This window comes from Talpa occidentalis, unplaced genomic scaffold, assembly GCF_014898055.3.
Source record: "Talpa occidentalis isolate TD23 unplaced genomic scaffold, MPIMG_talOcc4v2.1 talOcc4.3, whole genome shotgun sequence".
In the NCBI taxonomy this organism is placed as follows: Eukaryota; Metazoa; Chordata; class Mammalia; order Eulipotyphla; family Talpidae; genus Talpa; species Talpa occidentalis.
In genome coordinates, this window is record NW_023603184.1 from 6,116,204 (window position 1) to 6,402,796 (window position 286,593).

General features: G+C 50.3%; 2 protein-coding genes across 6 annotated transcripts; one reads left to right on the forward strand and one right to left on the reverse strand.

Annotated features, from left to right (window-relative positions):
- Positions 1–26,570: 26,570 nt before the first annotated feature.
- On the forward strand, positions 26,571–95,956 carry SYT13 (synaptotagmin 13). 2 transcript variants are annotated; one of them, XM_037522405.2, is made up of 6 exons: positions 26,571–26,614; positions 79,435–79,660; positions 82,530–82,664; positions 84,138–84,439; positions 89,998–90,127; positions 91,788–95,955. In XM_037522405.2, the coding sequence occupies exons 3-6, from the start codon at positions 82,553–82,555 to the stop codon at positions 92,090–92,092; spliced, it is 849 nt and encodes a 282-aa protein (XP_037378302.1). In that variant the 5' UTR covers positions 26,571–26,614; positions 79,435–79,660; positions 82,530–82,552; the 3' UTR covers positions 92,093–95,955. The 2 variants fall into 2 exon arrangements, with proteins under 2 accessions (XP_037378302.1, XP_037378301.1); XM_037522404.2 differs by lacking the exon at positions 26,571–26,614 and adding an exon at positions 56,602–56,824 and having other exon boundaries at positions 91,788–95,956.
- Positions 95,957–101,325: 5,369 nt separating this feature from the next.
- Positions 101,326–200,848, reverse strand: PRDM11 (PR/SET domain 11). Of its 4 annotated transcripts, none has more exons than XM_054699249.1 (9): positions 200,705–200,848; positions 188,504–188,588; positions 187,332–187,459; positions 151,726–151,850; positions 151,272–151,375; positions 150,450–150,712; positions 129,494–129,561; positions 114,564–114,751; positions 101,326–109,108 (listed from the first exon to the last, which is right to left on the reverse strand). In XM_054699249.1, exons 3-9 carry the CDS (start codon positions 187,332–187,334, stop codon positions 106,944–106,946), a joined length of 2,916 nt encoding a protein of 971 aa, XP_054555224.1. In that variant the 5' UTR covers positions 187,335–187,459; positions 188,504–188,588; positions 200,705–200,848; the 3' UTR covers positions 101,326–106,943. The 4 variants fall into 4 exon arrangements, with proteins under 4 accessions (XP_054555224.1, XP_054555223.1, XP_037378303.1 ...); XM_054699250.1 differs by lacking the exons at positions 101,326–109,108; positions 114,564–114,751 and adding exons at positions 115,907–122,385; positions 125,220–125,638; XM_054699248.1 differs by lacking the exons at positions 187,332–187,459; positions 188,504–188,588; positions 200,705–200,848 and adding exons at positions 110,178–110,804; positions 182,233–182,264.
- Between the last annotated feature and the right edge of the window lie 85,745 nt (positions 200,849–286,593).

Here is a 286,593-nt window from a genome sequence, read left to right on the forward strand (position 1 = left end):
CCCTCCTCCCGCGTCCACCAGGCAAGCTCCCGTGGTCCTTTGCTCCTGAATGCCAACACACTTCTCACTAACTTCCTGAAGGTCTGCCCGCTTTGTGGCGGGCAGCAGGCTCTGCTTCCTATTCTGAGCTCGCTCTGTTTCTAGGATAGCTCCTATCAAGCAGGATTACAGCTATCCGTCTGCTTGTTTGTCCATCCTAGTGGTGGACATCTTGAGGTGAAAGACCTTCCTTCCTCATCTATATTTTTTTAAAGATTTATTTATTTATGCATACAAGAGCTGGGGCACAGGCCAGAGATGTGGGGGGTGGGGCAGGGTGAGAGGATTCAACAGAGACAGAGTGGGGAGCAGAACAGGTAGATCTACTGAAATAAACTCCTGAGGGGAGCATCAGGCGAGACAGGAGAGGTCTGCTGCACCATGTGAATCACCTCCCTGGCCAGGGATTGAACTCGTGCTGCAGTGGCTGTGGATTGCTTCATAGTGCTGCGTCTTAACCCCTTGCACCACCAGGGAGGCCCCTCTCATCTATATTCAACAGAGGAAGGAGGGTGGATGTCTGAGGGTAGTTGAGGGTATGGTGGGTGCAAATGAGAGCTGAGCAGTGAGGAAGAAGTGTCCAGCTTACCTTAGGGTTAGATGATTTTTGTGTCTTCAAAGGGCCGGGGGCTCTAGGAGGCTTTAGAGTGTCTTCCTGGTCTGTCTGTCTCAGGCCTGAAAAAGGGGCCCAAGATCAGGAGAAAGGCCCCCGGCACATATGGAGGCACAGGTGCCACCAAAGCCCCAATATTTGACTAAAGCCTCCAACCTGTTTCCTTAATAAGACTCTTAATATTAGAGGCTAGAACTGGAATTTTATAGGGAAAGGAGGGAGAAGGCAACTAAATTTCTCAAGAGGTGATGGGAATTTGGATTTACAGTGTGCCTACCGTGTGCTGGGTTTTTAACACTGTCTGTATTCTCAGCACAGCCCGAGGAAGTGGGTGCTATTTACAGATGAGGAAACTGAGGTTCAGTTGCTTTAAGTCCCATGGCTGGGAGACCTGGAATTTGAATCCATGTCTGCCTGACCCTAAGGCTTTCTGCTACATTGTGGTCGCTCCTCCATGAAGGGCATGGAATCTAGGTCAGACCTTGACCCCAGAGGTGGCCAGTCCAAAGGACCTTCAAATCCCATGTTTCCTCAGGTTCCTGGAAAGCATACTGTAGTTTGTGCTTTTCAAAATGGGGTCCCCAGGACCAGAGGCAAATAACACTCAGGCTGGGAACTTGAGTTTGGAGGATTCCATCCACAGTGTGATCAGGTTAACACAAGAGGCCAAAAGCCACATTAATAGAGGTGGAGAGTCCAGAAGGAGGGAGGTGATTACTTTGCTTGGCCTTGCAGAGGTCAAATATAAGCCTGAGCAGGATCCACTCCAGGAATCTCACACTGAGAGAGCCATTACCTGGTGAGGGGCCTGGGGACTTTTAGTCCAGAGAAGACAGCAGGAAATGAGAACTGTCATCAATACCTCAAGGGCTCTCCAGTAGATGAGCAATTAGAAAGAGTTCCTTCTGGTTCTCAGAGGCAGAGCAAGGACCAGCAGCTGGAAAGCACAGGAAGACACACTTCACAAGGGCTGCCTGGGAGCTGGGGAGGAGTAAGGCTTCCATCCCAGGAGTTATTCAAGTGAGGTGGTATAGAGGTGATTCAGCATGAAATTATGGGTTTGACAAGTGTCTCACCCCTGAGAAATGATGAGCATGCCCAGTCCCAGGACAGACTCATAGCTCCATTCTCATTGTAAAATTTTCGACAGCAATATAGTCATTACTTGCTCAAATGTAGGTGCCTTCAGCTTCTAAATTTCCCCACTGTGGACTCTGGGAATCTGAATTTTGAGATGATTCACTATGCAGACAGATTTGAAAATCACTGTCTTTGAGGTCATGGGGCCAGCAGCTCCCTCCTCCACCACAATGATAGAGATGCTCAGGCCAGGCCCAGGCTGAACTGCCACAAGCCAAAGCTTGACTGGTGAAGGCAGACGTCTTGCATGCCAGCTGGTCCCTTTCCATCATGAACCAAGTGTTAGGATTATCTGTCCTGCCCTACAGGGTGGGGGTGTGGGGAAGGAGAAACATTCGGAGACCTGGAATACTTACTCTGGCATGTTTGCCAACAGTAGGATGTGATGGCTTTTCTTATGTGACAACTTGACTGCTCACATACATTCTAGATGTTTCTCTGAATGTATTTTCTGAAGTGCATTAAAAGTGGTAGACATGAGCAGATTGCCCTCCATAAAGGTGGGCCTCACCTGAGCAGCTGAAGGCCTGAGATTTTGGTCATTCCTCCCTCTAGAATTGTGAGTCAATTCCTTTAAAGAATCTCTTTTTACACAAACACACATACACCCTATTGGTTCTGTTTCTCCGGAAAACCATGAGTAGTACACCAGGGGACAGACCAAGGAGATCAGTAGAGGAGCCCCAAGTGGCCAAACCCTCCGGGCAGTAGGAATTGCCAGGCATAAAGAAGGCACAGAGAATGCAAAAGTGCATTCGACAAAGCCATTTCCCTCTGCTCTGAAGCTGGCTTCAGAGACGCAGTGTGCTGGCAAGTGGGGAGATGTACAAGAAGTTCCTCAGAACATTCTCAGGAAATGCAGAAAAAAAGCCAAGCCAGAAACCCAGTAATTGGACAGCCAGCGGGTGGGCTATGACAGCTGATTGGGAGTGCATGCCTTAACCTGCTGGACACAGGAGGGGACACCAAAAGTGGGGGAGTGTGGAAGAGAGAGCCCCAGACAATGCAGAAAAACAGAGACCCCTGGAGGTCAGTGCTGTTCTCACCAGAAGGACCAAAGCTAGGATATCTTGGGGAGACTATTCCCAAGATTCTGAGACTCCAGAATCAAGAGACCAAGGGGTCATTTGGTTCAGTCCTCTTGACTCCTGGTCACCCAATTTCACTCAGTATTTTCACCCAAATAGACTTTTCACAACAGATCTGGTCAGATCCCTTGCTTCCTGGAAGTCTCTCCACTGGCTGCAGGAGAAAGTCAAAACTGCCTTCAGCACCAAATACCCTGACAGTGACCTGCTAGCCCAGTCCTACCTCCTGCCTCTGTCCCCCAGGTTGACCCCCATACCAGCCACGCATTCCCTCCCTGAGAACTGCTCTCCCACTGCTCACTGGATTTGCACATGCTGTTCCACCACCCCATACATCCCACCTCACTCCCAAGCACATGTCCCAGCCCCTCGGCACTCAAGGCAGCTGCATGTTCCTCCACATGGTATTTAGATCGTGTGTTGTCTGCCCACTACACTGTGAGCGAGAGTTGGGTGGTATCTTTCCCATTGCCAGCGACTAGCTCCAAGCCTGCTGTGTAATTAGGGCTCTGTGGGCAGCTCTGGGCTGAAAGCAGGTGTGTCCGCAGCCATAATACTGCTAGAAGGTGGGGCGCAATGAGATAATATCGAGAGGTGTAAGGGAGAGAGAGGAGATGCATTCTAAGGCTTTCTGGAAGTGGTGGTGAGGAAGAGGGCCCTGAAGCCTGGGTAGGGTTTCAACAAGCAGAGATGGGGAGGGCAGGAGGTAGCCTGGGGACTCTGCCAACCCGTGGGTAAAGCATATTGTAGACCTGGAGCATCCAGGCTCAGATGCAGGCTTGAGACCACCGTATCCTGTCCACAGGCCACACAGACCTTGCACTTTCTACATGCTTGGGGGCTGGGGCAGCCTGAGGAGGCAAAAGCAACTCGCACTGGCATCCATGCACCGCCCCTCCCCACCCCCCGCCCCAAGGCAGACTGCCTTCCCTCCGGCCACTGGGAGAAGAAATAACTGTGAACATTTAAATGACTTGGCCCGATTTTCCATGGTTCTGATTTGCCTTTATTCGCCCGCGGCTTGGTCCCACTCAAGCAGCCAGCCATTTCAAATCCCTCATTTTTTTCCTCTGTGGGCCCAAGGCTGCAAGTAGCTGGAAGGGAACCAGGCCCAATGGGGAGGCAGGGCTGGGCAGCAAAGCCTTTCCTGCTGCTCCCTGAGACCCTCTGTTCTTTGAGGCTGTGCGGAGACGGGTGAGAAGACCCGTTTCTGTGCGAAGAAGAGGATTTGGACGTGTTGGCCAGGTCTCTAGAGTAACCAGGGACTTGACCAAGTGTCACCAGAAATCCACAAACAAGAAGGCATATTTTCTCCTAAATTGGTCCGTCACATTCAGGAAGCTGGGCTGTGGGCTGTGGGTGCAGCACATGGGTGCAACTGGGCTGCGGGATCACTGCACTGGGAGCACGCCGAGTGCTGAGCTGTGAGCTGGCCGGGCAGGGCCTCCTGGACCACCTTGTCATGGCCATGATTCAGGAGCCCGCGCGAGCCAGTGACTGCTCTTTTGTCTCCTTTGTAAAGCATCTTGCTTTGAGGAGCTGCTCTTTGCCATCTCCCCTTTACCTGCAAAGCAGGAACCAAGATCCACTCCTATTTTCTAGCCCCAAACAAAAAATGAAAAGTAAAACCTACAACAAAACAGAGGAGGACAATGATTCGCGGTGAAACCATGCGGTTGGGTGGATTTCAGTGCCTGAGAAATGACAGCGCGTTGTTTTGGGAAACCTGTTCTTGGGGGCAGGAGAGGGTGGACGGGGAAGGTAGGAAAAAGAGGGGCAGGCAGGGAGAGGAGAATGTTCTGGAGCATCTACAGGCTAGACACTGGTTTACTTAAATCGAGAGGCCACAGGGCAGAGTGGGGACACCAGAGCCAGGGGACCTGAGCTCAGAACGGCGCTGCCCTCTGACCTACGGCCTCGGGCTCTGCCAAACCAGCCTGAACCTCACTCTCTCAGCAGTAAAGGTTAAATGAGCAAGTACATGCAGAGTTTAAAACCCAACCTGGCACGCAGGATATTAAATGTTGGATGTTGTTCTACTAGCTCATTTCATCTTCACAATAACCTGCGAGGGGCTTGAATTCTCAGTTTTCAGATAAGGGAACAGACTCAGAGAAGAGGGTCCCTGCCCAGGTCACTGAGCCAGGAAGAGGGGTCTCCTTATGCTGATGCCTGTGGCAGGCCCTCTCCACCGCTGATTGGTCCTGGCCCTCCCATCAGGGAGGCCTCCACCCCAACACTGGGCCCCCACCTGAGGGGTCCTCAGCAAGGGGCTGGGAGTCAGCAGATGTGGGTTCCAGCCCAGCTCTGCCTTGAGCCGATGGGTGACCTTGGGCCGGTGTCCTTCCCTGTCACTAAGATGAAGACGTTGGATCCGACCACCCTGAGCCCTGGGACTCCAAGTTTATGAATCTGAGGCTCAGAGAATCACATCTCGCTTAAGATGAAGAAGCGAGAGTTTCAGCCAGTTGACTGAAATAGAAGCCATCCGTTATGAGCCCCTTGGATGCACGTCCATTTAGCAGGTGCCATAAATTCAGTGGGCTTGGAGGAAAGTTGGGAGAGCAGGGAAAGAACTGGTTTACTCTGCACAGCCCAGACACGGTGCTTCCACGCACCAGAGCCCCGTTAACCCTGACAGCAGCCTGGTGGCACATTTGTGATGCCATTTCACCGAGACTGCTGAGATGCAGAGGTGTCAGGCTGGACCAACCGAGACGACCTTCGAACCCAAGCACCACTGACTCCGCATCCACGCTGCTTTTAAGATTGCATGCTCCACGCCAACAAAGACGTCTAGCAAATGAGTGACTTCCTCTTGGTAATCTTTTCAACCGCCTTGCCTTTCGGGAGCTGCTCTTTTGCAATCTCCTTCGCCTGCAAAGCAGGAAGCATGAGCTCTATTTTCTATCCCCAAACATCCACTGTCCTGGAACAAAACAAAGTCTCACCCTGGCTTGGAGAGCTCAGGTCTGAAGATCCTGAACAAATCTGAAGAATTTCTTCTGAAGTCAGCTGCACTGTGACCTCCAGGGCTGAATGACCATGTCCCTGGAGGTGCATCACCCGCTCCCCAGGGACTCCCCACCCTCTACAGCTCACCTGTCCCACCTACGTTCCTCATTTGGGGGTGTCTTCTTTACCAGAGAGTCAGCACCAGCTGACCTGGTCCTCTCACTGGAGGAGGAGCCACAGCCCCTTCCAGCCCCTCACTAAGAAATGGGGTGCCTATATCTTGGGGGCTTTGGTGTCAGGCCTGCTTGGGCCTGCAGCCTGGCTGGCTGCCTCATTAATCATGCAATCTTGCAAGCTACCTCATCACTCTGGGCTTCAACTTTCATATTTGAAAAATGGGGATACTATTTCCTCTAAGAGCATGGTGCTTTAGCTCCAAATCCCCCAAAGCACCAAAGGGACTGCCCAGAGGGGAGAGGGGTGTGGGGTGAGGGGCACTGCCCTGGGCACCCCGCCCATCCCACCAGAGCAGCTCTCCTGGTATCTGGCTTAAGTGACAGGGTCAGCCTGTGATTTGTACGGAAGAAAGGGTTATGCAGCTGAAAGAAAGAATAAAAATTGCTGTTCTAGTTATTGTGGATGTGCTTGGTGCCCAGCGGGCACTTAATAAAGGTTAGCATTTTCCTTGTTCCTTTTCCGTGCCCCCTCGCATGCCCTCCCCCTGCATTCTTTATTAATGGCTCAGCTAAAAATCAAACCCAAATGATTGGAGGCAGCAGGAAGAGTACGGCGTGCTTTCAAAATATCAAGGCACTGGCTGGGGTGTAGAGTCCATATGGGGGGCGGAGGGGCAAAGGCACTGTGACCCCAACTAGCGCATGTCACAGACTCTGCTGCAGCTCCATGCCCGGGACCTCCTGCCTGCATCAAGCTTTGGAAAACAAGTCTCTCAGGAAACCCCAGCACAGACCCAAGACTGCAGGGTGCAGTTCACAGCAAGCTCGCCTTCTCCTTCCCTGAAGGCAGGACCCAAAGGAGCTGGAAAGCTTTGAAGATGCGTGAAGGGACGCCGAGGTAGGGAGTCCGGACTGGGCTGGACTGGTTGCTTCTTGCAAATAGGCGGGAACTGCTGGACTGTGAGACCCCCCCAGAAGGAATAGAACCATCAAGCTTGCCCAGTTTCCACAGATATTACTCTGCAAATATAGACCAGCCCTGAAAGCAGCTCAGCAACTGGAGCCACAGCGCCACCTTCAGGCTTACTTCTACCTTGCATTTTCCCAGGAAAATGCCGCTTTGGGGCTGCAGGTAATATCCTGGGGACTCTCAAGCTAATCCACCAAACCTTAAAGATGGTGCGTTGCTGATGTGCCTCAACAGACAAGCTTGGGGTGGAGAGAAAGGTCGTTGCTAACAAGTGGATCGCAGGCTGGGCGTCGGGCTGTGCGCCAAGCCGGGCCTTGCAGAGCGAGAAGCAATCTTCCATCTTTAAGATGGGGAAACTGAGGCTTAGAGGCCTGTTCAAGGGTCCTCGTGAGTTGTAGGCAGAGACAGGACCTGACCCCAGCCTCTTGGAGCACACCCTTCCTCTCATTTTGGATGACTATTCACCTGCTAATTCTATGATGACTGCTGTGTAAGAGACGGCCATCATCAGCCCACAGCACACGCAGATAAGACACAGCACATGTCAGCCTCAGCATCCGTGTCCAGAACCCCCTGCCTGCAAAGAGCATCAGGAACAAGGCTCCCAGGAAACCCTGGGCATCCACCTTTGCCCTCCTGCACGTGACATCCACTCAAGCTTTCCTCCTCCTTCTGCAAAGGGGAAGGCTCTTTTTCACTCAAATGCCAGATGAGACTGAGTTTAGAGGATGCAGCTGCAGTCATGATGGGGGCTCCATGGGCCTGAGCAGAGCCCTCTGCACTCACAGTGTGTATGAAGGGGGCTCAGTCTCGGGATCCTCTTACCATCCTACACGTCCTCACACTCAGCCCCTCCATCTGGCAAACTTGCACTGACTCTTCATGACCCACACAAACTTCTATCTTGGAAGCGTTTCTCTGACCCTTCCTCCATGCCAGAGCTGTTCCTCATTTGTGCCTTGAGTCACCACCGTACCTACCTGAGACATCTCTCAATGGATGGATTCTCTTATATTAGGAAGATTTGTGTGTCTATTTGTCCAGGTGAAATTCTGGCTGGAATTAGACCTTATTCTTTCCTGTATCTCCCAAGTCCAGCCAGACCCAGGCACACTGCAGATAATAGGGACTCAGAAAATCATATAGGATGGATGGATGATGGACAGACGGCAGATAGATGATGGATGGACTGGAAATGAGGTCACTCTTATGGATAAGGTATCACTCTTTAAATCCTAAAACAAGGATGCAATCTATTCTAAGGAGACGTACGTTTGTTTCCAAGCCAAAGTCACAAAGCGTAACATTGCAGGTGTGCCTGTGAGGAGTGGCATGTTGGCACCTGTCAGGAGCCCTCTTGTGACTCTTTCTTCTGGTTTCCCAGGGAAGCTGTTAGAAATCAGTGTTCTCAAGGCGTCATTCCTGATGCCTGCAACAGAACTATCTGGGGAGTTTGTGGAAATGCAGGTTCCTAGGCCTTCCCCTCAGAGATTCTGACTCAGTGAGTCTGAGCTAGGACTGGGAATATGAATTTTTAATTAGCCCCACTAAAGAGATTCTGACGCATGGGCAAATTGGCAGCCACTCACAAAGAAGGAGAGGCACACAGGGACAGAGGCCCTCAGGAAATCTCTTTGCTCACTGGTTCACCAGAGAGGCTGAAGATGAACGCAAAGTCCCAAAGATATTAAATGGTGGAGGGTGCCTATAGTGTCCTCAAACACCATGAAGCTCAGGAGGCTAATTCCCTCCTGCACCCACCCCTGCCCCAGCGTGAAGAAGTGGCTCACTCCCCTACCCCGCCAGCTGCAGAGAGCAGGGCCCTTGCCTGTGCTCCCAGTGCTCTGACAAGCCCAGAGTGGCAGGGCTTCCTCCGTGTTTACCAAGGCAGAGAAGCCAGCAGCTGTTTTCAGTGTCTGTTTCTACCTAAACACAGCTCTCGCTCCCAAACACAGCACTGCCAACAAATGTTACCAGCCCTGGAACACTAGCCCCAGTTGTGTTCATGCTGGAGAGGGCTCAAGTAAAATGGCAGGACCAGAAGATGGTTCTGGATGGGGAATGGCCAAACGTCCTGGCAACCATGATGGGCAAGCAGTCCTCCCAGGGCAGCTGGTGAGCTCCTGGGGGGAGGACATCGCCTCTGGACGGCAATGAGAATATACAGCATCATTCAGATGCTTGTCTGCTTGTCCCTGTGGTCCTGCGGTAGCTGGTCCCCGCCACATGGAGTTCCATCTTCCTCTTGCTGAGCATCTACTACATGCCAGGCCCTCTGTGTGGTGCCTTCCTGTTTTGATGCACCCTCATAACAACCCCAAGAGTCCAGTGATTCCATCCTGCCCACGTCACATATAAAGAAACCGAGATCCAGAAAGGGAGTGACGTGCCCCGATACTGAGGTGGTCAGGTCAGATGCAGAGTCAGAACTTATACCACTTTTCCATGCTTTTCCCTATGCTGCCAGCGGGCTCTTCCCCACACCCCTTCCAGGCCGTCTAGCCTCCCTGCCTCTGTCTGTGCTCTTCCTTCCTTAGGGATGTCTTGCCCCTGCTTGCCCCTGAGTGTAATCCTTCTGGTTCTATAGACACAATCAAGGCCACTTCCTCCCCAACACCCCTCTGGGTCCCATCTCCCATCGCACTGCTTGGATTGGTATTCAGGCCTGTTTTCATTTGCTTATAGTTGCTGATTTCCATGACGATGCTCATAAATCTCACTCTCCAACCTGATCACCGGCACCCAACCCTGACCACAATGTCCTGCCCCCATTGCTCAGCTCAGAGTTTCCTTCCCACAGCAGGCTTTTGGGGTGTCCCTCTGGTGAACCGCTTAGGTCCAGGATCCCTCTGTAGAGTGGGTGGGTGGATAGATGGACTCTCGCACAACTACTGTGTGCTGAGTGGGTGCATTCTCTGCACACATTTGCATTTTATCAAACATTAGATCCTCTGAGCCCTCAGAATAGCTGTGGGCTGCCTGCCTGAGGGGCACCAAGGCAGGCTCAGCTGGAGCAGGGGTTCTCACTGGGAGAAAGAAGTGCGTTGGGGTGAGTCATCTGAAGAGCTTTGAATGCCAGGAGGGGCAGTGGAACTGTAGTGTAGTGGGGAGTGGCTGCTGCTCCCCGTGAGGAAGGGTAGGAACGTGGGGGTGGGAAAGCTGGATCGGCACCAGTGTGGGGGTGATGGAAAGAGAACACAGCCTGAGACACATCCATCAGGAGACACATCCATTACTGGAGGAAGCCTGGCTGTCATAAGACCACAGTTGGGGCCAGCAGGCACTGCTGCCGGACCAAGAAGCCAAAACTCTAGAAACATCTTTAAAGAAGCCTATCTTGGACCCAGTGAGGTCAGCGTGCCTCTGGGAGGAAGGGGCAAGCAAAGGTGTGAGCCTGGGTGGTGAGGTCTGGAGAGGGACGGAGGGACAAATCTGTAGGGGAACAGGCTGAGTGCCTGTGAGCCAGACTCCTGGCTTCTGGCCTCCATCCCCGTCGTACCTTGAGCTGCCACTGCTCTCCTCCCAGCCTGCTTCATCCTCAGTGAGTAGGGGAAAGACTCCTGCTCCCCTGATATGGATGCGGTGCATTTTTCAAGCCCTGGTACATGTATGTACTGTGCACACATGGTGAGTTGATAAGCAAGGACTATTCTAATGCTTTGAATGCACCATCCATTTTTAGCCCACAATATAATAATAATTATAATAATAACTCTCAGGTATTGACCGCCTGCTATGTGACACCACTGTGAGCAATAATTCATTTATACTGATGATCCGATTTCTTCCTTACAGGAAAATGCCTCCCCAGCCCCCACATTTTGTAGATGCTAACACTGAATATCTGAGAAACTGGGCAACTTCCCCAAGTGCTCATGGCTGCTAAGTCACCTCCAATGAGCATTTGGTAAACACCTAAGAGGGGCCCGAGTGGCTGGACCACAAAAGGGAGTAAAAACCTGGGTTGGGTCTTCAAGGCACATGGTGGCAGCACCTAGCAGCCTTCAGTGGGCCGGGACTCTGAGCTGTTTGTCCCGCGATTCTATTCTCTCTGCTGTGAGTGCTGATAGAGAGGGGACAAACGCCTCCCGGCTTGACTGTCTGAGCGCTGGGCACCAGAAAGGATGTCATGCCCTGCGGCCATTGTTCACGATCAGCCACTGTACCGCCCGCCGGCCTTTTATCCAACTTCGCTGGGTGCTATTATTCAGCGCTGAGCCTTCCCCAGGAGCCGCAAAGCAGTTAATTACAGAAGTATAATCCCCTTCTTCACAAGAAGCTGATCTGCTAGGGTTGCGAGAAGATAAGATTTATGCCTCTTTCAATTCCTTTATTCTCTCATCAACATAGATTCATATTTCAGTTTCCCGCATCGGAAACACAAAGGAAACCCGCTTAGCCCACCGCTGCCTGAGAGAGATAAATTAGGCTACACAAAGAACCGTCCTACAAACTCAATCTCCTTCCCTTCCTTTCATGTTTGTGATTACAAACAGAGTCAAGGGCAGTTGAAATATATCCCTTTGCCTGCCCGGTCCTGCTCAAAGAGAGGATCGCAATGGGCGCAGTGGTGGGGAAAGCGGAGCCTGGCCCCCCACGGTTCCACAGGCTCCTGGGGAGCAGATCAGATGCAAAGACCTTTGTCTCCAGCTATTCCCCAGTGCAGAGCTGTTTCAAAAGGCTGCCGAGAGGAGCTGGTCGTGATGCCGCTGTGAACACTTCTCTTTTCTGAATGGCAAAGTGTGTGATGTTATTTGCTCCAAAGAAAAGGTCTTTCCTTTTGGCGATCAGGGAGAACTGATTATGCCAGGATCCCCGGCCAGGCTCAGAAACGTGTGGACACGAGTCTCCAGCAGATCAGACCACAGAACAAAGCCAGTTCTGGCAGCCCTGAGCAGCAGATTCCAGGCTTTTCAGAGAGAAAAGACCCATTTACATAGAGCAGGCCAAGAAAAATGACATTATCCTTCTATAGGAGGACCGGGGTGGGTTTTTCTTTTTTATTATCGCTTTTGCTATTCTGCTGCCTCTGTTACTTTTTTGGGCTGCACTGGAGTTATTAACTGTCAAGAGTTCCGCTGGCGCATGAGGAAGGAACAAGGGGGCCACAGAAATAAGCCGCTTTGGCTTAAGGAAACAGTATAAGTTGGCTGCAGAATGGGGAATGACAGAAGTTCCGATTGTAGCAATTGATTGGGGCACTTACTAAAAAGTGCCAGGCACTGTGCTAAGCATGGTCTTATGCAGCTTTGTGACAACCAAGAAGTAAACAGTAGCCCACTTTACAGATGAGGACACTGAAGCTTGGAGGAGGTAAGAGACTTGCTGGTTAGCGTCCACTCTGGAGTTCCCGCATCAAGCTGCCAAGCAAGTCCTCTCAGGTTTCCCGACTCTTCTCAAGATTGGAGAAAGAGTAAAATCTAATTTTTGAAAGCTCGTGAAGAAAGGGAGGGGGGAAAGAGAAGAAACTGAATCTAAGAGCTGTGCTGGCCCCTGTAATAAAATGTCATCCTGCGAGATGTAAGACAAGAGTCTTTAATAGACTTTGAGATTCAATTATCCCCTTATATTTCCAGCAGACTCGCCATTGTCTAAATCATCCTTTCACAGTAAACACACCCTAATTCACAAATAGAATATAAAACAAATCAAATTTGAAAGTCGGGTGGCTCTGGAGCTGTTGCTCTGCAAAGGCACACACTTCAGCATCCCTTCCCAAAGGACGAGGGTTAATAAAAGCTGTGGGCCTGTCTCAAGTTCAAGGCCCCAGGCCTGTCTCACGGATGGCCAGAAGGGCACTCCGATTCTGAGGCTGAATCCATCTTTTCCATTCTGGGGTTTTTTAAGGGGGGTTCTTCTCTTTCCCACCTGGCCATCCTCTCCCAAGCCCTCAGAGGAAGGAGAGCAAATCCTGGCTCCATCTGGATCATTCCAATTATTTTTTTAAAGATTTATTTATTTATGCATATAAGAACTGAGAGGTGTGGGGGATGAGAGGAGACAGAGTAGGGAACAGAACAGGCAGACTGACTGAAATACACTGCTGAGGGGAGCAGCGGGCAAGGCAGGAGAGGTCTGCTGCGCCATGTGGGTAGCTCCTTGACTGGGGATTGAACTCTGTGCTGCAGTGGCTGCGGATATCTTCACAGTGCTGCAACTTAACCCCTTTGCACCACCAAGGAGGCCTCATTCCAATTATTTTTTCCAGCAGCCTTTCCAAGTGTTGCATCACAGAGGCATGCCAACACATTAGATAGTTCTGAAAGCTGGGGTGGGACAGCCCAGCCCAGCCCCACTCTGGGCAGCTGGGCCCCCCTGGAGCGCCTGCCCCTGCCTGGAGGGCTGACCAGCCCTGCTCCAGCTCTACCTGGGAACCGGCTCCTAGCCCCACTGGCATTCCCACCCCCAGGGCACTTTGCTTGTCTTTACTTTGTTAGCTTTCATCTTTTTTTGAAGACCAAAGTCATACATGCTCATTGTAACTAACAGCTCTTCACTAGAGTAATAAAAAGCAGAGGTTTCCTCTTTCTCCTCTAACCTGATGCCACATTTCCAAGTAAACGAGTCTGGTGTGTGTCCTTCACACACAGACACTTCGGTTCATGTAGGTATTCAAGATTCTTCTAAATCCAAGTTGTGCCTTTTTTACAAATATGGAATCAAACCACATATGTTTCTCTACAACTTGCTGTTTAGAGTTAACACAATAACAGGATTCTACTCAGGTCAATCCATTATTCTGTTTAGTAATGTTGCTTGCATGGAGTTATGTGGCGTGAAGATACCATAACTTTCCAAGCCACCTATATACCGTGACTTTCACGGGTGGCCGTGGCTCCTACGGATCGTGGTATCACTTCACACCAGACCTTCATGGTTTCCCTCCATTGATAAACTGCCTATCTACGGCAAGGCCTTTCCAGGCCAGTCCAGCCTTGGGGAGAGAAGGAATCTTTCCCTGTAGCATGTTCCCAAGAGCAGTCCCTATTCAGGTGGTACCAGCCTCTCAGGCAACACTTAGATGGACTTGCACAAGCAGGTTTTACTGCCATGAGTTCTGGACTTCCGTTTTGCAATGAAAACAACCATAAAGCACAACTAAACCCTTAAGATGTCATAAACAGGCATGCGAAAGACTACACATAATTCTAGGCATAAACCCAATACCCGCCAGAAAGACTAAAGAAAACAATCCTTGAGAACACAAAAGTACGTTGTTTACCAAAGAAAGATTTTTATAATGCTGTTGCTGCGTTTTATTAGAGAGGGAAGAGGCCTGAAGTGGAGCACAGAAGATTTCTTGCTCATTTCAACTGAATGCTAAAACACTCTGGGCCCGAAACGTTTCAAAATGAGAAGTAAATTCTTTGAGGCAATCTGCCTTTCTAAAACTCTTTGACGGAAATCACATCTGAAAAGTTTTAAAAATCAAAATGAAATCTCGTAGAATGTCTTAAGAATATGTGTCCTTTAGAGACTGTTATTCTATTTCTAGGACTCTATCCTCAAGAAACAGTCAGCAAGGCCAGGAAAGAGACACGTAAAAGGATGTTTCTCCCAGCATTGCTTATCATTGTGAAAAACAGAAAACAAACAAGCTAAATGGCCTACAACCAGGAAGCTTAATAGTACACAGCTATTAAAAATGTTATTCGGGGTGGGGAGAGGGAAGCAAATATTGTTTAAAAATGGGCAATGATGTAAAAAATAAATTTATCAAAAGGAAAAAAATGCTATTCACTGAGTGTTGAATATTAGGAATAAATGCTATGTTATGACACTGAGAAATCATAAGATAAAACCATATTTGAAAACTACATAAAAGTATAAAAATAGGACACACCAACACATTTACAATGGCTGCTTCTGGGGGCTAGAACCACATGTTATTTTTCTTCTTCTTTTATTTTCTTTAATTTATAGCTTTTCTAAAAGACGTCTGCATTACTTTTGGAATGGAGCGAATGAATCCAAAACCATGAGAGCAAAGTAGAACCGACTCTACTATGTTTAGGATCATGGGGTGGCTTGTAGGAAAAGGAGTGGGGAGGGGCAAGGCCAAGGATTTTCTGGGTTGGGAGAGTGATTAAGAAAATCTCCTCTTAGGCCTCCCCTGGTGGCGCAGCAGTTGAGCGCTGGGCTGCGAAGCTGCCCGCAGCCTCTGCAGGGCTGGTTCGATCCCCAGCGGCCAGAGAGGGTCCCACATGGCGCGCAGACCTCTCCTGCCGCCCGCTGCTCCCCTCAGCAGTGTACTTCGGTCCTTCTGCCTGCTCCGCTCCCTGCTCTGGCTCTGGTGAATTCTCTCACCCTCCCGCGCTTCTGACCATACCCAGTGCTTGTATGAATGAATGAATAAATAAATAAATAAATAAATAAATAAATAAATAAATAAATAAATAAATCTTTAAAAAAAAATGAAAATCTCCTCACTCTTTGGCATCTTTTAAGAGTATGGATGATAGAATACAATACCTTCTACAGAACAACTGGCACACAGATAAAGCTTAATCACATCTAGTGTTCTGTATTGGAAGAACACGTGCAAAGGGCCTGAGGCAGGAGCGCTGCCGGAAAGCCAATGGGGTGGAGCACTTTGAGCGAGGAGGAAAGTGGATGGAGACTGAGGTCAGGGATGGAGCCAGGAGCTAGATCACATAAGGCCATGGCAGTAAATAGCACTGACATGGGAGTTCGGATTTTATTCAGAGTGATAAGAGGCCACTGGCTGTTTTTGAGATCGGGTGTGAGGCGACCTGGTTTCGGTTTCTAAAGATCACTCTGACTACCACGTAGGGGATAAGGATATAAATAAGAATCTGGGCTAGGTAGCTGTTGCAGAAGTCTGGTGAAAGATGATGGCAGAGATGGTGAGAAGTCATGGGATTCAAGGCACATTTTGAAGACAGAGTTCACAGGATTTGGGGATGGATTGAATGTGAGGCAAGAGCCAAAAATAGTCAAGGAAAATTCCAAGGGCTTTGGCAGGAGAAACGGAATGCACAGAGGTGCTCTTTACTGACTGTGGGCAGCGCTGGGGTAGGAGTGGGTATTTTGCTTTAAGGGGACATGACAGATGCTGTTGGTGCCCAGGGTGTAGTCCTCAGCCTTGCTACATCCTGCACACCTCTCTTTGCCTGAGACCTTTCTCCCAGCTTGCAGAAACCACGGTCGCACCATCCACTACTGACACTGGGAAGATGGTGTCCAAATACCGCAGCCCCTTTCCTGGGTGGCACGGGGGAATGTGGGACTATTCTGAAGTGAACTTGCTACCACTGCTTCCCGCAATTTACCCGCATGACGTTAAGCTCCAAGCCCCATGGTGGCAGCTAGCTAGATAATGCCCCCTTGATTTGCTTCTCACTTTTCCAGCTCATTCCCTCAAATTCCCAACCAATGGTTCCTACAGCTACCAAATAAATTACTTATGCTTGAATCCTTGCCTCGGGGCCTAGGGTAGTTCATACTACGACAGGGAAGTCAACAGAATCTTCTAGTTCCTTATAATCCATTCTTCTTCCCAGCCACTGCTAACCCCACCTTTTGGTCATTCTTTCTCACTGTCTCTACCAAAATGACAGTAGCAGTGGCAAGATAATCAGTAAGACCTCAGTCATACATGGAAAAGACAAATGGAGTCATTTTAATAAATCAGTTTGTCAACTTGACTGCCCCATCCTAATCCCTGGACATGCTAATAACTGGTTTTCCTTTTCTTTTCCAACTACTGAGCACAGCTACCCCACGCTGCATTCACATTTCCAACGAGGAGGAGAAAGGAAAGTTATCTGACAGCATCTAGGGAGATGTCAAAATGGAAGAGGCAGGAGAATGATGGAACTTTTCTGTCCCCTCCTTCCTCAGGCTGCTCAGCAAATGCCCTGTGACATGCAGGCCATAAACTATTAGCAGCAGCATCAGATGCTATTTATTAAGCATTGACTCGAGAAGGAACTGAAGTCTCATCAAAAGCCAGGGGGCAGAGACACCTGACTTGCCATATGCCACATCTCCTACGGAAGCAGCTTATTTATACAGTATCATTTCATTTGTCACAAGTGATTCACAGGCCTCACTTTCCATTTTTCTTCTATTGACATGGATTGACTGGGGGTGGGGGAGTGAGGAGGGCAGTTTAAAAAAAAGCAAAAGCTGCACAAGATCTCATGGTTTGAACAAAAAAATCACTTGGTAAAAATGAACTGCTGTCAGAGTCCATCAGGTACGATGAAAACATGATCATCTTTTTACAAACAAGATGACAACAGGTGCACAGTCCCCTAGGCAGTGAAGACTCCGGAATCTGTACCCCCAGCATTTCCATGGGAAGTGAAGACTGGACAAGGGCTTTGTCATCAACTGGAGCAGAGATCCAACTCCAGCTTAGCAATTGCTGTTGACTTTGGGCATTTTCTTTAGCCTCTTTAAGTCTTGGTCTCCTCATGAGCTTAGGGGAGACTATATGCCCCTTTTATAGGGTGCCTGAGATATGCTAGTGATGTTAGTTCCCTTCTCTGGCTAATTCTTTGTAACTGAAGAAAACCTGGCAAATCTACCCTGACTCAGTAGACTTAAAACCAGCTCAGTGAGCCTCCAGGCGCCAACCTGGCAGATGGCAGACACTGTGGCTGAATCAGTGAATGGAGGGGCAGAGAGCGGTTCCAGATGTGTCCGGATCAGGCAGGGGCTTGTAGAGTATGCTAATTAGTACAGGAAGGCACTGGGTGATTCTAGATAGAGGAGTGACCGAGTCTAATTTATATTTTATTTTTATTTTTTTTAAACTTTTATTTTCTTACATGTTAATCTTTTTTTTAAAAAAAAAAAAGATTTATTTACTTATTCATACAAGCACTGGGTACAGTCAGAAGCGCGGGAGGGTGAGAGAATTCACCAGAGCCAGAGCGGGGAGCAGAGCAGGCAGAAGGACCGAAGTACACTGCTGAGGGGAGCAGCGGGTGGCAGGAGAGGTCTGTTGCGCCATGTGGGACCCTCGCCGGAAGCGGCCAGGGATCGAACCGGCCCTGCAGAGGCTGCGCGGAGCTTCGCAGCCTAGCACTCAACTGCTGCGCCACCAGGAGAGGCCCTAATTTATATTTTAAACAAAATACTTCAGTCACTGTGTGGAGAATGGATTGGAGGATGGGGAAAGAAATTGGTCATGAGATATCAGAAGTGGGGAAACCAAATGAAGACAATGTTAACGAGGTAAAGGGTGATGGTGCCTGGGTTAGAGCGGTAGAGAGGAGAACAGTAGGTGGGTTTGGGATATGCTTTGGAAGAAAAGTTGATAGAATGTGTGATGAACAAGCTGTGGAGAATGAGAGAAAGAGGAAAGTGAGATAGTTTCTGAGTTTCTGCCTTGAACACAAGGGGAGATGCACTGGTTGAAATCAGGGGCCTTGGTGGAGGAAAAGCTTGGGCTGGAAATGGAGTATTCAGACCTGTAAGTTTTGAGATATTTATTAATGAGCTGACCTAAGCCCCCATCTCACACTTTACATATATTACCAGACTAAGGAAGATGAGGTCCCAGACTCTGTCTTCCTTTCCAATTCCAGGAAGAAAAGGAAAGATAACTGAATAAAAATATTCAGTCTTTTGTAAAACACTCTTTTGTGGTCAGAGTTTGGGTAGTGAAGCCACATACTTCCTGGGCAGGCATGAGAAGACAATCAATCACTGTGTCACACCAAGCAATTGTTCAGGGGGCAAACTAATTAAAAATTTAATCCCATGATTTTCATCTTAATCTCTTTTTCCCATTAGCTTTGATCAATGCCCACAAATACAATTTAGCAGAACTTTTCATTTAGATAAATGACTGAGTGGGGTACCTAATTAGTCTGTTTGTTATGAACCAATTGATAACCAAAATTATCTGCTAATTACCAAAAACTGGATGCTAATTTTAAAATATTTTATTAGCACGGAAGCTAGGTTGCTGTTATCAAGTGAAATGTCCTCTCTCTGTTCTACCCACCAATTTTTGTTCAAACCTGTTTGTCTTAAGTTTCAAAAGTCAGGTTATAGTGTGCTGTACAGGTAAATGGTACACTTGAGAAATGTCTGCTCACCCTTACTTTGCACTGTAGCACTAACAGTGGTGAAAATAAGAAGATCCCATGAAATTTAGCTACCTGGGAGATTCTGTTGCACCCTACCTCACTAAAAAAAAAAAAAAAATCAGGCCAGAAACCACACAAAATAACTGAATGTGGGGGTGTAAGGATTGGTTTGAGGAAGGGAGGATTCTGCAACTTTTCCAATGCCAGGGTGGATGCTGAAGAAGATCATGACCTTGCAGTTCAGAGAATACTCTTTCTCATCACTCACAGCAAAATTCTACTGTTTTCCAAGCCCCACAGTATTTCTCAGGACGCCAAAATCTTGCAAGTTTTTTCAAGTAAAAGTCAACTTCATTTTAAAAATAAAAAGTCAATGTCTCAGGTCTCCTGTATCTTTCCAGCCCCTTGACTAGCAGTGTTTTCTCAGCTTGCATTTTCACTGCCATTGCAGTAAATGAAGAGTGAGGAATGGTACCTGCATCAATGAAAACTAATACGACACCTTCTCACGCTACACATGACCTCAGAAACAGGAGGAAAGCTTGCCAGCAGGGTGGGTGTCAGCTGGGACCATTTCACGAACAAAACTTAAAAGAGAAGCATGTGGTTTTCAGGCTGTGGAGATCCTCTGTACACACACATTCTGTGGCGATGACGTCCTGGCCACTAAGCATCCACGTCTCTGCCCACACATCACGTCTGCCACTTCCAACAGCCCAATAAGAACCGGTTCTGGTGTGGGCTCTCAACATAAACTTGCATGACCGGCCTCCCAGCCACCTCCCCCTTCCGTCCCTCCCCTCTCGGCCCTGTCCTCAACCCCCTCTCGCCCACAGCCACGGGCTGTGTCGCTCCGTCTGGCTGCGGTGGAGCAGAGGCAGGAACATGCAACACGAGCAGACACGCTTCTCATTCTTAGCGTCCTGGGGGCTCCAGGGCAACGGGAGCGGAAGTGACTTGTTACCGCACAGGAAGCGGAAGTCGGGCTCGGGGCCAGGTTGCCGCCATGTTGTGTGTGGCGGGTGGGGGCTGGGTCCTCAGGCTGCCCCCCCAAGAGCGCCTCTTCTTAAAGGAGGAAGACGAGCAGGTAGCCTTAGGAGAAACCAGAAGTTGGTGTTGCAGAGGGCAAAGGGACAGCACTTCCAGAAGGTCAGTTGGGTCAGTTTTCCTGAGAAATCAGTGAAATGAAAACCGAGAACCCCTGTGACTAAACAGGTTAGGTCAGGACGCTCCCTGCCAGCTGGGCCAGAATCACAGCCCAGCATCTGTGCCCTCCCGGGCGCCTTCCACTTGGTCTCTCAGCCCCTAGCAGTCTGGCCTCTTCCAGCCCTGTTAGAGGTTTTTAATCTCTTTGGTGCCCAGGGAAGCCTTTGGGCACCTCAGAATATGCTAAATGCCTAAGCTACATAAAATTACAGTTATATTGAGATTCTATTACGAAAAGTATGTTTAATTGTGATAGAATAATATGTACACTTTATTAACACCTTATATAATAAGTTCTGGTAGTGGATTTAATAACCAATTTTGAAGTACCTATGGACATCATTTAGCATATCTGAAACAATTACAATATGTTATGAAACTTTCTGATTTCTACTGATTGACAATTGGGACTGATAATATGAATCTTTTCTTTTTAAGAAGTGGGGTACAGGCCAGAGTCGCGGGGGTGGGTGAGAAGATTCACCAGAGAGTGGGGAGCAGAACAGGCAGCTGTACTGAAATTCACTGATGAGGGGAGCAGCAGGCGAGACAGGAGAGGTCTGCCACCCCATGTGTGTTGCTCCCCAGCTGGCTGGGGATCGCACTCACGCTGCAAAGGCTACAGACAGTCTCACAGCACAGCACTCAATCCCCTGTGCCACCAGGGAGGCCCCAGGACTGATATTACTATGGTTTGTTACCTATGAAAGTGCCTGAGTCAGACCACCCCAAGATTCTCAGAACTGGTTTCCTCAAGAACCACACTCTGACATGCAGAGTATTTTGAGCTAAGAGCAGTGAAATCCCTTGAGGCTAAAGAGAAGCTTCCCTCCTTGCCTGAGTCTTTCATCCTCCCCTAGTTGAAAAAGAGATTGTCACATCATGGCCTAAGGCCTAAGCTTTTCCTGATGAAGAAGCAATCACTGCTCCCCAATAAGTGCTCCTCTGTTTATGATCCTGAAGAATGTAGCTTGGGGAAGTCTCATCCAGCTCTAGGTTTATCCACAAAGCTGTCCTCTTGATCAGGTAATGTCATCTTTGCTCTCAGAATAAGGATAAGGTCACTCCTTCCTTATCTTCATGTGAAGACACCCCCTTACTCTTCTTGATGCCCCAGGTCACAGAATATAGGGTAAAGAGTCTTGGTTGTCTCCATTATCCTTTAGAATTGACAACCATGTAAATCCTCCAACATATGTTATTAAATTTCCACCTTTTCTCCTACTAATCTGTCAGATGTGAATGTGTTCATCTGTCTAGTCTTAGAAGAACCAGACAGGGTGAGAAAAATTTCCCCTGCACCCTGACACCTACTACTTTCCAAATTAAGTGCTACCTTTGAGTTAGAAGTTAGTGGAGACACACATCAAAAAACAAGAAAGAACTCAAAGAAACAACCTAATCTCGAAGCTCAAAGATCTAGAAAAAGAACAACAAAAAAAAACCCAGAACCAGTAGAAGAAAAGAAATAATAAAAACCAAAGCAGAAATAAATGAAATTGAAACTAAAAAAACAATCCAAAAGATCAATGAAACCAAGAGCTGGTTCTTTGAAAAAATAAATAAAATAGACAAACCCCTAGCCAGGCTCACAAAGGAAAAAAGGGAGAAAGCACAAATACACAGAATCATAAATGAAAGAGGAGAAATCACAACGGACACAGCAGAAATCAAAAGAATAATCAGTAACTACTATGAACAGTTATATGGAAACAAGTTCAACAATCTAGAGGAGATGGACAAATTCCTACAACTCTACAATCACCCAAAGCTAGATAAAGAAGAAATAGAACACCTAAACAGACCAATTACAAGCAGCGAAATTGAAATGGTAATTAAAAACCTCCCCAAAAACAAAAGCCCAGGACCTGATGGATTTACAAATGAATTCTACCAAACATTCAGAGACGAATTAGTGCCTATCCTTCACAAACTCTTCCAAAAAATTGAGAAGGAAGGGACAATACCAAACACGTTCTATGAAGCCAATATTACACTAATACCAAAACCGAATAAGGACAACACAAAAAAGGAAAACTATAGGCCAATCTCCCTAATGAACACTGATGCAAAAATCCTCAATAAAATTTTAGCTATCAGAATCCAACAATGTATCCATAAGATAATTCACCACGACCAAGTTGGATTCATTCCAGGGGCACAAGGATGGTTTAACATCCGAAAATCAATCAACGTTATCCAACACATCAACAAAAAGAAATATAAAAACCATATGATAATATCAATAGATGCTGAGAAAGCTTTCGACAAAGTGCAACACCCATTCATGATAAAAGCCCTTGAAATTCTTGGGATACAAGGAACATACCTCAACATCATAAAGGCCATCTACGACAAGCCAACAGCCAGTATCATTCTCAATGGTGAAAAGCTGAAAGCAATTCCATTAAGATCTGGAACAAGACAAGGATGTCCACTCTCACCACTGCTTTTCAATATAATACTGGAAGTCCTAGCCAGAGCAATAAGACAAGAGAAAGACATCCAAGGAATCCAAATAGGAAAAGAAGAAGTCAAACTATCACTATTTGCAGATGATATGATAATATACATAGAGAACCCCAAAATCTCCACAGAAAAACTAATTCAACTCATCAATCAATTCAGTAAAGTGGCAGGATACAAAATCAACACGCAAAAGTCAGTAGCCTTCCTATACACAAACAATAAATCTAAAGAAGAAGAAATCAAAAAAACCACCCCTTTTATTATCGAAACAAAAAAAAATCAAATATTTGGGAATAAATCTAACAAAAGAGGTAAAGGACCTATACAAAGAAAACTATAAAACACTGTTAAAAGAAATAGAAGAAGACACAAAGAAATGGAAAGACATCCCCTGCTCATGGATTGGAAGAATAAACATTATTAAAATGGCCATCCTACCAAAAGCAATATACAGATTCAATGCTATTCCAATCAAAATCTCAATGGCATTCTTCAAAGAAATAGAACAATTATTGATGAAATTCATATGGAATCACCAAAAACCCCGAATAGCCAAAGCTCTACTGAAAAAAAAAAGAAGGAAATGGAGGCATCACACTCCCAGACTTCAAACTATACTACAAAGCCATAATCATCAAAACTGCATGGTATTGGAACAAGAACAGACATACAGACCAATGGAATCGAATAGAAAATCCAGAAATAAACCCACAGATTTATGGTCAACTAATCTTTGACAAAGGAGCAAAGACTATGCATTGGAGCAAAGAAAGTTTGTTCAATAAATGGTGCTGGGAAAACTGGGTCGCTACATGCAAAAGAATGAAGCTTGACCACTACCTCACACCATATACAAAAAACAACTCAAAATGGATTAAAGAACTAGACATAAGACCTGAAACCATAAAATACATAGAAGGAAATATAGGCGAAACACTACGGGATTTGCACATCAAAGACATCTTTACAGACACATCACCCAAAGCAGTGATAGTGAAGAGAAAGATAAACAGCTGGGACTACATCAAATTAAAGAGCTTCTGCACAGCAAAAGAGACAATAACAAAAACAAAGAGAAACCCCACCAACTGGGAGAACATTTTTGCTTCCAACACTAATGATAAAGGACTGATCACAAAAATCTGCAAAGAGCTGATGAGACTCAGCAACAACAAAGAAAATAATCCAGTCAAAAAATGGGCAGAAGAGCTAAAAAGAAACTTCTCTGAAGAGGAAATGCAAATGGCCAACAGACATATGAAAAAATGTTCAACATCACTTGTAATCAGGGAAATGCAAATCAAAACTACCATGAGATACCATCTCACACCAGTGAGAATGGCACATATTAAAAAAACTAGCAACAACAAATGTTGGCGAGGATGTGGAGAAAAAGGAACTCTTGTGCACTGTTGGTGGGAGTGCAAACTGGTCCAACCACTATGGAGAGCTGTGTGGAGATTTCTGGACCTACTAAACATAGAGCTTCCATATGATCCAGCAATTCCACTCCTAGGTACTTACCCAAAGGACACAGAAACATCAATTCCAAAGAGCACCTGCACTCCTATGTTTATAGCAGCACTGTTTACAATAGCTAAGCTTTGGAAACAACCCAAATGCCCAAAAATAGATGACTGGATCAAGAAGATGTGGTACATATATACCATGGAATATTACTCAGCATTCAAAAAAGATAAACACATGCAATTTGCAGCAACATGGATGGCGCTGGAAGGGATCATGCTCAGCGAAATAAGCCAAAAAGAAAAAGAAAAATACCGGATGGTCTCACTCATAGCAGGAATCTAGAAAACTTAAATAAGGGACCAGGAAAATGAATATAAGAAAGTGAAAATCAAAATCAACAAAAAACTATGAACCAGAGACACTTTTTGGGGGGTGGGGGGCGGGAGGGGAAGGATTGGGGTCAGAATGGGGCGTTTGCAATTGTATGGGGGAATATAAAAATAAAATTTAATATTTAAAAAAAAAAAAGCATAAAAAAAAATAAAATTAAAAAAAAAAAAAGAATATACACCATCAAAAAAAAAAAAAAAAAAAAAAGAAGTTAGTGGAGACAAATATATATTTCCCACCCAAATTCACAGATCCCCTGAGTCCCTTCCATGAACATGTTGAGGGTCTATCAGTAAAAGTCCCTGGACCTGTATCTCACCAGAAAGCAGAACCATAGGGTAGAGGAGCTTGGGAGGAAGTAGTTTCCTAGGCAGGCAGAGAGCTGATCCCAGGGCCACAAGTTTCATGTTAAAGACAATCATCTCTCCATTTTCCTGATCAAGAGCTCATGCACTGCTTTTAACATACCAAGGAACTTCAAAAGCAGAGATGCCTGACAAGAATAACTCTTAACTCTTAGATTTACAGCAGAGCACGCTATCAAAGGCCTGAGAAAGCTTTGCAAATTTCCAGTTTTTAGTGATCTAGTCTAATTCTGTGGGGCATTTGTGACAGACACATTTTTCCAAAGAAAATTATTTTATGGCTTAATGTGAAAGTAACTCCCCAGCACATTCCTGCCTATGTTCTCAGAAGCCCCTGGCAGGACCCCTCTGGTTCCTGACCTCAAAGAACGCCCTGCAGTTTGTGAGGAGCCCACGGGGCCTGCTTTAAAAAGATTAGGCACTGTGTTTTGTCATTTCTGAAGCTCACCATGTTTGCAATCCTGCTCTCAGTCTCCCTGCGGCTCAATTAACTGCTGACAATTCCAGTGTGACAGGACCCAAGGCCTTCTTCTCTCTGCCTCATTATTTTATAGATTTTGAAATGCTGGCTTTTTAACTTAAAGATCAATTGTACTGCTTCTTTGGGTGGGTGGGTGGGAGAGAACCCTCCTTGCTCTTGAAGGGAAAATTAGGAAACACAGAGAAGTAAATCTTCCAATGTATGATTCATATCCCACCCGCAGTATGTGAGAATTTCAATTCTGTGTCTTTGTCAGCATTTGATGTCTTCTGTCACTTTCCTGTTAGCCATTACATTTAAATTTGCATTCCATGTGTTTGTTGGTCTTTTGACCATCTCTTTTTAAAAAGCCTGTCCAAATCTTTCACACATTTTTCTATTGTGTTGTATTCCTTTTTCTTATTGCTTTGCAGGGATTAGTGATAAATCCTGGATAGACAGTAATATAATGACATTCCTCTATCAGGTATATGAATTGCAAATTCTTTTCCAAATCTGTTGTTTGCCTTTTCACTCTCCTCATAGTATCTTTTCTTGAACAAAAGATTCTCGTTCTAATAAAGTCCAATTTATTCATTTTCCTTTGTGCTTGGTGCTGCTAAGACTTTTAAGGAAAGAATTTGGGCAGACACACTGACATTAAGAGGCATTGATGCAGTTTTGCTTTTCCTGGCCTGTCCTGGGCAGGTCGTGTATACAGGAGGGGTCTGCATGTTACTAGGTAAGCACAATGTCTCACAGAAGTACCGTCAATAAAAATATAATGCAAATCAATTGTGTAATTAAAATTTTTCTGGTGGCCACACTTAAGTGAAAAGAAACAGGTGAAATTAACTTTGGGGGTATATTTCATTTAACTCAATATATCCTGGAACCCAGGTCATTTCATTATTGAAAATTTTCCCTAATTTAGTTTTAAAATTGAGATTTTAGTCACATGAGCAACAAGGTACGTGCTTAGGGGCCATATCTGTGCAGTGGCTGTGATAGTGGACAGAGGTTGACATTGTGCTCTGGAGGCAAGTGACCTAGGCCCCAGTGTGACTGTCACTTGTTACTATTAGTAATGAGCATCTGCTTCCTCCTTGCCAGGCTCTGTGCATGGGAACTGATGAGTCTGAGGATTAAGGCATCCCAGCACCTCACAAGCATTATCTGAGTGCATCCTTCCCAGACCTTATGAGGTAAGTCAGATTCTTACCACTTGGGGAGGTTAATTTTCTGTGTGAACTTGACCATATTGCCCAGTTGCTTGGTCAAACATCTGCCTGGATATTACAGTGAAGGTATTTTCTGGATATAATTCACACTTAGATCAGGAGACTGAGTATTGCAGGAGTAAATCAGGAGATTGATTAGTCTACATAATGTGGATGGTCTCTGTCTAATCAGATGAAAGTCTTATAATGGAGACTGAGGTCCCCCCAAAGAGGAAGGAATTCTGCCCCCAGACTGCCTTTTGTTCAAGACTGCTGGAATTCCCAATCTGCCAGCTAACCCTGCAAATTTTACATTTTCTAGCCCCCACAAATACACACTCTCTCTCTCTCTCTCTCTCTCTCTCTCTCACACACACACACACACAGTTGAAAACATGTTCAGGGGCTTGAACTGCATAGATCTACTTATACATACATTTTTCCAATAAATATTATCAATATTATCAATGCATGCATGGTTATACCTGCAAATAAGTATTTCTTTTTCACATGATCATTTTTGATGTCCAGTGTTAGTAATACATACAACATCTATTGTGTTTTGTGGTGTATAAGACAATGTTGATGTCGGTACTGACAGAGAGACCTTCCATGTAATAAGTAAATTTACAGTTCGACAAATACAGTCTAATACTGTAAATGTCTTTTCTTCCTTATGATGTTCTTAATAGCAGTTCCTTTTCTCTAACTGTGTTTTAAGAATGCAGTGTATAATGCATATGCAAAATGTGTTAATTGCTGTTTATGTTATTGATAAGGCTTCTAGTCAGCAGCAGGCTATTAGGGAAATTTGGGGGAAGTCAAAAGTGATGTGCTAACTGTGAGGGAGAAAGGTTGCACCCCTAACTCCTATGCTGTTCAAGGGTCAAATAGGGGCCTCTGTGATGGCCTAGGGGTTAAGTCTCAGCACTTATATCACCACCAGGACCTGAGTTCCATACCACCAGCACCCCCTCCGGCCAGGGAGCTAACCCATTTATGGTCAGCAGACCTCTCCTGTCACCTGCTGCTCCCCTCAGCAGTGTATTTCAGTAAATCTGCCTGCTTTCTGCTCGCCACTCAGTCTCTGGTGAGTCCTCTCACCTCCCACCACCCCCGCCCCTTAGCTACTCCCCAGTTCTTCTCTGCAAAAATAAATCTTTTTTAAAAAGTGTCAAATACATATAATATTTATATATATCTGTCTCTCTGTATTTGTGTATATAAAATATATGCACATAAGTGTGTACAGACACATGCATATCTGTAAGACACATATGCACACACATAATAGTACCTATGCAGTAGGATTTGCTGTCAAGAGTGTTCACGACAATGCAATAGACCGGCACGTGGTAGGTGCTCAATAGAAATTATTCGTAAGTGCCTTTTATCTTATAACACTCTGGACAGGACCCATTACCGGTTGCACTGTAGACATCAAAAAATCGAAAGGATAAAGTGTAGAAAATACATTAGACTTATTGGTGGTTTTCCAGGCACTTTGAGAATACACATTTGCCATACCCATGTCAATAAAAATCACTAATTCTCACAGAGTCCCTGCCAGGTGCCAAGCACCTAAACTTTATCTTCTGTTGAAATCCTTAATTGTCACTTCCCAATTTGCAGATGAGAAACCGAGAGGCAGAGTGACTGAGAAATTCACCCAGCTTCTAAGTGACAATCTCTCAGGGAAATCATTTCCCCCTATCGTTATATCATCCAACCATCAGGTTATTTGTTTTCTTTAATAATCCTTTACAAAGCCGCCCATAAGTGAAATGAAATTAACATCAAGTCCATGTGGGGAAATTGAAAACTTAATCATTCCTTTCTTCTCCTTTATTTTTATCTGCTGCTGGTTGCACATATTTGTAATTCAGTTTTGAAACTGTCGTATAATCTTATGTTTTGTTCTTTGCAATTTGGTGCAGGTAATCCTAAAAGAGGATTTTTCATATTATTGTGTATGAATCAAAATTGAATGTAGCTTAAAAAAATTGAATTGTTAATAACTGAGAGCCTTGTGTTCCTTGAAAATATTTGTTGTTAAATGAAAAGAGACTTCAGAATGGCAATACATTTCATTTTTTTCATTCCCCTTCCCTTCATCCTTGTATTCTTCCTGTACATTTCAAATTGCTGTAATCCAGAGATTAACTTCAAAGTATGTCTTTGAGTTATGTTCATAAATGTCAGGTTTTATAGAAAGATTATTTTTGCATGTTTTAATATATTTTTCTCCTTCATTCTTTCTTTGATGTCTGGACTCTATAAATCCAGTTTAATATGACTTTCATTTGTGAGGCTTAACATAGAAACCATTGTGGGCCTCCCTGGTGGCACACGGGGCTAAGACGTAACCTATGAAGCTATCCACAGTCACTGCAGCACAAGTTCGATTCCTGGCCAGGGAGCTACCTGGCATGGGAGACCTCTCCTGTCTCACCCGCTGCTCCCCTCAGCAGTGTGTTTCAGTCAATCTGTCTGTTCTGTTCCCCACACTGTCTCTGGTGAATTCTCTCACCCTGCCCCCCACATCTCTGACCTGTACCCCAATTCTTATATGAATAAATAAATAAATCTTTAAAAAAAAAACATAGAGACCATTGTAAGGCAAACCAAATCTCCTTCTATTTTTCAATGATTGTCTTTTCCTATCAAAACGAACCAAGCCCTCTACTTTGAGGATTTGTGGGGGAAAACGTAGAAATCAAAGCTTAGAGGGTGAGCTCTAATTGCATCTCTGTGCTACCTTTATCTTTGCATCCCCCCTTCTGTGCTTTTGTGTAAGCTGGTAACTTTGGATATTGAAGGGCGAGTATATATTTTTGAATTATAATTCTGTCATGTTTATTTTGAGGTTGGATATAGCAATAGTTCTTTATTGCATGCCCTTTGACTTCTGAACCCTGATACTTTCATATATCTGATTTTTTTCCCAGGCATAGTTACCTTGAACCATTTAAGTAGTTTAGACACTAATTTATATTAGAATAGATACATTCGTAACTGGACTATTAGCACCAATATTTCAATGAAAGACCTAGGATGTTTTTAAATGTCACACTGTCCTGAAATATTGCCCCTCTCTTCTTGATCTCTTACCTTTTTCTCACCCTTATGAGCAAATCTTTGTTCTCTCTCTTTGAGACTTAACAAGACAGCAGCAGAAATGTAACTGCTGTGCTTGAAAGAGTCTGGATTTATTATGCTCAAGTTACAATCCATGCATATTTATTAAGCACCTGCTATGTGCAAAACTTTGTTCTAGTATAAAGATCAGCATGGTCCCCTTAAATATCCGGCCCCGAGGTATTATAGTTTCATGGCCCTAAACATCCTCTGTGTGTGTTTGAGCTCCGTTTCTTTTTCCCCCAAACCCCCAGGCATCCACTCATCTTTTTATTGTCTTCATAGTTTGTCTTTTCCAGGATGCCATACAATTGGAATCATACCTTATAGTCTTTTCAGATTAGTTTCTTTCACTTAGTACTATTTAAGTTCCCTCCATGTCTTTTCATGGCTTAATAGCTCATTTCTTTTTATTGCTGGATAATATTCCATTGTCTGAATGTACCATAGCTTGTTTTTTCATCACCTATTGATGAATATATCTTGGTTGTTTCCAGGTTTTGGCAATTATGAGTAAGGCTGTTATAAACATTTCTGTGCAGACTTTGTATGGACATAAATTTTCAACTCATTTGGGTAAATACCAAGGAGTGTGATTGCTGGATCTTATAGTAAAAGTATGTTTAGTCTTGTTATAAACTGTCACACCATCTTCCAGAGTGGCTGTACCTTTTGCATCCCCACCAGCAATGGATTAGAGTTCCTGTTGTTTCACATCCTTACCGGCATTTGGTGCTGTATGTTGAATGTTAGCCATTTGGGCAGGTACATAGTGCTATCTTGTTTTAATTTGCAGTTCCCTGTGACATAGGATATCGAGCATCTTTCCATATGTTTATCTGCCATCTGTATATCTTCTGTGGTGAGATATCTACCCAGATCTTTTGCTTATTTTTTAATTGGTTTGTTTGTTTTCTTATTGTTGAGTTTTAAGGGTTTGTATATGTTGAATACCAGGTCCTGCATCAAATGTATTTTGCAAATATTTTCTCCCAATCTGTAGCTTATCTTTTCATTCTTTAAACAGTGAAATTCAGGTCTTAGTGCCCATAAAAAATTGTTAATGGAACACAGACACGCTTGTGAGTTTATGTGTGTTTGTGGCTGGTTGCACACCCCATCAGCACAGCTGCCAACGGCATCCAGATGTTTTCCAGCTGCCCCTTAACAGAAAATTTTGCCATGCCCTGATGACAAAGTTTAGGGCATCGTCGCCATTCCCTTCTAACGAGCCCATCATACCCAGAAAAGTTGTTCTCAGGGGCAACAGTTACTGATCAAAAACTCCCTTCTGGAGTCTCTGAGCTGAAGTGCATCCAATTGTGGTCTGAATGGCCACTTTCTTTTTCTCTCATCCAATTACTCTTTTGTGGCTCCGTTTTGACTCCAGAAGTTCCTGCTGAAGGCCTGCTGAGTGGAGAGACCCCACCCAGAGCTGTTCTACTCTTGGGGTTGCTTCCAATGGGGGTTCAGCCCAGTGCTTCCCACTTTCCCAAGCTTCCCGAGCTGAGGGGTGATGCCCCTGGAGGTGCCTCTGTGTCATTACAGGGACATGGAGGCTTGAAAGAAGGCCACCGGCCCCACCCTCCGGTGAGGAGCTCCCTAGTCCTCCACCTCCCAGCCACCCTTGAGCTCTGTTCTGTGTTTGGGGTTGAATTTCCCTCCAAAGTTTTAAGGCTCACACGCTGCAGATTTCTGCCATCTCATTTTCTCCTCCCAATAGCAGTACTCCAGTGTGGGGGTGTGAGATAATTGAAAACAGCTCCGTGTCATTTGCATTTTTCAATTTCCACAGAGCTGCCAGTCTGATTTCTTTCCCCCATATTTCTTGCCTTTTGATTTTTTTCATGCCTTTAACATTTGGTCCTATTTTTTTTTTCTCTTTCCAATAAGTGAAAAGATTATAAATCTAGATAAATGTGGGCAGATGTAGGCTCTTTCCCTTGCTCAGTTTTCATTCCTTAACTATAGTAGTATGGCAACAAGTGAAAAAAAACAGAGACTCACACTCTGGTCTCTCCTCCACTGCCAGTTAATTTTTGCTGGCAGGGCATCGATTTCTTCCCAACTTGCATCTTCAGCTTCCTGTGAAGCAATGGTGCTAAGGTGGTGGGCTGTAGCCTGCCTGGCTCTTGGGTGTTGATAAAGATAATAACAAAGAGTATTAAATTTATTGAGCACTTACTATTTGCTAGGACTTTGCTAATAAGCACCCTTGCATTCAGAGGCCCTGAAAGGAATTCCAGCCAGGGGGCTCTCGGCTCTACCCTGCCCGACCTTGGCCTGGCAGGAATGGGTGGTTGATCATCCTAGACTTTTATTTTTTTTTAAAGATTTATTTATTTGTTTGTTTGTTTGTTTGTTTTATTTATACAAGCACTGGGTACAGTCAGAAGCGCGGGAGGGTGAGAGAATTCACCAGAGCCAGAGCAGGGAGCAGAGCAGGCAGAAGGACCGAAGTACACTGCTGAGGGGAGCAGCGGGCGGCAGGAGAGGTCTGCGTGCCATGTGGGACCCTCCTCCGTGGCCAGGGAGCAGCCAGGGATCGAACCGGCGCCGCAGAGGCTGCGGGCAGCTTCGCAACCCAGCACTCAACCGCTGCGCCACTGGGGAGGCCCTCATCCTAGACTTTTAAATCTGTGGCCTGAGGTCCATCCCCGGCTCTGCCGTCCAGCAGCTGTGAGGGTTTAAGCGTGTCACCTCCACTTCCTGAATTTCATCTGTAAAATTGGACTCATAATAGTACTTATTCCGTAGGGTTGTTCTGAGGGTTGTTGAGAGAACCTTGAACTGTGGTGGCATGGGGGAAGCATCCTGTGAGGACAGGTGCTAGGCGTAGGCATGCCTGTGCCAGTCTGGCTGTGGTGAGTGCTAGCTAGCCCACAGCTCTCTGCTCCCTGCACAATCAGCTGGGCACGAGAACATTCTAGTGAGAGACGAGGTTCTGCCAGCTGAAGTCCCCCACCTGACCCTCCCTCACATGCAATCGTGCACACACAAAATAGCACACTCTTCACGCATCCACATACACATGCACACACTGAATTCATAAAGGATGTGCATTGGGGTTAGTTTCTAAGGATAGCCTTTTCTGTGAAACTGACCCAGTCATCCCAGAGCCTGCCCAGGGATTTAAGCCAAATATATGGGTGTCACCCTCAATTACCCCTTCCTCTGGATTCTGCCCCCAGTCAGCCCAGCAGCAAGTCCTGCCCCCAGCTGGTATCCAGAGGCTCCCCATAATCTTCCAGGCAATGGCCTCTGCATTACCTGCTTCCTGCTCCCCTGCACTCCCTTATTGGAATCAGCATCTTAAAATGCAAATCACTTCACTACTCAAACCCTCTAACGTGCAAGAAAACAGCACAGGGCATCCAGGCAGCCTGAAAGAGCTGCACAGGGTCTGGTCCAGCAACCACAAAGTCCTCTTTCCTCATCGTCACCATTCCGTAGCCCCGGGCATTTCCTGCTGAGCCCTGACCCTGGCCAAGCTCACTCCTGCCTGGGGGATTTTGTGCTTCTTTTCCCTCCATCTGGGGATCTCTCCTCTGACCCCCTCTCTCTTGGACAGATTCTTCTTGGCATTCGGGGCCCTGTTCAAGAGCCTGCCAGGTCCTACTGGGCATCTTATCAGTCTAGTACTGCCCCCTGCCCAGCCACCCCGACTCATGAGTCGGTTGGCTCTGTGCAAAGCATTACCACGCTGAAAACAGGCAATCGACACATGCGTTTCCTTATCGCTTACATCCCCCAAGGGGAACACAAGCCATCTCTCCATTGATCCTGCCAGCAGTGAGTGATCCGCAAATATTTAGTGAATTCTTGAAGACCTTTTGCAAAAGTTCAGGGCTTTTTACATAAGAAGAAAAGGTTTTTTACAGTTAAGCATCTGAAAAACCCAGCATAGGTTTTGAGCAGAAGCTACAGAGTAGGCAGAGTGGGGTGGTAAAGAGCAGTGGTTCTGCTCACAAGGAGGTCAAAGTTCAAATTTAGGAGGTGGCAGGGAGAAGATTGGAAGGGACGAGACTACAATTTAGACCCCTAGCAAGGTTAGGTGGGGGAGAGGTGGGGGGGTCTAACACAGAGGAGACCTGCACCCCCTGCCCAGGCAAAGCCTCAGTGGGCACTGGGCCTGGTGAGCCCCTCTCCCTGCAGGGCGGAACTGCTCTTGAGCGGGGCAACGATACCTCGTCCCCAAATCCTGACCCTGGAGTGTCAGAGGAGAGGATCTGAGAGTTTGTCAGGACCAGAAGGAGGGACACAGAGCAGGCAGCCGGTTGTCAAGCCGGGAGAGGTCTGGCTGTTGCGGGGAGGGGATGGAGAGTGATGTTTGGGGGTCCAGCAGAGGGCGCAGAGTGGCAGCAGATGTGACAGTCGCTTAAAGAAGCATTAGGCAAATCACACCAGCCCTGAATGCCCCATTAGGATGGAGCAGGATGAGGAAGAAAAGTGATGCCCCATGTCTCTGATGGGGAGGGAAGAAGCCTAATTGACTGACCGTGAGAAAACTGACCTTGACATTGGCTGCAGATTGGCAAGTTTTCCAGTCACACTCCCAGCGGGGAGAGGGGTTTTGAGAGTTTAGTTCTATCGGGAGAAACCTGGGCTTGCTGGACAAGAGCAGACTCCTCAGTCCCTTCATGGAACATTCCAATAATGCAAAATGTCGGTGTGGTGAGACTTTGCCACGTGCCAGGCGCTGACCTCATGTTTTACATGTGGTTTCGGCAAAGGTCATTAGAATTCACATTAGCAAGTTTAAGTCAAAAGGCATCTATTAAAGTTTATTTATTAGGAAACTTCTGGATTCTTTGATGGAACCAAACAATCAAGCCTGAACGCTACTCAGGCTCAGAGCAGTACTGAGCATCCTGGGGTCAGCAGAGCCCTAAAAATGCCCCAGCTCACCCCAAGACTGTTTAAATGCCCGCCAGTTGCCACCCATGGTGGGAATGTGCCAAGTCCCTCCGTTTCCCCAGGAGACCCAGCACCTCTCCCCTGTGCTTTGCAGGTCGTCTGGTCGGATCTGATCTGTGGCCACCTTCCCCCGTTGCTCTCTCTCACCTCTGAGTCCCCAGTGAGCGTAGGTGATGGGCAGAAACCAGGCCTCCTGCTTGCACCCTCGCTGCCAAGGAGTCTGGGAAACAGGGTTTCTGGTTGTGCAGCTTCTAGAACACAGGCAGGCCGTCCGGCGGGGAATCAGAATGGATGCTGAGTCTAGCACATGTGCATTTTACATAAAATGCCATTTTATATAAAATGCCTTTTGCATTGTATGGATAAAGAAACTGTGGTAAAAAGGAATTTTTCTTTTCTTTGAATGTTGATGGTCAGCAAGAGCCCCATTCTTCTTGTTTTGGGGAACCTGGGTTCTTTCCCTGTTTTCCCCTAGCTTATAAAAGACCCCAGGTACAGAATGTTCGAGAAAACACCGCCATCACGAAGTCCACCCCAAATCCGGAAGAGGTTCAAGGACATTTCTCCTCCCCAGGCGATGGCAGCCTGCCTTCTCTTTTCTGCGTTTTCTTTCTAAGCCCCCCTCTGCTTTCTGGACAGAGGCTGTATATCAGGATTTTGCTCCTCTCTTGGGACCTCTGACCCCATTTTTATTTGTTGCATCAATTCTTCTGGCTTCCCTTTCATTTCTGTGATGTTTTCTTTTGTGTCTGTAACTGCAACTCCCTGTCTTTCTAACAACAAGATGATTATGATTTCAGATTGAAGTCCTTATGAAATTGCTTCTCAATTCACCCACAAAATTGTTCCCATTTGGTACTTGAAGTGATGCTTCCTCTTCCGCTGACTGGAGCAGCATCACAGGGCACATTTCACACAGACAATTCAGGAGGGAGCCCCCTCCTCTAGTAGAGGAACCCACTTTGATTCAGCCTCAGGCAGGTGTGGCTACAACCACACCCTGGGAAGTTCTTCTCCTGGAGACAGAGGTGGGGCCTAAATTAAGGAGTGCCCTTGAGAACATCATTAATAGCAATACCTTAAACCAAGCAGAGTTAAAGAAGGGAGTTCAGACAGCCCTAAATGAAGAAATCACTCACAGATACAGCCCAGGTTCCAGAGAGTGAATTCAAACCAACAAAAACATTCAGGTTTAAGTTCTAAAATAGATGGTGCAACTGGAGGCTATTGGCGCTACTCGCACAAGGGGTCTTACTGATTTGAGCCAACACAATGCCCCCTGACCCTTTACTTTGCTGTCTACAGAGCACCTGTTATATATGTGTGTGTGGCCCAGATCCCGGCATGTCAGTGAGGCTGCAGTCCCCTTGGGCTAAGGCACGCTGGTCCTGCCCCAGCGATTGGTCCAGAGTTTGACATGTAAACTAGCTCTGGCCAATGGAGTAAGGGAAGCCTCCTACAGGGACTTCTAGGCAGTATTTCCTTCCTGGATAAAAATCCATGGCAGGAGAAAGTCTTTGCTCACGGCTCCTTACTTCCTATCGAGAATATAGATTATGACTCGTGGATCTGAGGCTGCCATCTTGTGACCACGAGGAAAGGCCGAGAGAACCACAGGGGTGTAGACTCAGAGCCCTATCATTTCTTGTGTGAGAAGTTGGGGGTTGGTACATCTTTCCTGTAAATGGCCAGAGAGTAAATATTTTCAGCTTTCCAAACAACCTGCTCACCTCTGCCATTGTAACATGAAAACCACCACAATACATAAATGAATGTGCTCACTAGGCCCCAATAGAACTCGATTTATAGTCAGTGAATTTTGAACTTCAAGTAATTATCACATCACAAAATATTTATTTTTAAATTTTTTTTTCACCTATTCAAATTGTAAAAATATCTTTAGCTACTGGGCAATACAGAGATGGGTGGCAAACCACATTTGGCCCCTGGGCTGCCACCTCTCAGTGGGTTTTCAGTTACTGATGTTAAATGCCTTCTAGACTATTCTAAGTTATCCACCATCCCATTTCACAGATGTCAAAACTGAGGTCCAGAGATGTGGCACAGCTTGCTATTATCCCCTCCCTGCTACAACACTTCCTGCTCACTCACACACCATTTGTGGCTCTTTTTCATCTGGGCTGTAACATTTTCCTTCATGTATGTGAAGCACACACAAGCACCTTACATTATTTAATCCCCAGCAATTGTGCAGTAGATATTACTAGACCCCCTGGACAGAGGAGGAAATGGAGGCTCCACGAGGGCTGTGCCCAGGCCTGCTTCATGGAGTAGTAGATGGAGCACACGTCACCTCCACATGTCACCTCCTCCCGTGCTCCCTGACCCACCCCTGGATGAACCCTAATGAAGACAATGTTTCCCCTTTCTTTAGGCCACTGAGCATATTCAAGGAAACCCGAGCAGAGCACCCGCCGACATTTCTTTTGGTTTCTGAAAAGTTTTGCTCAGTGAAAGGATGAGGTGCTGTTCACCATACTGACCACTAGTGGGCAGCAAGAGGCCATGTCTCCGAAACTGCTTCCCTTTTCCTTCCGTTTCCATTGAATTCCTTCACAAGTCATAGGAAACGTGTGGGAAGACTTTGTCTAGGTCTTTTATTCCAATATCCTCACTTTTCTGATGGGGAAAGAAAGGAATCCTACGAGACTCAGTCCGCCTCCCTAGGGTCAGATATTGGAAATCGCTGTCAACAATGTGAACTGAATATTCACTGCCCAGGTGGTGGAGGTGGAGCAGTGGGCAGGGAAGACATGGTCCTACCCACGCTGGGCTTGCTTTCTAGCGGGCAGCAGCAAATGCTTGCAGCAGGCAAATGATGAGAGATGGTGGGAGGAGTGAGGAGAGGGACAGGTGCTGTGTGGACACGGCCCTTCCCCAAAGAGCTGGGCTTAGAATTCCAGGGATAAGGAACCACAGAAAGAAGAGAGTTTGACTTTGGCTGAACTTGGCAAATCAGCAGCATGACGGGGTGGAAAAGGAAGGCGAGGTGATGACACGAAGTAGCTGAACTGCGCACGAGGTACCAGGTGAGGCGTTAGGTGCATTATCTCCTTGTATCGCTGCCACAGATCTATGAATTGCTTACTATCATTACCCCCATTTTACAGCTTCAAAGCAGTTAACTATTGGCTGAGGTCACAGCCTAGAAGGGATCTCGCTGGGATTTAAGCCAGGGTCCCTCTGCCTCCAACACCTTATAGTGACATGTATGTTTTAATGAATACAAAATTAATGTTTACTGACTTAATGATTCCCAATATCTGACCCTCAGAAAACTACTTGATCCCTGTGGATCAAGGCTGGAGAAGGCAGATGAGTGACTTAACACTGGGCTGACATTCCAGGCTCCGGGGAGATGTATAAAGCTGCCTGTACTGTCCTGACCCTCTGCAATAGCAGCTCTGCCTTGTAGAGCTACCTTGTGACTTTTGATGAATGAAGTTGGTCCTGGAGCAGGGGGCATGTTTTTAATGGCTCAGGCCTGTGGTCTTGTCATTTTGGGGGTGGGTTTCAAGAGGAGGGAGGATACAGGCCAGATCTGGGGCTCTTCAGCCTCCTACACTCAGGCTTTTGCATCACCACATCGAGTGCTAGCTCATCTCCCTGGCCTTCATGGCATAGCCCCATTACCCCAAACCTGCCTCCAACACTCTCTCCAGGCCTCAAGGTGTCTCCTACCCCTGCTCATTCTCTCTCCTAATCTGCATGAGTCTAGCATTTGTTCATTGAACTAACACACAACATTTGGAGTTAGAAAATCTAGGCTCAAGTCCCTGGCCCACCTTGGCAGGCTGTATGGCCTCACACATGTCACCACACCGCCTTGAGCTACTCTCACCAGGCCTGGGGTTAGCCCCAGGACTGCAATGGCAAATGATCCCAACCCTCCAAGAACTGCTGGTTCCTGAAGAGCTACCTTTGTCTCCACCCAGAGCCCCAGACGTCACCTTGTTTCATCTTTATGAGAACATCATTCTAAGAGCCTTCCTGTTTCAAAGATGATCTTACAGGGCTGATCACATCTCAGTCCCTGATTGCGTTCCTTTTCCCAGTTGTTTGACATTGACGTGTGAAATAGAATTCTTTCATCCCTTTGTACCTTGGTCGCCTGTGTTGTTTCATTCCTTCCTTCTCCAAGGAGATGGCACACCTGCCGCACTGGGACCTGAGGTCTGCACAGGAACACCCCATGGCCTTACACCCCAGCCCGTGCTGCTCTCTTCACATCTCTGTGCTCATAGCTCCTCCCATGGACTGTCAGTTCCTTGATGAAAAGCCTGCTTCTTCTTCTTTGATCTCTGGTGGGGGCTGAGGGAGGCACACAGAGACATATGGAAACCAATGCTCGCAGGCTGCCGGCTGAGGGAGAGAAGGAAGGAATGAGTGGCTGATCCCAGGGCCAGGTTTGGAGATGAAATCTAGGTCCTAAGAGGTGGCAAAGCAGATCTTTCACTCTGTTCAAAGTTGGACAATCCACTTTGACGGTTGCTTCTCTAACAACCCAAGTACTGAGCCAAGAAAATGCAGGTCTAAGAATGAGCCCCAAGCCCCCCGGGAGATGAATTCTCAGATGCCCAGAGCACCTGTGAGCAAAGTGGGGCTGAAACCCCACCCACTCTTACCAGTGACGCTGGCACATTTCTTCATCTTGTCTGGACTACTATTTCTTAACCTAAAATGGGGAGATCCCTTCACAGAGATTGTTGTGAGAATGAAATGGAATGATACACAGAAAGTCAGCCTCTTCCCAGACAGCAGCCTATGGCCTCTGCCATTACGACTCTGTGCATCACACACCAAAAAAACTTTAAAGGAGGACATGGAAAGCAAAATTCTCCCCAAGTTAATATAAAATATAATGTAGGCCTATCATTATATAATTCTTCTCTAGAGCAAGGAAAATAATTTCAAAAGTCAGATGGAAGAATAAATATTCAAGGATAGCCAAGAAAAATTTTGAAAAGTAATAGGGAGGAGGAACTTGAGCTAGGAAATATTGAAACTTAGATCTAAAGGTGCTGCAATAAAAATGAGTCTGATGTTGGCACTAAAATACGCAAATATATCATCGGCTCAGAATAGAGAGTCCCGGAATAGACCCTAGTGTACTTGAGAACACAATGCATAATAAAGGTGACATTTCAGTTCAGTGCGTTGAGCAATTTATTTACTCAGTGGTACCGGCATGACTGGCTCTGCACCTGGACTGAACAAAGTCAGGTCCTTTCTGAACACCATCTAATAATAAATTCCAGATGGATTATAAACTTAATGTAACAACTAAAACTTTAAACCATTACATAAAACACAGGCATGGGAATTACCTAATTAGGTAAGGTATGGCGCCAGAGTCATAAAGAAGACAGACAGATTTAATTAATATTCTATGTGATATCACAGAGTTGGAAAACAAAGATTATGCTGGGAGGACATATTTATAACAAATGCTAGAAAAAAGGGTAATCTGCATTGATTTCTTACAAATTGAGGAGAAAACGATAAGTAGCCCAATCGAGGCAAAGGAGAATGGCATTTTCAGAAATACTTTGGAACAGGTATTCAGAGGACCCCCTTGGTAGCCAGAAATGCTTGAGAGAGTGTACAAAGACATTTGTAAAAGCATGATTGGACTGGCAGTACAGTCAAGGGGACAAAGAAGGCAAAACTACGAGAAAAAGGGAACCAGAAGGTAAACTAGAACAACCATATGCCCAGCCATCCCCTTCAGGATGTGTATCCAACGGAATGGATACCAGGATCTTGAAGCCTGCACCCCGTGTTCATGCAGCATTATTCACAATAGCTGGGCTGGGAGGTTCCGAGGATGCTGGCTGAGGACATGCTCAGGGACACTATTTACCCACAAGCAGGGCCTGCCCAGCGCCGTGGTCAGGGCCAAGATCATGGATGCCCTGGGCCAGCACTTTGCACCACGGTACCTAGTACCTTCAGGTCACTTTGTGCCACTGGTGGGGCCAGGCTTTATGAAGAACAGAACTGGCTGTCCCGTCAGCCCCAGAGCCAGAAGTTGGCCACCCTCTTCTCCTCCCTCCCACCCCTTCTGCCTGTGACTTTCTCTCATGTGGCAAATACACCCAGGTGGTGTAAGAGCCAGATCTCTCTCTAGGATTGGTCACAGGCTTCCCCAAGCTGTAGGTATGCAGTTACAGCTGCAGCCGGGTGTTGTTTAAGGTAAATAGGCTTTGTTTCCAGTGAGGCAGATTCTGGTATTCCTGTGCAATCGTCCTCAACCTTTTTATTGTAAAAAGAGAACCACCTCACTGTGCAGTACTGAGAAGGGACTGGAGGCCCATGTGGCCTCCAGGAGTTGCTGGTCAGATGCCCTGCACACCCTGCTGGTCTCCAGATTTGTGTCAAGATCCATTTTGGTGTTGTTTTTTAAAAGAAAATTATTATTGTTATTATTATTATTTCATATTAATAATAATAATAATAACTTCATTATTATTATTATTATTATTATTATTATAGTCTAAACTCAATAAGACAGAGGGAAAAGTTAAACACAATGTAAGTAGGAAAGAAATTAAGACAAAACCAGAAATCAGTGCACAGAAAGTATAATACAGTAGAAGAAAATCAGTGAAACCTGATATTTCTTCAAAAAGGTTAATAAAATGTATAAACTTCAGGCAAGCTGACCAAGAACAAAGAGAGAAAACACAAATTACTAGTATAAAACACAAAAAAGAGCACCTTTTACAGATTTTACAGAGCTTAAGAATATATAAGGGTGTTAAAAAATTTTTTGTTGAATCAGTATTTTAAATTTCAGTGAAATGGACAAGTCTCTTTTAAAAATAATAAACTTGCCAAAGGAACAAATAGAAAATTTGTAAGTAAATCAAATCTGTTCATAAGAAATCTTCCCAGGAAGAAAACTCTGGGTCAAAATGGTTTCATAGAAGTATTCTTTCATATATTTAAGGAAGAAATAGTAATAATCTTCACAGACTCTCCTAGAGAATAGAAAAAAAGGGACAGTTCCCAATTCCTTTTATGAGACTAAAGATACTTGGATACAAAAACCCGAATTGGAAGTTACGGTGGAAAAAACATAGACAATTCGTTTTTATAAATACACAAAATCTTAAAATAGTATAAAATGTATAAAAAGACAAGAGGGATTTATTCCAGGTATTCGTGATTAGTTAATATAAAAAATTGATCTGTATAATTCAACACATCCCTCAGATCAGAGAAGGAAAAAAAATACGACAACCTTGATTGAAGCATTAAAAATCATTGGATAAGGGCCTCCCTGGTGGCGCAGGTAGTTGAGCGCCGCACTGTGAAGCTGTCCACAGCCTCTGCAGTGTGGGTTCGATCCCGTCTGGCCGGCAAGGGTCCCACAAGGCGCAGCAGACCTCTCCTGTCGTGCCCACTGCTCCCCTCAGCAGTGTGTTTCGGTCAGTCTGCCTGTTCTGTTCCCCACTCTGTCTCTGGTGAATCCTCTCACCCTCCCGCACATATGGGCTGTACCCTGGTTCTTGTATAAATAAATAAATCTTTAAAAAAATCATTGGATAAAATGAATACCCATTCATAATAAAAAATAACTCCTATCAAACTAGGAATAGAAAGGAACTCCCTTAATTCATAGTCTAGCTACAAGAAACTTATAGAGAATATTATACTTAACAGTGAATTATTGAAAGCTTTCCCCTCTGTGATCAAGCACAAGACAAGAATGCATGCTGTAATCACTTTTATTCAAACTTGTATCATATGCAACAGTACACCAATGATATAAGGCAAGTGAGTGAAATAAATGATGTGCTAGAATGTAGATCATTCTAAAGATAGATAAGCTGTTAGAACTAATTACTAAATTTAGCAAAATCATTGGATTCAAAGCCAATATGAAAACTCAGCTATATTTCTATGTGCCAACTGCAACAAAGAGAACACAAAAATTTTTTTAAGTGGAACCTTTTACAATAGCACCACAGAACATCCAATATCTAGCAATAAATCAATAAAAAGCATGCAAGGCCTTTTCATTGAAAACCAGAACATATTACTCAAATAAATTTTAAAAACTATGACTCACCAGAATGAGCAAAATTAAAAAGGTGGACAAAATCTGCTGGAGTGACCAATACATGTATCCATTGCCACTGTGAGAAGATTCAACTACTTCGGAAAACTTTTTTGTCATTAGCTACTAAAACTAACAATCATTGATCCAGCAGCCCAGCAATTCCCTTCCTAGGTATTTGTTTCCTAGTTTGATAGGACAAGGATGTTATTAACAACACAATTAGTAGGAGCAAAATAGGAAAGTCCAAACACCCACTATTAAAATGCATTAATAAATTGTGGAGGAGTCATTTCCTGTGGATTATGCCATAGCAGTGAGAATCAATGAACTCTTGCTATATGAAATAGCTTAGATTAAGTTCACCACATGATCAAGAACTGAGGAAGGAAAATGCAAGAATTGAGGAAGAAAGGGAAAATGGCTCCAGATTGGGGGAACCTAAAGAGAATAATAACCAAATGCAGTGAATTAGATTGAATTTCACATTTTTAAAAAGCTCTCGATACTGGGGCCTCCCTGGTGGCGTAAGGGGTTAAGACACAACCTATGAAGATCACCGCAGCCACTACCGCACAAGTTTGATCCCCAGCCAGGGAGGTGACCCATATGGCGCAGCAGACCTCTCCTGACTCGCCCGCTGCTCCCCTCAGCAGTGTATTTCAGTCGATCTGCCTGTTCTGTTCCCCACTCTGTCTCTGGTAAATCCTCTCACACCCCACCTCTGGCCTGTACCCCAGTTCTTGTATGTATAAATAAATAAATCTTTTTTAAAAAAAAAGCTATCAATACTTTTTGAGGCTGGTTGGAGAAGTTTGAGTTGTGCTATATAGCGGATGAAATTGTCGAATTGATCTCAGTCTTTCCAGAAGTGGTAATATTAATGGGTCATATTGGAAAATACTCTATTCTGGGGAGGTGCATGCGGAGTGTTTAGGGGTGCATGCGATGAGGTTTGCAAGCTTACTTTTGTGGTAAAGGGGAAGTGTGTGGGTATTTATATACAGAGAACTGAACCCAGAGAAGCAAATGTTAGCAGTCATCAGTCATCTAGGTGAGAAAGATACATGAATATGACGGTATGACTCTTAACTTTTTAGGAGAATTTTTTCTAAAATTTTCTTTTTTTCTAAAAAAAAAAAAAGGAAACATGAATGCAGTGCCTACCAATTATAGAAAATGTGTGAATTAAAACATAAAGAAAAAAGGAATTTTGAAAATCCCCATAAACTTTTTATGATTATAACCTGAAAAGAAATTGCATCAAAAGAGAATGTCTGTTATCCCTGTGTTTGTTCAATATTGTTTAATATTAAATTGGAGGTTCTGTCACACAGTAATAAAAGAAAAAGAAATAAAGATTGAACAGGAAGAAACAAAATCATCTTCATAGAAGACCCAGGAGAATCTAGAGACAAATTATTGAAACTAAGAGAGTTTGGCCAAGATTGCTTGCACATAAAATCAATCAGCAAAAATAAAATGTGTTTCTTTATCCTAGCAGCATCCAGCTAGAAAAAGTAATCTTAAAAAGATTGCATTTATAATGGCAACAAAAATAAATCTAACAAAAGATTTATAAGACCTCGATGCGCGAACAGTAAGACTTTATTTAAAAAAACATGAAAGAAGACCATAATAATAGAGAGATAAGCTGTGTTCATAAATGGCAAGATTCAACATCATAAATATGTCAGTTGCTTCCTAATTATTCTAAATGCAATTCAATTTCAATCAAAACCTTCAAAGAGTTTTTATTGGCTTTGAAAATACATATGGAAGAGCAAGAATAGCCAAGACAGTTTGGAAGTGAGTGGAGTTTGTCCTGGAAGGGATTAAGACTTAAATAGAAAGTCAATGTATACAGAATAAAAACCTGGATCCATGAGGAAAAGTCGTGAACCCGGAAACATAGATGGAAGCTTTATATCCCCACAAATATGGCAAGTTTACAGTTGTCTGTATGGCATTACAAATCGATATGAAGAGGACAGGCTAGTTGATTAATTGATTATGTTAATGGGAAAAAATAGGTCCCCACCTTCTACTTGAAGACATAAACTCCAGGTGGATTAATGACTTCAATGTGAAAAAACAATTAAAACTTCTAGAATAAAATATAGGAGGCTATCTTTATTGCTTCAGACTTGGAAAGGTTTTCTGTAGCAAAACGCAAAAAAGTACAAGCCAGGAGGAAAAAATTGATGAATTGGACTATCTTCACATTAAAAATATTTGTGAACCAAAAGTCACCTCAAGAAAGTGAAAAGCAGACCTCCCTGGTGGCACAAGGGGTTAAGCATCAGCATGAGGAAGCTATCAGCAGCCACTGCAGCACGAGTTCCATCCCAGGCCAGGGAGGTGATCCACATGGCACAGCAGACCTTTCCTGCCTCACCTGCTGCTCCCCTCAGCAGTGTATTTCAGTCAGTCTACCTGTTCTGCTCCCCACTCTGTCTCTGGTGAATCCTCTTACCCCCGGCACCTCTGGCCTTCACCCCAGCTCTTGTATGCATAAATAAATAAATCTCTAAAAAAATAAAGTGAAAAGGTATCAGTCACTGGGGGAGATCTGGGCAGACCCAGAGTGAGGATCACTCATGGGATAAACAGTTTCGGTGAAGTCCTAAGAAAAAGACAAGCTCAATAATAAAATGGAAAGAATCCTCAGCTAGGCCATCTGTCCCTGCCTGGGTCACAAACCTGGTGCGTGGAGCCCTGAGCCCTCCCCACCATGTAGCAGCAGAGGGCAGGTAGGACCTGGTAAGCTTATTTGTGAGTCTTGGGAACTGAGATGTGGCTGCTCCTGTTAACTGGATGTGAGAGCACCAGGGCCTGCTCAGTCTCTACCTCTGATGGGGGCTCAATGGCACCAAGAGCTGTTCTTTGTCTTTTCACTTTTCTCCCCATCTCTTTCTTCATCAGAAAGGCGCCCAGCTCCTCCCCAAACCTGGCACTTTATTAGGGGTCTGTAAGTAGAGGTGTTGGGGGAAACGGATGTCCTGAACAAACTCCACAAATAGGTTCTCTGGACTGCACCCCAACCCCAGACCAAAGACACTAAGGACTACAAATCCCATAATGTCATCACAACTGAAGGGAGGATTACTGGGAACTGAGGGTGGAGTTAAGCAGCCATGTTTTGTACATAACCGGACATGTGGGCCTTGGGGGTCCTTGGTTTTTTGCCGGCTTTCCGCATGCTATTGGGGTCCCAGCTCAGCGGAACTGATAGGACGCATTCACCAATTTATCTGTCTCTTTTTCCCTGAGTCATCCCTTCCTTCATTTTCCCCTTTTTGTAGCTAAACCCTTTATTACCCTGTTTGTGTATGCCTGCAATTGAATCTCATGATAAGTATCTTTGAAGCTCGCGGATGAGGATCCACTGTCAGGCCAACCCATTTCATGTTGGGGTTGCCCTGTAACAGCTGGATGACTAAGATATGCTATGTGTACTTAAGGTGCCCTCAACCTGGTAAAGGGAGACAGATAAGCCACAGTGAGCCCCTAAGTCAGTCTTCTCATGTGAGGTAGATGGTTAGCATCTCCCCTTTTAGAAAAGCCCCAAAGAGGACTGACACCAAAGGAGGCTGCAGGACGGAGGGCAGTGTAAGCAGAAGCTGCCATAGGATGCACGTTCCTAAGAGTGTGAAGCTGGGGGCTGGGCTTCTGAGACTGTTCACCCCAGTGGGTTTTCCAGAGTGAGGCCAAGGGGTGCAACTTGAGTAAGGCCTAGTCAGTGGGGTGAGGCTTTATTGAAGTCAGCAGCTCCTGACATCTGCCTTGCCGGAGAGGGTCCTATCTGAGAAGAGAAGGTTGATGGTCCACGACTGGGGAGCAAGTCAGAGGAGCCATCGAGGGATACCAGAGAGGAGGGCAGTGCTGTCCAGGAAGCCTTTGTTTTACGCTCATTAACCAGCCCCACAGGCACGAGGAGTGGGGCCTGGCAGCCAAGGGGTGTTTATAAACTGAAGCAAACTGTTATTTTATGACTGAGGATGCAGGCAGGAAATCAGTGTTTTATGGCTCGCTAAACATCATTTAACAATTAAACTCAATTAGAGACTCCATGGCCCTCCACAGGCTCAAAGCATTAAACATTCTCCCTCATGGAGAAACACCTCTGCCAAGCTCTCTAAGCTACACTTTCTACCTCACAGTGGGAGCAGGAAGGCCCATGGGAATTGCTTTATTGACTTAGTTTTCTGTTTTTCCAGAAAACAAAGATTCTGCAATTCTTTTGCCTAGAAAAAAAAAATGAAAAGAAAGACCTACTCTGCCAAAGGAGTTAAATAAAAGGTTGGAACATTATAATATCAATTGCATAAACAATATAGTTTTTACAGTGTTTAGGGTGATCACACTCAGCCTCCCCATTGGTCCTCATCACAGTCCCCAAGGAAGCAGGAATCATCACCCTCGTTAGGCATTTGAGGAAACTGGAGTTGAAAAGTTGGAGCCCTTCACTAAAAGGAGGCAGATAAAGTAGGTTAGCTGGTTGGTTATTTAGAACTCTTTCAGTTGCAGGTAATAGAAAATTATTTTAAACTGGATAAGACAAGGAAAGAAAATGTAATGTTTCATATGACCAAGGCTGGGGTCTCTTCAGGACTATCTAGATCTAGGACTTGGCGTTTCTCTTCATCTCTGGGTCCTGCTTTCCTTTTATGGTATCCTCTGCACATACAGATATACATTATTCTTACAGCCATACATCCTGGTAGGAAGGATTTCTTTTTTCCCTTTTGTTCCCATAAAAGTCCCAGAATTTAATCTTATTGGACCAAGTGTCTCTCTTGGACCACTAACTGTGCCCAGGGGGTGAGATAAGCTGACTGCCCAGGCCTGTGATTGACCATTCATGAAGTCACTGGGGTCTGCAGTGACATTTTGGAATCTTCCAGTGAAAAGACTAGCTGCTTTGTCCATGATGATGAAACCAGGATCACCAGCAAATAAATTATGCATATGGCTCCCCATTGACTTTTAATTACTTCATTCTAAAAAATGAGTAAGCTCCCAGAGAGAAAAGAGAAAAAAATTACAACATGGAAGAGAAAGTTTAAGATAAATATATGGTAAAACTGACACTAAAAGAAATGGAGCTAGTTCTACTAATAGCAGTTTTCAAAATTTCTGTAGAATATTTTGAGATTTTGCGACTAAGAAAACTAAGAATTGAATGAAGGAAAAATAACAGGGAGTTCTTGAAAAGGAAAAAAATGCCAAAATTTAAAATTCAATCAAAAAGTTAAAATATCAAGTCTGCTAGCAGATAGAACAAAAAGGCAGAGAGATGGGAAACATGAGAAAAATAAGAGACATGAAAGATAGATCCAGGAGACACAACTTCTGACTAATAGGAGTTCTGGAGAGATAATTGGACAGTAATAATATTTATTACTAATTTAATAATGATTATTGTTATAAATGAAGAGAACAGAAGCATTCTCTAAGGCTAAAGGTACAAGTATTTGGGTCAAAAGGGCCCACAATGCCCAACACAATGCATGGAAAGAGACCCCATACCCTGTGCCTAAACTTCCCAACACAAAATGTAAATAGCAAAATCTTGGGAGCTTCCAAAGGAAAAAAAAAAAAATGCCGTCAAAGTAATGAAATGCAGAATGGCATCAGAAACACTAGGCACTGGAAAAAATTATGGAGGAAAATGTTAGAAATTTTGAGAGAAAGTGATTTTCAAGATAGAATTTTACATCCAAGTGGTTAATAGAACTTAATAGTCTGAAGGTCAAGAGGGGAGGGAAAGATATTTTCAGACCATTTGTCTCCCACACACCTTTTCTGAGGAAGTTGCTTGAGGATGTGCTCCAGCAAATACAGTCCTTTCTTGGACTAAACAAAGAAAGTGAAAAAATGTGATGCAAAATTTAGGAGAGTGATTAAGGGAAGTCCTAGAATTCCAGCTACAAACGTGGACCTGGAGAGCACTTAAGGTCCAGTGGGAAAGAAGGAGGTGGAGGATTCCAGGAAGGAGATACCTGGAAAAATAGAGAATTGGGAGAGTTTAAAACATTGAGCAAATTTGCATCACATGAAAGGATGTTTCAATCAGTCAATGCCCAGTAAAAGTAAGGCAACAAACCATCGGAGAACTTAAGATTAAGGAACATAAAACTCCTAAGAGGTGTCATGTAGAGATGAAGAGAATAAACTCAGAATCAAACCACCTGGCAATTTGTAATTTTTCTTCATGGTGTTTTATCCATGGTATTACACCTTCTCCTAATTCGAATCACTGCCAAGTCTGTTGATTAATATAAAGTTTTATAATGATATTGATGACAATAAACATCTTGCCATCTATTTAGCACTTAGCAATCTTCAAAGTGCTTTACATGGGGCCTCCCCAGTAGTGCAGCAGTTGAGCGCTGGGTTGCGAAGATGCCCGCGGCCTCTGCGGCGCCAGTTCGATCCCCGGCTGCTCCCCGGCCACTGGAGGAGGGTCCCACATGGCGCACAGACCTCTCCTGCCGCCCGCTGCTCCCCTCAGCAGTGTACTTCGGTCCTTCTGCCTGCTCTGCTCCTCGCTCTGGCTCTGGTGAATTCTCTCACCCTCCCGCACTTCTGACTGTACCCAGTGCTTGTATGTAAATAAATAAATAAATAAATAAATAAATAAATAAATAAATAAATAAAGATAAATCTTTAAAAAAAAAAAAGAATTACAAAGTGGTTTTCACTGATTATTCTATTGTTTTCACAGTAATTCCCCAAGCCTGCACTGGGCTCTTTGCTTTGTGACTGTAGGCTGTATTGCCTTTGCTTGCAGACATCCTCAGAGTCACCAATTTGGTTTTGCCTCTGAAATGACTTAACCTGATAATAAATTTCCTTTAAAAAGATCTCCCAATTCCTCTTGCTCTTTCTGGAAATCCATCTTAATTTGACTGACAGGAAAGGGGAACCTCCCTTGCTCCTTGAGCCCTTCAATAACTGGCCAAAAAATAGACTCGAGAAGTTTGGGGGTAGGAGAGAGCCTGAACTTGGAGTTAGAAGTGGGGGAGCTCAGTTCAGCTTGCCACAATGTTGGGGTGACCTGGGCAAAGTCCTTTGCTCCTTCAGACCTTGGTACCCTTGACTATAAATTGAGCAACCAGTCTCTGTTTACAAGTAGAAATTCCACATAAAACTATGGGGGAGGAAATTTTTTTAAATAACAATTAAAAAATGCTTCTCCAGGACTTTATAACCTCTGGTTTTCCTTTCAGCCCTAACATTTCAAAATCATGGTAATAATTTCCAACAGTCCAGTGCTAAACACATGCCAATTACTTCACACCCATCATATAATTCTGTCCATTCACAGATGTCAAAACTCCCAAGATAAAGGCAAGACAAAGTGTTTGCTGCAGGTTCCCCACCTGGTTCCCTGTGGGACCCAGATCTACTCCCGGGCAGACTGGTGCCACCACCCTCCAGCTTGGCCACCACATAGTACTGCTGCCTGGCCACGGGCCCAGGTGTGACACAGACCAGGGAATCCAGCAGCTCCAGCTCACGCTCCTCCCAGTCCTTCAGTTCTGGAGCAGTTTATTTTTTTTTAAAGATTTATTTATTTATGCACACAAGACCTGGGGTATAGGCCAGAGATCTGGGGGGTGAGAGGATTCACTAGAGACAGAGTGGGGAACAGAATAGAAGATTGACCAAAGTACACTGCTGAGGGGGAGCCAGGAGAGGTCTGCCACACCATGTGGGTTGCCCACTGGCGGGCCGGGGATCAAACTCTGTGCTGCAGAGGCTGAAGATTGCTTCATAGTGCAGTGCTTAACCCCTTGCGCCACCAGGGAGGCCCCTCTGGAGCAGTTTAAATAGTGCCAGGGATTTCCAGTGCTTACCTTTTGGGTGGCAGTAGGGATGACAGTGGTGGAGAGAACTTGCAAAGGGGCTTTGCATGAGCAGCAAAGCTTCAGGCATGGGTGGAGGTCTACAGGCAGGGCTGTGGGACTGGACCAGAAACCTTCCTGTCCACTCATCCTATTCCCTGAGGTACTATTCTGAGCCAGACATACCTCAGGGGACAACACAGGACCATCTCCCTGCCTTCTTGGGGCCTGGATTCCAAAAGGGAAACATACAACATCAATAAGACAAAAGTACAGGTAAGGAAGAGTATATGAAGTATCACAGGTGCTAAAATTAAGGCAGGAAAGGAGCACTGGGAGTTGGTCATAAAGAGGCAGAGGCGGCCTCATAGTCAAAGGAGAGCCCTGAAGTGAAGACCTGGGGAAATCTATTTCCCCAATGTCCACTAGGTGGCAGCATCCTCCACTGGTTTCCTCCCCAGCCGGCCAGAAGTCGGTGCCCAAGAAGCTTGCTTCAGTCTGAGGCTGTGGGAAACCTGGGGTACTCAGCCCACCTAAAATGCTGGTTAAAATGGGGAATCCCTGAAAGGATGCATAAAGAATCCTTGGGTTGTGGATGTTGTTCTGTTTCTTGATAGGAGTGTCGGAGACACCGGTGTGTTCGCTACATGAAAATCCACTGAGCTCTACCTGTGAGTGCCCTTTCCACCTGTATGTTACACTTTAATAATACATTTTAAATGACATGCATACCTTAGCATTTTATTTTAATCTAACTCCTAGTTTTCCTACCTCTAGCTAATTGAGATCTGTATCATCTTTTTGAAGTTTATTAAATACATGCATGTAGAAAAAAATGTTCTGAGCCACGTCTGACATGTAGAAGGCACTTCATAAACACACCCACGATGCAGCATCTGATCTCTGGCATCACTTCTCTGCAGTGGAGGGAGAGTTTGGGAATCCTTGCTTAGCAATCTGATGGCAGAATCCTAGAATTTTATGTTTTTATTTCATAAAATTTCAAAAAATTTGTATTTTACAGATAACCCACTCATACCTGTTTCAATAAAATTTCTAAAGGCAACTGATCTTTATGGCTCTTTCTACAATACTCACTTTATTTTTCATAAAACTAACCTCCTTCATACCTCTCTTTCATTCCTTGCCATATTAATTAAAGTATATAATTCAGTAATGAGATCACTGCGACAAGCACAACTCACCTAAGTGAAAACACAACTCAACAGGCAGGGGTGGAAAGGTGAGGGCAGCTAGACAGGGGCCTGCTGGCTGTGAGGCTTCACCAGGCTGTGGACATCAGGCCACAGGTCTCCAGACCAAGGCGGCGCTGTGGCCCATCAGTGGAGGTTGGATCAGAGATCTACTATTCAACTCTTCTCCAATTTTGGGGTCCCCAAGATTGAGTCTTACATGATTATTAATGGGCTGGTGTACCTGTCGGACATTGCCCCAAGTGCTAGGTAAGATTGCAGATCCTGAGCTAGCTGCCTCTGATACAGGCTTCCTAGAGAGTTCAAGTATCATTGACCTTTGGGCCTACTGGTCAGTTAGCTCGATGTATGACATATTTCAAAACTTAGTGGCTCAAAATAACTCATAATTTGAATTTAGTTCATCAGTCCGTGGGTTGGCACTTGGCTGGGCTCAGCTGGGTGGTTCTTGTAGATTCGCATAAACTTGGTCATGTGTCTGTGAGTAGCTGCCAGTCAGCTGTGTCGCTCTGCTTCTGGGAATTGGGTAGCTGTTGGCTGGGAGATGGAGGTCACCGGGCTGCTTCACATGTGGCTGGGCAGGATTCGGGGACAGAGAGTGGGAGCAGCCAAGGTCTTTTCAGGCCTAAGCTCTGAGTTGATACAGTGTCATTTCCATCACAGTCTATTAGCCAACTCAAGTCACAATGCTGGTCCAGGTTAAGGAGTGAAGCAATAAACCTCCCATCTCTTTGAAAAATCATATTGCAAAGAGATAAGGACACAGGAAGAGAAATAAATACATCCAATTTTGCAAACAATATACCTCACTCATTTTACAAATAAAGAAACTAAAGCGCAAACAGGTTAAGCTGCCTAATCTTTCTAGCATCTCCCAGCTAGTAAGTAATAGGGCTGGAACAACAACTACCTGTGGGGCTTGTGTACCTACTCTTTCCGCCAGGCTAAGCTGCTTTATTAAGAAATTAAAGAATAGGGCCTTCCTGGTGGTACAAAGGGTTAAGACGCAACCTATGAAGCTATTCGCAGCCACTGCAACACCAATTTGATCCTTGGCCAGGGAGCTACCCACATGGCACAGCAGACCTCTCCTGACTCGCCTGCTGCTCCCCTCAGCAGTGTATTTCAGTCAATCTGCCTGTTCTGCTCCCCACTCTGTCTCTGGTGAACCCTCTCACCCCCTACACCTCTGGCCTGTACCCTACCTAGTTCTTGTATGCATAAGTAAATAAATCTTAAAAAAAAAAAAAAGAATCTGCAGCTAATGGGATCATTTCAGTTGTGAATTAGCAATAGTTAAGCATCTTCTATTTATGCAGCACTATGCTCGAGGTCACCCTCACATCTCTGTGAAATAGAGACAATTGTCCCGATTTTATAGATGAGGGCTCAGAAAAATCATGGTTTCTTTCCAATGGATCCTCTGACAAACCACACTCTCTCTGGGCTTCGGTTGGTTAAGTGAAAGGATTCCACTAAGTGATCTCTGAAATCCTTCCAATGTTAAAATTCAGTTGTTCCCTTTGTTTATATTCCTCCCTCCTGTTCTGTACTATTTGCAGGCACCATAAGTATTTGCTAAATCAGAGGGCCTTCTATATTTGAAATCCTTTTCTCTGGGGTGGGGTGGGGGGAAGCATTTTAATATCTTAGAAATCCAGAGTGGATACTCAGAATATTTAAACATTGAACAAGTCAATCACAATAACAATCACAATAACAATGGTGACATTTCATCAGGAGGCTGGGGAACCTGCAGAGCTCCACTCCTCAGCCTTCTAGAAGCCACCCCAAACCTCCTGCTTTGTGTGCCCTTGGCAGTCTGGTGGCTGCAGAAATTCCCATTTATTTACAGGCTTATCTCCAGACTGTCTCAGCCGATCCACTTGGTTGGCTCTGTCACTGCTGTTCTCAAAAGAGATGATCTTGTTTTTCACAGGAGCCTATGGATGCTTTTTCTTAGAGAGTTGTCATTAAAGGTTACTGCCTAGGCCACCCTGGTGGCGCAAGGGGTTAAGCACTGTACTATGAAGCAATCCACAGCCTCTGCAGCACAAGTTCTATCCCTGGCTGGCCAGAGAGAAACCCACAGGGCAAAACAGATCTCTCCTGTCTCACCCGCTGCTCCCCTCACCAGTGTATTTTGTCAGTCTGCCTGTTCTGTTCCCCACTCTGTCTCTGGTGAATCCTCTCACCCCCCAGATCTCTGGCCTATACCCCAGATCTTATATGCATAAATAAATAAATCTTTTTTTAAAAAACAAGGTTACTGCCTAGATACCACTCAGAAACCAAAGTTGCAAAGGTGGATGTAACAAAGGTGACCCAGAGTCCTTTTTGACTTAACTGGGCTCCAGGTCTCCTGAAGTCTGTCCTAGCTCTGCTATGGGTCTCCTGTGTATGAGGGGGTGAACAACAGGCTGCTCTTCTTGGGCTGGGGTTCCTCTTCCTGATCAGAATGAAGGTCACCACAGCTGCTGTCATCCCAGTAACCATGGTAACAGTAGACCACATGACAGGTGTCTGAGCCCCATCAGACAATGTCTGATATTAAGTGTTTTTCATCCCTCCCCTCACCCCCCCAAACCCCTGCACCCTAATCTTGTTAAATGGCATTGAGGGTCTCCCAGGGGAGCAGCTCAGGCATGGGAGATCCAGACTCACAGCATTAATTAAACCTCTTGTTTCCCCAGAACATTTTGCGCTGCCAGACCCAGGAGCCAAGAAAAATCTCCCAGGGAAATTTTTATGAGAGAGAATGCTAAGACTGAGATGCTTTGGCTTGGCGTTAGGCAGCAAATGGGGCTCAGTAGGGAAATGTGCCTGGCATACAGCAGGCACAAAATAAATACCTGTAGAAGAGTCAATTTAGTCAAATGGAGCTTATATAGCAAACAGGATTCCTTCCAAGACACTGGAAGTTCTGCACAAGAGTGTCATGTCGGTCATTGACCCCTTTCAGCAATTATAGTGTCTCATGTATGCACCCCTGGGAGGAGGGTTCTAGAGATATTAGCTTGTAAATGAGTGCTAAGTTCCTGGGAATTACTGGGGCTCAGTGGTTGGGAAGAGGCAGAGCTGGGTAGAGGGGAGTCTGAAGGGATGGTGACCATATCACAAAGGGTTTTGGGTCTAACTCCAGGCTTTATCCCTGGAGAAATCAGGTAGGTTTTATGCATTTGAATAACAGCATCCGCTGTGCTTTCAGAAACATCCTGTTAGAGGCACTGTAGGGAAAGGATTAGAATAGACACGATATTTTAAATAGACAATAGGTTCTCAAAATTCTGAAATAGGCCTTAAGAGAACTGGTAGCTTCTGCTTCCTTCCTTTTAAAACACAGTTGCCTTGTTCTAAGAAGCCCCAGCCACATGGAGGAGAACCAAAAGGCCGTGACACCCAGTTGTACACCCAGCAGCTGCCAGCGCCAATTGTTTACAATGTGACATCTTGGATATTCTAACTCAGCTAGTGGCAGTCCTGGGAGAGATCATGTTGAAAACCAGCCAGCTGAGCCCAGTCCCCCCACAAAATCATGAGAAGCAACAGAATAATTATTTTAAACCACTAATCATTGGGAGACTAGTATGCAGGGGTAGATCTTGAGAGAGTGGGGGAACAAGTGGAGGTGACATCTGCAGCTCAGCAGAAAGGTCTACCTGGATGGTCGTGACTTCTGGAATCATCAGCTTCAAGGAAACTTAGAAGTCAAGTCAGGGATGAAATCATCCACGGCCCTCTCACACATGCCCGGCACAACACATGTTTTTGACTCAAATGAAATTCTCCCCACAATGAAAACCACTGAAAATCGCTGTTTTCTGATCTAAGACAATCCTTCACAAGCCGGGAAGTTTAATTTTCCCTCGCTCTGAGCGTACAGCGATTATTCTCCCCTCTGAGTTCAAGTGTGGCTGCCGCCTTGAATAACTTTTTATCCTTCCACGTTCCAAGTCCTTCCTTGGAGTGTGACTTGTGGATTTGGAATCTGCAAAGTCGAGACTGGGTTCCCAATAACTGGGGTTTCCCAGCTGCCCCTCACACGTCTATGCCCTCTGAGCCTCGGCTTGCTCATCTGTAAGTGGAGATGAGAACACAGATCAAATCGGTCATAAAGGTGAGCTTTGTTCAGTCAAGGCCAAAGGAGCTCGCACCTAAACAGACCAACTGCAACTGTCTCCACCAGGACATTGTACAGTCTCTACCCCCAAACCCCATGAATTCTCTATACCCCCTACCACCGCCCCAGCGAAGGCCTGGCGAGGCCAGGAGATGGACACCTCCAGCTTTGTGTGCCTGAGCTGCTCCCACAGGAGCCAATGCTGTGACCCCTCCTGGGGCAGAGAGGGTGAGCAAAGCGTTAATTAACAGTCTGGCAAAATCACCCTCTACCCAGAGGGAGCCCCGGGCCTGGGTTCCAGCCTGGCCTGCCCATGGCCACCGTGCGCCCTGGCCACCTCCTACCCTTCGTGGGCCAAACGCCCGCATACTTAGAGCGGGGCAAGTGGCCCGAGACACCCCTAAGGTTCCTCCCACCCGAAAGGCCCCGGCTCCCGCTGGGGTGGGGGGTCGGGTCACATGTTCGTGGGGAGGGGTGCCGCTTGACTGGTGCCGAGGACGCACCAGCAGACTCGGGGCCCGCCTCCTGCCCTGACGTCGGCGCGGCCGCCTCCCTCCCCGCCCCTCCGGCGCGCGAGAGCTGCGGGGCGCGCCCGCACCCCGGGAGCGGACGGGCGGCCGCCGTTGGGCCGGGCAGGAGAAGGCGCGCGGCGGCGGGACCAGCCCCGCGCGGGGAGCGGGCACCATGGTGCTGTCGGTGCCGGTGATCGCGCTGGGCGCCACGCTAGGGACGGCCACCAGCATCCTCGCGCTGTGCGGGGTCACCTGCCTGTGCCGGCACATGCACCCCAAGAAAGGGCTGCTGCAGCGGGATCGGGACCCGGATCCAGAAAAGGCGAGACCCGGCGTGCTCCGGCCAGCCCAACAGGTGCGCGGGGGCGCGCCTCGGCCTCGGGTGCGGAGGGGGGGGCTCTCGGGCTGCAGTGGTGGGGAATGGGGTGGGGGGGCGGCCCCTTTTGCAAGAGTCTGGCGGGGAGGGGGACAGAACAAGCAGCGAGCACCGACTCGGGGGTCCGACTGGCTCGGGCTGGGGGAGCGCGGGTGGAGGACAGTTGGAGCCATGCTCGGGAGGGCCGAGAGCAATGGAGACCGCCGCGCTGCGGGAAGAAATGGGCAGGGGTACTTGGCTAGAAGGCGGGCTGGGAGGGGAGTTGGGGGGCTGGGAGGGCCGTGGGAGGGGGCTGGGAGGAGTGAGAGGGAGGCTGCGAGCAGAATCTGCCGAGGGCACTCAGGGGAAATGTGGGAGGGGGCGGTGCTGGCCTGGGGGAGGGGATTGGGAGGGCCGGGGAGATGGTAGGAGGAATCCAACAGAATGAGAAGCTTGCAGAATTGTGGGGCAAAGAGGCATGGGGGCTGTGAGAGGGAAGAGAAGGGGGGGCAATTGCCGGCTGGTGTAGGGAAGGGGGGAAATCCGCCACCAAAAACCAGAAACGGGGTGGCTGCATTCCTGGCGGGAGCTGGGGGCCTCGTGGGAGGGGGCGGGGGCGGGGCCCTGGAGCAGGGTGGTCCTGGGACCTGGACCGGCTGGTGAATGTGGACAGGCTTGAGGGACCCTGGCCCGCCCCCACCCAGCAGCCCTCAGCTCCAGCCAGCCAGAGGGCCTTGCTATGGCCTCCGGGAAGATGTCTCTGAAGGTGCTTCTGGAGACAGGCGGGCTTTTCTCCCGACCCACGAGCCCCTTTGAGCAGGGAATGGGTGGTGATCCCCATTGTTCAGTGGAGCAGAAGACATCAGGGCTTGAGGTTTGGACAGACTGCCCTACATAGACAGGACTCCAGGAGGCCTTCCCTATGGGGAGGTGCAGATGTCCCTGGAGGAAGAGGGAGGCTTGAGTGATTCAAGGAGCAGACCCTGGAGAAGGGGAAGACTCCATGGCGCCTCAAAGCCCTGGAGATTTCTTAGAGAGTTCCCAGTTCCAGGAGGGGAATTACAATATGGTGGCTCCACCTTCTTCCAATCAATTATTCAAAGCTCTGAGACCCAGTTGATGGGGACTGTGTTAGTCACTGTCTGGGGAGGGTGGAGAGGAAACGGCTGCTGTCCTTGAGACACTCACAACCAAGACAAGTGACATTGACATGGTCAGAAAGAGGAGTCCTCTGGGCAGTGGCATGTGGGAGGCGGAACTATCTGGAAATGAAACGTCTGGCAATGGGAATGCCCCAGTGGAACGGGGTGGGGGAAGGGGCTTGGAGGTACCTCCTCCAGAGGCTGTGACCTGCTGCCACTCTCTGTCTCTCCAGACCTGCCCACTGAAGGAAGAGCCAGTCTATCTTTCATGCTGTTGACCCTCCCTTCTAGCTGTCCCTTCCCCACCCCAGAGAACCACTGGGGAAGGAGTTGGTGTAAAGGATCTCTGGGCTCCCTTCCAACTCTTTATCTTATTGACAACCAGTAGCCCACACACTGGCCCAAATCTGTTAAAGACAAACTGGATCCTGCGTCTCTTGGGCTGAAAATCCTCCACCACTTCTCATTAAACTTGGCACAAGTCATAGCAAACCATTAAGTGGCACCATTCTAAGTGCTTTACTTAATGTGTTTAGCAACTCCATGAAGGCCATCCATGATGACCCCAAACTTGAAGAGGAGGAAGCTAAGACTCAGAGAAGGTGAGTGACCTGCCCAAGGTCACACAGCAAGAAAAGTCTTAGAACCAGATTCTAGCCAAGCTGGCCTGGTTCTGGAGTCCTTGCTATTAGCCACCACACAGCACTCCCTCCCTTCTTGGTTGACAGGCGTGTCCACCACTCCGTCCAAGTTCATGCCAGCTTCCCTCTTCATGAGCAGTCTCAGCCTCTGGAGTTATGATTCTTTTTAAATACACCAACCCCTCCCATTTTTCTGATGTTCACACAGATGGTTCCTGCTCATCCTCTAGATTTCTTTTTAAAATCTGCCCTTCTCAGGGAGGGTTTTATCTGCTGCCACGTGTAACAAAGCACCCTCTCCCTATTACTCTTCCTTCCAGATCCTTTCATAGCATTTGTTACAATTGGATGGGATCGTTCCTTATTTGCCTACTTTTATAATATTTGCTCCCAGTGCCAGGAACCAAGTAGGTGCCCAGCAAGCATTTTTGACAATAGACACACCCCAGTGTCCCCCCCATTAGTGCTTATTGTCTGAGTTATTTCTTCAGGGGCCCTGTTCTTGCCACCCTGTGCTAGCTCAGGAGGGGTGCAATAAGCATTTGTCGATCCATGAGACCCACCATTCCCCCTTTCCCACACCTGCTTCCCTTGGTGACAAGAATTTGCGCAGCGGGGGCAGAGTCTATGAGCTTGAAGGTGTTGACCTGGGATCCTACAGTGTTGACTTGGCTACCATTGTGTTCTGGCTGATTCAGTCCCTGACCCAGATAAAGTAAATAGAGAAAAGGCAACACCTGGCATTTCAAAAGGCGGTTATGGTGGTGCAGGGGGTGGACTGGGTTGGGGGAAGTGGAATGGGGGTGGTGGTGCAGGTGACAATAGGTCACCTGCCTGTGTTGACAAGGAGGGAAGACTCTATGAAGATGCTCCTTGAAGTGTGAGGGCATGGGGGCGGGGAAACTGGGTTCTACATTCCTGTGGCCACTGACAATCGGGCACCTACAGGACACAGAGGGAGAACACAGAGGGAGTGCCACCCGTGTCTCCTGAAGTCACTAGATGTAGTTGCAGGGAAAATTCCTTGCATTTGCAGACCAGGCCCGGGACTCTGATCTCTGGCCCCAAATGGTTGGGCAAAGTTGAAGTTTGTAGTGATTTTAAAAAATGTTTTGAAGTTTCCCCAGGGGTTCTTAAGTTTCCCACAGGGACCCCCCATCTTCAGGGCATCCCTAGATAGAATCTAAGGAGCTCATGATCTGGAGAGCAAAAACTTATGTCTTTCTTTCTGCTAACCTCTAACTAAAACTTAGTACTTCCTGTAAGTAGACATCTGAACGCTAAGCCGTAGAAGGATCAGCCAGATCTGTGAGGTTGTCCCCAGGGAATGGCCCAGTCTCCTAGCACATACAGCTGTTGCAGACATCTATGCTCATCTCTAATTCTAAATGATGGTGCTTATTAAATCCCCTGCTCGAGCCTCTTAATTAATGAATGAATAAAGAAACACACACAGGGCTGTTTCACAAACTGATTTTATTAGCGATTCCTTTGTATTCCTTTGTCTCTTATCACTGCTTTTTCAGACATTCTGAGAAAGTGGCCATGGACTTCTCCATAAGGAGATTCGTGGGACCCAAAAGGTCAAGAACATCCACTAAGTGGGAGACAGAAAAGGGTGAGGGCCCTCAGGCTGGAGGGAGCAGGGAGCCTGCCCTCCCCTCTGCTCAGCACCCTGGAACCTGGAACCACTCAGCAGGGGATTGGACTTGAGCTTCAACATTGCACTTTTCTCCCCACGGGCACCTTAAACGCATCATCTCAAAAGCATCTCAGAGGTCCCCAGGGGAACCCTGGTGCTGTCCCTTGGAAGTTAGCATGTGGTCCAGGCTTCGGCCAATTTGCTTGACCTCTTCTTAACCACATCCCTTGCCTCACTGCCCCTTAAACCAAACTATAAAACCCCTATCCTGCTTCCAGCAGAGGCGAGGAGACCAAAGCAGCCTGCAGTGGCACAGTGTCTTGGTCCATTCAGGCTGCTGGACCAAGACACCGCAGACCAGGTGGCTTATAGACAACAACAATTTATTTTGCATAGTTCTGGAGGCCGCGAAGTTCACGATCAAGTCTCCAGCTCTTTCAGTGTCGGGTGAAGGGCCACTTCCTAGGCATTTCTGATGCCATCTCATGTGGTGGAAGGGGCAAGGGAGCTTTCCAGGGGCCTCTTTAATAAGGGTACTAATCCCATCCCTGAGTGTATGACATCACCACCCAAAGGACCCTCTGCTAATACCAGCACTTGGGGGGTTAGATTTCAACACCTGAAGACAAGAGTGGGGGGTGGGAGTAAGGGGCTTAGGGGGGAAGGAAGCAAACATTCAGGCTGTAGCAAACACTAGAAGATTGATTCTAGGCTTTTATGAACTAACATCAATGAGAACTGAATGTGTATCAAACAATACAGTTGCACCCCATGTCATGCATAGGGCAGTGGTGGGCCTGCAGGTGTGGCGGCAGCCCCTGGAGGTAGCCTGTGCGTGTAAGCTCTTACACCATCCAGATTTGGGGGGGTCCCACATGGTCCCACATGGTCCCACATGGCACAACCACCTAATCACGTTTCTCAGAACGTGGCCCCGTCACTACGCATGCATGGTGATGTATGTGGTGTGGAGACTTTCCCGCCAGGGTGGGGAGTGAGTCTTTCATTCTTCTGTAACCTTGACAGTATCTAGCGGGATACTGGGCGTGTGATGACTCTTCCACATGTATATTTGGAATTACATCATCACAGTGTGACATAACTAGAGCAAGGGAGGTAAGACAGCGCCGGGGGTGGATGTTAAGGTTCCATTCCCACAAAATTTGAAATCAAGCCCAGTTTTTTTATGGTGTCGTGGGGCAAGTGATGACGGGTGGGCGGGGAGAGCTGCTGGGATTTGGTTGACGCTCTGCCTCTGGATGAGGTGCTGGCTACCATGGTGTGTTCATTTGGTGAAAGAATACTCTTTCAACTCCACATTTATGCTTTGTGTATGTTTCTGTGTGTAGTTATACTTTGGACTAGCTTTTGTGAAAATCTGTCATATTATGACAAAATGTGGGTGAACATTAATTTAGTGTCAAGTGAGTATTTTTAGAACTGGGAGGACTTTGGGGCTACAGTCGAGAGATGTGGCCTTGTTGTACTTCCACATGTCCTACCTCCCTGGCCCTGTGTGCTTCCTGCTGTCCCATGGCCACCTCCTCCTTGGGACAGGGGACCTCGAGACCATCACTGTAACCCCTCAGAACCCCCCTCACCTGTTCTCCTCCTTAGACCTCTCAAGCAATACCCTGTCAGATCACTACCTGACTTCATGCCAGGAAGAGCCAGGGTGGGTCAGAGCCCAGACGCTGCATCTCGTTAGCTGATAAGCTCATTCATTGAAAGTTAACGAGCCTGTGTTAGGCACTGGGAGACAGCAATGAGCAGACAGGTAACAGACAAGGAGCCAGCAGGTGCTGGAAGAGGTGACAGTGCTACCAGGGCAGGGTATTGGGGGGTCATGGAAGCCCTTAGGAAATTTGTCCCTTGAGCTGACCACTCTACTGAGGGCACCCCTGCACCCCACAGATCCTGGGGGCCCCATACATTGCTAACTCCACTCCTGGAACTGATCTGATTCTAGACTGCCATCAGAGAGGCCCTCCACAGAGTCTTTTTTTTTTAAGGTTTAAACTTTCATTAGCTGGAAAATTTGCTATTTTTTTTTACATCATTGTTCATTTTATTTATGTATTTATTTTTAAATATTTTGTTTTATATAATTCTTATATCATTTTTCATATTTGTACAATGTATGCATTTTCATTTTGGTTATATTCCCCATACAGTTGCAACCCCCCCTTATTTTGACTCTAGTTCTTCCTCTCCCTGCCCTCCCTAATCCCCCCCCAAGTGTGTCTCTGGCTTATAGTTGCTTGTTGATTTTGATTATTACTTTGCATTGATTAGTCTTTTTCCTGGTCCCTTATTTAAGTTTTCTAGATTCCTGCTATGAGTGAGACCATCCGGTATTTTTCTTTTTCTTTCTGACTTATTTCGCTGAGCATGATCCCTTCTAGCTCCATCCATGCTGCTGCAAACTGCATGTGTTTATCTTTTTTGATTGCTGAGTAATATTCCATTGTGTACCACATCTTCTTGATCCAGTCATCTATTTTTGGGCATTTGGGTTGTTTCCATATCTTAGCTATTGTAAATAGTGCTGCTATAAACATAGGCGTGCAGGTGCCCTTTGAAATTACTGTTTCTGTGTCATTTGGGTAAATACCTAGGAGTGGAATTGCTGGATCATATCCTCCACAGAGTCTTGACCCTTTAAAGGACTCCTTTCTCCTGGCTGGCAAACTCTCCTATTTATTTAAGTAAACAAACATAAAAAGTAGGCCCATTTCCAATAAATAATAGACCAATAAATAATAGCAACAGTTACACTGTCATTTATTGAATTATTTATGTGTGCCCCTCACTATTCTAAGCACTTTAACCATATTAATTTTATCTTCATGATAACCCTATAAAATATGCATAATTATTATTTCCACTTTACTGATGGGAAGAGTGAAACACTGGATGCTTTAAGTAATGTATTTAGTAGCAGAACTGAGAAGCAAATTTAAGAAGTGTCATTCTTGCATCGTTTTGCTGTAGATGACCGGACTGAAAAGTAGAAGAAAAAAACTAGATAAAATCATATAAGCCACTATGTTCCCCCAGCTATGGCCTAAGAGGTCTGCAAATATACATCTTTGCAGGTCAGCTTCTGAAACCTTCCCCAAAGCTTTATATTGCTCCTGCCCCACACATCCATCACGCTTCAGACACTGGGTGCCTCCAGAGAAATTTCACACAGTAAACATGTTTGGGCTGGTTGCTTAGCAACACGGAAGACAGTATGAATTTTTCATCAGCAAATTAGCATAGATTATTTCAGGGAGATGAGCACACACCCGCTGGAAACACAGGGCCCTTTGAGATGCTCACAGTGTGGATCCTGAGTCTGGAACCATCAGTCCCTTCCCAGTGGCAGGTCCTGGACCGTCCTGTCTCCCCCTCTTCCTGGTTTCTCCCTGGGCAGCATGTGGACCATCCAGGGGCATGGCTGTCCTCTGCATGGGTCGATGGTTCACTCATATCTTTTGTTAGGTACATCCTTGGACACTTCCAGAGATAGTCGCCCAGGTGACCCAAGTGGCTGAGATGCAGGTGAGGAATAAAGAGCCTATCAGACCACAAATGAAAAAACACCTGAAAGAGAAATCAGGGCGGGGGGTGGTGGGAGTAAGCAGGAAGGGAGAGAGCAGCTGAATGGGCAACAGCAGACCCAGAGGCAAAGAGCAGACAAGAGAGAGTGACTGGCCATCCTGAGAGGGAGACCAGCAGGAGGCAGAGCATCTGTGTGTGACCCTCACACGCTGTTTGACCTGTGGTCTCCCAATAACCTGCCCTGGCTCCTGCCCCCTCTGGCTCAGTGTGATTGTGTGCACTACTCCCGAGCCTGTTTGCTCACAAACGCTGGGGAGACCCTGCTTTAAGGATGGAGGAGAATAACTTCACAGAGACGGGTTTCAAGATCTAAAAGATTTGCTACATACAGAATCAAGACACATGTACATACAAAGGTTCCCCCTAACCAGTTTGGTAGGAAATAATGTCTTAGTAGGTGTCTAAAGGAAAACAGATGAAAGGGATCAATTTATTCCTCCTACCTTCCTTCCCTCCCTCCCTCTCTCTCTCGCTCTTCCACCCTTGATTATGTTTATTGAGCACACACTGTGTACCAGCTACCACACTTGGGGATGAGGAGACTGTATAACTGTCCCCTCAAGTAGCTTGCACAAGGGACTTGTTCCCCAGTCTGCATGCAACTAATGGCATAATAGGGGAGAGCAGAGTTAATGGAAGAGCACAAACAAATGCAAATGTGTGATGGTGTTGTGAAGGGAAAGTTGCTTATGAGAGTGTGAGGTGGGACTGACCTGGTTAGAGAGCCAAGGAGACCTTCCTGCTGGCAGCGACGGCCTAGCTGCAACTGCAGTCAGAGTGGAAGTTGGCCAGGGCCAGGGGTGGGATATGAGGAGCTCCTGACAGAGGACTGAGCCGTGCAAAGGTCCTGTGGCAGGAGGAAGCCTACCACTTAAGAGGAACTAAGGAGATACCATCGTGCCTGAAGAGAAGAGAGCCGGGGGCCTGATGTATGCTGAGGCTGGGGCAGGGGTGTCCAGGGGCCTGGGTAAGCAGGACAGTGTAGGCCATGCACGGGCTCATTCGTTCGTTTCTCCATTTGGGAATCAAACTTTCATTAATGCATATGTGGGGGCACTGACATAATAATATATATAAATTATTAGGATAATATAAATGCTATCGGATTTTGAACACATTTATTTTTATCGATATTAAAGTCACATGAAGTGAACTATGCTGAAGGGTTCAAGTCAGTAACAGGTGGCACACTCACACCCAGTCCAGCTACCCCCTCCATCTAGCTCTAAAACTCATCGCCCCTGAAGACAGCTCTTACCCAAAAAAGCAGACACCCTGTGTTCCACGCTCCTCCCCCAGCCCCTGGCAACAAGCTGTTTTCTCTCTTTATGGATCTGCCTGTTCTGGACATTTCCTATCCTTGGAATTACAAAATGTGTCCTCCAGTGTCTGGCTTCATTCACTGAGCATCGTGTTCTCAAGTTTCTATCCCTGTGGCCGCCTGTATGAGCACTTTATTTCTCCATTCCTCCGAGTGGCATCCCATGAGAGGCCCACGCCTCACTTTCTGTATTTCCTTCTTCCCCTAATAGACTTTGGTTGATTCTACCTCTTGGTTTTCATGGCTAGTGCTGCTGTCCAAGTATTTTCTTCACTGCCAGCTTCCAGTCCTTTCTAATGTGTCCCTAGTGAGGAATCGCTGGTCACCCTGTGTTGGGCTTTTTGGGGAACTACCAGGCTGCTTTCCGCAGTGCTGCCCCGGCTCCCTTCCCACCAGCAATGTGCTTGGCGCTTCCAGTTCCTCCACATGCTTGCCAGCGGCTGTTCACTGCCATTTTTTTTTTCTTTCTTCATTTGTTTTTTGCCATCCTAGTCGGTGTGATGTGGTATTTTGCTGTGGTTATTTTCTATGCTTTTAATTTAAAAAAATTCCAAATACTCCTTTTTAAAACATCCTTTCCTGTCTGGCAAGCTTGAGGCAACCCTCCCCCCCTGGGTGGGAAGCCCACCATACCCGCCACGCGGCACACGGGGAACACGTCGTCGCCCCGAGTCTTCACGGGATCAGGGATATGCCGCAGCCTGGCTCCCTTGTTCTCCCTGCAGATTTGCACCTGCTGCCCCTTCCATTGCATGTCACCACTCTCACCTTCCCCCTATTCTGCTGGATTTCCTGGATCCCAATCTGCTTCCCCCTGGCACCTGCAGGCCTGAAACCCAGGCCCTATTGAGGAGAGATTTACGATCTTCGACTCCGTATCCTTAGGTCCTGGCAGTCCCAGGCCCTGTGAGGCCGGGCAGCACCTGGCTCCCTGCCCAGTCAGGTGCCTGCAGACACACAAGCTGCGCTGCCCAGTCAGGTCCCTGCGCGCACACACAAGCTGCCCTGCCCAGGAGGGCCTGAAATGCTCAGTAAGCGAAGGGGCTTTCCATTGATTTATCTTCTAGAAAACTCCTGGGGGATTTTTACATGGTATTTAAGAGTATTACAGAGATATTTTGAAAATTTGGTTGCGCTTGGGGTGGCCTTATTTCCCATCTAAAATAATGATATACAGGGGATTATGCTAAGTCTGAAGGACAAAGACTAATCCCAGATGGCGTCACCTATATGTGGATTATAGGGAAACCAAGCAAAGGATCAGATAAAATCAAACCAATGACAAACCCTAGAAGTCTTACTGTGGAGTTGAGGCTACCAGAGAGGGAGAAGAGAGAAGAGAGCAAAATGGGGAGGAGGCACCGTGGGCCAGGGTGGAGGACAGTCAGGGTCAGGTGTGACACTGAAGAACGTGGCCTTATACCTCTAAGTTATCTACAACATTGTAAGCCATTGTTGCCTCAATTTGAAAAAAAAAATGGGGGCCTCCCAGGTGGCGCAAGGGGTTAAGACACAACCTATGAAGCTGTCTGCAGCCACTGCAGCAGGAGTTCGATCCCCAGCCAGGGAGCAACCCTCATGGCACAGCAGACCTCTCCTGACTCGCCCGCTGCTCCCCTCAGCAGTGTATTTCAGTCGTCTGCCTATTCTGTTCCCTACTCTGTCTCTGGTGAATCCTCTCACCCCCCCGCATCTCTGGCCTATACCCCAGCTCTTGTATGCATTAATAAAAATAAATCTTTAAAAAATAAATAAAATAAAATAAATGGCTTCAATGAAAATAAAATAAAACTCATGGCACACAAGGGACTGCTCTCTGAAATTCACTAGCTAGCACGTTTCTGTGAACAGGTGCGTCAGGTACCAAGGGGTACTTGTATGTGTGATTATGAATAAGGAAAAAGGGGAGGAAGCTCCTACGGAATTTCTAGAAAATCGAGTCCTACTCCTTTGACCAGTGACTCCAGGGTATTTTGACTATTTCATCGATTTCCCCATCTTCCACTCCCAAGCTGGACCTTCTTCATTCACAGAAGAGCTGAGCTGAGCTTGGCGGATCAGGAGAGAAGTGGGGAACAGTGTTGAGAGACTGAGTCAGTGACTGGATGGATAGATGAATGGGGAGGCGGGGCTGCGTGGGCCCCCACTCTGCTTGCAGCCAAAATCAACATCACAGGAACAGGAAGGCAGGGGAGGGCACTGGCTGGCTGAAGAATCTCTGTGCCGCCTCCAGGGAATCAGCAGTGGACCTGACCCGCACCAGCGGGCAGTCCCTGACAGCTCCGCTTTCTCTGGGACCCCTCCCTTGGAGTCTTCCTTTAACTAACAATGGAGACATCAGGTTTTAAAAACCTTTGGCTACAGGATCAATGAGGTGACACCCAAGGAGACGCACTTTACTGGGAAAAGCATAACAACCCCCCCTGTGAGGCTTGCTGCTAAGAACCAAAAGGAGGGGCATGCGGTTTGTCAAGACAGGAGTAAAGACTTTTTCTTTTTGGGGGGGTGTTAACCAAATTGGGTTTTACCATTCACTTACAAAGTTGTGTAATTCTGGGGGTACAGCTTCATACCTCAATATGTGCACATGCTTCATTCACTCCCCACCAGAGTTCTAGAGCCAGCACACAAGCCTGCGGGCCTCCCTTTCCTGCCCTCCCCAACCCTCCCTTCCCTCCGGGAGCTGCCATATTTTCCTCAGAGTCTAAGAGTTGTATTTAGGCAGTTTTCTTTTCTTTTCTTTTTTTTTTAAAGATTTCTGTATGCATAAGAACTGGGGTATAAGCCAGTGGTGCCGGGGAGTAAGAGGATCCCCAGAGACAGAGCGGGGAACAGAACAGGCAGACTGACTGCAATACACTGCTGAGGGGAGCAGTGGGTGCGGCAGGAGAGGTCTGCTGCGCCATATGTATTGCTCCCTGGAGAGCTGGGGATCAAACTTGTGCTGCAGTGGCTTGACAGCCCTGTCTTTAACCCCTGCACCACCAGGGAGGCCCCACGTTTTGGCAGTTTTCTAAGGTTATTTATATTTCACGAGTGAGTGAAACCATCCTGTCATTGTCTTTCACTTTCTGACTTATTTCACTTGGTGGTGTCACCCCAAGATCCATTCAAATTATCACAAAAAGCACAATTGCATCTTTTTTGAGACCTGAGTCATATTCCACATCTGAATATATAGACCATGTCTTCTTAATTCAGTTACCCGTCGATGGGCATTTAGGCTGATGCCATGTCTTGGCCTTTCTGAATAGTGCTGCTGTGAACACGAGGTGCCTGTATCTTTCTCTATTGGTGTTTCATATTGTTCAGGTAAAAGCTGAGGAGTGGTGTTGCTGCATCATAGGGTATTTCCATTTTTTATTTTTTTAAGGAATCTTCAGAACTGTTTTCCATAGAGTACCGACATACTAGTTTACATTCCTACCAACAATGAATGGCTTTTTTTTTCTTTTTTTTTTCTAAAGACTTATTTAGTTATGCATGCAAGGGCTGGGGTACAGGCCAGAGGTGTGGGGGGTGAGAGGATTCACCAGAGACAGAATGGGGAGCAGAACAGGTGGATCTACTGGAATACACTGCTGAGGGGAGCAGCGGGTGAGACAGGAGAGGTCTGCTGTGCCACGTGGGTAATGCCCTGGCCAGGGATCGAACTCGTGCTGCCGTGGCTGTGGGTAGCTTCATAGTGCTGTGTCTTAACAACTTGTGCCACCAGGGAGGCCCCCGAAATGGCTTTGCTTTTCAATTAGAATTAACAATAGTGTTTTGGAGAGGACAATGTTGGAAGATGAAAGCGAGGTTAGGGAAAGCAGTTTGAGCAGTGGGAAGAGTTGATGGAGACAGCTGCAAATGTAGAGCTTCAGCGAGCTCCAGGCTTGCTCTGTGTTTCAGATCCCTGCTCTGGTTTCCAAGTGCACTACCGGGCATCTTAAAATGCGTTTTCATCCCCAGTACAGTCATTTCACATAGAAGGAAGGGCAAGGCTATCGGCGAGAAATGCAGCGAAGGTGATGGGTGATTGGGCGATTTGGCACCTTCCCTGGGGGGCGATTTGGCACCTTCCCTACTAATGCGTCATCTGATGAGCCTGTCTCTTTCAATGCCAGTGGAATGGATTCTTTAAGCCCTTCGCTCAGCAGCCTCCTTACAAAACAGAGACAATGAACCAAAGGGACGGAACACGAGATTAGGTAACCCATTTGTAACCACTGCCTCAAACGCTTGTATTTGATTTTGGATTCCCACAAGAATTAGTTTTCTGTAATAACAATCTCATTTTTTGAGACCACTCAAAAGAGAAAATTGCCTCTAAGAAGGAAAATGTTCCTATTATGACCAAGATGCTGAGATACGATATGAAATAAATGAGACTGAGACCCCAAACTTGATTTTGAATTCAGACTCCACCATGTTCTAGCTAAGTGACCTTGACCATTCTGAATCCCTTTTTTCTCATGAATAAAACAGAGATAATAATAAGGTCCGCTAAGGTAATAGTAAAGACCAGCTGCACTAACTCTTTTGAAAGTTTCCAATAGACTCAGCACCTGGCCGCTGATCAGTGCGTGTGTTAGCAATCTTTCAATGGCTTTCGGATTGTTCCTCTACACAAGCAATGAGTTGTCTGTATATTCATTAAGCGGGGAAGAAAGAGTGTACTGAAAGTATTCCAGATGTGAAAAATGAAAGGCTTCTTTTTGTATGAAAAGGGGATCATGAAGATCTAATTTCTGGAATTTTCATTCATTCAGTAAATGTTTCTTGATCACCTGCCAGAGCACAGCATTGAGTTAGCACCAGGCGAACAGCACCCTTCTGTAGCGCACGGTATAAGGGCAGACATGTTCATCACACAGTTGTACAAGTGAATATAAATTTACAACTGCATTAGGTGTGGTGGGAGAGGCTACGGGAGAGGGAAGTCGGGGCCTCCCAGGGAAGTGGTAACTGATTAATGCTCTCTTATCTAGCTATTTTGGAGACTCCTTTCAGTAAAAAAAAAAAAAAATTTTTGAGTTTGTATCTCTTATACAGGGACATTTAATTCTTTGTAAAGTATATATATGCTGTGGAGGGGCTCAGTCAGCTAGAAGAAGAGGCTGTGGCCATGGGCACCCAGAAAGTAGTATGCCCCCAAGGTCAACAGGCAGGTGGGGCCAGCGTGAAGGCCCAGTGTTGGAGTAAATAACAGATGTCCTAAAAGTCATCACCAAGAGGAAGAGTCGAGTCAGCAACTAGTTAAGTCAGCAGTCGCCTGCCATGTGATATTTCTGGAATTTGTCTTTGTTTTGGGAAATCATGAGTTTCTTGTGAAAGAACATCTTGACTCTGTAACATGTGGAGCCCCCAGGAGGGTCGGCCAGGTGCGTGCTGCGTCACAGGTGGGCTGCTGCTCCCCACCACAGTGTCACTGGGCCTGGAGAGCAGGGGCATGGTCACCCGATGCCACTGGTGGGTCTGCGGCTCCTTGAGCCGCTGCCTGAGATCCAGGCCATGTCCCCAAGCACCAGCTCATCACTGCTAGTAGCACATCAGGCCCCTTGGCCTCCCCAGGCACATGGAAAAAATCCAAGTTCCTATGACTTATCCAGGAGGCGCTTGGGAGGCTGCATTCATTACAATGGAACATGGAATGGTCACAGGTTAATCCACGATATGAATCATTAAGTTGCCATTAAAATGATTCTTTTAAAAGATGGGTCTTTACATACTAGATGAATGGAGAAGATGAAGCACTTGGGTTTGAGGCTCCTGTTCTAATCTACTCCTTGAATGCTGTGTGACAGTGGACTCGTGACTTAACTCTTCTGGGCCTTAGTGTTGCCAACTGTTAATTGTGTCATTGTCATGGTTTTGTTGGGAGGATTAAATCAGGTAACCCAAGTGGGGAAGTGCCCCAAGCATAGTGCTGGGCTGAAAATCATACTGATGTGCTTCTGGAACAATCCTCCAAATCCTCCTCCCCTCTTCCCCACCTGAACCTGTCCTCATTTTCTACCCCCCATGGCCAGGCCTCAAAAGGTGAGGTCTAGGGTGCTCATAGCACCCTGCTACTCTTTTTTTGAAAAAAGATTTATTTATGCATACAAGAACTGGGGGAGAGGCCAGAGGTGTGGAGGTTGAGAGGATTCACCAGAGACAGAGTGGGGAGCAGAACAGGCAGACTGACTGAAGGACTCTGCTGAGGGGAGCAGCGGGCGAGACAGGAGAGGTCTGCTGCACCATGTGGGTAGCTCCCTGGCTGGGGATCAAACTCGTGCTGCAGTGGCTGCCGACAGCTTCATAGGTTGCATCTTAACCTCTTGTGCCAGCAGGGAGGCCCTCGCCCAGCTATTCTTGGCCCTATTCTTCCATTCCTTCTTGATTTCTTTAACGCTCCGCTCCTTTGTAAATATCTGCCTTAGGAAACTCTCCTTATTGAGTTTGAATGTGTCATTTGCTCCTGCCAAAACCCTTATTTTTTTTGAGACTGCAGAGGTAACACTGAAGCTGCTCCCTTCCCTGACAAGTCCTGTGGATTCCTCACATGCCCTGCACTTGGTCCCACGCCCAAGTACAGGCAGATCTCCATTGGAGAGGTCTCACTCACTGCTGATTTCCCTTTTCCATCTGACAGTTGCACCCGGACCTGGCTCCTGGCTTTTCACCTGGAGGATCCCACCTTGCACACTGCTGGTCCTCTCACTCCAGCTTACTGCACGTCAGTCGCTCAGGCATGCAGCTGCCAGTCTGATTTACTGATAATACTGTTTTGCTCTTGTCATTCTCCTACTCACAAACTGTCAATATTTCTCCATGGCTGATAACACAGAATTCAAAATCTTTTGCTGGGGTTGCAAGGTCTGTCCCAGCCTAGCCTCATAGTTGCTTTCCAACTCCGTCCTTCCTCTTCAGCTGGTTCTCCAGACTTAGCATGTCCAAGCACATGGCCCTCTCCACCCGCGCCACTGCCATTCTCTCCATTTGCGAGACCTTTGCCTCTCCTATCCGTGGTCATGAAAGTTGGGTTGTAGCCCCTCTTCCAGGAAGCCTCCTTTCATCTCAGTGATGAGGAGGAGCTCCTCTAAGGTCTCCCATAGCACACAGGGCAGATATTTGACCTTTTAAAACTTCCGTCTATACCTAGTTATCTTTGTATGTCTGTGTCAAGAAAATCAAATAGCTTTCATCTTGCACATCAATTTGTGTTAATTGATGGTGGTTTCCTGGAGCCCTGAGCTGATCTGGCTGTGTTGGAGCATAGCAGCAAGAATGCTTTGATTGATTAGTCATGTCTGCCATGGGCACAGGGTAGGAGAATCATCGCAAAAGCTCTTCATATTTCTCATTTATGGAATATCTCATCCCTGCCATTGATGGTAAACATCCTGAGGTCAGGGACTTGTTCATCTTTCATGTGGGTAGTTGACTACCTAGTTAGTGGGTGACAAGTGTGTACTCGTTTCTGTTCAATTGGATAAAAATCTGATGGTTGCTTAATTGGGGGATTTTGGCTCAAAACCAAAATATAGAGAGAATCTAGTAAAGCAGTCACTGTCCTGTTTTGATGCCCCACTTTACAACTTGGCTGTTTTTTTAAGCCTCCAGGTTAGAAATTGACGTGCTTTCCAACTGTCTGCACATAAGTGGATGAATGTCTTCGATTAGTGGTTCTCTGTACTTTTTTCCCACGCCGCATCACCTTTGATGGATGATACTCACATGCTCCAAGGGTTCTGTAGAATTCACCTCCTCTCTCTCCAACTAAGAAAAGCTTGTCAGAATGCAAATAGGTGAAAGAGGTATTGTGATAAGAACAACCTTGAATGTGCTCTGATCAATTGAAGTGGGTAAAAAAAAAAGTATCCAATTTCAGTACTTCGGCTATCATTTGTAATCTATATTGACATAATAACAAGATTGAAATTTGTTTCTTTCATCAATGGTTTCATCAATTATCCAAGCATCCTGGAATCAAAAAGTCCCATAGCCATTCTGGAGAAATATCCTAAGTTCAACGTCAAGGGAAGCAACATATAAACAGATTGTTCAGTCTTTAACAGCAAAATTACTTTCTCACATTAAAAACATAGCCTCCACGAATGAGAGACTGAGGAAAAACTGCCTCAAGAAATCAGATGGGCTCTGCAGGTCTCAGCCACAGAGACTGGCATTAAGCATGTGTGTTCATGTCTTCTGGGAAGTTATTCGCAACACAGGGCTGAGACCCTCCTCCTATTTGTGGACTCAGCTGGGCAGAAGGATGTTTAAAAACCTAGAAAACAATACAGTGGGGGAGGGGCACTCACATGGAAATTCTAGAAGTTAAAGTCTGGCAGAGAGACTGCTCTGAGATGAGACCAGTTGCCAACAGCCCTATGATGGCGGCTGGAGGTGAGAGGGTAAGGATGAGGGAGCCTAGTTGTGAAGCCCGGATTACCAATGGGGGGGTTGCTGTGGCCTTTAAAAAAATAGCCTTGCTTTCACAAGCTACGTTCAGACAGTCCACCAAAGAGGTTGCCCAGACGATCCACAGAGGCAGTTCTCCTGTCCACCTGGGTCCATGCAGTTGTCTCTTTTTACAAACCCGCCCCTTTCAGGGGCAGCTCTCTCTGCCCACTTGTGTCTGTGCAAGCCTCCTTGAACTTTCCTTGCTTTAAAAAAATATAATAATAAACCTGCCCTTCTGTATATTGGAGAGAAAAAAAAAAAGACCAATATCTAGGTGGGAAAATACCCATTGCTTCCAGTACGAGTGGTGCAGGTTGAAAGTTTGATTTGCTCCTACATCCTCTGTCTCATATGCTGGGGTCTCCGTCCTAGAGGGTCTTAGGCTACATGCACCGCCCAAGCCTCCCCACACGAACAGTATGGGAGGGCAGGGAACAGGGGCTGCCACAGCCTCCATTAGAGAAAAGGTTCTCACTGTCAAAGGATGACAGGCAGGGTGCTGGGTGGATGGCTGGGGTGGGAGTGTGAGGCAGGATGCCCTCCGCCCCTGCCTCAGTTGGCGTCTCAGATCTACCCAAGGCCTTGGAAAGGAACGGACCACGACGTCTTTGGCTCCTTGATCTCTCGCCCAGACAGGGAGACACGTGGCTAAGCTGTCAAGCCCGCGGTCTCCGCCGTCACATGCCTGGGTTCAAATCCTAGCTCGGTGTCTGCTATGTGACTTCAGGCTTAATTCCTTTGCCTCTGTGCCTCATTTTTAAGGCTTCAGTGCCTCCTTGATTAAATGAGAATAACATCACAGCTCCCTTTTGAGGCGTGATGTTTAAATGGATCCCTGCGGGTGAAATGCTTACACCTTTTTCCCACACTTCATTAATGCTAGGTATGCTTTTCTGCCAAAATTTCAGCTAAAGAATCTGACCCTCAGATTCTCAGTGACGCAGATTCCCCTCCACCCCATTACCATCTGTCCCTGTCTTTTTTTAAAGATTTATTTATTTATGCATACAAGAACTGGGGTACAAGGCCAGAGGTGTGGGGGGTGAGAGGATTCTCCAGAGACAGAGCGGGGAACAGAACAGGCGGATTGACTGAAATACACTGCTGAGGGGAGCAGTGGGCGAGACAGGAGAGGTCTGCTGCACCATGTGGATGGCTCCCTGGATGGCCAGGGATCCAACTTGTGCTGCAGTGGCCACGGACAACTTCGTAGGTTACCTCTTAACCCCTTGCACCACCAGGGAGGCCCAGGCCCTGTCCCTAACATGATAGGACTTACTGCCCTTTTGTGTCTACTGATTTCTTGCTCTCAACTCCACTGGGAATGCTTACTCTTTGAAGAAAATGATGGGACAGTTTTGTTCCTGTAGCTGATCGGCATCTAGAGGTTTAATAAATGTGGAACGAGAGACTGAATGAGTGACTACAGCAGAGAGGGCTTGCACTGGGGGTGGCTGTGGTTTCTCACTTGTGCTGGCTCGGGAGAGACACTCACCTGATAGGTGCTAATCCACCAACAAACCTTCAAGTCTGTTGCATTAGGTAGCAGCTTGGGGGTCGGGGTTGTGCAAGGTCAGCCACAAATTAACCTTTCTAGATTTTACAAAACCAGGGAGGGAAAGAGACTAGCAGGAGGCGAGTTTCAAGGGAAGAAATTTGAGAAGGGATTGGGGGAACAGACTTGTAATAAACAAAAGAGAAAGTGGTGGAAGGGCTAATAAAAGATGGTGCGGTGGCTGGGTTGCCATGGAAACACCGCCTGGCGCCTGGACCAGTTGATAAGCAGCTTCTTCAAAGTGAATTTCAACTTTGTTGCTTGAAATCCCTCCTCCTCCTGGGATGTGACCCTGTGAATTCTCCCCACAACAACCAAAAAACACTTCCTAGTCTCAGTGGCTCCCCAGGAGCTGGAGCTCCACCAGACAGATGCTGTGGGGAGCCCAGAGGACTTACCAAGAGATGGGGAGGCTGTGCCTGTGGGCAGCTCCCCACACAGGTGGACATTTCTACATCCTCCCAGCCTGGTTTTCTGGGGCTTTCCCTAAACCCATGCAAGCCGCTGTGACCTTACCCACAACACAACATGATCACCCTGGGGAGCTTCTTAGATAGGCAGATTCCCCAGGCCCCACCTCAGATCTGAATCGGACCCCTGGGGTGAGGAGCCTGGGGGTCTGAATTCCACATTTCCACAGGCTGCACAAAACTGTAGTGGCTGAAAATAACATTGATCATGTCATTGTCACAGTTTCTGGGAATCAGGCCTTGGTCTTGGCTCCATCCACGTCTTCTGACTCGGGTGTGCAGGTGCTGTGGTCAAGGAATCCACCAGGGTCACCCCAAGGCCTGAGTGGGGGAGGTCTGCTTCCAAGCTTGCTGGGATGGCTGCTGGCAGAATCTCGTTCCTTCAGGGCTGCCCTGCTTCCTGGCCACATGCATCGGGCAGCCTTCAACATCACCCCATGTTTTATGAGAGGGAGCAGGAGAAGCGCAATCTTTCAGTTAGCTCAACTCAGCAGTGACGTCCCATCCCATCTGCACGTTCTGTGATCATCAGAAGCAAGTCACGGGATCCAGCCCTCACTCAAGGGGAGGGGCTCTCGCAGGTGGCAGAGCCAAATAGCCGGAGGCGAGGGTCCCTGCAGCCACTGTGAGAGCACCTGCCACGCAGCTCTGATGTGAGACCGTGACCTAGGCCAGAGCTTCTTGAAGCATGCATGAGGGAAGGGCCCGGTTTGCTTTGTTCCAGCCTCTACTGATCTTCTTACAATAAGATGTAGGTCCTGATGCGCACACCCCACTTTGCCAGGACTTGCTATGCCATCTCTGTGCCCAGAGCTCTGCACTGGCTTGTCTTATCTAATCCCCAGTCAGATTCTGGAGTCAGGTGCGATCATGCGCGCCCCCAGGTACAGGTGAAGAAACCAGGGGCACAAAGAGGTTAGTGATCAGATCACACAGCGTGTCAAGGGCAGGGCTGGACTCCTAACAAGTTGTCCTGGTTTAGAGGCTGAACGCCTGGTCAGGATGTATTTCCAGCCCTGTTCACATGGCAGTAGGGCAGTTAGCAGCACTGGAGCTGGCAGGTGCCTTGCCCCAGTCCCAGCTGCCCCCTGAGGGGCTTCCCACGCTTAACTGCAGACCCTGCCCACAGCCCGTGCTCGGCCATCCAAATGCTCTGTGTTCAACTGCTCTGCCCTGTTCTAAAGTTCAGGTGCAAGGGGCAAAACCATCTGTCCCCTCACCCCTTGGGTGTGCATCCTCCAACCCCCGTCACATCCTGGGTGCTATCATTAAGATGGGGACCCCAGAATGAAAACGCACGTGAATAAACAGACTTTGGGTGCAAAACTTAGACTTGTCGCCAAAGGAGTGGCCTGATGTCCCGGGTAAGTTTAAGCATTTGTTTACCGATCGTTAATTACATAATTAATTTCTGTTTTTCCAACATAAACCCCGTGAGGGTTGGGCAGCATCTGTCTCGCTCACTTCTGTGTCCCTAACACTTAGCACAGGACTTGACCCGATGCAGGGCTCCAGAAATACTCATGGGTTACGTGATGCCTTGGGCCAGCCCCCACTCCTGCCCGGTCTCAGCCTCTAGGGTTGCAGGCCAGGGAGCGGCCCTGAGGCAGCTTCTGTGCTGCCCTCTGTCAGGCCTGCAGTTCAGGGATCAAAGAGGAAGGGAGGAGGGAGCTGGGGAGGAGGGAGCATAGGGAGGGAGGAGGGAGGGGAATGGGGAGAAGGGGGTGAGAAGAGGGAGGGGGAGGAGGGGAGGAAGGCAGGCTCTCACAGGGCCTGATGCTGAGCCCCGCTGCACTCCTGGACCTCAAGGTGTCGTCTTCTAAAAGGTCCCCCGTGCCTGACTGTTGGGGCGGGCGGCGAGGAGGCAAGAAGAACTCTGTTTGGCTCACGGCTCCCAGTGCTCACGTTCCTCCCATGAAGTTTTAACTCCCGACACACGTGGGTCGACCTTGGCTGGACGCAGAGTATTCCTGGGGTGCCTCACCTCTCGGCAGCCACTGAGAGGCCCAGGACTATGGCAAGGGGGGGCACCAGGGCAAGCCACGAGGCTCTGTGGGGCTGGGGCCGCGTGAGCAGGTCCGAGTCTGGCAGAGCCGGCCACGGCCCCAGGGACGGGTGAGGCAGGGCAAACCCTAGGAGACGGTGGGCACTGGTGTCTGAGGGTGCCTCTCACCCCCCTGCTCAGCAGGGCAGCCCCTAGCTGGTGAGCGCCTGCCCCCTGCACATTCCTGACTCTCCCTGCGTCTGACTCGCAGCCCCTCTCCCCTGCGCTAACGAGACACTCGGAGAGAAAATGCCCCTGACTCCTCCATCCACAGGCTCGGGCCCTTCTCTGGGGTCTGCTGCCCCAGCCTCTCCTTCCGCGCAGGCCTTCTCATGCTCCACCTCTAACCCCTTCCCAGCCGCCCTCCTCAGCCCCCAAACCACTCTCCTGCTTCTTGGGCCCTGGAGTTTAAGCTGTTTAAGTGGAAATACAGATGCATTTGAAAGATGTGGTGGACCCAGGGTTTTGAAATGCAATAAATAAGATTGTACAAGAGAAAGAGACAGATAATCAGCTGCTGCTTTCACTATTTGAAGAGGCTCATGTAGCAACCACGAGACCCTGCTCTCAGCCTAGTCAAGGGCTATAAATCATTCTCCACTAAAGGCAGGACAAGGATGAACAGCAAGTGAAGATGCCTTTGGCTGCAAGTGGAGAGGTTGGGGGTGGGGGCAGGCTGGGGGTTTACCCCAGGCAGTTTCTCTATGCCAGGGAGGTGACAGTCTTGTGTTATGGGTTCAATGCAGTGCTTCTGTTTGGGGTGCTCTTGGCTGCAAGTCACCAAGACCCCAGTTCAAACTGGCTCAAACAATCAGAAATTTGCTCATCGAACTTGAAATGCAGAAGTAGAACAGCTTGTTTGATTCAGGAGTTTAAGGACACCGCCATCAGACACAGCTTTCTTCTCCCACTCCCCACTCTGCTGTCCCTCCCCACCCGGCCCTCCATGCAGATGCAGGACTGAGCCATGCGCTTCCTGTCCAGCCAGGTCAGACCTGCTTTTTTGTTTTTTCAAGATTTATTTTATTTATTTATGCATACAAGAGCTGGGATGTAGGCCAGAGGGGTGTGTTGTGTGTGTGGGGGTGTAGTTAGAGGATTCACCAGAGACAGAGTGGGGAGCAGAACAGGCAGATGGACTGAAAACACTGCTGAGGGGAGCAGCGGGTGAGACAGGAGAGGTCTGCTGCGCCTTGTGGGTCACCTCCCTGGGATTGAACTTGTGCTGCAGTGGCTACTGATAATTGTACAGGACTGAGTCTTAACACCTTGTGCCACCAGGGTCAGACCCTCTTCTACTGTGGGATGCTAATCCTTCCATTCTTTTTTCATTGACTTCCCCAGAACAGATGCCAAGTCCTAGGCTGAAACAGTCCCCAAGATAATGCCAAGAACTAGGATCAGACCAAACAGAACCTTCCTCCCTGAGAGCTGGAGATGGGGTGGGGCCCAGAAAACCTGATGACTAGGAGGGAAGGTAGAAGGGAGAGAGATGAATAACCCCAACCTGCTGCTCTGGGAATGTATTCTAAGCACTTATCCCAGGCTCCTGTGGTTATTGGGGAGACCTATTGAGTCAGGAGGAATGTGGAGGCTCTGCAGACACCTGAGGCCACACAGAATGAACCTCACTCAGAACCAAGCCCGATTCTTTTTTGAGAAGCTTCAGGGCAATGACCAGGTCGTCGCTTCCCCCTCTGGGGTAGGAGACAAGCAGAAGGCCTCCGTGGACTCATCAGAATGACTTGTCTTACAGTTCAATGTCCAGAAATCCACGGAACCCGTGCAGCCCCGGGCCCTCCTCAAGTTCCCGGACGTCTATGGCCCCCGGCCAGCCGTGACAGCCCCGGAGGTCATCAACTATGCGGACTACACGCTGAGGACCACGGAGGAGCCTGCTGTGCTGGCCAGTCCCCCGGCCCCGAACGACAGCCGCCTCAAGAGGCAGGTCACAGAGGAGCTGTTCATCCTTCCTCAAAATGGTAGGGGTCTCCCAACCCTTGCTCTTCTGGGGCGAGCTCACAGAGGGGCTGGGCGGCACCTGTTGATGTTGGGAGTGACTGGCCCCAGTGTCCCTGGGATTTGACACCGGGCAAGCAGCTGGGCACAGGGCCTCAGAATTACTCCTGTGCCTGCTGACAGGTTGCCCCATCTGCTTCTCTCCAAAACTGCCAGCTTTCCCTGGAAAATGGAGGGCCCCTAGCAAATTGTGGGCGCAGTTAGGGAGAGGGGCCTAGAGAGTCAGGGATAACTCCGTGGGGCTCAGAGATGTGAGTTTAATTCTCTGGGCTTTAATGTACTTTCGGTGTGGCCTTGCTCAGTGGCTCACTTCTCTGGGGCCTCAGTTTCCTCTATCTACAAAAGTGCTTCACTCGGGGCCTGGCACGGAAGTGGTGATTAAAACAGATTATTATTGTTTCTACTGTCTTGTCATCAGCAGCCACAGGCAGAATGCAATCCTTTCAGGCGCAGGGCTGTGCTGGGCCCCAGGCAGGTATGAGACGCAGAGGCATAGTCCCTAATCCAAGGAGCATGAAGTCTTTTTAAAGAGAGCAGAAAAAATCCGGCCTGGAGAAGGGACAGCTGTGGCTGTGGGCTTTGTTTTGTGTGGCTGGAGAGGGAGCTGGTGGAAGTAGAAGCCACATAACCAGCTCAGACTTTGATCCTCACCCCTAAGCATCTGCTGGCCCAGGTCCAGCTGTACCCCTTGCTGGCCGGTAAACAAGTGCCACCCACACCCCCCCCCCCAAACCACAGTGATTAGCTTGGCTTTTCTTCAAGAACAAATTCTTGCTGTGCCTGTGGCATCAAAGGATCCTGGTTGGCTTTTGGCCTCCAGGTTTGCCAGCCCACACTTTAAAAATAGACCCATTGAAGGTCTGAATGCGTAAGGTTAGAGGGTGGGGAGCAATTTGCATGGGGACTGTAGGAGGCGGTCACTGTAATCATATTCACGGAAGGGCTCTTTTCTTGGGAACCTCGGATTTCTCAAAGCTCACAGGAAGCCAGGTTTGGACACTGCGAAGGAGAGTCGGAGGCAAATCAGAGTCTGGAGCTTTAAGAGTTCAGGATGTTAGTTCCTTTTCTCCTATTCATGGCTCCCATTCCTTCCCCTGCCCTGAAAGGCAGCTCTGCTGAAGTCTATCAAGAGTGACTGATACCCTGAGCAATGACTGGGGGGGGCGGGAACAGAGAGACATCAGACACTGTCCCCACCTTGAGCCAGCATGGTCCCCACCCACCAGGGAGGATGGAGCTTGGCCCTGTAGAGCTCAAAGTCTCATTTCTTGAAGCTGAATCTGCTCCTTCCTTTGGTTTGTTTTGAGTTGGCTTTGGTTTTGAAGGCTGAGCCCTCTGGGCCCAGCAAGCCCCTGTTCACCCTGACTGCGCCCTGGGCTGCCGCGGGGTCCTAGGTGCCCGTCTTCGCTACGCACAGCATATCACTCCCGTCCTGGCCCATCTGAGCCTTGCGTGGATGCACCGGGGAGAGTCTGTACTACTTGCTAGAGTCCCGTAATGAACCATTTGGAAAATTAAATAGTCCTTTCTATTTCTGCCCTCTAAATTAGGTCTAAAAATCAAAATGTTAAAAGTTCCAATTTGTTTAAACTGGAGTCTGCTGCAGCTGCTGGAGCCTTTAATTCTTGTATTATGTTTGACTAATGAGATTCTTCCAGGATGAATAATTTGGTTCATCTTTCAGGATGTTAGCTTCTTGTTCTAGTGAAGAGCAGGGTGAGCAGTATTTGTGATTGTAGGGCTTTCTGGTTCAAGATAAGACTGGGCGTTTTCTTCAGGAAGTATTTACCAACCAGGCACTGAAGTCAGATCCACTCCCCCCCACCACCCCCATCTGTCCAGCATCTCCTCCTGACTCATGCTCTGACGTTGGTCTCTAGCCATGAACTCCTGGGGAGCAAGGAGTGACTCAGTGGGAGAGGGGGAGCTGGAGAATGGTTGGAGCTGATTTGCCTCAAATGGGGTGGCCAGGATCACACAGCTGTGACAGTTCCCTTTACTGAAAGCTCAGGCTCCGGGCTAAGTACTGCCTCACTTTCGTTCACTATTGCTTGTAGTAATTCTAGGAAGGATGAACCATGACCATTCCTATTTTAAAGATGAGGCAACTGAAATTCAAAGAAGTCAAGTCACTTACCCAAGGTCAAGTGCTGTAACATAGCCCCTCATATCTGGCCCCCACACCCATCTCTTGACCCTGGGCCCTGATGGTCCCTTTGTTGGGGGGAAAGGATGTCCTGAGCAAACTCCATACAGGCTGTGTGGACTCCTCACCCCCACGCCACTGGGAACTACAAATCCCATGATCACCAAAGGGAAGGTTGCGAGGACCTGAGGGCGGAGTTAAGCAACTAAACTCACGGTTTGGGTATTTAACTGGCCATGTGGCGGGGGTCACACACTTGGCCACGGGGCATGCTAGGTTTTTCACCAGCTCGGCGGGTCATTGGGATTCCAGGTCAGCGGAACGGGTAGGACACATTTATGAACTCATGTCCCTCTTTTTTCTCCCCGAGTTATTCATTTCCCACTTCCCCTTCCCTTGTAAATACACCTTTTGTCAACCTTTTGTGTGTGTCTGCAGTTTAGCATTCATAAGTCCTCTTTAAGCATGTGGGTGAGGACCCACAGTCAGGCAACCCCATCTTATATCAGGGTTTGCCCTGTAACAGCTTGAGCTGTAATGCTTCAGCCCACAGGCACTGCCCTGCTGCTGCCACCAGGATTCTGCCCCAGGTAGAATGGCTTTGCATCTTTGGCATGGGTGGGAAGGTGTGACCTGGAAAACGGGTTGCTGGTTTGAGTGGTTGTGACAACCTGTTCTCCTAACAGGTGTGGTGGAGGACGTCTGTGTCATGGAGACCTGGAACCCAGAGAAGGCTGCCAGCTGGAAGCAGGCCCCCAAACTCCACTACTGCTTAGACTATGACCAGCAGAAGGCAGAGCTGTTTGTGACTCGCCTGGAAGGTGCCGATCTTATTTGACTTTCATGGACTTCTGAGTGTGTGTCTCCCCTGGTAGAACTGTGCAAGTGGCCAGGAGCACCTACATCTGGGGGGAGCACTGAGAGCCAGATTAGCATTAAGTAACAAACAGACCAGCAGTGTGTGCAGCTCAGACACACGGGGTTCCTTTTCTTTCTCGTATAATAGTCCAAAGGGAAGCAATTCTTTCCTTCCAATGGTGATTTGGGGACCAGGTCCTTTCTGTACTCTGTGGCTCCAGAATTATCTCTGGCCTACTTGTCATCTGTACATAGCAGGCAGAAGAAGGGGGATAGCAGGGGGATGGCACACCTGTTCCTTACAAGGTGACCAGCATAGGGCATCATTGACTACAACTCAGTCACATGATCACCAACTGCAAAGGAGCCTGGAAAATTTGGTCTGTTGAATACCCAGGCCAGAGAGGCAGTGGGTTTTTGGTGAACAGCTGGCTGTCTCTGCCACAGGGACCTTTGACATTGGACAAAGCTTTGCACTGGACAGAGGCTGTTCTGAATGATCAAAAATGTCATCCAAGAACCGGCTGTCTCTGCAGAGTCAAGGCATCTCCATTTTCCCTCCCCTGACAATTCACTTTGTCCTCAGCAAACAAAGCTCAGATTTTGCAAGGGAATGAGTGTTAACAATGGGCTACTTGTGGTGCCGGAAACGAAGCAGGGTAAAATCTGACTTTTGTATTCAAGTTTAACTTTTAGAAGGAGTTATTCCCTCTATGTTTTCTTTTGAGTTTTTTTAACCTTTTCATAGACTTGATTATATTTGGTCTTCATAATAGTCCCATTCTACAGATCAGAAACTGAGGTCTGGCAACATCAGGTGACATAGCTAAGATCACGCAGCTCACTGGGGCCGGAGCCAGGACTGAGCCACCCTTGAGATCTCAGGGGCACATGTGTTCTGTCAGGACCCAGGGCCTTCGGTCTTCACCTTCCCTCCCTGGGACGTAAGATCTACCACAGTCTCAAATGATCATTGAGGAGCTCATCATAAAAGCACCACGAGTGCAAATTTCTGGATAAATCCACACAGTGACGCATTAAAAATGTCAAGCCCAGAATGTGAAACAACATTTACGAGATTGCAGCCAAGTGGTTCACATCACACGCGGTTGTGTGGTAAATATTTAAAACATGGAACAAACAAATGATGGTATCAGCTGGAACACAAACCATCAGCAGTTTGTGGGTCCTGGCGCTCTGGGGAAATCTGAGTCACGAGCCCCAAGTCTTGGCCCTGTTCTCTAAGACCAGCAGGCACTGCTGCCACAGGCCCCTTTCTGACCCTCTTACCGAAATGCGTCCCCGAGATGCCCATTAGTCACGGGTCTTTCAGACACGAGGGCTGTGACGGTCGTGTGCTCACATTTGGACCATGTTCTCCCCTCCCCTCCTCCTCGAGAAACCCCATAACTATGTTGCTCTGTCCTTGGCTGCAGCGGTGACCAGCGACCACGACGGGGGGTGTGACTGCTATGTCCAAGGCAGCGTGGCCAACAGGATGGGCTCTGTGGAGGCCCAGACGGCCCTGAAGAGGAGGCAGCTGCGCACCACCTGGGAGGAAGGCCTGGTGCTCCCGCTGGCGGAGGAGGAGCTTCCCACAGCGACCCTGACGCTGACCCTGAGGACCTGCGACCGATTCTCCCGCCACAGCGTGGCCGGGGAGCTCCGCGTGGGCCTGGACGGGGCCTCTGTGCCTCTGGGGACTGCCCAGTGGGGCGAGTTAAAGACTTCAGTTAAGGTAGGGAGCCCTCTCTCCGGGAAGGGAAAGACCTGTCAGAGGGACATGGGTGGCAAGACTGGGCTGGTGCTCGGGGACCTTCCCAGTGTGAGTACGTGTGTGTGTAAGGAAGGTCGGGGTCATGATTAGGGTGGAGGACTGCAGCAGACCTCTAGCCCTGGATTTGGGGTTCCTGATATTTAATTTACCTTGCCATGCAAAGAGACCCCCGCCCCACCCACACACACACCATCAAGGAAAACGTCATGTTCTGAATGTATTGGCTCTGGTGCTGACATGTCATCACCATTTGATTCCATTTATACTCCTGGGGCTGTGTTAGCACTTCACAGTGTGCCTTTCCCAATAGACACAGTGTTACAGGGCAGGGAGCGGGGCACCCCAGAACCCCCAAACCTGCCCCCTCTAAATAGGTTCTGCTATCCGCCACATTATGACAAAACATACTTTGGTGCAGAAGACTTAATGGAAAGGAATTTTAATACCATTAGTGTGCAACAAAGGAAAGGGGAAGAATAAAGTTTCCAAGCCAAGCTCACAAAGTTACCTATCCCCTCGTGGGTAAATGCCCAGCCAAACAGGGTAGACCCAAAGCAGGGCCACTGAGGCCTGAAAGCCTGTCACAAGTGTGAGGCACTTCCTGGTGGGAGCCCATAGAAAAGGGTCAGAAACAGCCAGACAAATGTGGAAGGAAATGAGCAAAATTAAAATAAAGATCAACACAGCCATTGTTAACCTCCCCACGGGCCTCTCACTCAGTCCAGGACCAAAAAGCAGGTGCAGTTCCTTCACATGTCTCCTTCTGGCCTCCTCCTTCAGCCTCCTCTCTAGCTTCTCTCCTCCCTGCTTAGCTCCACCCTCCGAGGCTGGGGGTAGGGAACCTGGAACCTCCCCCTTCACTGGGGACCATCCTGTTACAACAGCAGGAGGAGAGTCACATTCATGCCTTACCTGCTCCCCTTTTACTATGATCTCCTCCTTGACTTACTTTTCTCTCTCCCAGGCTGGGAAAACTGATAAAAATTGACAGCCACTCTCAGCTGGAACTAGGCTATTCCAAAGCACACTGTCTAATTAGTGTATGATGTGGGGTGTCACAGGAGAGACTGTGGGGGCAGGTCCTGGGAACAAGAACCAACACTGCTGTGATCTGTTCAGCTGGTGAAACAGTTTCTCTGAAAATGGCAGCCCCTCTACCCAGGGCTTTGGAATCTGGGACCACCTGAAAAAAGGCTACAATCCAGCCCCTTTAGACAGAAGTTGCAGGTGCCTCTATCCCTCCCCCTAGAACAAACATTATTTATTCCACAAATGTCTTCCCCAGTTTCCACCATGCCCAGGCACTGTGCCAGGAGCCAGGGACTTAGCAATAACATTTTTTAAATCAAATATTATTGATTTACCATTTGCTTACAAAACCTAATGTCAAGTCATAGACCCAGCAGGGGTAATTAAGACAAAGCCCTGCCCTCATTCATGTTACTGGTCATCGTGCTCCTAGCTGTCACCATTGCACATGTGACTCCCACAGCCACATGGGCCTCTGGCCTGATTCCCACAAACATGCCCACTGCAAAGGGTGTGCTGGAGTTCAAGGTTGGAGGCAGGGGTGCTCAGCTGGGGCACCCCTCACCACAGCTGGACAGTGCTGGCTGACTTGAACTAGGTGGGGGTGGCCTTAAGCTGCTGCAGCCCAAAAGTCTTTCTTCTTTGGGCCAGAAGGGGTTAACTGAGGTGCCAGCAGTGTGTCCTGGTTCTCCCCAAGAGGCACTCAGCCAAAAGTGGCATGTGCGTCACCAGGACTATAGAGTGACCCATTCCAAGGGCAGCTGCAGTGATTCATTGAGAACCTGAGAGAAGGATGGTGGGGGAAGGGACAGGAAAAACGAGGGAGGATTGGAGAAAGGAGAGTTGTTTCTATGGACAGGCACTTTAGCAGCAGAGCCTGGGGGCAGATGCAGCTCATGACCCCTGGTCGGGGTGCAGGGCCCCTCACGCTCTACAGGAAGATGAAGAACCCTTCCCTGGCTGGGGATTCAGACCCTTCTCAACTGGTCTCAGGGAAGGCAGGGCTCAAACCTGATCACCCTGTGGCTATCCCCATGCCAACTGGGGGCCTCTAATAAGTGCCCTTGAGTCAGGAGACGGGTATCCATCCCAGCTCTCTGCACCCTCTGGGTGCCTGGACTAGAACCCAGGTTTCAGTTCCTTCGCTGTGAAATCGGAGTCTGGAACAGACCGAACTAGGAACACTACAGAGCCATAGGGTTCGCACCGGGCTTTGCTCGCAGATGGACCTCTCCCATCAAGGCTACTGTGCTTACCGGCTCTGTGGCCACAAGCAGTGACATACCTTGTCAGCTTCATCAGGGTCTCCTGCTTAAAAGGGGCCAAGATCAGTAGCCCCCTGGCTCCTGGCAAGATCAAGTGGCATCTCACTCTTCTTTCTCATAAATATTCACTGTGTGTCAACTATGCCAGGTGCTGGGGATGGCGTCCTGGCGCTTAAGGTCTTGTGGGATGGATGATACAATTGCACCTGGCATGTAAAAATTTGTAACCACACTAGCCGCTCTTAGACTGCCACAGAGTGATGTTTAGATGGTGACACTATGTGGTTTCAAAGCTCCTGTTGCCTAGTGACACCTAGCCTAGGAGGGGAGAGGCTCTACCTGGGAGGTGGGCGTGAGTGCACCTGTGACACTGGCATGATGTTGAAATCACCTAGTGCCGCATTTCTCAGAAGGTGCCTGTGCTTGAGACACGAGGCGGTCTTTGTGTCACGGTCAAACTTGCTGGCGGCTACACATCATTTCCTCATGTGGGTGGTTGGCTGGGGGAGGGGGTGTATGCTGAAGGCAACTTTCCCGGGTGTCAGGTATGTTGCTGAGAGAGACTGGCCGGTTCCTCTACCCATCTCGCTCCCAGTGGCCAGCACGGCTCCGAGTCACCCAGTGTCCCCACATAACACTCGCAGAAAATGTGCTTGGCGGCCTTATGACTCCTGGTGTGTGTTACAGCCACAGCTTCCTAGTTGCAGTGTGCCTTGAGCACTGTTCCAAGCCATTAAATACAAGCTCACTGAATTTTCACTTTGGGTGGAGACAATATTATTCTCAATTGAAGATTAAGAAGTGGGAAAGTTAAAAATTTGCCAGTGTCATAGCAGGTACATGGGATTGGCACTCAGAACCAAGTAGTGTGGTTCTAGAGTCCATACTGTCAGCGAACCAGGGCAATAATGGTTGGTAAGAGTGTCATAATGATAAGACAGATGGGGCCCTGCCCCTCCTACCTTGTCTTCTGCTCCTCTGCTGCATTGTCCTTTTCTGCTCCTCTTTCTGTGATGAGGGCCTCAGAACCACAGCCTCCAGGCTCATGTGCGCCCCCTCGGGTATGCCCACACCATACTCCAGTCCCCACCATTACATGTGTGCCGCCACCCATGCTCCCAATAGCCTCCTTCTTTGAAGGCCGCAGGTGACAGCCCCGAAGCCCATGGCAGAAATACCCAAGCTCTTCACTTGTGCAAAAATCCCCCCTCATGTTTTTTCGGTGCACAATACCCCCGTGTTTCCCTTGGCGAATGTTAGCACTGCAGCCACGACCCATAAAAGTAAACCAAATGCACCCGAAGCCAGTACAACAAATACAACAGAATTCAACCAAATCCAAACTGGCTCCCACTTAGGGACAAAAGTAACTGGTTAGCACCAATCAGGCCCGCTGTGCGCAGGCACTGCTCACTAGAGGGGGACCCCTTTCTCATGGGGCTGGTGTCACGTGCTCACAGCCACCAGGCCTCCTGCCTTCTCCAGCTGTGGTCTCAGCCACAACTCTGCAGCACCCCCAGAATGAACTCACTCTGAGATTGGAGATACTCTATACTCTTTTGGGGTATCACCCAATCCCAGGGGTGCTACTGGTGTCACTCCAACACTTGGCTTTCATAGCCTCCACTGTGACACGCAGACGCCTGCACTCAGGCCAGCCCTTCGCATATGCGCAGGGGCAGGGCACCCGTGGGTACAAGCCCCACATGGGGCTTCTCCGGTTCCCTCTTCGGTCCCCTCCACACACCACATTCCCCACCTGACCCCCAAGGACGTGTTCCTCAGCACCTCACCCTTATTCCATAGTGAACAGGGCAGCACCCACAGGTGCTTTCATGGGGCTCACCTGCCTTTTTAACATCCTTCACTGCTTAACAACCACTCAAGCTTCCCAACCTTGGCACCGCCTTTTGCCTTGTGTAAATTGGCTTTTTTGATACATCTGTGCCTGGCTGCAGAGAACCTCACACAGGCTGCTTTAGGCCACCCCTTGATTTTCATCTCCTGGGGTGTGCAAACGATACCCTGCACTCCCCGAGTCCCATAGTCCTAACAGCAACCTCCCAGCATACTCCACCCTCTGGTGAGTTGCTAGCCCATTGGTTTTCTCCTTGCATCAGCACTGGGTGAGTGTGGAATGATGAATCAAGTATGCTACCTCAGGGGTCATGGGCTGGTCTTCGCAGGCCGTCTCCTCCACACCAGGTCTTGTCCCGCAGCTCTGGCACCGGCACCGTGTCTACCGCCTGTGCTGGAGCATCTGTAGGTCTTCCCGCAGCTCCTGCACTTTGGCCACCACCGGCGCTGCCACAGAGCCTCCAGCGGGGTCCTCAACTCCATTTGCAGAGCTGTGAGGAACACTCAACCCCCAGCCCAGCCTCAGAGCAGGCATCATGTCCATCCAGGGCCTTCCCCACTGTGCATCCTCTCCACCTGCACTGGGATTCTGGAGGCGCCCCAGAGAGGAGGCAGGCCCCCCAGCACTACATACTGAGGGCTGTCCCTCTGTCCCTCTTGTGGTCTTCAGAGGGCTGTATACTAGTCTGTGTTGGATCCTATGACCAATGCCAAGTGTAGTGGCAGGCCTGCAGGGCAGGGGCAGGCCCAGGCTCAGCGAATCTTGGCGCTCTCTCTTGTGTTCTCCTGGTCTCTTCCTCTCGTAGCTGTGGCTCCACCATCCTTCAGCCACACCATCCTCTGCCAAATTCCACCCTCTCTGAAGCCGCCCTTAAGTGCTCAGTCTCTCGGCACAAGTTGCCCACTTACGCATGCCCACACCATACTCCAGGTGCCCACCATCAGGCATGCGCACCCCTGGCCCACACTCCCAAGCGCCTCCTGCATTCAAGGCCGCAGGTGTTAGCCACAGAGGCCAATGGTGCAAAAGCCTGAGCAATCTTCATTTACCCTACAGGAGGTCCTGGCCCTTTACCCCTGCTGTGTCCTCAATGGCATCTCTTTCATCTGTTTGATATGTTGAGTTGAAAAAGAAGATATTTGGAAAATCACACTTTGTGGCAAGCAAACTTATTAAAGCACATGCCATTTTGAATTCCTGTGTGCCGCTTCCTTTCTGCAAAGGTAGAGCAGCCAGCCTGGATGGGTAACGACTTCTGGGATGCCCACTGCACACAAGTCCAGTATGATCCCAACCTCAGCTTTAGTTGATGGGTCAGCAGCCACCCCTACATGAAGCTCCTCTCCTGCACCCCTCTTGTGTTTCAGGAGCTGTCTGCAGGAACTGGAGAGGTCCTTCTATCCATCAGCTACCTCCCAGCTGCCAACCGCCTCCTGGTCGTGCTGATTAAGGCCAAGAACCTCCACTCTAACCAATCCAAGGAACTCCTGGGGAAGGGTGAGTGAGGCGTGAAGGAGAAAGCCAGGGCCCCCCTGGTCTCTGGGAACATGTGCAGAGACAGATGGTACCAGCAGGCAGTGGGGACAGGTGAGCAGAGAGGTTAAACATGAGCACATTGAGTCACCTCAGCTGTATCCTGTACCCCAAACTCACAAACCAATTTTGAAAGACTCCCCTTTTAAATTTATGTCTCTTTCCTCCTGATCAATCCCACTCAACAGGGTCCAGCTACCTGGGGCTACCTGTGAGCTCCCTGGGGCTCCCTACCTTACAAATCAATCAGAGAAGAATAAGCTCTCATGTTGGTCAGAGTGTGGGGCCTCTGGGCTGTGGAGTAAATTGACCCTCTTCCAACCCCATCACCCAAACCTGGCAGATATTGGGTAGCACAGGCTCTCCTCCTGGCTCAGCTCACCACCACTGTGCTCCCCATACCCACCCTGGAGCTTCTCTTTCTGAAACCTTTGCCAGCCTGCCACCCCCACACCAGCGAGAGAAGGTGATGCCAGAAGGTGTGTGGGTGCATAGGCTGAGGCGGCCTTAAGCTTAGGGCATCTATGCCCCATATACCCGAATAAACATCCCTTCACCATTCTCAAAACCTTGGTTTTTCCTTTTGGATACCCCAACATGGGTCTAAGCCTGGAGGGGCCAAGCAGAATCTCTTGTGAGAGTAGTGTGAGACCTGGACCTGGAGCCAGTGCTCGTAGCAAGAGCTAAATCAATGGATATTTATAGCAGGAGACAAATACAGAATTGCCACTGAGTTCGGAATCTTTGAACAAAACATCATGGGCAAATAAAGTCAGAAGAATCTGTCTGGCTGACAGCGGGGTCAGAACGCAGCCTTTTTTCTCATTTCCTCCCCACCACGATGTGTGACCTTCTGCTCTTTTTTTAATAACCCCTCTCAGGACTATAGACTTGTCTATCTCCACTGAAATAACAAACTAACCACCTGGGGGAGATAATTATAGCAATAAATACAGAGTAACAATTATTTGCACTTCAGGAACCTAGACGAACACAAAGCATTACCAGGGCCCCGAGCCTCCTCAGGTCACCTGCAGTCTGGTCTGGGGACCCGTGGAGACCGGTTGCCAGTGCCTGCCCCTCTACATGGGGTCAGCCCTCCAGTAAACGTACAAAAGAGCAGAGAAGAATCCAGGCGGCCGCAGGAGATCTGCTATCTTAATAATAGATCAACAGTGCTTGGAAGGGGAACACAGGACATGAGAACAGGGCTAGACTTGTGGTTAGAGTTAAAACAAGCTGCAGGACATCTGAGCCTGTAACCTGGGCCTGGTTTGCTCTGGGACTTGGAGACACTTAGAAGGGCCTATGGGACAAGGTGACTGATGCAATCACATCACCCAGCAATGGGCCACCGAGGGAGCCACCTCACATACTACGTTACTGTCTGTTTTCCACGCCTGAGCTTAAGTTCTATGAGGCAGGGGTTCTGGCTGTACCCCCAGTGTCTGCCAAAGGGTAGGCATTTAATAGTAGTATGAAGGCATGACCCCGTGGGGGTGGAGAGGGAGCCTCAGGGCACATCTTGAGCCAGAGACCCTCTCTCCAGCCCCAAGAGGGAGCACCTTCCCAGGCTCCACCACATCTCAGCTTTCTCTTAGCTCTTCTCTCTGCCCCTCCCCAGATGTCTCTGTCAAGGTGACCTTAAAGCACCAGGCCCGGAAGCTGAAGAAGAAGCAGACCAAACGGGCCAAGCACAAGATCAACCCGGTGTGGAATGAGATGATCATGTTTGAGCTGCCCGACGACCTGCTGCAGGCCTCCAGTGTGGAGCTGGAAGTGCTGGGCCAGGACGAGGAGGGGCAGAGCTGTGTGCTGGGCTGCTGCAGCCTGGGCCTGCACGCTTCTGGCTCTGAGCGCAGCCACTGGGAGGAGATGCTCAAGAACCCGCGCCGGCAGATCGCCATGTGGCACCAGCTGCACCTGTAACCAGAGCCTGGGCCGCCTTCCTTCTTGGGCACAGTCCCACCCGTCAGCCCAGCTGTCTTCTGCGATCTCCTTTTTGTGCCCCATCCTCATTCTGACACCCAGAAGACAGACATGTTTGCAAAGGCCAGGTCCTTATTGCTCTCTCATCACACTCCTGTTCCTGAAAACTGAGCAAGGCGGTGTGTGGAAATTACACCCGGGTCGTGCTGAGCAGTGCGTTTCACTCCTCTGCATTGCTCCAGCTTAGCAAATCCAGCCCAGGTGCAGATTTTGCAGGTAGGGTCAGGTGGGATCCAGAGAAAGCTTCATTTGGAGGAATAGTGGATGCAAAGAAGAGAGAGGATGTGTGTGTGTGTGTTTAAATAAGCATTGCAAAAAGGGTAAAAGAAAGAAAAGAATCCTGGACCAACCCATAGAATTCGAGATTGTCAGGTGGGATGAAATCTTAGCCAGCATCAAGGCACACTCCTGACCCGAGGCCGGGACCCAGTAGCTCTCAAACCTTATTGTGTGAAGGATCATCAGCAGCTTCCTGGGCCCACCTGTAGACATTCCAGATCCGTATCCCTGGCCAAGACCCAGGAGCCTGCATTTTTAACAAGCACTGGATGGTTATCCTGCTGGGATTGGAGCCCTGCAGATGGAGAAGTTCCTGTTACAATGTTCCAGAGGGTTTTCACAGTCCTTGTCAGGGCCCCAGCATTTTGGAGGCAGCCAGCTCCCAGACTGGACACTTCAAACGTTCAATGTGGAATTTGGGAGTCTCTGTTTTTTAATTATTGCAATTAAGTAATTAATATTTTCATCTGTGCTTTCAGATTCTGTTCTTGGACTGAATTGTGTGCTTTTTTTATTGAGTAACTTTACTGTTTTATCTCAAAATCAGTTTATGTCCTATTTGGGGAGAACTTCCCTGACCTTACAGGAGGGATCCTCTATTAGTGGACTAGATTCTGAGCCCCAGTTGTCACTTCCACCAGCATCGCCAAAGTGACCCTCTGAGACAGCCCCATCCCTTCTCGGCTTTCCAGCCACTTCCCGAGGAAGTCATTTTGGGGCACATGTTAATTAGTTTATTATACCCGGTTATGTGAAAGTAGAAAGAAAGATGACTTTAAATAGGAAATGAAGTCTTTTGCAAAGATACCTCTCTCCCTCAGTTTTTGAGACTTGCCACTTTAAATGAGTCAATAGACATCAGCTAGATTTCAGATTCCTACCTTATTATTCCAAATAGATGTCCACAGCATTGATTAAACCTGAAAGATGAGTTTTGCTCAGTGGATGTGGTCTCTGCCTGTGAACCAGGATTCTGGGCTCTCTGTTTGGCCACCTGCAAAATAGTCTGGATGACATAGCGGCTCTCTGGGAATGGTAAGGTAGATGAAATTGTGCCCCAAAGCTGGAGACACCCCAGGCTAAAAACAAATGGAGTCTACCAACAAATCATCTTTAAGCTTTAAGTTGGTACCTGGCAATGCCTAGAAAGTTCCAGAATCATCCCAAGAATTTCCAGAACCATGGATCTGCATTGGGACACTTCCATACCGACATCCAAATTCTGAATCTTCAGCTGTCACACCAAGCCCCTGATCTAAAAGCGAATTCTAGACAAGAGGGCCTCCTGTCCTTGAGCAAGTCAAGCTGTTCTTGGTCTCTCCCAGAGACTCTGAGGAACATTACCGCCTCTTATCACAATTTTCCCTTTCTGTACAGAAGCACAGAAGCATTAGAAGTAACTTCAACCCATCCTATGATAGAAAAGAAAAAAAGCCTCTAGTTCCTCTTCAATGGGAAAGTCTTTTAGATAATTAGAAATCTTGATAATTAAGATTGACTACCTCCTGCCAAATATTTTGGTTAGTGATTTCCTATAACATGTTTTTGAAACCCTCCTCACCACTCTGGTCCCCCTTTTTGGGCTGGTATGGCTAAAAGAAAACAAAAGATCCCCATGGAAGCTGATCAGTATTCTCAGCTACTGCCATCGAGAAAAATCGATTCTGCACTTAAAACCAGGAAACATGGGTTCCACATTCTTAGAAGCCCAGGCCTGCCTTATAGTCACACCAAAGGGTATTTGAGGATGGCTGGGCAGGACCCCTGATCCCAGAAATGTCAACCCTCTCCATGGCCCCTCCATCATGACATGTTCATTTATTTGGATCTCAAAGGTTACATTTTCCAGAATCCAAAGTACGGGTTGCCCAAGATAGGAGTCACATTCCACCACTGAAAGCCGTAGGTTTCAGCCACCATGTGACTTAGTAGTGATGGACAGAGATGAGGCAGGTGAGCAGGTTAGCACTGTTGTGCTCACTGGTATATTCCACGCACCTCGGAATGAAGCTGGCACGGGCCTTCCACAAATGTCGAGGGAACCAAGGAATGAAGGATGGATGGGGGCGTAGGCAGAAAAAGCTGAAAATGGCATGAAAATCAGAGTCCTGGCAGAGTTCTCAATGGCAAATGCATCAGATTCTCAGCAGTTGGCCTAGAAATTCACATTATTATCACTCACCTAATGACAATTCATAGCTCTCTGTGTAAATGTAATTAATAACAGACAAGAACATAATCACTGTGCTTTTCTACCAAATCTCCATCTTGGTGAATTTTACATTACCCAGAGATATCAGACTGCCAAATTGAAAAACTTCAGTAATCTTTGCATCAGCTTACCTTGAACCAGATACATTTGCAATTTACTACCAAATGAGAGTAACTGAGTCTGTGTGAATGCGTCTGATCCTTTTTTTGAAAGGAACACCTTGTATTTTTCCAGGGAGCATTTTCTAAGAAGAACATGAAGCAGAGGTGAAAATAAAATGAGAAGCCATCTCGGCCAAGGCTGTTGCCCACAGTGTGACCTGGTTCTTTCCCAGATACAGCAGTGGGACTAGAGAGTTGGGGGTCCACCCTCATTATTCTGTGACTCCACTTCCTACATCAGATCAATATCTATTTGTTCAGTGCTTATTGACTGTCCTTTTCAATTTAAAATACTACTCTTGGTGTAGGTCGACTGAGTGGTCATCCTAAATGACACCCTGTGGGGAGCATAAGATGGGAAAGCAGTTTTGGGGGGTGATTCCTTTGGGGTTTAAAGGAGTTCTGGGTGGCAGTGGCTGCAGCCCAAGCCAAATTGAGGTGAGGACCACCCAAAGAGACATTTAGTCCTTGTGAATTGTTTCTGCCACCTGCGTTTCCTGTTGTCGATGCTAAGTGTGTGTGTTTGTTTTACAAATCATGAACCGAAGCACAAAAAGACGCATGAGACATTGTAGTCGTGTCTGGTGTCACACTTTGGAGCAAAAACCATCCAGTGGTAAATAAATCATTTCCAACAGGGTCAATTGTCTGGGGTTTTCTTTTTTCCTTCTCTATATCCTAGTTATATAAGATGCTGAAAAGATCATTTGCTCACTGCTTCACGATCTATTTAATAAAACTGGATATGTTCGAGTACAGTTGACGTCTTATCATCCCTTCCCTCAGTAAGCCTTCTTGATAAAGGGATAAAGCATTTCTTTATCCCTCCACCATCTTTATATGTAAATTCTAAGCACTACAAAGTATTTTTTGCATGTTTTTAACTTTATTTGAAATGCATCTCACTGCAGTTATATGCCTCTTAGTAACAGTTATATGCCTCTTAGTTTCAATGACAGCTCTCATGTATAAGAGTGTTCCGCTTAGCATGGAGTGGGCTAGGCCATGTAGGCTTGTGTAGTTACCTGTGTTCATGTAATAATGTAACCACCCAATGAGCATTTCTCAGCACACATCCCTGTCATTAACCTACACATGACTTTCATCTTGTTCCACAATAAAATTTTGAGCTTTGCCCACACAGATATAGGAGCTATAGTTCATTTTTCTTTTTGTTGCTGTATAATATTCCATTGTGTGGGTTTGCCACAGTCCCCTCTTCCTAATGAGGTACACTTAGATTTCTTTCTTTTGTTACAGGAAATGCTGCTGTGAACACTCCTATACATGTCTCCTTGGGAATGTGTGTGCGTGTTTCTCTAAGAGGCCTATCCAAAAGTGGGTTGAATTGCTGGGTCACACAGTGCTCTGTGTGTGCATGTGTGTTCAGGCAGGCATGTGCCTTAATGATGCTTAAGCACTTAAGCAAAGGGTCTAAGTACGAGCAGAGAGGCAAGCTTTGACTATTCTTGAGACAAAAAAAAAGTAAGGTGGACACAAAGACATTCTTCCTCCAACATCCCCAAAAGAAATACTCCCAATTCTAAAAGAGTCACTGTAATAGCCAGTGGTTCCCTGTACTCCAGATGCTGGGCAGGGAGAGGGTAACTTTCTGAGTCCTGTCACTCTAGGCCCTTCTGGTGGCCACTGTGGCCCTGGCCTCTGGAGGAAGAGACTGGCATTAAGTAAGAGGCAGGACCTAAATTTTAAAGTTGTTGGAAATCAGCCAGATCACATAAATTTACATCAAAGATTATTAGGAAGGATAAATGATCCATAAAGAAAGCCATGAGATATCTCTGCTTTCCTTGTTCTATGTTAATGAATATATTATTCTATTTTAATGACAACAAGGATTTTTATTTTCATGGTAAAAAAGAAGTGGGTCTTTGCCCACACGCTAAATAGCATGAAGACCATGTTTCACAGATAAATAAGAATATGGTTCACCTGAACCTAATCTAATCTGTGCAAATCTCACATACAAGAGATGTGGAGGAGGGGAGAAGATCATTAACCATATCACCCCGGAGCTTAAGTAATGAACTCTGCCTCTGCCAGAAAATGTACTCCAGGCAATTGGAGTTGGAGCTCCCAAAAGTACTAATGGCGCAGCCTGGCTGAGCCACTGGCCACCTTCACAGCCCTGCGCAAGTCACTTGCCTCTGGCTCTTCGTTTCCACTCCTGTAAAATGAATTGAGACCAAATGATCCTGAGGCCATTTTAAGCTTCAACATTGTGTGGCTCTGTGAGCTAGCCTGCAGCAGCACACTCCTCACACATCTATGGTCTCCAGGCTGGCGGTGAAGCCCCACCCCCGAGTCTCCTGCCAGCCACCCTCCTCTAGACAACAAGCACTGTCACCTGGAGCTCTGAATCAGCCTCTTCTCATTTGCTTAATTTCTAATGGAGCGGTGGTAGTTTTCCACCTAACTTTCTATTTTCTTAGACGCAATGGAAAGCGCCACCATCTCGGGAGCTCGAAGCTCTAGCATCTGTTCTGTCTCCCTCCAGGGCAAGGCGCCTGGCAAGGATAGCGCCACAGGACGTGTCTATGGATGCTGGGCGGGGAGGTGGGTTGGCGTTTGCTCGTTCAGCGCTGAGCTGCCCCCAGTGAGCCAGCACAGATGGTCCTTGGCGGGACCACGGCAGCTTCCCCAAACCAGAAATGGAAGTGGCACCTACCTGGTGGGAGGAAGCCAGTCTTGGGGCTGGAAGCCAGGTGTTGCCATGGAAACGGATCCAATTTTTGGCCACGGTATGCCGGGGCCTGTGGCGGCTTGTCTTCGCTGGGTGGAGTCTCATGTCCACACAGCCCAGGCTGGGCCTGGCTGCCATCCCAGGCCCGCAACTTCTCGGTGCTTCAGGGCAGCCTGGTGGCAGGTGGGATTGGCGGCAGAAGTCCTGCTTTAGAAGCCCCGGGATTTGAACCAGGGACAAGCAAGGAGAAACCTGTTTCTCCGGCCCAAATCAAACACATGAACAGAACCTCTAGGTGGCCCCACCCCTCGAGGGCCAGGTCAGATGGCTATTGAAGCACAAGGCACCTGGAGGACCTCTCTCTCAGATGAGAAGGAAAAGGAGGTTCCTATTCAAGCAGAGGGTTTCACCAGCCGCCAAGGTAGAGGCTCTGGATTAAAAGTCACAGACACGGGTGTCCCTGGTGGCTCAAGGGGTTAAGATGCAACCTAAGACGCTGTCCTCAGCCACTGCAGCATGAGTTCAATCCTGGTCAGGGAGCTACCACATGGCGCAGCAGACCTCTCCTGACTTGCCCACTGCTCCCCTTAGCAGTGTGTTTCAGTACATCTGCCTGTTCTGCTCCCCACTCTGTCTCTGATGGGTCCTCTCACCCCCTACATCTCTGCCTGCACCCCAGCTCTTTTATGCATAAATAAATGTTAAAAAAAAGTCACAGACAACCCGTCACACAAGGTAGCCCCAGAAACCTGAGTAAAAGAGCTGGGAAGCACCAACAGTTCCTCGCACTGCTTCATCCTGACCCAAGGGTAACAAGCATGATGGCAGGGGCCTCCCTGGTGGTGCAGAGGTTAAAGACAACACTGTCAAGCTACCACCAGCCACTGCAGCAGTTCAATTCCCGGCCCTAGGGAGCAACCCACATGGCGCAGTAGACCTCTCCTGACTTGCCTGCTGCTCCCCTCAGCAGTGTATTTCAGTCAGTCTGCCTGTTCTGTTCCCCACTCTGTCTCTGGTGAATCCTCTCTCCCCCTGCATCTCTGGCCTGTACCCCAGTTCTTGTATGCATAAATAAATAAATCTTTAAAAAAAAAAAACAAAAAAGAATGACGGTAACGTGAGCCAGGAGTCAGTAAACCAGCAGTCTATGCTAAGTCCCGGAGACACAGCGCTGCTGAGTGAGCTGTTGAGGGCACTGGGTATTGGGGGGGTCCTGAGCTAGAAACAGGCATGGGGAGCTGGAGGAACAGAGAGGAGACCTGGGCAGCTGGAGCAGGGTGGAGAGACATGAGCCTACGAGGGGACTGGATCGCGGGGCTGGGTCCTGGCGGGGCTGTGGATTGAACTCCAAGGGCAATGGCAGCCCTGGGGGTGGGTAGGGAGCATTTTGCAAAAGGATGCCATGGCAGGGTCTGTTTTTAAAGATAGCTCTAGAGACCATCACATAGCAGCCTTTCGTGTCTTTATCAGCCTGCCCTTCCCTGAGTCTTCTCCCTGAACTCAACTTGTCCTTGAATCTTGGAGCAGGATGCTGGGGGGTGGGGGTGGAGTATGCTGTGGAGGAGGGAAGGGAGAGGACTGGACCTCTCCTTCTTACCACATCCTCGACTCCTGCTTTGGGCAGACAGAGGTCACGGCTAAGTGGAGATGGTGGCACTTTATTGTCCTTGCTTCCTAGTGGTGAAATCATCAGCACAATCCAGATACGGCTGCAAATCCAAATGGCCAGCGGTAGGGCAGAGTGGACCCTGGCCGCCTGAGCTAGTTAGATGTTGACAGTGAGTGGCAGCCCCTGGCTCCTTCCTCGACTGCTCCCTCTCCTCTGGGAAGAGAAGCAAATTGGAACATTCCATGGGGATTGTAGAGCACCTTTCAAAACAGGGAGCTCCTGGGCTTCCCTGGTAGCCCAAGGGATTAAGACACAGCACTATGAAGCTGCCCGCAGCCACCGCAGCACACTGGCCAGGGAGCGGACCCACGTGGTGCAGCAGACCTCTCCTGTCTTGCCCACTGCTCCCCTCAGCAGTGTATTTCAGTGGCTCTGCCTGTTCTGCTCCCCACTCTGTCTCTGGTGGATCCTCTCACCCCATGCATCTCTGGCCTGTACCCCAGCTCTTGTATGCATAAATAAATCAATCTTTTTAAAAAAAAAATAGAAAAAAAACAACAACAAAACAGGGACCAACTAAGGGCTCCTTAGTGACCAAATAAGGGGTCTCCAGGAGATAGGCTGGAGGAAGGGGCTAGGCACCAAGGCAGAAAAGGGAAGAAGGAAGGGCCCCCAAAAGAATCTGGATGGGGGAACAGGAGCTGAGTGAGAAGGGCTTAGCATCTTGGAAGGAAAAAGTGAAAACATTTATCTGTATCTTTATGGCATTTATGTCCATCTTCTTACAAAAACAACTTGCACACCACATCTCCATCACCCATCCCCAGACCCACACCCTTAACAGATCATTGGGAAAGACCCTCCCCTGGGACGGGGGCTGCAAGTGGAGAAACAAGGGTGGGCAACTGTTTAGCTGCAATAACTGTTTCCTGAGATTCCTGCAGGATAAAAGACGCAGGGGCCAGCATATTTGTTTTAAGTAGCTTCGATTGCACCTCCTCTTGGGCAGGTGGGGAGGTGTCACCTGCTGGAAGTGGACTTGAATGGGGGGGGGGTGGGAATTGAGGGCAGTGGGAAGGAGCTTTGAAGCCCTTTCTTCTAGATCCTTCCAAGCAGGCAGACCCCAGAGCCACAGCACAGGTCTGGAATACAGGGGAGGAGGCAGAGATTCAACCTGGGTGAGTAAATTTAAATGCTTTTATTAACAATCTTCTTACATTACAAGGATAATATGATAAAAGGAAAGTCTCTGCGTACATACTAGGATAGACCAACATAGCTCTATTTGTATCCAGTGTTCTAGGCCCCGTCACACAGGAACTATAAAGCGTAGTCTGCAAAATAATAACATCAAGAGGTTTTTTTTCCTTAACAAAGAAAGTATTAACATATTAATATGCATGTGATAATAGACTCCTAGGTCTGCCCCCCCACCCCACTTTATTTTTCCTTTGTGATTGAATGAAACTTCAGCAGCGTGGTGGTGGTGGAGAGGAGAGAGACGGGCTGGAAAAGACCAAACTAGAGAGACAAAGTGGAGACGGAGGGGTGCCCGAGGGCAGCCTGGTCCTTGTCTTTTTTGTGAGCAGTATTGCCGCCAGCTGTCTCCTCTGGACGAGGGCCTGCCCCCGTGCCCCTTGAAGCGCGCTCTCTCTGAGGTACAGTGCATGTGGGATTGCTACCAGGGGAATGCCCATCCCCTGCCCTGGGTCTGCCCCGTAGCAGCGGGAGGAAGGCTTGGGCTGGGCCTGGCCTTGCTTGAGCCAGGCACTGAAGGGTGTTTGGAGACCCAGTTGGCAGCCAGCTGCGGCTCAAGTAGACCCAGGCGGATGTAGAGGGTTGAGGAGTGGGCATTGGCGGAGCAGACCCAGCCCGGACTAGGTATGGGCCGGGTCTGCCGGAGACTGAGGTACATTGGTAGGATGGAGGGGAAGAGAAGGACAGGGCGCTGGAGGAGGCGGGGGATGGGAGGTAAGTGCCTTTGGAGGGTCACAAGGCAGAGGCTGCCCCCGAGAGCAGAGGATGCCACTGCCGCCTGTCTCCCATCCTCCGCAGCCCCACCTCTCTCCTCCTCCATTCCCGGGGGAAAGAAACAACAGAGAAACCTGCAAGTGAAACGGACTTCTGATTCCGTCAGGGCTGCACAAGCCCTCCGTCATGCTGCCAGCTGCACCAGTGCCCCCTCGGCCCCAGGGCATCCCTGCCGGGGGGGGGGGGGGGGGGGGCTCGGAGTGGAAGCAGAGATGGCCGAGGAGGGCGCCCTTCCCAGTGGAAACAGATGAGCTTGGGGCATCCGGCTCAGCCTCTGCCTCAAGTCACAGAATCAGAACAGTGTATGTGAACTAAACCTGCCTGCTGCAGCGGCGGTGGGTGAGGGGCGCCGGGCCTCCGGGCAGGAGAGGGGAGAGCATTGTCCTGAGTACAGCCAGCAGCAGCAGCTGTGCAAAGTGGGCCGGGCCACAGCCCTGCTTCTGAACTTGAGTTGCCACTGAATTTATGAGTGTGCGGATATGTCTCTCCGCCCTTTCCTGTTAGCTGATGCCCCCTGCCCCGTCCAGGAAAAAAAAAAAAATCTCTGGATGGCGGCAGCGTTGCCCCCTTTACTTCTCTGGGGCGCCGCAGACCAGGGTGGCACGGGAGGGAGGCCAGGAGGCTGGCGGCAGAGGCTTGGCCTCTAGGGGGCAGCAGAAACACTTAAGAAGGGAGGGCAGCCTCTTGGCTGCCAGTTTGTACCCTCCATGTTGCCACCCACACCACTCATCCTGGAGGGGGGTATTTGAGGGAATTGTGCAGTGGTCCCTCCACCAGGGGCCGGAGACCACGTCCTACTGCCACGCAGCAGTGACCACCCAAGCGTCGCTTGCAGGAGGGAGCATTTCAGCTGGAACTCAGGGGATGAGTGTCTCCTTCCAGCCTCAGGCCAAGCCTGGGGTAAAGGAGAGAAAGTGCACAGAGAGGGCCGGGCCCAGTTCCTCTGCTCGCCAACAGTGGGGTAGGAGGCCCCATTCCCAGCAGACCCTGCTGGCTCGGCTCCCACACCTCCCCCTGCCAAGGCTCTGCCTCCTCCTTCTTCGCACATCACTGCGACAGACTTTCCCGTTGCTCTCCCAGCTCTCTATAGACTCTATTTTATATCTATTTAAAACATAGAAATGTATAAATATATAGGATATTATTTATAGATATATAGACGTGATTTAATCTCATACTCTGTGTGTATACGTACTGTATATGCCCATATATACAATATATGCTGTAGCATCTGTATTATACACTGCACACACCCTTGCTCCGTGCACTCTCCTAGGGAGACCGGATTGCATAGGTATTTCCAGGGTGCTACTACTTGAAGGGATGGGGGTCGGGGGGAGCCAGATGGAAGAGGAGGGCCGTACCATTTTCCTCCCGAAAGGGCACTTTTTCTCCCTCTGGCTCACACACAAAAATCACCTTAAAGGCTCCTTAAAATATCAGGGCTCCATCTACTCGGCTAAAGCACCCTGTCAACAGAGGGCAAGAGAAGGGTCTCCCTCCAGCAGGAGGACCCTGTGCGTCTTTTGACATCCTCTCCCCTCCTCGAGAGGCGAGGAGGAACTCAACCTAGAACCCCTCATCCGGCACTGCTTCCCCAGGGGGCCCTGTGCCTGGACTGGGGCGACCCCAAGCTGCCTGCCTTCCAGGAGGCCCTACTTAGGCTGTCCCGGCTGGCCGGGCCCGAGGCCTGCTGCTTGAAGGCGCAGGGGGAGACCACGGCCGCCTTCTGCCCAAACAGGGTGTCGGGCCAAGATAAAGCACAAGTTCTACCTAGAAATCAACCCCGACCACCAGACCAAACTGGAGCTAGACACAGAATAGCTATTCCTAGAGACGGGGGGAGACAAAGGAAGGGGAGGAATCTAGAAGCGACGTTCCATTTCAACCCTCAAGCCCCCTCCTGGACCCCATCAGGCTCTAGGGGAGCAGCTAGAACAAGGCCGGGCCCACAGCCGGGCTGGGCCAAGTCTCTTGTCTACTTCAGTCTCCCACCCTCATTGGGGCACTCTACGTGCTTGTCCTCGTCTGCCCCTTCTCGCCGTCACTTCCAGACAAATGGAAACATTTCAACATCACCTAAGTAAGTACAAGGTCCTTCCTCCGAACTAAAGGGGTGACATGAGCGAGTCAAGGGGAGCAGGTTCTCATTCCGAAAAAGTGAGGGTCTATCCAGACTATGGGATGTTGCAGGCAGTTGTAAAAAAAAAAAAAAAAAAAACCGAAAAAGAAAAAAAAAGCTGGTGTTGTTTTGGCTGCCTGGACTCACATTCAGCCGGGCAGGCACAACTCAGGGATTCTGACCTGGCAAGAGTTGCAGATGTGGCCGGGTGTCCTCGGGTTTCACAGATACAATGGTCTTTTTCCTCTGTGGAGGAAAATCAGATCATTTCCACCCCAATCTGGCTCCCAGGGTCTGCCACGCATCAGCTTGGTACAGCTGGCCACTGGCCCAATGCCACGTCCCACGTCCTCCAGGTGCTGAAGACAGTCGCTATTATCACACATCTCAACCCCAGAGACACAGGCGTCTCCCGCTAAACCAGTGGCTGGCCTCCTAAGTCAGGGGCAGAGTCACGGAGCTGTCTTGTCTGAGCGACCGTCGCTGTGATGCCAGGACCACCTGGCCATGGTTCTTCCCACCCGTCAAAGGGAGGTGAGGCTGGCCGGGCACGTGGTTCCCTGGGCTAGACCCTGAGGGTGCCATCGACCCCTGAGTCCTCAAGGAGACCGAGTGGGAGATGCTGCTTGCAGAATTCCCATGGCTGAAGCCCTGAATCTCCTGGGAGCGCCCAGATTGAGAACAGTCCCTGTGTAACTTGCAGTGGTGTGTCACCCAAATTGTTCCCTCCTTACTCCCTGTCCCAAGCTGAGTGGCCAACAGTGTCCTACATGGCCAGACCCGGCTGCACTCAGCAGAAGCCATGAGCACCCAGTTTTAAAGATGCCTTGCCAAACTCAAGGCCCTCGGCCCCAGTGTGAGGCCTGTTGTCACAGGCTGCCTGCAGCAGCTCAGGCTAGCCCTAGCCCAGACCCCCACCGACTCCTAGCTTTCTCAGGAGAGAGGGCAGACAAGGGCATTGGCCCAAAGGATCTTCCTTTCCTTCCAGATAAAGACTTGAGCTACGTTGGCCATGGCCTTCTGAGAGGACACCAGGCACGGCCCTGACTGGGTCTTAGGCAGACACTAAAGATTCTCCCTTCCTGGTTTTCAAATGAGTGGACTAGGGGACTATTCCCAGCAGAGGGTCCCAATGAAATGGGTGGGGAGAAGCAGAGGGAAAAAGAAGGCATAAGGCAACTGTTGGCTAGAAGAAAGGGTCCCAGTTGACTATTTCTGCCTCCCCGAGGCCCACCTTGTCAGTCATCTCTGCCCTCGACCCATCTTAGTTTGCAACGACCAAAGAAAGCTCCTGCAGACAAGGCAGTGCACGCATGCAGGGGAGACAAAGCCCGGGGGTTGTGGGGGAAGGCGGAGCCCTGTGATCTGCAACAGCATCCCACCACCCACTGGATCCCAGCTCCACGCTGGCCCCATGGGTGTGGGTGACCAGGAGCTATAGCTTCAGAGAGGCTGGGCAGCTCAGAGTCTCAGGAAGGGCGCTGGGCCTTCCTTTGCTACTTCCTGCAAATGCTCTTCTTGCACAGAGGAGGGGGAGGGGGTATGTGCAACTGGGCATGGGGAGGGGCGAGTGTCACCAGGCAGGGGTGCATTGATTTGTTGAAGAAGGCAGCATATGAGGCCTGGCAGTGGGAGTCGGAGAAAACCAGTTTGTTTTTTTTTTTTGTTTGTTTTTGATTTTTGTTTTTGAACATGCTACATCACTGTCGAAAACAAAGTTTCAAAAATAATATATAATATATATAATATATTTATATAATGAAAAGCTATTGACTAGCAGCAATGATTCTAAAATTCTCTTAGCACCAAGACCATGGGGGGAAGGGGCCTGTGGGGGGTGAAGGTAACTGGCAGGATGAGGAAGGGGGAGTGGCGTGTTCAGTGTTGATGACATTCCACTACGGTTTTCAGTGGTGGCACAAGGGCTTGGAGACGAGAGACACCAAGGAGGAAGAAGGCCACCACCGTTTTATACCCTCTGAGCCAAGCAGGTTGGGGACACAGGGGCCTTGCCTGTGGCCAGATCACACGGTCCTTTGCCCACCTACCAACTGAGAGGGGTGGCCCCCAGAAGAACTGACCACGGACCATGCAGAACTCCTTCCCTCCCCCCAATAGGACCAACCTCCATGACATAGGATCTCTGCATATCAAATATGCATAAATCAGAGGTGGACACATGAACAGAAGTTTTTAACAGCTCACGCACATTTTTTTTTAAAACTCCCTTGCGAGGTATACTGGTAGTTAAATGAACGAAAGAGCATTGATCAGACTCGTCTAGCTTAAACCACTGCTTGCCCCAGGGAGTAGGCAAGTGGCTATTTCTAAAGCTTATATCATGGTATTGTGTGTGTGTGCACATGTGTGTGCGTGCGTGTGTGTGTGTTTGTGTGTAGGCTGATGCCTTGAGAGTCCTGTCTTATCTCTTCTTTATTCCTTTTCTTTAGGACATCTCTACCCTGTTCAAAAACGGAAGCGTTCACAGGTATAGATCCATTCCCAGTTCCCCACGGCCTTCCCGCCAGGCTGTAGGGCTTATCAGCCTCGCTGCAGAAGGACGGCCTCTGCAGACTCTCGCTGGAGTCTGCATCACCCGGGGCCCGGCTTGCATTGACACCTCCTGCCACTGAACTATAGCAGGCATTTCTTGATTATTAAAGGAAAAAAAAAATACCCCCAACACATTCTATGATTATAAAGACAGAGTATAAATAATTCATGTAAATTGAATATATACTTTCCATTTTTAGCCAAAAATCACTACCCTCTTGGGGTCCTGACTTCTTGGCTTTTCATTCCCCCAACAGCCCTGGATCTGAATGGAATTATATTATTTTATCCCACACCATGTAAAAACAGGAATGCAAAAAATCACCCCCTCTCCCCTCCCCAGGATTTCAAGCTCGGTTGTAAGGCAATCTTGCCTTCAGTATAACAGGTTAATATCTTTAGGACCTGGCGGGGCTGAAGAGAGGGAATCGGTGGCCTGGGGATGGGAGAAGCGATGGAGGTGAAGAGGTGGGTGTCACAGTTTGACCAACACTTGTTTCTGAGTGAAGGCCCCCTCATCAGGAGATGAAGAAACAGCCTTCAAGCTGAAGTCAGGTGGGAGAGGACAAAATCAAACACGGCGAGCCAGAGACACGACCTACCCCATCGAAAGCAGAGATCGGACTCGAAATCAGAGACCGGACTCAGAGCACCGACACGCACATAACAGCAGGGAGGCCCAGAAACCCCCTCACAGAACCAAACGAGAAATGAAAGGTAAGATCATAAACCCACCCCACAGCCCCCCAAAGGAAAACATGAACCAAAAGAGCTACCTAAAGGTGATGACAGAGACCCGTCATTTTAGCTTATGCTGTTGGTTGACTGTTAGGTGGGAACACGTGTGGCCCAGCACATGCTTCTGTGAGTGGAAATGAGTTGCCACATATGGCGCAGCTGCCAAATTTTGTTAGACAAGAGTCAGTTTCCGACATTATTCCTTTCCGAAAGCTCCCAGTAGCTTCTGGTGGACGTGTCACCTTGGCTTTTAAAAATTTTTCAGTGTGGGTTTATATATATATATATATATATAATATAATATATATTTATATAATATATCAAAGCTTATGAGTATAGATTAAAAAAATATTCAACAGCTTAGTGAACTCTGAACGCCGGCTCCCTAGATGTCTGGGTAAAACTCTGACCCATGGTCCACGGTCTGCAGCACCGGCTTTTGCTCCAGCGCCGACATCCTGCTGAGGACCTCGGCGGACAGCGTGTAGCTGTTGCCAGACTTCTCCTCAAACCAGCTGTCCAGAGCTCGCTTGGCATCGAAGCTGGCGATCGGTGGTCCGTTGACAGCGATGGTCAGCAGGTCGCTGAGCTGCTCCAGGGTCAGCCGGGAGCGGTGGTTCTTTCGAACTCGCTGCAGGGCATTGCGACCTTTCTCGCAGCAAGCGGTGGACGTGGGGAGGACTTTAAGGACCTGGATGATCTTGTTCAAGAGCGGAAACCTCTGTTTGTACTTGCAAATATGGCCGATCAGGTCTTTGAAGCCATTTTTGGTATAGTAATCAGCCTTGAGTTCCCGCCACTCCATCAACAGACTCCCCCTGGGATCCAGCCCTTCCCGGCAGATGTCCCGGGAAAAGGTGGGGATGGCCTCCAGGTGGTCAAAGATCTGAACCATATCCTCTTTGCCATAGCTCATGAGCTCCTCGCTGTTTCTGGGCCAGGAGGCCAGGTCGAACACCTGGCAGGCCTTCACAAAGATCCGGCTGCGGGAATCGAACCTCTGAGCCAGGATCACTTGGGTCTTCTGGCATATCTTCTCCCTGATGGACTGGAACTTGGCTTCAGCCACCCTGAGGTTCTTCATGGCGATGCCATTGAAGCTCTCTCGGAAATTCTCCTCGAATTCCTGCAGGTACTCCCCCGGGGAATCGGCCAGCCGGCTGATCTCCTGAATGGCTTCCTCGATCTTGTCATCCACCTGGGACACCAGGAGGTACTCGCCCTGGAAGACATAGGCCAGGCGAGAGAGCACGGCGATCACGTCCAGGAGGAAGTAAATGAGCTTGATGGACTGGTAGTCCATGAGGAACTGCAGCAGGGCCAGGGCGATGGCCGAGGCGTCCGCCCGCTGGGTCTGGCTGCTGACGTCCTTGAGGTGGGCCACCACCTCCAGGTAGTCCTTGATGAGGGCGTTAAGGACGTTCTGTTCGCCGATGATCCACCTCACGGCCCGGATGTCCCCCAGGAACTCTGTCTCCTCGCAGAGGGTGGACGCCGTGGACCGCAGTTCGCACATGAGGCGTGGCGAGTAGCGGTAGAAGCTCAGCAGCTGCTTCAGGTTGTTCTCCAGCTCCTCCAGGCACGGGAGCTCCTTCCCGCTGATGGCGTCCAGGATCTCCAGGTGGGGCCGGTGCACCATGAAAGGCAGGCACAGCAGCCAGGGCAGCGTCTTGCGGATGGTCATGAACATGCTGGCCCGCAGGCTGGCTGTGACGTTGGCCCCGTCTATGCCCAGGCCCACGGTCGGCTTTTCATCCTGCAGTCGGATGCCCAAGGCGGAAAAGGCGCGGTCCAGGGCCTGCAGATAGCTCTCGGTGCTGGAGAAGCCCAGTTCCTGCAGGGACAGGAACTCTGTGGCTGGGGGGCCGTCGCTGCTGGTGTACTGGACGTAGACGGCCACCGTGTCGGCCAACAGGTCGTCGCTCTGCCCGTCGAGGATGATGCTGAGGCAAGGCGACTGGCGGATGCGCTCCACCAGGTCCTCCCGCAGCGCCCGGGCGATGTGGTGGATGAGGATCTGGCAGTCCCCCTCGTTCATGTACTGGTCCACCACCTTGAGCTCGCATTTCCTCAGAAGCTCAGCCAGGGGCCGGAAGTCCAGGTAGGGCCTGCCCTCCAGGGCCAGGTGGTAGGCGGTGTTGAAGAGCAGGGTCATGTTGCGGCACATCTCCTCCGTCTTCTCAGGGTGCATGCGGAGCTTGTACAGCTGCAGGCACTTCTTGTGCAGGTTACTCTGGCTGTGCAGCTTGATGGTGTGGATCTTGAACTGCTTGGAGCCGATGATGAAGGCCGAGGTGCGGGAGGACTGCACGGTGTACTGGCGGCACACGTGGCACCACATCTCGTTCAGGGTCGGGGAGTACCGCAGGAACCAGAACTTCTTCAGCCACTCCTGCTTAAAGCGCCGGATCCGGCGGCCGGTGGCAGACGACATCTTGGAGGGCTCGTCAGTGGCTGTCATCATGTCGTTGGAGACAGATTCGTCCGCCGAGTCCACCTCCTGGTCATCGTCCTCCATGATGGCAGGGCCGGAGACCATGCTCTCGGAGGCTGGAAGACAAATGGGAAAGACACATGTACGCCTGGTGGAGAAATCACAGGATTCTCCAAACTGAGCGGTTAACGCTGCCCCAAGAGCAGGTGCCACACTACGTAAAACAGAAGCCGATTCCTGTGACAGCCTAGAATTTCTTTAGCACCACTCTGGTCATCCACTCATGCTTATCCTCCTGGTGGACTACCCAGGGTGGCCGCCATGCTCCAGGCTGCCTGTCTTCATCCTGCACTAGTTAGTGGGGGCTGGAGGAATTTAAATTTTCAACCCAACAGCACAACTAGGAGAGCATGTCTGGTGGAGGACCAAAGCGCACTGAACATTCCCAAATCGCACAGCGAGGACGTGGGGCTTGTGTGTCCCGCCACCAGCGTAGGACAGACACCTCAGGGAGGGAGGTGTGCTGTCCTCAGATGCGGGCAAGTGACTTCAGGATCAAAACGCAGTTTAGTTAAGATGCATGCTTTAAATAACAGACACATCATTCTGAGCTAAGGGAAGTGGTTAAAATAGCAAGTGCTATGTAAATAACTCGGCTGCAGATGTGGACTGAAAAGCCTTCCTACTTGTCAACCAACTCTAAAAGATGCTGGTAGCCAACAGACAAGGTCAAAGGGAGGCAGCTCAACACCCTGGACCCCCATCCTTCTAAAACAGGCAGGGGAAGAGAGGACCATGTGTGCGGCAGAGACAGCAATCCGGGAAGAGAAGAACGGGGCTGTGTGCCTACAGCAAGTTTCGGAAGACCGGGAGAGCTAGCCCCTGCAGACACCCTGTTTGGTATGGGGAGAGAGAAAGACTGATTTTAGACGTTGGGCTTTGGGGTAAGACACCGCCAGGACCACCAGAGAAAGGCAACGGTCAAGAAGACAGCACACACCCCTCCTGCAGCGGAACTTCCTTTATTGACAAGGATACAAGGAGCAGATGTGAGCATCCCGGCCCAGCCGCAGAGGGCCTGTCCCAGGCCGCTGCTCAGCTCCCTGAAGGTGTGGGGCAGGCCACCCTCCACGCTGCCCGCTGCGTCTCTTCCCTCCGACCACAATCTCATCCACACCAACTTACCTGCGGGGTCTGAGAACTCTGGGAGCTCCAGTACCTGTGCTGGCAATACGGGGGGCTCAGGCAACTTCCCAGACTTAAGCATGTCTAGTTCTGCCTGCAGTTCTCGGACCTTCTTCTTTAGGCGAATACAGTTAGGGCAAAAGGAGGTGGTGGGAAGCTCGTGAGGGTCCGATGCAAGGGAGGCCTCGGCGGGACTGTCGGCCTTGAAGGATGAAGGCTCCTCTTCCTCATCCTCCAGCGGGCCTGGCTCCTTGGAAGCCCCTTGGGGGATCTTCCAGTCCCCTTCCCCCTGGGTCCGGCTGACATTCTGCACGCCGTGAGACACGGCCATGGCGCACCGGCCGTAGGCGTCGTCCTGATACTTGGGGACTTTCCTGATGACCAGGGAGGTGCTGAGTGCCAGCTGGTGGGCTTCTACCTTGGCCGATTCCAACGAGGCCTCCAGCACATCCTTGAAAATGAGGTCTATTTTCTTCTTCTTTGCCTGGGGGTGCACGTCCCCCTCGTCAAAGCCACGCTTGTAAGGACTTTTGCCCTGTCTCAACACGGGGAGCTGAATGGGACCCCTCAGGTCTTCTGGGTTATCCAGAGCCTGCTCACACTTCTCCCTCTGCAACCTCTTCTCTCCTAGGAAGGAAAACCAGGGTGTGAGGAAGTGGGGAAACGCCCCAAAGTGGAGACACCAACAGAAAACACAGCAGTCCTCCAGCTAGGAAGTCGCTCAACACATCCCTCTGGGTCTGGCCGTGGATCGCTCTGTCACGGGGGTCTAGAGTCATAGAACCGGGCAGAGAGGGAAGAACTCTTTTTTAAAGAGACCATTTCAATGGAGCCTTATGGAAATAAACTCTATGTTTAGAGGTTGAGAGAGGCTATAGGGAAGGGTGGTTGCAAGTTCTTTCAAAGGGACATGCCATCCTTTGACCCGAGAAGAAGGCGCCCCACCCATCAAACAGAGCGAAGCGAGTGTGGACTCCCCACCCCCGGCTTCCCCTGTGGGCCGAGCAGTGAGAAGATGGCTGCTTCGACTTGGTAAAAGGTACACGGGAGACACGGACTCTCTGGAGAAGCCCATCCGAACGAAGTCCATCCCACAGCGACTGTCCTTGCTCCCGGTTTTTTGGAGACTGGGAGTGTGTGCGGATGCATGACCTGAATCTCACTGACAACCAAGGCCAGAACAGGGAAGATGAATACCTACAGTGCTGGCAACGCCAAGATGGCGACCCCCAACAAGCTACACAGCAGACACCACGCAGACCCAAAGCAATGTCCACACAGAGCTGCTTCCTTACCTGGCCATTCAGAGGACTTAAATTTTTTTTTCTATCATAAGTGACTTCAGAGGCCTTGGTGAGATCCCCCACAATAAATCATTTTGCCTGAGTCTTAAAAACCATTGACACAGTCTGATAAACTGCTACAGAAGTGTGGATGTTGTCTTGGGGGTATAGAAGCTAAGAGGGACCCTCAGAAGTTCATGATAGCAGGCTGTGGAGCTCAAAAGTCTCAAAGAATCTTCTGAGCTCAGGGGTGGGGGCCAGGGAGATGTGACTGTGTACAATGACTTGACCTGGATGTATGTTGTGATCGGACTTCTGAAGGCTGCGTTTGTGAGCAGCCTCTGGGTGAAGGCCAAGTTATGTCCATGTGTGATCCAGATGTTGCACACTGTGACTAAGCCTGGCTTCGCACAGCTGGCACAGGGTGCTGGCCCTGGTCTGTGGATCACTCCAGGCTTCCTACAGGTAACAGTGCAAAGGGCAGATGCCCTATACAAGATGCCCCTCTTCTGTCCTCAGATGAATGTTTAAGCAATAACCTATCTTCCGGGCTCATGGGACTCAGGTGACTCCCTGCAGCCTGTGTATTTGTAGTAGGTGGCGGCAGAGAGGGTGGAGGTACGGAGAACTTTTAACAAAAATGCAACATGTTCTTTGACAGATCATATCGGCTGTTCAGAATTTCTCAAAATCAAGAGCCACCCTTTCATTTTCTCAAAGACCGAAGAAGCAGCTCACAGTGAAGGAAGTTGGAAAGTCAAGGTCACATGTCGCCAGGGATTCCTCATGCCTCTCTGCTTAGACAAGGTCACTCAAATTTCCTAGGACCAGCATGAGACCTCTTTGGATTCAAGGTTTCCACAAAAATCTAGAGGCCCCAAAAGAACTCAGCATCATGATGAAATTGGTCCCAAAGCCTTCATAAAATATGGGGGAAATACCACAAAGTAAATTAATGACTCAAAGTAGATCAAATAACGTAAATGATCTGAATGCATGCATTAGATGTGTCCTGTTCCTAAAAGGTAACCACAAAGGAACCATTTATATCCTCTTCAGGAAGCAGTCCTGAGCTTCAACTGAGGCCCCTACCTAATTAGGGACTAATAATTCATGCTTCGTCATCAGGGCTCCAGACTCCAACTACAAAGAAACCTCCTTCCATGTAAAACCAAAAGTGACTGAGCACAGGGGTCTCCCTTCCAAAGCAGAGCTGGCACACCAATCCAAGACACCACTAACCTTGTAGCGCCTGCCAAAGCTACAGGCTACAGAGATACACCTCTGAAGGCCACTGAGCTCCAGGACTGCTCCCAAGGGCTTTGGGATCAAGTCCGCCCACCATTCTGGCTTCACCCATGGTAGCTGTCAGTTTCCTTCCTGTTTCCTGCTGCTCAGCCTGGCCAGGAGCAGACTTTCCTTCCTCCTGCATCTTCACACCTCTTGGCGTCAATCCTTTCAAGTCTGTCTGCCACGCCTCCTTGGAATCATTCCCGAAAGCTCACTCCCTCTCTGAGCATTCCCCTTAGGTCTCGGGGCTCTCTAAGGGTGATGCAGCTCATGGTGCTTTGGAGAAGACTGGGGTGGGGAAGGGACTTTCTGTCAGAAGAATTCACACACGTGTCCTCACACATGACTTCTCTTGCTTTGCTTTTCTTCTGGTGCTATGATTCTTTGGGTGGCTTCTGGGCTGTCTTCATTCATTTCTTCTTTTATCCATTCAACACAGATATATTGAATACCTACTATGTGTCAGATACTTTTACATGAAGCACCTCCAGAAGTCAAGTGGAAATCATTGTAAGCTTATCAGGGACAACACGTGAAACCAGCATGTGGCCAACCCCCCAAATCTGGAGAGACAAGAGATGAGCATGTCTATTAGGTCTCCTCCCACTTCTCAGCCCATCACCAGACACCTTTTACCAAGTCAGGCAGCAGTGGTGCACTCCGTGTCCACGATTTGCTTTGTTCTGTTTTGTTTTTAAACATAGTTTAATTTCATCGGGTCACTCCCAGCCCCTCTTCATCTTCTCCACTCATATTCCAAATGTAGACTTATTTCCAACAAATAGGTTGGTGGGTCTGGGTATAGCTCTGGCTGCTGGGACCTAATGAACTCTGGGTCTTTCCATATACGGTTTTAATGCAAGGAAGTTCCCACTGAAAGAAGAGTCTGGACTAACCAGTTTGCCCTGGCGAGGCTGAGGATGGAGTTTGAGGCAAAAGACTAGGGGCTGGGAGTAATCTGAATCACTTTCAAATGGCTGAGCCTGCATGCACAGCCACCCCCCAGGTCACCTTCATGCCTCCCCCCAACCTTCTCCTAACAGAAATGATTCTTTCACATCATATCATTAGGACTAGCAAGAATGATACCGGCACGAAGCAGAGAAGAGACCAGTATTGTCTGGGGGCTGTAACCATTGTAGCTTAGAGAGAGCTTAGACCCTGGGGCCAGACAGATGTACGTTCAAATCTAGCTCTGTCCTTCCCAGCCATGTGAGCTGGCAAACTCACTGTGTTTATCTGATGCTCAGTTTCCACGTGTGTCAGATGGGGACAGTAATCCACATGGGATCACCAGTATTAACGTTACAACCAGGGCCCACAATGGCCATGGCAGTCTTTGTCCTGCGCTTGCTCTGTGAATTACTCCTCTATTTTCACCTCACTTAAGGGGTAGGTGCTACTGTTGTGACAACTACATGGGGCACCAAGGGACACCTGCTTAGCACACAGAAGTACTGAAATGTCACCCATGATTGCTGCTTTCTTGGGGGCAGAGAGAAAGAGGACTGATGCTGAAGCTTATGTGCTGAGCCTTGGGAGCTTGCCTCTCTCCCCAGCACTCTGAATGGCCTGGAATGAGGGTTTCTGAAACCACTTCATGGGGAGGGCAACCCCCTGAGGTGGTCATAACCCAGCCCAGGCCTGCAGTTCAGACCTAGACTGTGTGGCCTCTGGTGTCCCTCTGGGGCTCCCTGTTGCTGGTGTGCTCTAATTCCCATGGGTTTTCTTAGGAAGCTCCTAGAAAGGCATGTCTGCCCTCCCAAGGGGCTGGGTGGTGGGCATGGCCCTCCCTGGGAGTGTGGGCACTCACCTCTGGCCAGGTTGCGGTGAATGGTTTCCTGGGACATGCTGTGCAGGCGCTTCATATAGTCCTCGCTGTACCAGACCCGCAGCCGCTCCCCAGGCCGGATGTCCCGGCATGCCCGGAAGTAGATGCGCTCGCTGTGCTGGAACGCCAGCAGGTTCTGTTCCCTTTCTTCCCGGGAGATGACCACGTACCTGGGGGGCGAGGGGGAAACGTGAGATGCATAGGCCACTCCTCAGTGCCAGACAGGGTGCTGGGCACATGCGGGTGGTGAGAAGCGTACCAGGCCAATGTCTACAAAGCAGTTCCCCGTCAAGGAAAGGGTCCGGCCCCTTGTCCTCAGTCACTGTGTTGTGTGACCTTGAGCAAGTCTCTGAAGCTCTAAGAATCTCTGTTTTCTGAGACCAGAAATGACATCTTCCCTGCCTGCCTTCCAGGACAGGGTAGGTATCAAATGCAACACCAGCTATAAATTTGATTAAAAAACTGAAAGATCATCTCATCTACCCTCCCGTAACTTTTAACCACAGGGGTCCCCAGAAACCGCTGGTCTCTGATGATGGTAAGGGTGGGGGTCTTTGAATCAATTTAAGGAGCTATGAGGTCTATGCCTTCCCCACTAGAACGCATGGCTCCTAAGTGGGCATGCCAAACACTCAGCAGTGCTCAGGTAACCTTTAAAGACCTGCAAACCTCAGAATCTATAACGCTTACCATCCTCCCTGAACCACTTTCAACAACTAGCCCGCTACCCACTCACCTCCAAAACATGAGATGATGCACCATCTGCAGAAAAGTGGAGGTGCACAGGTCAAAGGGCAAGGGGAAATGATTTGGAGCTCAAGGGGTCTGTGCTAATAAGCATCATGAAGATTCACAGTCAAAAAGAAATTCTTTCCCCTGTATTGTGATTTGTCTCAAACGTTAGGAAAGAAAACAAAATCTGTCCAACTGGTATAGCCCAAAGAATTGCACTTGGAGCAGCCCAGGGAAACAATCACTCACAGCAAAAGCCCACACAGATAATGAAGTGAAAAACATTCCACACCCTGGGCCTCCCCGGTGGCGCAGCGGTTGAGCGCTGGGTTGCGAAGCTGCCCGCAGCCTCTGCAGCGCCGGTTCGATCCCCAGCTGCTCCCCGGCCACCGAAGGAGGGTCCCACATGGCGCGCAGACCTCTCCTGCCACCCGCTGCTCCCCTCAGCAGTGTACTTCAGTCCTTCTGCCTGCTCTGCTCCCTGCTCTGGATCTGGTGAATTCTCTCACCCTCCCGCGCTTCTGACTGTACCCAGTGCATGTATAAATAAATAAATAAATAAATAAATAAATCTTTAAAAAAAAATATTCCACACCCTAATAGGAAACACAACATAGCACATTGTCTCACTGGCACAGATTTTTTTTTTTTGGGGGGGGGCGGGGGGTGGGAAACGACAATATCCACATTGATAAAGGTGGTGAGATAAGGGCCTCCCACACTAATGGTGGCCAAAACCCTGGCGACCCTTTGGGAACAAATTGGCAATAAGGACTCAAAAGACACTTTGTATGCCCATGTGCACAGCCAAACGACACACAATCCTCAAAAGGTGGAAGCAACCGAGTGCCCACCGAGGGATGGACGGATACACAGAAGTGTGAGCACAACACACACAAACAGAACACCACTGAGCCTTAGAAAGGAGCAGAATTCTGACACACCATGGCATGAACGAACCTTGAAGACACACGCTGGGGCAATAAGCCAGTCACGTGACAAACACGGGAGGACTCCCCTTGCAAGAGGGGCACGCACAGTCAGATTCACAGAGGTGAGGATGGAGGGGGGTGGGGGGTCCTGTTTCAGTTGGGGAAGATGACAGTGTTCGGGGGTGGATGGTGGTGGTGGTTCACAAGTGTCAATGCAGTTAATCAAGTGCCTTTAACTTAAGATGGTTAAAATGGTAACTTTTATGCTAAGTGTATTTTACCACAATTTTTAAGAAATTTTTAAAAAACCAACAGTGAGCTGTAGACCAACTATGTAAAGTTGGCTGTATCATTGGCAAACTTGTGCAAGAGCAAAAACATCTAAATGTCTAATGCTGGAGACATGATTTAATAAACCATGGCACGTGGGTAGGATGGAATGATAGCCACCTATGGCGAAATGTTTTCAAGGCATCTTTCATGACATGGAGAAATGGTCGTGACACAAGGCAGCGAGAGAACAATGGGACCGAGAGCTATTTAAGTGCGGCTCCCATGATTCTTTAAGAACAAGCCTCCATCAATGACTTGCAGGAAATACACCACCGTTTTAACAGTGATTATCCTTTATGGGTGGATTTACTCTGTAATTGCAAAGTAAATTAAGCAATTATTGTTACCTCCACTTCCACCCCTTAAAAAAAGGCTTTCCAATGCCAATCCGGGCCTGGGCTGGCGTGTGGCAGACAAGGTGGCCAGCAGCATGGCAAACCCACACAGTCATACCCCAGGAGAGCAGCCCCTGCATATATCCTGGCCCTTCTAGTCTAGATAGTCCCCTGAAGACTCGGGCTCTATTCAGCTGCAAAGGAGGTTGTCATTTTACAAGGGGGGCCGGGGCCAAGCCATTGTGGCAACAGGATGTAGCAGAGATTCCTGGGTGAGGAAGAATAAGGACTGGAGAGCAGTCACTATCCCTGGCCGCTTGGCCCCTTTGAGAGAAGCAAGTCATGAGCTCCACCGGAGGGTGTGGGTTCGCAATATTTACGGCTCTTACAGCCCCAGAACTTGCTTCTTGCTTCAATCATCTGTGGTCAACATCCCACATGAGTGTCCATCTCCTTGGGTTGTAAAGACAATTCTGTGATTTCTATGACACTCAGCCATGGTTAACCAAAAAACTTAGGAGAGAGGAAAAGAGGCCCCCCTCAGCCCAGAGAAGCCTTGTCAAATGAATGAATGCTTCCCAGTCTCAACTCGCCACCGCTATAGGCTGCCTTTCCCCACACCTGCCATTTCTTCAGAAATGTGCAAAATCTAGATCTCCCTGGTGGCGTAGGGGTTTAGTCTCAGCTCTTTCACCACTACGGCTGAGTTTGATCTGGCCAGGGAGCTGACCCACATGGCACAGCAGACCTTTCCTCTCATGCCCACTGCTCCCCTCAGCAGTATATTTCAGTCAATCCGCCTGTTCTGCTCCCCACTCTGTCTCTGGTGAACCTCTCACCCCCGCCAATCCCACACCTCTGGCCTATACCCCAGTACTTCTACACATAAATAAATCTTTTAAAAAATGTGCAAAATCTGTTCCATCTCCCAGTTTAACGAATCTGGAACATGACATCCACAATGAATCAACCTTGGGGTGAGTACAGAATAACAATGAGGTAGACTCAAGCTTCCCATCTCCCAGATACAGGAGGCGAACCATTCATTCATCCTTTTTTCTCGCAAAGTCACTTGAATCACAGAGCACACACACAGTCTTCTTTTCTTTCAGTTTCTAAACAGCCATTAAACTCTAAATGCTAGAATTATTTCCCCTGGCACTCAACTTTAAGGGAAAAAGACAGATGAGGAATTTGTAACCACTATCAGGGATTGATTCAAAAGAGCGACTTCTAGAGAATGTCAAAAGGTTTAGTAAGATCCAAGTCCATTTTCCCTCCTGCTTCCTGGTGTCTTCCTAACCAAGAAGAATCAATGTTTAGGATGAGAACACCCAATCTTTGTGTCAATCACAAAATAGCTCCAAAGACAGATCAGACTTTGGTTCAGCATCTGTGATACTTGGCGTTTTGAAACTTGACATTTGAAATATGACATACACGGTGAATCTTGGGGAATCCTAAACCCCATCCCCCTGATGTTTATGCTACATCACTTCTGAGGTAGTGCTAAATGGAGCCAGTTACATCCCAACACCAATTACCTTGAATTAGGTCTCCCCCTAAGTATTTTGCAGTCACACACAAAGGCTTGCCCCAATTCCAGAATCCTCCTGTGCCCACACGACCCTCGCCGCAGACCCACGCCTGTCTCGTGACATGGCTGCAGTTAGCCAGAGCACTCCCGGGACAGGAAACTTCCAGGAGTGAAATCTACTTGCTGGGTGTCCAAGTCTTGGAAGGAAGGCCCAATGGAAGTGGAAGGGGATGGAAAATGATCAGCACAGGCTGCTGACAAATGCCAGCGTTCATTTGATAGCACTTCTGTCAGCCCCACGGAGCTGGGGCCTTGGAAGCCATCAAGGGTGGGTGGTAGTGGTGATGGTGGGGGGTTCTGCACGGAACCTTTCAGGATGATAATGGGTTGTTTTTATTCCCAAGTCCTTGCTGACTTTGGGTACTGAACAGATAAGCACTAAGACATTTCTCACACCTCACCCACTGTGTCTTATCAAGAGCACCATATTCTCCAGCTGGGTCAGGAAATGACTATCAGTCTCAAGAGAGAAAATAGCCACGGACATCCATTTTGTGGGAGAACACAGGCCCAGACTCTCCTCCCCATTGGGGATGTCTCCAATGGAAAGGACGTTGTCCCAGTCACAGAGGCAGAAATGGGGAGACTGACCAGAAAGAGGCCGGGCTGTGCATTCAGGTCCCCAGCTGGGAGGGTCTGTGGGTCATGGGTCTACCTGATCCATGGTCCCCTGACCTCTGACCAGACACCACCTCGCCATCCTTGGCACTCCTATAAGGGACTTCCCTACCCTAAGGTGAAATTGGCTGCTCTTTCTTTGGCATCTACCGGCCCCGGTTTTGCCTTCCTGTTTTGACACGCCAGACCCAAATTCCCACTGAAGCCAAGAAAAAGAAAATAAAGTCTTTTCCATTTGAAGTTCACAAGTCTCCAGCTCTCTGCCCCCTTTGCTTCTAAAAGGACCCCTTGCCTCTCCAGGCCCAGAGGGAGGCTGGTCATTGCTTAGCACAGAACCCTGGGGGACCACGGGACGGTCTCATAGCGTCTTTGCGTCACCTGGAAATTGGAAAAATCTTGATTTCCAAGGCCGTGCTTTTTAGCCAAGAACTGCAGAGAATGACTTGGACCCCAAGTCAAAGGCAAGGTAGAATCTTCCAGAAAAGGAATGGATCCCTGGTGAGATGGGAATTTCCTGCCTGGGAGAAGCCCCACCTGTGACCCAGGATAAGGGAGGACAGTGCACAGGTGAGGACGCCCCCTCCTCCCCATGGAGAGGCCCCTGGGAGCCAGCGAAAGCTGCTTCCTTCCGTCACTGATAAACCTCAGCCTGGGGGCAGGGCCTCACTGTGACACAGAACCCCACCTCAGAGCTCAGTGTCCAAGAAAAGCTCATGCCTCAGAGTGGACCCGGGTACACTGGCAAATTCCTGACCCTCTGGGGTCTCCTGTCAGAAATGATTTTTTTCCCTAAGACCCCTAACTCATTTTTAGGGATTAAAAGTTAAAATTCATTCAACATCTCACTTTTGACGTGCAGAGAACGCAAATATGGCTGGTTTTCTGTGGGCTGCTCTGTCTCCCCCAGCCCAGAAGGTCCTTTTCTTTCCTCGGAGGGCAAACGAGGCGCTGACTAGGGCATCTGGCAGCTCGTGGAATCGGGCACGCCAGGGGCACTTGAGTCCCTCTTGACAACACTTTTCCTCGGGCATCTAACCCCTGCTTTGGGCGGCCTTGAGGTTTTCACAGGAAGCGAAGAAAGAGAAGACACACCAAAGAAAAATCCTGGAGACTGGGTGTGTTCCAAGTGTGAGATCAATTTCTTTTTATTGCCATCTTAACAAAAATACTGGGGAAGGCAATCTTTGATTCCAGCATCGGAGGGCAGGCAATGCCAAGCAATCAAGCCATCGGGCTGTCAGACAGGGGACTGTTGGGTATGGGGAGGCAGGAACCCCCAAAGAACCACAGAAGGGGGAGATGGAGCCAAGAATACAGGAGCCTCACAGTGGCCCTCATTTACCTACTTGAGACAAAGCTGGGTCTGGGTTCAGAAGCAGCAAACCAAGAAGGCCTCCTAGCTCCCACTATAACTGGAAGGCCTGCAGGGCTGGGGAGGAGTTTGTGCCAGGGTCAGCTTCAGGTCAGGGAGCAAAGAGGTCAATGAGCTGCTCCCAAGTCAGAGCTCAGCTTGCATCTGCCACTCCCTAACCTGCCAACACTTCCAGAACCTGGTTGTCTCCCACACTCCAAAACAAAACTGCAGCTAGAGATGTGTGTAGCTGATGCATATGCAGCCCAAGCAAGCAGAGGCGAGGCATGCTGGAACCTGGACCCGTACAGGAGTCCTGCTGGGCTCTGGGTTCCTTTACAAGCTAGAGGAGGGGTCTCCTGCTGGATCCCCAGACTTGGGCCCTGCCTCTCCCCAGCCACTGGCTACCAGCCTCAGTGCCCGGGTGGGGTGGGTGGTCTTACCTCCTAAACACTGCCATTGCCATCCACGCACACCCAGGGGAGCCGAGGCAGGGCAGGCAAGGAGCCACATTCCTCCCAACTCCAGATCTGGTTTCTCTTAGGGGGCTGAAAAACCCACAGTCTCCGCTTCCAGTTCTGCCTCTCCCTCTTGCCCCCACTAACTGCTGTGCTACTTAAAATGCAGGTGATGGTGGCAATGATGGTAACCCCTGCCTTGGTAGCCTCTCCAGCTGTCCTGAGAACCTCCTGAGATCGCACATCTGCAAGTGCGGGGAGGGAAAAGCAAAAGGACTGGAATGCAAGGTGGTCTTCTTCCTCCAACAGCACCTATTCTTCTCCCCACTCCACGAAAGGCAAGCACAGCAGCAGAGCACACGCACGAGGGCAAGCGGAAGGCCGAGGCGAGGGCACCCTTCCCCCCACCCCCCAGGGCATATTGCCCTAGGGGAGGGAGGGCAGGTCTCTCCAGGAAGGGCTGAGCCCCACCCGTGCATCCTCAGGCCTTGCCCCCTTCAAAAGCAGCAGCATCAGGGTCTGGGAGGCTGACGCAGCAGCCCTGAGGATGGAAAGCAGGAGTCCATTCGGATGCCCCCCACTCTTGTTCCTCCCTTTCCTGCAAGGCCTGCTGCCAGGGGTGTAGACCAAGAGGAGGCTGACCCTCTAGGCCAAGCAAGCATCAAGCAGGTAGCTTTTCCTGCATCTTGAGCATTTGCCGAAGATGAGGGAGCAGGGCTGAGCACATGCTCTCAGAAGCACAGGGCAGTCGACCTGTGCTCGGTGGGGGAGGTGACAGCTCCCCCCAAAATCCTACAAAGGTCCTGGACACAGAGATTGGCCCCTATGTCAAGGCCAGACAATCTTCTCCATCTCTCTTCCTCCTAGTGCAGACTGGCCGGGTTAGAAATTGTGCTTTCTCTTCCGAGACCTGGTAGTCCGTGCAGGGGCTGGATCTGGGGGGGCTGGTGGGGGCTCCGCAGGTGGGCCCTCAGCCTGGAAGGTAGAGCCCGTGGGGGCTGCCCCGTCTGGCCCCCGCTGAGATGTTTGAACCCCATCCCGGATCTCTGTCAGGGTCTGGCACATCTGGCCGACACGGCTGGTCAGCTCGGCCATGGCCTGGCCGATGGCGTGCATGCTGTTCGCCATGTCCCGGTGCACGGTCACCAGCTCCTGGCAGAACTGCTGGAACACCTCAGTCTGCTGGGCGTGGATGTGAAGGAGCTGCCAGTCAAGGCCCACACTGGGTGGGTTGGGGTGCAGCCGAGGGGTCCTGCAGGCAGCTTGGGCCTGGGGCGAGGGCCTGGGCAGGGTCTCTGGCTTGGGGCCCACTGTCTCCGACTGGTCTGAGGAAGAAGATGAGCGGAGCAGCGTGGGCCTGGCAAGGTGGGCCTCTTCTTCCGGGGACCGCTGCAGGGACATCCGCAGAGGTTGCCTTGAGGGTCCGGGGGCCTCCTCGTCTTCATCATCTTGGAGGACAAAAACAAAGAAGAGCAATGATTATAACAAGGAGAAAGGGGGTAGCCCTGGGCTTGGGCGCCCCCAAATGACTCTAGCATCCCCCTACCCTGCCACCTCTCAGCCTAATTCAGCACACGCCCGCTCCCCATCCACCCGTGGAGAAATACCTGCTCCCCAAATCCAGGCATCCCTTGGGGGAGGGGAGTTAGCTGTGTCCGGGTCCCCTTCCTTTCACAGATCAGTGATGTTCTAGTGGCTGAGCCCAATCCCAGTGACAGCATGTCAGTCCAGTGCTCACATCCTCTCTCTGCAGAGATACTAGCTGCTCTGCCCACCTACCTACCCGCCTGCACACCGAGCAGGGCTGTTAAGAACCATACGCGAGAACAGACAAGAAGCACTGTGCAAAGCTGAACGAGAGGCACTTGCCAAAAAGAGCCAGGATGCTCCTGGTCACTCAGTTCCAGGCTCTATGAGGCTGTTTCTGAGTTGCTTGGGGCCACCTTGTGGTCTTACTGGAATCTGCAACTTTAAGTAGCCCCAGGGGGATGCAAAGGGATGGAGAAACTCCGGAAAGGACAAGCCCACAGTTGAGGAGCAGAACTACCATCTCTGCAACCAGCCTGGGTTCCCCCATCACCCCCCAAAGGCAGGCTGCCTGAGCAGACACTCTGCTGTCCACCTGGGACCACCTGACAGCCATGGACACCATCAGGCAGCAACCTGCAGCCCACCCCAGGGAGAGGCCCAGCCTCTGCACACGATGGTCTTGGCCCTCAAGATCAAGATTAAGGGGACATTCCCCGGGCAGGAATAAAAATCTAAGACTGACCCAAACCGCTCTGCCTGCATCTGTGGGGCTAAATTCAGATTCACCTTCAGGGAGGGGAGGGGAGGACACATTCTGCTGGCCTATGGCCACAGCCTCCCGAGGGCCCCAGGTCTCACTTGGATCGGCATGCTTAAGAGGACCTGGCGCCAGGTGACCCCAGGGATCTAAACACCTGCTCTGGCGGGAGGGGCTGGAAGGAGTGGGGCTGGGCTGCGGTGAAGCTGCTCCTTCCTTCCAGGGCCCCGCTGAGACAGGCGAGGGCTGTTAAGCCTGCGGTGAGGGGTCCCGGGTCCCTGCCAACCCAGGGCACATCTGGTGACCTCATCATTACCTTCAGTCTCAGGGAGATGGAGGGGAAGCAGGGCAGGATTTAAGGAACTGACTGCAATGGGTGCCCAGGCCCCTTCTTTTTCTCATAATTGGGTGGAACCATCATGGAACGCAACAGGACTGATTCACAGGTGGCTGGCGATCGGCTTTGAGTCCTGATTCTGAATTGAGCTCTGGGGCCACCTCTGTCTCTGGAGCTTAAACAGCTTCATCTGGATAAGGAAGAAGTCGAACTAGATGGTTTCCCCGTTCCTCCCAGTCCTGAGAATCTGACTGCGATGGGCCACCTGTCAGGAGCCCTAGCCAAACAGGAAATTAGCAAGATCCCAACCACAGGGGCCTGGGAAGGGGAGGCCGAGTCTGTGAACCCACAGTTCCCGTGGGCTGGGCTTTCCTGCTCCACTCTCATAGGCCAGCCGGCCTCCAGCTGGAACCGTGGGCTGGGGGTGGGGGGCGGGTGTGTGCAGAAGCAGAACTGAAGTGGGTGCAACCCAGCACAGAAGGGCCTCCCCGGCCTCCCCTCTTGGGGAACCCCAACTGGAATCACAGACACCCCCCCAAAGATGCCAGTCTTGGCCAGCTACGCCAGATGCAGCCCCCCAGCCCCCTGGCTTCCAAGTCCTTCCTGCCACACAGGATGCAGAGGGGCAAGAGGGAAACAGCTGAGGGGGAAAGAGGGGTGCGGGGGTCGGGGGGTGGTATGAACGGGAGGGATCCAAGAAGGACAGAGAGCGGGATCTGAGTCTTAGGGTGGGCACAAAGGTAGGGTGGAGGGGGATGCAGCACGGCACAGGAGGGGGCGCAGAAAGTCACCGAAAGGAAAGTCAGGAATAGACAAAGGACTGAGCTCTCCGTGGCCGGGGCCCTGAAGACTTGGCCGGCTTCCTGCCACGCCCCCTCCCCCTCGCCGGCTTCCCTGGGCTTCCCTGGCTGCTCTCTGTTCCTGGAACGTGCCAGCGCCTTCCTGATGCCGGGCCGTGTACATGCCGTTCTCATCTCGAGCCTGTGCCTGTGCGGCTCTCCCCTCTCCTCCCCTGCGCCGCACACCACCAAGGCCTCGTTAACTCTTCCTTTCCTGTCTCAGCTCCACTATCCCTCCTCTGGGAGCCCTTCCCTGCACCCCCGCCCCTGCCCCGGTGGGGGGGGGCAGTCCTGGCACCCCTCCTTGCTCTCAGGGCTACATCACTTGCAGGCCCAAATGCAGAATGATAACATGGGGCAACTTGTTCAAAACTAGCATGAGTTCGGGGAGGGCGACAGCAGCGCATAAGCCCAACCGGGAGCCCGGGTGAGAGCCGGACCCAAGTGACCACGGCGGGTGCCTGTCTGTGAGGTCGCCCTGCCCTCAGGACCCCCACGCTCGTCCTTCATTCCTTCACTCCAGCTCTTTTCTTGGGCAATGGTCTAACTGAGGTTTGTCTATTCCCACAAGTCCAGGAAGCCCCCAGGCCAGGGCTGGGAGGCTTGAGAGGCAACTCTGTCTTCCCAGCATCCAGCAGAAACCCTGGCCCCGCAGTCAGGAAATGTTCTAGAATGAATGATTGGAAAGCAGTGGAGAAGAGACAGATGCGGGGAAAGGAGGGATGGACGGACCGACCGGGCGAGGCAGAAAGGGATGAGACAGAGAGGAGGGGAGGGAAGGGACCCGGCCAGGGAGCGGGCGCGCGACGCGGTACTCACAGCTGGTCGAGGGGCTGTCGGTGCCATCCAGTTCCGCCCTGGGGAAGCTGTGCCCAGCACGGGCCGTGAGCAGCGTGGACTCGATGGCCCTCTCGTGGGCAGTGAGCACGATGGGGGCCTGGCCGCCGGCCCCGGGGCCCGACAGGGACTGCTGCATGAAGGCCAGCTTGTCCTTGGTCCTCCGCTTCATGTCGTCCCATCTGTGCTTAATGTCCTTGACGGAGCGGGGGACCTGGCTGGCGGAGGTGACTTTCCGAGCTATGCCTTCCCAAATCTTGTCCCTGTCGGCATGGGACAGCCGCATGGTCTCCCTCCCAAAGAGAACCGCCTCGTGGTGGGTCACCTCCGTGACCAGAATGTCCAGCTCCTCCTTGGAGAACTTGGGCTTCCTCTTACGCTCGGCCAGGGACGCCACATTCCTTGGGTTGAATATCCCACAAAGCACAATTGGGTAAATGAGCGTCAGCGCGGGCTGGTCCTCCTCCTTCCTAATTGCTGGCCCCCAGCTGGGGCTGCCAGGAGGCACCTGGGCGCCCTCGCCGCTCACCTCCACCGTGCCCTCCTCCTACCGAGAGGCCCCCTCCACTCCCTCGGAGGGGAGCAGGAGACGTGGCATTAGGAGTGGGCGCGCCGGGCTGCGTGGAAGGCCTTCGTGTCAGCCCTGCCTGGCCCTGCACCGGCTGAGAACCAGGCGGCTCATGCACCTCCCCGGGCCCGCAGTCCCCATCCACATGGGCGCCGCGACCACGCCAGCCTCGGGGTTGTCACCAAGGAGGGAGAAGCATAGTGATGAAAGAGAACTTCAGAGCCCTCGACAGGAAGAAAAGATCCTTATGGGGCTAAGGATCTGCCTGTACAAAGTGATATTTTCATTTAGCCAAATGGCTCGAGGAAGAACGCGGAACAGGTAGCCTATTTACAGTGCTCTTCCGCCGGGGGCGCGGCTCACTGGGGACACGCATGGCTGGGGGGCCGTCACAGAAAGTTCTTTCTGTTCTGTGGCCCTCTTCTCCTTCCCGGCCCCCTGAGTTCCCACCTCTGGGTGTGCGCAGGCCCCTCTGAGGGACTGCGGCTGGGGGCAGCTCACCCTGGGGTGGCTGCAGTGACTCTGGCTGCTCATGGTGGAAGGTGCAGGGTGCCCCACACCCACCAGGAGACCGGGTGCTCCTAGACAGGGGGTGAGGGGGGCGGGCTGGGCTCCCATCTGCCAGGGAGCCCTCCCACATCTGACCTGACACCTGACCTGGCTCTGGAACTCAATTTCTCCACACTGTGGCTCTGTCCTCGCTCTAGCTACAGGTTCCCAGAGATCCACCCAAGAGCTGTATATGAAGGGGAACCTGGGGCCCAGCTCACCCTTCTGGCTGCTGCTGAAGCCGAGGCCAGAGGCCAGGAACACAAGGCCCCTTCAGTCCTCACTTCCCAGGCACCCACCCAGCATGCCACAGCTCAGGACACAGAGGAAGGCCAGGGCTCACGGACCCGCCAAAGCCGGGACAGGGCCAGCCTAGCTCTCAGCTAGCCCTAGGGCCAGAGGCCGAGCCTCCTCTGCAAACCCTCCTCCGGCCCACTAAAGGAGTGCTCATCTACTGCATCTCCCTCACCTGCCTGGGAGTTTGCAGCAATTGGCTGGACAATTCTATCAGTGGGGCAGGGGGTGTCTGGGGTCCTGAGGATATTTATCAGCATCCTTGGCTTCTGCCCAATAAAATCCAGCAGTATCCACCCACAGACTTGCAACAACTAAAAATCTCAAAGTACTGCCGAACGCCCTGGGGGTGGGAGTGGGGAGGCAGGCAAAACAGCCCTCCTGGTGGTGGACCCCCGATTTCATGAACACAGAAAATTCAGCATAGGGCTCCATAATGGCAAATGGTCACTACACATGGGTGCCCAATCTCTTCCTGGCCCAACACTTATTTTTTGTAGAATCTAAAACAACTCCATTCAATCACCCCAAGGCCCTAGGCTGTGACAACACAGGCGAAGTTACCTGCAAATTAGAAAGAATTGTACAAATGGAAGCTGCATGTTAAGGGGAAAAGAAGGTCCCCAAGATGAAGTGATTCCCCTCCAACTACCACCACAGGGGCACCTCCATGGGAACAACCACACACCCAACCCAACCTATTCTTTCAGTCTTTAATGAGCTAAGGCCCCATTGGGCTGTGACTACCCTGGTGCCATCTTGGATCAGAACAGGCTGTGAGCAGACTAGCACAGACCCCATGGCAGCAGGAGCGGCACAGAGCCCAGGCGGCACACGGCCCGGGAAGCCATGCTTTGCTAGGATCCCGGTGCATAAGTGGAAAGAACACTGGCCCAGAAGTCCAGAAATGGGTTCAGGCCTGGTTCTGCCACTGACTGCGTGGTCCTGAGTGAGTCCTGGCCCTGCGCTGGGCTTCAGTTTTACCATCACAGCAAGAAGAGCAGCACCGAGCAGTGGTTCACAACACTAAGAGCACGTCAGAATCACTCTGCAGAGCTTTCAAATACCAGTGCCCTGGGCGGAATCCCAGCCCAATGAAGTCAGAATCTCTGGGTGCCAGATGCTCCCTCAGTTAGTTCAGATGATGAATCTCTTTGGAGTTGTGGGAAAGCCTTGTGCCCAAGCTGAAAGACGAGAACAGAATAGACGCAGCTCTACGGGATAAAGCTTCTGGAAGCCTGAAAGTGACAGCGCAGGAAGGCGGGATGCTGGATGCCACTGACACACACTCCCCTCTGCTTCTCAGAGCCAGACTGAGCCAGAAGGGCACAGGCCGGGGGCTCCAGCCCCTCCGGCAGGCCTGGCAGGCAGCTGGTCCCGCTTGTGTGTCTTTGCTCATAGCACCCTCAAAGGAAACTCTGGCCCCTTTGAAGGCTCGGCCTGAAGGCCCCTCTTTCATCTGCCCTTTGCTGCACATTGTCTGTGCTTCCCTTCAGCAGCCATATGAGAAAGAGCCCTTTCCTGAGTGGAAGATGTGAGTCCTGGAATGGCCAGCTCAGACCGGGTCAGGCCAGCCCAGGCCAATCCAGCTAAGGCACCTGGGACCTGTCCTGCCTCACACGGGTGCTCAGTAATGGGTGGTGAACTGCATGGGCTGAGCCGACCTGGACCCAGTGGTTGGGGAGAAGGCAGCAAGGAGCACTGTTTACCTTCGAGCCTCTTTCGGGACAGTGGCCAACCAGACTATGTGTGTGGGCCCGCTCATCCCTGCAGCCCCTGCTTCTGCACCTGTTAAATGGCAGTGAGAAGAGCTGCCCTAATGAGTAAGGAGACGAGTCCTCCACTGCTCCGGAGAATGAGCGCAGCCACCGATCGGCAGCTCTCATGTGGGAGAGCAGATGGACAGAGGGCCCAAGAAAGGGACAGGCAACCTTGTCAGGGACTCCACACCGATTGCTCCTCATTTGCTGGGAATGTCTCTGAGTTAAATACAGGAAACTCCCTCTTTAAAGTCCCGACCTGCCATCCCTCCAAAACAGTCCCTCCACCAGTACACCCCATGGGCATGGAGCTGCATAGCTGCCCAGAGGCCCCAGTGCACAGTGCAGCCATGCCCCTGGGCCCAGGCCCCCCAAAACCCCTTTCCTTCCCAACCAGATCCAAACCCCCTACTCAGCACCACACCTGGGTCCCAGAGAGGCCGCCAAGGAGATACTGAGGCAAATCTAGGTGGGCCCTGGGCCACTGCGCGGGCAGCAGCACAGAGCTGGGAGAGCCAGGCCTGGGTGTGCCGCCCCGGCACCTCTGAAGTGTCCTTCTGGAGCAAGCCAGCTTCTGTCCCGAACACCGGAGCAGGGCACACCCTTCTCAAAAGGACTAAGCCTGGGCAGCAAGCACCCTCGAAAATTGTGCCAGAGGCCTTGTTGGGAGACTGCTTTTCAGAGAAGCCATTTAAACAACCGCTGGAGGTGATAGTAAGCTGTACGCCGGTCTAGCAGTGTCTCCCCTGAAAGGTGTCAGAGTCCTGAAGGGAGGGATACCTCCCCCACTAGGAAATGCTGCCAGGAGCTTGGGGTGTGGGTACTCCAGACACACGGACAAGTGTGCTACCTCTAGGAGTCCCTGTACCTGCCAGCCTGGCCGTAGTCCTTCTCCAGAACCCCCTGATGGAAACCTGTGGGAACTTGAGAGGCCCCTGGAACTAGACACATCCCAAACCCTACAAACGGAAATCTGGGGCCCTCCAAGGGGCTCCACCACCAGAGACCCTACAGGCCGAGCATGCCCCCTCGGCCTCCTCTCCAGAGTTCAGGCTCCCGGAAAATCAGCAGAGAGCAGGACTCACCTCATCCAGTTGGCCTTAGACTCATCTGACCCGTCTATGGACTTGTAGCGGTTGTTCTTGTCCACAATCTGGAAGACAGAGAGAGTCTAGAACGGGCTGTTCTAGAACAGGCTCCCATATCCCGGTGCTCTTCTCCAAGCCAGGCCCCGCAATCTGGATCCACCTGCTGCAGCAGAGAACTATCCATTTGCCCTCACCCCACAGTGTCCCCACTGGTAGAGGGTGGAAACCCCGGTGAACCCCATCTCCCTCCTTTGTCTTGATAGAATACCCAGCAATTTGCCCAACCAGTGGTTCTTCCAGACTCACATGGCAAGAACAAAAGGTAAGTCCAGCCCCCTTACCCCCACGTTCTCTAGTTTCTGTGGGAGACGGGGGATAGAGACCAGCACTGGGTGACCAGGCGAAGGTGATCCCAGAAGGCTCCTCCTCTCGCCCATCTCCAAACGTTTAAGAGCTTCAGGATTTGGGGTTGGGCCCTACTCTCTTTTGTAAGAATGCCCACAATTCATCATCACTCTTAGCTCAGTTGAGTACAGAATTCTAGGCAGATTAAGTGTTATTTTCTTTTAGCACTTTGAATTTTCTTTCAGCACTTTGAAGATCTCCAAAGAGGCTGCCATAGGCTCATAAGTAACCTATTGTTGGTTTCATGTTATTCTTTTGTATCTAGTCTGCCTATGGTAAATTTTTAAGACTTCCCCTTTGTTCTTGGTCGTCTGCTGTTTCATTATGCGTTTTTGAAATGGAGATTTACTTTTTTTTTAAATTCTCCTCATTACTTGATAAGCACATTACTTGATGAGGATTTGTATCTCTTTTGCAATTCTGGAAAATTCTCACCTATTATGCTTTTGAGTATTGCTTCTCAGTCATTTCCTCTAGTTTCTTTTTATAGACATTCAGCTAAACATATAATGAAAATAGCTCAATCTATTTTCCATGTCTTTTAACTACCCTTTCATATTTTTCTCTCTTTATCTTTCTGGGCATCACTCTGGTAAAGTTACTCAGAAAGACTCCAATTCATTAATTCTCTCTTTGACTGTGTTCAAAGTTTACCCATGTATTGAGGTCCTCTTTCTTTCTTTCCTTTTTTAATGAACACTTTCACTGCAATGAATATTTTCTTTCTAGAATTTTTAATTGGTTCTTTTTCATAGCCATTTTTTTACTCTGCCTCTGTTTCATGTTCCTTTTTTTCCTTTTCTAACAGTTTTATTGAAATATACTTGACATATAATGTACCATCTAGTAGCTTTTGACATATGTGTAGACTCATTGTCACAAGCAAGGTAATGGACATATCCATCACCCCCAAAAGCATCCCATGCCCCCTGTCATCTCTCCCTCCTGCCTATCTTCATGCCTCCCATCCCCAGTCCACAGACAACCAATGAGTTACATTTTGTCACAAAAAATTACTTTGCATTTTTTAGAATTTTATACAAATGCTACTCCCCGTGGTGCAGCGGGTTGAGCACAGCGCTGTGAAGCTGTCTGCAGCCTCTGCAGTGTGGGTTCTATTCCCAGCCGGCCAGGGAGATTCCCACATGGTGCAACAGACCTCTCCTGTTGTGCCCGCTGCTCCCCCCAGCAGTGCTTTTGGTCTGTCTGCCTGTTCTGCTCCCCACTCTGTCTCTGGTGAATCCTCTCACCCTCCTGCGCCTCTGGCCTGTACCCCAGCTCTTGTATAAATAAAAAATAAATCTTTTTAAAAAAATGCCATGAGACGGAAGCCATGTTTGGCTCTCTTTACTCAGCATTATTTTAAGATTCATCCCTGCCTATGTGTGTACCCAAGTTCATTTCTTTGTATTGATGAGTAGTATTCCATTACTTATATGTGCCACAATTTGTTTGTTCTATCTGCTTATTGATGGACCTTTGAGTAATAGCTGCTATTTAAGTAAAACTAGTAAGAAAAGTCACATACCCATCTTTGTATAGATACATGCAAATTTCTCTTTAACTTCTCTCGGGCAATACCTAGTGAGGAATGGCTGGGTCACATGGTAAATATATGTGTAACATTTAAGAAATTGTTAAACTGTTTTCCAAAGTACTTGCACCATTTTACAGTTCCATCAACCATGTACTAGAGTTCCAGTTAGTTTTGTTTTGTTTTGGTTTAAGCCATTTAAATGAGTTTGAAGCAATACCTTCTCACTGTATTTAATTTGCATTACTCTGGAGATTAGTGATACTAAGCATCTTTTTTTTGTGCACTTATTTATCACTTATTTTCAGCCATGCATCTTCTTTGGTGAAGTATCTACTAAAGTCTTTTGTCCATTTTTAAAAATATTTTTTCTTATTTATAGTTTTGAGTATTTTAAAATATATTTTGGACATAAGTCCTTTATTAGACATATGATTCACCAAAAAATCCTAGTCTGTGGTTGTTTATTCTCTTTATGGGTTGAGGTTTTAAATTGAAACCAACACGTTTCTTTTTTTTTTTTTTTTTTAATTTTCTAGAGGCATGTCTTATTTATCTATTTGTTTGTTTGTTTGGTTTATACATGCACTGGGTACAGTCAGAAGCCGGGAGGGTGAGAGAATTCACCAGAGCCAGAGCGGGGAGCAGAGCAGGCAGAAGGACCGAAGTACACTGCTGAGGGGAGCAGCGGGCGGCAGGAGAGGTCTGCGCGCCATGTGGGACCCTCCTTCGGTGGCCGGGGAGCAGCCGGGGATCGAACCGGCGCCGCAGAGGCCGCGGGCAGCTTCGCAACCCAGCGCTCAACCGCTGCGCCACCTGGGAGGCCCTACCAACACGTTTCTTAATTTGATGTTATTCTTTATTTCTTTGAGGACCCTAAGGCTGTTACTATCTTTCACCTGTATGTATCTGCTTACCTGCTACCTATTAAGAACAGAATATATTTATTGGCTTCTCCTCAAGCTAAGTTCTGGCCAATAGGTGGAAGTATTGTACATCAGCTTCCTGAAAACTTCTTCAAAAGACAGCTGACACATGCCCTTCCACCATCCTGCTGTCTGGAATGCAGATGTGATGGTTGGAGCACTAGCTATCAATTTGGACTATGAGGATAATCCAAGCATTGAAATAAACTGAGCTGGACTGAGTTTGGCTCGCTGAAGATTTAGTGGAACAGTCACCTCACATGGCATAGAATGTATTCATAAAGGAAAACTCCTGTTTTGCTTGAGCCACTGTGAATCTCAGTGACTTAATCAAACCCACTCATGATCCAGACCCTTCTCAGACCTTTAAGCTCTTTTTCAGATACTCAACTATTTTTATTCCAATTAGAATGAATTCACTTGTTATTTGGAGCTGGCTATTTTGTTTTAATATTCATTTTCTTCACTAGTTTTAGAGACTTGGTCTGGAGGGTCATCTTTAGTAGAAGTCTACCTGCCTACTGTTTCTTTCTCTTTTTTTCTCATTTTAAGCAGTCAACCCAGCTCCACTCAGTTCCCACCACACATGGGACACTTCTGTTTCACATTGCCCTGTGGGAGCTGTAACCATGCTCACCTCCCCTGCTCTCTTTTCCTCCCCTCCCTCCCAGCTTCTTGTCTCTCACTCTAATATGTTTGAGGGGAAAAGGATGGGGGCAGGGGCTCATCATGAACTCTCAATCCATCTGGATTGGAAATCTCCCCTTAGCCCCCTTCATCTATACACTTTCTCTGGATATTCAGATCCATTCCCATGCTCTCAATTACTTCCTTGCATACAAATTTTTATCAGAGCCCTAGATGTAGATACCTTATTTCCCACATGACCTCCTTGCACGTCTTATGGCAGGGGACCTCAAACTTGGATATCTTATAGGAGGGACTCAAATTTACGAGGTCCTACTCCCAAGTCTGTTCCTCTCTCATCTTCTCATCAGTGTTTGAAACCACTATCCATTCAGGTTTCAAAAAGAAAGTCCTCGACCCCAAACAATTGAATACTATAGTTTAAATGTATGGTATGTGAATTGTATTTAAAAATAGCTGCTGAAAAAATAAACAAAATCGGGCCTTCCCTTGTGGCGCAGCCTCTGCAGTACCGGTTCGATCCCCAGCCACTGGTGAGGGTCCCAGATGGTGCGCAGACCTCTCCTGCCACCCGCGGCTCCCCTCAGCAGTGTATTTCATCAGTTTGCCTGTTCTGTTCCCCGCTCTGGCTCTGGTGAATTCTCTCACCCTCCCGCGCTTCTGACTGTACCCAGTGCTTATATAAATAAATAAATACATCTTTTAAAAAAAATAAACAAAATCATCCCTCATTTCTCCCTCTCTTAACCCCCATATCTTATTCCTCAGCAAGTCCTCCAGATCAGATCTGCTCCTGTCTCTCTCCACTGCTTCCATCATCAGCTCTCTTCTAGACAACTACCAGGATCCTAACTAGCCTCTCTGGTGCCATTCTTAACTCCCTCTTGATTCTCCTCAAGCCACCAAGTAATCTTTTCTCGATGGAAAGCAGGCCACGTGACTCGCCAGCTTAGGATGACTGCACTTACAATTGAATTAAATTTGGGCTTATGGTCACTGCCATCAAGTTTGTATGACCTGAGCTCTGCCTGCCTTCCCGACTTCTCTTGCGCCTGTCTCCACGCCTGCAGTTTTCTGCAACTATGATAATCTGACGATGAACCTTTACACTGGTTGGGTTGGCTGCCACAACCACTTTTCCCTCCTTCCCTCTTAAAAATAATGGTCATGACATATTCCAAGCATTCAGCAATTATGATGGGTGATGCAGCTGACGACTCTGCACCTCTCAGCCACAGCCAACGAAACCACCCCTGCCGGTCATGCCCCAGTGCTCTCTCCTGTTGCTTCAAGAAAACAACGAGATTCAAGATCATCTCGGCCTCCAACTCAACTCACTCTCCTCCTTCCTGCCCACCAAGGTGACCACTGTCCCAAGGCCTTCCCATGTTTACCCTACACGGATTTTCCCAAAATCTACGTACAAAGCAGTTTTTGCATGTTTGTAAAACTGACAGCAATGGTGCCCGAGCAAACATATCTTCCGCGATTTTTCCCCACCAAGTTGTGCATGGCTTATCCCTTCTTGTCTTTGGGGTCTTGCTTCTGTGCCCTCCTCACCACTTCCTTTTCCTGACATGAACCTAAAGAAGGTTCCCCTGCTGCCCCCTGAACCCCAACACCTGTCTCCCCAGCTTTATCTCTGCGATCTCAGGCTGACACGCCCATTGAGAATGAATCACCACGTCTGTCTTCGGTGGTGGTGGTGGTGTTTATCCAGTGTCGCTTTGGGAACTGACCGTCTCCCTCGCAAGACCAGACGCAAACGAAGGCAAAGCACACAGTGGTCGCATTCATGATGGTGGCCCAGCCCCATGCCTGACACAGGGCATGGCACACAGGAGCACAGGGGCCGAATAAAGGAAAGTACTGGAAGAAAGTGTGATGCCCTGAATAGTTACATTAAAAAAAAAAGTACATTGTATTTATATTTTAGTAAAAAGAAAGTGAGCAGTATGCTGGACTGGTCTGGGCTGGCTAATGAGAGTTGATGAGTAAATGTTCTGGAACTTTGGGCACCAGTTAACATGGCCACTATTAAAAATTAAATTATACAAGTTTATAACAAATGACATTTTTAGAGGTAGTAAAACCCCAAGCTTACCATGTGCTAACTATTGTACAACTGCCTGTGTCCTTGAGGGCTGGCACCTACTGTATCTGTGCAGTGGAGACCCTGCAGGATGGTCACTCCTGCCTCTTCCCAGCTACCTGCTCACTGCCCTCATATCAGTAGCCAGAAATCATCCCCCGTGGAAAAATTTATACCAAGAAAATCAGCATCAATTGGGGCCTCCCTGGTGGTGCAAGGGTTAAGATGCAACCTACAAGGCTGTCAGCAGCCTCTGCGGCAAGAGTTCGATCCCCCATCAGGGAGCAACCCACATGGCGCAGCAGACCTCTCTTGCCTCACCCGCTGCTCCTCTCAGAAGTGTACTCCAGTTCCCCAGGTCTTGTATGCATAAATAAATCAATCTTTTAAAAAAAGAAAAGAAAAGAAAATCAGCACCAATTTACCCACCATCCCCAGCAGATTGCTGGAGATTTTGCAGCACACCAGTGTGCGCATGCTTTTATGTGCAGAGAAAATGCAGGAGTTAAATTTCAAACTCTCAAACTCTACAGAGGAAGAAAGAAGGCAGGTGATGCTTTTGCTTTGTCTATTTATGATATGAAGAGAGACTTCCCCTCCCCTGCAGTCTCTCCAGAGGATGTGCCAGTCTCAGGGACCCCATCCCAACCCCCAATTTCATAGAACCCTATCTGTTATCACAACGCTAATTTCCCTCATTATCATTTTCTGATTGTTCCTGTCTCCCAGGGGAAAAGACAAGCATCTGTAGGCCCAGAGATGCCTAGAGAAGAAGGGACCAGACAAATCAGCATGGGGAGGAAGGTCCAAGAACTAGAGGGATGCAGGCCTGACTCAGTGTGAATCTAGAATGATTCTGTAAGTCAGGAATATGCATGAGGAACACCCCGAAGCTGTATGTTCTAACATGAAAAACCACCACACTAGGACAAGCAGCCTTGTGTGGTGGGGTGTGCTGGTGCCCGGCAGCATGTAAGCAGTAGCTGGAAGACCCGCTTCCATGGAGGCTGAAGAAGGCTTTCCCCACAGAATGGCAATCTGCCCAATGACCTCTAAAATTCTGAAACTAAGATTATATGATTCTATGTGGACAGATCCTCAGAAAATAATATAAAAACACGATCTTTGGCTCTGCCATGGTAAAAATTAACAAAGACATCAATACTAAGTCATCAACAGTAGCCATTCATGGTATTCCACTGCCCCAGGAACAACAGCCCACTGGAATTCTCACAACTCTGAAATAGCTACTATTATCATTCCCATTTTACAGATTAGGGAATGGATCCAAGACACTTAGATAACCTGCCTGAGGCCACAATGAAAATGCCTGGGGAGCTGGAGTTCAAACTCAGGTCTCTGCTGATTCAGTCTATGGCCTGAAGCACTCTGCAGAGTGATGGATGTTCCCCTGGGGTCCCCCTGATAACCTCATCAGGAAAGTCCTGGAGCCCCCTCTAAACTACCAGCTTTGCCTCTCATTTGAACAAATTTGCTTTGTGAAGATCAGCTTTTTAACACGCAGGACTATTCTGCTCAATTGGGGATCACCGTTGGGCGCCTCTAAATGGCGCCATAACTGGATGCCGTGGAGATTGGATTTTCAAAAACCTGATTTGCTTGCAACTTTCCAGGAACTCAGAGAATCCATAAAGCATTTTGATTTTCAGTCCTACAAAAGCAAAGGTTTAACAAAAATGATTTGTGAAGCCATTCACAGCTGACAAAGTGCTTTCACATACTCTGATGCTCCTCCCTGAACATGGAAGCACAGGCATCCCTGTCAGCTAACTGAAACAGAGATCAAGAGCCCAACCTGAACTTGAATTTGAACTCTAGCTGCTGCTGTGCCCAGAAACACAGAGGGGAGTGAAGAACACTCAGGCTGGAAGAGAGCCTCTGAGGTTATTCAGGTCCTGAGTTCTGAACCTGGTGTCTATGAGCAGCAGGAAGGGGAGAAGGGAGTCTTTTAAATGTGCAGTGGGGTCTCCCTGGTGTGGCAAGGGGTTAAGACACAGCACTATGAAGCTATCTGCAGCCACTGCCGCATGATCTGGGCCAGGGAGGTGACCCACATGGCGCAGCAGACCTTTCCTGTCTCTCCCCCTGCTCCCCTCAGCAGTGTGTCTCAGTGGATCTACCTGTTCTGTTCCCCATTTTGTCTCTGTTGACTCCTCTCACCGCCTACATCTCTGGCCTGTACCCCAGTTATTGTATGCATAAATAAATAAATCTTTTAAAAAAATAAATAAAATAACATGTGCAGTGTTTTGTAAATATTGGAAATGAGCATAACTTTCAGGTGGATAAAAAAAATGCTCGAGAGCCTGATCTAACCCAACCCACCCCTCATTTAACTAACAATGAAAATAAGACTTTCTTTTTATTGTTATAAAAGTCTGGTTCATCAAATTTCAAAAAAGCCCTGAAGAGGCCTCCCTGGTGGCCTGGGTGTTAAGTCTCAATGCTATCACCACTATGGCCTGAGTTGGATCTGGCCAGGGAGTTAACCCTAACATGGTGCAGCAGGCCTCTCCTGTCTCTCGGGACCTTAGCAGTGTATTTCAGTAGATCTGCCTGTTCTGCTCCCCACTCTGTCTCTGGTAAATTCTCTTATCACCCCCTACCCTGCACCTCTGGCCTACACCTCAGTTGTCTACAGGAAAAAAAAAAGAGGGGGCTTCCTTGGTGGCGCAAGGGGTTAAGACATAGCACTATGAAGCAATCTGCAGTCTCTGCAGCATGAGTTCAATCCCCGGCCAGGGAGTTGACCCACATGGCACAGCAGACCTCTCCTGTCTCACCTGCTGCTCCCCTCAGCAGTGTGTTTCAGTACATCCGCCTGTTCTGCTCCCACTCTGTCTCAGGTGAATCCTCTCACCCCCCACACCTCTGGCCTGTACCCCAGATCTTGTATGCATAATTAATTAATCTTAAAAAAGAAAGAAAGAAAAGAAAAGCCCTGGGGACCTGGTAATGAAGCATTTTCACTTACAACCCAAGACTGACACATTGTCACTTCACTCACACCCCCAGCCTGTCCGGAAACCCAGGTGAGGCTAAGGGGAGGCAGGCTGGCCAGCTGTGAGCTGGCGTCACCTGCTTTGCACCAGGCACACAATAAGCATTCGTCCTCACGCAACTCCAGGATAGGTTCCATTAGACTGTGCATCCCCATTTAATGGATTAGAAAACCAGAACTCAGAGACAGCAAGTGAACAGCCCAAAGCCACGCTTCCCATGTGTGGAAGGAATGTGTGAGCCAGAGCCCCAGATCCTCTCAGGCCTGTTTGCCCTCCCCAAGTCCCTCTGTTCTGCCTGTAAAAGGCACCAGCCTTGGAGCTAGTTGGCAGGACCCAGAACACGCTTGGTGTCACTCTTCCTGTGATGAACTGGCTGCTGGTGGAGTCGGGAGAACAGGTCCTCCAGCAGGAAATTCTGGGATCAGCTGTCAGGCGCCTGGCCTAAATCCTGTCTCTTACATATGCCTTATGTGGAGGGCAAGGATAGGAGAGGTCCCGGAGAATCTGCCCAAATGGGAGGCAGCAAAAATGCACATTGGGATGGGCCTGTGGCCAGAGAGAAATTAGACAAAACCACCTTTAAGTCCTACGCTATAGATTTGAAGGGTTTTCCAAGTTAATACGGCAGAGCGGAGTAGGTGACAGGGCTGGTGTAAAAATCACCCACAGAATTTTTCAATAGAGAACTTTGAACACCCATCATGGGTAGCTCTTCCCACATAACCAGTGGAATGAACAAGAGATAGGAAAAAGCAGAGAAGAAAATGAAAAGCTCTATAATAAGATGTCACTTCACATCCCCCAGGATGGCTGGAACCCAAAGTCAGGTCACAAGTGTTGACAAGGAAGTGGAGAAATCAGAGCCCCGATGCACTGATGATGGAACGAACTTAAAATGGTCCAGCTGCTTTGGAGAAGTTTGGTCGTTCCACAAACAATTAAGCAGAGTTACCCCATGACCCAGCAATTCCACTCTTAAGTATATACCCAGGAGAAATGGTGTGCAATGGCGTGCACAGAGAAGCTTGTGCACAAGTGTGTGTGAGCATCATTCACAATAGTCAAAAGCTGGAAACAACCCATTGTCCAATAACAGATGAATGGATAAACCCAGTCCCTCTGGTGCACTATTTGACCATAAAAGGAAGTTATATAGAGAGAGATGCTACAAGATGGCTGAACCTTGGAAACGTTCAGCTAAGGACACAAGCAAGTCACAAGACCACACACAGTGTGACTCATATGAAAATCCAGAATAGGAAAGAGATGAAAAGTAACTGGTGATCATCAAAGGGGGTGGGGAAAAGGTGGTGTAACAGCCTAGGGATATAATGCCTCCTTGAGGAGATGAAAATGGTCTAAGTTGACTGGTGATGGTTGCACATATTTGTTAAAATCTTAAAGATTGTTGAATTATACAAATTGAATGGGAAAAGTGTAGGGTATGTGGCTTCTATCTCAAGAAGGCTGTGAGACATAAAATCTGCCAAATATTCATTAGTAGCAACCAGGCAGGGAAAAGGAAAGAATCTTATACCATTTGAAAAGTACCCCTTAGAGAGACAGGAGGTCTCTGGGCGAGTGTAAGCTCAAAGGACACCATGTGGACATTTGCATATCACATATGGGGTTGGCGATTAGGAGCTCGTTCCTTGGCTTGAAGTCTTGGCCCCACAATTCACTGTGTAACCTTGGACAAGAAACCTGGCCCTTTAAGCCTGCATTTCCCAGTCTGCCAAAGTGGACAGTAATACCTAGCCCATGTACGCCTATGAGGATACAAGAGTGAAGGCACACAAATTGTTTAGTGCTCAGTAAAAGGCAACTTTACTGTTACTGTTTTCTACCAACCCTTTCCTGAGGACCCACCAGGATTTAGGGGTGCTGAATTAAGTTCTGGGGGTGTTGATCAGATAAGACCTCTCCTGGAGTAATTTTTATTTTATTTTAAAAGATATATTTATTTATGCAAAAAAAAGCTAGGGTGTAGGCCAGAGGTGTGGGGTTTAAGAGGATTCACCAGAGACAGAGTAGAGAGCAGAGCAGGGGGATCTACTGAAATACACTGCTGAGGGGAGCAGTGGGTTAGACAGGAGAGGTCTGCTGCGCCATGTGGGTCAGCTCCCTGGCTGGGATCAAACTCATGCTGCAGTGGCTACTGACAGCTTCATAGTGCTGAGACTTAACCCCCTGCACCACCAGGGAGGCTCTGGAGGACTTTTTAAACACCAGGAAACCCCTATTATTAAGTCATTGAGTTGGGGTTAAGATGCAACCTAGGAAGCTGTCCGCAAGGGGTTAAGATGCAACCTAGGAAGGTGTCCGCAGCCACTGCAGCACGAGTTCAATCCCCGGCCAGCCAGGGAGCGACCCACATGGCACAGCAGACCTCTCCTGACTCGCCTGCTGCTCCCCTCAGCAGTGTACTTCAGTCAATCCGCCTGTTCTGTTCCCCACTCTGTCTCTGGTGAATCCTCTTAAACCCCCCACACTCTGGCCTGTACCCCAGTACTTGTATGCATAAATAAATAAATATTAAAAAAAAAAGACAGCAAGTTTACTAGAAATTAGCATCTCTCAAATGAGGGTCTTTGGATATAATCAAGATCCAAAAGTTCTAAGAATTTTTAATTCAATTTTTCATTAAAAAGTCAATATATGGGGATGACCATGAAATTTTCACCCCACAAGAGCACTGTGCTTCTGACAGGTGAGGAGACCTGGTGCCAGACTGAGTTCCTGGCCCCAGTTCTGCTCCTTCCCATCACCCTTGGGTGGTGACTCTGCACTAGACTTGGGAGTCTTCAGGATGGCATGTACTTCATGGCTTCCAGACCTTGGGTTAAGTCATATGACTGGTTTGGCCAATGGAATGTTAACACACAATGCGACACGATGCATCAGCTCCCCTCTCCCATTCCAGGGCACCCCGATCCAATATTCTGGGCTCAGAACAAACACACATGGAGCCCATCAGCCTGCAGAGAAGATCGGAGCTCATTCAACTGCAGCTTGAGACAAAGTAGCCCTGACAAGCCCAACAAAGTCAGAATTTAACCAGCTGACAAGCCAGGCAAATGAGGAAATGCAGTCAACCCCCGTAGATGTCTGCATAACAAAGAAGGCAGGATGTTCCACACCAGGGGCCAGTAAACTATGGCCTGTAGGTTAACCAGCCCACCACCTATTTAGGTAAGGCCCACCAGCTAGATGGCCGAAAATATACCAAAAGGAGATTATTGCATCATGTGAAGATCACAGTCACAAAGTCTAAACCAAACGTTTACTCTCTGGCCCTTTACACAAGAGTTTTGGACCCCTATTCTATGCCCCTGAATTTAGAGGAAGCTAGTTACAGTAACAGCTGACTACACAACAGTAGTTCTTACTAGGAAGCTCGAGCTAATGAAAAAAAGAACAGATGCAAATGAAACATGGAAATGATGCGGCATGGCAAAGAACACACGAGAAAGAGCCATAGCAGCACTAGCCAAAGATTTCTCAGTGTTTCAGAGACCAATAAGGAAAGAAAATAAAGAGATCACACAGCACCAAAAGCTCAAGCGTGCCAAGCACCAAGGGGTCAGTATCTTAGTCACTAGCACATTCGTCTTATAAACAGCAATTTAATTTCAGCACGACGACATCACCCAACACATTAAATTGATTGTTATTTTGAATTACATTACGTTGGTGTATGTGGTTCTTTTCATTTGGTTATTTGTAAACCTGTCTTGGGTTTATAGTTGTTTAAAAGCTGTAATAAGTGTGTTTATCTCCCTGTATTTTACACCTCTTTAAGTAACATTAGAATAAACTAATGCAACACTGAGTCCTTGAGAACTTTAGAAGTCACCAGAACACAACAAAGATGGGCATCACAACTACAGCAGACATTTGGGAGGCAAGGGATGGAGGATGAGTTATAGGGAGGTTGTACTGGAAATACTGGAGCAATATGGAATAGCTTTTCAGGGTTTACTTTTGTTCCAATATAACAGAATTTAAGAATCAGAGACTCTTCTAGCCAGGGCTAATTCACTAGTATATCTTATTTTGGGGGGAATCCTTGGTTTAGTTTGTCATTTGATAACCAAACTATCACCATTTATAAAAAGCTATATAAGCCAGCTAGGAAATCTGAAGGTGGATTGTAGCTGAGACCATATTGTCCACAGTGAAAATCTCCGGGTGTAATAATCATGTTATGGACAACACATTATATATACACAGGACAGGGGTCAGCAAACTGCCATGCACAGGCCAAATCTAGCCCCCGACCATTTGTTTCTATACAACCTGTGAGATAAGCAGGGTTTCTGAAATGTTTAAGTGATTGAAAAAACAATTTTTATCATTTTATTTGAAATCACACAAAATTTAAAATTTGGTGCTCAACAATAGTTTCTTTGGAACACAGCCATACAGGTTCACTCATGTACTGCTTGGCTGGGGGTGATGTCTGAGTAGCAGTGGCAGAGGCGGTGTGCATGGCCCAGAGAGTCAGAAGTCCATAACTACACCCCAAAAAGGTCAGAGAACAAACAAGAACGTGTGCACATAGGCACTCACAGGTGTATATACAGAGATAAAGCACATCAAGTACCAGAGCAACAGGTGACTCTCAGCACAGGGTGTGTGAGTGTTCATTCTGCTATTCTAACAACCTTATATTCTAACAACCTTTCTACAGAGTTCGAAATTTTCACAATAGTTCATGGAAGTGATCAGTCACGAACAGCCTGGCTCATGCATACACAGATCAGCCCAACCTCTCAACGGCCCTTCCTTTGCCTTGGCCCAGCGTCCCCACACCTGCTGACACCTGCCCGCCCCTGCTGACATCTCTTGGAGTCGCTACCATCTGTGCCATGTCCACCTCTCCCAATTATTCAGGGTTTCTGATTCTGTCCTGGGAGGTATCCCACATCCAGCTTCAGCTTCAAGTTTTAAAATAAGTTAGCATTTTACAACGGAAGCAGAAATGGAAAACACTGACACACAGCATCATAGTCTGCCCCTCCCCAGGACAGGAGGAGCATGGCAGGGTGCGAGGCTGGGGCGGCAGGGGAGCAGTGCCACTGCACAATGTCCTGTCTAAGGACCTCCACCCGCAGTCTCCCCTCCAGCTTTGTTGCCCAGAAGGGCCGACTCCTCGGGAGCCCTGGGGACTTTGCCCAGCACAGACGCACGCAGTGGTGGTTGACCAGGCTCACCTTATCCCCACGGCTAGCAGATTTAGAGCCCATATAGCTAAGAGTGCAAATATAGCTCATTATGGTAAGCATTTTTAGCTTCATTCCTGGCTCCATTTAGGGTCTCCACCCTTGTTTTTCTTTCTTCTCTCTCCCATGCTATCGTGTTATATTTTATGTAGCCTACTAAGCTGCCTCCAACCCCTTCTGGAACAAGACTGGCCCTAAGTGAAAAACAGCGAGTAAAAACCCTGCACTGGCCTCCTCTTTCTTCTGCCACCCTCTTTACCAAGCCCGAGGGCAGTGGGGCGCACCCCAAGCCCCTCGTGCCTGCAGTCTCATCTCCTCTGCAGTGTCTGAGGGCAGCCCGGCAACCTTGGCAATGGTTTTATAAGGTTTGCGATTCCCACTGAGACGAGAAAGGAGGGGAAAGGGCGTTTCTTTCCAAAACAGTCAGAAGTGGGTGCAAAACTCCCACCCAGGAGGCCAGGCCATGACAGCTGCAATGTGGAGATGGCCCAGGGGACATGGAGACCCAGGCTGTCACTGAGCCACACGGCAAGCAGTGGGACCAGCATCCCCCAGATTTGGGAGATGGGGAGGGGAGCTATGTGTCAGGCAGGACGAGTAGGACGGTCAGGAATCAGGAACCATGAGACATGCAAGGAAGGCAGACAGGTGCAGGCTGCAGAAGAGGGTGGGTTCTGGAGTCCTGCTGCTGGGGTGTGAAAACCAGCTCAGCTACTGAACTCTTTAGCTTGTGCAGAACGATTCACCTCTCCTGGCCTCGGTTGCCCAGCTGTGCAGTGGATAGAACAATAGTGACTGCACAGGCAGCACTATGGCATCACATCTAATGAGGTTGTGCAGAAAAGAGCTGAGCACAGACCGACACCCGGCAGGTGCACAATACATACTCACGCGGCGCTCGCCACTAACCCAGCGCCGCCCCGAGTCACATGCTGACGGGTCATGGGGAGAAATTGGTCATGTTGGATGGGACTAGAGATTTGGAAGGCAGCAGAAGGTCAAGAAAGGACAATATAAGTGAGATTTCAGGGTGGGCTTGACGAATGTAGCTTAATTAGGGTGTAGGTCATTGGATCCTCGTCCAAAACCAGCACTATGGTTCTGCCCATTGGTGCCCCCTGCTCCCTCACAGTCCACCCCTCGTCTGAGGTTTTCCCCAACTCAGGCCCTGGTGGAGGACGGACACACACACACACACACAGGCTCTGCTTTCTTGAGCTACCCTGCATCTTACCTCTCTGGGTCCACATGGTCCTGTCACCTCCAGCTATCCCCTCCCCGTACCAGCCCACAAGCCATAGCTCCGAGGTGCCAGGAGGAACCCTCCAGGAGCGACACTGTGGGCCTCCAGCACACCCGAATGGGGTCCACTCTTGACAGGCAGAGCCGCAAAGGCCAGGTTCCCTTTCTTCCCTCTCTCCACATCCCAACACCTAGCCTGGGGAAGCCCCTGCTTCCGAAAACCCCCCCTGGCCCTGATGGGCTGTCCGAGGTGTGAACTCTGGGGGGCAGGTAGAGGGGATCCTAACAATTCTTCCTCTGTGTGGCCTAAGATTTTCTCCCCTGACGTCTCCCTGCAGGGGGAGGAGCCATCAGCCTCCTTCCCTGAACTACTACTGGTCCCTCTAGAACCATCTCCAATCTGCCCAGTGAAAGCCAACTCTCCTCTCCCCACCCCTGCAGCTTCTGCAGCCCGACAGTCCCCAGCAGTACCCTGGCTGGGTATGACTTTGTGGGACACGCCTCCTCTACCCACCTCAGCCCCTGCCCCCGTGGCTGGACCACAGGCTCCAAGAGAATGGGGGTAACCTGTAATCTCCCACCCCAGCTCAGGGCCTCGGGCATGGGGCTGCTTGTATCCAGGAGGTGGACTGAATTTGGACACATGGCCCAGATGGCCCCTCACTGCTCCACCCCCTCATTCCCATGTCCCACAAAGGAGCTCTTCAAAGCCCCTGGCACAGCAAAGGGGAGCCGAGGTCTACCAGGTGACAACTATGGGCTCTCGACCTCTTCACCTGGAAGAGAGGGTCAGCAGCCTCCACCTGGGAGGCCCTTGTGAGCAGGAAGGTGGCAATCACTGGCATATCACTCGATGAGCCACCAGATTTTTAAAACACGCCAGACACCCTTGCTGGCTCCCTCTCCTCACCTCCCACTCACATCTCAACCCACAGCAATGTGGCATCTGCCTGACAAACTCCCGCTGCCAGGGAGATGGGCCCTGGGTGCTGCCTGGGCCCAGCCACTCTCTGTCCTCAAGCTCCTCAGCCTCTGCAGCACATAGCCCATACCCCGGCCCTGCCAGGGCTGCAGCTGCATATATTGATATGCTTAGCTCTCCCCTGGGCTCCAGATACACACATACACATACACACACACACACACACACACACACACATGCCCCTAGACGCTCCCCTGGGCATCTCGAGTTCTACTCACCCAACCTGACCTTGCCTTCTCATTGCTCTGCATCCCAGGACACCTCTGTCCACACATTTCAGTGCAGACATCCGCCCAAAACACAAGACCCATGGCCCGAGTGTGGCTGACAAACACCACAAACACAGCAGCTTCAAACAATTTATTCTCTCATGCTTCTGGGGGTCAGTCCTAAAATCAACATGTCAGCAGGGCTGCCTTTTTTTCTGGAGGCTCAAGGAAGAATCTGTTTCCTTACTTTTTCTAGCCGCCAGACGCTGCCCACATGCCTTGGCTCCTGGCTCCATCCACCGTCAAGACCAACAGGGTGACTCCTTCCAGGCTCATTCCTCTGACTCTGACCCTCCTGTCCTCCTCTTGCCAACGTGCTTGTAATGGCGCTGGGCCCACCCAACAGTGCCACATAATCTGTCCAGCTCCAGGCCCTTAACTGCAGCACATCTGCCAAATCTCTCATGCCACATAAAATAAGTTTCTCATAGGTTCCAGGATTCAGACAGGGATCTTTCCGGGGGGTCACGGGGTGCAGGCACTGTTTGGTCAATTACACTTTCCCCACTTCCATCTGCTCCCAACCTGCGGGATATCCTGCCGGTGACAGAGGAAAGGCTGACCTGCCTCCTCTTCTCGAGATTCAGTGTCTCCACCTGCACCTCCTCAGGTGACCTCAAAGCGCACTGGTCATACCTTCTCTCTCCTCTACAGCCACGGACCGTTTAATGACAGGATGCCGTCCATACGCGACTTGGTCATTGTGCCCACACCACAGAGGTAACGAGACCACCCTGGATGGGGCAGCCTCAACCTGGCTAGCGGCCTGAGCCTACTGGCACCGCCTTTGCCTGTCTGGTGGGTCAGCAAGCCAGGACTGGACTCGGCCATTTCTTGGCAGTATTTCCCAGTAGGCATCCTCTGCTGGATTTTTACAGGATGTTAATGTCTCTCTAAAGAACAAACTCCCTTTCTGGACCTCTCATAACAAACTCACTCTGGCCTTCACTCTGCCAGTCACCTAGCTAGAGGGGCTGGGTCCTCTGAGACTGCACCCTGCCCCTGTCAGATGCTGGAGGCAGGCCCAGGACCTGTACTTCCGACCCATGGCCACGACTCACAGGTTCCCGCCATCTCCTCCCTCCTTGGGTATAAGCTCTTAGAGCAGCTCACGGAACCCAGAGACACACTTTGCTACATCACTGTCTTATTACAACGAGATGTAATTCAGGCACAGCCAGATGGAAGCCACACACAGGGCAAGGGGAGGGGCTCCCCATTGCAATCACCAACCTGGAACCTCTCCAAGCCCTGTCCACTTGGGCCTTTGAGGAGACTTTATGATAGAGGCATGACTGAGTAGCCCACTGGTCATTAGAATATGAGTCAACCTCCAGTCCCTTTCCCCTCCACAGAAGTTGGGGGTTAGGGGGTAGAGACATCCTCAGGTGGTTCCAAAAATCACCTTATTAACATAACAAGATTTTTTTTTTTAGCATTCTCCACACTTAGGAAATTCTACTGTTTTGGGGGCAGAGACTCACGAACTGTGGAGGAAGAGCAAATATATAGGAACTTACAAAACCCTCTTGGCCTAGTGCTAATCAAACTGAGAAGTGACAGGATTGGTCGAAACGTTCCAGTGAGGTCTCTATCCCACCACATCACTGCAGGCCTTCTCATCCACGGAACTATTGACAGCTGAGGTCAGAATATTCTTGGTTGTGAGAGGCTGTCCTGGGCCTTGTAAATGTTCAGCGGCATCTCTGGCCTCTACCTTCCACTTGCTGGTAGAACAATCCCATCTGGTGTTGTGACAGCCAAAATGTCTCTAGACATCTCCAAATGTCACGGCAGTGGGGAGGGAGGAGCTTGAGAACCTGTGTCCTGGTAACAGCTCTTGCTCAAGTCTCTGATGACTTTTCTGGCACTGAATCCAGTGGGCACTCCTGGGCCTCCTGAGCTTGCCTGCTCAGCAAATTGGTTACCGTTGGCCATTCTGGTCTTCCTACCTCTCAGGCTGCTCTTTCTGTCTCCCTTGCAGGACCAAGCCCCACTTCTGAACCAATAACTGCTTCAGTTCCTCAAAGCTTAGTCCCTGCCGCTCAGGGCTGCCCTCGGTAGGGTTGGCCCTCCACACCCTCGGCCCCACTGACACTTCAGCACAGGTGACTCACAAATGAGCCCTCCAAACCCGTATATCCAACTGCCTGCTTGACTCAGCCACTTGGATACCTTGCTATCACTCCACATGCAGCAAGTCCAAGGGATCCTTCCCTCAACCTAGTGCTCTTCCAGCCTTGCCATTGCTTAGACAGAGGTACCACTGCCGCCCTGTTGGGAGGCAGCAACTGCAGGAATTGTCCTGGACACTCTCCCTCACTTGGGCCAATTAATCTAATTTCATTGGAATCTCTTTTATCTCTAACATGATTCACACACCAGTTCACTTGTCTCCATGTCTCTGCCCCACTCTAGCCCAAGCTTCTACATGGCCAACCGAGAGTCTGGCCACAGAGCTCTAACCCTGGTGTGGGCACCCATTCTTGACCAATGCCTCCCACCCCCCAAATTTTCTCCAGACTGCAGCCAAAGCTGCTTTTTAAAATACATATGAGGGCCTCCCTGGTGGCGCAAGGGGGTTAAGACACAAACTATGAAGTTATCCACAGCCACTGCAGCATGAGTTCGAGTCCCGTCCAGGGAGCTACCCACATGGCTCAGCAGACCTCTTCTGACTCGCCCGCTGCTCCCCTCAGCAGTGTATTTCAGTCCATCCACCTGTTCTGTTCCCCACCCTGTCTCTGGCCCCTCCCCCCGCACCTCTGGCCTGTACCCCAGTTCTTGTATGCATAAATAAATCTTTAGAAAAAAAAACAATGCACACATGACAGCTCTTCATTGTTCTTCAAACGAAGCACCAAAAGTCCCCATTTTGTCCACTGGGCGCTACGTGGCCAAGCCTCCCTCCCTTATGTGTGTGTCATGCCAGGCACACCGACCTTCTTCCAGTTGCTCAGAGGCGCCTACTCTCCCTGCCACGTGGCCGCGCTGCAGTGGCACCTGGAAGGCCGCCCCCAGCTCCACCTGGTGAGCGCGCTCTTCCTTCAACCACAGCTCAACCATCAGAAAGCCTTCCCCAGCCTCTGGCCACATAGATTCCCCTGCTTCTTCACATTCTCCTAGCCTCACTGTCTCGCCATCATTTTGCAAATTCCCATTTTTCACATATATTTATCTTATTCTTTGATTCCTTCCCTCTCCCCCTCAGTAGAATTATGAGGGCAAATTTAATGTTCGAACCGGTCCACAAACAAATCCCAAGCCAGCCCAGAGCCTGGCTCAAAGGACACCCTCAAGAGTGATGGACACCCTCAATGAGTAATGAACAGCCTTCCTACCCCAAGCCCGCCTCTTTCTGTTGTACCCCTTTTCCCGCTCTGATCAAGCTCGGCCCGAGTCCCCTCTGACAAGCGCTCCTCTTCACGTCTTTGAAAGCCTTTCCTCCTCGCCTCCACATTCCATCAATAAATCTTGAGAATTCCCCCTCCTAAGTCTCTCTCCGGTGTACCCACAGCACCTGAGCTTAAGTTACCATCTTTTCTCACCTGAAGCCCCCACCCAGCCTCCGACCTGGCATCCTGTTCTCACCCACGACCTCTGCTGGAAAGGCAGCGGTGGCCTCCTGGCCCGCAGGATGAGGCTGCGCGTGCCTTGGCCCGGAACCCTCGTTGATCTGGCCTCTGCCTCCCTCTCCTGACGATTTCCTGCCCCCCGCCTCGCAGGCTCATTGCTGGCATCACACTGGAGACTTCTCTGAGTTCCCCTCTCTCTGCTCTTCTGTCCGTGTGGAGCACTTTCCCATCCCCCATCCACTAACCGCTACTGATTGCTCAGGATCTGAGTTAAAGAGAACCTTGGCCAACGCTACCACTAGGACAGCGGCCGCAGTACTGATACCAAGGGCAAGTGTGAGTCTAAGCATTTTACAGCATCCACTCATTTAATCTTCACTATCACCCTCGACTATCCTGTTACAGAACAGGCACAGAGGCTAAGTGACACCTCCAAGGTCGCATTAGATAGACAGTGAGGAGCACAGCAGGCTGAAATATTGAACTCGGGCTCCCCCCAATTCCTGAGCTCGATAAGCCAGCTCCCCCTGTTCCCAGAGCATCCAGGACTCCCTACTGGTACCATCTGCCACACATGGACACCCGGGTAGAACGCCTGTTCTCCCCACCAGAGTGGCTGCTCCCTGCGGGCAGGGTTCATGTCTCCTGTGCTGAAGGCTTTACCTCCAGCACCTGGGCTTGTTGCGTCTCCAGCTGAACGTCATGCACCCCCAAAGCCCCCAGCAACAAGTCACCCTCTCCAGACAAGGGCTTGGGTAAGCCCTTCCTTCATGCCATGAATGGCTGGCCAGACACACACGAGGATTCATGGGGAAAGCGCCCCTCCACTGATTCTGCCGACGACTGCCAGGGCTCCTTAGCATGGCCTTGCCCACCAAGGGTCTCCGCCACTCTGCTCCCACAAGGGGACAGCAGCAGCCATTAGCCACAAGTCTGCAGTGAAAAATGCTTGGGCCAGAGAACAGCTCCCCCTGCTGGCTTCCTCTCGCGCGTGCCAGCACCCTCTCCCATGGAACAGCGGGGCACACTCACCAGCCAGGAGAAGAAGCCCGCTGATTTGTCCTGGGTGGAGATCTGCCCCTCGTAGGGGCCAAAAATATGGCCTTTGGGGATGACCTCGTTGATGCATCGCACGTCATTCTCACCACTGGCCTCCTTGACCACCTCCATGCCCTGCGGGATGGTGAGGGCAGCCCGGTCTGGGATGCCCACAGGCACCGGCGTGTCAGACACAAACACCGGGGGACCATGGTTGGGGCACTCGTCCACAAAGTACTCCTGGCAGGACTCGCAGACTGGAGGGATGGAAAGAGAAAGAGCCTCAGCTGTTGACAAGTGGTAGGACCCCCATGGAGGTGGCTGAGGGAATGATGAGGAGCCCACCCTGACAAGAGCGTAGACCCGAGGAAAGTGTACTACACAGGAGCTGCAGCCCTGGCTCCACCCCAGTCAGCCACAGGCCACTGGGTTTTCAGCAGCAAAAACCATGTTTCTCCCTAGAGGCTCAAAGAATGCGTCTACCCAGACTAAAGAAGCCAGTAGCTCCCTCCGTTTCCAGTTTGAAAAAGGAGCAGAATGCAAGATTTTGCAGTCAGATGGGCCTGGGTTTGGAAGGCAATGATGCATGTGTGGGCTGGGAGACCGGGGTAGGTGCTGCCCCTCACCACACCTCCCTGTACCCTCAGCTGGCCACTAATGGCCCCTCAGTGACCAATGGTGAGGATGAACCAGCCCTGGGCCCATGTCTGGTTCATCATAGGTGAGCGTGTGTTACTCCCGCAAATTCTCTACACAGAGAAGGGGGTGGGAGGCAAAGGGAGGGGCAGCCCAGGAAGAGCCCCAAGTTCTACTTACACCAGAAGTCCACTTGCTGGAAGCTTTTGGGCATGATGAGGTCACGCTTCCCCTTCAGTTTCTTGGGGTCCACTTCCATGGTTGAGGGGTCCGGTCTCCTAGAGCTGCCAGGACAGGGGCCAGTAAAGAAAGCAAAGAAGCTGTCAGGGAGTGAGAGGCCAGTGGGCAGAGGAGCTGCGGACCTGGCCGGGACATCATGGGGTCATGGAGAAGGCAGAGGCGCCCAGTCGGCCTGCCTGTTCAGTGCAGGTGGCAGCAGAGAGAGAAGTCGAGACCTGAACCCACACCTCCTGGGCTCCTGGGTCCATCGGGAGCCAGAGCTCACTTCTGGGCCCAGGAGTTGCCCAGAGCAGGTTAAGGGAGGCGGGCAGAAGTGGGGCTCTCCCCAGGGTCTCCAGCCAACCCAGCCCAGCCATGCCCCTTCCCCCTCTCCTGTCCCCACGCGGGGCCTCACCAGGGCTGGCCATACTCCTGGTCGCGGAGGGGCGAGCAGACCTCGGTCTTCACCACGGTCACCATATCCCCCACGGCCGCCTTGGGCTGCGCCAAGCACTCCTTCATGTTCTCAGTCATTCTGTCCTGGGGACGCGGAAGGCGGGACCAGCACAGGAAGAGGATCAAAGAAACAGGGAAGAGGGGTGAGTGGGGGAGAGGGCAAGCGGGGGTCCCGTGGAGTCTGGTTACCCTCCCTGCCATCCCCAGAGGAAGCGCTTGAGAACACAGACAACAAAAACAGCTGTAGCCCGGCCAAGAGGAAATGCCATTTCTATCCCGGGCTGGTCCTGGGGATGGCTGGAGCCACCAGCCCCACGGGGTCAGGGGCGGAGGGACAGCTCAGGCCAGCAGGGAGGCCTGGAAAGTACAGCCTGGACCCCGAGACCAAAGGGCAAAGGGCATGAAAAAGCACAGTAGCCGCCCCGCAAGTCTGCGGTGGGGAGCAGGGACGGGATCTGCTGGAGTCCAGCTGGGCCCGGGGTGGGCGGGCCCTCGAAATGGCCTCGGCGCCTGCTGCCCAGCCCCTCACCCAGAAGCTGCCAGGGAATGCAGCCAGGCCCGCTTCGCCAGCTCGGAGCAGGTACAGGCGGGGCCTGGGGGTCCCGGTGGGGGCTGGCAGGCCCGCCCCGACTCCAAGCCCCACCCCACTTTCTCTGGGGGCGTCTTCCCAGCCCACTGCTTACCGCCCGCCTCCACCACCGCGCTGGGTGTCAGCCCCTCCCTCGGAACCCCAGCGTCCTCATGCCAGGCCCGGGGACACTCTTGAGGCCAGGCGGCGCGAGGCTCGATGCCCGGACTGGGGCCGCGCGCGGCCCGGGACTGGGCGAGCGCGCGTGTGACTCACTGCCCCGGCCCCGCTGGCCACACCCCTGCTCCTCGGCTAATCAGCCCGCTGCTCCCCACCGGGGCCCCAAAGCCAGCGGCGGCGGGGAGGGGTGTGGGGAAGCACGACGGCCGGCCCCCTCCTCCGAGCCGGCGGGGCCGGGGGCGCGCGGAGGGGGCGCGGGCGGCCCCGGCCTCCGGGCCGCCCCCGCCCCGGGCGTCCCGGCCGCGTGTCCGGCGGGGAAAGTGCGGGACCCGCGGGCGGGCGGGCCGGGCCGGGGCGGCGGCGGCGCGGGGGGCCGGGGGTGGGGCGCGGGCTCGCCCTCCGCTCTCACCAGCCTCCCGGCGGGGAGCTCCCCGCCCGGCCGGCCGGCCCTGCCCAGCGCCCGCCCCGCGCGGCCCGGCATTCCTTGCGGGGGCATGTGGCTGCTCGCCGGCCCCGGGGCGCGCAGCTGGCTGGCGGCCGGGAGGGGCCCCGCCTGGAAGGAATTCCAGCCCCTCCCGGGGGCCCGGCCCCCTCGCGGGCCGGGGGGCGCGGGGCGGGCGTCTCCCGCGGGCGATCGCGCCGGGGGGGCTGGGTCCCGGGGCGGGCGGGCGACCGAGGCGACCCGGACCGCAAACTGCGAGAGCGGCCCCCGCCCCCCGCGCGCCCCCCGCGCTCGCCCCCGCCCCGGACTCCGCAGGGCTGCAGCGCGGCCTGCGGCGCCACCCGAGCGCACACCCAGCCCGCCCCGCCGCGCGCCGCCGCCGGCCCCCGCCCCGCCTGCGCGCCCAGGTTGGGGGCCTGGCAAGGGGCGCCACGGTTGGTGCTCGGTGGCCCGCGTAGCCCACGGAATGGCCCCCAGCCCCTCGCCGGGAGTTGGGGGTCACGGAGGGGAAAACCTAGGTCTGGGAGATGTAAAGTGACTTGTCCAAGGTGACGCGGTCCATTCCTCAAGGAAGCTAGAGTGGCCCCTGGGACGTCCTGAGTAAACTGAAAACAGGCGAAGCCCCCACATTCATGCATCATATTGCAGGTGTGCTTCACCTCGGCACGGTCCTCTTCTGAAAGGATCACGGGGCTCACCCAGAAGTGAGTTCACACCTCAGCCCACAGCTTGTCCAGCCGCCAGGTGGGGCAGCGCCCTATGGGTTAGTAGAGGATCACGACGCAGCTCTGCCCCAGGAGCGCATCTCACTTACACGCGGGCCCCTCACACACAACCCATCCGCAGGCAGAAAAATCTAGGGGTTAGGAGCCCAACGTCCTGAGCAGCAGTGCCTGGTTCCAATCCCACTGACTGGCCTTGGGCAGGTGTTAAGAACTGAATGTTTGAGTTTCTCTGAAATTCACAGGTTGAGGCCCTAACCCTCAAGGTATTTGGTGACAGGGTCTATGAGAACAGAAAGCTTATACTGAGTCATAAGGGTGGGGCCCTAATCCAATAGACTGGTGCCCCTATAAGAAGGGGAAGAGCGCCAGGGCTCTCCCTGCCACCTGAGGACAGAGAGAGCACCGGCTTGCAAACCAGGAAGAGAGCTGTCACCAGGAACAGGACTGTGAGAAATCAGTGTTTGTTGTTTAAGCATCCCTCCCCCACCCATGGGATAATGTTATGACAGCCTTAATGAGTGCCTGGACCCAATTTCCAATGTGTATTTATGGTTGGGGGAGGGGAGGTAAGCTAGAACATGCAATGCATCGAACATGCAATGCTCAAATTCCAGCTGGGTGCTTGAGATTTCAGCTCAATTCTGACACTCTACCTGAAAGGTCCATGCAGGAAGCCGGAATGCAACAGAACCTTTCGCTACCTGGACAAAACATCAGATTCCACAGGCTAAAGGTTCAGTCTGCTAAGACTGTCCCTTTCCCCAACCCCCACTAAAGATGCCTGTGCTCCCCAGTCTAGTACAAATAGGAGGTTCCAAGGACCCCCTCCATCTCAGATGGTAACTGCAAGTCTAGGTTAGTACCTGTGCTTTCAAACCACTGGCTATAAATCAGGTGTTACCAAGATCCACTCCTGGGAGGGGTCAATTTCCTAGAAAAGTTCACAGGACTCAGAAACTTACTAGGTCACTAGGTTATTATTAAAAGGATCTGACTCAGGAACAGCCAAATGGAAGAGATACACAGGGCAAGGTATGTGGAAAGGGGTGCAGCGGCTTCCGTGCCCTCTCCAGATGCACCATTCTCCCCAGGTCTCCCTGTGTCCACCAACCTGGAAGCTCTTGGAACCCTGCACTTCTGGGTTTTCAATGGAGCCTTCATTACATAAATATGACTGAGTAATTCATTGGCCTTTCGTGATTGTATTCAATCTCCTGCCCTCTCCATCCCCGATGTCAGGGGGTGGAGCTGGAGATTCCAACCGACTAATCACAGGGTGGGTTTTCCAAGCAACCACCCCCACCCGTAGGTGCTTCCAAAAGACACCTCATTTATATAACAAAAGACACCTTAATCGCCCTCTACACTTAAGAAATTCCAAGCTTTGGGAGCCTTAAGTCAGAAACCTCAGGGGAGATACAGAATTGGTCATCTGAATGTCAATCATTATTTTTCTTATAACTACAGCGTCGCGCAGTCCCAGCTAACTAATACAACAGGCCATTTAACATCCCCGTGCTGCCAAGTTTTCTTCTGGCTAAGGTGGCAAATACTGGACTCTACCACAGACATTGCCACCTTAAAGGGGCAGGCATGGGTTTGGAGGAAGCTAGGCAGGGTTTCTGGACTTCTTCCTGAAGAAAGCTGGTGAGGAAGGTGGCTATGAGTGACTTCCTTAAGGGGTGGCTTTGACTTCTCTCCATTGGGTTGGATTACTTTTTAAGTGAATTATTTGCAAACTGGCACTTGATTAGAACAGGTGCAATGGGCCTCCCTAGTGGCACAGCAGGTTGAGCACAGCAGGTTGACTGCATGGCTGTGGGGCTGTCCGCATCCTCTGCAGGGCAGGTTCCATTTCCGGCCGGCCAGGGAGATACCCACATGGCACAGCAGACCTCCCATGTCTCGCCTGCTGCTCCCCTCAGCACTGCTTTCAGTCTGTCTGCCTGTTCTGCTCCCCACTCTTTCTCTGGTGAATCCTCTCACCCTCCTGTGCCTCTGACCTGTACCCCAGTTCTTGTATAAATGGATAAATCTTTAAAAAAAAAAAAAAGAACAGGCACATGGAACATTTTGCACTGGGCTCTCCTGCTCCATCCGAACTGTGAACTTGCTGTGTCCCCTACTGCAGGGTATGTGGAAAACTCCTTACCCATCCTCACCCCTCACCCTTCACCCCCACCTCATAATAATACCTTCTTCTAGTCCCACATCCTTTTCCTCCGGGCACCTGTCACACTTGGAACAGTCTTTGGTTAGCATGAAGTTCCTTTACTCATAATAGATTGTAAGTTCCCTTTTGCTCACCACTGCCTGGCACCGGCACCAAGCTAGAGACAAGCAAGATGCTAGGCCATGGACTTTATGGGGACATTTGCTCTCAAGGACCACGCTTGCGGGCTTGGCACCTAAGAGTGAATGCCCCCTTTTATTTTATACCCTAGGTGCCTTGCTCCCCTTACTCTGCTCTCAGTCTTGTCTAGCACATACTATATCCCAACAAACACTTATCAGATGAATTTATGTCCAAATGACCCATACCACAATGTTTCTGGGGTTGGGGGAATTTACTGCTCTCCCTCCCCCAAGGTCCTGCCAAGTCCATTTAGAGCCTTAACTCTTAAGAAACCACAGAAGGGAGTGTGGGGTATTGTTTTTCATCCTCTTCTCTATGGACAGTCTCTTGGTAATCTCTGCCACGCAAGTTGGGTGGCAAGAAAGATGGGACCTGGGGTCAGAATCTGAAAAGTTGCAAAGTATAAGCAGCTTTACCACAGGCACTTCACTCAAACTCTCTAGACCTTAATTCTTTCCTGGTAAGAGGGAGGTAATCATACTTACCTGGCTGTTCCCATGAGCAATAAAGGTGATAAAAGTTAGGGTATGGTGAGCAGCAGGAGGAGAGAGGAGAGAGGGCATGGAAGAGTGACTAAAACAAGGAGAAGGGAAAGTAGGCAAAATTAAGAGAATAAAGGGTGGAGGGTAAGCTGGAGAGAAGAAGAACAGAAAAACGTCAGGAGGGAAAGGGAGACTGAGAGAAAGATAGAGAAAAAGAGGTACACGGACATTTTTCTAAATCTTAAATGATCCTGGGAAAACCATCCTCCTGGAAAAAAGTGAGCATCTGAAACTGGAAATGTTTGAGAGGAAGTTTTATTTTTCATGTACATCCCACCTTCATCAGTTTGTAGGTTTGTGATGATTTATAACACATACATACACACCACACAGGGCAATTAAACCACCAGAGGCCTCATAGAAAAAAAGTTATGCCCATTAACCCAAGAGTCTGCTACATGGGCAGTAGTGATCTAGCTTTCCGTTCAGTTCTGAGCCTCCTGGCAGCTAAAGCAAAAAGGGAAAGAGGATGGCTTACAGAGTTCTCATTATCTGACACATATTTATTGATTGTCTGCACAATCAGGTTTTCTCCATTCTTGGAGGAGTCCAGCTGCTAGGAGAACCAAGATTTGTATGACTGATTTTTATTACAACTACTCTCTGTCTGCAATGAAAGACCATGGAAGCAGGGAGGAAAAAGATGGGATGTGGCAATACCAGAGAGACTGAACAAGGGCTACGTCCTTCACTGATTTCATCTCCAGGGGGGGCACTGCCAGGCCTGGGCCAGGTGAAGCTCCAGCAACCATTTCTGCAGACTGCTCTGGCCCTGCTTGCCTAGGAAGGGGCTTGGGGGAGGGGTGGTCTGAAGGCCTCGCAGAGGACTCCAAGCTTCTGGCAATTCTCCCTCTCAGCTGGCTCCTCTGAGTCTGCACACGCAGAGATTAGGCATGTTGCAAACCCAGCAATGAGATGCAAACTCAAGAGGAGGGGGCAGAATGCAGCTCAGGAGCTTGCAGCTCTGTTTTCACCCTTGGCGGGGCTCCAGGGTCCTGGAATGCCCAGCAGCAATGTGGCCAGAGGACTGGGAGTCTGTGCCCACTTGGTTTCCCTAGAGGCTGGCACTATGAGAATTTGGCAGCATCCTTTGTTGTCCCCTCTGATAACAAAGGGATAGGAGTTAGGGGACTAGTCCAACTTACATACTGACCTGTCCTGAGCCCTGGGTATCCTGAGCCTTGGTTGTGCCAGGAAGATTTTAAGTGACCTGAACAAGTTCCTGCCTTGCCCTGAGCCTCAGTTTCCCCTTCCTGAAAAATAGGAGGTCCAACTAATGGTTCTTAACAACAAATTATGAGGGTAGTAAAAAAGAACCTGGAATTACTGTTGAACTTACATGTCCAGTAAGCACTGCCTCTAGAAAGAATAAATTATATATCTTCAATTTATACATAAGACAGATGTGCAAATTTATTTTGATAGAAGTATAATAAAGGGAAAGTGATAATAAAAGATAAAATATAAAAGATAAATACACTTTTAATAGGGCTAAAAGCAAAGTTTTAAAGAAAAATGAATAAAAATACCTCAATAAAGCTATAATACAAAGATGTTTAACCCAACAGAAAAAAAAAATGGAAAAGGTCATGAAAAAACATGAAGAAAGACAAATTGACCAATATGGTTCATGGAAGCTCATAAAACTTTTAATACTCAAATAAATACAAATTAAAACAAACAAATAGCATTTCTCCTCTATTAAGCTGGCAAAGATTAAAAATCTTGATAACATTCAGAGTTGGCGAGCGTGTGGGGGAATACCTTTCTATGCTACTGGGTAGAATATAAATTGGTGGTGTAAATTTTCTGGAGGGCAATTTGGCAACACATTCTAAAAACCTTGAATGGAGCAAAATCTTTGTGGGAATCCCACGTCCAGGAATTTATCCTAAGGAAATAATTCAGTTGTGTGCAAAGATTTACCCACAAGGCTGTCCTCTGCAACACTATTTTTTTAAAGATTTATTTATTTATGCATACAAGAGCTGGGTATTGGCCAGAGGTGGGGGGGGGGGGCGGTGAGAGGATTCACCAGAGACAGAGTGGGGAGCAGAACAGGAGAACTGACTGAAATACTGCTGAGGGGAGCAGCGGGTGAGACAGGAGAGGTCTGTTGTGCCATGCAGGTCAGCTCCCTGGCTGGGGATCAAACTCAAGCTGCAGTGGCTGCAGATTGCTTCATAGTGCTGATGCTTAACCCCTTGTGCCACCAGGGAGGACCCAGCAACACTATTTTATTAGCAAAACAAAAACAACAAACAACTTAAAACTCAAAAACAGGAGATAAATGAATAGATAGTATACAATAAAATATTAGACAGAAAGTAACAAGGCATTACAAGGCTATTGATATGAAAACACATGCTCAACACATGTTAAATAAAAATGAACATCATTAAGTGAAAGAAGTCAATCTGAAAAAGGATATAGACAATGTGATTCCAACTATATGACATTCTGGAAAAGGCAAAACTATGGCGCTGTAACAGTGAAAGCAGGGAAGAAGGTGATGTTCCAGGTGACCTGCCCCACCCTAGGGAAGGGTGGAGCTGGGCAGGGAGGTGAAGGTAGAAAAGACTGGGGAAAGGACTGGAAGGTAGAAGAGGAAGGAGAACAGAGAAAGAAGAAGGGGAAGAAGCAGAGAGGGATGGAGAAAGAGGACTGGAGGACACAGATGGAGCACAGAGACAGGTGAAGGAGAAGCCACGCTTGCTTCTTGGCCTTAGGCTTGTACCAGGGCCATGGGAGACATGGAAGGCAAGAGGCCCCGTGGGGAGGCTGGCAATGGCAGCCTTTATCTTGATTTTGATTTTGCTCCTTTCCTTCCAGACTCGTCTGACTCCTTCTGCCCCTTCCCTATGCCTCCCCACCAGAAGATGCCTTAGACTGGTAGCAGCTTTCGGGCCTCAGCAGCCCTGCTTTGGGCCAGCCCTATTTGGCTGGGCATCTACCCCTGCAAGGGATGGGTAACCCTGTGAGTTTAATTGGAAACTATTTTAACTATTCTTTCCCATCTCCTCTCTCCGTTGCACACTAATTGTATTAAAGTTCTTTTCCATCGAATGTCTTGTTCACACATAGTATGTTTGTCTTGATGTGGTGGATAGCAGAACCCACTTAGAGTAGACAGGTTTGGGGGTCCTGGGGTGCTCCTCGTTCTGCCCACTGGCAGAGACAGTAAAAAGATCAGTGGTTACCACAGGTTGGGGGAGGGAAGGATGAAAAGTTAGAGCACAAGGATTCTTAGGAGAGAGAAACTACTCTGTATGAGGCTGTCAGCGGTGCACGCATGCTGTTACACATGTGTCCACAGAACGAACAACAAGAATGAAACTTAATGTAAACTATGGGCTGTGGGTGATAATGTGTCAGTGTAAGTTCAGCAGTGGCAACAAAGGCACCTCTCTGATCTGGAATGTCCACAGGGCAGGGGTGTGTGCAGGGGAGAGGACTTGGAGGGGTGAAGAAGGTACATGAGAACACTTTGTACTTGCTGGAACTTGCTGTGAACATATAAGTGCTCTAAAAAATAAAGTATTTCTAAGAGAAGGTTATACAAGATAGACGTAAAATCACTCCATTGACTGATTGATAGATAATAGGTAGGTAGGTAGATTTGCACACACAAGTCTGGGGGGGTACATTTTGGGGTATCACCAGTGGTCATCTGGGAGGATTGCATAGAGGGACTTCCTGGTTTCTTCTTTTTACTTATGAGGGAGAAAATGTTGCTTAAAAATTCTTTAAAGGAACTCTTCATACTCAGTTTAGAAATTGCTTGTGACTATATCTAAGATTCACCTTTATGCAATTGTCATTAGATGTTAAGATTCAACTAATTAGTTAAGAGGAAGGAGAAACCCACACACTAAATAGCAGGCATATAAGTGCAGTTGATGAATATTTGATGAATGAATAAATGAATCAATAAGGGCTTCAATATTTCTAACATACAGCACCTCTGTTTTTATTTATCTTTATGATTCCTATTTTGAGCACAAGGATCAGGGGTCTGCTACACAGATGGCAGCATTACATAATAATTCATTCATTTTCCTATGCTCCCCACTTATGTGATAACCAAGGCTAACACCTGCTCTCATTCTAAACAAAAACAAAGCAATTCTGCACACTGGTTCACTTGTCCTGATGATTACAGGGAACTAGCTGTACAACAGTCTTTTTTTTTTAAATTTATTTATTTATGCATACCAGAACAGGGGTATAAGCCAGAGGTGTGGGAGGGTGAAAGGATTCACCAGAGACAGAGTGGGGAGCAGAACAGGCAGATCTACTGAAATACTCTGCTGAAGGGAGCAGTGGACGAGACAGGAGAGGTCTGCTGCGCCATATGGGTCAGCTCCTTGCCTGGGGATCAAACTTGTGCTGCAGTGGCTGCAGATAGCTCCACAGTGCTGAGGCTTAACCCCTTGCGCCACTGTACAACAGTCTTTATACTCCTTTATGTTTAAAAAATAACTTGGGTAGAATACTTTGCAGAACTGAGAATGAACAAGTTACAACTACATATATCATATGGATGAGTCATAATGCTGAGAAAAGAAACCAGACTCTAAACAATACATGGCATATGATTCATCCCATTTATATGATGTTTTTTAAAAATAATAGGCAAAACTCTGGTGTAACAGGTCAAGTTAATGGTTTTCCTTGAGACATTTGAAAGGGGCAGGCTTGGAGGTTGCAGGTTAGGTGCTAGATTTTTTTTAAAGATTATTTATTTATGCATACAAGAGCTGGGATGCAGGCCAGAGGTGGGGGGGGCCGAGAGGATTCGCCAGAGCAGAGTGGGGAGTAGAACAGCGGAACTACTGAAATACACTGCTGAGGGGAGCAGCGGGCGAGACAGGAGAGGGAGCATGGTGGGAATACTTGTGCCTGGGGACAGTCTTGTGGGACTGAGGTCTGTGTTAATCCAGATAGAGTTCCAGAATTGAAGTGCTGAACAACTAGTTGGTGTTGAAGAATCAAAGCATTGGCAGGGGTCGGAAATCATCTCAGAGATGGGAACTTTAATGGACACGAAGACACTGAGCACTGGTCCTATGTCTGCCCGACTGCTGCACTTCAGGACACACTTCTTGTTACTCAAGTCCCTGCAGCATGGTGATTCCATACCAGGCAGCGGTAGGTCATCCTCAATGGTACCCTGAAAACCCCTAAACATACAGGCCCCACCCACTTGTGAGTCTACTCCAGGTGGCTCCTGAACTCTGGCTGTGCCTCCATCAAGCATCCAGCTTGAAGATGCCTTGGTCTACAAGGGGCCAGTTGGATGGAGCTGCAGCATTTGCCTCTAGCCCTCACACACCCCAGCCTCTCCCCTCTGCTGGAGACGTGAACTGAAGCTACCACCTAATGGTTCTCATGCACCACTGGGGGGAGTGTAAACTTCCTTCGATCCTGCAATTTCACTTCTAAGGAATTCCTCCAAGATGTGTGTATAAGAGTATTTTGCTGCACGGTCTGGAATAGCAAAAGACTGAAAACAACCAACGTGTCCATCTGGAGGTTGGTTAAATAAATGATAGCGGATCCGCATACCAGGCAGTGTTTCCAAGAAGGAAGCGAAGGAACAAGCTCCACCCTCTCCTCCAAGCCGCCAGCCTCCTCTCCCTGTCACCTGGAGGGCTGCAGGCCCAGCAGGGCCACCTCCCTGCTTCCCCACCGCCCCGCTGCCCGTTATTCTCCACCCCGAAGTCCCCGTGAACCTGTTACAAACTAAGTCAGATGAAATGGCAGTTCCTGCCCAGGAGCCCCCCCAGGCACCCCATCTCATGAAAAGCACAGAGCACAGCTCCTCCCTGGCACCTGGAAGCTGTCTGCGCCCATTGCCTCTGAGACCTCATCCGCGCAACCCTCCCACCCCAGCCACAGGGGCTGCCTTGCTCAACTTGCAACAGGAGACTGTGCACTGGCTGTTCCCTCTGCCTGAACATTCTTTCCCAGAAGCCTCGGGGCTCACTCCCCTCAGGTCCTTCACTCAATGTCACATCCTCTGGCCACCTACAGAAAATTGCAGCCCCTTCCACTTCCTATCCCTCCTACCTTGCTGTATTTCCCCTCTACTCTCCATCAAGTGCATGTGCTGTGTATTTATGTCATTTGCTATCTGCTTTTCCAAATTCTAGGTGAACTCTAGGAAGGCAGAAAGGCTTATCTGTTTTGTCTATCACTGCCACAATACCTGGTACCAGATAAGCGCGCGCGCACACACACACACACACACATTTTGTTGAATGGGTTACAGAACTGGTGGGGAAAACAGAAGAGAGGTAAAGGCAGTGTGTATAATGTGAGAGGCAGCAGAAAGGGGTGGTTGAGAGTGTGGATTCGGTCCTGGGCTGCGCGGGCTCAACTCCCCCCTGCATCAGGTACCGCTGCGTGATGTCAGGGAGTTATGAACCTCTCTGGGGATCTGAACAGCGCCTGCCTGATAAGGCCGTTCGTTAGGAGGATGAAACGAACCTATATTGGTAACACACTTAGAACGGCATCTGGACGCAGTGAGCAAGCTGTATAAATGCGGTATAGAAAACAAACACGCACCATTTTAATAAAAAGGACACACACATTTATACATGCTCCTGTGAGCACAGAATGGCTCCAGGCGGTGACAGCTGCTGCTCCCAGGGAGGAGGGCTCGGAGGAGAGGGACTTCGCACTGAATTTGATACCAGATGCGTGCTGCTTTGATTTAAAAAAAATAGATTAGTCATGCCTAAGAGTTATATTAATTGTCAGGTAGGCACGTGGAAGTTTATTATACTCTTCCACCTACCTTTCTTGCAGAATAAAAAGTAAAATGATACATATTAGTAGTAATAGTTTAAGAAATAAATCCCAGGACACCCCACCCTCACACTGAGAAGAGCAGGAGGGGAGGAGGCATCTGCTGACAGAGGGAGGGTGGGCCGAGGGACTCCCCCCGCCCAGCCCTGCTGTCTCCATGGAAGGGGACCCTGAAGTCAGGCTGTGCAGCTCCAAGCACTGAGTCAAGCACAGCCACATAAGGCTTGGGGAGAAGGGGGTGAGTGGCTGTGGGGGGTAGAGGCAGGCCGTAAGCAGTGGAGGGGTCTCTGGACTCAGGGGCTCAGGGAGACCGCTCTTTCAGATGACAAAGCAGAAGAGGGAAGGTCATGATGCAAAGAGGCTGAGATCTGTCTCTGGTGAATCCGCTCACCCTCCCGTGCCTCTGGCCTGTACCCCAGCTCTCGTATAAATAAATAAATCTTTTTTAAAAAATGAGATGTAGATCACTTTAAGGGGGACAAGCAGATGCGGGAGACCCAACACCTCTGCTTTCCTGGGCTCCATCCCCCTGGGATGGGAATGAGGACAACAGAACTAAGCCATCTGCCTCCAAGTCACACCCGTGACTCTCAAGGTAAGGGTAGGGCTAGGTGAGTCTCACTGCATCCTCGAGGCTGTTGCAGCCCAAAGGACGCACCTGGACTTCCTGGTCCAAGCCCCTCCTTTCTAGACAGAAACTGAAGCCCAGGGGGGAAGTGACTTGCTCAGGCCCTCCCAGAGCCCACCAATATCCAGCCTGTGCTGGCGGCCCCACACCCAGCCCCTGTTCTCCTGGCTCCTACATGCCTCTCAACCCACCACCCACAGAGCTGAGCCTCAACTCAGCCAGGTCGGACTCTGGAGAGGCAGCACAGGGCTGCACCGGCCACAGGAGAGGGTCCCACTGTCTGCGCTCGGACACCAAGAGGAAGGCCAGGAAGGCCTGCAGAGGGAGGGACAGAGGTCTCCTCTTCCTCCCTCCTGCACAGCCCTTCGCCCCCACATTCTCACAGCCTGCTTCTTTGCCCAGTCTTGCCTAGAATCTCGGAATTAAAAGAAACCTCTAAAGTCACCTAAATCCTCTCTTCTCAAGGTGCGGTCCGCAGACCCGCAGTGTCAGCATCACATGGAGCTCATTAGACACGCAGAGTCCCTGGCTCTACACCTGACCTCCGGAATCAGTCTGCCTGATGAAAGGAAGTCCCCAGGTGATTTGTATGCAAGTTGCAGTTCAAGATGCATGAGTCTAAACTGCAGGAGGCTCTAAGTCACAGTATGTACCACTGAGCAGGCATGAGCACCTCCAAGTCACTGCCAGGCACACAGGCCCCCATTCCATCTTGGACAAATAAGGTGGGGGGTGTGGGGGGGATGGGCTGCACCCTGGGCCCTCAGCATCCCTGCACATCCTTGTTGATATGTCTAACTAAAGGCCTCCCCTCTGACCCCCGCCGTGCCTGTAGCTAGTCACATAGGTTATTAAACAGGTCAAGGTGACTCCAGCATAAATACTGCGCTCACCCCCAGGGGAGGGGAACTGGCTCCTTTACTGCTTGCTACAAAAGCTGCCCAGCCCTTAGCCCTGAGTTCTTCCGCTGCAGTGTAACCCACTGCCTGCTGTCACCATCTGGATCTGCCTGTCCCCCCTGTGGGACTTGGGGTGGCTCGCCCTCGCCACCGGGCAGGTGCTCCTGCCGTCTGCTAAGCTGTGAGTAAGAAACTGCCTTGCTGATCCAGAGCGTGGGTCACGCTTACCCCTACTCGGTGAAGTGAGGTTCTTCCTGACGCTATGCGTGTGCTGCCAGCAGTCATTTATTAAGAACTGGTGATCATTCCATGTGCTCAGGGAAGGGCTCAGACGCACGGCCTCCTACTAAGTCCTTGGTGTGAAGAGTCAAAGGGAACCTGGTCTATGTAAGCACCTTGCTTGGCGCCCGGCCTTGTGCCAGGTGTGCCACTTTTTATGATCACAATCCTCTCTGGAGGGCGGATCTCCAGGGCACCCCTGGAGGGTGGATCAAACCCCCTTGACACTAAATGAAACTGAAGCATTGCTTCCAGCTCCTTCTCAAAAGAGCGAGAAATTAGTGATCAGGACATGGGCAATAAAGCCATAAACAAAGGAGACATGTTTGGAGGCTGCTACCTATGAACACCTACGCGGTGGTATGATCACTCGCAATTATAATTATTGTTTGTGAGCCCGCCACAACACACAGGTGTTCTGGGGCTTCTCGATGAGCTGACAAGCTCCCCTTTGCGGGCGCTGCAGTACCAAGACACTCCCTGGGGAAGGTGAACCTGGCAAGGACGGAAGACCTTCACCCCAGTCCTCCAGGAAGGAGGCACGGATGTGGCTGATGCCAGGCTCTGTGCCAAGAGCTCTAATGCGCCATGAAGGATATCCACTCATTCACTGGCCACTTGTTCCAGGGTTACCCAGAGCCAGGCACTGTCCTAGGTGCTAGGAGCTTTCTGGGGTAACCAGGTCCCTGCTACTATTAGGAGGTTGGGCAGACTGTCTAGCCTTGTCTACTAACATCCATTCCCTCTCCTGGCATCAAGTCCCCTGGTGTCCTTGGGGAGTCTCATCTTCCAATGCTTCAGCCTAGGATGGAAGCGTGACCTAGGGTGGAGCAATCAACACCTGTTTCTGCTGCTCACTGTGAATGGCGCAGGGGAGGGTATAGGTCCACCCCTGCAGTTTTGGGGGTTGAAGGCATCTGCGGGAAAGAGAGACTGCTGAAAGAATAGACTGCATGTATGGATCTACTGGAAGTCAGCCACCGCGCTCCCTGTCCACCAGCCTGCCTATGAATGGAGCCAGTGCAGAAAAAGCAGAGAAACTGGACAAACCAAGTCCTGAAGACACTGTATGCACTGCTGGATCCCAATATGCCTGAAGACCTAAGAGGCACCTGGACTTCTCACTTTGCTGAGCCAATATATTCTATTTTTATTTATTCTTGTTTAAATTGCATTTCCCTCTGATTGTATTTATTCCTTTCAACAACCTAGTGAGTGCAGTTTAACTTCGTTTTTCAGATAGGAAATGGAGGTTCAGAAAGGTTAAACTGCTTGAACAAGGCAGCACAGCAGCTGTCTGGAGTCTGCCCAAGTCAAAGCCCATGCCCTCTCCGCTACTCAAAGGCAGCAATCCAATATGGGGAGTCTCCCATGGCAGGAATTTCCTGGGAGAGGTGTCCCCTAGGGACAACTGGAATGAGCCTGCTCCAACTGGAGACAGGTCTGTAGAGAGGCAGCAGAGGAAAGGATGTATAGGTTACAGGCTGGCAGCTGTTCTTCTTAAGATTTATTTTTCCTTTAGGTGCCAACTTTGAAGAAACAGGTGATTACGTATTAAAAACAGGGATGTTCAGCTTTTCTGGAAAATCAGAAGCAATACCAAGCAGTTGGTCCTACGAAGTAGTAATTTTCGAGTGCTGGGTGGTGCTGGTTCCACTGGTTTCGGGTGCTGGGTGGTGCTAGTGTGTTCTCTGCCTGGGCCTCGGATCTCAATCCGGCGTGGCAGAGTCCAAAGTACCGTGAGACACTGTCCTCTGAGAACCAGCCTCTAGTGAGATGGGGGTGCTATCTCGAGATCTCGCTGGCCTCCCAGCCTCTCTCCACTCTGGCCTCCCAAACCCCCAGTGCCCAGGTGGTTCCTGGTACCCAGCAGGGGCTCAATACACACTTGGTGAATGGAAGAAGACAATAAGAGGGTGTGAGCTGGGGTGGGGGCTCCAGGACTACCTCCCAGTGACCTCGTAAACCTACTCGCAAGGGGCATGGGAGAGGAGTAGGGTGGGAGCAAAGCAGGCCTGTGGGCCACTGGCATGAAGCAGTTTGGGGGCTTCCCTGGTGGCACAAGGGCTTAAGTCGCAGCACTATGAAGCTATCCTCAGCCACTGCAGTATGAGTTCAATCCCTAGCCAGGGAGCTAACCCACATGGTGCAGCAGACCTCTCTCCTGTCTCACCCGCTGCTCCCCTCTCTGTCTCTGGTGGGTCCTCTCATCCCCTGCTCCTCTGGCCTGCACCCCAGCTCTTGCATGCAAAAAATAAATAATTTTTTTTTTTAAAAAAAAAAAAGCAGCAGTTTGGCGTAGAAGTTGCGAATGTGAGGGGGCTCTGGAGCAAGGTTATCTGCATGCAAATCGTGGCTCGGACACAACTGTGTAGTCTGGGAAGTTATTTCACCTCCTGTGCCTCTGGCTAGCCCTCCATAAAATGGAAATAATAGTCTAACTGGGTGGTTGTGAGCAAAGTGGTGAACACTCAGTATATTACTATTAGGCTGACCTCTTTCACTCATTCACTGACCTGGGATAAATCCCTTCTGAGTCTCAGTTTACCCAAGGCGGTTAGGATCTATTTTCTGGGAGGACCTGCCAGCTCGTATTCTGGGACTATGAAAATTTAGCATTCCCGCATTCTCCACAAAGATGTACCCCCATAGGTTGCAAGGGGTATCTCTGCCAAAGGACTCCCCCATGAAGGTCAAAACAGACCCAGTGACTATCAAGGGAAAAAAAAAAAATTGATGCCAAATCCCTTTAGATTTATTTGGCCCAAGTTTCAGCCCCAGGCTCACTGACCCCAAATCATAACCCAAAGTCCCAGGGAGCTAGCTGGAAGGAACTAGCTCTCGGGGGTTCTTTTGGGGCTCCCGGGGTGCCTGTACAAGGAAGGGTCCTTCTCAGGGCTTGCAAGCAGGGCTCCCCACGGACGTTCACTGCGGCTGGCGCCCAGGCATCCAGCTGGCAGAGCCGTTTCCATTTCTCTCACACACCCCCGGATGGGAAATGATTCATGAAAACCAAGAAGGTAAAATTAGCCCAAAGGCTGCCGAGTAATTTATGCAGCCAGCAGCCCCAGGAGGGAGGGAAAGCCCGCACTGCCAGCTCAGTGGCCTCCCGGGGGCTGGCAGCGGCCAGGCTGGCCATCAGAAGCCTCAGTCTCCAGAGTCTTCTATTTCTGGACTTGACCTCCAGGGCTGCTGGTAAGACTTCCAGAGCTTTCTCTGACCCGTTCCCCACCATACTCATTTGGCCACTGGGGACTTACTAAGCGTCAATGAGTTACTTGGGGAGTCACACACAAATCATTTCTTCCTTTCCTCAACCTGAGGAGGAAAGTTTCACTTCCTCAATTTCACAGGAGGGAACTGCAGTGCAGAGAGGACAAGTGGGTAGCCAGATATAAGTGGCAAAGCCCGGAATAAAACCCAAAGCTCATGAATTCAAAAGGCTGAGCTTCTCCCCACCCTGCCCTACCCCCACCCCGACCCCCCAAACCTCAAGTTCTCCGGGTGGGGTGAGGAGAGTGAACCTAGCAGGGAGGCCCTGGCAAACCCCACCACACCCTGCTATACTTTTCACAAGTATGGCTCCTTGACCTCCAGCCCAGAGGTCTGACGAAGGGAGGAGGGTCCCCAATATCCCAGTATCTGAAAAAGGGTTGAGGAAAATGCCAGACTGGGCCTTGAGGCAAAATCCTACCCCTTAAAGAGGGATAGAGCAGCAGGAATCGGGAGCCCCATGGTGTCTCACTTGGTAGGGCCATATACCAAGGCCCAGAGAGGAGCAGGCTCTCACCCAAGGTCACATAGCAAACCTGTGGCAGAGCCTAGGAGGGAACTGCATGTCCCGAGTCCCCCTGCGGGGAGCCTGCTATCAGAGATACACAGAGAACAACTTGAGCGGAGGGGCATCCCTACATGCGGAGGCAGCTGAGGTGAGTCACCCCTGAGACCCAAGCCCCCTCCTCCACACATCTTTGGAATCCAAAGGGGACACATGAGCAACTGGAGCAGGCATGTCAGAAGGCAGTAGGTGAGCAGACTAGAATCTTGCTCCTTGCCTGGCAAGTCACCAATCCCCCCTGAGCCCTGGTAAAAGACAAGAACACATGTGGTGAAGTGCCAGGGGCTGCGAATGTGCAACGTGTGCAATGGGAATGCAAAGGCCCAGCACAAAAGCAGTCACAGTCACCCTCAGCCCCTCACTTTGCCCAGAGGAAGCCAGGGCCAGCCAGGAGTGACACCCCATAGGCACCCACTCAGAGAAAACATCCCTCCATCCCGGGGGCCGTCAGATGCTACCAGTGGGACAACTCAGGGCAGCACACCCACTCCCAGCACATTCCAAGCAGCTCAGAGGCACTGCCTCCCCAGAGTGACCCCGAGTTCAACACTTCAAAAATCATCGCACCAGTCCCTTCCTATCCTGAAGGCAAGGAGGCTTGAAACCCATTTTATGGCGAGGAAACCAATATTCAGAGAGGCTGACACACATGCCCAAAGCCTCACACTCGTTCATGCAATTATTCACTCAGCAAACGCATACGGAGCAGGGACCAGGCAGCGTGCTGGGAATGAGGTGGCGTCTCCGCCCCTGTGGCAAGGCAGGGGTTCACAGGGAACCACGGGAGCCACACTGCCAGCATTCAGCTCCTGGCTTCACCCCCGCATGACCTTGGGAAGTCACTTAGCCTCGCTGTGACTCAGTTTCCTGTGCTGTAAATGGACAGTAATAATGGTGGCGGGAGTTATTCTGAGGATTAAGTGAGATTACAGGCTCAGAGTAGAGTGGACTAGAAAATACCTGGCATGGAGTAAGCGCTCAATAAATACCAACAGCTGCTCTTGGGTTCAAACTCACATCTCTCTGACATTAGTGGCCAGCCCCTAAGGTTTGGCAGGACCCATGTCTCTGTGTGACCCAGCAGTGTGACTGGTGAGGGTCTATATCTAGAATCGGGGGTAGGTTCCAGTTTGCCGCTGTCATCCACCAGCTCGGACAAGTCTCTGGGCTTCCCGAGCCACACTTTCTCCGCTCTTAAAATGGGCCGAGTGAGGGCTGCTCTCCAGCCTCCCTGGGAGAAGTCCCAGGGTCCCCAAGGTGGTTGCAGGCCACAGGATGGGACAAGTCCCCTTCCCAGCAAGGCCTGTGGTCTTGGCTAAAGCAGCCAGACTCTGTTCTCTGGTGCCCCCGTTACCAGGGGGGTACTGGGGAAGGGCACCCCAGGGAATGATCCCCTCCCACTGTGCTCAGTGACCACACATGCCACACCCCAGAGGGCAAGTGGTCAAGAGGGACTGGACGGCTGGGTACCGTCTGCCAAGACATCACACTGGGTGGCCTTGAGGAAAAGAACAGAAGAAGAGCCAGAGGGTCTGGGTCTATGCCAAGCCGTGTGACTTTGGGAAATTGCTTAACCTCTGGGCCTCAGTTTCCACATCAGTGAAATGACCACAGGGTGTCTGTGAGGAGCCAGTTAGATGGCACCGTAAGGGTGGCCTGGAACCTGAAAGGGGGTTAGGAGGAACAGCTAAAAGACCATCCTTGCCCTGCACGAAATACACAATCATCTGCCGTGGTTTGCCCCCGGGGGGCTGAAAGGCAAACTACTGCTTGGCCCAGCCAGTGTGGCCAGACAGGCCCAGGGCTCTCCTGAGAGGCTGGCCCCACGCTGCTTTCTTCTTCTGCCCGCCCTGCCGGCCACGGGAGATCAAATCTGCAGCCACAACGGCCTCATTGAGAACTGGTAAATCTGCCCAAGGTGTGGGGTTACGTTACCGGGCTCCTGGCCACCACAGTCGAGGGAAGGGTCAGGCTGACCTCCTTCCTTCTCTGTAGGCCCTGGGCCAGAACCTGCAGGGCCACGCCAGGCGGAAATCCGATCGCCTGCTGCATTCCCAGGCAGAAACCTCCTCTGGGAAATCAGTGGACAGAGGGATGAAGCCGTTGCAGAGACTGAAGGCTGGAGTCGCCGCAGGCTGCCCGCAGGGAACACAGGCTCCCTGCCCCCAGCGAGGGGGTCCCCCAGAATGGTAACATCAGCAGGCATTTACAGAGTGCCTGGTGGGGCGTTCTGCACTTTACTCTGTCCTAAAGCTGGCAGTGACTAAATGCTTGTCAGCTCTGCTTTACAGAGGATGCAACAGGCACAGCGCGGGTAAGCGGCGTTCTCAGAAACACAGTTGGTAAGGGGCGGAACCAGCCCCAGCAGGTTCCAGCAGTGGATCAAGGCACCTTCCAGAACAGCTGTCCAAGAAAGTGGGCCCTCAAATCAATCGTGCCTTTTGAGTAAGAACAGAAAACCCTGAGTGGGAAGGAGAAAAGGTCCCAAGCGCCAGGGCTACTGCTCCCAGCTCTCCGGGGACTGGCAGGGATGGAGAGCAGGCTTTCTCTCCAGTTCTACAGAAGAGACCCAGGCGTTGTGGGAGAGCCACAGGGAGATATTTGCTTCTGTGCAAAGTCTCACTGGACAGTTTTAAATATCAAACAACACTTTAAAAAAAATGCAACAGGTTCTTTAACCCACAGTTAAACAGCTAATCTAGTTATGCCAAGAAGGCACAAGACTAACATCAGAATGAACCCAAGTGTGCAGCAGTAAGGGAAGTGACTAAAGCAATGATGATCTCTAGATTGTGTAGCAGTGAAAAATAAAATAGAAAATGATGGTAGCTCACTCTGTCAGAGCGTGACTAGATGGCCCAGGTGCAGTGTTAGCTGTGAAAAGCATCTTGCAGGATGAGCAGCATTCCATGAAACCATTTGTTTAAACACATGCGTGTACCATAACGGTACATATTCCTATAGGTCACACGTGTCAATGAAGAGAAAAACATCTAGTCTAGAAGGATATATAACAAAGTAATAACCTATATAGCAAGTAATAACAGTGATGTTTCCCTGCAGAGGAAGAAGGAATGTTGTGCTTCTCAAAAAAAGACTTTTGCTTTTCTTACGTGATGCTTTTTTAACAGCAAAACAGTATTTGTATATTCTTTATATACGTAAAATGTAGTAAGACTGTATATAAAAGACACAATGAGCTGCCTTGGGGAGTGAGCTGCAGTCCCTGGAGGTGTGCAAGCATAGCAGTGGGGTGAAGGGGCTTGAACAGCACAAGGCCAGTGGGCTAGATGGTGCTTCTGAGCCACAGAGCCCCAAGGGGAGGGGTGGTGGGAGGCGGGGGTTTGAGGGGGTGGTTAGGGGTAAAAATCTGACTCTTGCCATGTGGAAGCGGCGTTTAAGGAAGCCCAGAGCATCAGACTCAGGAGGCACAGGCCGGGAGTTGTGGATTCTCCATGTGATTAAGTCAGTTTTGCAAGCCAGCTACTAGAGAGGGTTCCCCGCAGCCTAGCCTCTGCCTCTCCCCTTCTCCACAGCCCCAGCCCTGGCAGGTATGCTTGGCTTTAGTCTTAGACTCTCCGGGCCACATCTCTGGGAGGATCTCATTCTGGATGTGAGAGATCAGGAAGGAAGGAAGAGAAAGCGGGTGTGAAATGCTCCTAGGCCTGACCACCCCCAGCCGTGACACGGAGCCCAGGCGGAGGCTGGGCCTCATGATAGGCCCTAATCCCCAACATGCTGAGTCCCAGGTGAGTCCCAGGTGTGGCCAGCTCCCTGGTCCCTGACAGGATAACAAGCAAAGGTTAGTGATGTTTTTACTGTCGAGACAGCTACAAGGTCAAGAGAAGAGCCAGGAGATGTGGGCCTGGGTCCCAGCTCTGCTCTGACTTCCAACAGGACCCTGACAAAGCTATTGCACCCCATGGACCCGCAACTCCCTTATCTGCAAAATGGGCTCGTAGACTCCACGGGCCGCTGGAGAGGAGCCTGCCCACCGCTGGCCCTAGGCAGGGAGGAGAAAGCCGCAGGCTGGCGGAGAGCGAGGCCCAGGGTGAGATGGGAGCCCTTCTTGGCCACTGGCCTGGGCTGAGGGCCAGGGAGCTTAGGGAGGGCAAGGAGCCACTGGCAGGTGCCAGGAGGAGTCTGGTTTCTACCTGAAACTGGGGGAGGGGAGCCCTGGGAGTCAGCCAGCAAGTCCTCACCTCACCAGCAGCCCAGGGAACTGGGGCAGGGGCGGGTGAAAGAGCCACGAAGGGAATCGAGGAGAAGAAGAGCAAAATTCCGTCGCTGAGAGAGGCTGGGGCAGGCTGCGAGGAGCATGGGGGCTGGACTGGCCCTGAGCGCCGGGCACGACTTTGGAGGGTTCTTCTGGAAAGAAAAGGGCACGGGCCACCCAACCTGAGCCCAGGGTGCCCTGCGAGAGCGGGCCACTGAGAAGCAGGGAGGCCCCTGCTAGCACTCACAGCCCAGCTCAGGAGAGGGTGCAGCAGCAGGAGGAAGCCTGAGGCAAGTTCTGGGGCCCCAGACCTGTCCTTCTGGGGGGCCTCAGGGCACCCTTGGGCTCCTGCAAATACTGAGTCCTGTGTGGGATCAGCCCAAGGCAGAGAGAGCCAGAGGGGCCTGAGGATTCAGGTCTTGAACTTCCAAACATAACCAAGGTCACTGTCAAAACCAAAGCACTTAATGACTCCTGCCTTCCTGGCTCTGAAGCCCAAGCCTGGACAGGCAGCAAATGCCTGCCCAGCCCCGTCCAGGCAGCTGGACTCTGAGGAAGAGCAGCCAGACAACCTGGCCTGCTGCGTGGGGCCCAGCTGACGAGAGCTGCAGGGAGGGGCGGGGGCCGCGCCACCCTGAACAGGGGCCCCAGGAGGTGGGGCTGATGGGAGAGGCAGTGCCCACAGCTCCCTCCCAGGCAGGCCAGTACTCTGTGGACCCTGTGGCTACATGCAGGCCCAGGAGCTCACAAAACAGGAGGCTGCACCAGAGCTGAGGCCATGGCAGCAATGCTGGGCTGTGTTCGCATGAGCTGGGCTGGGCTGGGACACGAACCGTGCCTCCCTGCCTTAAACTGGCGTTCGTTCTTCAGGCCATGAATGCAGACTCAGCCCCAACCCTTAGTGGGTTTGTGAGGACACAAATTCAGGACACCGTCCGCTGCTCACATCCTAAACGGACCCCCCTCCATCACACACCAGTGTGTGGCCAATACCCCAACCTCAGCCCTCACACTGGGAGACAAGAGTGGGAGAGGGAGAAAGCAGGCTTGGAGCACTCGCCCGGTTCTCACTCCTGAGCGTGGCTCTGCACTGAGGGGACACACCCCCTTCCTCAGCTCACAGCACCAGTGAAGGGTCCCGCCCTAGCCAGACCACCACACTGGAGGCCATCCCCCTGACCAGGTCAGCCTCGGAAGGCTGCTGCTCACACCAGAGCGCCATCCAGTAGGAAGGACTCTTGAGGCAGCAGGACCAGGAGAACTATGTGGTGGCTGCCTCAGCAGGGACGAGGAGAGGCCTGCTCACCAGCAACTTGCCCACTGGACACCAAGATGCAGCCTTCCTAAAGTTTGCAGACCAAGAGGAAACACACATGGGCATGGCCACTTCAGTCCTTTGGAGCCCCTACTCAGTGTGCTCTTTCCTCCCACCTCCTGTCCACTCCCTCCATGGCAGTCTTGCAGGCTCAGCATCTTAGCCCAGCACTCCAGGCCCTCCAGTCTGGGCCCTAACCTGGCCTTCCAGGGCAGGTTCCACCACCTCTTCTCCAAACATCCAAGACTACTTGCCATCCCAGAACCAGAAGATCCTCACGTTGCCTGCCTTTGCATATGCTGTTCCCAGTGTCTGAAATGCCCTTCCCTCTGCCTCCACCTGGCAAACTTCTACTCCTCCTTCACAGTCCAGCTCAACCTTGCTTCTTGGAAGCCTAGCCCCACCCCCACTCCCTGATGGCCCCTGGCAGAACGGCTTGCTTGCCTCCCACCACATCCCCAAGCAAGTAGGGCACTTCCTACCTTCAATCACAGTTAGGATCTGGGCCAGAGCCATTCAAACTATTTGTGGTAAAGAGACATTTTTTTTTTTTAGTTTTGCAATCTGTTGCCAACTGATGCTTTTGTAAATTACAATAAAAAAGGACGCGGCAAAGTCAAGTTGCAGTACAAGTTTCTCAACACACTCTCAGGATCTGTCCTATCTCACTGCAGACCAGCAACACAGAGATCACAAATGGGCAGGGCTCCACAGACCACCCTGCCTGTGGAACTGGTAGGCCCTGCACCTGGTGTCCCCAGAGGTCCCTGGTGCAGAGCCCACAGAATCATGTGTTTATGCTTGAACCCCCAGAACCTCAGGGGTGCTCCATGAACACCTGCAGAAACAAATATGAAATGGGAAGGTCCCTATAACCTTGCACCATGGGCAGTGCCAGCATTTCCACCTCTCAGGCGAGCCCTATATGCATGGAGGGGGCGCTGGTCTGGCCCACGCTATAATTCCCAGGGGGGCACATTTACACCTGCAAGTCCTCCAGTCCCCCCTTCCTCCCACACAGGCTCCTGCCGGCATTTCCCACTGCAGTACCAGGTGAAGGGACTTGAAATCAGACAGACACGGGCCCCTGTGGCCCACAGCCGTGTGGCCTTGCGCGAGTCACTTCCCTTCTCTGGGCCTCCACCTCTCTGTGAACTGCGGCTAATAACATCAGCATCGTGGGGCAGCCCATCACTCAGGCGGAGCCCACACAGACCTATAAGCCTCCTTATTCCTGAAAGATCCAGCCCAAGCTCTGTCTGGATCCTCTCTTTCTGTCATTCTCCCCCTAAGACATAACATCTTCTCTTTGGGTAAATCCTCCGGCTGCCAAGTTGGCTGACTGCCTTTGAGGATTTCACTTTCCTGCCCCCCTCTACCCTGGACTAAGGGGCTTGTCCTTTCCCTGCCGCCTCCCTGGGGTACCTTCAGCTCTGACCATCTTGACCCCCTCTTGGGGCTCTGACTGTCCTGCTGAAACACAGCTGGTCTGAGACAGTCCTACACCACCCAGGGACCTGCCTCCCGGTTTTGCAGTGAAGGGCTGGGCTGTGCGGTCAGAACAGGCCCCCGCCTGCCCCTCCTCCTCTTCCCATCCACCCCCCGGAGCCCACCCCCTGTACCTTGGGCCAGGACAGAGTGGCATCCACCCTGGCTGGGTCCCAGTCCTGCCCCCATGAGCGGCTGGCTCCCTGCTGGGGCTGAGGGCCTGGCGGGCTGCTCCCAGTGTCCCCCTCTGTCCGGGAGCCGTCAGGCTGGCTGTCTCCATCCCCTGGGCATCGGGCAGCAGGATCCTTTCCTGGCCCTCGCCCCTTTCCCTTGGGGAAAGTGTGAGAAAGTGGGAGAAGCCACTGTGGAGAAGCTGACATTGTGGGGGCGGTTCCATATTTATTTGCTCGGTGACGTCCACACCAGCCCAGCTCGACACCCCAGTCAAGCGGATCCTCCTGTCTGGTGGTCCCACTCTTGCCCCCAACCCACCATGAGCAAGAGCGATGGGTCCACTAGTCATTAGGCACCTTAGGGCAGGGCAGGGCCCAGAGATCACTCTCAGAGGTCCTCATTCTGCACGGACTCCAGGAGCAGCACTGGGGTGCAGAGAAGGGGGTGAGAGGTCTGGGTTATAATTTTAGCCTGGTCACTCCCTAAACAGTCTGACCTCCAGAAAGTGACTTTTCCTGTCTGCGCTTTGGTTTTCTCAGCTGTGAAATGGAGCCACCAGAGCTGGCCTGCTCCCTGGAGAGACTGGAGATAAGGTCAAGGCAGTCTTTATGGAACAGATGGGGTGGGGAAGAGAGAGGGGGAAGGGAAGCTCTAGGTGATGCCCAAGCCCCCAGAGGCCCAGGTGTACCTCACTTTGCAAAGGCCCCACACTCACCCCAACCAGGGCTGACACTGGGGAGCAGGTCGGCCTGCAGCCCCTCTGTACCTCCGTCTCCCCCACCCAGCGCCAGTGCAGGCTCAGTCCTCATGTGCCTGCAAGTTCCAGGCATGAGGCGCCCAGGGAGGAGAGAGGGTCCTGAAACCGGCTGTGCAGGACCAGAGCTTAAAAATCAAATCTTGTTTTTACAATATCAGGGAAAGCTGCCGAAGGGCTAAAGGAGGCCATGGGCCTCCCCAGCCCAGGATGCCACCCGAGCGCGGCTGCGCTGTGAGCGCTGGCCTTCCCAACAGATTCAAGTCTGCAATAGGAAACAGACTTTGAAAAGATAACAGAACATTTTTCTTTTTTCTTCATTTTATTTTCTTTCTGCACAGCTTATTTTCCTAGCACAGTCCTGGGTCATTTAGAAAGAAGCCCCTCCCAGGCCGTGCTCCAAGAACGTGGGCTGTGGGGCTGCCCAGGACTCCCAGGCCCCAGCAGAGGTGGACAAGCACCAATGGTCTAGATGAGCCCTGGCACCAAGGCCAGGAGGTACCTCTGAGCTGGAAACCCGGTTGCTCTAACCCCAATGTTTGGGGGGTGTCCTTCTGAAAACTTGTCTCCATGGAGGGCTTTATAAACCCAAGTTCCAAAGGCACTTCTCCATGTTGGGTCTGGGGGTCTCTGCTAAGGGGGCATCCCCAAGGAGGTGGCATCTGACTGCCAGGGTTCCAGTCCTGGCCTCTCTCACCACTGGGTAACCCCAGATCCCTGACTTCACCTCTTGGAGCTTTAGTTTTCCCATCTGTGAAATGGAAACCATGACATTCACTGTGGAGGGCAGTTTCTGCATAGGCCATATGGTCCGCGCAGCACCACACCCAGCCCACAGTAAGCCCTCAGTACACATGCGCTGCCTTTATCACCTTCTTCTTCAGGGCCCTGGATCTCTTGCTCTCCCTTGATGGAACCCAACACCTGCCAGATCAGCAGAGACTGTACCTCCTTGCCCCCTGGAGTTTCCCCTCATACATCCCTGAAATGTGCCATCCTGGGGCATGGACACCTGCAAGAATGGCGAGTGTAGTATCTGCCCAGGCACTTTGCCTACCATGCCTAACACCTCCTTCTGGCTGGACCACCTGCCCACATCCCAGAGAAGAAACCTTGTCAATCCTATGCTCAGCCCAGCCCGCAGTTCAGGATTCCCCAGAAGGCGCTTATCAAGCAGCTCTAGTGTGCAGATATAAAACATTGTGAAGATACAAATTCAGTGGCCAGCCCAGGCCCTGCGCTCGTGGAGTATATGGTCTAATGGAAGAATGAGCCTGCAATCAATAATTACACCAAGGACTGGAAGTTACTGCTGAGAGAAGTGCTACAATGGAGAGATAAGTGGGGCCATGACAGGCTGTAATGGGAAGCTTGACCTAATCAGGGAGGGCTTCCTGAAGAGGTGATGATAATACTGATGCTAAAAGATGAAAGATGAGGAGACCTAAACAGGAGGATGGAATGAATGGTCAGTGCAAAGGGGCAACATTAGGGAAAAGAATTTTAGGCAGACTATGACAGATAGGAGGGATGCAAAATTGTGTCCCCACAAAGGATTTCTCTCTCCTACCAGCAGTGGGAGTCCTTAAAGGTTTTCCAGGCAGGGGTCGAGACTCAGATTCACTGGTCAGAGAGGCCACCCTGGCTGCTGAGAATGAGCCTCCCCACATCTCTGCATGTGCCTGTCTTTGTCTGGCAGGCTTTCTAGGCCCCATGTCAGTCAGGACAGGACAGGTCCTGCTGCAGTGACAAACAACCCCCAGATCTCAATGGCTTCAAACAACAAGGATTTAGTTATCACTCATGCTGCGTCACGAAAGATCCACTGTGGGCCACTAAGGGGCTCCACTCATGTTGCTGGGATGCGGGAACCAGGTTAGGAGAAGCAGCCAACATCCTATCTGCTACGAGTTCCATGCCAAGGGAAAGAACGCTCTGGAGGGCCTCACATCCACAACCAAATGCTTTGGCCTAGAAGTATCACTGTGGTTCACGATTCACTGGACCGCCATGCGGCTCCACCCAAGCACCAGGGGAACTAGACCCCATGCTACCATGTGCCGAGAGCGCTGGAAATATTTGATAACATAAGGGCCACCAGATACTTTCCCACCAGTGTTCCAGAAGAAGGAACCAGCATGCACGGGAGAGACCCAGCAGGAGTGCAGCGAGATCCAGGGGAGGGTGGGAGATAAGATGAGGCCCTTTTGGGTCATTCGGTCTTTATCTTAAAAGCATTGGGAAGACTTCGAGGTGTGTTAAGCAGGAAATGGAAAGTGTGATGTGATCCTCTTTGGAAGAGGTCACCCCTACTGTGATGCTTAGCCAGGCATAGAGGGGAGGTAGCAGGTAGACAGCTGGGGGCTCTTGCTGCTGTCCTAGGGAGAGACAGTGGTGGCTTGATTTGAAAGCTGAGGAGGAGGAAAATAGAAGGGGACAGATCCAATTCAGAGGCTGAAGTTCTCTGGACCTGGAGGTGGAGTGGACTGGGCTGAGGGAGTGGAGACAGCAAAGTTTGTGGACTAGCAGAACGCTGGAGACCTTGGCCCAGATCACAGCCCTGGAGATGGCTTCAGGAGGAGGACTATAGGACAGCCTCAGACCCCGTGAGTGTGGGTTCTGATAGTGTGACAGCCCAGGAAAGAGCATGGAGTCAGCTGAAGAGTTATGGCAACTGACTCCTAGTCCGGCGCTCTGTACTTCCTCACACTTGCAGTAACCTAGATTCAGAGAAACTCCACTTCCCCCATTAAATCCAGGAGAGGAAAGATTCAGATGGAGGAAGTCTTACTTGACACCAAGAAATATATGAAATACATCAATCCAAGGAGCCTAAAGGACAGAATCGTAACTCAGGTCAAAAGATATGTAAGTGCGGGGCCTCCCTGGTGGCGCAGCGGATTGAGCACATCGTTGTGAAGCTGTCCGCAGCCTCTGCAGCGTGGGTTCAATTCCTGGCCAGCCAGGGAGATTCCCACATGGCGTGGCAGACCTCTCCTGTCACCCCCGCTGCTCCTTTCAGCAGTGTATTTCGGTCATCTGCCTGTTCTGCTCCCTGCTCTGTCTCTGGTGAATCCTCTCACCCTCCTGCGCCTCTGGCCTGTACCCCAGCTCTTGTATAAAAATAAATAAATCTGGGCCTCCCCGGTGGCGCAGCGGTTGAGCGCTGGGTTGCGAAGCTGCGCGCAGCTTCTGTGATGCCGGTTCGATCCCCGGCTGCTCCCCGGCCACCGGAGGAGGGTCCCACATGGCGTGCAGACCTCTCCTGCCGCCCGCTGCTCCCCTCAGCAGTGTACTTCGGTCCTTCTGCCTGCTCTGCTCCCCGCTCTGGCTCTGGTGAGTTCTCTCACCCTCCCGCGCTTCTGACTGTGCCCAGTGCATGTATAAACAAAGCAAACAAATAAATAAAAAACATGCCTCTAAAAAAAAAAAATAAATAAAAAATAAATAAATAAATCTTAAAAAAAAAAAAAAAAGATATATAAGTGCAGAGGTGACAGCTGTGGTGACTGATCCAGGGCTCCTTGGATGGTGGTGGGGGGGGGGGGCTTCATCTTTACGAATGTCACCAGAAAAGGGAACTTCACCCTGCCCAGCTGCCCCCTTATAGGGCCTGCATCCCTGTGGGGCCTGCTGGGCAGTTCTGATTCTCCCAGAATGGTGTGTCGTGCAGCCAGTCCTGGGAGAGAGAAGACCGTTCCTCAAGCATCCACTGGGCTCTGAGCTCTGCTATCTCATCTCTCCTCCCAACTGTTTTGCCGGACGGGCTTTGATGGCTCCATTTTAGGGACGGAGAAGCAAGATTCAGAGACTCTGCCAAGTCCGAAGTCACTGTTTTATGAGGAAGAGGAAGGATTTCAAGGGAGAAGCCCTTTGTATTAAACTAAAGCTACTGGCCCAGGCTTTTTTCCTGGGAGGAAAGGTTTTTTAGACATGTGCTCACACAGAACCCTGCTTGCCTGCCTCTGAGAAAGTTGGTGGCCCAAGACTCCCCCCCACCCCCAGACTGCAGCCTGTTACTTCTGGTGGATGCACACTACCACCAAGCACCCTACCTACCTCTCAAGGAGAAATATGAAAAGCAAGCTCAGGTGTCACAGGTATTATGGTTCCTGGAAAATTCTTTTGCTCCAGTCCAGACAAAACCCTTAAAGTTTATAGGGTTTTCAGGCATTAAAAGCAGTCCCTCATTATTGCCTCCAGTCCCCCAGGGCACAAAATAATGGGGTGTGTTTCCTTTCAGCCCCTCTCTATATACACCACAGCCTTTTCCCCACATGAAACACTCGCCTGAGAAAGCAGAGAGGTTTACTATTTTCCTTCCCTAAGTTCAAGCCCACCCTGGGGGTCTAAACCCTACCGCCCAGCCCAACCCAATTCAACACACCAGCAACTTTTTTAACCAGCACCGCCCACGGTCCAAGACATTGGGTATTCTCCTTGCAGCGACTTGCCTAGGGCGTGCTGGCCTTGACCACAGGAAGGTCACTGGCCGCTAAGTTCCCGCAGTTTCTGCATCTAAAAGTACCTTGGGGATTGCAAAGCAAAGAGGGGGGGCGGGGGAGGGCTGGTGGAGGCAACACACTCCGGAGAGATTTTCCTAAGAGTCTGCACCGCAACTAAGATTTAACAGAAAAGAAACGGCCTCAGGCGCGATCACGTTTGTGGGGAAATCATGGGCCAATGGGAAGGGGACCCCTGCACCCCGAAGTATCGGAGCCCCCCACAACAGCCCCAGGCTCCCCGCCGACACTGCCCCCCAGAACTAGGCCGGCGGCGCCGGGCGCCTCCAGCACGCCCCGCCCCGCCCCGCGTCGCCCCGCCCGCGTCGCCGCGATCTCATGGCGAGCGCCCGGCCGAGCGCGGCTCCCATTGGCCGGCGGCGCCGTCCGTCAGCGGCCGAGCGCCGCGCCGAGAAAAGGCTACATTGTAACAAGGCGCGAGTGCGGCGCGCGCGGGAGGAGGGAGGCGGGGGGCGGCCCCCGAGCCCCGCAGCGGCGGCGGCGGCAGCTACCTGCCGAGGGTTAACCCACCTCCGGGCCGGGGCGCGCCGCCCCCCCCTCGGCCCGCGCCCGCGCCGCCCGGCCCCCCCCCCCCGGCTCGGCCCGCGCCGGCCCCCGGCCGCCCGCGCCCCCTCAGCCGCCGCCCGCGGCCCCTGCCCCGGCGGCCCCGCGCTCGCTGGCAAACTGCCGAGCGCGCTCCGAAGCCATTTTCAATGGCCACATTGGCTACCGGGGCTGACTCACCTTCCCGGGAACGCTGCGGCGGCCGCGGGGCCCGGGCGGCGCGGGCGGCCCGGCGGGCGGCCCGGCGGAGGCGGCGCAGCCCGGGCTGGCGGCCCCCGGCGGGAGCGGCCGCGCTGGGGGCGCTGGTCCCCGGCGACGCAAAGTTTCAGCGCCAGCCTCGGCGCGGCGGCGGCGGCGACTCGCTGCTGCTCTCCTCCCCTGCTTTGACCACCATCTTATTAGTACAGGAAATGACATGGAAAACGGAAGAAAGCGGCGTTTGGGGCAGACGCGGACCCCCCAATTCAGGGGCCGGAGCCGGGACTCGCCAGCCGCGGCCCCAGCCGGCCCCGCCGAGCGCGCCCCGGGCCCCCCGCGCCCCGCCCGGAGGGGGGCCCCGGCTCCTTGAACCCCGAAGGAGAGGGCGAGTTTTATAATCCAGCCCGCGGAGAAATCGAGGGAAAAAATGGGAAAAGGTTCTCAGAACTTTAGAACTGGGACACTTTTGGGGGCAGGAATGAAAAGTTGTGGGATTGGAAAAAGCCCTTCCGTGGGGGGCTCCCGGGCAGTCCCCGGCGCGTCGCGGCACATTTTGAGCCAAATGGTCGGGGTGATAAATGCGCTTGTATTTTTAACCCTTTCGCGCCGCGGCGGCCCGCAGCCGGCGCTCACGGGCCCGGTTCGCCCTTGGATGCCCCGCAGTCCGAGGACACAAACTAAACTGGTGCGCCTGAGGGGTCCCGATAAACCCCCAAGGCAGGCGAGGGGCCTGGGGCGCGCTGAAAATGTTTATTTACGCGGGACTAGTGTTTTAAAGTCGCGAACCACACGTGCTCTTCACCTCGAAATTTGTTACCAGAAATTGAGATTCTGTGAGACCCGAACGGGCTGGCCCCTGGCTGACTTGGAACCAATATTGAAGGTGCGCACTCCTGGCTGGGTTCCTCAGTTTCTCCATCTGTGAAATGGGGTTCCACATCACAGCGAGATGGAAGGTAACCAAGAAGAGACTGACGGCGTTTTCATAAAGACAGTGTTTCGAGTCCACAAGACTTCCATGGGCGCCTAGAAAATCCATGGGTTGTTCTGGGGCAGAGGACACTGCGGGATGGCATCACCAGGACAACAGTCCCAAGATAACCCTCGCTTCTGGCTTTTGGCATCATCTGCCAGGCCTGTGACCACTTTAGGATGTCCTGTCAGGGGAGACTGTGCTGCCCTGGCTCTAAAACCCAGACCATATCCCCTCAAAGGCCCCCAGTGCAAGTTTGGGGAGAAAAATTAGATCCCAGGAAGGTGTCTAGGTGGGGCGCTGCTCAGGGAGGAGTGGTCTGTGCCGCCAAGATCCACGGCTCCCTGCAAGAACTGGCCCAGGCAGCCTTCAGGGGTACCTCGTAGGGAGTCCTCCTCCTGAGGGGCTGGAGTTCCCAGTGAACTTCACTGCAACGCAAAACCTGGCCTCAGACTGGGAACTTTCTGTGGCTCTTGGAGTCTCGGTGTTGGGGGTGAGCCAGAGAGGCAGTGTAGGTACATCACCTGTATCCCTTACACAAGCACAGCTACTTAGGATACTGTGGCTGTCACTGTGTGATCTTGAGTGATTTCACTTCTCTGAACCTCAGTTTCCTCTGCAAGATGGGGCACGCCACTAGTCACCCACACTGCAGGCTCTTGTGAGGAGCCCCGAGAGTGTATTTAAAAGCCCGAACTCCAGCTGCTCACCCTAGATGCCCAAGTAACAGTAATTAACATCATCACTCTATGACATTCAGGGCACCTATAAAAGTTTCCTATCAGTCTGCTTCAAGCCCAGCAGAGTATTGGGTACTGGGAGTACCAAGCTCAGTTAGACATGGCCCTCACTCAGCTTATCATCTGGCCCAAGATGGAAACACACAGCTCACTCAGATCAAGAGTGTGGTTGTGGACTCCAAAAAGTTCTCAGAGCGAGCTGGTGAGCGAGGCAAGGAGGGAACTTCTCCTTGCTGAGCTGTTTGCTGTTTCCATCTTCCATCCATCTGGCCTCCCCTGGCCAAGAACAGTTGGTCCTCAGGCTGTATCTGTGGGGTGGACTGGACTCTTGGGCACTGCACACAGGGCCAGCATCACGCCCGAGGAACACAGAGGCAGCTTCGTGGTTTCCAGACCCAGATTTGAAGCTCAGCCGGCCGCACCATGCTCTGTAACCCAGGGAACACGACACTTTCCATCTGGGCTCCATGTCCTTCCTGCAGGACCCCAGGAGTTTGGACTGCCTTTTGCCCTCTAGAAGCTGTCCCAGAGCCATGTGATCCAGACCAAGGTTCAGGAAGGAATCCAGAACAAGGCGGAGAGAATTGCTGGAATCGTCTCAGAAGGGAAGCCGAGGGCTCAAGTTGGCACAGGTGCTCTGGGTCACTGTGGGCAGAGAGTGGCCCCAGGGCGTGAACATAATCACCATAAACAGGTGAGCTGGACAGAGCCGGTTATATGGGGCTTCCTTCTGTGGGCTCAGCTGGACCTGAATCACAAGTGGGGTACAGTGAAAGCTCCACAGGAATTCTTTGAGAATTATTAGGGGAGGGGGAGAAAAGGGGGCCTGAAGTGAATAGAGCACATGGCACACACCTTCAGGGCTGTTACCATTTGACTCCCAATAATCCAAGACAGATGACATTATCACTATTTTCACAGACTGGGAGACCATGCCAGAGGCCACCCAGCTAGTGAAAGGTCCGGTAAGATTTAAACCCAGGGAGCCTCCCCAGTGGCGCAGCGGTTGAGCGCTGGGTTGCGAAGCTGCCCGCAGCCTCCGCAGTGCCGGTTCGATCCCCGGCTGCTCCCTGGCCACCGGAGGAGGGTCCCACATGGCGCGCAGATCTCTCCTGCCGCCCGCTGCTCCCCTCAGCAGTGTACTTCGGTCCTTCTGCCTGCTCTGCTCCCCGCTCTGGCTCTGGTGAATTCTCTCACCCTCCCGCGCTTCTGACTGTACCCAGTGCTTGTATGAATAAATAAATAAATTTAAAAAAAATATATTTAAACCCAGGTCGTCCTGATTCCATTGCTCAATGTCTTCCACTCTTGGACATTTCTGATCATTATCCTTTCCCATAATGCAACTCTTCAGCCAAATGGTGGGTAAAATATTTCCCTAATTTTTCTCAGGGGCGTATCACACAAAAGAAGCTAATTAGAACTTCTTGATGTGAAGTTGTACTTTATAACCTCTCCCTCAAAAAATGCACTCACAATCTCATTCACCTCCATGTCCCTGTGAGAACACTGAGATGCTCAAAGTGAAGTGAAACCCTTTGAAGGAAAAGATAATCTGAAGCACTAATAATAATGATTCCCAAGCAAACACGCACACTATCTGCTGCAAGTCCAGTGCACCTTGGATGTACATTCACATTTGCTATAAAACAAGGATGTTGTTTATTGCATCAATTAATGACCCCTTTAAAGCCTTGAAGGAGAAATTTCATTCAGGATTTAGTACCTAGGAAAAAACTAACACTGAATTTTCTGCATTTTCCCTAAGGAACTGGCAAGCATCTCTCTTGCTAATAGGAAAAGCTCTGTAACTGATCAGGTTTCTCTTTTTGCACAGGCTGCCAGGAAGCTCGGAGCCAAATCCCGCTCCCTCCCCATTCCCAAAAACTTTGGCAGTTGCCTCCTCCTCATTCCTGCTTCACCACTTCTAATCCTACTGACTCGGCCTTGTTTTCGCTGACATTTATTAATGTTGCCTCCTCTTCCCCCTTTAATGGCAAGAAATAAATATTTAAAATAAATCCACATTTGGAAGAGTTGTTGAAGGGCCTGGATTCCACGAGCCTAGTGTTAAGCCAGGCACAGGCCTCTTCTGGTTTTGTTGACTCGCCCAACAGCTGAGGGATCCCTCTCTTGGAAGGGAGGAGGGACTGGCTTAAAACCAAGGGACTCCTTGCCCAGCTGCTGACCACGGCTAAGATCAAATGCCCTGGGTCAGTTCATCACTGCTATTTTATGCTCTACTGACAAGCGGCTTGCCTCGCTTCTGCCAGCTCCCCAGGAAGCACAAACCACTGTCCTTTACCCATCCCTCCAGAAGGAGCCCCTGTAGTCTCTAAAGAGGAACGTGGTCCACTGCCACTGCCACTTATGAGCGCCATATGCTCTGCAAGGTGAGCTGACTGGGTTAGATGTGGGTGATAGTGGGGTGGGGGTGAGAAGTGACTTTAGATGGGGACAGGCAAGGGCTCTCTGAGGAAGTGGATTTCACTGGGAGTGTCGATAGGCACGAAGGAGCCAGCCCCTGCCAAGTGCGAGAAGAGTTCTCAGCCGGGGCACCAGCCCGTGCAAAGACCTCAGGCAGAACCCAGCTGGGCTTGTTCTGTGCAGTGGCAGAAAGCTGGCATGCCCAGAGTGTGGTGTGCAAGGGGAGGCGGGGAAGGAAACGAGGGGGCACTGGATAGATCTGCGCACGCTTCTCCTCTATCTGAATTTGACGCACAATGGAAGCCACAGCATCTAGAAAGTCAGGGAGACCCAGGACTTGGTTTGCCTTTTCAAACCTTGCTGCCAGGGGGTTGCCAACTTTTACCTCGTGCCAGGTGAGCAGGTGGGCACATTCATTTAATTATATGCATGTTAGAGATGAGGTTGTTCGCACTGCCCAGCCTCTGACTCGCCTGCCTGACCGAGAACGCACCACCCCCCTGAGTCTTGGCGAGAAGTAGGGTGTCTCCTCCCCTGTGCCCACTAGTGAAGCTGAAAACACCAAAAACTCCCTTTTCCAGTGCTATAGATTGAATATTTGAGGGGTAGAGGTTGCGCTTTTAAATAAGAGGGTGCTAATGAGAAGGTGATATATGAGTAAATCCTGGTGGAAGTGAGGGGGCCTGCTATGGAGATAGTTGAAAGTATTCTAGGGTGCAGGAACCACCAATGCAAAGGCCCTGTTTGTGCCACCAAATTCATATGTTGAAACCTAACCCCTAAGGTCATAGTCTAGGGAGCTGGGGCCTTTGGGAGGTTCTTATGTCATGAGGATGGAGCACTCTCGAATGGGATTAGCCTTCTTACAAAAGCAACTAGAGAGTTTGCAGCTTCTACCATGACAGAGACAATCATGCATCAGTCCCCAAGTGGGTTCTCACCATATACTGAATCTGCCGCAGTGTGAACTTGATCTTGATCTACCCTCCAGAACTGTAAGAAACCATTCCTGTTGTTTGTAGGCCCCCGGGCTCCACAGCATTCTAATGAGACTAAGACATCCAGCCTCCTGTAAGAAAGCCACAGATACACGTTAGAGGATCAACCAATCAGGTGCATCCCAACTTTGAAATGGGGCCAGAGCAGCACAGATCATGGGCTGCTCCCTGGTAAGAGTGGGGTACAGTCCAGCCAGTTTTCAGGGGCTGAGTTTCCTGGATTGGATTCAGCAGAGGTGGGGAGCTGGTGGCCCAAGCTCTCGTCCTCGCTACACTGGTCGTGATCTTCAATGACTCTGGCTGTGTGCACCCCACACCTGGGTTTGTTTTCAGGGCCCGGTAACAAAGGTGTAGGGACTGTAGGGAAGCATGAGGGGCAGTGTGGTCACTCGGGATGAGCAACCTGAATCCTTTCAATACATTCCTCTTCTGCTTAAATCAGCGAGCGAGCTGTCTATTGCTGCCTGCCACATGGCCCCATGCTTAGCAGCTGAAGACAATACATACCCATTAGGTCAGTTTCCCCGAGGCAGGAGCCCTGGCTATTTCCTAGCTGGTGGTTCTGGCTCAGGGTCTCCTGAGAGCCCAGTCTCATCTGGGACTGCAGTCATCTGAAGGCTCACCAGGGCTGGGGATCCACTTTGAAATTCCCTTACATCTAGAGCAACCAATTATTCAAGTTTGCTCAGGACTGAGGTGGGGGAGTCCCAGCATATGGGAGTTTCAGCTTTAAAACCAGGTCAGTCCACGGCACACCAAGGTGAGTCAGTGGCCCTATTCAAGTAGGTGTTGGCAAAAGACCTGCGATCCTTGGTGTGGGCATCTCAGAAGGCTGCTGATGACACGCAGCTGGTATCCCCCAGTGTGAACTGGAAGTGAATACCTAAGAAGAATGCCCCAGTCCTTTATAACAATCTTAGGGAGACACAACAGTGTATTCCACTGGGCACACAGACCTTGGTACCATGTGTAGTTCAGGGAACAACACATTGATTTGAGTGCTAGTTGTGGGGCGCTGTTTCCAAATGTGTGAGCTTGGGCAAGTCCCCCAATCTGGGTATAGGGTATTGGAACTGATCATTTTTACAGTGCTTTCTCCAAGTCTCACTCCCTACCTGTAAATTAGATTAGAATGTTGGGTCCATTCATTCAAAAGATGAAATATGTTCCTTATGCTGTTCTCTTCTTGCCCATTGGAGACTAGAAGAAAGGAGAGCAGGATAGAGATGGAGGCATCAGAGGGGCTGATTTCCAGATCCGTGAAGCTCCAGGATAAGACTCCTGAATGTCACACATTCTGAAACCTGCAGGACCCCACGGAGATGGAGGAGCGGATGCAGGACAGCTGGGTGAAACCACATCGAGACAGATTTCAGCTCCAGGAAAAATAGAGCTGCCTATGAAATGGAGCAAGCACTCAACAAAAGAGGGCTGCCATTCTAAGTGGCGAGTTTCCTGTTACTGGAGGTATGTAAGCCAGCTTGGGGGTTCTTCTTTGGAGCTTTGATGAGCTCCAAAGTCCCTGCTTTCTGGGGATATTACTGATTCTAGGAACAGTGCAGCCACATGGTGCGGTGCTGGGCACTGTAGAAGGGACAGGAGTCCGGAGATGTGGGTTCTGTCTACTCGCTGTTATTTGGCTGCTGGGAGACTGTAATCATGTCCCACATCTGATCACATCTGATCAGAACCTCAGTCTCATAATCTGTAAAACGAGGGACCAGTTTCCAAGCCAATCCATGTCAAGGAGCCACCTCTGTTAGAGAACTTTTCCTTGGTCCTTGTGGAGATGAAAACCACAAAGCAATGAAGGTCATTTTCATAAAGCTTATCTATTCAATGTAAAGAATTATCTTTTATTCTGAGACAATGTGTTCCTAACTATTTTGGTCTCTGTTTTTATTTTTATAACAATGTGCTAATAGCATTTGTAAAAGATGTAGATATTTTTTCTCCAGTGACCTCATTTGGCGAAATAAAATGTTGATAAGCCTGTAGTAGTTTCTGCAATTAGCTTAGGATGTACATTAGTACATGATATGAAGAGATATAGAAATCACTTATTCATGTCTTCTATAGCCTAACTATATACTTTTTTTTATCAGTTTCTGAGAAAGGAATATAAAATCTCCAAATATGATTATGGATTTGATCTAGTTCTCCCCTTAGTTTGTTAGGCTTTTCTTCCCCCTCCTGTATATTAAAGCTATATTAGGGGCCTCCCTGGTGGTGCAAGGGGTTAAGTGTCAGCACTATGAAGCTATCTGTAGCCACAGCTCTTGGCCAGGGAGCTGACCCACATGGCGCTGCAGACCTCTCCTGTCTCTCCTGCTGCTCCCCTCAGCAGTGTATTTCAGTAGATCCACCCGTTCTGCTCCCCACTCTGTCTCTGGTGAATCCTCTCATCCCCTGCAACACTGGTCTACTCCAGTTCTTGTATTCATAAATAAATCTTTAAATATATATATAAATCTGGGCCTCCCCTGGTGGTGCAGCAGTTGAGCGCTGGGCTGCAAAGCTGCCCGCAGCCTCTGCAGTGCTGGTTTGATCCCTGGCCGCAGGCGAGGGTCCCACATAGCGCAACAGACCTCTCCTGTCTCGCCCGCTACTCCCCTCAGCAGTGTGTTTCGTCAGTCTACCTGTTCTGTTCCCCGCTCTGGTTCTGGTGAATTCTCTCACCCTCCCACGCTTCTGACTGTACCCAGTGCTTGTATAAGTAAATAAATCTTTAAATATATATATATATATATATATATAAAGCTATATTACTAGGTTCTTATACATTTGTGATTGCTATGTCTTTCCAATAAATTGTCACCTTTAATACTGTGAAATGCTCCTTAGCTCAACTGACACTGTTTATTTTTAAATGTATTTAACCTGATATCAATGTCACAGCTCCAGCTTCCTACTGCTTACATAATGTATCTTTTACAATTTTTTTCACTTTTAACCTAATTATATTTTTATATTGAAAAAAAGTCTCTTAAATTTAGCATGTCATTGGTTCATGCTTTTTTAGTCAGTTTGGTAAACTCTAAACTGGAGTGTTTAATCCATTTGCATTTTACACAATTACTGATATAGCCGAATGCAGGACTATCAATTTGCTATTTATTTTCTATTTGTTTCATACGCCCTCTGACCATCTGTTTCTCCTTTCCTGTTATCTTTTGAGTTAATTAAACATTTAAAAATAATACTTTGACTTCTCTTTTGACCTTTTTGATAATCTTCTTCACATGATTTTGTAGTATTTATGCTAGGGATTTCAATATCCTTAGCTTATCAGAGATACTGTCTGTATCCCTTTACATGAAACATAAGAACTGTGTAACAATCTCCTTTCCTTTGTGTTAATTTTATCATAGATATTGCTACTCTATCCATTATAAAGCCCTAAATAATACTATGACTTTTGCTTTATTTATGCCTTTTAAAAAAAAGATTTTTTTATTTATGCATACAAGAACGGGTTGCAGGCCAGAGGTCAGTGGGTGAGAGGATTCACCAGAGACAGACTGGGGAGCAGGACAGGTGGATTGAGGGGAGCAGCGGGCAAGTCAGAAGAGGTCTGCTGCGCCATGTGGGCAGCTCCCCAGCAAGGGATCGAACTTGTGCTGCAGTGGCTGCGGATAGCTTCACAGATTGCGTCCTAACCTCTTGTGCCACCAGGGAGGCCCAGACTTTAGTATTTCTTGAGTAGCAAATCTGCCGGTAGTGAATTCTCTATTTTCATTTATTTGAAATGTCTCTCTCATATGTTTGAAGGATTTTTTTCTGGATATGCAATTCTGGAATTTTTTTTCCCAGTATTTAGAGCCTTCAAGCAGTTTTTAAAGTATCTTTTCAGTATTATTGTTACCTGAAGGAACATTTAACTCAATGAGAACCGTTTTACCATTACTGGGGAAACAAACCACTCTCTTTTGATTGCTATATTTTTGTAATGCATTTTAATAACTTCCATGCAACTTCTCCTTCTTGTCAGTATTTTATGTCTATTAATAATTCATTCCTCCAGGTAAAATTTAGACTTACTTGGGTTGCGCTTTAAAAAATATCCAAGAGAGGGGACCTCCCTGGTGGCACAAGGGGTTAAATCTCAGCACTATGAAGCTATAGGCAGATCAGCAACTACTGCAGCACGAGTTCCATCCCTGGCCAGGGAGCTGACCCACATGGCACAGCAGACCTCTCCTGCTCGCCCGCTGCTCCCCTCAGCAGTGTGTTTCAGTCAATCCACGTGTTCTGTTCCCTGCTCTGTTTCTGGTGAATCCTCTCACCCCCCACACCTCTGGCCTGTGCCCCAGCTCTTGTATGCATGAATAAATAAATCTTTAAAAAATAAATAAAATAAAAAATATCCAAGAGATATTGAATGGAATTTCATTACTTATGTAGACTTATATGGGTAATTGTTGATGTCTCTATAAAATAATGCTTTCTTCCCATAATGATACGTGTCTCCATTGTTTCAGGTTATATTTTATTTGCTAACTAACATTTTATAGGTTTTCTTCATCTAGCTCCTACTCAATTCTTGTAAAATATATCACAAAATATTTGGTAATTAAAGTTTTTATAAGAATTTGAGCATAATATTTCTCCTACTTTTTTTCTACATCCTAACAGTTGGATTAGCCATATTTCTGTACTATGGCTATCAGTTGGGATTCATCCACATGAAAACAGAAAGCACACTAGTTTACCACAGAAGGAAAACCAGAGGGTGTCAGTTAATCAAGCCCTGGAGGACTGAAAGAACACACCAGATACTCAGAGGAAGTGGAAAGGAAGGCACCTACTACCCCACTAGGGGTTAGGGGAGGAAAAAGGTTTTTGGAGGTGGGTCCTACAGGTTGGGGTTCCAACCCTCTTGGAGGGGATGCTGCCTGCCTGGCACAGAGTCCCCAGAGCTCAAAGGAGGGCCCCACACAGCTTTTGTATTCTGAGAAGTGGCTGTTGTGTGGCCACTAATGACCCCTCAGGGGCTCAGAGGTGAGCCCCAGAGAGCTGGGACACTGGCTTCTAAGCAGGAGGCACTGTCCAATTGGTGCTGGACACCTCCAAAGGGATGCAATGCAGCTGGTTTGGGGAGCACTGAAAGAAACTGGACAGTGGAACCAACATCTCCCAGAACCCACTGCCACTGCCAAGGTCAAGAGGCATCACCCAGGACAAGAATGGACATAAGCAAGAAGGAGGAAGTCACTTCTCCTGACCTGTGACATCTGCTCTCCTGCCAGCCACCCTCAAAGGGAAGAAGCTGACAAATGTGAAGTAACATTTTCAGATTAAGCCCAGAACCCCAGCAGAGCATGGGAGAGAGATTCCAAAGGGGAGACATGAAGTCCTGACATGCATTTTTTTTTTTTTCTGGCCCAGGGATGACAGCAACAGAATCTCTCTGTGGGGATACTAATTACTCCTCTAACTGAATTACAGTCTCGTGTGACTCTTGTATAACCTCAAGATTACACTGCAAAATTAACAGTCATCAACAACCCTTTAATATAGTCACAATGGAAAAGAGATACTAAAAAAGAAACTAGTAATATATACAAATATATATATATATACACATAATAAGCAAAAAGAAAACAGGTATGGTGTTTATAGTCCTTGCCTCTCCTCCTGGCTCCTAGGCTATAGTTGATTGTAATAATTCCCTTCTCCTACCTATACCATGTTCCATTTTCCCTTGGTCAAAACCTTCATTGGTTGTGGGGACTCAGAACTTCCTTCCCCAAGAGCTGGATGTCCAGTGGTCCTGCCGCTCTTGCTTGCTGTAGCTTTACACCCACTTTCACTATTGGCCATGGAAGAGCAAAGTGGTGTCCCCAAGAAGTCCTCTGTGTTTTCCATATTGTCCATCCACTGTGGAGGAGCAGCCGGTTATCACTGGCCCTGAGGGTGCTAGACAGTAGCGTCACCCCCTTTTGTGCCTGTTGGCTTAATGGCAGGAAGAACTCAGGGCCTGGATGGGCCCATCTCCGAGTCCCACAGGGAGACACGCCTCTCTTGGGATCAAAGACTTCCAAACCAGCGGGCGTCAACATTGTGGAGCTCAGAATTCAAAATTCTGTAAATGGTTATTGGGTCTGACAGTGAGAGAAGTTGCTCCTATCCGTATTTTTGGCCCCATTATTGTGGACGGGGTGGGCAAATGCCCTACACTGGCTGCCAAATGAAAGGCAGTGCCTCAGCCCTCAGGTTGTGGTCTCTCCAGGAGTATTTAACTGACTTTCCCCCAAGGCCATTCCACTTTCCAACCGGGCCGCCTGCTTCGGGATGATGGATCCCGCAGTAGCATAACTGGTGACTTCCATGGCCAAGTCCACTGCCGACTTCTGCTAGAAGCAACGTGGTATAGAAAATCATGATGGTAAATAAGGTCTTTCAGCAGTCAAGAGATGTAAGAAATATTGTAGGCAAGCAGATGCCTGGAATGTTCAATCAAATAGTGAGATAATGAAGGTGGGAGAGAAGTGTGTGTGTGTGTGTGTGTGTGTGTGTGTGTGTGTGTGTGTGTATTTGCAAGGGTGGGGGGAGCTTGCAGATTCTAAGAAAGGTAAACCTTCATCATCTCTGATAGTAAATCAAAGATCATGTCTAAAATGAAATCAAGAACGAGGATGACAGGCAGGTACTTAAACAACAAAACACCTCAAGTGGTTGCAGGTAGCTGCACTTGGAGAGATGGAGAGGAAGTCCCTGGTGTTGAAAAAAAGGACATATTCCTTTGTTTAAAATTAAAGTTATATAAAAAAGTTAAAGTTACATAAATAGAAAAAGTGGATCTTACTCTTAGATTTACACCCAAAGAGTTATTTCCAAGTTTCCTGCTGCCAAAGGCGCATGCTTCCCTGCAAATCAGAAAAGGTGCCACTGCCTTGGAACACTTTACTGCCCTCTGCTGGACAACTGAAGACAAGTCTCTTCAAACAAAGTGATCTGCAGGTGCCAGGCTGGGTCTGCAGTGCCCTAGGTTGTGCAGCTGAGGCCCCCCCCGAGCCAGCAGCCACCAGCTGGCATAGCCCGAGCTGTTTGTTGAGGTACTTGCTCCTGGATGGCCAGGGCAGCGAGATCTGTCCTCTTCTGGACATCACAGGTGGCTGCATCTGCTGGCCAGATGCTTGGGGTTGGATTGCATTCTACTTTCAGGGTCTGTCTCCAACCTGTGCCATCTATGAGATCAAGAACCAGTGGGTACTTGATTCTTCGCTTTAATCTAACATCGGATGCTACTGCCATCCCCACCTTATGCTCCCCCACCTCCCCCAACTTACACATTTTCTTGGTGATATCAATCAGGGTTGGGGGGAGATGTGGGGAGTCAATGTCTCCACGAGTACATTGTACTAGGGGGCCCCCTGCGCCTAACTCCTACACTTGGCCTCCACTTCTTGGCTGTGGTCTCGGGAGACTTTTCTTTTTTGGGGGAGCAGTTGCCCCCATCTAGAAAGGGGATGAGAGATTCTTCACGCATTGCCAACTGTGTATGTTCTCACCTCCAGGGCTGTTTGCCCAAAAGGGAATGAGCCACAGCAATAATGGACGCTTCAGACAGGGTCAGTTTGGGTCTCCCAGTACCTAGGAGCCTAACATGTGGCTGGCCAATCACTACGCTGGTGTGGAGAACAGGTCTCACGGGGCACAGACACCCCCCTGCTCACTTGCAGCACTTCTAGCTGCAGAGGGGACTTTGGACATCCCTGGGCAGGGTTCAGAGAATATTATGGAATAATATTATGGAATCAGAGACTCAGAAAGGGAAGAAATTCTATGAGACACTGAGCCCACTCCTCCCATCCAGTGCCTGTCCTGCTACCCACCCCCTACCAGGTGGTCACCAGCTTATGTTTACATGCTCCCAGTGACAGGGAGCTCACTATCTGCCCCAGTGGGCCTTGTGCTCTGGGAGACCTGACTCAGAAAGAACTTCCTTCTCCCATCCCAAATCGGCCTCATTTCATCTCGAGTGAGTGCCCGGAGTTTGGTGGCAGGGAGCCCAGGGTGTCTGTGAAGCCACAGAATGAGCCTGCCATCTTCCTGGAGAGTCGCTTTTCTTGAGTGGAAGTAATTTAAAGCACTATTTTTAGATTTAAACAAAAATGGAAACATTATGGAATAGAATCAGAAACTGTGTGTAATTCTGAGACAAAACCCAAGACTTCAAAGAAATTTCACACTTGTGTCAGCTGCTCTGGGCGGGTTGCCTGGCCTGCCAGGAAAATGTCCCTTCTTGGCATGCCAGGCATTTAGGGGGGAAGTTGAGAAAGTGCTGGGGGAGAGGGCCTGGGACCTAGTCTGAGGGGTGCTGGGCCAGGGGCTCCACTAAAGTGCAAGGCAGGCCTGGGAGGAGATAGGTGTGAGGATTTCAAACACAGCTGCTCCGCTCCCTCTTGGGATCAGCTCATCCTTATGCCCACCTCTGGGGTGTGCAAGCCCACCAGGAAGATGTCACTGCATCCAGAATCTATCCCTAAGGATAGGCACCAGAACCCAGGCTGAGCAAGGGCCCCGCGGGCTCCGCAGGATGTGCGGCTGAAAGCAGATGCTGGGTCCTCCACTCCACATGACCCAGGCCAGGGATTTCCGGCAAATTCATCCTCCCAGCCCAGGGGACCCTCCCATTGAAGCAGACTCCAGCCCAGAGCTTGAGCAGGACCTGTACCAATCCAGGCCCCGAGGCCCCTACTTGAAGGTGCTAGATCCTGGGGAGGTTTGGGGGGCCTGAGTAAGAGCCGAGGGCAACTGGGGCAGAGGGGACCCCTCAGGAGGAACTGGCACAGCACAATGTGACAAAATGCACACACGTTGCTGGATACGAGCTAGATGCGTCCTGCTGAAAAGGAGCCTCGCGCGTGGGTGTGATCATGCGGGGCCAGGACTGAGACCAGCTCAGTTGCCCAGCAGCGCTGTGGGTCAGGAGCGGCGCTGGGACCCTTCACTCTGTGCCCAACACAGCACGGAGGGTGCGCAGATCTGCTCACACAGCACGATTTTACAGGAGTCATAGGAAAGCAGGGGAGAAGCTAGTTCGCAAGCCCGTCCCTGCCCGTCCCTGCCCGTCCTCGGCCCAGCCAGGGGCTGCCTGTTTGCATGAAGGGGCTGGTGTGGAGGCCCCGCGCCCGCTCTGGCTTCTGTCGTGCCTGCTTCTCCGCCTTTCCTTTTCATTACAGTCACTTCTCACTTGCACACAAACCCATGCACGGATGTTAGGGGGGCATTTGGGCAAAGGTAGTTTTGTCCGCACTCCTTTTTGCTTTATCAATTAGGAATTTGCCCCCAAATAGGCTAAGATGCAAGCGCTGTAATTACCGCACGGGACATGGCCTGCCCCAGGGAGCAGATGGAGGACACCAGTGTCGAGCCAGGAAGGTCTGACACAGCTGCCATCGCCTTTGAGTCCCTTCATCGGCTGGGGTGTCTGTTGGCATCTTGACCACTGGGACCTGGTCGCCTGGGTATAGCCCCGACGGCACATCAGGGCATCACACTCCCTGCCCCCCGTGCTGCCCCACCCTGAGCATCACACTTCTAACCTGGTGCCTAGGCCTGCATCCCGTGCTTGGTGAGGATCCCATGCCCTGTCCCCAGGGGGCACCCCAGCAGGACTTCAGCCAGCCACACCCCCCCCCAACATGCAGTGCCCTCATGGTCGGCCAGGCAGCCACACTCCGCGGCTCTGCTTTCCTGCTCTGGGGCTGAGGGGTTCAGTCTTTCGGTTTTAACCAACCCATGCCATTTCTCCTTCCCGGGACCTCATCCTGAGACTGGATTCTGCTCTGGACAGGCTTCCCTGCTGGCAGCAAAGCTTTTCCACTCAGGGCTCACTCTTTAGCCTCTTTCTCTGGCATTTCTCCCTCTGGAGGACAGCGGGCAGCCCGGCGTGGGTGTGGACTGGGTTGGAACAGGACAACAGTATCTGGAGAGGACGGCGGGTGACAGAAGCCACACAGAAAAGAGGAACTGACCCCAGACTGCACAGAGAGCAGGAGTACAGGACCACAGAGCAGCGGGGAGCCAGTGCCGTGCCCTGGTGCACCCCAAGAGATGGCAGGGCCTTCAAGGGGAATGACTTTGGGCATCTTGAGGCTGGATCTCAACCTGATGCTGGAAGCCTGGGCAGAGACTCCTGAGCCCAGCAGGCACAGAAGCACGGGCCTCCTGAGTTCAGGAACCAGCTGAGTCCTGAGGTGACCCCCAGAAATCTTTTTCTCCCTGTCTTAAGGCTGCAGAAACCCTCTCTGTTCCGCATGACCCATGGTAAACCCAGGAGGAAGAGGAGCTCAGAAGGAAACCTGGAAGAAAGTGTGAAAATGGGTGACTTGGTGCACACCTGAGACTGTGGCACCAGCTCCTGCCTGTGCCTTGGGCCCCATGTTCTCCAGAGGAAATTGTTAGAATGTTCTGTCAGGAGCAAACCTGACCTCATGGTCTCGGAGCTGCCTGGCCCTGACCCTTGGAGAGAACTCTTGTTTTGTCCACTCTGTACCCTGGAACTTAGCGACAGGCACTTGGTAGGGGGCTTGCAGTCAGTGTCCATCAGAGTTCGGGCGCCAAGCAGAGGCCAGCATGGCCCTGAGTCGGGCCCGCCGTCCTGGTGACTCTCACTCTGGCCACTAGGTGGCGGGCTGGAGCCACAGCTGGTTGATGGGACAGGCCATCCTAGAGGCGACCTGGGGCTGGGAAGCAGTTCCATCCAGGGGTTCTGGTGTGACCCCCGCTGAGAGGAGGGGCTCAGGGGAGGGTCAGTTGCGGCTGTGGGAGCCAAGGCTGTGTGCCTGATTTGAATTAACCAGAGGGCTGTCCCATGTTCGGGGGTGCCCCATCTGTCTGTCTGTCATATACATCATCCCATTTAATCTGCAGCGCCAAGATCTGGCCTGGCTTCAGGTTCCCTCACCCCCAGACCTTGCTCCTCTTTCTTTCTTTCCCAAGATGTGAGGCCACAGCTCAGCTTGGGGCTGAGGTCTAAGCAGGGAGCTGGAGGGTGTGCAACATTTGAGCTTCAGTTTCCATCTGTACAATTGAGAGACTCTCATCCATCCTGCAGAGCCACTGTGAGAAGCTGAGTGTCTTCACCCCCCAGGGCCACTCAGCTCTCACAGCAAGCCCGGGTGGCAGGAAGGATATAAAATCTTGCCCCATTTAGCAGATGAGAAAACTGATCCCATGGTCCTGATCTCTCAGCAGAGCCTGGATGAGGACCCAGATCTGCCTGGTTCTCCTGTTTACCCGACCCTCCCAGAATGCCCTCTTCTGTCTTCCTATCTGCAGGCCACTTGGCCCTTTCTCTCCTGCTCTGCTTGGGAGGGTTCCCTCTGGTGTCTTGTAACCCAAAAAGCAGAGGTCTCCTGGGAACTCATTGGCTAAGACCTTGACCTGGTGCTCTGCTGTGTACAGTGACCCCAAACCTACCAGACAGCCTGACACCTTGGGCCTTGCTCAGCCCATCCTAGTTTGAGGGCACAGTCCAGGCAAAAAGGTCTAGGGTGTGAAGCACTTTTTGGCCAAGCCTCAATTCTTCAGCTATAAATGTAAGGTCAACTCACAGATTGTTGTAAAACTGAAAGTTTAGCTATATTTGTGAGAGTCTGGTGACCACAGCGGAGATCATGACCCTTACCACATCCTTCTCTGTACCAGATACTTGGTTAAACCCCTTTCTTGCATGATCTCAGCCCCCACAAAACCCTATGAAGTCAACATTATTATTGTTCATTTTCAATGGAGGTACAACATTTACAGTGAAATGTACAAGCTGGAGTGGACCACTCAGTGACTTTTTACAACCATGTGACCACTGCTGTGTTGGGGATCATTTCCTGCACCCAGAAGTCTCCGACGAGCCCCTCAGCCAACATCTCACCAAAGGTAACAATGGAAGGTTGAGGTTTTAGACACAGACACACTCTGCATTCCTATTGCGGTAACAATGGTTTCAGTGTACAGCATTATGGCTTGAAATCTGTATTCAGTGCTGCATCATGAGCTCCACTAAAAGTCTAGTTTCCATCCACCACCAAACAAACAGCTGTGGTTGGCATTATTTACGCCCATTTTACAGATCACTCCACTGAGGTTTAGGGAGGGGCTGTGTGTAGCTGCTCATGGGTAAGAACAAGATTAATGTGTCTCTTGTCTCTTACCAAAGCACATGGTGATCCATACAGACTACAAAACCGTCCTTTCTTCTTCCTCTTCTCAACTCTCTTCTCACTTTCTCCTCTTCCCCCTCCAGGCTTCTCCCTTAGCCTGAGGGCCAGCCTCTGGCACGTCACATATTAACCACCAGAGGGAGCTAAAGGCCTGCTTGCAGAATTGAGACTAGGCTTCCAGGACCTGCAGGTGCTAGGCCTGGTTAAGGGTCAGGATTTCTGGGCTTTGATGAGAGTGGAAGTTTGGGGGGATCACACTGTGCCCTGCCCAGCAGACACAGCAGGAGTGGTTCCATACCAGGACCTCGTGTTTCCCACATCACTTTCTGAGTCACTTAGCCATGGACCTCAGTGATGGTAGTCTCCACCTCGAGGCAAACGGCCCCATCTCTGTTTCTTTGATTTTGCTATTCCCTTCACCTGGCATGCTCTACCATCCACAGTCAGTCCACCCAATCAGTCAGGTGACACAGCCCAGTTCAATTATCACCACCCCCAGGAAGTCCACTCTGACTGCTAGTCATTGAATTGATTTCATGGTGTCTCCTATATGATGGCTCAGTGACAGGAGGTGGCTGGATGCAGAGGAAAGTGGTTGTGACTGGGCTCCAGCTGGAGTTCTTCACCTTGAGTTAGCCATGAGGCTAACATGGAGTTAGCCTCCATGTGTTAGCTAGGAGGCTGCCATGAGGCTGAATTTATGTCTCCTCATCTGTGTCCACCTGGCATCTGCCATCTTTAAGCCTGGAAAGCCAGCTTCATGGAAGCCAGGTGGGGAGAGCCCTCAGGGCTGACTAATCACACAGTGGCCCAGGTCATGCAGCATCTTGGCAACAAGACTGGCCTATCCTGCCCTGGGTCCCAGCTTAGTGCTCTCCAGAAGGTACTCCAAGTGGCCTCCAAGTGTGAGGCCAGGGGGTACTGCTCCCTGGCAGGAAGCTCCTTACCAGCTCCCTTCTCTGATGGCACACACACACACTGAGCAAGCCTCCCAGCCAGCAAGTATGTGCAGGGCAGTAGGCAAGGGTTCTGGAAGAGACGCCTCTGAGGGTGAAGCCCTGCTAGGCTCCCATGAGACCACTTACTGTCAGCACTGTCTTGGCCAAATCTTTCAACTTCAGAAACGGGAATTAGCACATTTCTTACCTCAGCCAGTTGTGCGCATTCAGTGAGAGAAGATGAGCCCAAACAGCACCTGCCTGGCCTCAGAGAGGCCTCAAGCAAAGGCAGTTCTGTTCTGACCGCCTTGGACTCATCCCAGGAGAGGGCTCCGCCCACAGAGAGAGGGACTCACCTGGAAGACTGGGTGTTGATTGGTCGACAAGTATGCAAATGTCCTCTGTGGTGTCATCCCAGTAGACCAATGGAAGAGGGGACCGCTGCTCAGGGCCACGTCTCCAACCAATCAACCGCAGCAGGTGTCTGGCACCTGTAAATGGGTGTGGCCCATCTAGGAAGGACTGGGAGGAAAGGCAAGCCCTGGGCAGCCTGTCAGGAGATGGCACCCTAGCCTGACCCCACAGGAAGAGCTGTTTGGAAAGCGTAGGGTAAGGAAAAATGTCAGGCTTTTCTGCCCTCCCGCCATCAGGACAGATGATGGATCCTTGCGGTCCTGAATGCATGCCTGATGGCGGGCACCTGGAGTAGGGTGTGGGCATAGGTAGATTCACCTGGGATTCACCTGGGCTAAGACTGGGCTTTTAAAGTCGGTGTCACGGGGACACCAGCAGAAGCCAAGAAGCAGAGAAAGAAGCAGGAGAAGCTGAAAGAGAAGCCGAGAGAGAAGCAAGAAAAGCAGAAACTAAGAGAAGGCTGGAGAGCCCATAGAGTGAAGACCTGCTGGGGGCTGGGAGGCTAGCAGGCCTCCCAGCCCCCCAGTATCCCTGCCTGCTGTGTACCTGGTAATCCCAATAAAAACCTGCAAAACCACTGAGGACTCTGTCTCCTTTACCCAGTCTGCTGGATCCTAGAAAACCTGCACCGTGTCTATTCCTGCCCTTACAGGAAGGTTGTGAAAAGAGGAACTGGGGTGTCTTCTTCTGTGACACGGGGATGGCTCTTCTGCCTATTTTCATCTTAAGGGGTGCGTGAGGACCAGTGCGCTGATGAGAGGGACAAGGTATTCTGAAATTACAAGCCCAGGACGGTCTTGGTAGTGGGTTCCCAGGAGCAATTAGCCAGTCTGTAATGCCGAGGTTTGCTCTTTTATACTCAAACTTTCAAGTTTCACTTTAGCCTTTGGATGGAACTCTTTTAAAAAATATGACCTATTTCTGAACTTTATTAAATGAGCAGACTTTAGGGCCTCCCCTGGTGGCACAGTGGTTGAGCGCTGGGCTGTGAAGTGCCTGCAGCCTCTGCAGCACCGGTTCCATGCCCGGCCCGCCGGCGAGGGTCCCACATGGCGCGCAGACCTCTCCTGCAACCGCTGCTCCCCTCAGCAGTGTGTTTCATCACTCTGCCTGTTCTGTTCCCCGCTCTGGCTCTCGTGAATTCTCTCACCCTCCCACACTTCTGACTGTGCCCAGTGCTTGTATAAATAAAGAAATAAATCTTTAAAAAAAATCTTAAAAAAAAGAGCAGACTTTAATGTAAGTTGCGTTGATGTATTTTAAATTGACCAAATAATGCCATTTTACTGTGCTTTTGAAAAAAGCTTTGGTCTCTCAGTGTCAGCAATTTTTCCTTACTTCTCTCAGTGTTCCTGCCTGTTAACAGTTCTCCCACCCGTAAAACTGTCTCCCTCTACTCTGCTGTGGGTTTGGGAAGCGGACACCTAACAATGTCAGAACCGTATAAGCAAGAGTAACTGGGTCCTAGCAAGAGGGAGCTCGACCAGGGGGGCATGGCTTTAAGGAACCTGTTTATAGCAGCTGCTTCCTCATTCCTTGTACTGGCTGCGAATCCAGGAGATGTGAGGTCAGAGCCAGCAGTCTTAGTGACAAGGTCATGTCTTCTGAAGGGCTCTGTGGTCGTACCTCTGCTCCACTGTCCCATCCTGTCTGCCCCCGCCCTTCCTCACCTGGCATCCTGCAGCGGCCTGCTGGCTGGACATCCCTCCCACTGAAGGCCCTTGTCCAGTCTACCCCGCCTGTCAATCATTTTCCAGGAGACAAATCTGATCAACTTCTTTCCATGCTCTAAGCCCTCTGCAGTCTCCGAGCACTCATTTATTTATTGGGATGAAAGCCCAGATCCCTAGCTTAGTACAAGGTCCTGCCCTTGGGGTTCCTCTAGTTTTCCACCCCCTCCGCTCCCTGTTCCCACACACTTCGCTGTAGTCACAAGGAACCAACGCAGGATGCTATATCTTTGGGGTTTCATATAAATCTTTATCCTTTCCCTATTTCTTCATCAGGGAAAGTTTCATCCCATGTGTCACCTCCTCCAGGAATTCTTCATTAACTCCTTTTTGGCTTCCCCTGCCATTGTCCTCTAGTCTGCGATAGTGGCTTAAATCATGGATTCAAGAGTCTGACCACCTGGGTGCAAAAACAGCATTCTCTCCATTGCTGTGTGATAAGGTGGGCAAGTCTCCTGACCTTGGCCTAACCTACAAAATGGGACAAAAGAAATAGCAAGTTGGGGCCTCCCTGGTGGTGCAAGGGGTTGAGTCTCAGCACTATGAATCTATCTGCAGCCACAGTAGCATGAGTTCAATCCCTAGCCAGGGAGGTGACCCCCATGGCGCAGCAGACCTCTCCGGTCTCACCTGCTGCTCCCCTCAGCAGTGTATTTCTGTAGATCTGCCTGTTCTGCTCCCCACTCTGTCTCTGGTGAATCTTCTCACTCCCCTCCCCCACACCTCTGGCCTGTACCCCAGCTCATGTATGCATAAATAAATAAATCTTTTTTAAAAAAAAAAAAGAAGTAGGAATTTCATTTACATCATCATGCATCAAGCTCCCACCCCTACTCCTGGCACATTATAAAGCAACCCAATTAGTGTGAGTTGTTTGCTTATCTGTCTTGTAATTATTGGTTTCCAGTCCCCCCACTATTCAAGGGCAAGCACCATATTTATTTAGCTGTATTCTTCCTCCCTGGGGTCTGGTGCAGAACCAGGCACACAGCAGCTGCTCAGTAACAGCCAAATGTGTGAATAGAAGTCAAGCCCAACATTGGCTGGGAGAGTCCTTCGGCAGCACGAGGGAGCATGCAGCCTGGTGTGCGTGAGTTTCCTTGCACAGCACACTTCTCCCTTGCCCCAGATAGTGAGCTCCCAGGGATGAGGGAACAAGGCCATCCCTTCCTTCCTTTGCCCCTGGTACTGGTCATCGTGCCTGGTATACTGAGGCCTAGGTGGGTATCCCAGAGGTGAATCCTGGGTACTGTCCGTGGTGCTGAAGAGGACTGCCAAGTGACTAATTCCTTTGCCTGAGATGGATGTTGGGAAGTGGAGGGATTTGCTTCAGGGCAGCCAGGAATGGATTTTGCATCTCCAGATCTCAGCCAGCACATTTTGTTCTGACATTTCTCTGGCACCTTTGCCAATGACGTGATGTTGCCTGTGCAGCTCTTTCCCCAGCTTTCCAAATTCCTTGGAGAACTGTCATATCCCCCACCTCATCCCATCCCACTACTGCAGGCACCTCCAACCCTGGATGAATCACCCACTGGACTGGATTAAAGGCAATGGACCATGAGCGGTGACCCCAGTTGCTAGCCAGATGCACTTTCTGCAAACTTCTGGTCCAACTATAGGTGGTCTCAACCCCAGCAGCCTTCTGACAGCCTTGAAGTCAGGGGCAGGAAAATCAGGAAAATACTAGTCATGGAGTAAAAATAAATTCACACCCAGTGCACATGATGGAATTAAATGGCCCACGTTTTGGGACAGACACCTAAGTGTGAATCCAACCATCCAGTGTGACCACAGGTGATTTCTTTCTTCCCCAAGCCCCTGTTTTCTCATCTGCTAAGTGGGAATAATGACAGCTTCCTCAGGGATGGTGAGCACACAATTAGATAATATAGGTAAAGTTATGTGCCTGGCACATAGTAATAAGTGGTCACTAAATAGTAACTATTATCCCTTGGAATTCCCTTTGATAAAGCAAAATTTGTTAAAAATTTGATAAAATTCCTTAGAATTTCAGAGTTGGAAGAGATCTAGTTTCATCCCTTCATTTTATGTACAAGGAAACAGACTTAGTGGGTGAAGGGACTTGTTAAAGGTCACATTGGAGGGAAAGGACTTGGGATGGACGTTTCTTCAAATGTGTGGGTTATTGATAGGTTTTGCATGTGGGGTTTGACCACAGGATGGAGGTCAATTTATTCCCTCTTTAGCTGCAGGAAATGTCTTTGATTTAAACCTTAAAACCAAATCCCTGCTCTGTCTTCATCCCATTTACCTCTCAGCTCCCCAACGCCCTGGCAGTTTGGTGTTGTCATTATCCCCATTTTCCAGATGAGAACACTGAGTCTCAGAGGGCCATGCAGTTGCCTCCCTGGCAGGCTTGGCAAGTGGGAGTTCCTAGAGCAGGGCTGGCAGAGAAGGGTTTGGAAAGGACAGCGTTCCTGTTTCCCTGAAGGAGGGGGTGTGGTTTAGAGCAGGCAGGTCTGGGAGGAGCACCGCTGGGCTAGGAGGAGCACAGCAGGGCTGGCCTGCAGTCCTTGCTGGAGCCGCCTTCCTCAGTCTCACTGGAGCACCAAGTGCCTCCTCCTCACTTTCCTTCCTCCTTCCCTCTGCTTTTCCCTCCTCTCTCCGCAGCCCTGTCCTCTCTGTTATTTAGTCCTTTTCCATGGTATCTTTCCTCTCCTCTCTTGTTGCTTCCCTTTACTCCTCTTTCTCCTTATATTTTCTTTCTCCCTGTCATTTTTCCTTCTTCCTGGTCAGGACTCCTTCTCTCTCCTGCCCTCTTGATTGCTCTCCTCCCCCAATACCAGCTCCTCACTGCCCATTTCCCTTGAAGTCTGGGGCAGGAGCAGGACCACCCTGATGAAGGTCATACCTACTCTGGGCCTCCTATTCCCTGCCCGGCATCAGGAGTTAGGAAAACGTGTGGCTACTGCTGATCTGTGGCCTTTGTCCTCCCCCAGTTGGGGACAAGAGACTCATGTTCATTGAGGCAGAGGTGGAGGTGATGATGGTGGAAGTGGTAATGGAGGAGGTGAGGATGGTGGAAAGGTTGTTATAGTGGAGGTGATGATAGTGGTGAGGATGATGGAGGTGATGATGGTGATGGAGGTGATGACAGTGGAAGCGATGATGGAGGAGGTGATGATAGTGATGGTAGTGGTGATGATGGTGGAGGTGATGATAGTGATGGTGGTGGTGATAATGGAGGAGGTGATGATAGTAATGGTGGTGGTGATGATGGTGGAAGTGATGATGGTGATGGAGGTGATGACAGTGGAGCTGATGATGGAGGAGGTGATGATAGAGGTGATGGTGGTGATGGTGGAGGTGATGATGGTGATGGAGGTGATGACAGTGGAAGCGATGATGGAAGAGGTGATAATAGTGATGGTGGTGGTGATGATGGTGGAGGTGATGATGGTGATGGAGGTGATGACAGTGGAAGTAATGATGGAAGAGGTGATGATAGCAATGGTGGTGGTGATGATGGTGGAGGTGATGATAGTGATGGTGGTGGTGATGATGGAGGAGGTGATGATAGCGATGGTGGTGGTGATGATGGTGGAGGTGATGATAGTGATGGTGGTGGTGATGATGGAGGAGGTGATGATAGCGATGGTGGTGGTGATGATGGTGGAGGTGATGATAGCGATGGTGGTGGTAATGATGGTGGAGGTGATGATAGCGATGGTGGTGGTGATGATGGTGGCGGTGATGATGGTGATGGTGGTGGTGATGATGGTGGAGGTGATGATGGTGATGGAGGTGATGACAGTGGAGCTGATGATGGAGGAGGTGATGATAGAGGTGATGGTGGTGGTGGTGATGATTATGATGATGCTGGTGATGGGGTGGTGGTTGTTCTATGTGGTGACAAATCACATCTTGTACAGTCACTCATAAATACATACAGTATGCCTACTACACACATGTACCATAAAGAAAAGGACTTGATTCACGTTGAGTAAGGAGACTGCTGTTGACAAATACCCGAGGTTTCTAAAGACCCAGGGCGCATGGAGCTGAGAACGTGCTGGCAGCGTGGTTTCCCAGGCTGCTTGTGCGTCGTAGGACTTCATTTGTTTATTATTTTATAAATAAATATTATTCTAAATGTGCCTATGCGCTATACATTTTTATATGTGTGTAATATATCTCATAGCAAAAAGTATGAATAAACAAGTTCTATAAATAGAAAAAGAAACAGACGCCAAGTCCCCGCTGAGTGCCCAGGGATGACTCCGGACTTATTCACGGCACCTCTGGCGCGAGACCAGCGCAACGGGTGTCCCTCCCCCAGCAGCCACAGGGCTGGTTCTCAGGGCCTGGGGCAAGACCAGGAGGGAGGGTGGCTGGACAAGTAAACTGCACCCCCCACACCACGAACCACTCAGGGCCCTCCCCATCCAAGCAAATCCCTGACCCAGACACTGGCACAGTCTCTCATGGGGAGTCCGGAGCGCCTCGGAGTGTTTGTCTAGAGACCTGATGTCCTTAAATGGTCGCGTTTTAAAGCAACGTATGTGCCTCCCCAACTTCATGTCCCCACCCGCCAGGGGAGCCGCAGCCAGAGCACAGAGGGGCAGGATAGGTGGGCCAGAACACCGAGGAAGCAGGTCCTGACAGCCTTGGGCACCCCCTGCTCCCAAGAGACAAGACACAGGCAGGGCCTTTCCCCAGGGACCCGGGGGCATCATGGGGATTCCAACTCGCCTAGTTTTGTCTCCATGAGGTCTCTTCCTGCCTCTGGGCCTTGGCACCTGCCATTTCTCTGGCCTGTACCAATCTGTCTTTGGCTCTTCTAAGGACAAGCACCTTCTCATGCTAACAAGCACAGCCTGAGCAAAGCTTCCCCTGCCCACGGCAGTGCCAAGCACCCACCTCTTGCCCCTGGTTATAATTTCTTGCTGAATGAATTAAGTTTGCTGACGGCAGGAGAGGCGGGAGGATTCCTCTTCACAGGCCTCTGTGAGACCTTTGATCTTGGAAGGGTGATTTCTTTTCTGTTTACTTTTGCAGCTACATCAGAAAACCAAATGGTCCTTTTAAAATTGTGTTCCAAGCAGCCACTCATGCAGCTTGTGAACTACTCATCTCAATAGGGTAATCATGACTATTGTGAGCACTTGAGAGCCATTTATGAAATATATCCAAGGCAGAAAACACATTATTTAACCCAAAGAATGAGCTTTGGCATTCTGATTATTTTCTTCCATGGAGCTTAGTATTATTTAAATAGATGTGAGCTTTGATTTCTGGACTTTTTGTCTTTTGGGCTAGAGATATGCAACAGTCATTTGTTAGACAAAGACTGAAATAGAACAATTTCAGTTGGTCAATGAGAAACTTAAATGTGGGGGTAGAAGGTTAATTTTGTTTTCATTTTCTTGGTTTTATGTCGCCAAAAAAAGCAGTACAAGATTTCCTGCTTTTTAATTTCCCAGATGAGTTATAGATTTAGCACAACATTTTTACTGGAAACATAAAAAAAAAAATCTTTCAGCATTTACAGAAGGAATGTCCAGAGACATTATTCAACCGATAGACTTCCTTGTTCCTGGGTCAGGTTTCTCCCTGTGGAAACTTTCAAGGGATTCCCCTGCTCATAGGACAGAGCCTGAACTCCTTAGGAGCCCATAGCCCATAAACCTCTGGCTCCTGCCTTCCTTCTCTGCACATCTGCCACAGCACCACCGAGTGCCACCGAGGCTCCAGTGCCACCGAGCTTCTTCAACTTCCCATACAACTTCTGCCCTGCATGTTCTCCCTCCTGGTCCTTGCACATGCTGTTCCTTCTGCCAGGCTCACTAACCCTCCCGACCCCTAATCATTAGTCTCCTGGCATAATGTCAGTTCCTCCAGGAAGCCTTCCCTGATACTGCTGAATGAGTGCATGATGGCATGCTGCTTCTCTTTGCTCAGAAGTTTTCCCACATGTTTTCCTCATGTTTATCCTGCTGTATTGCCTTGGAAAGTCCTCTGCTTTTTATCTCTATTCTTTACTAGACTAAAGCTCTGTGAGTGCAGAGGCCATCTTGTTTGCTCATTACCGCATTCCTATAGTCTATAGTGATATTTGACCCATGGTTGGTGCTCCATGAGTGCCACGTGAATGAGTTTGATATCCACCAAATGCTGGCATCACAGCTAGTAGGGTAGGCACCAAGAAGATACAGAAAGTACTAAGTGGCCTATGTTGTAAGAGAGGCCCAGACAGCGAGCACCCAAGGGAGGGGAAGGAGGGAAGGCTGCCTGGAGAAGAGGACATTTGAAATGGATCTTGATGGGTAGGTAGGTTTTAGATACGTGAGAACAAGGGAGAGCATTCTAAAAAGAAGCAATGACATGAATAAAGGGCACCGATGTGGGATGAATCTGGACAGGCCCAGGGAATCCGGCAGCCAGAGGTAAGGCATGGGAAGAGGAGGCGGAGTAGGAGAAGGCTAGGGAGGGATCTTGGACTAGATTGCAGCCAAAGCTTTGGAGGTGCATCAGAATGGAGTAACTCACTAGCAAGTATTTTCTTTAGCATTTACACTGATGCTTTAGGGCCTATTATTCTTCACCAAAGGTGTGTGCGCCTGCCCCCAGTGTGGGCACCAGTGTGGGCACCTGTGGGCACCTGCCCCCTCCACTTCCCTCCCTCCCCTTGGCTACAGTACCAGCTCCATAAAGGAACACAGGAATGGTGTCCTTTCCCTGCCTGTAGCCCGCCATGGCTCCCTCGTACCTTCAACATAAATTCTAAGCACCTGGTTCTGGACTACAAGCACCTTCCTCTCCCTACAGCCTTACCCCCAGCTCCTTCTAGGCCTCATGGGGCTTCTTTCACTTCCTTGAATGCTCCCTGCATTTGCTTCTCTCAAAACCATCCTCAGCCTCCACAGGCTTACTCTGTGTATTTTCTGCAGGTTGGAGGCAGATGGCGACTCCTTAGGGACCCTTTAGAGACTTCCCAGGCTGAGTTAAGGTTATTGTTGTCTGTGTATTTAGAGCTCCCCCACTGGACTACAAGGTCCCAGAAGAGCAAAGTCTTGCAGTGCTCACTTTCCTGTCAATTCTGTCCCCAGCTCAGGAGTGCCTGGTTCATGGCAGGCCCTGGGTTCCCAGGAAGTGCAAGAGAAAACAGACCTTAGATGGGGTGGGGGTGAGGTGCCTCTCCCAGCTCCCTGGAGCCCCATGAGCCTAGAGAGGCCCTACAGCAAGGAGTGGCAGTCTCCTTTGGCAGCTACCCCCCGGAGGCCAAAGGCATGAGGTGGTATAGTCACACTTGAGGAGGCCCAGGCATGCTGACTCTGAGCTGTTTCTAGGCAGGAGGAAGGGCTATGCAGCGGTACAGGAGGAGGCAGGGACGTCTCTGCCAAGAGACAAGCAGCAACTGGTGTCCACACTTCAGGTTTGGGGTGTGGTGGGGTTGGGGATGGGGAGGAGGAGCCACCCCTTGTGCTCTGGACACGTGGTCTGACTTGGGACTGTGCTTTCCTGGACTCTGCTTTTCAGTTTGCCCTTTCTCCCTTTTTCTGTTTTTCTCTTTTCAGCTAGACCCGCCTGGGGCTATTTTTGCTTCCTCCCTTGTTCAACTGCCTGAGCCGCCTTGTGGCTTAATTGGCCCATTTTCTGCAAGCTGGGGAGACGTGTCCCTTCTTGTCTTGCTGCCCACCCCCACCACCAGGAGGCCAAGAGGAAAAGCTAGAAGTGAGGCTAATTATGGCAAAAAGGTGGGCAAAAGACAGCTCTGGAGAAGGAAAAAGCTAGAGGGAGGGGGACAGAGACAGAGACACAGAGGTCAACACCACAGAAGAAGAGTGGGCGCGACGCATAGGGACAGGAATGTATAATGGAGGTGAGAGAGGGAAACACAGACAAAGGGGGAGGCAGAGAAGCAAACAGATGGACTTACTTGTACCGAGCCCAAGAGCAGGACAGACAACTGCACTCCCACTGGAGGGGCTGCCCCTGGCCGGGCGGGGTGCTGTGGTGCGAACTTGGGGTCTCCAGCAAGCCTGCTGCTTCCCTGGGCCTCCTGTCCACACAGGGCAGGGGATCCCAAGTTCCTGTCATCTGTGGAGGTTGTTGGCAGAAATGTCAACGTGCTTTGTGAATGACAAGGGCTTGGCCAGTGGGGTTGGGGTTATGGAGTTTCCTCTCCTGTGCTTTGGGGTGGGAGAGGGCTGCTCCCACATGCCTTTGTGGCTTATTCCTACAGCAAACATTTACTGGCCAGCTACTAACCATGCCCAGCTTCCCTCTGGGCCCTGAAGGCCTGAGGTCATGGAGCCTTTCAGCTCACAGACCTGTTTGAGGGGCCAGTAAATGTCTGTGCACCGCGTTGTAAGGAGGAGAAGCTGACACAACCTCTGCTATAGTCTGACATTTACTCTGGCTCAGGGTTATCCAGAGGAGGGAGTTCCTACCTCTCCCCCCGGGGGCAATCAGGGATAGCTTCCTGGAGGAGGCACCATAGGAGAGATCTTGAAGTTCTTGCAGATTGGAGAGGGCAGGGAAACTGCTCCAGGCTGAGGGATCAAGGAGGCAGAGAGATATCGAGGTGTGGGGAGGGAGACACTCGGGAGACAGACAATGAGGGTGGGGGAGGCAGACAGAGGAGGCCAGAAGGTAGGCAGGGGCCAGGATGTGCGGGTCTGTGGTAGATAAGGAGCCAGATTGAAGAGGCAGTGATTCCCTCAAAAGCCTAGCAGGAGCAAATCTGAGTTTTTTCAGAGAAATCCCACTGACACAGGTTGGGGAGAAGCAGGGAGGGACTGGGGCTCGGGGTGTGTGAGGAGGTTGTGGCAAAGGTCCCAGAGTGAGAAGGGGGTCTGGATCAGGAAGGAGAGCACAGTCCTCTTTGCTGTCTGGCTGGTGGTCCAGCTGGCGCTCCCAGGCCTGCCCCATAACCACAGCCACAGGATCACAGAAGCTGCACTGACATTTGAGACCAGCAAGTCCAGGGGTCTCAAGCTCACTTGCCTTCAGGGGCCACGGGAGGTAGCTGGGGTGAGGTGCCAGGAGATGGCCTCATCTCCTGGCCAAACTAGGCTGTCTTTGAGTTGCAATTTTTGAAAACAGCTATGATCAAAAGAAACAGATGTCACATTTGTCCCTCTGGCATCACTCCCTTCATCTCTGACTTCTCCCTTTCCCAATAGGTCACAAAGGGAGAAACTGAGACCCAGAGGGGGCAAAAGACGTGTCTGAGTGCGAGCCCCTGCACTCTGCATCCTGCCAGATGAACAACCTCCTTTACGGAGCAGGAAAGGAAGCTTCAGAGAGGGGAAGTGGCTTGTGTGAGAGGGGGAGGGGATGGGCTACTAGGCAACATTCCTTTTAGGAAAATGACTCAGCCCCTTCCACCAAGTGGAGGAAGAAGCCTCAGAGGAGAAGGGAACCTCCGGATGAAAAATATTTGGTGGTGGGAGGGGAGGTGGGTTTAATGAGAAGGCGCAGGGGGTGGACACATCCTGGCGAGGACAAGCAAGGGGAGAATGAGCATCCCCAAGGGGTGGCGCTCCAGCTCCTGGCTAGCTGAGCCCAGACCCACAGCCATCAGCCAGCTGCTGGGGGCAGCTCAGCCTCAAAGGCCCAAATCACCCCAGCCCGGGCCCTGCTGAGCTGCTGATTATCCGAGGCAGAAACCCTGCCAAGATGGACTTTTGAGAATAATCATCAGAACCAATAATAATGCCTCCCACCTGCTCTGAGCTTTTGTTCAGCTGAGAGTGAGTGGCCAGGCCTCATCTGGAGAGAACGGGCAGTGGGGGTTGCAGCAGGCCCGGGAGCAAGAAAGAGTCCCCCAAAGTCAAGGACAGCCACTCCCTCCTACCCACAACCCCCCTCCCCCCCCACCGCCCCAATTCTCAGTCCTCAACTACAAATGGAGATATTGTTCTCTGTTCATCTTTTCAGCCTCATCTTTTGGCTCAGATGACCCCCTAAGGCTCCTTACTATACCCCCAAACATATACTCATCATTGTAATCTGGACCCACAGAGCTATTGATTAACCCCTCTCACGTCTCTGCCTTTTTTCTGCATCAAAGGCCAACTTTCTCTAGGCTCAAGTCTTCACAGTGAACTCCTCTTCATCTTACAAAGCCCAGTGCCACCTTCTCTGTAAAGCCCTCCCTGATTGTCACCCAACAGTTAATCACACTCTCTTCTCCAGGCTGCCACCGCTTTATGTATATCATAGCAAGATATTTTTCTGGATATTATGCACACATCTTTGCCAATCTCTTCCCCCTCTGGTCTGGAACTTCCTTGAGGCCAGGGAGACTAGACCTTACCTTTGAATTTGCAAAATCTAGCACAGGTTAGGATACAGCAAGCATCCAAGAGAAAGGCCTTGAATGATCACACCAGCTCACGTTTGCTCATAACTCACTTCCTGCTCCTGTTTTCTCCCCTGGACTAAAGGCAGGCTGAGGCCCATTCACCATTATATGCCTTGCCTGGCACTGGGAGGTCCTCAGTGAGCATTGCTGGGTGGAGCAACAAGGAAAGCGCGATGTACCTTGTAAGCAAGATCTATGGGGACGACCAAGAAAGAGGCAGCAAGGTGGGCCTCCCTAGTGGTGCAAGGTGTTAAGCACAGCACTGTCCGCAGCTTCCGCAGCACGAGTTCAATCCCCGGCTAGCCAGGGAACTGACCCACATGGCAGAGCAGACCTCTCCTGCTGCGCCCGCTGCTCCCCTCAACAGTGTACTTCGTCAGTCTGCCTGCTCTGCTCCCAGCTCTGTCTCTAGTGAATCCTCTCATTCCCTGCACTACTGACCTGTACCCCAGCTCTTGTATGCCTAAATAAATACATCTTTAAAAAAAAAAGAGGTGCCAAGGGGAGATGCGCCAGAGCTGAGTGTGTGCTGGAGGTGGAGGGTGCGTCTGTCAATGAAAAGTCACACTCGTGACATAGGAATATATGACGTCCATGACACAGGGTGTCATGTGTGCGTGTGTGTTGGTGTGTGCAGGCGTGTCAGGCTGCTTTTGCTTTGTGTGTACATGTGCATCACTGCGCATTGTGTACGATGGTCTTGCATCCCCTTGTCTAAGCATTCTTGGTCTGGAGTCTACAGGGGGGTCTGTGTGTACATAACTAACTCTGTGTCTTGTGGGGAGGAGTGTGCCTGTATGTGTGTGTGTAGGTACAGGGCTGCCTCAGCGACTGGAAGATGAGGTAGGAGGGGGAAGAAACCGCATGATTGTCAAATGCCGAGTGCAAAGAGCAAGGGCTGCCAGGTGTTCCAGGCAGAGACCCACCTGCCTGCAAACCAGCCAGTTCTGCTCCAGCCGCTCAGTCTCCCTCACCGAGGCCCCAGTGCCGGTCCTGTGGGTCCCCTGCAGGTGGCATGGCTCCTCCCCAGGAGGCCCAAGGTCCTGGGGAGCAGTGTATGGAAGGGGGCCACCCCAGTGGGGGTAGGGGTGAGAGAGCAATGGAGAATGGAGGGGCCCCTAATGCAGTAGGGGAGGTCTGTGGGAGCTTCCCAGAGGGGATGGCATCCTGGCTGAGCCCCGGGACTTGCCACGTGTGGGATGGCTCTCATGGGCAGCCAGACAAGCTGAGGCTGCCATGGGCCTCTGCCCGCAGCCTCCAGACCTCCTGTCCTCCGTACCCCAGGGGGATCCTGCCTACTCCAGCTTGGGAACTCGGGCTCCTAGCACCACAGAGCTGGGGAAGCCCTTGGTACCAGGAATCCTCAGAACCATCCACCCCCCGAGGGACACAGGGAGTCGCTAGTCCTAGTGCCGAGCCCGAGGCTGAGCCTCCTCTCCTCTCCAGCTGCCTACGCTGCTCACACGTTCCCCGCAGTTTCTATATTCAAAATGGGGCAGCTTTAGCTGTGTATCAGCTCCCTTCCTGGGCACCGTGCCTCGGGAGCCTGCCGCTGGGGAGGGGCCTGGGCTCTGTGGCAGGGGGTTCCCTGGCTGAAGGCAGGGGACAGGGATGGCGCCCGAGGACCAGGTGGGGGATGAGGTGGCGGGCTCCCGGGCCTAGAGCACGTCTCTGACTTTCTGCACACAGCATGGGCCTCATAGCTCCATCCTCCCAGAAGTTCCAGGCTTTTCTCTCTGGTCACAGTGGCAGCTTGGGTACCATTGGGGTCACCTGCCGAGGGACACCCTTGCTGAACCCTGGAACTGAAGCTGGAGTGTGGGGGTCTGACACCCACTCTGTCCTGCAGATGGTCAGATGCCTCACTTGCTTAGCATTTGTTGAGTGCTTAGAGAGCAGTTTTCTGAGCTGGGAGCTGGCAGTAAGGGTGGGGGGAGGCAGGGAATGGGGGACCGTTTGGGGGTGCAGAAAGAAATAGAAGACTGGGGGAGTGGAGAAGCCCACACACAGGTTTAGAACAATCACTAAGCAGTCTGCCAGGCAAATGAAACAGATCATCTAAATCCAGTCTGCACGCCTGGTGAGCAGGCCCCAGGCTGGGTGTCTCTAGGTGTGCACTGGGTGCTGGGGTGGAGGGGGCAGGAGAGAGGCAGGACCCAACAGGCCTTGTGTTCTAGTCCTGAGGCTACCACAGACCTGCTGTGTGGCCTTAGGCAAGTCACTTACCCTCTCTGAGCCTCAGTCACCCCCCTTTCCTCAACATACCTCATAAATACACTCAGGAAAGTGAGACTTAGATCAAATTTGCCTGACATCATGCCACGGATGTGACTTCTTGATCATCTGCATAGATGCTCAGTTGGGGGTCTGATACCACCCCAACAGGCAGTACAGAGGAATGACTAAACATCCTGTAATTTGGGGTCACAGACCTCCCTGGAATGCTAGCCCTGTTACTTCCACATCAATGCCCGGTCCTTAGAACAGGCTGCTCCTAGCATCTCTGGGAAGGGGATTTGATGAGATAATCCTGGAGGGGGCAGGGGGTGACTGGGCTCTCAAGGATGGGGTGGGGGTGGCATCATTGTAACCGGGATTAAATGGTTGAATTGATCTCAGACCCTAAGAGCACAAAAGCGAGAGGGGGAAAAAGCATCTAAACTTTTCTGTGAGACCTGCTTTTACAGACACAGCTGGAGGCTTATTGACTAACCTTGAACTGAGTTCCAAGGGTGGCCAAAGCACAGAGGAGGGTTCCCAGAGGCCAGGGGCCCACCAACAGGCACCCTAAGAAAAGGCTCTTCATACTTCATGTATGGGCTGCCCTGCAACTAGCCAATGAACTCCAGCCGCGTCCACATTTCTTTGCCTCTAACCTGCTTCTTAGCCAATAAAACGTAGCTCCATTGTTCTCAACCCAGGACTCCGAAACCGACGTAGGCTCATGCCCTTTCTTAATCTAGGAAGCAGATTGGAGTTTGTCTCCAACCTCCTTGCCAATCGATTAGCAATAAAACTCCCTTCTCCTCAAAAGCTCCGGTGTCCTGATCTGCTCTGCGCGGGTCAAGGGCCTCAGGACGGTTCACGAATAAAGCAGTGGTTCCCCCTTTGCTTTCACTTGTTGTTAATTGCAATATCACTTGGGGGCGGGGTGCAAAGAGAACAAAAACTTAGCCTCTGTGAAAGCCTGGTTAGGTCCGAGGTTGGGAGAGTGCCAGGGTGAGGGGCCCAGAGTGGTGCTGGCAGGTGGGAAGTAGGTGCTCAGGGCTGACAGATGAGGTGGTCCTTCCCCCGGAGTCCTTGTCTCTGCCGCTGACTCTTTGCTCGCGTCTCTCCAAGCCCCAGGTCTGCTTCCTGGAGACAACTGCAGCCCTCTATTTTGCCCAGTGTCTAGCTGAGACTTCCCCCACCCATGCCCCAGCAACCTGGTTCCGGGCTAAGCCTGGACCTGCCTCTCACTGGGCAGCAGATAGTTTAGAGGTTACCTGAGCAGTGTTTGCAAACAGAGGCCTGTGCTAGCATCCTGGGTTGTGATCTGCTAACTGTGTGATCTTGGACAAATCACTCAGCCTCTCTGTTTCAGCTCCCTCTTCCATAAAAAGGGCGAGCGAATCCACATCAACACTGCAGGGCACTGTAAAGAGAAAATGAGCAAAATGCATGTAAATCTCAGCACATGCTAAGCTCAGCAAGCTGCCGTTCTTCAGGGTAGAGCCACTCGGGCTCCGGGTGCCTCTGTTTTCTTAACTCTAACAGAAATGTCTCTCTGCAAGGACCAGTCATTCTGGAAATTGTGGGAGTGAGTAACGAGAAGGATTCATGTGTGTGTGGTCAAAATAGAAGTTGCTGCAGGGAGGCGAGAAAGGAGGTGCCAGGGAGAGCCTGTCTGGATGTCGTCAGCCATGCGGGCCTACAGGTGGTCACGCAGCGGGCTGCTGGAGAGCTTGCTGGGCATCGTCTGCAAGGAATCTGGGCCCTGGGGCCGACCCGGCTGTGCAGGAGTCTACTGCTGGCCGTCACGGAAGCTGGGCTTAGCAGGAGGGGCCCGGGCAGGGCCAGGGCTTTGGCAGGGGAGGGTGGAGCGGGTCCAGCTGGGTTCTGTGCAGTGGGGAGGTGAGGCTGCATGAGGGTCAAGGCCAGGGCGATCTGAGCCCTGGAGGGTTAATATTCTTTCCCCTCTTCTCTCCTCCCACATCCTCCCCTGCTACCCCCGCTTCTCCAGTGCCCTCCTCCCCCTCCCTCTCCCCTCGCCCCACGCCCTTTTCCCCTTCACTCATATTTTTTTTGCCCCTTCAGAAAAGTGATCTTACCACCAGCAAGCAGCAGAGCAAATCCCCGTAGCAGTTAAGAGCTGTTACATCCTAAGAGTGCAAAAAGAAGACTCTATCCACTTCAAAACTCTTCACACTTAAAGGAGTAAATAAAGGTGCAAATGGTTAGAATTGAGGCTGCAGCTGAGCATGGTTAGAACTGAAGCATGTGTATGTGACAGACCTGGGCAGGCATGGACACATGAGTTAAGGAGTGAGTATGTGCCCAGAATCCAGAGGTGAGGCTGGAAACTGCAGTGCCAAATGCTGGAGTTTATTATTATTATTACTATTTTAATTTTATGTATTTTTTACATCAGTTTTCATTTTTGCACAATGTATGCATTTTCATCTTGGTTATAGTCTCCATACAACTCCCTTCCTCCTGCCCTGCAATGTGTCTCTGGTCTATAGTTGCTTGTTGATTTTGATTTTTACTTTATTGCAATTAGTCTTTTCCCCGGTCCCTTATTTAGGTTTTCTATCTTCCTGTTATGAGTGAGACCATCCGGTATTTTTCTTTTTCTGGCTTATTTTGCTGCGCATGATCCCTTCCAGCTCCATCCATGTTGCTGCAAATTGCATGAGTTTATCTTTTTGAATGCTGAGTAATATTCCATGGTGTATATGTACCACATCTTCTTGATCCAGTCATCTATTTTGGGGCATTTGGGTTGTTTCCATAGCTTAGCTATTGTAAACAGTGCTGCTATAAACACAGGGGTGCAGGTGCCCTTTTGAATTAATGTTTCTGTGTCCTTTGGGTAAATACCTAGGAGTGGAATTCCTAGATCATATGGAGTTTTTTTTTTTTTTTTTTTTTTTAATGAAAAAGCAGGGTTCAAGGAGGTCTTCTGGGGCACCAGTAAGAACCCAAACAACATCCCCAGTAGATTTTTTACTGGAGGCAGCTTCAAGGAACTGGGCTGATAACAGCTGCCCTGGGGGGCTAAGCAACCCCTTTAATTAGGATAATGGTTTTCCTTTGTGGGTGCATATCTTTTAACTCCAAGAGGATTTGGGGTTACATTTAGACGGGCCTATGGGAATCAAAACCATAGAATTTAATTGTTCTGTTATAGGCTTACTTGTAGAGCTAAGATAATTTGATCTATTAAAGTGAGAGTCTAATGGTTCTCATTTAAAATATAATTGAGTAATTAACTTAGCTGTGTGCATTTAAGTTGGAATTGTACTAAGCTTATGCTCAGTACTAGAATATTTAAGAGAATTTTAGATTCATTCCATATACACATTTAATTCACTAAATGTGTAAGAATTAGTGAAGTACCTAGAGCGATTTTATAAAAATGGGCAAATAAATTAAAAAGGAAATCAAATGGATGACTTGCAGAATTTTGTAGAGGTAGATCATACATTCAGAAAAGATCATAAACCGAATCAGTTGAAAAGTTGAATGCTGCTGGATCCCCAGGAACAGCCCTGCTCCCCATCCCACCCTTCACCCCCTCATGCCTCCTACAGTCACTTCCCTTCCAAGGGACATCACCCACTCTAAACACATAATATAAATTGTTTGAGCATGTTGTATTAATTTCATTTGTAAACGTGACCAATTATCATTCAAATATCTCTTAGAAGCAGCTGCTTAAATCTGCTTGATATAAACAGAAAAAGGATTGTAAGCAGACTTACAAGCTTAAGAGAGGACTAAGGTTATGATCTGTTAGTTTAATAAATTGAGCTCCAGTTATTTAGACTCAAAGTAAACTTCTGAGTAGTCTTTTCTGCGCATAGCAAACCCCACCCCTGTGAAATCCCCACAAAACTTACATGAGCATGCACAAAGTCTAGTTCAAAGTCATAGCCCAAATCCTGAAAATTGTCTTTAAATGACACATCAGGGGCCTCCTTAATGGCGCAAGGGGTTCAGCAATGCACTATGAAGCAATCCGCAGCTTCTGCAGCACAAGTTCGATCCCTGGCCAACCAGGGAGAAACCCACAAGGCGAGGCAGACCTCTCCTGTCTCACCTGCTGCTCCCCTCAGCAGTGTGTTTCAGTCAGTCTGCCTGTTCTGTTCCCCACTCTGTCTCTGGTGGATCCTCTCACACCCCGCATCTCTGACCTGTGCCCCAGCTCTTATATACATAAATAAATCTTTTAAAAAAAATTGACACATCAGACTGAGCACATCGGTGGAGGCGCATCCTGGCTCCCAAGACAGCTTCTGAAGCCCCAGGCTTGCAGGTCTCACTCTTCTTTAAATGACTTTACGATGTCTATGAGTCACATCAAACTGCTTTCGGTAGACGAGGTAGACAAGGTGACTGAGGTGAAGTACATAGCTTGTAGGTTACTTCAATCTAAACCCTCATATAGTCAGTTAATGCAAATGAGAACACACATTCCTGGGATGGGTGGTTACTATTTGAAAGATTAATGGTAGCAAACAATTCACAGGGACAACTATACTGATTTTCAATTGCCTTTATCTCTAGTCAGCACAGAGGGGTTGTTAATTTGCATAAGGGATGCAGGATGGTTCTCAGTGGTGAACGCACTGGGCTGAGCAATGTGTGGACTGGCTTCCAGGCTGGATACAATCAGGCAATGTCACTGTTCCGGGAACAGGGTCTTAGAATCCAGCGGCTCCTGTTGTCTACAGAAAGTGCTCGAGGGTCAGACTTTCCATCTGCTCTTGTCATGGCCTTTCAGTGGAGAATGTCCTTATCTGCCTCCGAGGATCTCAGCTGAATTCAGCACTACACGGTTGCATGCACCGTGGACAAATCTTTCACGCAGGTCCCCCTAACACAGAGACCTGTGACTTTCTCGCGTTCCAGTTTGGGGAGAATGTGAACATGAGCCCTTGGCTCCCTCCACCTATGAGAAGTTATGGGTATTTGCTGATGTGAGTCCAACACTTGTGAATGACCCAAATGGCTTAACAGGGAAGCTGAGCTGTGGGTGGGCTTGGGGTGCCGTGTTGCAGGTTGGGAGACATCTTTGGGGGGGGTGCTCCTGCCTCCCTCCTCCACACTGTTGCTGCCATCTCAGGACAGCAGTATTGAGGAGTCAGTTCCCCCAGTCCCTGTGATAACCCACCAGGGGCTCTTGGTTTCACCCCTGCTCAATGCCGCGCCAGGACCTGGGAGTTTGGGGTGGGCTGGGGATGCGTCTTCCTTACAGTCAGGCCAGGGCCTCTCTGGGATCCTTTTGTCTTTCCCCTCCTTGATGTCAGGTGGGTGTTCTGCCAGCACCCCACAGTCTCGCTCCCATGGGTGTACGATGTCAAGTGACAGAGTCCTGGGTGCTTGAAGGGTCAGTGGCTTCTCTTCCAAATGCTCCTTAGAGATCTGCTTAAAATGGCTTTTATTGATTGATTGATTTTGAATGATGTGCCATTGCTTTATATCCTTGTTAACATTTTGACAGTCTTGTGACGCGAGACAGCAAGCACTTAGCCTGGTGCCTGCTCCCTCCGCCCCATTTCCTTTCTCCCTCTTTCTCCCTCTTCCATCCTGAGTGTGGAGCTCTCTCAGCCTAAACCGAGAGCAGGCCGGTCACACATACATTTGTAACTTAATTCTCTGGGTTCTGCCTTAAAGGACACCAACTTTTTCTTTTATTCTGCCTGTCCCCACCCTGAGCAGAAAGCTTCACACTGGGGGCCTGGAGACAGCAGCATTGAGGCAACCAAAGGGGAGAGTGGAGGGAGCAAAGTGGGTAGGAGGCTCAAGGCACTGTGGTGGAGGATTATTGGGGCTTTGGTGGTGGCCATGGTGAAGGCCGTGGTGTGAGCACGTGCATGTTAGAGGTGTGAGCTTGTACCTGGGAACACACAGAGCCTTATGAATCGATGTTATCTCAATAAACACAATTCTAAAACAAATGAACAAACCTCTAATTCTTCAAGGGAACTCCAGGCAGCTCTCCCACCTCTTTGTTCCCCACTGAAATCTCCAGGTTTCACACCTACCCCAGGAGCTTCCAGAATATTCCACACTGTGGCCTGAGGGCAGTGCTGTTATGTTGCTTCCACCTGCCCCTGAGAGCCCCCCTCCATTCTGACCCCCCCAGGTGTTCTAAGGGCCCTGTCCCCCAAGTTGAGCTCTGGTCCCCATTCTCTGAGTCATTGGGACCAAGTTAAGTTGCTACTGGGAGGAAAACAGCTGATACCACACCAGGAGGGAGAGGGTAGTGAAGTGGATGGTACTTTAGGAGCCATTTTGAAAGTGACAAGTGAATGTGCTGATGGCTAGGACCTGGAAGGTGGTGTCAATGGCCCTGGTGTCAAAGACCATTTTGTTGTTCTCACCATGCCTCAGTCCCACCATTGGCCCCACCTGCTCTCTTTGACCTCAGGCTCCTCCGCCTCTAGGAGGTGACAGTGGTCTCTCCCTGCACTGCGTCTCCCAGGTGGGGGTCATCGCCTGGTGACCACCCCTCTGCAGCCTGTCAGGCAGTGGCTTCTTACCAACGAGGTCACCTAACATCCCTGTTCCCCAGAGTCTCATTCAGAACTGGGTCCAGATGGTCTGAACTCTTCACCTGGACGCCTTTGCTCCTTCTGGGGACTCTGAATGTTCCTTAGCCCTTAAGGGTGTTGCAGAATTTGGGATCCCGAAAAGAACATGGGTAAGAGTGGAAAGACCTGGGCTTGAATCTGAGCCCTTGAAATCATTAGCTGTGTGACTTTGGGCAAGTCATGTAATCTCTCCGAGCCTTGTTTCTGCATCTGAATTGTGGAGATTTCTAGAGATGTCCTGGAGTGAGCAGACTCATTTGCCAAATCAATTTCCTGGCATATCCTGAGTGCCCCAAAGTGGAGGTTCCTTTCCTCTCCCCCCTGCTTAGACATGGAGTGGGGATGGGACCCCAGGACCAAATGGTGAGTGTGAGCCTGACTGGCTGACTCTGGGGCAGAGGCTGCCTGGCAGAGCAGAGCTGAGGTTGCATCTGGCACACGGAGGCCCTGGGGACCATGCAGCCGGCTGTTTCTGCAGCTAGAGAGGCCCCAGCCCAGAGTGCAAAGAGGCTTCTGGGGCTCCAGCCCACTGGGAAGCAGGGAGCCCAGAGAGGGGGGTGGGGGTGAGAATTACAGTCCAGGCTGTCCCCCTTCGGAGCCAGGAGCTGTCATCAGCTATTCTGGCCCGTAATTAGGCTGTAAGCACCTCTGGCCTGAGATGAGGGCTGGGATAGTGATTATCTGTGATCAGCCTCAGAATGCTGATTTCCCACTGGCCCTCCCCTCCTGCCCATCCCTTCCTGAAGGCCCTGCCAGAAACATTCAGATAAGAGCTTCTTGCTCAGAGAGACTGGCCGCTCTGCTGTGCCCACAACAGCCAGACCCTGCCCGCCAGCGGGAAATGGACTCTGCTGAATTGCTTTAAGTCTCAGCTGCTGGCGCCAGAGATCTTCCTCTTAATATGGCCCCACCTAGGTCTTCGTGCTCTCTGCCCGCTCTGCCCTCCAGGAGCTCTGGGCCTGCTGAGCTAGTTCAGGTCTGTAAGAGCGGGCTGTGCCCCTGCCACCCCAGGGCCTTTGCTGATGCTGTACTGTGGGGCGCACTCTTCCCGCCCCTCCCTGCCTAGTGGACACCATCAGATACACTATCATTTCCTCAGGGAAGACGCCCGACCCCATGGACAGATCGGGTCTGCCAGCTCTGCCTTCAGAGGACTCCCTGAGCGCCTCTTATCTACAGCACCTAACAGACTCAATTTGATACGTGCTACCTTCCCGTTAGACCGTCACCCTCGAAGAGCAGGATCTGCTCTGAAACTCCTCTGAAGCCCTCAGCTAATGCTGAGCAAATACCACCATTCAAAGTGCCCTGGAGAAACGGACTCATTTAATCAAAGAAATGACTATGGGGAGAATTCTCGAATCTCCCTCCAAAGGATGTAGGCATGAAGCTGAGTGGGATTTGAACCCAAGCAGCTAGTTTCAAGGCTGTGATCCTCACCATCAGGCCGTGCTCCCTGGCACATGGAGAGCACTCAAGAGCTAGTCCTTCTTCTCCTTCCTTCCCCCCTTTCTAACAAGGCCTGATGAGTGTCCACTGGGTACAGAGGAGGCCCCGCTTTAGGTACTGGGGACACAGTGGTGGAGACACCAAGCTTCTGGTATCATGGAGAGGCACCCAGGAGAGGCCAGGCAAGCTGGTAGTAAAAGGTGCTGGGAAGAAACAGCCAGCTAGGGATGGTCTCCTGCAGACAGTGTGGTCGGGAAGGCCTGTCTGAGGAGCTGACATGCAGCAGAGACCTTAACAAAGTGAGGGAGACCCGCAAAGGCAGCTCACTCTGGGGCAGAGCATGGCAAAAGATGCCAAGGTGGGAATGGAGCTTGCAGGGGCAGAAGAGTGAGGCCAGAGAGTGGAGAGGAGATGGTGAGGGGTCTGGGAGGCCAATCTAAAGATCTGGTTTTGTTTCAGGTGCTGGGAAGTCTGGCAGCCTGGTGAGTGGATGGATGAGTGAAGGAGATGGATTCAGCTGACAACACTGGCCTGCGTGCTGGAGTGGAGGGTGGAAATGAGCTGGGACAAGGAACCCCTCCCCCAAACTCTGCTCCTCTGGCCAGCACTGGGGCTTTTTCTCTCAGACCCAAGCAGGTAAAACCCCAAGGCCAGAAGACTCTGGGTGTCTGGTGGGGAAGCTGGCACTACCCAGGCCTGGGAACAGCTGGGCCAGGGCCACCTCCCTGCTCTTTCATCTCCTGCCGAGCAGTATTTTTTTCAGTCTCCCACTTGCAACTTTGGAAAGCTCTTCCCCTTGCCTTCCAGGCACTGCTCAGAGTAGCAGCTGATTGGCTGAGCTGGTGGGTTGCAGGTTGCTGGGGTCAGAATGATACTTGAACCTCAGGTTTGGAAAACCAGCTAGACCAACCATTCACCCATGCTTCAGTCCTTTCTCAGCATCTACCTGCAAGGACAGCGTCTCACCTGGGAAACACTGTTTTCTTCACCCATGGGCCCCCCACTCTGTGTGCAAGTATCTAATCTTTGCTTCTTGTAGTTGTGCCCAGAGAGCTTTTGGCTCCAAAGGAAACATCTGATTGATGTGCTGTCTTCTGAGGTCTCAGGGTGTCCATGTGCCCCCACATTCTGAACCTCCCTCCCCAACTCCTTTATGAGGGTTGAGGACCTCAGGACAGAGCTGAGAGATCTTTGAGCCACTACATCTGCAGCCAATCTGGACAGTCCATGCCTGGCCAGTCCTCTTTGCTTCCTTTCTGCAGGCTGTCTCCTGGAGACTCCCAGTGCAGTGCTCTCTCAGGAGCTACAGAAGTGAGTGTTGCTGAGGAGTCAGTTTCCCACTGTGTCTGAAAGAACAAGAGGCCATGTTCTATCACTCTCTGTATTGTGTTCTCAGGAATTTAGAGCTCCTTCTGTTGCAGGAACTCTTTGCCAGCCACTGTGTTAAGCAGGACTGGCAGGAACAGCTGTAGAAGTTGTGCACTGCTCAGTTTCCCAGAGTTGTGCAGTGCCCAGCTTGCACACCCATACTTGATGGTCCTGGAAGCATTTTGCCTGCACTGTTTCATATGCTCCTCACCGTAGCCCCATGTGGGCAGTGAGTTAGGCTGTCTATTTAATAGACGAGGAAATGCAGGCCGCTCAGAGAGATTATGTAATGAGTTCAGTGTCAAAACAGTGAAGCAGTGGCCAAGTTGGGATTCAAACCTTCAACTCCAGAGCCAAGGTCTTTACTGTGCTCTAATTGCAGGAAGTCACAGAGCAAAGTATTCGAGGGTACAGGTCTTGGAGTTGGCCTTGCTTTAGGCCAGGGCTTCATCATTACTACCCATGCTGACTTTGGAGAAGTTACTTTGAACCTCTGTCTCCTTTTCTAGGGGAGAAGTGAGTTCACCTGACTGAGCTGTCAGCAAGTTTCAGAGACTTGTCAGAGTAGCTGGCACAGCCTGGCACCTTGTGATAGGGAAGGAAATGGTGGCTTTAAAAAAAAAATCACTGTCTAGAGATGGAAAGGAGAGCTGGTAACCACCCTGATTCAACACTGCATGCCCGGTGCCCATCCGCCTGGCGGATCAGAGCAGACCAGCCGGCCCCGGTGCTGCGGTTCTACTTGACTTCCCAGCTCTGCCCTCACCAGGGGCCCCTGATGGATTCATTTTGGAAATGGCCGGTTTCTGGTCAGCAGCAGGGCACTGCAATCTTGCCTGCAGCAAATTGCCTCCTGCACAGTGAGATCAAGCCTCTTCCAAGTAAAGATGTAATCATCCTGTGTTTAGCGGCAGCTTTGGGAGCTGCACAGAGCCGGTGCGCTCCCTGGGAGGGCCTGCGAGCTGGCGAGAGGAGGCCTGGTGATGGGCAACCGACAGGCTGCTGCTTGAGCATTTTCTGTGACTTTGGAATTGCTGCCCAAGGGACAGGGCTGAAAACAATGGGTGCTGAGTGGTTCCACATTCAACACACTCACACACACTCCGCTGTCACCACCACCCCTATTAAGCCCAGGTAAACACAGGCCTGGGACTCCGAGGAATTCTGAGAAGTGAGTGGCTGGCCAAGGTGTGTTTCGAGGCTCTCTCTCCTCTCCCCGGGTGGCTCTTCCACCACCCAGGGAGGGAATCCCCGGTGGTGTCATGGAGTATGGGGTTTCTGTAGGAGGCTCTTAGCATCTTGGTGCCCTTTGGGTGTCTGCAGTACCTATTCTACTTCAGGCAGAGGTGAGAGGTAGAGAGCTGGGGAGATGGCAGAGTGAGAGAGGTGTCTAGGGGGGCAAGGAAGCAGGGTTGCAGGGTGGGCCCTTGGCCTGAGCCAGCCTGCTGAGCTGTCTATGAAAGACTGGTCCCCAGTGAGGAGGGCATTTCTGGGGAGGAGGTGAAGGTCTCCTGCTCCCCTCCCAGGAAAGAGGGCAGGGGAGGTGGTGGTCTTTCTGTCCCCCTATGTCCTCCTAGGTGGGTCCTCGGCCAAGCCTGAGCTGGGCTATCCTTGAGGTAGACCTTGAAGGCCAAGCCCCACTGTTCTGGATGGGTCCAGAAGCTACAAGACCTGCCTGGATACCAATCAAGGGTTTGAATGGAGAAGAGAGAGGATCAGTGTTCCTGACAATAGGTGCTTCGTTCACACTCACTCATGGCGTGTGTGTGTGTGTGTTTGTGTACGTGTATGTGTTCTATAAAAGAGACTGTATGTGAGAGTATGTGCATGCATGTGAGACAGACAGACATCCATAGAGACAGAGAGATGGAGACAGAGAGCTTGGGTCCTGGTACTAGACGCTCTTGGCTGACTGAGCAAACACCAGGGCCAGCGTGCTGAGCTGGGGCAGAACCGGAAACACCGTGAGTGGAGAAAGAAAAGGCAGCCCAGGCTGGTGCTTCAAAGCATGGATGCAGGGGCCATGCCTGGTCACCTGTAGGCTGTGAGGCCTGAGTCAGTCACGAAGCCTCCAGGGTCACTGGAGGTCCTCTTTTGCAAAATACGAAAAAAATCCTCACTTTCTGGAAAAGCCATGGTGAGGATTAAATAAAGTAATTTGTAAAAGCACTTAGCACAGGGCCCCCCACGGGACTATACAAAAGAAACAAAAATAAAGGAGGGATGTGTGGCCTTGGAACAATGTATATATTGAAGAAAAGTCACCCCCTGTTCACAGGCCTTTAGAATATAGACGGCGGGTGCTCTTGACTCCGTTTTAGGACTAACACACGCAGTGGGTAGGGATTGACTCTGCTGAGTGCCAGGCTCTGTTGTACGTGTTGGGTTTACGTGAGCTCAGGGTGATTGCTTAGTGTGGGACCTGCCTGTGTGGGGAGGTCCTCTCACCTGGACACTGAGGTTCACGGGGGATGCTGGCGGGGGTGCCACGTGCCTGCTAGCAGGGTGCACAAGTGGAGACGAATATGTGCACGCACGGGCGCCTGCCAGGAGAGCTCAGCACAGGCGTTAAGGGAATGGGCAGTCTTGGCAGCTCATAGCGCTATGACTGTTATGTGACCTTGGCTCCACAGAATGGATGCACAGGTGGCCCCTGGTATTCACGCCCCGTGTAACTTCCTCCCCCGGAGTGCGGGACCTTGATCCAGGAGCTTCCACTGGTGGTCTCGCCCCAAACCCTGGAAGGTTTGTGGGCACCCCCTCTGCTGGTGAAGGCGGCAGGAGCGGGGATGTCCTTATCTGTCCTTCCTCCTCCCTCCACAGCTAATTCCTGAACAAGCCCCGTTGATTTCACCTTCAAAATACAACTGACGCGCATCAGTCACAGCAGGTGTAGCCTACAAAGTCGTCCGAACACAGAATTAGGAACCACTGAACTGCCTGCGTCCCACTGTCACCCACTTACCCATGCATGGCCTTGTCTTACCTGTGCATGACCTTGTGTTACCTACGCACGACCTTGTCTTTTGTGGGCGTCTCTTCAGGGCCATCTCACTGATTCTGTATGTTGACTTCAACATGCCGAGCTCACGGCCGCCCGCCCTGTGGCTCGCGCCGGAACCGCTCTCATGTGAGCATGGATCTTCTCGGTCTCTCACTGTGTCTCTCACTGAGGAGCGGCACTTCGGCACCTCTGTTGGGGGCCACTTTAAAGAGAGAAGTCACAACAAAAAGCACAAATGTGTGAATAGTGTGGCATTAAATGGATGGCAAAAAGGCACTTGCTACAGTGTGAGCAGAAAAATTGCCTGTGTGACTTGCCAGGCCGAGCACCTGGAGATGCGGATTATTTGCTGCTCTCTGCATGTCCACAACTGACCATGGAAACCCCATGAGCCTGGAGTTGGGGGTCACCAACACGTTTTAGCATGTGGGTGATCTTACATGTTCAGCATCCAGAAATAATGAGGTTTAGCCGTGGATCTTTGCCCACTGGCTTCTGTCTCTCTCCCCAGGCTTCCCATCTCTCACCTGGAGGAACGTGGGGCCTCCTCCTGACTTGTTCCCCTGTTTCCACCATGGGCCCCCGCCTCCCATTGCTTGTTTTGCATTTAGTAAAAGGTCAGATCTTCCACTCTCTCCACTCAGGAACTAAGTTCGAACTCCTCTCTGTGGCCTCTGAGCATCTCTACCTTCTTCTGGGAGTGTTTTAGGTACAACCCCCACATTGTCCCCTCAAGAGCCTCTCACCAGGCACACGGGTCCCCTTTCCACCTTAAGCTTTGCACTTGCATCTCTTCCTTCCTTCTGGTCTCAGTTTGAAAACACAGAGGCCACCCCCTCCACCTTCTTCCAGGGAGCCCATCTGCTGGCCCCTTCGGCAAGGCCGTCTGTGGATTTCCTTCCTGGCTCCTGATGTTTGCAACGCAATGGGCATTAATTGCGTCACTTGGCGGGGGGAGGTTTGCTGTTGGCCGTTGGCCTCCTCAATGTCAGATTGGTGTTGCATTATTCATTATGGGCCTCACTTGGAACAGAGGCAGGAAGTAGGGGTTCTATAGAAACTTGTTAAATAAGTGTGTGAGCAGCCCATGTCTGGGCTGACCTCAGATTGAACTCCTCCAGCACCTTCAAAAATGGAGTCTGGAGCCTCCCTGGTGGTGCAAGGGGTTGAGACGACCTATGAAGCTATCTGCAGCCACTGCAGCACCATTTCGATCTCCAGCCAGGGAGCAACCCACATGGCACAGCAGACCTCTCCTGACTCGCCCGCTACTCCCCTCAGCAGTGTATTTCAGTCAATCTGCCTGTTCTATTCCCCACTCTGTCTCTGGGGAATCCTCTCACCTCCTGCACCTCTGGCCTGTACCCCAGTTCTTGTATGCATAAATACATCTTTAAAAAAAAAGTGGAGTCTGTGTGAAGGGCTCAGGCCAGAGCACGTCATGCTCACCGGCTGCTTGGGTGTCCTGCAGACCCCACGCCCTCTGGCCTCTCCCTTCTGAATGGGATTTGCGCAGGCCTGTGTGACAGACGCCGCAGGCTCCTCCAGGCTCAGGGTAGCTGGTTTCTGATAGGAAGGACTTGACAGCCACGTGCTGCTCTCCAAAGCCTCTGTAGCTACGGGGTCTCGTGGCCTGGCTGAGATCTGACCTCTCCTTGTGGGGAAAACACATCTTCTTAAATTTAGAAAGCACAGGGGCCCATCATCCCAAAACCCCCTTATCATTTTGAAACCTCAACTCTCAAGGGTTCTACCCAAGAACTGATCACTCTCTTGTTTTCCAAACTTTTTTTTAGGTAAGCACCATTTTTCTATAATTATGAAGTGCCAGGATTTCCTGGTCTACCCGAGAATCTGACCACGCTTCTAAAACCCACGTTTGGGGGAACACCACATCCTCGTGTGTATGAGCACACAGACCCACAGGGCCCCCCATGTGAAGACAGGTCCCTGGTTTTCCTGCACTTTGGATAAACACCATGACCCTGGAATGTTGGGGTTCCTGGAGCGACATAAAGAGATGATTTTGGCAGTATGTAACTGGCAATAGGAAATAAAAACACAAAAGAAAACATCTCCATGGCATGGACCCCATGCCTGTAATTACAGGGAACTCGGCCTGTGTCCGGCCAAAAACACAGACATAAACACAGTTCTGCAGCAGGCAGGGTGGTGTTTCATTCTCTACTTCCCGAACTTTCTGTAATACTGCTGGCTTTATAATAAAACCTATGACCAGAAAAAAAAATTGCTGTGTTTCCCCCTTGGGGTGGTGAGGATGATTTATCAATTTAACAGCTAAGTTACCTCTCTGCCCCAGGGCTGCTGACCTCCTGGAAAATCACTGAGATTTATCATTATTACCGAAATTGGTGCCGCGAGTCACTATGGGTGCATGTTTGTTCCGCACAGTAATGGATGAGGGTGAGTGTGGGCGCCGGCGAGGGCAGGGCATCTATCATAGCAGGGCACACCCAAGCCAGGCCATTATGGGCCATTTCCTAGTGGGGACAGCTTGTCTGGGTGGTGACGCTGGCCCAGGACAAGCACTCAGCCTGTCCGCTGGGGAAAGGCCATCATCCTCAAAATCGAGGGAAGCGAGAGGAGGGTGTCCCCTGGGAGTATATGAGGATGCTGCTTGGGCAAACGGGTCCAGAAGGGCAGCGCCTGAGCCCAGGGAGGGAGGGCCTAGAGCAGAGGTCCTCAACTCAGAGGAGTTTTTGCCCCCCTTCCGGGGACACTTGGTGATGTCTGGAGTCCTGCATGGTTGTCACAGCTTGGGAGGGGTGCTCCTGGCCCCAAGTGGGCAGAAGCCAGGGATGTTGCAGAAGAGCCTACAGTGCACAGGACAGACAGCCCTGGCAGAGCAAAGAATTATCCCTGAGCGCCAGTAGTGCCAAGGGTGAGAAAGCTTGCCCTGGAGGAGGGAGGGAGGAGTCTCAGTGGGTGGGGAGCTCAGGTAGCAGGCAAGGCCCGATAATGTAGTGGCCCAGCACTAGCAGGGGGGCGATTGCTGACAGCTGACACTGCAGGGATGACTTTGGAGCAACCTCTTCTAAGCTGGCTCAATTTGAGCCTTCAGGAGCCAAGACTGGTTAGAGCCTCCTAGTTTTTGAGTGATACCCCTTCACCCCGTGCCCAATCCTCTCCACGATACCAAAGGGACCACAGTTTATCCTCCAAGCATGCCCCACACTCTGGCCTTGCATGCATTTTTAATAGAAGAACTGGGGTATAGACCAGAGGTGCAGGGGGTTGGGGGTGGTGGTGAGAGGATTTCCCAGCGACAGTGGGGAACAGAACAGGCAGACTGATTGAAATACACTGTTGAGGGGAGCAGTGGGTAAGACAGGAGAGGTCTGCTGTGCTTTGTGGGTCAGCAACCTGGCTGGGGTTTGGTGATAGCACTGAGACTTAACCCCTGCGCCACCAGGGAGGCTCCCTTGTGTGCCTTTTCAATGTTGTTCCTCTGTGTTTCCCTTCTCCCAGTTCTAAACCTCATCTAATTGGATGCATCCCTCAAGGCTTAAATGTCACTTCATAAAACTTGCTCTGATTTCTCCATGTATCAACATCTATAATTGCCTCACTTTCATTGGGCTGAGGTAGGGAATGACCTCCAGGTTGAAGCAGGGTGCAGAAAGGTGCCAGGCTAAATGCACAGGCTAAATGACTTCCCAGGCAGCTGGGCTGGCATCCTGTTTTTGCTTTTTTTCCTTAGTTTGTCTTAGATAAGTGACTTGAAACTCACTGAACTTGACTTCAGTATATCTGAGAGGGAGAGCAATCAAAGGTTGTTGGGAAGATTTGAGACATTTACATGCACTTGCAAAGTTTAGCACACAGGAGGGTGGATAAACCATCAGCTCGAACCTGCACTCACAGGTCTTAAAGTCTTGTCTTTTCTGTGAGTGTCATCATGGTTCCCACTTTGCAGATGAACAACTGAGGCCCAGAGAGGTCCACCCAGGTCACCCAGCTGGGGAGCAGTGCTGCAGCCCCACTGTGGAGGCAGGCACTGCCTGCCATCTGCAGGCATCAGAAACAAAGGTTTTCCTTTCTTGGGTTGCCCTGGTGACAGCAGGCACACCTGCTACTTTCTAAGTGCCTGACACGTACCTGTCTCATACACACAGCCAGGCCTACATTCATTCTGCCACTCTGTTCTCCCAGCAGGACTCTGAGGTCAGTATAACCCTCACACCCTGTCTACAGATGAGACATTGGAGCCCCCAGGGGTTACACCCCATGCTTGAGGTCACACAACACCTGAGAGGCAGGGCTAGGGGCAAACCCAGTTCTGCTGACTCAAAAGCTATCAATACTATGTTTTATTCACGATAACTGAGTGACCATCACGAATGGATAAAAACAGCAAACCTTAGCATGTACCACATCCCAGACACTGTGCTAAGTACCCTACAGGTCTGACTTACTGGTTCCATTGTGATCACCCAGGAACAACTTTCCCAAGATTCCCGGACTCAGAGCCCTGGCCTGTCAACTCTCTGGCAGCTTTCTGTCCCATGTCAAGAAATCTGTGCCCTCAGCCAGGTCCCCGCCCTCCAAGTCTTTAGTGAGTTGCTCTGGCTGCAGCAGCGTGCCCCTGGCTTGCCCTTGAGACTGAGCTCAGCTGTTCTTTAATGAGCATCTCTGGGTACAAAGGGGGCTGGCGGCGCCTTGTTTAGGCCCTACTGTCAGGACAAAGGCAGGAATTGATGAGTTCTCTGTTCTTTTGTACTAAATAATTGGCTTCAATTAAGTGGGCTGGATGGAGCGAGGCACTAGGAGGCAGAACGTGAAACTTATGAAGATGGAGGCCTGAGGGTGGAGAGCCAGGAGGAGGGGGCTGCCAGGAGTCCGCCAGGAGCCCTCCTCTCCTCTGCTACCTTTTGCCTCAGTTTCTTCCTCCATAGAATGGAGAGAGGAAGAAAGAACCTCTGGCTGGGATTTTCAAATTATACTGGGCAAAGTCCTGGGGAGGCCTGGCATTGGGCAGTGCTCTGGACAAGATCCCTCTGGAATTCAACTAGAGGGTCCTCTGCTATACCTGTTTCACATGTTGGGGAACACATTACTTTAAGCTAGAGGATGTGACTTTAAGCTAGAGAACCCTGGACAAAAATTAAAAAGTTTGGCACTACTAGAGAGGATATTTAGGGTCCATCCCAGTTCTAGAACTTTCCAGGGAGAACTTTGCCTCAATTTCACCTTTAGGTTGGGGGAAATCTGTCATGGATGTGGGCTTGGTCCTGGTGGCCTGAGCCTCTGTGATCATGCTCTGTGAACTTGAGCCTGCCTTACCTCTCTCGGTCCTGCTTTCTGCATCTGAGAAAAATGATGGTGATAATGGTGATGATGATGGTGATGACAATAACAATAATCATTAACCTTTACTGAGTAAACTCCCAGGATTGAATGCCTACCTGCTTTCTCTCTGCAATTTAAAACCAGGTCTTTGAGGGCCTCCCCGGTGGCGCAGCGGTTGAGCACTGGCTTGAGAAGCTGCCTGCGACCTCTGCAGCTCCGGTTCGATCCCCGGCTGCTCCCTGGCCACCGGAGGAGGATCCCACATGGCACGCAGACCTCTCCTGCCGCCCGCTGCTCCCCTCAGCAGTGTACTTTGGTCCTTCTGCCTGCTCTGCTCCCCGCTCTGGCTCTGGTGAATTTGCTCACCCTCCCGCACTTCTGACTGTACCCAGTGCTTGCATAAATAAATAAATAAATCTTTAAAAAAAAAAAAAAAAAAAAAAAAAAAAACCAGGTCTTTGAGAAAGGCCTGGCGAAGGAGAGCTGTGAGCACACATCAACCACATATTGAAAGTCAAGTGCTCCTGCCAGAAGGGCACCCTTTAAGGCAGGGGTAGCTCCTGGAGGTATGTGGGAGTAGTGGGGGAATCAGTGTGACTACAGAAAAATGAGCAAAGGGAGGGTTAGGAGAGGTGAGTTATGCTCAGGAGGGAGATGGAGCATGGTGGGGGGGTAGAAGGGGTGAGTATTGGGGGCAGAGAAGTGACCATCAGGGCTCATTTTGGAAGGAGGAGGTGAAGAATGAAGACAAGGTCAGCTGAGAGACACAGGGCAGATATCAGAAGAGACAGGAAGTACTGAGGAAATAGAGGGGATCTCACAGGAAGGAAGTTGTGAGGGTCCCCAGGTGCTCTGGTGAAAGGCTGCAAGGCAGAGTTTCTATTTACTAAGAAGGGGAAATACAGAGACGTTGGCTGTGGCTGCCAGAAGTTAACTGCCTATCAGTCTTGGAGGTGGGGATGCCCAGTGAGGGTGCAGTCAGGGTGCCAGCCTATGCTGGCGTGTGCCACTCTATGCATCTGCTTTTATCTGTGAAGCCTGAGAAGTGGGTCTAGACAGAAACTCACAGAGCCTGGCTGGTGCTGAACCGGCAGGTGAGGGGAAGCATTAGGGGACAGGTGTGCTGACAGCCAGGAGCTGGAGGGACCCCAGGAACTCAGAGGCCCTGACAAGAGCCCATCACCTTGGGAGGAAAGACCAATAAAGAGGAGGCCAGAGAAGTGTCGTTGGATTTGGTGACCCGAAAGCCATCAGCAACCCTGACAGCCGTGGTTTTGGTCAACGATGTGGGCAGCAGCCTGGCTGAAGTAGGCTGGAGGTGACTTCAATCAGATAACCCTGACTTACATGCCCAGTTAGAGTTCCTGGGCCCCCATAATCCAGTAGCCTTCGGGCATTTTCTCTGGATACTGGGGACTCTTGGGTCTGCAGCCCTGGCATTTCCAGATTCTCTTACTCCAAGCTGATGTCAGCAGACTGAGGGGCTGGTGAAGGGGCCTGCTTGGCAGAGGGGATGGGCACGTCAGGTGTGGGGGAGGGGCTTCAGGCACAGCTGCCCAGCCATGGTGGTCCTGTCTCTGAGCCTTGGACATGGGGAGCCCTGTGGGCCCTCACTGATCCCGTAGCTTAGCTTCAGGGGCCACTCTGAATGCGGGAGGCTAGGCCTTAGCATCTGGTGGTTATAGAATGGGATTCTGGTGCAAGGCTGCTCTGTTCAGTCCCTGCCTGGCTTACCTGTGGGTTGTGAGACAGGTCACTTTCCCTCTCTGAATCTCAGTTTCCCTTTTGTAGCCTATTTAAGGCCCACCTTTCACTTGAGCCTTAGGTGCCAAGCCCTCTCCCTGCTTAAGCACGTTGCTCTACCAGTCTTCCCTGTCCTCCCAATCCTCCTTTTGCTCATTCCTAGATAAATCTCCTTGGCCTCAGGGAACTCAGACTGGGCATTTAAGTGGGTGTGGCAGCCTGTGTGGTCCTGTTGGGACACAGAGGTGATGGAGGCATGGCCAGCCCTCAAGCCCCCGGGCTCCTGCTTGAAGAAAGAAGGTATTGGCTCCCGGGGAAACGTTGGGATTAAGGCCCAGTGGCGGCCGCGGATGCAATTCAATGTCTGGCACGCTGGACTTCGCAGGCTCCAGCACAGGGCAGCTTTGTGCGGATCTCAGCATTTTGAAGTGTATGTTGCAAACTGGTGTGTCTTTGTGGATGAGCTTGCATTTGTATTGTTTGGCGTCTTCGTTCTCCGGGGCTGTGATCATACCGAGGAACAAACAGCAGCCATGCAATGGCCCCAGGAGCTTGTCTCTGTGTTCTCACTTCTGCCTTTATGTTCTCACTCCTGCGTCTGCAGTCAGCTGGGGCAGCAGGTCTCTGTCTTGGGGGGTGTGGCTCCGGCGGGGCTTGGCTGGGTTCAGATTAGACCCGCTGGCTTCCTCCTTTATCTTGGACGGTAGCCGCTTGGGCACGTTGCTCTTTCCCTAGCAGATGGCGTCAGCGCAGGACACCACGCCAGATTCCGTAAGCATATCTCAAACCTGGCATGGCAGCCACTCACATGCCATCAGCCCAAGCAGCTCACACGTCACATGGCCAGGTCAGCCTCTGTGGCTGGGCCAGGGACTGTATTTCCCTCACAGGTTGGTTCCTGCCAAGCCATGGGGCAAAGGGCGCAGACATAAAATTCTGTGGCAGGGGGCCTCCCTGGTGGTGCAAGGGGTTTAGACGCAACCTATGGAGCTGTCCACAGCCACTGCGGCATGAGTTTGATCCCTCGCCAGGGAGCTACCCATGGCACAGCATACCTCACCTGCTGCTCCCCTCAGCAGTGTATTTCAGTCATCTGTCTGTTCTGTTTCCCACTCTGTCTCTGGTAAGTCCTCTCACCCTCCACACCTCTGGTCTGTACCCCAATTCTTGCATGCATAAATAAATAATTCTTTAAAAAAAAATTCTGTGGCAGGGAGGCAGCAGAGAGCTGGGCCAGCACTCCAGACTTCCACAGCAGGGGCTGGTATGGCCATTCATTTGGAGGTGTGAGTAATTTTGACAGAAGCACCCTAGCTCCATTATTGCCCTCATTTACACAACCCCTGCACCTCAGAAGGTCCCTCAAAATCTTCCATCCTTCCCTGGCTCCACCCCTAGCTGGGCTTGGGAGTGATGATTTCCATTCATATTTTTAGAATTTTCAAAGGAGAGAGGGAGTGGGGGCAGGACGGCCCTTGGGGCTGCAGAATCTCCCAAGCACCCAGGGCACAGCACGTGGTGAGCCCAGGCAACAGGCAACGGTGCTTGTTGCCATGTCTCTGCCCTCCCCTGCCTGCCCGCATGGCTCCCCTCCTATGCTTGATGCAGCCCGTGCCACTGCCCAGGAGGGGCTGGAATCTAGAGGCAGTGCTACCAAGGGAATCCTCCTGGGAAGCAGGTCTTTGGCCCTGCGCATCAGCTGGCGGGTTGCTTCTTCCCCAGGGTTTTCTCAGGCAGCTCCCCTGAACTGGCACGAAGTGTTTAATTTCTGCTCTCCACAGTATCAATGCCCTGCAGATCCTCAGGAGAAGGTGCAACATCGCCTTTTCCTTGGGGGCTCAGCCAAAGGGTTCTATCTTGGCACTTCCCACCCACACCCCTGCTCTGCCATCCTCTTGATGGGCATTTCCTTGGCAGCAGGAATGGGAGCTGGTGAGCTGGAGTAATGGCTGCCAGCACAGCTCCTGGTTCAGCGTAGACGCTCCCCAGATGGGGGAAGAATTGGAGTCGAGGGTGCGCTCTCACTTGTGGGGACGCCTCCATGGTGGGCTGGAGAATTGGGGGGGATACTGTGAATCCTGCCCTCTTTTTGTCTCCCTGGTGGAAAACTGATGGAAAGTAAATGGCAAAAAGTGCAAAGGGCAGGCCTCAACCCCAACCTGTCCCTGCTACTGGCTCATGCCCTGTCCACCTGAAGTGCCCTCATCACTCCCTGCCCACCCAGGCTATCAAGGGCCAAGATGTCCACACTAATGGCTGGTACTTATTGTGGAGGATGGTTCTAGCCTCAGTTTAAAGAAATGGGGTAGGATACCTATAGTGGAATATTATTTAGCCTTGAAAAGGAAGGAAATTCTGATCCATGCTATAATAAAGATGATCCTGAGGATATTCTGGCTAAGTGAAATAGCCAGTCACAAAAGGACAGATACTGTATGATCTGCATCTAAGAGGGATCCAGAATGAGTGAAATTCATAGAGACAAAAGGTACAATGGTAGTTTCCAGGGGTCGGGATGGAGGCAGGAGAATGGACAGTGAGTATTTAAAAGGTATAGATTTTATATTATAGAAGATGAAAAGGGCTCTGGAGATAGGCATTGGTGATGACCTTGTGAACATACTGAATGTTGCTGAACTGCACAGTTAAATATGGGTTCGCTGGGACATCCCATGTTAGCTGTATTTTAATTTACAGTAATTAAAAAAAATCAGGCAAAGCCCAAAGGAGTTATTTGCCAAAGTTGACACAGCTAAGAGCAGACTGTGAATTTAAACCCAAGCAAGGCGACCCCCACTGTCCTATTTCCCTCTAGCCACCGCAGCAAAAGCGAGGAGAGAGGCCTCCCTAGTGGAGCAAGAGGTTAAGTCTCAGCATTATCAAGCTATCAGCAGCCACTGCAACATGAGTTCCAGCTGACCCACATGGCGCAGCAGACCTCTCCTGTCTCACCCGCTGCTCCCCTCAGCAGTGTGTTTCAGTAGATCTGCTTGTTTTGTTCCCCTCTCTGTCTTTGGTGAATCCTCTCACCACCCCCACACGTCTGGCCTGTACCCCAGCTCTTGTATGCATAAATAAATAAAATAAACCTTTTTTTTTTTTAAAAAAAAAAAAAAGGCAAGGAGAGAGAGCAGTTGGGTGAACAAGGCCAGGGCCAGGCTGCGCTGGGGTCGGGGGTGGGGGAGCCCTGGTCGGCCCCGTGTCTTACCTTGATCTAGAAGCAGGTGTCTCAGCCTCTCTGAGCCGATGCCTTCTGCAAGATGGATGGTAAAGACACCACCTCAGGGGGCCGGTGGGGGGAGTGCAGGGCTGTGCTGTGCTGTGCTGTGCTCGTCTCTGCAGAGGGCTGGACATGGGCAGAAGCAGGGCAGACTCAGAGCCACCGCTGGGTCCTTCGGCAAATTTCACTCAGCCAGCTGAGGGGGTGAGGGAGAAAGTCCTGTGACTGCAACTCAGGATGCACTTGAAACAGGTGTCATTTGAATGAAAGGTAGAGTAAGGCTTTCACAGGAGGCTGCGGGGTGGGGATGGCATTCCAGGTAGAGGTTAAGTCTGAGTAATACTCTCGAGCTAGAGAGTGGGTGGTGGTGTCTGATCTGTTCCCAGAGCTTGCAGCCAGGTGGATGTGGCTGGAGTGTAAGGTTGAAGATAATAATCAGTTCTTCGGGTTGCAAATCACAGCAACTCAGCGCAAAGAAATTTTTTTTTTTTTTGCTCGTGAAATCAGAAAGATGCCAGAAACAAGACTCAGGAAGAGCTGGACTCAGGAGCTCAAAGGACATCACTTAGATTCAGCATTTCTTGTTACATACTTCTCCCAGTTCTGCTCTCCTTGCATTGCCTTTATTCTGAAATAAATGAATGACTTGGGGCTTCCCTCCCTCCTGTTTCACCCCAGTTGGAAAAAAACACTATTTCCCAGGATTTCCAACCAAAGTGACAGTCTGACCCTGAATGACCCCATTTCCAGGTCAAGCCACCCCCCAAACCATGCCATACTCAGGACCATGGTTCAGCCTGAGGTTTGGGGCCATCCCTGGATCTTGTGAAAGTGGGAGTGGGGTGTTGGCCCTGCCTGGAGATGTGGGTCGAGGCTGGTAGTTTCTTGAAGGATAACCCCAGTGATGGGTTCAGAAGTGGGGGATGCACGCTAAGCAGGCAAACCCCCAGCTGTCCTCCACGGTAGCAAGCTCAGGCTACAAAAAGCAACCCTCTTCTAATTCATACCACCAAGCCCCCTACCCCCACTTTCTCTGCCCCCAGCCTCCCCTTCCTGCTCCAACAAGATATACTCATTCACACCTCCTTGGTTCCTCGCTGCACATGTTCCCAACCTCGCTGGATGTTGGGCGTAATCTGGTCCCCATCAGAGGTGCCAGAAACACCTTCTGGTAACACAGCCTCTGCCAGCTGCACCCCCACCCTGGCCGGGGCTACATTTATTCGAGTAATGGGAGGCGGCAGCTGGGAGTGTGTGCATTACAGACTGACGGCTTCCTCCAGCCTCTGCCTCACGCCCGCCCCTGAGTCCTGCTGCCTGGGGGGCACATGACGTTCTAGCCCAAACCGACCTTAATCAGGTTTTTTCGAGCACAAACTCCAAAGGTTCTGCTAGCGCTGCTGATAGGCCAGTGCCAAATATAGAACAGACCCAGCCACCCCCACCCCTTAATCCTGTAATTTGCTCGAAATCGGATGATAACACTTGCCTGGGGAGACATAATTTGTGACAACCCAGCCCCTTGGGCCCGGTCCAAGATGACATCAGTGTGGAGAAGCGTGCCTGTGGCTGGGCCCCTGCTCCATGTGCATGTCTTCCTATTTTAGCCCCTGGCTCCTAGTCCCCATGGCCATCTGTTGCTGCTGCCTCTCTCTCCTCTCCCCAAGTCCCTGAAAAACTCCCTTAGGAAAGGAAACAGGCCATTTACTCATTCATTCACCCCATACCTCGCTCTGCTCCGGAGCTTGTATTCTGTGTGCAGACGCTGGGGGTGGGAGGGGGGGTGAGGGGGCAGAGACAGCCCACGTAGGCCCGCCCTGCCCCTGTGGCCATCCACAGATTAAGCCTGGTGGAGAGGAGGGTCATCCCTTGCTGGAGGACTTGCCCACAGTCGGCAGCCAGGCGTGCAAAGCTGGGTTCCAGCTCTCGAAGCCCTCCAAGTGAGCTGGCCCCTGGACCATGCCACGTCTTCTGGGCTGGCAGAAGGCCAGGTCTGGCAATGATCTTTCCTCTGGGGGAAGATGTGAGCACTTGGATGCCTCAGACCTTCCTTTCTGTCTCCTCCCCACTTCCTGGAATAGCTACTATTCATTTCACACAGCAGAAGTGGCTGGGGCACCTGCTAATGTCAGCCCTGGGGCAGATGCTGGGTACAACTTGAACCAAAGCTGATTCCTCCAAAGAAACATACATAAATGTCAAATGCTATCTGTCCTGAATGACAGAGAGGCTCCAGGGCTAGGAGAAGTAGCAACCTAGGGGCCTCCCTGGTGGTGCAAGGGGTTAAGCACCGCACTATGAAGCATTCCACACGTAGCCTCTGCAGCACGAGTTCGATCCCCAGCTGGCCGGGGAGCAACCCACATGGCGCAGCAGACCTCTCCTGTCTCACCCGCTGCTCCCCTCAGCAGTGTATTTCAGTCAGTCTGCCTGTTCTGTTCCCCACTCTGTCTCTGGTGAGTCCTCTCACCCTCCCACCCCCACATCTCTGGCCTGTGCCCCAGCTCTTGTTTGCATAAATAAATCTTAAAAAAAAAAAAAAGAAATAGCAACCTAATTCCTGTAATTTCTATGGGGGTGAGGCTTGAAGCAAGTTCTGGCAGGAGAGCTTGAATGAAGTAGGGGGGAAGGGGAAGGGAAAGGAAGGGGCTGAGAAGGACCCCCAGGCCAGAGCACAGCAAGGTCAAAGGCCTGGAGGCTGGAGACTGGGGGTTGGAGGAATAGTGGCAGCCACTGCCTGGCTCAAGGCCTGCACGCACAACGCACAGTTACTTTTGAGTTTTGGACAAACAGCATGTATGTGTCAGTACATTTACACTGATAAATCATTTACTGTAAAGGGCTGGCCTGTTTGTTTTGTTTTGTTTTGTTTAAGTCTTGTTTGAGTTTGTTTTGCTTTTCGTTCCTTTGCAAGCTTGATGGAGAACTGTCTGCTCCTCCTGGGGCTGCATTGCCACTGTCCAGGCTGATTTATTAGACAACTGTCCCTTACCCTTTGTTCTGGAGAATTACCCCTGATCACCACGGACCAAGCCATGGGAAGGAGGCAGGACAAAAGGACCTGGACTTCCGAGGTCACAGTCAGAAGCAGCAAGTGTTGTGCCCCGATAATCCCATTTCTTGGTCTCACTCTGAGCCTTTGCTGGGACTGTTTCCTCTCCCCAGTACCCCCCCAACCCCCCACAACCTGGCACTGGGAGACTTGGACACAATAATAAGGTTGGCTTTCATTTGCTAAGCCCAGCTGTGCTGGACCTCACACCTATTATTCCACTGAAATCTCACATTGCCCGGGAATGGGGGTGGGGGTGGGGATGTCCTCTGCTCAGATGAGGAAAGCTACATACAAACACGGGAGGCCACAGCCCTCCTCACCCCCAGAGGACTAGGGCACATTTGCCTCAATCAGTCATATGGGCTGGTCATGGCAACAGCATTTTTTTGCCTACAGAGATCCTCCGGCTCTCCCTCATCACCTTTTTCTGTCCAGTTATAAACTCACTCCTGCTCAGACCTCATGTCCACTAGCAGGAAGCAAGGTTTCGTGATTCTTTTCAAAATTCCCAACTAGATGTTTCTTTGACCCCTGATTTCTGAGGCTGGTTCAGCAGAAGTCCAGAAAATGTTCTTGATTTTTAAAAATTATAATAAATCGACTGTCTGGGCTTTTATCTCTCTTTCCTCTGTTGTTGCCTTCAGCAATTTCATGCCACTCAGCCTGTGACTCACACCCCCATGGAGCTCCACCCCCTCCTCTGGCCCAAGGCAGCCCAGCCCCTACCTTTGCTTGCTTGCTTACGTCTGGCCTTTGTCAGCCACCCCCTAGAGCTCCAAATCTCAGACCTTCCTGGGGTTACCCAGGATGCCTGATTTTAATCAGTTCCCTCCTGCCACGGAGTTACCAGGGAGCAGCAGAGTGGGGATGGGCAGGGAAGGAAGTTGGATTTACTGGATGGGGACTTGCTTTGTGTGACTTGCTGATACATTAACCTCTCTGGGTTCAGATTCCTCATTCATGTAAAAGGGACAAAGGGAACGTAATTGTATAACCTGGAGGCATTCATTCACAAGGTTCTTTGAGCACCTCCTATGTGTAGACTAAAACCTACAAGTGTTTTAGTCTCTGGATCTATCCATGAACAAAAGCAACAAGGCTTCTCTCCTCATGGCACTTGTATCCTCTGGGGAGAGACTCAGGCTGTAGACCTGCACTGCTCAGCAGGGAATCCACTAGCATATGTAGCTATTTAAATGTAAAGGATCTAAAATGACACTGTTAGGGGAAAAAAAAAAACGATGTCCTAAAGCTAATTCCATACAGGCTTTGTGGACTCTACCCCCACCCCAGGTCAAAGCCAAAGACACTGGGAACTCCAAATGCCATCACCACCAAAGGGAAGGTGGCTGGGACCTGAGGGTGGGGTTAAGCAGCCAGGTTGGTATAATGGCAGACATGTGGGCTTTGGAGGGGTCCCCCATTTTGGCTCTCCGCCAGCTCGCAGCCTCCGGCCAGCTCTGAGAGTGACTTTGGGTTTCCAGGTGGGCGGATCGGGTAGCACGCATTAAACACTTTATTTCCCTATTTTCTCCCTGAGTTCTACATTTCCTTAATTCCCTTTCCCTTGTAAATAAACCTTTTATTAACCTTTTGTGTGTGCCTGTAGTGGAGTATTCATAAGTCCCTTGTAAGCGTGCGGGTGAGGACCCACAGCCAGGCAACCCGTTTTATATTGGGGTTGCTCCGTAACAACACGAAGTAGGAAATCCAATTCCTCTGTTACTAGGGCCACATTTCAAGTGCCTGGTAGCCATCGGTGGCCAGTGGCTTACCAGTGATGAATGCAGATTATAGCAGGAAACAGACAGGTGGAGGCATCTTTAGAAAGAATGGACAGGGGAAGTATTATTTGAACAAAGACCTGGCAGCAGTGAGAGAATGCTCCCTAGAGAAATCTAGGAACGACTGTGCAAGCAGAAGAAAGAGCAAGTGCAAAGGCCCTGAGGCAGGTCCAGAACCCAGACCAGAAGCGCAGGTGGCACGGCTGCCCTGAGGGTGATCCAGGGCAATAGGAGGTGGAACCCAAGCACAGGCTTCCCTTCTCTTCTTGCACCCAGTCCTCTTGTAGCCCCATGGGAGGGAAAAACTCTGCTTGGAACCCCCATCTCCTCCCACACTCACCCCAACACAAACTCCTGGTCTCTGGGTAACGTTATCCAACTAAGTACTTGCGCTTCAACGAGAGATCCCCTGTCACCTCCAGGGTCATGTCTGCCGAGGGACTTTCAAGTCACACAAGGTTAGAATCTAGGACTGGCTTATATGCTGGACAAGACAAACCCTGCCTCTGCCCCACACCCCGACTCTCATAATCAATGCATTCAGTTTTGGGAGAAGGTGGGACACCCTCCATGAGACCTGCTTCCCTCCGAGAAGTAGGGTAAGTGATCTGAAACCGGGCCCTGAAGGGAAAGGAGTGCCCTGCTTTCTGGGAATGGAGAGGTCCCCTGCTGTGTCCTTCTTTTCTGAGACTTGTTCTCTCTCTTTCTGCATTAGGAGGGCTCCTTTCAAATATTATGCCTACCCCCCAATCTCTAGATCCCCTTTGTGTAGTGCCATAAATTGCCCCTGTTCTTATTGAGGTTGACTTCAGTCAGGTTCTGTGGGGGATCAGGATTCTGTGACACTTTGGGCACATCACAACCAATCTGTGCTCTGGTGTTTCCTTGTAAAGTGGGGACAAGAATAGCTGCTAATTGGGCCTCCCTGATGGCCCAGCGGTTAAAAACACGGTGCTATCAAGCGATTGCCAGTCACTGCAGCTTGAGTTTGATCCCTGACCAGGGAGCTGACCCACATGGCACAGCAGACCTCTCCTGTCTCGCCTGCTGCTCCCCTCAGCAGTATATTTCCATCAGTCTGCCTGTTCTGTTCCCCACTCTGTCTCTGGTGGATCCCCATACCTCTGGCCTATACCCCAGTTCTTATATGCATAAATAAATAAATCTTAAAAAAGAAAAGAATAGCTCCTAACAACAGCAATGTTATGGAAGTAGAATTAATATATACATACAATACTTATGGTCACACAAGGCACTTTGGTACAATGAAGGTGTGGTTATTCTAATTATTAAATCTTAATTCTCACCACAACCCTGTGATCAAAGCATTACCTTCCAATTGTTCAGATGGAAACTGAAGTTCAGAGAGGTTAAGTGACTTACCTAAGGTCACACAGCCCATCAGAGGTGGAACTGGTGTTTGGATCCAGTCTGTCTCCGTCCAGAGCTCTTGGCACTAAGGGACTGTCCCATGGTGTTCAGGGGCTGAGTTGCAGTTTTAAACCTTTTTTCCACATTGAGGGGAGTGCTGAGCTCTGCTTGAGAACTCCCACCTGTGGACTGACTTTGATCATTAGTCAGAGGGAGACTATTGGGGAACAAAGACTTTTGGGGTATAGATCAACTCCCTGCCCCCCCAGATCTCATCCCGTCCCCTTTCCCTGAGTCCACTCACCTTTTTCCCCAGGTCAGCTGTGACAGAATAGTGATAGCGATGGCCAGGCTGCTGGGCCCGGGGCAGGGACTTAGTGCTTCCAAAGCTGTCCCTCAAGGAAAACTCATGCCCTCAGAGGCCTCATCGTGTGGAGCAAGTAAAAGGTCTATGGTTAAAAACACCTGGAAGACATTGGGTTAAAAAAAGTCAAAGGCTTTTTATACCAGGACACCTGAGAAACTTCCATATGTCAGGACAGGCTGTGACCCTCCTGGAGTGCATGGAACACACAATTTCCAAACAGATTTGCCAGGGAACCCTCTCCAGAGGACGCTGTTTCAGATTCTCGCGTTGGGCACAGCTGCTGTGGCATTTGGCACACTCTCCCCTCTTCCAGAAGGACAGATTGCCTCAGCCAGCTGGGGGCTTCCCTGAGCTGGCTGCTCCTGCCGGGAAGGCTGTCTCCTCCCTTGCCTGCTCTTGGGAGAAGGCATGAGTCACCCGCCTTGGGCTTTGGGTGCCAGATCTGGGGTGTGGGGATAGGTGTACTCAGCAGAAGAGAATGAGCAGGCTCTTCGGCCACAGGTTCTAGGCCCGCTGACCCAAAAAGTGAACACCCCCTCTAAGAGGGAATGAGGTGGTGGCTAAGGTTCTACCATGATACCTTGGTTACACAGCCATGTTGTTATCAAAGTTAGAATTCTTCCAAACCAGTTGGGTAACAGCTGCTGCTCTGGATCCCAAGTTGCCCCACCATCACCACCAGGGGCCCAGCCACCCAGCCTCTCCCACTGCATCTTCCACATCTTCCCACCATCCGGTAATCAGGGGGTTGATGCTGGCACACCCAGAGCCCCTCAGGAGCCTCGAGGCCTCCAGCAGGACTGGATTTCTGCCACTGGTCACAATCGGTAATAATTTGGCTTCCCCTTTCTCCCGGCACCGAGTCCTGCGTTCCCCGGGGAGGAGCCTGATAAAGAACTTGAGCTGAACGTCCGCTCTTCACAGCCATCAGCTGCTTGAATGCTAGAAGCTGCGGGCAGATGAGGAACACGGGCCCACGGCAAGCTAGACGTCAAAGGGCACAGATGTGGGGCTCGGATCTTTCAGTCTCTTTCCTTGCCTTCCCCTGGCTGAGTCCCCTGGGGAGGTTATTCTCTTTGCCTGAATCTCAGCGTCCTCACCTGCAGACTGGGGGTGATGAGCATTAAGGGGCCCTGTGGCCAGCACAGGCATCACCAAGAGAGTTAGTGATTTCTTCTTTCCCCGGTATGTTCAGGAAAGATGCTGGGGGGCAGGAGAGGGGGGAGGCTCCCCTCCTAAGTGCCCCTTGGCCTGAGTGGCCATATCATTAAGGGAGCGGCTCCACAGCCACGTCTAATTACCCTCTAATCTGCCTGCTCCCCGCTGGGCCCACCTGGCCTGCGTTCTGCCTCCTGCCTGGGCAGGAGATGATGTCTAATTGGAAGCCACTCTGCCGACCTGGCAGGGCTCCGCTCCTGCTGGGGGAGGCAGTCTGGGTGGGCGGCGGGCCCTGCCCGGCTCCTGTGGCAGCTTCCAGCTGAGGGGCAGGGACAGCAAAGACGTCTGGCTTCCGTGGAGTCACTAACGCAGTGAGAGACATGAATTGAGTTCGTGGGGTTTATTGCTATAAAAGCCATCTGTTGACTAGCGGTTATGGGTGCCTGCTCAGAGCCGAGCAGGCCTGGTTTGAATCCTCATCTTATCAGCTCATGACTTTAAAAGGCTCATCTGATCCTCATTTTTCCCCTCTAAAGAATGGGATTGCTGTGATGGGGAGGAAATGAGAAAAGAACATGAAGGATTAGGATGGAGCCGGGCCCTCTGCCAGCCCCTGACCAGTGGGGGTTGCTTCTGCAGCCCCACATTCCTGAGTCTCCACCTATCAGGTCAAAGGGACCCCTTCACATGAGATCCAATGAATACTCGTGACAACTCGGTGAGATTGATTGGTGTTTTTCACAGAAAGGGAAAGAGATTCAGAGAGGTAAAATGACTTGTTCAAGATCACCCAACTGGTAACTTGTTCTTTGCGTACCCACTCCTGAATTCTTTCACAGACAAACATTTATGTTTATGGCTGCCTATTTTGTCTTCCACTTGATTCCAGCAAGGACTAGCCTCCGGCTTTTTGGCCACCTGCCAGGGACCTTCACATCAGTGGGAAACGCTGTAGCTTCATTTCCCACTTCCTTTTCCTTACCCATCTCTGCTATAGCTATAAGAAAGCTACATACTCAACTTCCCAGCCTCCTTCACAGCCAGAGATTGCCCGTAATATGTATCTGATAATCTGGTGGGATGAATTGGGGCAAGCAGTAATGGTGAGTGGACTGTCTTTCAAGGAAAACTCTGAATTCCTGGTAAAGAGTTCAAACTCCCTGAGGACAGAGGTCAACTTCTACTATCTTCTTGCCTAAAACGTGGACATGATTGCTGGAGCAGCAGCAGCCATATTGTGACCATGAGGCCTTAAGCATAAGGATGAAAACAAATAAGCTAAGGATGTCCAAGAAGACAGACTAGAATTCTGGCTTGCTGATGGTATTGTTGAGGCCCGAACTGCCATTTCAGTCACTGACTGTAAGATAAGAAAAATAAGCCCTTGTTCCATTACGAGCTAAACAAATGGGTTTCAAAGTGTGAGACCTGCTTGAACAACGTCTTCATCACATAGAAACTTGTCTTAAAGCCAAATTCTTGCCCTCTTTCTGCTCCACCCAGATGACTGAATTAGAAACCCTGAACAATCTGGGTTTTACCAAGTCCTCCAAGTGATTCTGATGCTTATGGAAACTTAGGAACCAACAGATTCAGGCCTCATTATCTGGTATTTGTTTCTTGCATCAGTGCAAGTCTCACAGATAACACATCTCTTGAGTTTTGGGTCAAAGGTTTTTCTCTACCTTCTCTGCCAATCCTTTTCATTAAATGAGTTAATTTTAATCATAAAACCCCAAGTGACAGGAAACTGTGCTCTAATTTGACAAGGAGCATGATTATATTCTGAATTTGCTCTAAGCAGTCTCAGAGGGATGGAACTAAGCAAAAAGCTACCAAATTAAAAAAAAAAAATTCTGATTCTAACTGGAAAACCCAGAATCCATGTTTGTCCAGCCCCCTTTTACAGGACTAGAAGGAGTGACTGGCCTGTTCCAATAGCCTTACTTCAGCTATCACAAATCCCCTAGGCTGCCCTCTGGGTGGCAGGACCATAACCTGAGCCCTCTGTGTGGAGTGTCCCCGTGGGCCGCTGGTGCCCCCGTGGGTGCTGGTGTCCTCGTGGGCTGCTCCTTCAGGGAGGCGGCTGTTTTAGTCAGATGTTGCTGCATAACCACCCACGTAAGATCTTGGTAGCTCAGAACAGCAACAGTTTCTTTACTTCCCAGTTCTGCAGTTGATCCCACAGTTCTTCTGCTGGTCCAGCCTGAAGTCAGCTGGAAGGTCAGCCAGGGGCTGGATCTGGCTGGGATGACTGTGGCGCAGGGCCCTCTCTCTCCATGCAGCCTTTCACCCAGACTTCATGGCATGGCGAGATCCCAGTGGGTGAAGGCAGGAGCCAAAAGGCCGCTGGAGGCCTAGGCTCTGAAACTCACACCACTCTCTTCTGCTGGGTTCTCCTGGTGGAAGCAAGTTGCTAGGTCAGCTTAGGGAAGGAGATGCAGACTCCACCTCTGGATGGCAACCAGCTTGGTCGTGGGACAGAAGGGCGGCATCCTGGGAAGGGAGGAATTTGCAGCCATTAAACGTTAACCACAGCAGCCTCTGGCCACAGAGTACACACTTTCCTTCCAAAGCAAGTTATGTGTACCCTATTGCCAGGACCACAAAGGCTCATTCCCACCGCAGCACCAGGCTTGATGTCCAGAGAATCGTGGTCTAGAGCAGATTTGGACGAGGATGGCATCCCTCTTTATCAAAGACGGCTCATCGAGCCCTCATGCTCCTGCAGAGGATGGCAGGCAATACAGGCTCTGCCATTGTGAAAAGGGAGAGCAGCAGACACGGGCAGCCAGATCTAGGGCAATCTGGAACCAGTGAGGTGCATATCCCCATGTTCTGGGACAGGCCTTGATTCAGGCTTGGTTCTGCTTCCTGGGCGTGACCCTCAGTCTGTTGCTCCCTCTGCTGTTGTCTCTACCTTCTGGGCTCTTGGTCCTGCTGTCTGAGAGATTCTCTTTTCCCATAAGAAATATATGCATTAGAAATACTTGTTGGCCTGATTTCTGCTTGTAAAATTCAGAGGACTCTTTATTTTGAGCCGTTTTGTCCCCTTTAGTCCAAATTGGTGGTACCCTGGTTAGTACAATTCTCCCAGATGTCATGGGTTGCCTATGAATCATATTTGGGAGCACTCAGTGTCACAAAAGCCACATAACTTTTTTTTTGAGACAAAATATCTCTACTTTGGGTATGCCAGGCTGCTATAATTCAGCACGCTTAAGATTCTTAGAAACCCTCTCATACCATAGAGAACATCTAAGGCCTTACATCATTTTGAGGTCTTTATAGGGTCTCACCACCTTATCCTTGATTCTAGTTTGATCCAGAGTCAGGCCTGCCTGCTTTCTTCCTCTCCTCCCTCCTTTCTTCATTATTTTTACAGGATTTAACTTATTTTACTTTTAAAAATTTTCCCCACCACCATCTCATATACCCCCTTGATCCTTTTTTCCTTCCCTCTCCCTTTTAGGCTCAGAAACCTCACTTGTTAGTGTCCACTCATTTTTACAAGTATTTTACTTTGTCCAGTCATCAGCTACGTGAATATCCATATATTCTCTGCCAGTCTAATTTGATTTACTACACATCATTCCCTTGAACTCCTTCCATTTTGCTACAAATTGCTATAAATGTCCTTATGACTGAACAGTATTCCATTATGTGGACAGATTACATCTTGCTATAACCTCCTATTAGTGGGCACTTAGGTTGTCCCCACGTCCTCTTTACTGTAAATAATGCTGCAATAAACACTGTAGAGCATATAGCTTTTGGGGTGGATAGTTTCACATTCTTTGGGTAGATGCCCAAGAAGGGATTGCTGGGCCATATGGTGCTCCCATTTTAGTTTTTTAAAGTGAATGCAGATGGCTTTCCATACTGGGCTGGGCCAGTTTATGCTCCTACCATGGTACAATGAGCTCCTCTTTCTCCACATCCTCTCCATCACTTGCTGGAGTTTTTGTTTTTTTTTTTTTTAATGTGGGCCTTTCTCACGGGTATGAGAGGATATCTCATTGAGGGTTGAAACTGCATCCCTGAGGCTGTTTTTCATTCTGAGAATCTTTTGTCAGGAGAGACTGGGGATTGGAAACAGTCTCTTTTCCCAACTCAGCAAGTCCCGCTTTCTGCACATTGCCTCTAAATCCTGCTTGCAAACTGAACAGTTCTCTCGTTAGCTCATCTCTCTCTCTCCTACTGTATCATACAGAGCTACATGAAAGCCACAGGCCATCTCACATTCTGCTTGGAAGTTTTCTCAGCCAGATCCTTAAGTTCATATGGTACATTTTCTATCTTCCAACTTTCTGCAGGTGCAGTCTTGCCAAGTGTTCTGCCAGGACATAACACGAGTTCCCCTTTCTCCAGCTTCCAGCGCAATTGCCCCCCAAGCTCAGCATGCCCCGAATCACCTCCTCCCTGTCCTCCCAGCCCCCGCCCACTGCTGGGCCCCAGAGCCAGCAGGCATGGTCTAACTTTGGCTCACGGCGGCATCTCACATCCTGATACCAGTGTCTGTAACTGTTACCGATTTCTGCATAAGAAAACTCTACCTCAACTTAGCAGTTCCTCCCCTGATGTGCCATTCTGCTATTTCTCTTGCACTGCACTACACTGGGAGACCATCTGGCCGGAAGGGCCAAGGTGCTGGTGTACACAGCTGCCTGTGGTGCTTGGCCGTGGGCTGGGTCCCTGGGCCTCCATGTGGCCGGGTCTCTCATCCTCCAGGAGGCCAGCTGAGCCTTCCTGACTAGAGCAGGCTCAGGGCAGAGATCCAAGAAGACAAAGCCCAGATGCTGAAAGGCCTCTTAAAGATGCTGCAACTCCCACCACCATCTCACTTCTGCCAGATCCTACTATCACGCCGTCAGGGCAGATCCATGGGATGGAGAAACAGACACCAGCGCTGGCCAGGAGACTTGAGACCTCACGTTGCCAAGGGACAGACCTACTGGGAAGGGAGGAACATGTGGCTGCTTAACAATCTCGCACAGGATCTTCTCCTCCTCTCGCTTTGCTTTGGCCCCACGATGGCTGCGTGTTTCCTCTGAGAACTTCTTGTTGCAAGTCCATTCTGGTCCCTTCTTTCTGTGAGTCACAGCATCTAGTTGCAAGGAATAGCAGTGACTGCAAATATGCAGATGTGTGAATGAAAGGGTGTGGGGCCTCAGGAACCCGGGCCTGGGGGAATGCGTTTTTTTCTTGTTTAATCTGTTCCTTCCCGCTTCTTCTCCAGTATGGCCTTTTTAACTGCTTATTCCCTCCACCTCTTGCTTTATTTTATTTTCTGTCTACTTACTCTGAATCCTTGTGGCATCTCTCTTCCCCTATAATTTTGGTCTAGGAGATCAAGTGGGAGGCGCTGGGCTGCAGGGAGAAGCAGCGCGGAACTGAAGCTTGCCCAGCGTGACTTGCTGTGGTGTCCAAACTGGCCCCCGATCCACAGTCCCGTGGGACCATGAACCCATGGCCCATTAGCCAGAGACTGTGTCTCTTAGTTCAAATTTTTATGAAAGAAAAATGGGTCCTTGACTCTGCCAGCAGCTGGCTCCCTGGATTAGCTTCTCGTTTCTTGCCCCATCAGCCACAACTATCAAGGATCACACAAGATGGCTTCCGAGCTGCGCCCCTGCAGCTGGACAGTAGGGGTGGAGTTCTCCGGGGCAGCAGGCTGCCAGAATTCAGTCACGACTGACCCTGGGGTGCTGGGTCCCAATGAGAACCCCACCAATGTGTCTCCCAGAGACCAAGGTAAGGGGACCTCATTGTCTGTTGTCAGCCCACCAGCCCGCCTCATGCAGACCATTTCTTCCCAGTGGCCTTGAGAATCACAGTTTTGCTTCCGGCAGGGGAACTGTTAGCTCTTGTTGCTGAGGAGCTCTCCATAGCCTGGAGCAGGGACTCTGGACTGGGCCTGCCTTTTGTGGGCTGCGTGACTGTCATCCATCTTTCCCAGCCTCAATTTCTCCACTCAGAGGATGGATGTAAGGGCCCTGCCTGCCCCCACTGGGGGAGGGTCAAAGGCAATAGCATGTCAAGTACAATTGACGGTACTGGAAATACTAGAGCATGGCAGCTGAACAGCTGTGATTACTGTCTCTTACATACCATATATGTTACTGTACATTACTACTCAGTAGGGGATGAATCTCCTACTGCTGACAGACGTGTAGGGCCCCCTGAGCCCTGGGGACACCATAAGTGGTATCAGTCAATGACACCTGGGTCTTCTTGGTAGCTGGTGTGTGTGTGAGAGTGTGTGTGTGTGTGTGTGTGTGTGTGTATGTGTGTGTATGTATGTGTATGTCTGAAAGGGAGGCCTCTGAAGACCCACAACTCCCAACATTGCAGCTGACAACTCAGCCTGGGCCTGAGGGGAGGTCTCTGGTCCAGGCTACAACATTCTCTGAAGCAGTTCTCCTGAGGCCTACCTGCTCCCTCCCAAAGTCAGTTAAGTCCTGCTGAGGTCCCGGGTCCAGCGCTCCAAGGCAAGTCCTGGACACTGCAGGTGATTTCTGGATATGTATTCCATCATTGGATTTGCACACCAGTTTTCTTTCCTTAGCCATCTGCCTTGTGGCTGCAGTCTGCTTGGAGACTGAGTGTTGAAACATGGAGTCAGACTGGGGTCAAATTAAATTAAAGAAAAATTTGTGAATTCAGTTTCCAGCAGCAGCCACAGAAGTGCAGGTGACAGTGTGCAGTAGGGGACAGAGGTGGGCCCAGCTCGCTGACTTGGAGACTGGGTGACTCAGATGACAGGCTGTGCTGCCTTTGAGGTCTAATGAGATTGTCTTCATGCTCTTTGTTCCAAGGCTAGTGAAGTTCAAAGACCTCTCCTAGCTATTTTTTTTGCTGTCTCCCAGCAGGAGCTGGGGGCAGCAGGAAGGGGAGGTGCTTACCTCTTTTGGATATTTTTCCTCCTGGATCCCCCTTCCTGAAGGTACTGCCTCTGAGTTGGGCCCACGGCCCCGACATGAAATCTCTAGAACAGCAGCAACAACAAACAAGTGTTTGCATATGTTCTGAAAATTGTTTGGAAAATCTGTGTATCTGGGGTGGGGAATGGCCTCACCCCAGAATGTACAGCCTCATGCTTTTCCTTGCTGTCTCTTTCCTTTGCTAGCTGCTTAGCATGGTGGCCAGGAGCTTGGATTAAGAGCTAGGCTGTCTGGGTTCAAATCCCAGTTTTGCTGCTCCATACTGGCTGTGCAGCTCTGGGCAACATGCCTTCCCTCTGGTGCCTCTGTAAGGCAGGGGTGCTAACAGGTCCTGCCCTAAATGCCTATTCTAAGTCTGAGACACATTGGAAGAATTAGTAATTGTAAAGGGTGTAGAACAATGCCTACATAATAGGTGGCACTACACCTTCACTTAAAAATGGAACTTAGTATTTGTCTCAAGGGTGATTATGACATTATGTGTGTGTTGTGAACATTTGTTTTTGGCTTTTAGCAGGTGTGTGTGACCACACAGCCAGCTCCCTCTTGCTCAGGGAGGAATTCCCTGTTCCTGAAGTGTGGGCAGACCTGGGCCCCTGATGCCCTCAGCTGCCTCAGGCCCGTGACCTTGCTTCTACCTCCTGAGCCCGATGCATAGATGCAGAACAGATGGACGGTCCTTCCCTGCAGCCAGCCTGTCCCTTCATGTGACCGTGGCTGTATGTCCTGCCCCTGGCACCCTTGATTCCTACCAACCGTCTCAACTGGATTCCTTAGCCTTCCCAACTACCCTGTGAGCGCCCCAATCTCTGTGGCAGAGACTTTGAGCTCCCCCTGCTCATGTGGCAATACATTATCTAGGTGGGCCAATGGCTGCTCAGAGCAGCTGTTGACAGGTGATGGTGTATGGACCGTGGTATGTGCACCTGCTGGGGGTGCCCTTGCAGGGCAGGGACATGCCCCTCTCCTGTCTCCTGTTCCTGCTGGCTGGACTGTGGCGATGTCAGGGAGCCTTCCTGGGCCACATGCTGAGGGCCTGAAAAATTCATGGAGCAGACCATCCTAACACATGGCTACTTACTGAAAAAGAGAAAGTAGAGCTCGCTGAAGCCGTTGCTATTTCTGGTCTCTTTTCAAGAAGCCACATGTCTTAGATGTAGCCCTGGCACTTTCTAACAGACTTCCTCCACTGCTGCAGCAGGCCAGAGCGCTTCTTCATCTTTTCTTTCTATGCTCTTTTCTTTCCTTTTCACGCCATTGCTTCTCCTCCCTCCACACTCTTTTTCTTCTTCCTGCTCTTTCCTGTAATCAAGGACTGTGATTCTACAACATGTTAAGCACGAAGTAGATCACATCTCATAGTGTCAATCAAGGTATCGACAAGTGTTAGCAATTATTCTCAGTCACTCATCACCCACCTCCCCTTGATACCCCGGGAGCTGCAAAGTCTCCCCCCAAAGGGAAGCATCCCCCTTACTCTGAGTCTTTGGCACCAGGCCTGAGAGTTCTTACCTTCCCCCCAGCACTTGTCAAAATATTTTTTCCCAAATAGCATTACATTTCCTCCTATGAGGAACCCTGGTGCCAGCTGTTCAGTTATAAAAGTTCCTCCACTCCGACGCCTTCACTGTGTTTTGTTTTGCCCGTAAGCCTGGAGTCCAACATTTTGATTCCTTTGATCTCTGAGCAGAAAATGCAACTCAAGGAACTGGAGTCCATGGCTCATGGCGGGAGGCCAGCAGGTGGGGTTCAAGGGCCCTGAGCTGCCTGCGGGATCAGTGGCAAATCGGGGACCATCCCACTGCAAGGGCCCCTACAAGCGCCCCTATAAGCATAGGAAGAGCTAAGGATCTGAGAGGCACACACTGTGGAACGATGCACCTCGTGATGATTCTAGAGCATTCTATAAGGAAGAAACTAAGAAAAGCGTATCATAGGAGCCAAGTAATAAGGACAGCAATAACTGGGGAAAAAATTAAAAGTCCAAGAGAGGAAATGCAGCCCTAGTACCTCACTCGGCTCAGCAGAGACATTGATTTGATTGTGCAACATTGACTATGGATTTAATGAAAAATGGAGGTTTAATTATATTGGCGGTGGGTGGTGTCAGAAGAGGAAAATGGGATCAGGGCAACCTTATAGCACCTCTGAGCAATTAGAGAAATAGCCTCCTTCCTCAGGAAGCCATGCTGCCACTAAAAAAAAATTGTCAAAGTAAGTCTGCAAACCTATGATGCTTACACCTTCCAGAGTTTGGTGGTATAGACGAACACAAGTCCTTGTCAGCATAATCCACGGAATTGGATTTAAATATGGAGGAAACCAGCGATAACCCAAGATGCAAATATCTTGACGTATCAAAGTTAATACCCAGAGAAGCCAAAATTGAAAGTTGATGCTTCTGAGAGATGGGATAAGAGACGGGTAGGAGGGAGCAAGAGTTTGCTTTTTAAAAAACACTTTATCTTTTAAAATTAGACTTTGAGGGGCCTCCCTGGTGGTGCAGGGGTTAAGATGCAGCACTATGAAGCTATCCGCAGCTACTGCAGCACGAGTTCGATCCCCAGCCAGGAAGCTACCTACATGGTGCAGCAGACCTCTCCTGTCTCTTCTGCTGCTTCCCTCAGCAGTGTATTTCAGTAGATCCACCTGTTCTGCTCCCCACTCTGTCTCTAGTGGATCCTCTCACTCCCCCGTATATCTGGCCTGCACCCCAGCTCTTGTATGCATAAATAAATAATAGATCTTAAAAAAATTGGACTTTGAAAATATAATATTTAGGAAGCACCTGGGATGGATGTGATCCTTCCCTCTTTTCGACCCCCGCATCATGCAGACAGCACTCTCTGTGGACCACACACCGGCCTTGTAGTTAAAGTGCAATTGGCCCACTGCTCAGCAGTTGTTGCTGAGGAAGAGGAGTGGCTGAGGAGCCTCAGTCTCCTCATCCACATAATGGGTAGGTGGTTATCCCCCTCAGATGTTGCTGTGGAGAACTGATGCAGGCAAAAAGCCTGCTCTGTGTCAGCATGTGGTCCCCTGAGTGGTATTTGCTGTGGTTGTTATTTGTAGTATTTGTTCTGGGTTAGGTGTTCATGAACTTGCCTCTTCCCTTTCCATAATGGTCCTAAACTTGAGCACACATCAAAGTCACCTAAAGGCCTTGCTGAAAAGATTGGGGACCCACTCCAGTTTCTGATGCAGTGTATCTGGAGTGGGGCTGAGAGTCTGCATTTCCAGCAAGTCCCGGGGATGTGAACTTGATGCTGTCATTTCAGGGCCTGCCCTTTGGGAACCTCCTTCTGCGCCATAAGCTGCCTTAGGATGGACCCAAAGTTGATTTTTGGAAGCAGATATGAAAGTAGAGTGTTTGAAGGGCTTTGGCAAGGCTTCCTATGGGGTAATTCAGAGCTGGGGCAAGCAGCACTTTTGTGGGGGCTGGGGTAGGAGGGGGCTCAGGGAATGTTTCACAAAAGAAGCAATACTTGTGGGCCTCCCTGGTGGTGCAGGGGTCAAGATGCAGCACTGAAGCAATCTGCAGCCACTGCAGCACCAGTTCGATCCCTGGGCAGGGAGCTACCCACATGGTGCTGCAGACCTTTCCTGGCTTACCCGCTGCTCCCCTCAGCAGTGTATTCTGTCAATCCACCTGTTCTGTTCCCCACTCTGTCTCTGGTGAATCCTCTCACCCCCCACACCTCTGGCCTGTACCCCAGCTCTTGTATGCATAAATAAATAAATCTTTAAAAAAAAAAAAGAAGCAATACTTGCACTGAGTCTTGAAGGGCCGGAAGTTGGCCAGGCTGGCTAGACAAGGGGTGTCCCTAGCAGGGGAACAGCTTCGTGCAGAGTCAAGACAGCGAGAACATGGCACATGGCAGGCGCGGTGCCTGCTCTTCCTCTCCCATGGCATCTTCGGAGAGCTCTGTGGAGCTAAGGGGGCACTCAGCAGACTATTGTTTGTGCATTTGGAGATGTCTTTGCAAGGCTGGTGTAATGAACACTGCACTTAGTAAGATGTTTGAGGGTCGGCTCCCGGGAGAGATGACTGGAGTCTGGAAAATAAAAATTTGTCTTCACACCCTCTAGACAGGATGTCTTTGATGATTCTCTCGGGTTTTGGTGAGATCACGAGTGGAGGGAGAACATTACAGAGACTCATAAAGTCTTTAATCCCAGTACTGTCCGTTCTGTGGATGTGTTTTCACATCCTCGTGGGAAATGTAGCTTGGCGGCTCAAATGTTGGCATTTCTGGGGCGTACTTAGTGGGAGCAGTGGGCAGACTATGTAAAATGAGATCTGGACCCAAAACCCAGGTTGCAAGTTCACCTGAGGACACGACTTTGCTGTTTGCAAGCGTCCTCCGCCCCGGCCCCTTAGCCTTTCTCTTTTCCCATCTCCATCTGCCTGTTGCCTGCCTGGCCATTTCCTGCTCTGCTATAAATCTCACCCCAGAGAACACAGCTCCTCGCCTGCAATAGCAATTACACGTAAAAAGAGGGTCACTGATGACGCAAACGGGCAGTTTCTAGACATTTGAAGGTGTCTGTGCTGAGCTTGGAGTCCCCAGGGGCTGCTGGGGACGGTCCTTCTCAGGGTAACTGAGGCTGGGGGCCTCCGACTATCAGCGCCTGTTGTCCAAAGCCCGAGGAGTGAGTGTAGCCCCATTCGGGGTGTGAGCTCAAGGCAGTTGCTGCGGACAAGGTCCAACCTCTGCCTTCTCTGTCCTTGTGCTTGGACACTTCCACACTTTCATGCTCTTGTTTTGTCTCTAATTTTCCAAAAGAGGATATGGAGGAGGAAAGTGAGCATTAAACAGCTTGAGTAAGCCAGGCAGCCCAGAGGGAGTATGGGGCAGGGGGCAAGAGCCCAGACTCTGGGACTGTGCTGCCTGAGCTCAAGTCTTAGCCCTCTAGCAACCTGCTGTGTGACCATAGGCAGGTTGCCCACCTCTCTGTGCTTCTGTCTCCTTCTTGGAGAGATGAGTCTCTTCAACAGTCACGTAAGCCAACGTATGTCCAAGAGAGCAGTGGCTGCCATGTCTGGGTCAGTTATTACTATGACTAAATTAGCTCATGGGCAGCAAGTGGGTGGACCCACATCCATCTCCTGGCTACCCCACTGCCCCTAAGAGTCATTTCGGGGGTGTGGGGGAACAGAGGCCCAGGAGATTATAGAGGTGCCCAGGTCCTAGGCTCTAGTGTCAGGCCTACGGGAGCTTGAATCCTGGCAGTGTGACCTTGGTCAAGTCCCCACTCTCTGAACTATCATCTCTATCTTTAAAATGTTGTGTCATGTGGTGTCTATGAAGAACACAAATAAAACAATGGGAGAATAGTGTGGGGGGTTCAGAGCCAGGCTCAGGAGCCACAGGACTTGAGTTAAACTCCCAGTTCTACCTTTTTCCAAGTGCTTGACTTTGGGCGAGTGACTTTCTCTCTGTATGCCTCAGTTTCCTCACCTGTAAAGTGGGGATGATGATAGTTAGGGGTGCATAGGGTGGTGCTCTTAGGCTAGCGCTTTGGTGCAGAGATGTGTGGCCCAAGTGCGTGCTGTGATCGTAATGGGCCCAGTACACAGTAGGTGTCAATAAACAGCAGCAATGAAGAGGGTGGTGAGGAAGCTCTGAAATTCAGCCTTCTCTCACTGACTAAAGTCCGTGGGCCAGGAGTGCACAATCACGACTGCTCATTAGAACAACTCAGGGAGCTTTTCTAAACACCTGCCCCCCACGAGTTTTGCTTAATTAACCTACCCGGGACCTGGCATCGAATGAATTTTTTAAAGCTCTCCAGGCAATTCTAACAAGCAGCCAGGATGGAGAAGCAATGGAGTTAGAAAATCACGGAGGGATGCACCAGGAGGAGATAGTTTCATGAGATAGATGAGGCCGTCCTGAGCTCACATCTGAGTGGCCCTCTGGGCGGGGAGAAGAAGGAGCCAGAGGCCTGGGTGGGGTGTTTCAGAGCAGGTCAGGGGGGCTGGTGGGAAGAAGCAGAGCAGAGAGGTCCATGTGTGGGAGGGAACAGCCCAAGCCCAGAAGGACAAGGGAGGCCGAGTCTCCCCTGGCTGGAGGGACCAAGGTTAGCCCTTGGGCTAGGCAGAAAGCCACTGGGGTGTCCATGCTCGGGTCCCTGGCAGAGTCAAGTCTCCTCAGTCAGGAAACTGAGAATTCGCAGGAACTGTGCTGATCCAGAGGTTAAACTCCCGGGAGAGTTTCACCCCAGCTCCCTCAAAAGTGGGCCACAGGTCCTTTGGGACCCATGTCCTTTGGAACAGCACATTGGGGAGTCATTCTAGGGACCAGAGAGAGAAGAGGGGAGGCAGGCTGCGCTGAGTGCCCCCAGCCCTGTCACAAAGGCCACTGGGGCCGGCAGCCACGCTGGCAGTAAGGGGCTGCAGGGCTGCCAGGAAAATGCCAGACTCCCGTGAAGGCCTAATTAGCCTGCTCCCACCGCTGCTGGGTGGCGACTTGGTGGGGAGCAGATGTTTCTATTTTCTGGCACAATTATCCTGGAAGTGAGGGCAGAGGCACCAAGGACCGTGTCTGCAGCTGTGTGTGTGTCCGTGCAGATGCGCGTGTGTGTCTGCTGTGTGGGTCACATTCTACGGAAGGGTGTCCGCCCTGCGGCAGCGTGTCTGTCCGTGCTTCTCCTGTCTGCCTGTGAGGAGCAATGCCTCTGTTTCTGTCTTACTCATAGCTGAGCATGCCACGTGTCTGAACCTAATTTCACCGCCCGTGTGGTTGCGTGTAAGTGTGTGTATCCACACACGGAAGTCCAATTGGGATCTCCAAACACCGGCTGTTTGCTCAACTGTTGAGGGGGCTGCAGGTCTCTGGCCTGGGGTCACACCCGCACCCTTCCCTGTGCTGGGGCCTGTGTCTCCTGGGGAACGTGTCTCAGTCCACCTCCTTGCTCAGGCCAGTAATGGGCCACTCTAGGGACCTGTCACCGCAGGTGCTGCCTACAGGCCAGGTGTGCCCAGCTGCGCCCCGGCCGAGGTTCTGCTGTGGGCCAGGGCCTTCACGCCTGGCTGGGCCACCTGGGCCCTATGTGTTATCTGTGTGCATCCGCCATAGGAAGAGCCTTCCGGGCCACACGCCTGTGCGGCCTTCCGAACAGCTGGGGCTCTGGACGGAGTGTGCAGGAAGAGGAAATGAGTCCCCTCCATGGGGGCTAAGGAAGCAGAATTGGCCAGTCAGAACCCGAGGATACGAGACCTCGGGGAGACTCTAGTCATCAGCAGGGAGTGTGATGAGTTGCCATGGATACACAGCACCGCTTCTGCTGAACCCCTCCCTCATCAGCCACTTGCCTAGCATCATCTGAGCATCTGCGTAGGGTCGGGCTTTGAGCCCTGGCTGATGCCAGCAACAGGGACACTACAGTACCCCCACCCACTCACAGCACAGCACGCTTCTCTGCCCAGCTCTTCTCACTGCTGCGCAGACCCCACTGGCCCCTGATGGTTCCCCGAGTCCCATTCACCTCTGGCCCCCCTTGGGGTCTTTGCATATGCGGTTCCCTGTTGCTGCAGAACTCTCTTGATTGTCTGTAGTTGACTCCTCTTCCTTCACAACTAGGTCTCCACTCAGCCATCACCTCCCCAGAGCAGAACAGCCTGATTCCTGCACCCTCCCACCCCAACCCGTGCCCCCCACCGCCACTTTCAATTCCTTCAGCTGACTCCCTGTGGCTACACAGAGCTTGAGTGGCTGTGCATATTTGTCAGAGTTGCACTACCCATTGCCTCAGGCTCTAGGAGAGGCAGGGTTCCATCTCTGCCCTCCCTGCCCCTACCCCCCACATCTCCACCCTCTCACCCTCCGCAAATAGCTGTGCTATCATTGGGCGAGATTAGTACTGAGTGTTACAGCTGTTAAGATTTCTTCATTGCTTAGTTTTCTGCACACTGATCCCTAATGCTTCTCACCTCAAACTCTGCCAATGGTCCTAATCTCTCTCTCAGCACACTAAGTCCTTACCCAACATTATGGATATGTTCTTGGCAATGGCAACATTAAGGGAAGAAACTTATAACAAAACCAGTGTGATCATAGGCTAACTGATGTAAACAAGAGTTAAGTTCCTCGGGGGTTTTTCTGGTCACAAAAACACTACCACACTTCTAAATAAAGACCTAAAACGCTTCTAATATTAAACAATCATTTGTATTCATTCATTCATGCACTCAATTTCCAACTTGGTTATTCCAGCTCATGGTCACGGGTGGTGGTGGAGGCTGTCCTGGCAGCTTGAGGTGCAAAGTGGGACCACCCTGGACAGGACACCCCTTATTGCAGGGTGTATCACACGCACCCACACCCACTCAGATTGGGACACACCGATGACCCTCACATGCACATCTCTGGGAGAACCCAGGAAAACCTTCCTAGAAGTGGGAACAATGTGCAGACTTCACACACTGTGCCCCAGGCTGGGAATAAATGGGTTATTTTCTCATCATAGTTACAAGGAAACTATATGGATGGAATGGTGTGATTCGAGGACCTGCCACGCGGTCACTCACATTTAACTTTCTATCAATATCAGCCTTTTGAAAGAAGTCTGTCCTGGAAGCTTCTCACATTTCCAGCTGGACTTCACTGCTCTCTGCACGGGCACTCTGGGGTCTCCCTCCCCCACCAGCCTGAGGGACCCTCTCTCCTGAGATGGGGCTCCTGCTTCCTGGACCCCCAGTCTGTCTTCCTGCTTCTTGTTTCTGTCCCTCATCTCAGTAAAGCACATCCTCTAGCAGTTTTATGAGAAAGAGTGGGTGGAAGGTAAATTTCTTGAGACCTTGCATGCCTAAAGGTATCTTTCTGTTTTGACGGCACATGGAACTCTAGGTTAGAAATATTTTTCCTTCAGAATTTTTAAGGGTTTTGTTTGTTTATCTTCTTGCTTTCAGAGTTGCTGTTGAGAAGGTTAAAGTCACTCAATCCCATTTTCACCTCTCTGGCTGTTTCTCGACTCCTTCCTTTGCTGCCAATGTCCTGAAATTTCCCACAGACCTTCTGTGAAGGAAAGCTGGCTTCGGGGCCGTGCTAAGCCCTAATGGGTCCATTTGAGCTTGAACTTTACACCCGTCATTTTGGGGCCATTCTCCTCAATGATGGCTATTTCTTCCCCTCACCTCCCACTTTCTCTTCCTTTCTAGAACTCTTGAGATTTGAGTATCAGAGTTCTAATTTTCTTATCACTAGTCTCCTGTTTTCAATTCTCTATTTTGCTACATGAAATGTCTTTCACATTATCCCCCAAAACTTCACTGACTTGAGCATTTCTGTTGTCATATTTTTCCCCAAGAGCTCTGCTGTTTTCCTTGTCCCTTCTTTATGGCTGCATTGACTTCTGCCATCTCTCTTTGGATTTGGAGGTGTTTGTTTTTATTGTGATTTTGCGTTTGATGATTTTCCACCGTGTGTTGTCTCTTCCAGTCCAGGGCCTTCAGCCTGTGTGTGTGTTCAGGTCTCCAAATCCACCCTGAAGTCCCCAGGATCCTGCATCGTCTGCTCTCAATCAAGAGCAGGCACAATAGTGGGTGGAAGTGTTGAGCATTTAGGGGAAATCCTGAATGTTGGCATCCTCAAATCTTTCCTCTTCATCTGTCAACTCCTCGGGGAAGACACCCCCATCTTCCTACCTGGAAACTAGAGGTCTGGCTGGCAGCGTTGTGGAAGGAGAGCAGGCCATGGCCTCAGCCTTCTGTCTGATGGATTCTGGGCCCCCTTTTCTTACTGTGGTATCTCACCCTCCCTGCGCCTGGCAGCGGTGGGTGACTGTTCTGCTGCCATCCCAGGCAGGGCAGGTTCATCGTCAGTTCAAGCAGCTTAAAAGAGAATCTTGGCACCCTTGGCATCATTCCCACAGTTTTTTTAATAGTAGGCAGGGGAAACAAGCCAGCAGGGGGACAGCAACTTTGCCCCCTGAGAATCCCTATACACCCTTTCCTCTCGTAGCTGTGCCTTGCACTCTGCCTCACCCTGCCGCTCTGTCCTCTGCCGTACCCTGTCCTCTGTGACGCCACCCTTATAAGCTCAGTCTCCAGGCTCAGGAGTGCCCAACTTACACACGCCCACCCCACACTCCAGGTGTCCACCATCAGGCGTGCCTGCCCGGAGCCCACACTCCCAAGGGCCTCCTGCATTCAAGGTCTCAGGTGATAGCCATGGAGGCCAACGGTGCAAAAGCCTGAGCAATCTTCATTTACCCTACGGTCCCCTTGCTGAATTCCCAGAGTTTCTGGCTGTGGGAAAGGAAGGAGGCAGCTGAGAAAAGGCAGAAACATAGATTTGATGTTGATGACAAAACATACTTTTAGATGTTAGGTTTTTTTGCCATGTCAAGAGAGAGGGGATGTGGGGTGTGTGTATGTGTATGTGTGTGTGCAAGTTGTTGTGAGTGTTGTGGGTGGAGATTCATTCTCTCCTTCAGTGATTATTCAGGGATGTCCTGTATCCCCAGACCCCAACCCAGTTAGGGGCAGATGATTTTACAAAATGCCATTCATCGATGAGCTGGTAATATGTTAGGGACTATGGGTAAATAAAGTATAACTCCTTATTTTAGCACACAATGGGTAAAAGCATGGATTCCAGAATTGAATGACTTGGGTTCACATCCTGACACTGTTCTCTTCCAGAGATGTGACCTTGGACAAGGTTCCCATCTGCAAAATGGGCATTCGTCCAGAAAGTACTCTCAGAGAACCACGTGCTTCTGCGTCATAGCATTAATCTTCACTGCAATTATAATCTTATTTATGTGCTTTTTTTATTCATGACTGTGTTCACGAATAACAATAGCTATCACTTAATGGAGATACCGGTCTATTTCATTTAGGATGTAGAGGGATGTAAAAGACTTTTGTTTTTGTGGTAATAACAGAAAAACTCTGGAGGAAAAAAAAAAAAGAAATCATGGCTTTATATGGCACTAACTTCTCGGGAAGATCAGGGGATCAAAAAGCCTCAGTGCATTGAATTCCAGAAAGAAACAAGCTCTTCCCAGGGGAGCAAGCTATGGCAGCTTTCACACCTGGAGGCGAGGCTTGTCTGTGGATGGGTGGGGAAAATAATATCTTCCACAGTGGAGAAGCATTGCAGGAGGAACAGAAAATCATTTCTGCCTTGGACTTGAGTGGAGGCTGGCAGGTCAAATGAATTCTGGAAGAATTCTCAGTATAAAGAGAGATCACTTAGTCTATCAAGAAGATGGATGAGCCAATGAATGAAGAGACTATCTGATCCAACAATTTATCTTTCCTACCTGCTCTATCCAAGTGTTTCTAAAGGCAGCGGTGAAGAAAGGAACATAAGTAGAGAAAAATTACCAGCCTTGTGCATTCTCACAAGGATTAGAAGGAAGGACCCAGAAATACTTAAATCTGCATTTAAACCAAAAATATCTGAAACTATAGTCAATGAGCCCCTCTCCCAGCTCAAGACAGACAAGATTAAAAAAGGCAGAGTGTTGGTGGTTTGGCTAATTACAGATAACTCAATCTAATTAAAGCTGTTTCTCATCCCCAAATCAATTGTACTTGAAGCAAAAAACATGGACAAGCAGTCTTTCAAGTTAACCACCAGACAGCAGAAAGGGTTTAAACTTTCTAGGAAATAAAAATAAATAACACTTCAATCTCAATTGTTTCAAGAATATAATAAAGCTTAACACTAGACAAGAGTCTAAGTAGGGAAACGTGACTTATAATTCATGTCTACAACAGAAGCAGACATGCTCAGTTTCTAGAAATAGCAGGAGGAAAAAAGACCTTGAATACATAATTAAATATATGAATAAATTTATAGGAAAAGAAGAAATAGAATAGGCAAAAAGAGAGGAATTTTCAGATGACCAACGGAAATTCTGAAAGATGTAATCAAATGGCAATTCAGGAACTAAAGATTTAAATATCAGAACTGAAAATGGTATTGGACTGAGGAAACAGTAGATTTGACACCATAGAAGGATCAGCAAACTTGAAGACAGCTCAAAATTAATTCCAACTGAAGCACAGAGGGAAAAAAAAGATGGAAAACAAATGAGAAGAGTTTCCATAATCTACGGCTTAATGTCAGGCGTAATGGTAGACGTGTAGCTGGAGGCGTGGAGAAGACCCCGCAGACACAGAGAAAACCACAACTAGGCATGTTCTATTAACATTAATTAAAAAAAAACAAAACAGAGAGAACTGTCTTAAAAGAATTCAGACAAAGATGCATTACGGACAGGGACACAATAGTGAGAATGATGGCCAGATTTTGCTGGAAACAGTGCCAGTCAATGAACAACGGGGAGCAGCGGTGTTGAAAGGCACCAAAATGGTCACTCAGAAGCCTATAGGATTACCCTGTAGGATAAGTAAGAAAACAAAATTTCTGAGGCTCTTTTTGCCATGGGCTTCCGGGACCGGTGGCCCAACTGATAGTATGTGACCTTAGCCAGCAAGCATACTGTCATCAGTGAGTATTCGAAGCCGCATGTGTTTGCATGCGTGGTTAGGTAGCCCTATGTAGGGGTAAACACACTGGCTTTGTGCGGGCGTTGTCTATATATCATATAAAGGCTAGTAGGGCTCCTGGGGGTGGGGTGAGCTGTCACTGCTGCTACTGCTGCCTGGGGCTGGGGGGCCCGAGGAGACCCAGGGCTCTTGTGGACCTCTCTGCCCACCATCCCACCACCCTTTTTTGGTTCACCAGAGTCCAGGGTACCTACATGGTCTGGAACAGGGCCTTGACACTGTCCAGGGAAAGTATTCTTCAAAAATAAAAGACAATGGGCCTCCTTCATGGCCTAGGGGTTAAGTCTCAGTGCTGTCATCCCAGTGGCCTGAGTTCGATCCCTGGCCAGGGAGCTACCCACATGGCACAGCAGACCTCTCCTGTCTCGCCCGCTGTTCCCCTCAGCAGTGTATTTCAGTCAGTCTGCCTGTTCTGTTCCCCACTTTGTCTCTGGTGAATCCTCTCAGCCCTCCATACCTCTGGCCTATACCCCAGTTCTTCGACAAATAAATAAAAAATCTTTAAAAATACATTTAAAAAATAAAATAAAAGATATAGATATTTTCAGAGAAACAAAAACTGAGAGAAGCCTTCACCAGCAACCCCACACGAGAAGCTGTTCAGGTTAAAAGGGAAATGCACTAGACAGAAACCCTGGGGGGACAGAGAGCACCAGGAAAAGCCAAGCATGTGAGTAAATATTTAAAAACTCCACTTTTACTCTTTTCTTATTTATTTAAAATACAGCTGATCCTATGTGCAGGTAAGGTGTTTCAGTTACTTTGTAAAACAGTTGGATACTTCCTTTTCTTTTTAAACTAAAATTTTTTTTTAAGATTTATTTATTTATGCATACAAGAACTGGGGTACAGGCCAGAGGTGTGGGGGTGAGAGGATTCACCAGAGACAGAATGGGGAGCAGAACAGGCAGACTGACTGAAATACACTGCTGAGGGAAGCAACAGGTGAGTTAGGAGAGGTCTGCTGCGCGATGTGGGTAGCTCCCTGGCCAAGGATTGAACTCGTGCTGCAGTGGCTGCAGATACCTTCATAGTGCTGTGTCTTAACCCCTTGCACCACCAGAGAGGCCCTTGGTTAATTCCTTTCAACATAAATTCACCACACAGTGCAGCGATTCCATTCCTAACGCTATTTGCCCAAGAGACATGAAAACAAAGATCGTTACAGGCATGTTCACAGCAGCATTATCCTTCATGCCCAACAGGTGACAACAGCCCAAATGCCCATCAGCGGTGCAAGGATGAACAAAAAAGGCGATATATTCATGCGTGGAATATTATTCAACAATTAAAGGAACAAACTAATGATGAAGCTCAAACACGTTATGCAAAGTGAAAGAACCGAGACGCAAAGAATCACCTGCAGTATGTTTGCATTCGTGTGATGTGTCCAGAAAAAGCAAAGCACAGGAACGTAATTTAAAGTCTATTAAATTGTCGTAGCACAGATACTGAGCCTTCTGCTTGCCTGAGACTGAGAGGGGAGGTAACAGTAAGGGAGCGAAATGAAGATGATTTTCGGGGGGTGATAGAAAATTTTAAAAACTGATTTTTAAATGATGATTGCTTAGCACTGTAAATTTACTAAAATCATTGAATAGACACTTAAAATGGCTGGATTTTATGTTATATAAAGCAAACCTCAATGAAGCTGTTAAAAATTGACTGTTAGAAGCAAAAGTAACAACTAGGTGTTGCAGAGTTTATGTCATATATAGAAGTGAAATGTTTGACAAGAGCACAAAAGATTGAAAGAGGCTAAAATGGAAATAATGTTTTACAATCTTATAGGTGAGAGTGGATAATATTAACTCAAGGTATACTATCATAATTAATTTGCATATTTTAATCCCTAAAGATGTCCCTAAAATAAAACAAAAATATATAGCTCAAAGATCAAAAGAAGAGGTAAAATGAAATTCTAAAATAATAATAATGTGGGCCTCCCTGGTGGCACTGGGGTCAAAGACACAGTGCTATCAAGCTATCACCAGCCACTGCAACATGAGTTCAATTCCCGGCCAGGGAGGTGACCCACATGGCGCAGCAGACCTCTCCTGACTCCCCTGTTCTGCTCCCCTCAGCAGTGCATTTCAATAGATCTGCCTGTTGTGCTCCCCATTCTGTCTCTGGTGAATCATCTCACCTCCCACACTTCTGGCCTACACCCCAGTTCTTGTATGCATAAATAAATAAATCTTTAAAAAATAATAATAACTAGTAATTCAAAAGGAAACAGGAAAGATAAAACAAAGGAACAAAGAACAGGTTACAGAAGACAAATAGAAATTAGTTACATTAAGTAGCCAAGATCAACACTCCAAGTAAGAGTACAGGTTGTCAGAATATATAAAAAAGCCAGACTCTATTTTGTCTACAAGAAACCTACTTGAAATATAAAGACAAATAAGTTGAAAGAAAAGGCTGGGAAGTGGTAGCCACGCCAACACTAAGCACAGGGAGAAAGATGAACCATATTAAGACTTGACTACAGGATGGGAGATATTAACAGGGCACTTTGTCATGACGAACTGGATGTACCGGAAAACAGAGTTTTGAAATATGTGATGCAAAAAGTGACAGAACTAGAGGGAAAAATTAAAAAAGAAAACACATTATTGTTGGGAATTTAACCCTTTTCTTTTGGTAACTCAAAGATAAAATATCAGAAAGATTATAGAAAATTTGAGTAAACAATGTAAATTGATTGATGTTTGTAGAAGAATACATCCGACAACTACAGAATATATGGTTTTTTTCAAGTGCAAGTGGAAAATCATCAAGACAGAGCATGTGCTAGGCCAAAAAAGAAGTCACAGGAAATAAGAAAGGATTGGAATCATTTCTTATAAAGTTAAACACACACTTACCTATGACCTGGCAATTTTTCTAGGTACCCAAGAGAAAGGAAGACATGCTCACAGAGCTGGATTCAGGCAAGTTGACAGCAGTTGTATTTCCAATCCCCCTCAAGTGTGAACCACTTAATTGTCCATCTACAGCAACGTGGGTGAACAAACGGCTATATTTACGAGGTGGATGACATTCACCAACAAACGACAAACTACTGATATGTGCAGCAAAATGGATAAGCCCCCCAAACATGAGGCTAACCAAAAAGAAACCAGGTACAGAAGAATGTGTCCTGGGGCCTCCCTGGTGGTGCAGGGGTTAAAGACAGGCTGTCAAGCTATCACCAATCACTGCAGCATGAGTTCGATTCCCCAGCAGGTCAGGGAGGTGACCCACATGGCACAGACCTCTCCTGTCTCACCCGCTGCTCCCCTCAGCAGTGTATTTCAGTAGATCCACCTGTTCTGCTCCCCACTCTGTTTCTGGTGAATCTTCTCACCCCCTGCAACTCTGGCCTATGCCCCAGCTCTTGCATGCATAAATAAATAAATCTTAAAAAAAAAGGTGTGTCCTATAGGGGTGTATTATGTGGATTTCACAAACACTTCATGGTGACAGATGTGAGAACAGCTGCCTCTTGGGAGAGGAGGTGGCAGGAATTGTCTGGGAGGGGTGGTGAGGGTCTGTCTGGGGTGGTGAGAATGCTTTATACCTTAATTGGGGTGCAGGTTACATGGATGGATATTGTCATATAATTTGCCAAAATCATCACTATGTATCTAAAAATTGTGCATTTCACTGTACATAAAACATACCTTGAATTTTAAAAAGTATAAAAATAAAAATAGGGATGATTAGTGGTGCTGGGCATAGGTCCAATTGGCTTATATGCAGGGACTCATGAAAACTTCTCAAGTTTTACCGATGAGGAAACCAAGATACCAAGAAGTCTTGTAACTTGCTCAAGGTCACACAAAGGTCCCCAGAGGCAAGCTCTGGGTCTGGTGTGCTCGCCAACGTGTCCCAGAGCTGGAGCCCAATAAAGGGTAGTTTTTATTACTCTCAGCCACCCACATGAGACAGGAATCATTAGCCCTATTGTGTGAAAGAAACTGAGGCTCAGAGAGGCAGAGTAACTTCTAGAAAATGGAAAAGTCAGGGTTTGGAACCAGATCTGTGTGACTCCCTGGCCTCTCCATTTTCCTGGTCCAGTCAATGCCCTGCCTGCTCCTGGTGGCCAGGTGTGATTCATCCACAGCTCCTCTCACGCAACCAGGTGCATCTGACCTTTGCTCTGCCCAGGACCTCACTCCACACCATCCCCATCTCATCACAGACAGCCCTGGACACCAGGGCCTAGGCTGGGCGATTTCAGAGAGCCCGGTGAATGGTAGTAGCAGCAGTTAGGATCTCCCAGTTTCTCGCTAATTCACTCTTTCAACAAATCTCTGTAAGTGGCATGCATGGGGCAGGGCTGGGGGTGCAGCAGTGAACAAAATAGAGAGCTTATACTTTGCTGCAATGAAATGGATGCTAAAGGGAATGAAAGGTCTATCATTTAATTTCCGACGGCAAGATAAAAATAGTGCAAGGGGAGAGAGCGAGCTGCAGAGAAGGGGTCAAGGATGGCCTCTCTCAGGAGGTGACTGTAGATGGGTGATGGCCAGGAAGTCAGGAAGTGAGCTGCAAGGATGTCTGGGAGGAGACACCTCAGGAGCGGCAGGCGGGAAGCGTGTGGGGGTGTGCATCATGCACCGACTGGGTGAATCTATGCTATTTCTGCGGAAATGGTCATGGTCAAGTTCATCTGAGTTCTCCAAGACAATGAGGGGAAAAGGAAGACGCCAGCTCTGGCCAGACCAAAATTAGGTCACAGCTGAGGAAGGACCAGGGCCAGGTATGCGGCAAGGGGAACAGACTTCCTTTCCTGGTGTCCCTGAGTACTTCCAGACGAGAGCAGACCCCGGCCTCCCTGGCCACCCCAGGCACTGTCCTTTCAGCATCAAGCAAGTTTCAAGGCACTGTTACGTTCTAGGCACTCCCTCAGCAGCTGTACACATGATTTCACTAGATGCCCACTGAGGGGCCTCCCTGGTGGCACAAGGGGTTAAGTGTCAGCACTATGAAGCTATCAGCAGCCACTGCAGCACGAGTTCGATCCCCGGCCAGGGAGGTGTCCCACATGGCACAGCAGACCTCTCCTAACTCGCCTGCTGCTCCCCTCAGCAGTGTATTTCAGTAGACCCGCCTGTTCTGCTCCCCATTCTATCTCTGTTGAATCCTCTCACCCCCCAGCACCTCTAGCCTACACCCAGCTCTTGTATGCATAAATAAATAAATCTTTAAAAAAAAATAAGTAAAAATAAATAAAAATAAAAATAAAAATAAAAATAAATGCCTACTGTGAGTTAGGAAGTGCTCGCTTGCTGAGACAAGGTTTGCTGAGAGCTTGGGTGTGGATGGTGAGGAAAAGGAGGAGAACCAGGATGGTGTCTATTTGTAGCCTAAGAAATTGGGGGGTGGTGGTAACATTTACAGAGATGGGGGAGAGGAGGTTTAGTGCACGTTACCTGGAAAGAGCCAACCCCCGTATCAGCCACAAACTGAGTGAACAGCTCACAGTGCTCTTGAGAGGACACAGAGGGCATCGAGCCCAGGAGGCTGACCCTATTGCTGCTTATTCTCCGCGTCAGTCTCCACTGATGTCCATGCACTTGCCTTGGGTATCCAAGGAGTCACAGGAGTACAATTCCATGCCCCTCTGAAAGGCCAACTGTCCTGTGGGCTTCACTTGCCCAGGCCCATATGGCCCCCACACTTCAATGCTAGGGCACCCTTAGGACTTTGGGCACACCAGGCCCTGGGGACCACAGACACACAGGACACTGGTCTTGCCCTTCAGGAGGGGGCAGCCAGGTGGGAGAGTTTCCTAGCAGGCTGCAGTGACTTTATCTTCTAAGGGCCAAGGGGCTCCAACCCAGGCCTCACGATACCTCAGCCATTGTTCTTCCTGTTCTTTCCGCCTCCCACCAGAAACATGCTCCTTCTGTCCAGCACCTTCCATTCCCCAGGGACTGCCTCTCCCCTGCAGAGGGGATGCTGGCAATGACAGCCCTCTGGGGACAAGTGTGGTGCTGATGGTGCTAATAAGATACTGAGGGCTTCACCCCATTCTGTTTCATTTGTGCAAATGGTCTCAAGGTCACCCCTGGGAGCTTCACCCCAGATCACACAGATTGTGTTTAGAAAAATATTGTTCTCTCCCAGCTGGGAGCCCAGGGAGTGCTGTGGCCTGACGTAGGTGGGGAGGTGTGTGGAAGGGGACAACCCCCCTCTGTACTGGGCTCAGCCCTGTGGGTGGGGGTGTATCCTGGACACTGAATGATCCAGGGCAGAGGCCCTGCCCCCTGCAAGATAAAGGGTGGGTAGCTTGGCCGCCCTGTCCTGGCTTCTGCAAATCCCATTTGCAAATGTGGCAGTGAGGGGACAGCCTTGTGAGCCACAATCAGGAAAAACAACCACAGTGAAACCAGAGAACCACCTGGAAGGTGAACTGAGGGCAGAGGGAAACAAATCCAAGTTCAATACACAGACGGTTCCACCTCCCATCTGCTCCAAGTTTGCCCAGCATGGACTCAAATTGGGAAATTATACCAAGATGCGCAACCACTAAGTGAAAATGCAACTGGCTTTTCCTTGGCCCATGAGCCAATCAACAATTTACTTATTGTTTTTAGTTAATAAAATAATATCTATTGAGAGTTTACTCTACTCCAGGCACCAAGCTAAGTACCAATTATACTTCAGCCTATTTAATTCCCTCATCAACTCTGAGGCCGTTATCAAGCTCATTTTTACTGAGAACAACTTGGAGAAGTTAAGTAGATAACCTGAGATCCCATAGCTAAGAAGGGTGGTGAGAATCAAACCAGGTGTCACATGCAAAACCCACACTGTTCTAATTATTGTCATTTCATCATGTATTTCGGTATCAAATGACGCAAAATCTCCTCATCATTATTTCATTATTGTGTGTGTTCAACATTTTCTTGGCTATTCTCAAGCAATTACTCTTCCAAGTGAAATTTCATCCCCACTGCTATTTTCCCTAGAATTACATTATACTTATTGATTGTATGAAACAGAACTGACATCTTTACATTTGAGACTTCCTTTTTAGAAACATGAATGTGTCTCTATTGATTCAGAGATTCATTTGTTTTCCTGGAGTAAAATGTTAATAGAACTCTCCATACAGTCCTTGCAACACTCCTCATTAAGCAAATTCCTAAGAGGGATTTCAGTTTTTTGTTGGTATTGTGAGTGAGGTCCTTTCTCGAATAACACTTTGAAATTAATTATAACACTAGAAAGGAAAATGGTTCAGTTTGACCTCATTCTTTTCTCTAGATCCTTTACCAAACTTTCTCACAGTGCTGCTCATTGCTACCCCAGCAGAGTTGTTTGGATTTTTCAAGGTAGGAAATCATATCATCAGCACATTGTTATCATTTTTTTGCCGTCCATTTCAATGTTTACAATTCCCATTTGTGTTTTCTTGTTCTTGGGACCACCTGGAGCAACTCATGTGTTGAGACTGGAGCCAGGTCACAGAGAGGCAAGAGCTTAGTGTTGTCGAACATGCCACTTGCATTTCATATTTTGCCAATTGTATCCACAGACTCACCTCATTTGATTATCACAACTGTCACTTAGTTCATCAACAACCATGTGCTGGCAAAAATAATTCTCAGACTGTGGGGAATTGCCAGAGGGATGGGAGGAAGGAGAAAGGCATGAGGTGGCAAGGGGGTAGGGCATTGGCCTGGAGCTTTGGTGGCAGGTGAGTGAAGCGTGTGCACATATGGAGGGGTGAAGCTGTATGCCCCCAATGATACAATCATGTAAATGACTGGCAAATCAATAAAACAGGGGCAAAACCCCCAGCCATGGGCTGAACACCTCCTACGTGCCAGGTGACAGGAGACATATGTTTCTTATTTTCATGTCCAGTCCAGCCTGAACCCAAGATGTGAAAAAGTGCTCAAATGAATCAAACAATAAAACACAGACCAGAAAAAGTGCAAAGTACCATCACATCTAGTCGATAGATGAGGAATCAAGAACCAGAATGGGGAAGGGATTTGCCAAAGATCTCTCTGCAAATAGGTGGCCTGACTGAGGGGCATACTTCTGCGGCATCTTCAGGCTGGGGGCAAATCCCAGTACTCCCCATCTCTTAAACTCGGTTCTTTCTGGACTCCGAGGCCCAGCTGTCATCCAGACAGCACCAATTTCCTTGGCAGTGCCCATTCCAGATGGCAGAGGGCCAAGGAGACAGAGCTCTGGCTGTCCTTGACAGGCACCAGGCGAGCAGGGCTCTGCTGTTGGCAGCATTTCTGCAGAGCCGGGAAGCCAGACTGCAACCCTTAAACCCCACAGCTGCTGTCACTGGACAGGCACTGCCTGCCCTCGGGGTGTGCCCTGCTGCTGACCCTGCTTCCCTTCCTGGAAGGCGCTGCCGTGGAAAGCAAAGTCTGGCTATAGATTATGACCTGGTTCTGGGACCTGTGGTTCAGGCCCAGCTGAGAACTGAGGCCAAGGCCATTCCCATCCACAGTGGGAATGAGTGTGACCCTGGCAAATGACGTCACGTCATCTGTGGATGCCCTGGGCTCTGTGGTGGCTCAGCAGATGGTAGCTTTGATAGTCTTCTATGGTTCCACTTAGAAATCCAACCCTGTAGCTCCCACCCTGCGGCCTGCCCCCACCTGTCCAGCCACATTTCACCCCCCAATCTCCAGGCTCAAGGTCAAATGGCGCTATCCCCTGATCTCCACTCGCTCCCAAGGCCTCAGTGTGTTTGCTTACTCTGGTCCTCCACCCACGGCCCCTGGGGTGACCTTGCCGCCTCTGAGCTCGCTGTCAGACGCTGGTATTTTGATGGGCCCGTGGGTGGGCCTCTAAGTCTCAATCTATCAGCAAAACAGTGAGGCCAGTCCCCCAGCTCAGAGAATCATAGGCTCAGATGAGGAAATAATGGTCACGGAGGATGCTCACCAGCACTCACCGAGTGTTGAGCACCGTCTGAAGTGCTTTACAAAGGTCGTGCTCTTGGTGCACTCAGTGTGTGTGGACGTGAAGGCAGAGGCTCCAGGTCCCAGGAGCAACCAAGAAAGGACTGGCCAGGGCACCCCGGCTCCAGCTCCCTGCTCTCAGGCACTGTGCCAGGCGAGTGCCTGTGTGTATGCGGGGGTGTGTGTCTAGGTGGACCTGCCTGTGTGTGTGAAAAAGCTCACAGCATAGTCCCTGGCACCAAGGGTGCAATTGCTCAGCCCACATCTGCTGACATCGCCCCTTATCTCTGCCCCTCTGGATCGCTGCCTTCTACTTGGCTTTAATAATTCTGCTTCTCCTGTTACCCCCTGCACTGGGCTGTGAGGTCCTGGAGGGAGGGGTCTAGCTCTGCCCTGAGTCTGAATCTCCAGTGCCCATCTCAGGGACTCTGACACCCTCTGCCCTGGGCATCTCCTTTGTCTTTCTTAAGCATGCATATCTCTCTGGCTTGCAAGGGGACCATAATCACCGCCCATCCCATGCACAGGAGTGCCTTGGCTGCATGTGCTCCTCAGCGGATTGTCAAAGGGCTGGCCCTGCTCATGGTCAGGGAGGTCCTCCCTGCTCAAGGCCATGCCACTGCTCAGGGAGGCCCTTACCCCGGCCCCTCCTAAGATGGTTCACTTCTCTTCACCACGCTCCATTTCCTTCCAGAACACATTGCTGTCTGAGATGATTCATTATGTTTACTGTTGACCCTCGAGCGACATGGGTGTGAACTGCCCGGGTGCACTTATATGTGTATTTTTCTCTATCCACAGGCTTCACATGCACAGATTTGACTGGTTGGTTGAATGTGAAACCCTTGGATATGGGGGCCCTGGTTTTTTGACTGTAGGGGCATGTCCCTGTAACCCCTGCAGGCTTAATTGTATTTATGTCTCCCTCCCACTGGTGTCTAAGTGTCGTGAATAGAGTCCTTGCCCAGGCAGGGACTTAGCATAGCATTTTTTACACTCTAGTTTACAAAACTGAAACGTCCCAGCCGCCTTGTTGAAATGCAGACTCCATGAAGACAGGCCTGGGCCTGGGAGCCTGCATTTCTCATCAGCACAGGCCCTACTTGCGCTGAGGTTCTCGCCCCTGTGGAATAGGAAGCTGCCATTGGGGCAGGTGTTTTAACAGGTGATCTTCCTACAAGTTCAAGTGTGCAAACCTCCCATCTAGAGCAGGGTTAAATGAACCAGCCACGGAGCCTAAGGTTACTCTACTTCCCTGTTTTCCCAGCTGCGCAATGAGGAGACTAACAGTCCCTTGTATAGGACTGTTTGAAGATGAAGGTAATGGCTTCCTCTATCTGTCAAAGCCCCAGCAATTTGTCTGATGAGTGATTAAGCATCCGCCCAAAGCTGTCAACAGGAAGTGATGGGAGTCAGACCTGCAGGCTGTGCCAGGCAGGGCGTGACTCTGGGCCAGCTGTGTCCCTGGCTGAAGAGGGTCCTGTTCTCATCACAGCAGCACTCCAGCAAGATTGCAGCATTGACTTAAGCAACCAGTGGCCCCTGCTTCAAATGGCAGCTGGTTTTTCTGTACTGGCTGAGGTTTGGGCCTGCAGGAAACGTCTTGCTGGTGGTGATCCCTCATCTAGTCTGTCAGCTCCAGGGTCGGGTGTTACCTGGGTGCCTGGGAGGACCAGACAAGGCTCTATCACTGGCCCAGATTGTGGACACCTCACTGTTTATCATGCACTTACCCAAGCGACCTCACTGGTGCATGCGTCAGCCTGGGAGTGGGGCCTTGTTATTTTTATTAAAGGACAAGGGCTCCAAGGCTCAGGAGAGCTCTGAGAAGGACTGAGCGCAAGGTCGTCTGTTCTGCAGCCATCCCAGGCCGGGCAGGTGCATCATCAATTCAGACAGCTTAAAGGAAAAGCTTGGAGCCCTTGGCCTCAGCCCCACAGGTTGGGGGTGACAAGCCAGCAGGGACACAGCAACTTGGACCCCTGCGATTCCCTAGAGGCTCTTTCCTCTCCTACCCATTCTCCACTGATCTCCGCCACACAGTCCTCTGCTGCACCCCATCCTCTGTGACCCCATCCTTTTATGCTCTGCCTCCAGGCACAGGTGTGCCCTCTTACGCATGCCCACACCACACTCCAGGGGTCCACCACCAGGCATGAGAGCCCACGCTGCAGGGGATAGCCAGAGGCCAGTGGCGCAAAAGCCCAAGCAATCTTCTGTGGCTGGAGGCCAGCAGGAGGCTGGTCCCAATCCCGAGACAAAAGGGCCCAGGACCCCAGCCCTGGGGTCACCATACTTCAACCATTGAGTCCTGCAGGCTAAGGGAAGCCCCCAAACAAATTCAGGATCCCAAAGTTGATAAACTGTGGGTTGATGCTTGGGGTCACAGGCCTAGACCCTGGCTGAGGACCAGTAAGTTCAGATAGTGCCCTGGCCCTGGGCAGAGGGTGAGCCAGGCACTAACAGGAGGCGGTAGCCCTGTCTGGGCCTTGCACTCCAATGACAGGCTGGTGAAGCCTACAAACCCTTTCTCAGAGAATTGATTTTTAATTCATAAAATAAAATATATAGAATTAAAAAGAAATGAATTTTTTTAGAGTAGTATGATCAATGTAAACCTCCCGAATGCAGGATGATTTGTGATCTGTGCTGGACTCACTCAATATTGAGACCCAGCAGTGGTTTTAGCAGCCACTGTGATTTCCAAGTAGCAACGAACACGGTGCTTTTGCAAATGACTGTACCTGCCACAGCGAGAACGTAATATGAAAATACCTGTGATTTCTCTTGGCAACAAAGTCGCAGGTGCTGCTAATCACAGCGGTTTGTTGCCTACACACACTTGAAGGAAATGCTAAATTTCAAAGAATAAAGATGAAGTCCCCCCTTCCCATTCTAATCCCTGGGCCTCTGTCAAGAGTTTTGTAAAGGAGGCTGGAGCCTGGGGTAGAGCCTGCTGGGTGATGGCTGCAGGAGCCTGAGCTTTCCCGGGAACTTGACTAAGAAAGGCTCTTTGCCTTTGCCAATTCCGGGTCCGCACCTCCCAGCGTGACTACAGAGGCTCAAATCCCATATTCCACTTGCTTCCTCCACTGGGTTCTCATCGTAGTCTTAGCAACCTTTGAAAATGTCCATTTGGGGAGAATGGACTCAAGTGGAGTGTCTCCTGCTGCACCCATTCCCAGAGGTCCTCTTCCCTGGATGTGCCTGGATTTGCCCCGGCTGCCTTGCCCCCACTCCCCAGGTGCACAGAGCATGGCTGGTAGGGAGGAGGATGGGAGCTGGGGAGCTGGGGAGACCCGGCCCTGGCCCAGGCTGGTCCCTGTTAATGAGCTCTAGCTGGTCACAAAACTTTCCTGGTCATGGTCTCATTTCAGCTCCACTACCCATCCCCGTTTTACAGGCACGGCTCAGAGAGGGGCAGCGCGGGCCGAGCCAGGAAGTGGAAATTGTCACTGTAGTCAACCACCGTCCTTGGCTGCTCAGAGCAGTTGAGAACCTCCTGTCTCTACGGCTGGGGCTGGCTGGCTGGGAAGCTGGAATTTGTATTTTGTGTCTGACTCTGCCCTCCATCCATCCATCCATCCATCCATCCATCCGACCAAGGAGCACCAGGCACTGTACTGGGTAAGCCTGAGAAAGGCAACAAAAACAGATGCAATCTGGGCCCCACGGAGCTTGTGGTCTGGGGAGGAGGCAGCAAGGGATACTATTGGAGTTGTAGCATAAATAAATGAAAATAAATATTATTACCACCAGGAGCCTGCAGGCAGGGCTGTGTGGCCTGGAGAACATGCCTGGGGATCTAGCAGAGGTCAGGGAAGGCCTCCCAGAGCCGGAGACACGAAAAAGAGGAGGGAAGCTGAGCCAATGGGGGAGCTGCCCCTTCGTACTTTGAGCCTTGATTTCCTGAAAATCAGGATTATCGTAAGACTGCCCACTTTGCAGACGTGTCATGAAGATTTAATGAGATGAAGTGAGTAAAACTCTCAGCATGGTGCCTGGCCCTGGAAGATGCTCTGACTTAGTCTTTTCATTCCTAGTCAGTGTGGACCATGAATAAACAAACCAGACAAGCCCTCAGGAGGAAGGTCTGGCATAAGCGGAGGAGGGGTGGGGGAAGTTGGGCCAGTCCCTAGCAGGTTGGGCCTTGGCTGCTGAGTTACCGTCACCAGAGCACCCAGGACACACCCCACATCAGTGTAGAAACCAGCGTCTCCGAGGGTGCACCCCACAGCCATGTCAGCAGCTTTTAAAGCCCCTGTGTAATTCCAATGTCCAGCCAGGAATCAAGAGCCACTGCCCAAGAAGGAGGTTCCCAGTAACTGGGAGGTGGTGATGAGGGATCCCCAAAGATGGGGAAGATACCGATACACAGAAAAGACCGGGAAGGGAATTCCAGGCTTTGGGAAGAAGCCAAATAAAATCTTGGAGACGTGGGGGTAGGCACTTATGCTATGGGGTGCTATGAAGCAGACTGAATGGGCAGGGAGGAGGCTCATGCAACAGCCGGGCTGAAGGCTAATAAGGCTTGAGGGTTAGGAGAGGCGCTTGTCCTGGCTGGGCTGGAAACTTCGCTCGTGGGTAGATAGGCCTGGAAAAACTCATTGCATTACATGCCAGGTCCCATTGACGGAGCAGCTGTGGAGAGCACTGTATTAAGAAAGATTCTGAGCCTGCATCTGAGGGTGCCAAATGATTAACAACAATGGCCAAGGGTGCGGGGGCCAGGGAGGTAGCACAGTGCCAAGCACATCCCATCCTGGCTGGTGGGGCTGCCATTCGCGGCTTGGGTAGAGAATACAGATGGGTCATCCCTTGTTTTCTCTGCCGCTTTCCCTGAAGTTGCTTCATGAAGCTTGAGCTTCCTTGTGCCTTACTGATTAAGATACCAGCCAGGAGAAGGCAGTCGGGTCTGCACTGGGTAAATTACAATGCAGGAAAATAGAACGATGGGCTTAAGATCCTTAGATCCCTTCCAGTCCTGAGAATCAGCGGAGAGGAATTCCCCTAAATGCCTTTGAGAGGTTATGAAATCACTGCCACTAGTGGCATTCAAGGGAAAGGCTGGGGGAGCAGAAGACTGGATCTCAGAGAGACCCACATCTCAAATAAGGACTGGCTGAAAGGACCGCCCAGGGGTTTCCAAACTAACATGGTGACCCTGCAAGTCCAACCGACAGCCACCGGGAGGCTGGAAAATGACTTGCTCCCAACAGAGGAGCAAGGACCCCCAGGGCTAATTCTGTGCTTCAAAGGCCTGGAGACCAGGAATTAGGACCCAGAGGGAGAGGAGGGACCTAAAGAGCATTGAATGCACATTGGCTCTCCAGCCAGTCCCAAGCTGAGGACTCAGTGGTGACCCCAGGGCCTGTCTGAGCCTCCTTCCTCCGTAGGCCAGCTTTTCCCTTGGAGCTATCTGGGATCTGGCCTGGTCTCCCTGCAGCTGTGCTCCAGCAAGAGAGGGTTGTAGACCTAAGTGTTCTCTCTCTCTCTCTCTCTCTCTCTCTCTCTCTCTCTCTCTCTCTCTCTCTCTCTCTCTCTCGCTGCTCTGCCGGCAACATCCTGAAACAGCCAGCTCTGCCCTGCTGCCCTGTTCACAAGGGCCAGGACAGAAGGGCAGGAACGGGCCGTGGTGACCTTCTGTGCCCACTGTCCTGCAGTGCATCAGGGGAGGCTGAGGCGAGGCACCAGCATCGCCCACCCATGCTGTGTGCTCACTTGGCTGCAGGCTCAGCCTCTCTCTCCAGGATGTGATCTCTGCTCCCCACTCCCCGGGACAGGACGGAGCAAAGGTTACGTAGCAGCATGGACAGAGCCGCCCTTAAGACAGACCCAGGCTGCTCGTGACACGCTGTCCTCCCATTAGTGCAAAGCACAACTTTAAAATACATGCATGTTTATGCACAAACTATCTCAGCAAGGGTGCTCAAAAAACAAATATCTGGAGTGGACGCTTCCTGGGAAGGACAGAGTTGGGAGGAAAAGGACTCTTCAATTAGGTGACTTTTTGTATCCTGAATTTTGTATCCATCTGCATGAATGGCCCAAGACAATTAAATAGGTTTTGGGGCATCTTCCACAGTCAGACTCTCTGGGTTCAAATGTGAGACCTTGAGCACATGCATTGCCACTCTGTGCCTCAGTTTCCTCTTCTGCAAACACAGAGATGTTAACAGTACCTTGTGCAGTTGTCACCTTGGCTGTCACACAGGAAGCCCTGAGCTCTGAGCTACCATGTTGGAGAGGGACAGGCAGAGCCATTTCCAAACCCACTGTGGGGCTTCTGATCAGGAGACTGAGTTTCAGAAAGATGAAGTGACCCTGCTGGGGTCCTAGTGCTGGGGTCCATTCTGGATGTGAGGACAGATGAGATGCAATCCCTTCTAGGAGGGTGGGATGGGAGCCAGGTATGTAGACAGCTGGACCCCAGCCCAGAAAGTGCCATGACAGAGACTGGTACAAAGGGTACCCACACAGAGAAGGAGCATTTGTTCTTCCCAAGAGAGGGGGTGGGGGCGCAAGGAGGATGAGAGCGGGCTTCGCGGCTGGGTGGGCGAGCGGTGTTTGTCAAACTGAGCGGGCAGACCGGGAGGCAGGCAGACCTCAGAGTGCTAAAAGGCTGGAGGGTGGAAGGAAGTAGAATATAAAGGGAGATAACTGGGGAGGTCGGGAGTTAGTAGGACTGGAGGGTGCAAACCAGGTGGGGGAGACGGGCATGGAAGTCAACTGGAGAACAGGCGGAGCCAAGGCAGGAAAACAAGAATCAACCTTCCTTCCATCTGATGGGTGCACAGGCTTTTCCCACTGCACCGAGTGTGGAACCAATTTTAATGAAGCAGATTTAAGGGCATCACCGGCATGTGGATAGAGCAGGAAGAGGAAGCCCAGAAACCACTGGCAGCCTCTGGTGGGGCCGTCCCTGCCGCCCTATGTAAATGACAGCACCCTCCTCCAGCACCCACCCTCCGCATCGCTACCACCTCTTGTCCTTCTGCGGAGGCACTTATTTGGCTGCTGTCTCACTCCACCACTAATGCTCCATGCTCCACCGGGGTGTGGGGCTGGTTTTCTTCTCTGGCTCACATCCAGTATCCCCTCCATGTCTACCCGGCAGCCCCTCAGCTCAGCACTTAGCAGCCACTTGCCCCCTCACCCCATCTCATGCATCCTTCACTTACTTTTCACCCTTCCAAGGGGGTATTTTTTAAAAAAATATTTCTTTATTTATGCACACAAGGACTGGGGTGTAGGCCAGAGGTGGGGGCAATAAGAGGACTCACCAGAGACAGAGTGGGCAGCAGAACAGGCAGATCTACTGAAATACCCTGCTGAGGGGAGCAGCGGGTGAGGCAGGAGAGGTCTGCTGCGCCATGTGGGTCACCTCCCTGGCCAACCAGGGATTGAACTAGTGCTATAGTGGCTGCTGACAGCTTGATAGCACAGTGTCTTTAACCCCTGTACCATTGGGAAGGCTGCCAGGGGGTATTTTTATTCTCATTTTACAGATGAGGGGCCTGAGGGTTGAAAGGGAGCCTGTGTGACACCAAGAATTAAATCCAGCTTCTTGGGTTTCAGCTAACCCTTGGAGAGCCCCAGGAGGCATTTTGTGCCAGGAGGGGTGATTGTGCTCCTGAACTGCTAGACTTTCTCACCCTTGACAACTGGGCACGGTTGCCCTGAGGGCCTCAGGGATACACCCCTCCTCCAGAGGACCCCTTTCCTTCGCATCACCCCTCCTTTGGCAGCTGGAGGGAGAGCTCCCCGGGTTAGCGCACAGGCCCTGGAGTCGGGCAGATGGACACTCCTTCCAACTGGTGGTGCAGGCCAGCCCCGTCCCCCTGCATGGGAAATGGGTTGAGAGGTAAACCAGATAATCGAGTGCAGCTTCTGACACATATCAGTGGTTGTTGATGTCAGGATCTTGGCAGGAAATTGAAGGTGCTCTCAGGGTAGAAGGGCAGAGACTCAGTGAACAGGGTGTTTACATAAGTTCCAGATGTTCATATTCGTTTCCTACTGTTACCATGACAAATGACCACAAACTTGGTGCTTCAAACAGCACATATTAACTCTGGTTCTAGAGGTCAGAAGTACACAAGTCATTTTAAAATTAAGGTGTCGGCAGAACCAGTTTCTTCTGGAGGCTCCTGATTCTGGTAGCTTCTGGCAAGTTCTGGAGTCTGTGGGTTTTCTTCAGCTGCTGGTCAAATCGCTCCAATATCTGCTCCCATCATCACATCACCTGGACCTGCTGCCTCTCTCTTTCTCATGGGGACCCTGAGGCTTGCATGGGCCCACCAGATAACCCAGAATAATCTCCCCATCGCAACATTCCTCATCACATCTGCAAAGCATGATGTAAGGTATAAGGGAACATACTCACAGGGTCCAGTGGTCAGAGCATGGACATCCAGGGGGTCATCGGGGTGGCCATCTAGGACATGCGCATGAGGGAGGCAAGACAGCTGGGAATGCACCTCCTAGGCCTGAAGGGACAAGAGTGGGGGAGAAATAAAAACTGACCACTTTTCCCTCCTGCCAAGAAGCCTCACCAGAAGCCAGAGGCACAGAGCAGGCCAGGGAAGGGGTGCGGTGAGGGGATGATCTGCACAACTCATAATTTGACTTAGCTAGGCCTCTGCTTCGAGGCTCTCACCTGAAAGGGCCCCAGGACTGGGAGCTACCTGTCTCCTCCAGGAAACCCAGGCCTCCCTCTCCATCCCAACGTGCTGGGTGGAGAGTCTGTTTTCCTCAAAGCCTCCTGTCATGATTTGGGGCAAAAGAGCTGCTGGGGAAATTCAAAGCAAAACAGCCAGCAGGTTCTTCAAAGCCCATCTCAACAAAGGCCTGATAGGAGGTAGGAAGAGAAAGGCCTGGCTAAGGAGGGAGGGAGGGGACTGTGACAACTCCTGAAAGGTGAGCCAGAGGAGCAGGCAATTAAGATCCCAGGGCTCTCTGATCTTTCACAAATCCCTCCAGTCAGCTGTGGCCCAGCAGGGATGGAAGAGCCCAAAACTGGGAATCTAGAGTCTGAGGCCCAGGAAGGCTCGCAGGTCACTGCTGCTCTGACCTTGAGCTCCTCAGTCTGCGGGGCTCTGCAAGGCTCTTCATGTGTAAAATGGGGACAGTGGGAAAATGTCCCCAGTGCTGCAGGGCAGATGTTCTAGAAGCAGAGCCTGGGATAGAAACTCTGTAAGCGACTTTTGGGGGAAACCTAGAGGGAAATAAGGCAAAGAGCAGAGGCTGGGGAGAAGCCAGGGAGAACAGAAGTCTGATCTCATCCCCTTCCCATGGAGGGCTCTGGAGCGTGGCTAGCACCATGGAGTTGAGACAAAGCCAGGGCTTTTGTGCCCACCTTGGGGGGTGCATGTCCCCATCTTTCCCCAGCTAAGATAGCTGAATAATGACCCCCCAAAGATGTCCACATCCTCATCCCCAGAACTTCCTCATATATTACCTGCTATGGTAAAAGGGGCAATTGGGGCCAAGGGTGTTGGGATGAGGAGATGGTCCTGGGTTATATGAGCAGGCCCAGCGTCCCCACCAGGGGCCTTAGAACAGGAAGCAGGTGGACAGATCACAACTGGCAGGGGGAGAGTGACCATGGGGAGGGGAGGCTGGAGCGATGTGAGGATGAAGCCACTTGCCAGGGTGGGAGGGAGGCTTCTAGAAGCTGGAAATGGCAAGGAAATGGATCTTCCCCCAAAGTCTCCAGAAGGGACTCAGCCAAGCTGACACCTGGGTCTTTGACAGGGATGAAGGCAGTGTGGCTCCCTAGCCAGGGAACATAGGACAGAGCCTGGCATGGTGGGGGTTTCCCCTGCTCAGTTCAGCCCCCTGAGCCTCAGTTTCTTCATTTGTGGAATATGAATAATGAAATCTGCCAGCAGTTGTGGTGAGGACTGACTCAGACTCCCAAGAGGCTGCAAGGGCCAGGGCTATGGCCTTGAGCAGCAGGCTAGGCCCTGAACCTGGGTGACCGTGGACCAGGTTCTTCACCTCTCTGTGTCTGTTTACCCGTGTGAGTGAGTAGAGGCAAAATGCACAGCAGGGCATGTGGTAAGAGCAGTTTTCATGTCTATGAGTGCTTGGCCAGCCCCTCATACACTCTAAGTGTTCAGTAAACCTTGGTTATTTTCCTATCAGAGTTTCCTTTCCTTGTGAGGAAGGTCACCTCCACAGCCCCAGGCTTCAGCCGTTCCAGACTAGGACCCCGGGGGCTGCTCGCTGTGCTCAGCGCCGGTAGGATGGAGTTGATTTGGGGAGGAACATGGGCCTTGCATCACCCCTTCACCTTCTAGGGGCCTCTCATGCCTCCAGCTCTTGCCCCAAACACTCCTCTTGTGTTCTCTTCTCTCCCCACCCAAGGACCCGTCTTGCACCCACCTTGTGCCCCACCTGCCATCAGCTAGCTCATCGGTGATGACTCACAGCAGAGCTGGGGCTGATGCTGAGGCTGCGTAGGTGTGCTCTCCGCCACAGCGGCATTTACCTTCCCAGAACTCCCCAGCGCAGGGGTGCTGCCACCTCTGAAAGTAACCCTGCTCCTGGGCCTCCTCTGGGAAGGCTACCTGCCTCTTCTCCCCAAAGAACCATCTGTCCTGACAGCCCATGCCAGGTGGGGGGAACCTCTCCCGCCCTGGTGTCCTGCACACACCTCAGCTGCTCACAGCTGCTCACAGCTGTGTTTGCTTGCGTTGGCGCTTGCCTGACTAAATGGGCAAAGCAGCTCAGCCTCACGCCTCTGGTACAGCTGCCTGGGGGCGCCTGCCTTTCTTTGATAGTCCTGAGGCTCATTCCCCCTGCCTGGGGCTCAAATGCCCAGGACAGCAGGGCAACCCAGAGTTAGGCAACCCACAGGGCAAAGGCCACCCAGAGGCCCTCCCGCCAGGCCAGCAAGCCTGGCCTCCCCCCATCAGGCAACCCAATGGCCTCCTGTGTACCCAGGAACTCAGCTGGGCGCTGAGTTCAGTCCTAAGAGGGGAGGAGTAGGGATGACTAGGCCACCGCATTTTTCAGGCAAAACTGAAACCTGGCAAATGAGGGATTAAGTCTGGACCCAAACCATCTCTTTTGTGAAATAAAACCAGAAAATAAACAGCCAGCATGAAACCCTCCAAACCCACCAGCATGGAGCCAGTCAAGCTGGGGTTGCCGGTGTGGGTGGGCAGTGTCGACACTGTTGAGGTCCTGGCTCTGGGCTCTGCCTGGGTTCAGGGGTGAAGCCACACACCCCCATCCGACACTGTCAAGGTCTAGTGGGAGAGCCATGGCAGTCCCAGGCGCTGTGCCGGTACGCAGACCCCCAAGGGAGTTTTGCTGACGGTTTCCATGACTGAACACTCTCATCACACGCAGGTCTCCTGTCCCGGCCGGCACGGTTTGCTCCTCTGGCTTCTCCCCAACAGGCAAGGCCTCTGTCTGTTCCTCTCCTCGTCCTGGAAGCAGCCCCAGCCCCACTTGCTTCAACCACCTTGCTCCTAAGGCCTGCCCTTCCTGCACCCCCCGGACTTTGCTCCTCCTCACACATCCCACATCCGCATGTGACACCTTCTCTTACTTGAATGGCCCCTTGGGTTCCCACCATTGCCGTCACTTGCAAGGGCGAGACCCCACTGGGTGTGGCCCCGGAAATGGCTGCCAACGACCACACATTTCTCCATCTTGTCACAAATGAGAAGCAGCTTGGCTTGATCATGGGCTAAATTGCTCATGAATTTTTAAGCTCAAACATATGGCTTCAAAGGCATTTCCTGCTAATGAGATTAAATGAGATAATGTGTGAGAACTCAGCGAGCTTTCTATGTGCAGAGGCTGGTGTCTGCCTCTGAGACCCAGTTCTCAGACCCCACAGGGTCAGCCCCATGATCCTTTGCTGTAGGGGCACTTGGGAGGGAAGGTTTGCCAGGCTCTGCGGGTGTGCGATGCTGGCAGGGATGGAGGGGGCTTGGGGCCGCCGGCCCACAGCATCCTCAGTGTGGATGTGGAAGGTGGTGGGGCATGTTGCCTGTGAGCATCACTTGCCTGTGATGGGGTGGGGGGACAGGAGGGTGAGACATGGCAGGCGTGGCAGGGAAGAGCTGCGACCATATTCTGCTGAGTCTTGGAGTCTCAGCTGCTCGCTCACCATACTGGGCTCAGGAAGACATTGTTCAACAGTCCCTCTGGCTCGGACAGCGCCCCTTTTCCTTAGTTCCCCCTAACTAAGCAGAGACTACCATTTCCCAAATGCTTTTGCAGGCAGAACAAGGTGGAAACCCAATGGTGTTTATGCTGGCTGTTTGCCCTCTCTAGCTATTTCTAATGGCCGGGTTTCTGGTTTCAAAGGACTGTGAGAAGCAGCAGACACTGGCAGTCTCCTGATTCTCCACCCTAAGATAACCAGGAAGACGAATCAAGCATCCGTTCTGGCTCCCCAGCATTTTCCGCACACTGTGGACTGGAGGTCAACTGCAGCATGGCGGGGGTGGGGGCGGCCATGTCATCCCCCGCTGTGCAGGCCTGTGTAGGAGCTTCACACCCTGAACTCATCCCTCCATAGCAACCTGTGGCTCCAGGCCCAGAAGGGCCAGGCTCCTTGT

Coding starts and splice junctions, on each gene's coding strand:
- SYT13 (XM_037522404.2), top strand. CDS start 56,642: ATGGTGCTGTCGGTGCCGGTGATCGCGCTGGGCGCCACGCTAGGGACG. Junction 79,661..82,529: donor GTTCATCCTTCCTCAAAATG/GTAGGGGTCTCC, acceptor TTCTCCTAACAG/GTGTGGTGGAGGACGTCTGT. Junction 82,665..84,137: donor GTTTGTGACTCGCCTGGAAG/GTGCCGATCTTA, acceptor CCTTGGCTGCAG/CGGTGACCAGCGACCACGAC.
- PRDM11 (XM_054699248.1), bottom strand. CDS start 151,844: ATGACTGAGAACATGAAGGAGTGCTTGGCGCAGCCCAAGGCGGCCGTG. Junction 129,562..150,449: donor CGGGCTTCTTCTCCTGGCTG/GTGAGTGTGCCC, acceptor TCTGTCTTCCAG/ATTGTGGACAAGAACAACCG. Junction 109,109..110,177: donor AGAGTTCTCAGACCCCGCAG/GTAAGTTGGTGT, acceptor TTTGTCTTCCAG/CCTCCGAGAGCATGGTCTCC.